Source organism: Ambystoma mexicanum, chromosome 6p (genome assembly GCF_040938575.1).
Source record: "Ambystoma mexicanum isolate Mex_15411 chromosome 6p, UKY_AmexF1_1, whole genome shotgun sequence".
Taxonomy (NCBI): Eukaryota; Metazoa; Chordata; class Amphibia; order Caudata; family Ambystomatidae; genus Ambystoma; species Ambystoma mexicanum.
Genome location: NC_090935.1, coordinates 156,430,331 through 156,718,688, shown reverse-complemented (window position 1 = coordinate 156,718,688; position 288,358 = coordinate 156,430,331). Strand labels below are relative to the sequence as shown.

Genomic DNA, 288,358 nt, shown 5'->3' with positions numbered 1-288,358 from the left:
TAAGAACCAGCCTCCATCACCTCCTAAAAGCTTATGCCTGGCTGCTCGTCCATTGCTACCAAATTGAGATTCATGGCTGGGGTGTTCCATTCCTTTACTCTAGCATATAGCGGGCAGAAGTAAAGATACCCCATCCAGTCCATATAGGGACCTTTTTGCTAACTTTGAGAAACTGTTACTTGGAAGAGACATTCTAACACTCTTTAAAGGAACATTAATTGTGCCATCCTTCCTGAACGAATCCAGGGGAAGAAAACAACATTCTAGATCCAAGGACATTTTGAGTAAATATAAGCCAAGAAAACAATCCTTACACTTTTTAGTTGCTTATTTTAGTGTGAGGGTCAGATATGTTTTGGACACAAGAACAGTTGTTATAATTTGACGACAAGACTCAGACTGATCTTTAGTTTTAGTTTCCTAGGCAGGGAAACTCTTGTTAGGATAGGGACAGAGAAGCCTTTATCCAACCCCCTTTCTTTAACCCCTTAAGTGCCAAAGACGAGTATGCTCGTCCTTTTTGCATAGACTTGCATAATAGCCTGGCGCTGTCTGATGTTGAAAATACTACCACTTTGTGTCTGCCTTTCATTTCTGCCCCTCACAGTTCTTCTGCTGTGTGGGAGACAGTGCTCTTGTGTACTGCAATAGAGGGTGGTCATAAATCTACATAATTAAGGAGGTAATCATTACCCAGTACCAGTGGTAGGTGTGTGGTCTCCCCAATCAGGACTCAGCAGTAATGAAGAAACTAATATTAAAGCATGTATAATGATGGAAGGGCATTGACTGATCAGACAAGTCAAGCCAGACCATTTCACTCTCTCAAGTAATTGTATGTACAAATAGATTTTGCACAGTGTCTGCCCAATCATTTACCTTATTATGAGATTCTGTTGGTCATTCGGGGTGCAAGGCCCATCATTGAACAGAATAAAAGGGGATGTGAGCAGTAATGTCTCCCTGATCTTTTATCATTGTTAGGCAAGATTGTATGTAGTACCCTTTGGGTGCACTACAACAACCCTGACCTCCTGGCATTAGAAACCCAACCTTTGGTATAACTCTGCACTACACATGTTGGTAGTGTGTTGAGCAGCCAGGCTTATCTCAAGAGGGGTCAAGTATCCAAATAACTTACACACAAGGTTTCTTGATTAAACAATTATTCATTTATTTATCAGTCAGTTAGAATAATCCTTCTTCAGAAGGGAGCAATGTAACACAACACACAGGACTCAAAAACATATGTCAAAACACACACTCTTAAGTTTCTAAATCAGTAGATACCCCTTTGGGAAGGCCCACAGACACAACCTCCAACCTCAGGTGACTTGAATAGTTGTGGTGCTGGGGACATTAATATATCCCTGTTGCATTTAGAATATTCTTAGGAATAGGTCAAAGGAAAAGGTTATTTAGAACAAACAAGAGATCACAAATATTCTTAAGCAGGTAAGTACTTTTGGATCTCCCAAGCAGAGTCATTCAGTGGAACAGGCTTAGGCCAAAGTCAATGGACAAAAAGTGGGCTGAAGCACTTCTGGTAGGTAAGTCAGAAAAGTCTTTGCACAATGTTTTATAAGTCTTTGAAGAAAAAGAAGAATCAATGTAGGGCCACAAGCTGCTAGACATGTGAGCAGTAGAAGATGCAAGCAACTCTACAGAAAGAGGTAAGTTCTCTCAGACTTTACAGTACCTTTAGGTTGAAGAAAAGTGCAGCAGATGACTTCTGGTCCTGTGCAGCTCTGCAGATCTCACTGTTCCTGGGCCTCTGTCGTGGGGACAAGAGGGATGACTTCTGGGGACTCCTGCACTGCAATGAGACGGTCACCGCTTGCAACCAGCAATCTTGAAACAAGTGGCACTTCATTGGTTCAACTCCTTGTGCTTACCGCAAATAGCAACACTGCGGTTCCTGGCTGCCAAGATGGACTTTCCTTGCATCTGGGGTCCCACACTCTGTTGAGGGGGCTTAGGCTCGGTAAGTCCTGCTGCCTGGGAGTCCGGATGATCTTCCTGGAGCTCTTGGCCAGCTTAAAAGCAACGCACATGATCTGGTGTTTCTCTCCCTGGCTATTCGATTTCAGCAGAAACTCTGTGGAAATTCAATCAGCTCTGAGAGGATGTCCAGGTGGCTTACTCTGGAGTTGATTGGTCCCACCAACTCAAAGGGAGAAGTCGTCCTTGCAGGTGCTTCTCTGTCGATATGAATTTGGAGTTACATCACAGCAGCAGGGCTTCACCGGGCAAACCAACGGTCCAGGAGTTGCAGCAGGCATCCTCTTCAAGTTCTTCTTCGGATTCCTTCGTCCAGCCTCGCCTTTTATGCAGCTTGCTCCTATTAATTCCAGCCTAGCTGTCAGTTGCCCAGCAGGGTGGCTGTCCTTGCCACACAGTCAGCCGGCCATCACCACAGAGTGCATTTGGGTCTCCTAGGAGACTAAGCACAGGGAGTTTCGGGCACCTCCCTCACTTCCTGCCCCTGCCAGACACCCTGGAGCCAGAGGCAGTTTTCACTCGAGAAGCCAGCCAAAGACAAAATGAACAAAGGGACCAAACCTGGTTTGGCGCGCAGAGTAAATCTCAAGAAGGACCTTTCCACAAAGAAATGGCGAAAAAAGAAGACCGGGGACATTTTGACAAAAATGGCACCCATGGGTGCTTTACCGTGGCTGCAAATGCAGCCCATGGTAAAATCCCATAATGGTAGTAAAAAGTAAAGCACTGCCACCAGCCATTCATTGAGGAAAGGGTAACAAAAAATGTTACATGAGAAGCTAGACAAAGGGGATACTAAGTAACCCCTCCAGCACCCTATGGTAAGATAGTGTTTGCTGGGTCTAGAAAATTACAATGTAAGTAAAGTCAATTTCACTTTACTGCTCTGGGAAACAGTAGTTTATCCCAGAGAAGGTATTTAAACCTTTGGGAAATCTAAGAGCCTTCCCTGTGGCACTGCAATGAAGGTGCCGTGTGACACACTGTAAAAGATGATGCCTATGGAGTTTGTCAGACTCTACAACCAAAAGAAACAAAGAGGTCAAAAATCACATTAAAACACATGAGAGATTCAATCCTACAGATGCCCAATATGCCCACCCCCGAATGTCAAAGTGGTGTCGTGGGGGGGGGGGGGGGGCTTGGGATTGGGAGTTGCTTATAACATGTTATCCGTTTGTTTGATAGAGGGTTCTTCCCTCAGTTGCACTTATTTAATTTCTGTAAAACTCAATAAAAAGAAATTTACAATAAAAAAAACACATGAGAGAGTGGGAAGAAAGGGTCTCACTATCTCCAGGTAAAGAAAATCAAGCCCTCAAAATCCAGCAAAGTTGCCGGGGGTCTCTAAGGTAGAGGGAATTAGCACATTTCTGAGAATTCTCCCTAACAATCATCTTGAAGGTGTGGTTTTCACATGCTATGAATGTTCTGCTCCCCATACAAAGGTGGTCAACTTTCATATGCTACTACTGGGAGTAAGAAAGGGTGGGCAACCAGAGTATTCAACCAGTCCTCCTGCAAGGTGTCCACACTTGTCACTTGCACAAGAACAGTAAGGTTAGAGGAGTCTAGAGTGTGGCACGCAGGAAGAGGTCTGTCTACAGAGCGAGTGACTAGCCAAACAATGTTCCGCAGCTTAGCTGTAAGCCACCCCCAGGGGCAAGGCCAATCTCCTTCCTAGTTGCATAGGCCAGAGATACGCTTGACAGTGGGTGAAACCCCTCTAAAAGGAAAAGTCTGAGGCAGAAAGCAGTTGGAGCTCATTTGAAGACTGCTGGCAAAGAATACGGACGGCATTGGAGACCGTAGAGCCCCAGGGAGCTAGGGTTTAGGGGAGTTAGAAGGCTGGAGGAGTAACCCAAGAGACTCATCAGCTGAGAAGAGAGACCCAGGAATCTGGGGAGAGAGCACCGCTCAGGAGGTTGACAACGCTATCCTGAGTAAGGCAAAGGGATGATTGAATCATGTCACCACTTTGATAGATGGTGGGGTTCTTTTTTGCAACCTCTTACTCTGCCCGCAAAAGCAAAGTGCAAAACCAAGCCTTAACCTGTTTACCCCCTGCTTTTCGGCTCAGTGAGGAGGAGGGGTATGCGGGGACATGGGGGGGGGGGGATTCATTCGAATTGGAGGCAGAGCTGAGTGGAATTCCCGCTCTATCTTCAAATAGCACCATGGATTTCTGCCAGCATGTTTTTTCCTGCTGGCAGAAAACCTATGGAATTGTCCAACACACAAACTGGTAAAATGAGACTGATTCCATCGAAATCTTTTGCAAAATATAGGCAGCCTTTACACATTCCCCGAAATGGGTTGAAAAAGCATGGAGCTTGGGTGATTTTGCCTGTGTTTTACGCTCCGTTTTGGAAATGACCAAAACTGGTGGTGGGAGGAGGGAGGGGCTTTTGCGTTTAAGTGCAAACGAACACTGTCCCCTCAAGTTTAATTTAGGATTTCTATAACATTCCCCCCTGTGTCTGTTAAAGTGCTAGAGAAATAGACTACCAGGGACAACATTATAGAAATTGGGTAGCTTTTGTATGGTACCTTTTGAAGAAAGTGTAAACAAACATATAGGAGGGTATTTCATGATAAAACTGCCTTTTAAAATTTAAAAATACAGGAAATATACAGATAATCCAATTAGATATGAAATGGCTCAAAGTACTAACATGAAAGCAGTGAGCGTAAATGAAAATTAACAAGATTTTCTAGTTTGTGAAATTGAGTAATTCATTTATTGCAATTGGCCTCTGGAGATATAATACACTAAAAGAAAGCAAAAGTTAGTCTAATATATTATCTGTCTGCATAGCCGCAGGGAGAAGGCCAGAGGAAAAGGCCTTCCTCCCTCTCTGCAGCTCTGCTGCGAGGGATCCTGCCCGTGTCGGAAGAAAACACAAAAGCCGTGAGGAGTGGCCAGCGATCGAGCGATGATGACGTGACTCGTCGGCGCTCCCGCGGCCGCCTGAAAAATCCTGTAATATCCTGCGTTACGAAAAGGTGAAATTGCTAAAAAACAATAAATCCGGGCAGCGGAACACGATAGCAGCACCTAGCTGTGAAAGGGGCCGGATACACGCCGGAAAACGCAAGATATCGGCATTGGAAACTGTAAGAACGTATCGCATGGGCCCAACCAAGATGGCCGCCTCCAAGTCGCGATGAAGTAGAGTGAAGACAAACGTGGGCAGCTGCGAATCTCAAATGTCGGAGCAGATGCGGTACTAAATACCCTCGGAGCAACTGGGTGTTATTCAAACCACAGACTTTGCACAGCGGTGGACCATATCCTGTGCTGTGGCCGAGGGCGAGCGGACTGTGCGATCTTCCCCCACCCCCGGCACGCGACGGTGGAATCGACACACGTAACAACGCCACTCCCGGGCAGCGGTGCCTCGGAGCGCCATTCGGCTCTTGGGCGGGCGGAGCCCGAGAGATCTGCTCCGGGACACCGTGGAAAGCATCGCCAGTCAAGAGGACCAAACCAGAATGGCGGTAACAGACGTGAAGGGCCTGTGACCCTCCTTCCTCCCCGCCCGACCAACGACATCCCACGACACCTGGCAACCTGGCGAGGCAGCCTATCACACTCCTGCTGCGGTGCAGCCGCCTGGGGAGGATATAATCGAGAACCTTGTGGAATACTGAACGGAACCATCCTTGCGATGCGAGGGGAGAACTGAGTAGGCGAGTTGGCCCTCCTTGATACAGAAATACATACGAACAACGTATTTCAAGGTACTAAGGAGGCAAGATAAACAAGGTGATACCCCGAACAACTCATCGGTGAACAGAACCCCAAGGAGACCACTACTGCTTAAGGCACCTGAGACTATAACACTGTAAGCAAGCTACAAGAGCACGGTAGAGGCCCGAGATAAGGCGGGAAAAAACAGCCCCTCCAAACAGGCAACAAGCGACCCACGCAAAGCAATACCATGGGCAAGGAAAGGAATAAGAAAACCCCGACCCAATACACCATGGACCAATATGCCACGAGCACAACCACGGCACTAAGCACCAAGGACTCGAGGGTAACCCCCTCTCCGCCAAAGGAACCAGAGGAACCACTCTCATTAAAGGACGTGATGGCCGCCATCGAAAACTTGCGCGCCTCGGTGGAGCAGAAGATGGACACCATCTCCACCGAAGTCTCCTTCCTCCGCCACGACCTCCAGAAACTCTCATCCCGGACCGGGGAAACGGAACAACAAATCTCATCAGTGGAGGATGACCTGAGTGGGGTACACCAACAACTTGCGCAAACGTTGAACCGACTGAAAACCCTGGAGGCCCGAGTCGATGAGGGAGAGGGAAGGTCCCGCCACAACAACATTCGTATCCTGGGACTACCGGAGTGGGCGGAGGGACCCAGCGTGGAACTCTTCCTGGAGGAATTGCTGGCGGATCTCTTTGCACCAAAGACCTTCTCAAAAATTTTCTCGGTGGAGCGTGCACACCGCATGCCCACGGGACGCCCGATCCCCGGGGCCCAACCGAGAACAATCATCACGAAACTGCTTAATTACCGCGACAGAGACGCCATCCTACAAATGGCCCGTACCAAAGAATCAATGACATATAACGGAGCGAAAATAGCCTTTTTTCCAGACTATACCCGTGAGGTCCAACGGGCCAGTCAATCCTTTGAACACCTAAAGAGGAAACTACGCTCAATGAACGTGAAATAGGGACTGCTGTTCCCAGCCCAACTGAAAATCCTGCATGAGGGCAAAACAGTCCATTTCACGGACCCGCAGGAGGCCTGGAGATGGGCAGAAACTCACATTGGGGGGGACTGGACTGGACCGAATCAAAATCACAGAAGTAGATCAAGACCCCGACCACGGGTAGAAAGACCTGCACAGCAACCCAGACAGGAGGTCCCAATGGAACCAGAAGGAGACCCCAATGAATAACGGATGTTTAAGAAAAAAGAGGTGCAGCGGCCGGACACGTGAACGGGCTGATTCACGGCGTACTCAATGCCCGGTCAATTCTCCCGGCAACAACCTGCAAGGAACACTCCTCCGGGAGTATCATCGATGGCGGATTACTCACGTCCCCCTGCAACGGATCACATGAACTGCAAGCTGTCACCAGTAACACACCATGCCACCGGCGGCCGCAATGCCCCCGACTTGAGACCTGAGACATCAGACCCACACGGGTATAGTAAGTCGGAGGGGTAGTGGGAACAATTCATGTTAAGTTAACCTGGCGACATAGTTTTTAAGCGCCAGTAGAGTTCGGGCGACAGATACTTCATGTTGGAGAGGAGTATGGGGAGGGGGGAAGGGAAGTTGTATTATGTTCATCTTTTTCCGGGGAACCATACCAGGCAAACGTCCATAGCGAATTCACCAAACACACAGTGCTCGCCGCCCACGCTCCCACCAAATGCGAACACAATGTTTCTAAGTTCATACACACCACGCGCCCGCAGAGCACAACACCATAAACCTCTAGACAGTTGGCTACACAACAACAACATAGCGACCCCGATTGCCAAAATACACAAGCCTCATCGATGTCTAATGAACGGTCTAATGATAGGTCTCTTAAGCTCCTCACATGGAATGTGAATGGCATGGGCTCAAGTATAAAACGCTGATTGATCCTACAGTTTCTTAACAGACGCTCTCCTGATGTAGCTCTTCTAACTGAGACCCACTTAGCAGGCTCAAACTGCCAGTTTTTCCGCAGATCCAACTATCGGGCGACGTACCACGCAGGGTATACTATGGTCTCCCGGGGGGTCCTGATCCTCCTGCATAAACGACTCCCTTTTGAATTATCCACTGTGGTGCAGGACCCCAATGGCCGTTATGTGATGATTCAAGGTACACTCTGGGGGGAGACAATGGCTATTCTAGCGATATATTCCCCACCAGGATTGGGGGAGGCTCTCCTGGGGGAGGTGACGGCCCTGATGGCGCAACAACAGACAGAGCTGTGGATCCTGGGAGGGGATTTTAATGATGTTATGTGTAACACACTCGACCGGACCCATATCCGCAACCGAAACCCGCGCCGGCCCACGGGTCTAGCGACCTTTCCATCGGCGCTCGGTCTGAGCGACGTGTGGAGAGAACTACACCCAACAGACTGGAGATTCTCCTTCCACTCGGGAGCACACGCATCCCTATCCAGGTTAGATTATTTTTTCCTCCCAACCCCCGAAGCATATAGGGTAAAGGCGGCAGAGCTCCACCCCCGCGGCATATCAGATCACTCTCCCTTGGAGGTGACGCTCCACACGGAGCATCCCCTACCACCCAAAACATGGAGATTAAATAACTACTACCTGGGCCTCTCTGAATTCGTGGAGCATATTACTGTAAAGTCAGACGAATTCTTCGAAATTAACACAGGCTCGGTGGAGGACCCAGTGACACTTTGGGAAGCACACAAGGCGGTACTTAGAGGGGAGATGACGGCCTGGATATGCAACAAAAGGAGAGAACATCATAGGAAAGTAACTGAGGCGGAGGCTGAGGTAGAAAAGTGGGAAACCAATTACATCGCCGACGCTACCCCAGAATCACACCGCTTCCTGTTAAAGGGCAGAGCCACCCTGCATAACACAGCGCTGAACGCCAGACAGGCACACAGGGAGTCCAAAACCAGAATTTATGAACAGGGAGATAAAGCGGGTAAACTATTGGCATGGCTGGAGCGACGGGAGGAAGGGCACAGACATGTCAGATTAATTACAGATAGCCCAGACAGACCTGCTCAAACAGACCCAGAAATATTGGAGGCATTTGCCAACTTTTATGCCTCGCTCTACGCCGCTCCAACGGCCCCCACGGACTCATCCCTTCTGGAGAAGATCACGCTCCCGCATTTGTCGGAACCCCAAAGAGCACATCTGGATAGGGAAATAGATGAAGCCGAGATCGCGGAGGCCATGACCCAACTACAATCGGGGAAAACACCAGGCCCAAATGGCTTCCCAGCCGAGACCTGGAAGAAGTTAGGCACCAACAAGATGGCGGCCCCCCTTCGTGATCTGTTCCTAGCCGCCAAGACGCAGGGCAACCTTCCCCCAGACCTACGAACCGCCAATATCGTGGTCATTCCCAAACAAGGGAAACCTTCTGACCAATGTAAGTCGTATAGACCGATATTGCTCATTAATAGCGAAACTAAAATCCTGGCCAAAGTATTGGCAAATAGGCTCCAAACGGTCATAACGGCACTGGTCCATCAAGATCAATGCAGCTTCATGCCGCAAAGATCGACCAGAATGAACCTACGACATCTACACCTGCTCCTGGAAAGGGCCCCAAACCTTAATACACCACTCGCGTTGCTTGCAATTGATTTTGAGAAAGCGTTCGATTCGGTGGTATGGGCAAGTCTCTGGACAATAATGCGGGGTATGGGCATAGGCGAAACCTTTCTTGGCTGGGTTCAACTTCTATACGAGGCCCCCTTGGCCGCAGTTAGAGTAAACGGTTGGACCTCTAGAACCTTCCCACTGGGCCGAGGCACTCGACAGGGCTGCCCACCGTCCCCCCTTCTCTTCGCCCTGGCAATCGAGCCACTAGCCCGATGGCTCCGACAAGTAACTACATGGTGCGGATTCCAATGGCCAAACGGACGGGAGGATAAACTCTCCCTTTATGCAGACGACCTACTGTTGTATTTGAGCAACCCGGACCATGCATGCCCCATCATAGCCCGAATGCTGATGACTTACGGGAATTTCAGTGGCCTCAGGGTAAACTGGGGGAAATCAGTCCTCTTCCCGGTTAAAGGCGATGATCTGGCAATTCCCCGGGACACCCCATGTCGAGTGGAGAGGGAAGGTTTTCGTTACCTGGGCATATGGGTCACTGGGACACTATCAAACTATGTGTTGCATAATCTACACCCACTGATCGACCGCTTCGATGGTGACGTACAGCACTGGAGGCTCCTGCCACTAACACTCATGGGGAGAGCGGCCCTATTCAAGATGATGGCACTTCCACGTTTCCTCTATGTCCTGCAGAACGCCCCGGGTAGAGGGCCTCTTAAGGAAACTAATATGGAAGGGGGGGCAGCCCCGAATAGCACTAGCCACGCTGAAGCGCTCCGTTTGGGAGGGGGTCATAGGAGTCCCACATCTCAGATCCTACTACTCGGCCAGTCAATTAAATATAGTTAATGACCTCCTCCATGGGGACCCAGAACTCCCGCACATCAGAGCGGAATTACCTATTACCCAGGACCCCCCACCAATCCGAACACTATACCAAAGCCTACCCAGACCCCCCGCACAAACTACTTCGTCCCATATCACGACTGTCTGGAGGCAGGCCCATAGACACATAGGCTGGGAGAACAGGATCACCACGGCACAACCACTATGGGGCAATCATGCTGAAGGAGGTTAAAAAACTGACTACATGGACCCGATGGGTGAGGGCCGGGATAACAACAGTGGGAGATGTTATCGCGGATGGCGCCATCCTTCCGTTTGAAACACTCCAACAGAAATTTGGAATCCCGGCAGCAGAACAATATCACTATACACAACTAACACACGCTCTCAGGGGTTACAGGCAAGAACTTGCAGACGCACCAGATTATACACCCCTGGAACGTAACCTACTGCCACAACATATCCCCACCAAGGTATACTATACTGTATAAGGCCATCAATGCATTCGCTACTCCGGAACTGGCCAGCCTCAAAACTAGATGGAAGCGGGATATTGGGGATATTGACCCTGAGGACTGGATTCAGGTCCTCATGCACCCTCGCGAAATCGCGATAGACTCCAGAATAAGACTGGTACAGCTCAAAATACTTCACAGGGTATACTACCCCCGCGTGGCCCTTTTCGGTTGGGGAAGGGCAGCAGACCCCAATTGCCTGAGATTCCGGGGGGAGGAGGGCACTTTTTTTCATCTTCTCTGGGACTGCCCCAAGATCAGAGACTTCTGGACACAATGCTCACAAGTACTTACAAGAACGCTGGGCCGCACAATAACACTAGAACCCACAATAATGCTACTGGGCGCTCCGGATGAAAACACCTCGAACAAATGGGAAGGTATTTTTCTCTCCACAGCAATGGGCCTGATAAAGCGGGACATAGCACAGAAATGGGGTGCACCAGAATGCCCAACAGTCGAGCAATGGGTCAACGAAATGGACATCTGCGCGACAAAAGAACACAGGATATACACGGCACGGGGGTGCCCTGCAAAAGCTACGAAGATCTGGGGAAAGTGGGAAGAACGTGAAATCTGAGAATTATTGGTGGGCAATGGCGGGAGCACTGGGGTCCTATATTGAACATTACAGGCGACATACTACTGGAGGTGATACATGGAGTAACAAACATGAACAGACTAAGGAATCAACCCGGGATGGGCGTGTGGAAGGGGGAGGGGGGAAACTGTTGATATGTTGTATGAATGTGTTTAAATCACCAATAAAATATGTTAATAAAAAAAAAAAGCCGTGAGGAGTACCTGACAGCTGAACCACCTGCAATCCACATTACTGCCTACTTCGTGTTACCAGTACCTACCCAGGCCACAAGGAGGCCGTGTTCGTTGCCCAGGCAACTACCCTTGTTGCCCAAGGGAGCGGGAACATGCCCCCGAAAATCACTGACTTCGGCCCGAAGTCCGATTGGCCCCAGCACCCTGCCAGCTCCTCCCCTCCTGCCTTAAATGGAGGAGGAGGAGACCAGCAGGCGAAGCCGCAGGGAGAAGGCTGGAGGAAAAGGCCTTCCTCCCTCTCTGCAGCTCTCCACTGCTCGACAATGCTGACCGCCACCTCCGTGCACTCCAAGTACAAAGGTAAGGGTCAGACCCCCGTGTGCACCAACATCCCAAGCAGTCCACACCTCCTCCTGGATAGAAATTCCTGCCTACGATCCCGCACTGCATTCATCCCTCCCCTCTACGCCCCTCCTAACTTAACCCACAGGATGGGGCGGCTGAGATCCAGACTACCTCACCCAGCTAATGATCTGGCCCTGGAGCCCTGGCCACCAGCCGCCTGCCCCCCTCCCTTGTGGAGGCCTGGTCACGCACCCCATCCATCACGATGAGCACACAGGTTCTGATATCCCCCACCACGCCAACAGACGACCGGCTCCCGCATGGCCTGCCCTCCCTGCCACTGCCAAGGCCATCATCTCACTCACCTTTGTATGCCAGCCACAAGTTGTCCTCGCCAGTAGCAGTTCCACCATTTAAGCGCTCCTCGGGGGAACGCACCACTCCCTAATGGCACCCCTGCTCACCTACCAACGACGTCGCTTCTACAACAGACCCGATCCTCATGTGTTCATACTCACCTCCGTGCTTCGAAATATGCATGCCTACTATCCTCACATACAAGGTCATGGCCCTCTGTTGCCCTCTGTGGCACCGTCTGTGTAACCGAGGCTGCCCACCGCTCCACGAGATTGTCGCTCATTAACTCTGTTCTCGCTACGCCCCTTGTTTGCACCAACGGCACTGAGCCACGCAAAGGTGCCACAGGTGCCCCGCCCATTGACAATGTTGCCGCTTTCTCACCATGTATTACAGTGTCTGATGCTATGCACCCTCTTCAATGCACATGTCCCTCTGCCATATAATATTATCACTAATGATGTCTATGTTGTCCTGCACCCTGACAATGCATTTGCTACCTTAGCATGTGACACTGTTATTGATGATGTCTCTGTTGCCCTGCACCCTGACAATGCCCTTGCTACCGTAGCATGTAACACTGTTATTGATGATGTCTCTGTTGCCCTGCACCCCAACGCCACTGATGTTATCATGCCTAATAATGATGTCACTGCTGCCTTGCCCCTCTACAATGCTATTGCTACTGTGCCGCCTGAAGGTACTTACTATTGTCACTGTGCCACCTGCTCTCTCTCATGATACTACACCCTGCATCACCTCACCAGCCCACCGCAACACCTCTACCCCCACTACCAGCGCACCACTTGGCAGCTGTCCCACTTAAGTGTGCACAAATCAACTGCCGTTCCCTTCCTGCACATGCCCTTGACGTGCATGACCTAGTCACTAAGGAGAACCTCAACCTTCTCTTCCTCACTGAGACATGGCCCGCACTCACCCTCGCCATCCTGAATGGCTTCAACATCCACAGACAAGACCGCTCCTTGCTTATAGGTGGGGGTGTCGCTGTCATAGCCAGAGAGGCTTTCTCAATCAGAAGGACCTACTTCTGACTATCTGGCTCTTAAACTTAATCTTTCCCACAACTCCACCATTGCCATCCATATCGTCTACCACCCTCCTGGCTCTGTCACTGACCTCCATGAAGCCCTCATCCACTCGCTCTCAGACAACCTAAAAACAACATCCAAAGTCTTACTCCTTGGCGACTTCAACCTAGGTCTTCACAACTCCAGTGACTCCCACGCCATCACTTTCAACAAAGTGCTCTCCACCCTTGGGTTTTCCCAATCCATCACTGAGTCCACTCATACTAAAGGCCGGACCCTTGTGATGTCATCTTTAGTTATGTTGCTTAGCTTACCATAAATGGCGAATTTCAAGGGTTTTTCGGTTTTACTTGGAACCATAACGTCCCTTTAACAAAGTTTTTTCACTGAATTTCAAAGGTTTTTAGTAGCGCAACTTAACCACAACGTCTCTTTAACAAAGTTTTTTCACTGAATTTCATAGGTTTTTAGTAGCACAACTTAACCATAATAACTTTGACTTTATTGACTTTATGTACATGTAATATGGAACATACTGAACCTCTTCTACTGAACTTGATGTCCGCAAACTCTTTTAATGTACCACTACCTAAAAACTCTGGGGGGTATGTTTGATTGTTATATCATAACATAGGAACATTTAACAGATTCAAAAAGCAACACACATACACATTATATGTAGCAATACATAAGAAATGCAACCCATATATGTAACACACTAACCATTCATTTAAATACAATATGTTCTAAAATGGAATATACCAGATACCAGAAGAAGATAAATTGGCTTCCAACATAATTACCTCACAGAAACTACAGAACTAAGAACACCACCAGACCTACACAGTACTTAGAACATATTTTACCTGAAATAGTAACACTATACAGGTCCCTACTGTTCGTTAGCAAGTTGAAACTGTTCTAAGAACACAATTGGTGTTCTGAAATGTTCGTAAATAAACAAAAATGGAGGTGTCCTGAAGAACACTATACCTGTCTGTACTGTTCGTTAGCAAGTTGAAACTGTTCTAAGAACACACGCGGTGTCCTGAAATGTTCGTAAAAAACGAAAATGGAGGTGTTCTGAGGACGCTATTTCTGTCTGTATTGTTCGCAAGCAAGTTGACACTGTTCTAAGAACAAACGCCTGTCCGTAACTGTTTGTTTGACATCTGACGCACTTTTAATTACTTCAGGACCCGAACAGTGTCCGTAGAACATCAACGCGCATGAGCAAACCAATGCCCGTGCATTTGGTGTCCTGCGGACAGCCGCTTCCTTTGCAAACATGTTCGGGAAGCGACCATGTGACCGCGTCCACGCTGATCGCGTTTTCTGAATGCGGACACTGTTCGTGTCCCCGAACAATTTAAAAGTACATTTTCAAGTAATCCACAATATTTTCCAATAAAAACTCACCATAGCACAAGTCCCACATACTAATTACTAATTATAAGTTTATACATAATTTTTGAAACCTTTTGAACCTTTTTTGTGTTCGATCTGTCCGCGGACAGCGCGCATGTCCGCGGACCGCGCACAAGCACCCCTATAAAAGACCACGCCCTAGAGCTTATTCTCATTGTGTTTCTGGCTATTCTACAGAGCACAGAGATTTTTGCTGCAACCTGCAGATTTCCATCTTCAACCTGATGGCTTCTGTGGCTCCACTGCTGCCACCTGGTGCTGTGTCTGCCTCAGTACCACCCCCACCCCCTCCACCACCACCACCTCCCCAAGGGCCTGAAGAGGGGAACAGGAGTGAGGATGCAGAGGAAGAAGAAGAGGATGAGGAGAATGAGGTAGAGGAAATCCCTACTACCCGCACTAGGCGTGAGTCTTGGGTGTGGCGGTTGTTTACCATTCATGGGAATGGTCCTAAGGCTTGTGCGAACCGTGTCACCTGCAATGAGTGCAAAATGATACTCAGTTGCGGGAGGCATGGTTCGTACAGCTTTGGGACCCCTACCATGAAGCGACACCTGAGGCATTTCACTCTGGGGCTATTCGCAAGGGTGTACCTTGCGAAGAACGTAGTCGGTTGACCACCTCTGTGGGACAGTGTCTTCCTCAAGCTGCCTCACAGGCCATACAGAATTCTGATGACCCTTACCTTTCGAGGGTCACAGTTGTATGTATGTACTGTGACACAGTACTCTGCAGGGGGGAGCGACTTCGCAGTGCTTTTGAGACTATCGTCTCAGAGCATGAGAAGGCCTGCTCACTACCCAAATAAAACCCACTCTACATCTTCCTCTCTCAGCTCGCCTTTTCTTATCCCTGTGGTTGGTGTCCCCCCCTTTACCCTCCTTTCCCCTCCTCTCCTAGTGTGTCGTGTATAAAAAACAAAAATAAATACAAAATTACAAAAATCAAAAAAAATAAGGCTCTTTTCAGAGCCGCCTTTCACAGTTAAAAAATATAAGTGAAAATAAATGAAGCAGGGCCCTTAGTATTTTTTAGAGGTCGGCGGACAGTCCACGGACATCTAAAAAATTGGGTTGCTACCCTATCATAACCATTGCAATTTTCTCTGGTAGGAAGTGGTGTCTCTGAAAAGAGCCTTTGGGAGGTGTTTGTATGTCAAAAATATAAATACTTAACACCTACTTCAAAATGGATGCTGTAATTCTAAAAAAGGTCATAATGCATTTTGTATATTTCTCAAAAAAATCTGATTGCCAGCATAAGTACGATGAACTCCATCTCTGCGAAAAATGTATGTACTACGAAACATAATATTTTCATTGTGAAAAGAGGACATGCCAAAATCTCTTAGAAAGGCACAAACAGCCTTATTAACATTGTGCCTTGCTTTTTCCATTTGTGGACCAAATGAAGAAGAACGAAGCCACATTTGTCTCTGTCCAATCCGTGAAAATATTACTTGAGAATTAGGGAACATGTCCATGTCCTTCCCAAGTCCTTCTTTCACAGAAAATTGCAAAGAAATTCCAGACACATGTCCTAAACTGTTCCCTCCACAATGAATTACAATTATGTCTGGATGTTGCTTTGTCTCCAAACTAGCACAAAGAGGTAGCAAGTCCAACCACTTCATTCCACGTACTCCATGCCAGTGTACTTCCACATGTGGAAATCCAAGATCTACAGCTACTACACAGCTTTCTGCATGCACCTTCAACCAATGTATCTATGAATCTTCCAAAATCCAAACAATCGGTTTTCTGAAACACACAGCCAGAGCTATCTGTTGTTCTCTCAGCAAAAAGAGTATCTGAGAAACTCTCTCCTGGCACAACACACCCACTAAACTTTCCTGACCAATCCCTTTCAGTGCTCATTCTCATGTGCATGACTTCTGAACCCAAAATTCCCGGATGTAACACCCGATGTCTGCGAACTACCGCCATGTCCGTGGACATATCATAACATGAACAGCCCTTCTCCCATTTCCACTTCACTTTCTGTGCCATTCCCTCATTGGATGTAGCTAAGAAGTCACATGACCATCCACCAATCACATTCAAACCTCTACATCTAACTGCATCATCATAGATCAGCACTGCAAATGTACTGTGAATCTCTGTGAGTACAAGTGTCATATCATTGGCAAGCACCATCTACAAGAAATACTGTACAAGTCTCCACGATTTCTACTTGCAGCTCCATGCATATCCAAATGCATGAACACAAACTACAGGTATGCATATTTTCTGTACAATACATGAGCACATTTTTAAACTGACTTAATATTTTTGTTTTATTTCTTTATTTATTCAATTACTTTAATTTAAGCATGACATTGAGACATTATTACCTGGAAGACCTTAGTTACAGAAATAGTGGTAATCAGTGGTACATTATGAATTTCACAAACATAGTTTTGTTTGCTAAAATTAGTCATTACAATACAATTTGTTTATTAAGAACATATCATGTGTATTGAACTTGTGCGACGTATCTTATGTAAATAAGATAGTTTTAATGGTTTTGAGGAAGGCGCTGAGGATTTCAATTAAAAAAATCAATGTCTTAATTAAAAATAGTGCTATATACAAACAAAATTACTAATTTGTTTCTTTTACAATTGCAGTGAAGACCATTCTCCAGAAAAGGAGTAACAGAATTTGAAGAACAAAGAAGAACTAAGAATTAGTATTAATAGCTTTAAACCAAATTAGCAACAATTCTACACATGGCAACCTTTTACTAAACACATACAAAAAAGAAATAATAAAATTAAAAAGTACATCAGCTGAAGTACCAAACCATGTGTGTGTATGTTGCTGCAGAACTTTTTATAAAAGTAACACAAAAACTGTAGGCCTATCATACAAAATAGAAGACAATGAAGATTCTAAATGGTTTGAATTAGCTCTCTACCTTGTAGAAGAAAACAAATACGAAATAACTCACCCCTTAATACTTTGCAGTTACTGCGCTACAAAACTTGACAACAACCAAACACCTTCACGTGCTATCACAAATAATTAGGAATTATACCCACTACCAAAACCCCTACAACAACTTTATTTATATGAGAGCATCATAATTCAAACAGTGCACCCATTTCAAGCAATAATACGCCTTCAACCAAAAACAGCAAAATTACCTCCCTCTGAATTGGTAAAAGGCATTCGTGGAAAAGTCGTTTGTTTACCATTAGATCTAAAAGAAAATGTGCATACTCTAGGAGTGCAACGTCCAATGCAGCAATCTTTAATTATCTTAGTAAATGCAGTACCTTCAAAATACAAAAAAATATGGCAACAGCTGGTAGATTTACATAAAGTTAGACAAGCCTTGCAATATCTTAAAGAGAATAATGAATATTACAAAGAAATTAATATTGAAGAAAACTTGAAGGATACAACTGAAATAATTCAAGAAACACAAGAAGCTGGCCAATTTGAGCTCTTAGATCCTGCTACAATATCAAATACTTTAAACCATTATACAATTCATCCTTTGCACTCTAATGACACCATAGAAGATGCACTGGAAACGTACCAAATGCGTCAAACAAAAGGATCACCAATCAGCATATGGGAAAAAAGTATATAAGCACGTGCTTTTCCTCTACTTTTTCCTACTGGCAAAGGAGGAAGGTACGATGATAGACCTATTCAAATATCAGCTTCAGAATACCGCTCATTACGGATGTATTCTGAAGATGCCAGATTTAGACAAAATGTGGAATACATATTCCACCTACTCTTTGAAAGTGAACTAGCAACTTTATGTTACAGAGTTGCACACATATTAAAATCAGGATCACACTTTCAAAATATGACTGCTACTCAATTATTACAGAAAGTGCAACAAAAGGATGAGGTTTTACAATCAAATATTACAAATCTATTAGCAAATATGCGGGATACTAAAGAGTACTGGTTTCGACGTCATGGAGATGTACGTTGTATGATCAGATACCTTGGCCCACCCACTTGGTTTGTTACATTAAGTTGTGCAGAATATGCATGGGAGGATTTACATGATTTCCTACGCATATCAAACAAAAACAAAACAAACATAGATATACTAACACCTGGAGAACTTTGTTCTTTGGATCCTGTTAATGTTTCAAGATATTTTCACCATCGCTTCATTGCTATGCTACATTTTATTTGTAATAAAACTGATCTTCCCCTTGGAGAAGTGCAACACTTCTTTTGGAGAAAGGAATACCAAGCCAGAGGAGCACCACATATCCACATGCTTTTATGGATTAAAGATGCTCCTAAATTTGGTCAAGACAGTGATGCCACTGTTTTACAGTTTATTGGAAAATATGTCACTTGTGAAATTCCATTGGAAGCAACAAATAGTGATCTTCATGCACAAATTTTACAATTTCAAAGACACAATTGTGGAAAATATTGTCGTATAACAAAGGGAAATACTACACCAAATGCCGATTTGGTTTCCCTAAACCAGTTACAAATACAGGTCAAGTGAACAACCTCATGTCTTCAGTTAGACATGGTGTTAAAGGTAAGTCACCTAAAAATACATATTACATAAAAAGAAAAGAAGAAGAAAAATATATCAATGATTATAATGCAATCATTGCCCACTTATGGAATGCAAACATAGATGTGCAGTACATTGCAGACAATTCTACTGCAGTTGCACGATATGTCACAGCATACTTAACCAAAGCAGGAAAGACAGAGCTCCAAGACCTCTGGAATGACCTGTCATCAGATAAAACAGTGTCTCAGAAATGATACAGCTTGAGCATAAAAATGCACTCCCATAGAGAATGTGGATCATATGAAGCAGCGGATCATTTAATTGGTACTGCATTGTATGGTAAATCTGAAAATATAGTATGGCTAAGTCTTGGTCCAGCTAAATCTAGAAAAAGAGTTCTAAAATCATACGAAGATATAGAAACAATAGCCAAACGTGATCCCAACAGCCAAGACATTTTAAAAAACAATTTATTGGACACATACTACCCGAACAGAAGTAATACTTTGGAAACCATGTGTCTATACCACATAGCCCAAAACTACACATACAAAAATAATATAAAACCTGATGAAAAAAAAAGGTAAATACAGAGTGACAAACTGTGAAGGCAGCTTAGTTAAACTCACCAAACCAAATTTAATTAATCATATCAAATTGTCATTAAAGACTCCTCAACATAACAAAGTATATTACATGTCCCTGCTACAACTCTTTAAACCATGGAGAAAAGAAGAAGAAATACTAGATAACTGTGACTCATATGAAGATGCTTTCAAAGCAAATGAAAGCACTATAACTGATGTAAACTTTACACAGTACAAAACAATGTTGCACAATAAACAGCAACACCAAGATGAACTCCAGGCCCAACTAGATAAAGAAACTCCTGACAGTAGTCAACCTTCTGTAACAGGAAGCCAAGAACCACTGGGAGAACCACTAATAATAAATGAGGCAGAATTAGCTATGATAGAAGTAGAAAACACCATGTGTCAGTATGAAGATAAATAAGACTTAACTATACTACAATCAAAACTAAACAATGAGCAATGTAGCATTTTTCAAGAAGTAACAAAACAAATTGCACATGGTGTACAACATGAAAATAAAGAATGTTCCTGCCATAATTATAAACCTATACTACTGTACGTCAGTGGTGAAGCTGGTTCTGGCAAAACATTCCTAATCAAAATCATCAGTAAGTTCCTTCAACAATTGACAAACAACAAACTGTCAGCCATTGTCACTGCCCCCACAGGTTTAGCTGCCTACAACATACGTGGTGTCACGTTACACCGATTACTACTATTGCCAGTAGAACACCAAAACAAATTAGACTATTACAAACTTTCTGCAGAAGCTGCAATGGAACTACGCAGAGTATTGAAACAAATGAAAATGCTGCTAATAGATGAAGTGAGCGTAGTCTCCAACCTAATGTTGGCTTTGATTCACCTCAGATTACAAGAAGTACTCAAAACAAACTATGAAGAGCTCTTTGCAGGAAAACACATTTTTGTTTTCGGAGATCTTCTTCAATTTACACCAGTAAAAGGTGAGCCTATTTTTAAAACATTAGGACACAAACTCTGCCGTAAAACTGTTGGCAGCATTGGAAATGTCAACCTTTGGCAACATTTCCAATACAGAGAATTAACAGAAAACATGCGGTAATCTGCAGATCTCACTTATGCCAACATCTTAAAAAGTATCAGAGTTGGTATACTTTCTAAAAAAGCAGAAGCAATATTGAAAACCCGGCACATTCATGCACTTTATGGTGATAATGCATGTGCTACAGATGTTATGGAACAATTAGCCCACAAAAATGTCAATTGTATGGCCTTAATGCCAACTCTTGCAAGCTGTTTCAAATTCAATGAAATAATGTTAAGTAAAGAAATGCAAGCAATAATGGAAATTAGCGCCACAGACAAACTAGATGTACATGGTCTGACACTACCCATGTGTGACCAAGCCACAACAAGACTAAATTGTTTAGAAAAATCAATCTCAAACACAGCAGGCTTAGAAAAGATATTAGAATTATCCTTAAATTGCAGAGTAATGCTTAAACGTAACCTTGACGTGGACCAAGGACTAGTTAATGGAGCACTGGGTACAGTTGTTGGCTTTCAAACATACCCACGTGACAACAAAATTCAGTTTGTCAATATTCTTTTTGACAAACTTTCGGAAGTAAAAATGATAGGACGCTCAACAGCTCGATTCCTTCTCTTCAAAGACATGTTTGTACGCAGAGAACAATTTTCTCTAACTCTTGCATACGCAGTCACGATTCATAAATCACAAGGTCTTACCTTAGACAAAGCAATGATAGATATTGGTAACACAGTCTTTAAAGAAGGCATGAGCTACGTAGCACTATCACGCTTACGTACACTTGACGGTCTATTTCTAATCAACTTTGATGCAAGTAAAGTAAACGCTGATATTCCTTGCATTTTAGAATACAATAGACTTCGCTCACTATACACCCCCTCATCTAAACACATATTCTGTTCCACAAAAAGTAAAACGTTATAAAAGAAAAATAAATCAAACAGAAATGCAGCAGGATGTCACTGCAAATCATCCAAAGAGAGTAAAAGAAACTAATACTTCATCAAGTACCACAAGCAAAAAAGAATCAATTAGGGAAAGTAAACCAGGCACTTCTTCAAAGAAGGAAGACAAACTCCAAAAAAAGCAGTCAGATAGAGAACTACCTGGTCCATTTAAACTCTCAAATATAGTTGGTGTAAGTTGCTACGCAAATGTAGTAATGAATATTCTATTTCAATTACCACCAATTGTTGACAAAATTTACTTACACAGTACAAACCCATTGTGTTTGCAAATGTTAGTACTTCATAGAAACGCAACAAACAATCCTGACAACACGTATAGTGTTTATGGAATAAAACAACAATTGGACTACTGTGCTGGAATGGTGACATTCACTATAAACTCACAGGAAGATCCACAAGAATTTCTAATGTACTTACTACAAGTACTGGAAAACAAAAACATACCTATAAATGAAATCTTCCAGATTTCATACATGTGGAAACATACATGCACTCTCTGCAACAATGTGACACAAGAACAAATCCCCAATGAACGCTTCGTATATATATCAATACCTAATTGTGAATTCATTCCATTTCAGCAACTTGTACAAAATGCAAACCATGGTAGATTATGTTCTACCTGCAATTCAGATAATCGCTCCACGTTAGTAATACAAACACATAGTAAATACATAATACTAATGCTTCTACGCTACAATGCAGATGGTACCAAAAACAACTGCAAGCTGACTGGATTCACACATGGTCAAATATCACTTGGTAAGAAAACCTTCACAACAATAGGTATAATCTACCACGCAGGAGCCACAACCAATTCAGGGCACTACACTGCATATATAAAAAAGAAATGTGGATGGTTTGAATGTAATGATAGTACCATTACTCTTAAGCAGAGATTACCAGCAAATCTTACAAACGCTTATTTAATGTTCTTAAAACCAAAATTTGATAACTAAACTGTACTTAAACCTTAAGTAAACTTGTAGTAAAAAAATATAAACTGTTAGAATATTCCAAAAGCTATCTAACTGCCCAAAGAGTCGACAACAACTAATCAGATAAATGAATACCACTAAATTAGAGCAAAAAATAAACAGTTAGAATACGCCAATTGGTATCTAACTGTCCCAAAATTTAACAATATCCAAACAGATAAATCAATACCACTAAAATATATCAAAAAATAAACAGTTAGAATACGCCTACTCGTATCTAACTGCTCCAAAGTTTTACAATATTCAAACAAATAAATAATATGTTACTGCTCCAAAAAAATGCAACAAGCCAATGTATAAAGCATTAGCAAGAAACAACAAGTGAACACTGAAAACAAACAAACAAATAAACTGTAGCATAACAGAAAAAGTTTTTTTTTTAATCCAACATGGATTTTTATTTCTCCCACAGACCCAATGATTTTAGCAACGAACACAGAAACTGAGCAAATTGCACAGTACTCTGGTTTGTAATCTACTAAATATGAGGGTCCAAAAAAAAATGTTGATTATACAATGTAATAAGTCATTACAAAATACTAATACTAACATGCTATTTTCTTTTATCACAGAAATGAAAAAGAAATACACGTACTCCAGTTACTAAACTACTTGACCTCAGCGCCGCATTCGACCTCCTTGACCACAACTTACTCCAGAATGCTCTAAAAAAGTCCACCAACTGCTCTGACGAAGCCATCAGCTGGATAATGTCATTTTTTAAAAAACAGAATATCCAGGGTGCACTGTGGGGACAAGTTCTCCTTGGAAAAAGAAATCATTTGTGGAGTTCCCCAAGGGGCCAGCATGTCCCCACTGCTGTTTAATCTCTACTTGAGGTACCTATGCCTCGTTCTCAACCATATCAACACCTACTTACTAACTACGCTGATGATACGCAGCTTGTATTTGAACTAAGTGGCAATTATCAGAAAGACAGCGAGCAACTTACCACGATATATAACCACGTGGAGCAATGGATGGACTCCAATTGGATGTGCCTTAACGGGAAAAAAACGGAGCTCATGATTTTCGGTTCAACCTCCGCCCGTGCTAAGTTATCCCCATCCTACACATCCTTTCAGATCAAAGATACACCCATATCGGTCTTGAGCAAGGTTAAAACCCTCGGTATGCTGCTGGAAGCATCCTTGGGGGCTGATGCCCAAGCACAATACATTAAAAAAAAACTGTGCCTACCATAAAAAAAAGCCATGATAAAAGCCATCAGACCATTTATATCAGAGTACAACTGCGCGACCATAGCAAGAGCCACCATCCTGTCGCGCCTCGACTATGGGAACGCCTTAGTCCTGGGTGCCTCCAAGCAGTGCCTACAAAGCTACCAAGTTGTACAGAAAAACGCTGTAAGAATTATCAAGCTCAAATCCAGAACAGAGCATATCAGCAACTCCAGAAGGGAGCTTCACTGGCTGAAAATTGAAGATAGGGTGCACTTTAAGACCATTGTGCATAGATGCATTCACGGAAAGGCACCAACGTACCTAAAAATGAGGATCAAACCATACGTCCCAAATAGAACACTGAGATCGTCGCAACTTGGCAAAATTGCCATAGGACCACACAAACTTAAAAGCGGCCTAGGCAGAGCCTTTCCGACCCTAGCTGCCAGTCTCTGGAACAACCTCCCGGACCACCTAAGACTGGAACCCAATTACACTCGCTTTCGCAAAATGGTAAATACCCACATATTCAAATAATCTGCCACCCTTCTAACTCCCATGTTAGAGTAATTTCTTGTGTTCGTCCCGTCCTATCCGTCCCACTACCTGTTTGTTCTGTCTTTTCGTGTTCTTGTTTCGGCGCCGCGAGCTACCGGCGCGATATAAATATTAAAATAAATAAAATAAACCAAACAGTAAGTATATTATACACTCTATGCCCTGGCCACAACCATCGCAGCATATCACACCCATAGTATCTTATAACTGTGTTCCTTATGAATTTGCTTTTGACCCAAACTTATAAGCAACTATAAGTGTGATATGCTGCGGTGGTTGTGGCCAGGGCATAGAGTGTTGAGTGCATGGCCAAATGGCCATGCACCCAACACTCTATGCCCTGGCCACAACCACCGCAGCATATCACACCCATAGAGTCAAACATTTCAGCTATGGCCTATGGAAACTTTTAATGTCCACTGACATTATGAGTGTTCTTAGAACACTTTCAACTTGCCAGCGAACAATACGGACAGCGTCTTCAGGACACCTCCTACGAACATTTCAGGACACCGCGAGAGTTCTAAGAACACTTTCAACTTGACAACGAACAATACGGACAGCGTCCTCAGAACATTCCCATTTTGTTTATTTGCGAACATTTCAGGACACCGCGAGTGTTCTTAGAACACTTTCAACTTGACAACGAACAATACGGACATCGTCCTCAGAACACCCCCATTTTGTTTATTTACAAACATTTCCGGACTCAGCGAGTGTTCTTAGAACACATTCAACTTGACAACGAACAATACGGTCAGCGTCCTCAGAACACCCCCATTTTGTTTATTTGCGAACATCTCAGGACACCGCGAGTGTTCTTACAACACATTCAACTTGCCATCGAACAATACGGACAGCGTCTTCAGGACACCCCCTACGAACATTTCAGGACAACGCGAGAGTTCTTAGAACACTTTCAACTTGACAACGAACAATACTGACAGCGTCCTCAGAACACCCCCATTTTGTTCATTTGCGAACATTTCAGGACACCGCGAGAGTTCTTAGAACACTTTCAACTTGACAACGAACAATACGGACAGCGTCCTCAGAACACCCCATTTTGTTTATTTGCGAACATTTCAGGACACCGCGAGTGTTCTTAGAACACATTCAACTGGCCAGAGAACAATACGGACAGCGTCCTCAGGACACCCCCATTTTGTTTATTTACGAACATTTCCGGACACCAAGAGTGTTCTAAGAACAGTTTCAGCTTGCTTGCGAACAAAACGGACACATATTGAGTCCTCAGAACACCCCCCATTCAGTTTATTTAGAACATTTCAGAACACCCGTGATGTCCACAGACAGATCGAACACAACAAGAACGTCTACCACATACAAAAACACAACTTTCAACCTATCTCATACTCTCCAACCCTCCCCAAACACTCCTACACACCAACACACTCTACTAAATACACATTTTAAACAAACTTTCACTGCGCTGTCCGCGGACTTCTGCGAATCCAAAATGGCGAGTGCTACCGAAAATCTGACGAGCTTCACGCTCTACACCGTCCAATCAGCGAACACATCGCCTGTCCGCGGATATCACGCAAACTGATTGGCCAATCAGGACACTGTCCGCGGACTGAACACAGATATCACTAATTTATTATGACCTACTTTTTGGTCATTTTAAACTACTGGACGGATTTTCACCAAATCTGCAAGCCGCTACGCCTGGTCCAAATTTGGTGAAAATCCGTCCAGCGGTTTGGGCTATAGGCGCGGGCAAAGTTTTTGCCCCATTCAGTCTATGGAAAAAAAAAATTGGGACCCCCCCTATAACTTTGCCCCCCATGGACGAATCGTCACCAAACTTTGCAAAAGAATTCAGAGTGGGCCATATACTTTTTTTGCAAAGGTTGGTGAGGATTCGTCCAGTGGGAGCGAAGTTATAAGCCACCCAAAAACTGCTCTTCCTATGGAAACAGCAACTTAACCATAACTACATGGCCACTATCGTGGCCATGTAATATGTAGATATATATTTTTTTTTCAAAAGTAATTCGAAGTAATCACTTCGAAGTAAATTACTGGGGACATAATCTAAAGATGGAAGTAGAAAGGAGATAATGATTGTTACTTAGAATGTTAGATGCACTTTTGTATTGTGTGGTATGTCTAATGTATTTTTTGTGATGCACAAGCACTTTATGTGATGACAATACTTTGTGAAGGTTATGAGGGTTGTTTTGTGAAGGTTATGGGATTATGTCTATGTTTGCTTGTTAAGCGCTTATACAGCAAGTAAAATACTGTTTCAAATCGCCCACAGGGCGAGGGAGAACAAGGGAGTGAAATACATTCCATAATAACATAATTAATTAGAGCAGTGGAGGGAAAAGGAGGAAGGACAAACCTAGGTGGATTATAGGAAGGCCTTGATGGCGACAATAAAAGACTTTGAGGATGTCCTGCTCATGGGCTAGACTGCCGTTGCACTTAAAAAATTCAACAGGATGACATTCAGGAGGAAAGGACACTTTTCAAGAAAGTAAATGTCTGAGGGAGAATCTCCAAGAAGGGCCCAGTGCTCCAGGGAGTTTAATGGATGCAGTCTTCTTTAAAGAGAACATTATGTGGGGTCTGTTTCCATATGCAAGAGAGCATTACCTGGCAGTCACCCTCACATTATGCATCATATAGGTCAATAACCCTAAACACCCTCTGTAGCAGCATGTCAAATGAAACAGAGGCTCACTTGGGTTAAAACTCCCAGGAATCTCCTGACTTGAATCCTATCGACTTGATATGGGCAAACATTAAGGGGTACCTCAAGCATGTACACAACTAAGGTAGAACCCTTCACATCATTAAGTTTTGGTGGCAGGTTCTGCCCCCCAGATAGCTCTGCATGGTTTATAAACAACATTAAAAAGTGCGTCCTGTGGTCAAAGAGCACAATGGTGCCACAAACAATATGTGAATGAACTGTATGACCCCCCTGCATTCGTGTGCCATTATGTTATGTTGCTCACTCTGCTTTTATACTGAGCCTGTCGACCAATAAATACAGTGCAATACAAAAATACATACCACAGCTATGGGTAAAGGTTTAAGTGAGTAAGAGCACAGGGTCAGCACAGCACAGTATGGTAAAGTATAACAGCAAAGACTTGCCTATACAGTGTATCTGAGGAATGGGAAGGTGAAGGAACAGCCAGTGTTGGCAGGAGAAAGAGTTAGTCTGCCAGTGGACCAGCCAATGGAGTCTGAAGCCAAGGGGGAGGTGAGGTGAGTGGAGTACAGAGAAGACCACTGGCTTACGCGGGTGATGTGAGCCAATGGGAGGAGTGGTGGGGGGCGGGAGGGACAGAGGGTAAAGGGTGACAGCTTCCACTGATACCAGGGGCTGATGAGAAGTGGGTGTGGTTAGAGGGAGGGTGATGGTGTCCACTAGTTTGCAAGGGCTAAGGAAGGGTGGGTTGGGCGGGGAGAGGGCAGACACAGTGGGGACAACGTTTCTGCTTTTACATCCATAAGAATTATTTTAATGTTTTGTGCAAAGTGGGGTGTGGGCACAAATGTGAGGATGGGGGTCCTCAGAAGAAAAGGGGGCGCGGGGGTCAGCTTTGTTGTCTGATGTATCAGTTCATCTTCTTGTACAACTTCCATGCTGCTCAAAAGTGACCAACTGTTTGAACAGTATGGCCAATATTGCCAGGGCAGCGCTTACAGATATGAATTAACACGTGCTCATTCCTGCAGAAATGGTTTGTAGTGCATAATCAGGCAATAGAGTACCAAAGAGTACCAAAGAATAGAGTTTCCAAAGGAGGATGTGGGACAAGGGTGGATGTAAGTGGGGACAAAGTGTGGGTACAAAGATAGGGGCAGGCGAAGAGGTGGGTGTGGAGGTACCAGGGTGGGGCATGTGAAAAGGTAGGCGTACACGTTTTGGGTGGGTGTACCGAAGGCAGTTGGTACTATTGTGGGGGTGGGTGAGGTGAAGGTGGGAGCTACAAGGGTAGGGGAATCAAACATCAGCCTCCTTATGCTGCTCAACAACTTGAATTTCAAAGATGGGCGAATGAACACCCTTTCACTCCACCAGCATGTCCAAAGTGTGACTGAGCCGGTATGCCCTACCAACAAGGTGTTACAAAAGCCTCCTGTGATCTTTCAGCTCACATAACATCAGCTGTGTGCCAGGTGCTGTGTGGCAGGGATGGCAAAGGCACAGGAGATTAATCCTGAGCACCTTGTCACCTTTGATGGGCAGCTTTTCAGGACACTGGGCTGCATTGTGCATTAGGGGAGTTCGGGGGAGTGCAATGGTGGCCTTCCAAGCTCGTAGCATTTGTAGTGACGCTTTCATGTTAGGGTGCACCTTTTGTAGAGGTTCTTTGTTTCCACGGTTGGAAAGTATGGTGCCCCATCTCAATATTGCCTGACCAAATAGTAATTTGAGTGCTAATTCCAATGTCCCACACACGTGGAAAAAGCCATAAGTGAGGAACAAACACATAAGGTCGCGGTGGGGTATTTGGCGGTGGGAGAAACAAGGAATGCCTGCGCAGACATTTTATTATGAAGATTTGTGTCCTGAATCAACTGAACTGTATGGTACAGTAGGCCTATATATATCTCTTATGCTGTGATCTCTACTATTGCCCTCCAGGCCTCCTCCTCTCTTGGTTGAGCTGAGTCTGGTTGGCTCTCTTCACATTATTCACATGCTGCCTGTTGCTCCGTCTGTTAGCCCCCCGTTCCCGACTCCCCTCCTTGGGCACCCTGTGGGGCGTAGCCCACTATGGTGATCTCAATTTCCCCCATCTTTCTTAACTGCTTTTCTAGCTCCTATCCTTCTCTTCTGGAAGAAGCTCGCTCAAAAAGACACCCTGGTCTACAATCCAGGCCTTCCCATTGCTGACACCTATGTTAGTGCCTCTCCCAGACAAACTCCTAATAACATCCTCTTTGTCGTTCCTTCGCCTGACCTATGGACTCTTCATATGATCTCCTTCCTATTTCTCACCTAATAAGGGTGACACCCAGTGAGAGGTCCTCATGGCCCTCTTCCAGAGTCATCATTAATGTTTATCTATATGGCACTGTCATGGTCCAGAGCCCTCAGCCCAATCTCCTTCTATTTGATAGTCGCCTCCCCACATCATCAAGTTCCTTCCTTCTCTTGCTATTCCTTCTACCACTTCTCAGGATACCTGACTCCTCCTCCTTTTACAGCTCTGGCTCCCTTGCCATTCACTATATCCCTGGTTCCTCGGCCACTTCGGTCCTCCTCCTCCTCTCAGCCCCACTTGCCATCCATTACCTCTCTGGCTACTTTGCCGCCTTCTCCTTCTACCTCTCTAGCTCCTCCACAACCGCTGTCCTCCACCTCTCAAGCTCCCTTACCATCCACTACCTCTGTGGCTCCTCTGCCACTTCTGTCAGGGACTCCTCTCCACTGCACCCACTTCCAACCCCCCATGGAAGTCTTTCAAAAGTGGCAACCTGCTCCACGTGGCTACCACCAACTCTCACTCTGCTGTCAAACACTCCTCTGACATGTGCCACTTCCTTGAACTGCTGGACCTGGATGTTCTCACTCTTACAGAGACAAGGTTCAAGGCCAGCTCTGTCACAGGTTTTGACACACTCCTCCCTGAGGGCTACAAGATCCTCTCTGAGCCTAGGCCCAACAGGCCCATAGGCGGAGTGGCCCTGGTCTTCCCTGAGTCGAACCCTGATTCCATCATCCCCACTATTCCTCCTTTGAATGCTTGGTCTGCAGGTTCTCTATCTCTCTTGGCCTCTCTCTGACCTTGGCCACCATCTACAGGCCACCCTCTTCCTCTATGAATGGGCTGATCTCTCCTCCTCCCTCTTACCCTCCATCTCCCAGCTTCTCCTCCTTGGGGATGTCAACATCTACCTCAATGCCCCAGACTCCTCTGGGCTCTTTCGCAACATATGCAACTCTTTCCCTCTCCATTCTATCCTCTGGTCCGACTCACTGTGCCGGCCACGCCTTGGATGCTCTCATCACTTTAGGCATCCCCCTCTCTAATCCTCTCACTACTCCTCTCTCCTGGACTGACCACTTTATTCTATCTTCTCACTTGAAATGTCCTGTCCCCTTGGCAAAGGCCCTCCCAGCACTGCCACCTTCCTTCGCAGTCATTTGACTTATGAAGTGAGTGTCAGCGGCTGGCCTTGCCTCCACCATCTCCCCTCCACCGCCTCCTGCGGCTGACTCCCATCCTGACACAGCCCTTTCCAAATTTTACCTCTCCGTCTTTAACGCTCTGCATATCCTTGCCCCTGTTATGGGGATCTGCCTGAAGCCTGCCACAACGTGCAACTCTGGGTACAACTCTGAATTGGCTGCTCTGAAACGCAAGTGCAGAGTAGCTGAGCGGAAGTCGGGAGTTTTGGGTGTACCCTATTACAAACTGGCCTGTCGCCTGCTCCAAAGGCAATACAGACTCTCCATCTTCTCTAAGAAGATGGTCCACTCTCTGCCCCTCCCCCCCTTGGCCGTTCTCCTTCTCACCTGTAACACCTGAAGATGTTTCTAGACAAGTCCGGTCCATGAAAGTCTCATCTAAACAGGTGACCCCCTGCTCCTCCAGAACCATCAAGGACAACATTGGTTCTTTCGCTCTAGCCTTGGCCGATTTCTGTAACCACTCCTTCGCCACTGGCACTTTCCCCTCTCTTCTCAAGCACTCTCCTGTGCACCCCCTACTAAAAAAACCTTCTGTCGACCCCTCCATTCTGGTGAACTATCACCCAATCTCTATCACTCCTTTCCTGGGCAAACTCCTGGAGAAGTTGGCTATCTCCCAGCTAACCCTCCACACTGAATCTGTTAGTTGTCTCCAAGACCATGAGTCTGGCTTCAGAGCAGCAAGTGGCACAGAAACTGTACTCCTGGGCACCTGTGAAGATCTGCTCTCGAATCTCGACTCTAGCTCTCCCTCTTTCCTCATTCTCCTCGATCTTTCTTCCGCTTTTGACATGGCCGACCACAACATCCTGATTATTCATCACTGAGAGCCTTGGCATCTCGGACCATGCTCTGACTTGGCTAACCACCTTCATCCTTTACCGACCCTCACAGGTCCTGCTGGGTTCCCCTTTCTCTCTACATGTGGTGTTCCCCAGGGCTCTATCCTCTTCCCCTGGTTCTTCAATGTCTTTCTGACACCTTTGGCCCTTATGATCTCTACCTTCACCTCTAACTTTCAGTGTTATGCAGATGACATGCAGCTCTCTTTCAGGCTACCCTCAGCCTCCTCCTCCTCATCCTTACTCATCCCTGACTGTCTATCTGCTATTCAGTCATAGAGCGCCTCTAACAATCTCTGCCTCATTGGCAGCAAGACTGAGATCCTTCTCATTGGGACCCCTGCTCCCGCTTTCCCTCTCTCACTCTGGGCACCCACCTTGGGCCCTCTGCCCTCACCCTCTGGTGAAGCAAAAAACCTTGGAGTTATCTTGGACTCCTTCTCTCCACACATCACAGACCTTGCCAAGAAGGCCCACTCCCAGCTGTACCTCCTCAAAGGTATTGTCCCTTTTCTCACCTTCCACCAGAAGCTCACTGTCTCCAGAGCTCTGCTTCTCTCTAGGCTGGACTGCTGCAACAGCCTCTTTCTCAATCTGCCTACCTCTACTCTTTGCCCTCTTCAACCCATCCAGAACAGGGCCGCAAGACTATATGTCATCATGTTTTGTCACGTCAATTATCTTGTAAGAGATTCAGCTCATCTGATTGTTTATTTCACAAGGTTTCTTTGTAAAATTGCTATTATGTCCTATTATGTTTATTATTATTCAAGAAGTCCAGTTTAGTGTATTTTTTTGTTCAATCTTAGAAGTAAAACAACCCTGGTTATCCAGCTAAGCTCAACTTACAACGAAGACAGATCACAAGTAGGGCCCTCTTACACACAATTTTCCTATGAATTCACTTGTGTCAATCTGGCTTTTTCATTACTCGAGATTCCATAGATATAACACCATGGCCAATCCAACACGTTAACAATCCAAGATGGCCACACTATGTGCGTTCATGACACCATCACGTTTACGCACGTGATGACGTCATTGCGCACTATTAAGGGCAGCCAATTTGGCTTACAGTCATGGCTATCGGACCGCAAGATCATATGCTGCTCTAAAATTCTCCATCTCCTAACCAGGTAAGCCCTTCTTCTAAACAAAAAACAACAAGTCAACTTGTTTCTTGATGCTTTAGGTCACTCAAGATTTCTATACCACAATAGTCACCAGTAACAAATATGTTTACTCAACCTTAGGAACGTTATTTGCGATGAAACACAAAGACATCAATATCTTCAAACCGACCCTAATTTAAGATTTTAACACCATTGGGCATCCATCAATAAATACTATTTTCCATTTGATCTATTTGCTTTAATTACACATTCAAATGGGCCACAACTTTGTTCTGTCTTTGGTTCACAGGGCATAATCTACATTAACTGCCATTAAACGAGCCACCATTGGGCACAAGAAGCCATCAGGCCTAATTCATATCAACTGCCATAAAGGCAATCTTTTTCAAAGTCAACAAAGCCAATGTATGAATTCAATATCTGCTAAAGACTTCAACATCATAGAGTTCCATAAAGGCAAACTACAAACCAAGCAACTTTATGAACCCAATACAGGTCTATAGTTACGGATTGTTTTTCACCTGAAAACTAATGTATGAAATTAATACAAGTTAAAAAGGTCTAATGCGAATTATACTTCCTAAGCAACTGTATGAAACTAATACAGTTCTATAGTCAAGGATTGTTTTTCACCTGAAAACCTATGTATGAAATCAATACAAGTTGAAAAGTCTAATGCAAACTATACCTCCTGAAGAACCGCTAACACTGATAAGTGGGGAAACACGTGTCAAGGTTTTCAATGCAGAATAGAGGTTTTCAAAACGAATAAACAGATTATTTCTGGACAAAATACAGTATTCATTGTGTATTTTTTAAAGTACAAGCGCAGACCAGAACAATTCATTTTGTTCCCGCAAGACTTATCCTTGGCCTTAAGCCCAGTGACTGCATCTCTCTGGCCGTAAAATCCCTACGCTGGCTACCGGTGCTGCAAGGATCAAGTTTAAGACCCTCCGCATCGTCCACAAGGCTTTTTGGGGCAGTGGCCCTTACTACCTTCAACTCTCTCTTCCTACGTAACTTCCTCCTAGAGCCCTTCGCTAATCTACCTCTAACTCTCAGCTGGTGAGTCGCTTCTCCAAGCAGAGATTGGGGGATAAAACTCTCTCCTCTGCAGGTGCCTCCCTCTGGAATGGCCTCCCTGCCTCTCTCCATCTTAAGCCAGACCTCCTTAAGTTCTTGGTAATGCCTCAAAACCTACCTTTTCTCCTCTTCTTTCTCTCTCCCTCTATCCTGCTAACCTTCCCTTGTTCCTGCTGTGTTTGCTGACTGGCTGCCTGGTTGTCCTCTGATTCTTACAGGACACAAGGCCCCACCGACCAGACCCCCTGCACTTGCCGCCTGGCCCTTCTTGCACTCCCTCCTGGCTAACCTTTGCACTACCAGGCTGGGATTGCCCTTGTAGACCCTGCTTCCCAGCACTTAACTCAGGGATCTGCTGCTCTGGGTGCACTTCTTCCTGTACCCACTCCCCTGTACTTCCTGTTTGCACACTAGCATGATCTCAGTGACACAACGCCTAGTAGGATCACTGTCTAGTTCTCCCTCTGTCCCCCTCCCTTGCCTTGTTGCACCTTGAAACACTTGTGTATAGCCGCATAATAAATAACAAATCAATCAATCATCCTATAAAAGGGCTGACTTTGGAAGACAAGCAGGAGATTAGCTGTGGGTGGACCTGACGAAGCTGACAGAAGAGCAGGAGGCAGAGGGACGCTGCAGTATAGAGGCAGACTGGTAGCACTCCCTTCAAACCCTATGAAAAGGGAAAGGACAAAATCCCTCCTTTTTTCTATCTGACGTTTTGAAGCCTCTGATATTGGATTTTATGGCTTTTCGAGTAGAAAGGGGACGTTTTCTCTGTTTTTGAGATGAACTATTAATTTGGACTGAGCTGTATGGGGAGTATTGTTTCATTTCTGCCCATGGCATAACAGCTCACCACCTCTGAACAGATAGTATTCTTAATTGGCTGATGCTGGCACCATGGTTGATCCCAATTAACATCTACTCTTTCTGGGGCATTTTTGACTATGTGGTCTGCTTTCTTTTATAGTATACCATGGTGATTTTGATAGGTGGTTTTTGATACTTTGTGGAATTTTTCTTGGGGTGTCCAGTCCTTTCCAGCCCTCATCTCTCTACATTCTACAGATAGTGAGTATGAGAGTTTTTACCCATCATTGATATCAAATTAAAAAAGGTATTGAGGTATTGAAAAGTGTAGATGCTTCTATGAATATTGCCTAGTGAGATCTGGTGAGGCAAGCAGTTACTTTTAAGGTGGCTGTGATATCTGTAAGAATGTGGATTTGACTTGAGTAGACTTAGAGGCAATGACAATAATTGCTGCATATTCATCAATATCATTTTGCATATTAAGTGTGTTGTGTGTAGTGATCATAATGGTAGCAGTGTTTATTACTTATTATACATGAGAGTGTAAGAAGCATTAATTGAGTGTTCATTATTGAGAATTGTGTCAAAAGCATTTAAACATGAACATTATATGTGGGGCATCTATTTGAAATATTGTATATTGATATGTTATACATGGTGCATGTCTTTAAGACACATACAAAGGGTTTCTGGAAGATATGAGCAGTGGGAGTGCTCAGAGTGTGTGCAGTTTTGCAGGAGAGGCTGTTTTTCTGTGTTGGGAGCTGTGCTGGAAATGTACCTGCAGTGGTAGACTTTCTACGGTGCCTGCTCTGGCTGGAGGTGTGTCAACATTAAAATACCTTCTCCCTAATGGAGCTTGCAGGGTGCTCAGATTGTGAGCAGTTTTACAGGAGATGCTGCTTTGCTGTGTTGGGAGCCATGGTGGAAATGTACCTGCTGTGGTTGTCTTTATACAGTGCATGCTCTGGCTTGAGGTATGTCAACACTGAAATACCCTCTCTCTCACGGATCACGCAGAATGCTCAGAGTGTGAGTAGTTTTGCAGTTTGACAGCTTGAATGGTGACTGTTGGGTGAGTTATACCTCCATCCCTTGTAACTCTTGTTCAATGCCAGATACCCGTAAAACTTATCAATTAAGAAGTACTAATGGTACAAGTAAGACTCGAATTACTGACAATTCGCAAATTTCAAAAAGCGCGTGTGCCCAAAATTACATGCTAGTCCGACCATGCCTGGCATCGTAGCAGCAGTCGAAGAAAGCAGAGAGGAAACTGTACTAAAGACTGATCAAAGTAATATCCCAACATTTTTAAACCGGTTGCATCTAAAGAAATTGAAATAATACTGTCAATACCAGTTGAAGAATTTAGCCGACTTATGATGACGGAATTATGAATGTCGAACCCAACTGATGATAACTCATTGCTAAATGTATGTCTCAGCTTGCAATGTTATTCAATTGGTGGTTCCACATTGATAAATAAAGTGGGTAATTTAAGTGAGGAGTTGAATCATGGTAACATAAATGGAATCCCTGCTAGCAATGTTTCCAACTTATTGAAGTCAACTGATCTGGTACGGATTTCTGAAAGCCTTTATGCCTCTTCGCCGGCTACTGATTACTCAAATAGCTCCTCAGGCTTCTCCGATGAAGAAGCTCCTTCTGACTTTGAGCCATTAACAATGTTGAATGTTTTTCTTGTGCCCACTATAATATTAAGTACAAGGAGTAACAGTTTTTAAAAAAAGGGTCGAGTGAAACTCGTTGATGTAGTCTTATCATTGTAGCCCTTTGAATATAACCCGCTGAACAATGTGGGTGAATTCTCTGAGGAAAATAGGGACTAATCCATACTTGTTCTTCTTATTTCACTGATTGATAAGTCAGTCGGATTTGTTATGAAGGCTTTGTGTGGAATGGAATCTAGTGCTAACACCAACGAGGGCATCCAGGAAGAAACCATCGCCTCTGAAATGAATAGCATGCTTTCGTCCATCGTGATAAGCCGAATTCCTAGAACAAAGTCAACTTGGGGCCACACTGGGGAAAAAACGACAGAAAAGATGCAGAGCTGAAGTTAGGCTATATAAAGCCTGACAAATGTTAAGCACCAAAGCGCAAATGTGGGATACAACACCGCCATTATTGCCGACCAATATTAACTTGTATAAAGTCACATCAGTGAATCGACTTAAATCATTATCAGAAGTGAATCTCAATAAAGACTCCCTTTTCAGTAATACATTGGGCACACCGGATAACTAGATTAGTACAAAGGAATCGCAAAAAGCAGCAGATCAGGTTTTTAGATCCCGAAATGAAATGCTGAGGAAAGCTGCCAAACTGAGACGAATATCACGGAACCTAAAGACCAAACAGCATATCTCCATAACCCAGAATTATTAAGTCAGAATCTACAAATCATATGTGCTGATTTGAAATCAAACAACATAAACAATAAGATAGAAATCATTGAACAGTTTGCTACAGGGAGGTGTGGACAAGATGGAAACCGAGTAGCAGCCTTGGCCCGTTACTCCGCACTTATAATCCTGCCAAATCCTGCAAACTGACCTCATCCAATGTTAAATCTGTGCCAGGTGGCCAGCTGCAATAGAGATCAGAGGGCCGATGAAGTGAAGCAGATGGCCCCAGAGTGGGTGTAGTGCCGGGCGGATCAAATCTGGTGACCGTTGAGGCCTGTGTATGCAGTCTGCTGATGCACTGAGAACAGAGCCCAGGTGCATAAGGGGAATTTCAATGTGGTATGCTGCCCTGGAGCCCATTGGAGAGCTGTGGGTGAGGAGGCACCTGTTGAGCAAGCCACTGCTGTGCGTGACTTAGAACGCCTATGGAGGTAGAAGCAGAGAGGTGGACCAGAGCGTGGCAAGGCGGAGGCTTGGGCTGAAGGCTCAGGAGAAGAAGCAGCGCCTGTGTAACTTTCCGGAGACCGCCAGACCACAGCGCGTTGGCTGGCTGACCCCGGCAGCCATAGTGGACACAGGCTGCGAGGAGCCTGCATGTGGAGTGGTGCAACCGGCCGTCATGAGTGTGAGCCCAGCCGGGGGAAGCACAGGAGGGCCATGACTGGTCGAGGTGGGCAGCAGGATGCTTGCATCCACATGATTGCCCACTACCACTGCAGAATAGTGGGGAGTTGTGTGTTCTGGCAGCTGGAGGAGGATATAGGCGGCAGACAAGGGTGGGCCGCCTCTGGAAGATAGCTAGCAGATACCTGGAAGGCGGGTGGGGAAAAGTAGCGACCCAGAAAAAGGCCCGCAGCTACCCTATTCGGAGGAGCTTCACTATGGCCGGTACAGCCTCCCTAGCAAATATAGAGGTATCCGCTGGTGTCACAAGAGATGGCGTGATGAGGGCTGACAAACTCTCCAATAGTTAGCTCAAGCAATTAATCCTGGAGGGTAATTGGAGCCTCTCTGACAAAATAGGCTCCCTGTCACAGAGCATTCCCTTGTTCAGGCAGGACATAGACAACCTGAGTGGCAGAACTGCAGAGGCAGAGCAGAGGCTGACAGTAGCTGAAGATACGCTGGCAGTAATCACCCGTGAGGTTGCACAGCTGAAGAGCCAGTATGGTGAGCTGCGGTGTAAGGTAACTGACCTGGAGGATTGCTTGCGTCGTAATAATGTGCGTCTCTTGGGCCTGCCAGAGGGAGCTGAAAAGGGTGGTATGGAGCGCTTCCTGGAAGAGCTTCTGCCAATCCCGATGCCAGAGGTGGAAGAGTTAGAGGGGATTGCTGTGGACCGAGCTCACTGTGTCCCGGTGCAGCGGGCAGCGCTGGTTGCCCCTCCGATACCCACATTTCTTAGGCATTTCAGGATGATGGCTATGGTGGAGCTGCTCCTGGCAAAACAAAAGAGGTGATGACTGGAAGGTTTTGAATTAATCTGAACCTCGGGCATTGCTCTGGGCAACCCTGCAGACCATCATTCTTCGTCTGGCAAGCCATTACTAAAAGGGAAAGACCATATGCAAATCAGGCTTGGTCCCACCCCAAAAGGGGCAGTCCAGCCGGAACTGCTTGGTTACACCCCTTTTGCATGAGACCACAAGCATGCCCAAACATGTTTCAGCATCATTGGGCCTCATCAGTGAGGAGTAGCTTGGGTCTCTAGGCCCAGCAGGCACAGGATTCACGCCGGGGCATACGCGGCCACTCGGGGTGATTACAGCATAACAAAAGAGTTGATGGCTGGAAGATTTTGAATTAATACGAACCTTTGGCATTGCTATGGGTGACCCTCCATTCTTCGCCTGCCAAGCCATTACAAATGGGGAAATACCATATGCAAATCAGACTTGGTTCGGCCCCAAAAGGGGCAGTGCAGCCCGAACTGTTTGATCACATCCTTTTTGCACGCCATGGAACATGGCAACATTGATTACAACAGCGCTAAGCTGGCTCTTTATCCGGACTACAGCATAGAGACACAGAAACAGCAGCAGTCGATCAGCGGAGTCAAGAAACTACTGTGTGAGAAAAACCTGAAATAATCCATATTGCCTCTGGCGAGGCTCAGAATCAATGTGGAGGGTAAACAGCACTTCTTCTTAGACCCAAAGGAGGCATGGACCTTTATTGAGATGCTGCAGAAGGGTAATTGACTTAGACACTGGCGGGGTGACACCCTGGTCTGAACTAGCAACTGGCTAGGAGTGTAATGGCCATAGGCATGCTGTAATTTCAGTATTGGTGCACAGTAGTCTGTATTGTGTGTACTGTACACTTGCTAGCTTTTGCGACATATGAGGTTGCCGAATCATAGTGGAGGCGGAGAGGGGATGCACACCCACTGTCTGTGCACCCTGCATGGTTATAGGCCACGCCCACATGTTGGGGCCAACTCTCGGTTTCAGGCTTGCCTTGTTGCTTGAGCCTGGTGCTGGATGAGCAGGCTCCAGAGAACTATCAATTTGTTATGTTGTTGGGGTCAGTCCCTGTGGCTGTGTGGTTGGCCTCAATCACTTGCTGCTTTAGAGGAGGGACAGAGCACGGGGAGGGAAGGGGGTGGAGGGAGTTAAGGTGATGGTTGTTGTAGTCTTTTGTGGCAAAGATTTCAGGCAAGCTGCAGTATTGCATGGTGGGATTGGAGATCAACTACTGTGTGTGTGCAATGGGGTGCACAATGCTCAGTTGCGATGGCGACCAACTTTTATGACCTGGAACATCAGGGGTATCAATGATGTGGTGAAGAGGCACAGGGTCGTCTTCTACCTGAAGCAACACACATTCGAAATTGGGATGTTGCAGGAAATGCACCTTTCAGGGGCGGAGCATGTTAAGACCACGTATATTTTTTTCTTCGTTTTTTCTTCATTTTCCTCCTCAGTCTGAGGAGTTATCATCTGAGTGGCTCCTTCATTGCAATTCGAATGAATGAAAAAATAGTCCATGAGCGCCCCTCTGCGAGAACAAACAGGGCGAAATGACCTGTTGTTTGGGAAGGTACCCAGTCAAGAGTCCGCAGCCACACTTAAGCTCACTGTACCTTTCACAGAAGGGTAATATCCATTTGCATATCAGTCTTTGTCCCACCCACATGGGTAGTCCAGCAACAAAATGCTATGGCAATTCTCTTCTGAACAAGAGTACCAACAGCAACCCCATACACGTGTTTCAGCCTTGTTGGGCCTCACCAGTGAGGTGGAGCTGTGCCTCTCTGAGCACAGTGAGCAAGGGGTCCACGTCTGGATGACCCTAGGAAACTTAGGGGGCCTAAACCCAAGTCCCTTAAACAATGAAAACATAGTCCATAGGCGCCCCTCTGCGAGAATGTACACGGCTAAATGACCTGTTCTTTGGGAAGGTACCCACTTGTAAATCCGCAGCCACACTTTTGCTCACTGTACCTTTCACAGAAGGGAAATACTCATTTGCATATCAGTCTTTGTCCCGCCCACATGGGTAGTCCAGCACCGAAATGCTATGGCAATTTGAATTAATTTGACAGTTCTCAGAAGACACTGGTAGGCTTGTTGGGGTTGCAAGTAAATTGTTAAATACATACGCTCTGAACACAGACAACCTTGTGTTTTTCCACTCAATGTCCCAGCTGCTCATCAATCAAGTGTGCACTACAATTATTTGGGGGACGGGGGCTTTAGTTGTGTAATTGATACTAAGTTGGACAGTTCCAGGAAATCTGGTTGCCCTTTAAGGGCAGCTTCCAAATCTTTATTGAAGGCGCTAGATCAATTTCAGCTGGACGACACATGGCAAAGTCTATATGGCAATAAGCTAGGTTTCTCCTTCTGTTCGCAGGTCCACAAAAACTTTTCCCACATAGATAGAATTTTTGTCAGCGGGTCGATGTTGCACCGGGTCAGGCAGGCAGTATTTTTAGACAGATCTATCTCTAATCATTCCCTCTATATGGTGGTGTTGGACTGGGGTGGAGGAACCCAAGCTCCCCTGTTATGGAGGATGCAGGCATCCACGCTGCAGGATGTTGACTACAAACGTTTGATTGATGATGAGACCCATTCATTTGTTTTCAGGGGGGCTATTGTTGGAAGCTTTCAAAGCCACAATTTGGGGAGTCTTAATGTCTTTTTCATGGGGAGTCAGGGGTGCGCTAAGCAGGGAAATTAGTGAGGCAGAGAGAGATATACAGCGGATGGAAGCCCAGTATCATGCGGATCTGTCGATGGCTGCCCGGTTGACGCAAGTACAGGCTAAGTTGAATGTTGCGCGTGAGTGGCTGAGTACATTTGAATATAGCGAGCATACTAGGTTCCAGCATGAGTTTAGAGACAAAGTGGGGAAGGCAGTGGCTTGGAAGATGACCAGATCCCAAGATAGGAAACATATTACCCATATAGCTGATTCATCTGATCCCGAACATATCAACAAGGCATTTATGGGTTATTATCAGGCACTATACGATGATAGGCATGGTGTCCCTGAGGCAACCATCACAGAATTCTTAGAAGGGGTTGAGCTGCCACGCTTGTCACCTGTTGACCACCAGCAGCTGGACGAGCCCATACTGGAGCAAGAGATAAGGTGGGCAATATTGTGCCTTGGGAAAGGCAAGGACCCTGGACCTGATGGCCAGCCGTTGAGTTCTATAGCACATTTATAGAGCTCCTTCTGCCCCACCTCTCAAATTCTCGGGGCTTCCCGTGCTGATTTGAGCCCTGAGTCTACGTCACCGCTGGAAGTTGTACCATCTGCTCCCTCCTTGCCAGATAATAAGCAACTACAGAATCATAACCTTGCTTCCCCTGTGCCTGCTGTTGGTGCTGTTCAATTACCACCGATTGGCATTCATGACTCTGTATATCCCAGGTTAATTGGCCATAAATTGGCCAATCTATGAAGTCTGCGATGAATAAAATTTCACTTGAAAAAACGGAAAGATGAGTCCATCCGAGATCTGGTTTTGGATCATAGGAACTTTATTATTACCAATGTTATGAAGCCCTTCCAGAGAGAACCGAGAGACGCCCTTCGAAATAAAGTGCTTGCCTGGCTTCGCGCAAGATCTGGGCCGGAGGTTGTTTGATGCCCCGGACTGAACCTATTGCGCAGAATAGAACTTGACGATTGGTGTGCCCAGAGTAATAGGGACTGTATTGTGGTAGGGTGTGGAACTAGTACCCTCCCCCATTTCTTGCGTTTGTGCAAAAACTTGCCCATGGGTTCTTGGTCATGTAGTCTGATTTTTGGAATTGTTGAATTTTTTGAATTACTTTGATATTGGACTGTCACTGGGGGTTCTTCCTGTTGCCCTTTTTTTTCATCTTGTGTTTTGTATGCATGTTTGTTTGTAAGTTATGTTTTCTTCGTCGCGCTCTGAGGCCTGCAGGCAAATAGTACGTTATAAGAATTCTAAATGAATAAATAAAAATTACATGCTTTAGCAAATTTGGATGCTGAACGAGTGTTTGACTTGGTACAGTGGGGGTTTATGATGGGCACGCTGCAGAGGTTTGGGTTTGGGCATGGGATATGAGGATGGGTTTCTCTGCTGTATAATGGCCCAGTGGCAAGAGTACGGACCAATGACCAATGATTATCTCCCCCCCCCAATTAACATCCGCATAGGCACTCAGCAGGGGAGCCCGCTGTCCCACCTGCTATTTGTGCTACCGATGGAGCCACTGGCGTGCAGCGTCAGAAAGTTATTTGCAGACGGGGGGATATTGGTGGCAGGCGTGCAACACTCTATTTCGTTGTATGCTGACAATATTTTGTTGTATATAAAGAACCCAGATAGCGCTTTCCCAAGACTGCTCAATTTGATAGAGCGCTTCGGCAAGGTGTCCGGCTTGTGAATAAACTGTTACAAGACCCTTCTGTACTCCCTCCCTGGCATCACACAAACAGGTCTAGATGCAAACAGCTCCCCCTTGAAGATCACCACCGAGTCATTTAAATATTTGGGAGTGATGGTTAATGTTGATATGGGGGTGGCCCTGGAAGAGAACCTATGGGATCTTCTGCCGCAGATAAACAACCTTTTTGCTAATTGGACTAACTTGCTGCTGTTGCTTGTGGGTAGAATTGATGCAGTCAAAATGGTGATTCTGCTGCGACTGCCGCACTGCATGCAGTAGCTTCCAACTGCTATACCCACAGAGTGCTTTAAGAGACTCGATTCGATTTTATTGACATTTCTGTGGAGTTGGGGGGGGTAGGGGTAGGTAAGCCACCTATGGTTGCTCTTGCAAAGCTGAAGCTGCCAGTGGAGAGCGGAAGGCTGGGGGCTCCAGATTTTCGGAGTTATTACTATACTATGCAGTGCAACTGAAGCATGTGGTGAGCGGATGGCGGAATGGGGAGTTGGACCTGCCCACTGGAATGGTCCAAGAGCTGATGGTAGAGTGCAGGTTGTTGAATGTGTTGTGGAGGGATGCAGCATCCGCTACAAAGCTACCACTACTAGTCAGAACAATGCATGAGATATGGGCCAAACTGAGCTTGCGAGCTGGTGACAAACAGGTGATGGTGTATGAGATCCTGCTTTGGGGCAACCAAATATTCAAGGGGCCGCTCGACAGCAGCAGGCGCAGCAGTTGGGACCAGAAGAGCTGTGGGACGGTGGGAGATTTGTTTGACGGCGCTAAAGTACTGTCGTTTCAGGACTTCTGTGCCAGGTGGCATATGGGGAGCTCTCAGTTCTTGGCCTATGCCGCAACTAGGGCAGCAGTCAGAGAGACCTGGAAGGGTTTTTCCATATATGCCTGCTGAGCACCTAGTTGTGACAACAATAAAGAGACTAGAAGATTGCAGGATGAGAGTCTCGGCCCTGTACAAGGCTCTTTCTATGCAGAGCGACCCCAATGTTGGGAGAGTAATAGAGCAATGGGAAAGGGATTTAGAGGCTGTAATAGATGATGCTATGTGGAGGCAAGTGTGTCTGCATGTAAAGGAAATTTCGATGAACTCAAGGTTGAAGCTGATATAGTACAAGTATGTGCACAGAGTGTATCTATCGCCGGCGTGCATCACCAAGTTCGCCTCGGGCGACGCTGTGGTATGCCGCAGGTGTGCTACCCAGGCAGCTGCATTTCTGCATATGCTATGGGAGTGCCCTCTGATAAACACAGTCTGGCAGTGGGTATTGTCTTAGCTTAGTGAGTTGTCCGGCTGGGAGCTGGAATATAGCCCACTACTGTGTATTCTGGGCTAAATCCTGAGACGTAAGGGGAGGGGAGTTATCAGGAAACGAATTGCCCTAGGGTGATCCTGTTCAAGAGGCAGATTGCAATGCACTGGAAGAAAGTTAATCCTCCGGCGTATGCCGACTGGCGGCGGGACTTGTCGAAATGGACAACTGCTGAGAGGGATTTGCACATACAGAGGGCAATACGAGCGGGAGATGATGGTCTGCACTCGAGGTGGAAGGAATTTCTGACCCACCTTCAATGCCCTGCTGGTCTACGCCCACCATGAATCAGTAACTTGAGCAAGGAGATCAAGATGAGAGTTAGGCGCCTCATGGTAGAGGTGTATGGCATATTTGTAGGACTACACATAGTGCTATTTTTCAGGGTGATAGATCAATCCTTGGATGAACTTGAGGCAGGCAATCTGGGCTGAACTGTGAGAATGGCCAGTACCCATGCAATTAAGCTGTGATTACTTTGCATTGGCTACGTCTGAACTGGAGGCAACTTGCCGGTTACTGTTTTAATTGTATATCTTTGATTGGTGTTACCAATGAATTGAAATAAAAAGATATAATAAAAAAGAATCTTGGGTCACTAGAAATAACATCTTGAACTTTGCCCAGACGGGGTTTAGACCTGCTTCCGGGAGAGCTCATAATATTAGGGTTTTGGACCTGCTGATCAATAACACTTTGAGCAATAAAAACGCTACCCTGTATATACTCTTTGTTGATTTTTGTAGTGCATTTGACCAAGTCAAGAGGGAGACCCTGTGGGACAAGCTAAGGAACATGAAGTGCCCTGGCTGGGTACTTCATGTATTGGTGAGCTTAAATAGTAACAACAGGCCAGGGTTAGACTCAGTAATGAGGGAGAGGTCACTGATTCCATCAACATCAACATGGGTGTCAAACAGGGTTGTGTTGACGCGCCGATGTGCTATAATCTGTACATTGCCGATATGTTACCCCGGATGGCCGCTAAAGCAAATTGCCCCCCAAAATTGGGGGACACCCCTATTGTTGGGATGCTTTACGCGGACGATCTAATATTATTCGACCGTACGTTGTCAGGAGTAAAGAGCATGCTTGAGGAGCTGTCTCTTTGCTCTCCGGAGTTAGGACTTACCATTAATCTAAGGAAAACCAAGATACTGGTAATTGCCAAAAGTGGCCCTCGCCGGTCAGGAGTCGAGACTAGCCTAGGGAGTATAAGTATTGATCAAACATATCCATACCTTGGGTTAGAATTTGACACTCGCCCCAACTATAATTTGATCATCTTTCAAAAAAAGAGGCGGGCAAAACTTCTCACATTGCAAGCTTGCAAATTTGCCAAAGGAACTGCAGCATTGCAGGGATTATTAAACTCTACCAACAGTGCTTTGTCCCTGCCGTTCTGTATGGCTTAGAGGCATTAGCTATACAAGATTTGAATTGGCTCAATATACTGGAGGGCCAGTACCAGCGAGCAGTTCTGGGTTTGGGCCCGGCTTGTTCTATCCAGTATATTAGGTTAGAATTGGGATTAACATCTTTGAAAGGTATGGCATTGCGAGCCCGAGGTGTATTTTATTTGAAAGCTACCTCCCCTGTATCCTGTAAACTGCTTAGTCTGGCTGGAACTAATTTTGATAATGAAAGGTCACCCGAAAGGAAACAGCTAAATGAAGCTCTCTTTGCTGATATAGACTGGTCCCATGATAAGAAACGTCAAATGCCATTTATTCATCAAAAAAAACATTTATACAAAAAACGAATAGATGGGACTGGACTTAGAATTACATACATTTATCAACTTTGAAGGGGGGTTCGAAGCCGTATCTCATGTAATCCATCGATATAGAAAGCCTCAACAATACCTGTTATTATGTCCAGATCCGGAGGTACGTCAATTTATGTTAAGGCGGACGAACCAGCTATAGGTGCTCGCAGTCACTGGGCCACGGCAGGGTTCCTACCTAAGGACAGGAGCTGTCGTATTTGTGCAAAGGGAGAACATTTAGAAACCATTAGGCATGTCCTGACTATGTGCCCTTGTTTGGGCCCGCTGTATATGTGCATGCTGGGAAAGCTGGTAAACAATTATGAGACTATTAAGGGTGAGTCCTTTTGGGATTATTGTTTAAACTCGGTCTCAATTAGGACTCAATTGGCTTTATATAGGGTCTGGGTTAAAGTTAATAGCTTATTACCCATCCAGCCGGCTATAGAGGAAATGCGAGGGGCTCCTCCTCCTTAGGAACCTTTAGGATTTAGCCCCCAGGTTTGAAGTCTGTTGCCCGAAGCTTGTAGTTTGAGGTTGGATCCTTATCATCGATACCTGGTACTTGCCAGTAAGTGTTCATATGTGTCAGGCACTTTGTGTGCAGAGTTGAATGGGACAAGTACGGAGTATGTTACATTTCACCCCTGTATCCCTTTTTGGCATTGTACTGTATTATCTGTGCACTGTATTGTGTCTGATTGTATATATATATATATATATATATATATATATATATATATATATATATATATATATATGTAAGTGCATAATTTTATATAATTTCAATTTTATGTAATTTTATATAACTTACACTGTCAATGTATGTACTGATTGTTATGTTTGTATTAAGTTTTAATCGTTTTTTATGTATTTGTAACTTTTGTGTAAAGTTCAAATTTGAACTAATTCACAATAAATGTATTATTATTCTTATTCTTATTAAAAAAATAAAACAAAATAACAGATTGCTACAGCGGACACTGTATTTTTAAATAATTAAAGAATTTTGGACTTTATTCATAGTTTACTCCACTTGCATCTTATATCCACAAAGGATCTGGCCTTGGTTGAAATCCCAGGTACTCCTTTACAAGGCCAATTGGGCGAGAGAACAATTTATATGTCCCATTATTTCAGAGTTGATAATGTCCAATTGGAAAGCATTTATAAAATTGGGCTTTGATTTTAAGTGTGTGAATGATGCTGTAATTAAGCCAAATGAAACGAAAATAGCACAAGAAAATTACGTACCCAAAGATTTGCAAATTATTATTGCCAAATTGGCGTCAGTATTGGGAAATATTACTGCATCAGCCCGGAAAAACAGGTCAACTCAAGGAAATAAAATCAGACGGGTGGTTTGACCAAGAAAGAATAACCCATGGCACCTATCATTTCTGTCATAGAATACGAGAGATTTTAGCTCTTTTACAAACAACCTTTATGGTCAGACTTTGCTGTCCGAGTCAGACATATTTATTGTTCATGAGACCTAGTTTACTAATGAGTATAGTCTCAATGGGTTTAACATAATTCAAAGAAAGGCCCGCACAAACATGATTGGTAGACCCTCGGGTGGCCTTGTCATGGGTGCTAAGAATTTTCAACCATTTAAATAATATGGGCTAGAGATTATTAATCTGAATGCTCTGGCTGGAGTTATAACAACTGGTATAGTAGAATATTAAATTAACGAATGGCTTGCAACCAAACCACATTGTCCCTATATTGTCGGAGGCAATTTTAACTTTCAGAGGTATCCTGCCAAACCTAAAAATAATGATAAGGATAATAGTCATGTTGCCTTGGAATTTGATTTAGAAGATAATGTTGGTAGGCATGTGCGTGACCCATGGGAAATATTCATAGATAATTGTGCTCTCAAACAACTTTATCAGGACTCCAAAATAGGCACTTGTTTACTGTATACATGGTCTAACTGTGTTTATAGATGCTGGATCGATTAAATCTTTGTCCAGAATAGCCTGTTTAATAATATTGACAATTTCCAGTTAATATAGAACTCTCCCAGTGACCATGGGTCAATAAAAAATCAGACCATCTAATAACTGGAACTAACAAAGCTGCTAACAGGCTAATATGGACAGAATGTAATGTAACCAAGATAAATAGTGATGCACTGGAGATATTTGCAGACATTGAAGATGTGGATTTCCAAATGTATTATGAAGGAATGGGAAATATTTTAGATTCATTGCGGACACTTGTGAAAAGGAATTCCCTTTCAAGTAGGATTCATGATATAGCTGTTGCACATAAGAAAAAACAATTGAGAACAAACATTTGAATATTAAAGAGATCTGAACATAGATATACCAAAATACGAGAATCTTTGAATAAGCTTTGCACTGGATACAGAAACTGGATTATACTACATAAAAGCTCAATGGCCAGTGGCAATTTATGAATAATGCAGTGTGCAAATCAGATTCTCATACGTTTTGGTATATTTTGAATCAACACACAATCTCTAAGAGTGGAAAAAATTAAATTAACCCCATCTCTGCTGATTGTTGGAAATTGTATGTGCAAGAACTATATATGAAAAATTCTCTAACAGATTAAAAGAAGTTTAATGATATTTATCTTGTTTTTAAATACAGTGGTGGCAGTTTTACTGTTAGTGTTGAGGACACAGAGGAGGTAATTAATTAGTTAAAGGCATCAAGAATCCGAGGCCCAGGTCACATGGCTAATATTTGTTTATAAGCGTAACCCTCATGTCTGGGAAATGATAATTGAAAAACCTCTTAAACAAGTCATTTTTACTGGTGTAGTCTCCAACAGCTGGAAGAGATCCATATTGGTTACAACCCACAAATAAGGCATTAGAGCAAACTCTGAGAATTATAGACTGTTGGCTATGGTCGATTCTATGTCAAGACCAGAGGCTCCCATTATGCTTCTCTTTCTTTTATTCGACAATAAAGAAAAAGCTCAGAAGCAAGATATTTGTGCACCAAATGTGAATGTGCCTTGAGTAATGTGCAGAAAACAGGTGCACCAGATATATATAATAAGCATAGCAATATAACAGTAATATAACAGTAACATCATAACATAAAAGGTAAGAGTCTCTGAAGGAACTGCATTTCCCAGGGAGCTTAGCTCCAGTTCATTTAGAGGCCATCAACACGTGACCTAGTCCAGCAATAGTAGTTCAGATCCCCTGCATAAACAGTCCTAAACATGATGACACTTCCTCTTTCTTTGCTGCTCACAGCAAGAGATAAGTACTTCATGTTTAGCACTGCTTATGCCATGATTTTATAATTTAAAAGATAACGTTGCAAAATTTCATAATATATGTTTACTGCATGGTTATAGACTTATACGAATTTTACTTTCAATATTTATTTAAAAAAAAAAATTATAATAATAATTCGTACTTTTATGTTGAGCTCCGACGCCAGTCCTCTGGCCTCGGAGACCGCTTAATGTGAAGCTCTGTTTCACGCGGTCACAGCTGATCAGCTGTTATTTAATCCGCTCGTCGAGCGGATCTCTCGGCGTGCTTGCGCCGGCTTCCCCGCAGCTTCGTTGCGCTCCTGAAGCACTGGGAGTCCGGCGCGGCCTAGCCAGAGCACGCTGCACCGCCTGCAGGTCACCAGGGGAGCTCCTGCTCTCCTGGTCCTTTCCTCTGCATTCCGGCGCTCGAGCGCGCATGCCCGTTATAGTATAACGGCTTTTGCAGCTCGAGCGCCGGAATCCTTCCTCAGACAAGAATGAGTGTTTCTTCTCGCGGGTTTTTTTCACCGCGGATAGATCAAAGAAATCTCCTATTCAGCATATTAAGAACAATTACAAAGCTGAACTGAAATAAGATTACTGGGCAGTGAGAGAAGGTGTTCAGAAGCCCAGAAAAGAAAAAAAAAAAAAAGAAAGTGAGTAAGGTGCATTTATTTTATAATGGCAGAACAGTACTCGCCTCAATCAGATCAGGCTTGGTCTGAGGCTGAGGGAGATCACTGTTACATAGATGAAGTGTCAATGGCTAATAGTTTACAGAAGGTTCTGGGATCCTCTGTGAAGACCAGTGTTAAGAAAGCTGTAACGGATATGCACATTCCCATACAAATTCGCCTAGACACTATGGAGGAGCATTTCAGAGGGACCTCCCCTCCTGGGAGGAAGAGAACACAGAAAAGGAAGCACCTTACCGAAGGGGGATGTACACCGGCTCGCAAGAGTAAAGGCTCTACGACCCCCGCGAGCCAGCCATCTAATGCCACAGCTGCCGTAACGGACGCCTTCTCAAGGCTGAAACAAGCCTTCATGAACAGGAAGGTAACCACTTCCCATCAACCCTCTTACCCCGAGGAGGAAATCAGGGGAAATAGACCCTCAAGCCCGGAGGGATATGGACAGGGCTCGGAAGAAGAAGATCATAATAAGAACGTCTACGACGCTGATCTTTCCCACTCCTCTTCAGATGAGGAATTTTATTTAGAGGATTCAAAACCCTCTGCGTCAGGGATTGCGGCAGACCCCATCCCTAAAGACACAACCGGGACCAAACCTTCTACTGAAGGTATGTTTACCCCACAAGACTTAATACACTCCAGGTCCACCGACTGGGAACCATCTTCCAAGACATCGAGTTACATCCACCTTAGGCTGCGCAAGCCACTCGATAAAGAAGTTCGGGCCAGACTACGTGCTGAATGTCCATGACCAGACATTGCGGATAAAGTAGCTCTGACTCCAGAGCTTGATTCTAAAATGATTACCTTTCTAGGTAAAAACGTTAAAGACCCCAGGAAGGGTATTGATCGTGCCTGGAAGGCCTGCCAGGATAAAGTACTGGACATAGCAGGTCCACTAGCAAAAATCTCCGATCTTGCAAATGCAGCCATCACCTCATCGGACCCCATCGAAGTCTCACATTAGGGTCTGGAAGGATGAGTTCTCCATCCTGCTTCTGATGCAGGGGCGCGTTGAAACCCAGTTACTTCACTGGATTGAGGTTTGATGGGACTTCAGAATAAGCGTGACTATTCAGGTGAGGCGCTGTAAGAGTTCTGTTGCAAGTTCAAAAGTTCAAGCTTAATAATAATGTTCATTGTCTTATTGCAGCAAGCGCTAATGCTTATGTCTTTTTCCCCTTAGGGGCCGGGGTTCGGAATGCCGGAGATATGGCGCCGACCCGAAGTGTAAGTTCTGGATGAGCGTTCAGGTAATGTCTTTGCATTCGCTCATTCAATGTCTTTGTCTTTTTTCCCCATTGGGGGCGGGGTCCGGAATGCCAGGAAGCGGCAGGACCCGAAATGAAATGGGAATGACCCAACAGGTAAGTCTTAGAAGGAAACTGAGCTTTTCCTATTTCCCTTCCTTCTCTCACCTTGTTTTCTTGTCCTTTCTCTCTAAGCTCTGGGAAGTGGGTGCGGATCCGGATGATCGCTGCTGAAGATGGAGGCGCCCAGGAAAGGTGAGTGAAATGCAGCGCTGCAGCGATCGAAGCGAAATGCTTTTAAAATGATGTTTTCCCTTTCAGGATCCTTGGTGTGATGTCTCTGTGATGCAGCTTTAGCAGGTAAGGTCTTCTTTCTCTCCATTTCTCTCTTATCTCCCTTTGCAGACGACCCAGGATGCTGACAGGCGTGGCTGAAGTCCAGATGCAGGAGCTGACACGGTGAGCGTCCAGCTGCGAGGAGCAGAACAACGTGAAGCATGAGTTGCTGATCGGGCGTGGTTTAAATAGCTTTGGAAGAAGTCCCAGGCATGTATCCTTCCACCGATCAGGTATGTATCCTTCCCTGACCACACCCAGGTGGAAAGTAGTCCCACAGGTAAAGTAGTTCCATTCAGGCCTCAAGAGGGCCTGGATGTAGCAGCATGGTCTGCATCAGGTAAGTGCACATTAAAACACTTGAACACATGTCTAGCTTTATGAGCCAGGCGCCTAAGGCGCCAGGACAGGGGTCCAACATGAGCCTGGCGCCTAAGGCTAAGGCGCCAGGACTGTGTCCAAAGGGCCCCAGCTTGGGCCCGCTGGCACTTCCCTGGGGGGAATGATGCCTGCCTCTTGGGTTGCTGGGTCCGACCTGGCTCCTTGGAGGTAGGCATCATGACAATAGGAGGGAGGTTAAGGATGTTTGCAAATGCTTGGAATACCTTATCGGGAGACGCCTGGGTAAGGGACACAGCTCGGGGTCTACGCCTAGAGTTTTTCACGCAGCCCATTCAGACATGTCGTCCCACTCCCATAGTAATGTCTCTATCAGATCAAACCGCCTTAGACAGCGAAATAATCAGTCTCCATCAGAAGCAAGCGATTCGCCCCTGCGCAAGTCAGGGAGTCTTCTTCAGTCCCATATTTCTGGTACGCAGGAAGCAAAAAGTGCACCCAGTTATAAACCTCAGAGCGCTCAACGAATTCATCCTTTACCGCCATTTCAAAATGGAAGGTATACACATGCTCAGAGATCTTCTGAGACCGAACGACTGGCTTATGCGCCTAGACTTAAAAGACGCTTACCTCGCAGTGCCGATTCATCAAGCACACATCAGTTACCTCAGATTCTCCTGGAGAAATCGAGATTGGGAATTCACAGGTCTCCCCTTCGGACTCTCTTCGGCGTCTTGGGTCTTCACCAAACTCTTAAGACCTGTAGTAGCTCAATTAGGAGAGCAAGGTGTCCGTCTCATAATTTATCTTGACGACATTATTTTCATGGCCCACTCACAGGAGTTAGTTCAGAAACAAACCGAATTGGCAATAAACTTGCTACACAGCCTCGGTTTTCTTATAAACTGGGAGAAGTCAGTTCTCCTTCCATCCAAAAATATGGCATTTCTGGGATTCATAGTGGATACACAGAATTCTCAACTTCGACTCCCATCAGCCAAGATTCACTCTACCAAAAGAGAGATACGCAAACTCTTACAGAAGAACATGGTCTCTCTTCGAGAACTAGCAAGAGTGATAGGGCTACTTTCATCTTCCATTCAAGCAATATTTCCTGGCCCTCTTCACTATCGAGAACGGCAAAGACTAAAAGACCAACACTTAAGGCGAAGCCTTTCTTATTCTCAACTCCTGACACTGTCTCCTCAAGCGAGGACAGAGCTCAAATGGTGGCTCACTCACATGGAAGCCTGGAACGGCAGAGCCATCTTCGGCTCCGCTCCAGATATTATTATCGAGTCGGATGCCAGTCGCTCCGGTTGGGGAGCGAGATGCGGTTCCGTAGCCACGGGAGGAACTTGGTCCCCTCAAGAGCTGGACCTTCATATCAATTGTCTAGAGCTTCTTGCAGGTTCCTTTGCAGTGCGCTCTTTTGCCAAAGACAAAGCGAGTTGCTGTATTTTACTAAAGATGGACAACATCTCAGCGGTAAGATACATCAACCATCTGGGCGGCACCAAGTCGAGACCCCTAGCAGAATTAGCCAAGGACTTCTGACATTTCTGTCTGGATCATCAGATTTCAGTTACAGCGGAGTACCTTCCCGGCCTCTCAAATGTAGTAGCGGACTGGTACTCCCGCCACTCGACAGATTACAGCGATTGGAGAATCAACAGAGAGGTTTTCTTCCGCCTTCAGGAGATCTGGGGTCCAATGTCCATAGACCTCTTTGCTTCCAGACTCAACTCCCAACTACCAACGTTCTACAGCTGGAGGCCGGATCCGACAGCAGCTGCAACAGACGCCTTCCTGCAGTCATGGTCCCAGGGAATACTGTATGCCTTTCCTCCTTTCACTATGATAGCGAGGACCCTGGCGAAGGCCCGTCAGGAGCATGCAAATATGATCCTTATAGCGCCGGTCTGGACATCTCAGACCTGGTATCCAGTTCTTCTGAAACTTTCTTCGGATTCTCCAATCCTACTACCCCAGTTTCCGGATCTCCTATTAGATCCATCAGGTCAGCGTCATCCTCTCCTCCTCAGCGGATCTCTGACCTTAGCGGCCTGGAGGATTTCAGGTCAAGATGGAGAGTCCCAGGCATGTCTCACAAAGCGATCAACCTTATCGAAGAGAGCTGGGCTCCTAGTACCCGGAAGAGATATTCCAACTCTTGGAGCATCTGGAGCTCCTGGTGTCGTGAGAAAGGATTACATCCAATTTCAGCACCTGTAGAAGAGATTTTGAATTTTCTAGCATCCCTAGCGGAAAAAGGGCTCTCCTACAGGGCTGTGAACACCTACCGTTCAGCAATTTCCACAGGTCATGACCTTATCCAAGGGGTACTAGCAGGAGAACACCACCTCGTCTGCAGGTTGCTCAAGGGTGTAAGGCTAACCGTCCCACCTTCAGCTCGCTATGACAAGCTTTGGGATGTTAATAAAGTACTGAACCTTTTTCTGTCATGGCCTCGTAATGAAGAACTATCACGTACGGTCCTATCTGGCAAACTCACTACTCACCTCTGCTTGGTATCCTGCAGGAGAGTCTCGCACATCAGAGCTCTAGATCTAGCAGGCAGAGCCTTTTCTCCTGATGGCATTGTATTCCATATTCATAGAAGAACAAAGTGCAATTCCAGGGTGATTTCTTATCCCGCCTTTAGAGATCAACCTAAGCTCTGCTTGGTTAAATGCTTAAAAGTCTATGAAGAAAAGACGGCTTCACTCAGAACCTCCCCTAACGGGCAACTACTGATCGCGCTGCGTAAACTGCACAAAGCGGTATCAGCACCGACCTTAGCACGCTGGGTCCGGTGGACGCTAGCTCAAGCAGGGATAGACACTGAGACTTCGGAGCCCACTCCGTTAGAGGAGCTATGGCCTCCAAAGCTTTTCAGGCAGGAGTTTGCCTAGAAGATATCATGAGGATGGCAGACTGGGCAAGTGAATCAGTATTCAAACAATTCTACCTAAAACCGGTAGATCAGCCGGCATCCATTGTGGTAAGTAAGCTTTAAACAAGCATAATGGGAGCCTCCGATCTTGACATAGAATAAAGATTTTCCATAATAACTTACTAGAAAGTCTTAATTCTATTAAAGACTCGGAGGCAAGCATTATCCCACCCGGCGAGAAAATAACAGCATGTTACTTGATGTTGATTAAATATGTAATGAAAAGATTAATGTTCTGAAATTTACATGTATTCTATCAGAATAACTCCACGATTTTCTCCCACCCTGATAAGGGATCTAGGGTTGTCATATACAAGAGACTAATTTTTCCTTTTCTTTGACAGCGCCTACAGACAAGTCCGCCTGATCATGGCCCGACACAAGTTCTTCTTCAAGTTGGCTACAGTTATCTTCTACTATGGACAGCCAAGTTTGCAGCCTAGAAAGAGGAAGTGTCATCATGTTTAGGACTGTTTATGCAGGGGATCTGAACTACTATTGGTGGACTAGGTCACGTGTTGATGGCCTCTAAATGACCTGGAGCTAAGCTCCCTGGGAAATGTAGTTCCTTCAGAGACTCTTACCTTTTATGTTATGATGCTACTGTTATATTGCTATGCTTATTATATATATTTGGTGCACCTGTTTTCTGCACATTACTCATGGCACATTCACATTTGGTGCACAAATATCTTGCTGCTGAGCTTTTTCTTTATTGTCGAATAAAAGAAAGAGAAGCATAATGCTCGCCTCCGAGTCTTTAATAGAATTAAGACTTTCTAGTAAGTTATTATGGAAAATCTTTATTCTCTGGCCAAAATGTTCTGTCATTTTTAACAAAAGGAAATAAATAATTGGATTTTAATCAAAAGGATTTTAAAGAGACAAAAGACAGGATTTCAGAAAGGAACCAGCACACTATCACATTTATGAAATCTATCTTATTTAATTAGCGTTGCATATTTTAAGAAACAAACTCTTTATATATGCTTTGTGGACTACACCAAGGCCTTTGGCAAAGTAAATAGATACAGATCGTGGCAAAAACCTTACCAATGGGGGTTGGATATTACCATACTACATTTTATTATGGCCCTGTATTCCCATACTGCCTCACAAGTACGAATTGACATGTACGGCCAGTTGGGTGACCCAGTAAATACGAACTATGGTTTGAAACAGGTCTGCACCCTGGCACTTTTTAATATTTATATAGCGAATGTATATGATGCCTTAGACAAAGTAAAAAATAACCCTCCTAAAATAGTACGACACCATATAGGTTGGCTATCATACGCCGACGACACTGTCATTCTTGACTGTACTCTCATTGGACTTCAACAAAGTTTAACCACCTTAAATGAATATTCTAAAGAAAATGAACTATCGCTTAGTTTGAAAAAAACAAAAATTATGATTATTAATGGGAATAAGAGCAAATATAGAAATTTCAAATGGAAATGAGAAGGAATTCCTATCGATAGAGTTAAACGTTATATTTACCTGGGTATCCCACTATTTGACTAGTTTGATCACAAATTACGGGCAGTGACCATAAAAACTAAAGTCACAGAGTAGCTTGATGGCATATGCTAATTTATTGCTAATGGTGGTGGATACTCCCTTGAGGGATTAATTAATAAATACAGAGCAAGCATAGTACTGAGTGCCTTGTACAGCCTCAAAATATTGCTTGTTAAAGAATGTCAATGGGTTAAGATTATGGAAATCCTACTGTGACGTAAGGCATTGGAATATTGCCCGATCACTCCTTTGGAGGAAATTAATAATGAATTGGGAATCATGACTATGTGGACCCGTTTGAAACTTCATCGTAGTGTACATTATATTAAAATGCTTGAACAAAGTAAAAATGAAGAATCACCATACTTTGAATGTGGCCACATTGTTTTTATGATCTGAAGATTCTATACTGATGGGGGAATGGTTGTAAGACATTAAGAAATTCCATCAGGAAATTGGGCCTCATTACAAATCAGGCAGTCCGGAAATAACGGTGGCGGTAAACCTGCCGCCACTGTTGTTTCCGGACCGCCTGATCCCGACTCCTGCAGGCGGGAGGTGATGTTCCCGCCAGGTTTGACTACTCAGCATTTATTCACATCATGCTCGAAACTGGAATTTCTTTATGTGAAAGGATATCATGATTTTGTATTTATAACATGCTTAATACCCAGAGGTTTCTAAGCGTGGACCCGGGGATCGAACCTGTGTCATCTTGCTTCCAAGGTGAGCACATTGCCGATGAGCTAGCCTCCCGAGACTGATTCAAAAACTATATTTAATAAATGATTTGCGTGAATAGCATATTTTTTAGATGTGAAGTTATTGAATCTAGAGTTAGAAAAATGAATTGATTGACGGAAATTGATTTTATTTGAATTTTTTAAATGCTTATAAACTTTATTGGATCTTAATGAATTGTTCAAATTGAAAAGAGAAGTGTAATTAATGTTCCTTTTGAGGTGCTTGCAGATATAATATGTTTTGTTGTTAACTTATTCTATTTGTATGGTGTATGATATGACGACTGAGAGTAGCCGTCAATTGCAGGGGGTTGATTGCCTGCTCTATTTACTGCTGCACAGTGGCATTTTCCATGCCACTATTCCTACCACAGTCTCAGCTCGGGGTCTTGGACACTCCCCTGAGGGTGGAGGAGAAGGCTATGCAAGGCACGGGTGACAAAATTCAAATCACTTTGGTGACCCAGATGGGACACTGTTCACCCTCTCCTACACCCTAAAATATTTGTTCTATTTAGCTACTGAAAATGGGCTATGGGGTTGCTACAGTCCTGGTGATAAAAATAATGATATATACTCTAGTGAGGTGCAGGGTGTAGCATACATAGCTTAATGCACACTCTAGTGAAGAGCAGGGCGTCTTTTCAAGCAAGTACTCTTAACAGCTATCTAGCTAAGAGATACTAGAATGGCTAACCCTGTAACGATATCTATTAAGGACCACAATTAACATGGGCAGGACCTTCTCCCCACCAGTTAAAGCACCACACCAAATATCGTTATTTCTGTAATATTGAGTTCGCTGAGTCCTGTCTGAACAACATATACTATTACCAAGGCTTTCTCCCTCTGTGCCATACTAAGTCAAGAACCAGGCCGTGGTATTGAGATAATGGGACTGATTCACAAACGCGTATTTATAATGGTGCAATCCCATTGGAAAATGCTCTGTGAATTAGGCCCAATAGATATTTTTATTTATTTGACTTAGATGTTACGAAACTCGCACTGGAACATCAAACAGCACTTTATCTGTGGCACAACACAATTAACTTCTCTTAACCTAAATAAATCACACAAGTGAGTTGAAAGAACACAAATCACAATTCCTTACTGTTTACAAATTTCACTTCAAGAAATAATTAACACTGGTCAGGGACCACAATTTACAAATGTATTGCTGTGCAATTTTGATTTTCCTGTGCGCTTAAAAGGCTAGCAGTTTGGTTTTTCAGATTTATGATATGGCATTTATAATGCACCTGTACACAAGTGATTTGGACAAACATGATTTGTACACACACGATTTGGACAAATGCATATGGAAATTATGGATTCACACACACTTTTGGTTTAAAATAAACGCAGGGTGATTTAGCAGTTTGTTTTTAGACCCCCCACCTACTTTGGTCTGGATTGGGAAAGTCCGACAGAAAAATTAGGATGATTGAAAACATTTGGCTTTCAGACTCCCCTACACTGAAAGGCCTGTTTTGGGGAAAGCTAGACAGAAAGATTGGACTGATGTAAGAACAAAGACACCCCTCTTTCTTAAAGATGTCTGGGTTAACACGACAAAAAGGATTATCCATTTAAATTATAGGTAATAGTTTTTCAGCACACACTGGGAAGTAAGTTTTGTTAATTTTGAATTTAAACAAAAATCATCCCGCAGTGTTCAGCCAAAGGGAATTAATTACATGTGTAGTTTTAGTACATAGGCCATGGATCTAAACAGTTTCTCCTCTCCTCCCCCACCCACTATAAAGGGAAAGGATTTAAGGGCAGGAGATAGTCCCACCTTTTGGTTACATAGGGCTGAAGTCTACTTACATTGAAAACCACTGTTTAAAGTTCAGGACAGGGGTCTGGTCACTCCACTCTCAAAGATGGCCTCCTGCTCTCCACCATAGGACCCAGTCAGCTTTTAGGCCTTCCTAGAAATAGACAGCTCCACCCAGATGCACTGTCAGCAATCCCCCCTGGTGGTAAGTTTCAGCAGCTCTCCCCGATGGTAAATTTCAGCAGCAGTGTTACTTCCTCATAGTGCATTCCCTCTTATATAGCAGCAATGACACCATCAAGTTTACAATCTTGGGGGAGTAACCTGCAAGAGTTCTCACAACTATAATTTGACAGTTTCCGTTCTCCCTCCTCCCTACTTCATCCCAGCTCTATGGATTGGTTTAGAAGTCTGGAGCAGACATATGGCTATTGCCATTTGTAATCGCCATCTGTTCTCATGTAAAATTTTACATAACAACTAGTTATGTAGCAAAACCTCATAGTTGTTATCACAACTGCCATTATATATATACATATATATATATATATATATATATATATATATATATATATATATATATATATATATAGATATATATTCCGATTCAGCTAATCATGGGGAATTAAATAAGGCAACAGGCAGGTCTGCACCATGTTGCAGGGTCGTGTGACAATTTTCCTCCGTTTTCACAGAATGCATATCGGTTATGAACATGCAATGTATTCCCCATATTCTTAATTTCACCCTCCACCTGTTCACCAACTCCCAAATTTGGGACATTTTCAGATCAGCCAGAAACCTATTTTAGATGGCCATTACAGTTCCCTGAGTCGTAGATGTATGAATTTTATATCACCAAAATCACCTGGAAATTACCTAAAAATGATACATACATATAATCAGTATGACGTATGGTTGCTGAGAAGTCATAGGGCCTCATTACACGGATGGCGGTAAGGGTTTACCGGTACTGGTATTTTACCGGTACCGGTAAATCCTTACCGCCTTACTACGAGGTCCCTTTGCGGGTTGGGGAATTTAACGCCTGCTTTTTGCAGGCATTAAAAACCAACCCGCAAAGGGACCAGGGAGCTAATTACGGTACCGCAATTTGCGGTACCATAATTAGCGCCTTCCCCATTCCCATAGAGCCCTATGGGGCAAAAATGGGAATGGGGAAGGGCAATGGTGGAAGGGGGAATTACTGCCCCGCTAACCTTGGAATAGGGCGGTAATTCCCCTTTCCACCGAGGCAGTGCCGGTATTTTACCGGCATGAACCATGGCGCTAATAGCGCCATGGTTCACCGCCATCCGTGTAATGAGGCCCTTAGTCTCTTTGAAGTCGGCTGTTTGCTCTTTGACGTTGGAGTTTAAGTCTCTCTTAATTGTAGCCCCCATTTTCACATCCCCCACTTACATTCTGGCCATGCATCAGCCAGTAGAATTGTCCTGCAGAGACAGCAAGTCCAAAGGACACTGGTTTCCACACCTTTCAGAGGCCACATTTTATTTTGTTGTATACTAGCTGGGGGGATGCAAACCAGGCTTTTTGGGGGAGGAGAGGTGTTTTTTTGTGACATTTGTCCCACAGCAAGCAAAGGGTTTGCCTCAGGCCTACAGAAACATTTTAATGGAAATAAAGTGGGCTTTTCCTTTCAAATGTTTGCTGGTATTTTGCATGCAAAACATAATTTACATTACTTTTTGTCAACACACACCATGTCTTTCTCCCTGAAATTTGTATGTTACAGGGGTACATTTTTCACATTTCAACCGCTTTAACTTGCAAACACAGATGCAAAGTTGTTTTTGTGTCAGTGTTTTTTTTTTCATGTGAAAGGGACCTTTGTATTTCTTCTTGCTTTGTGGATTAAAATGCTGCTTTTCCTTTGGCGATGACAGGTAGGTCTTTTTCACATGGCCCTTCAGTTTTAACTTGCAAGCACACATGCAAAGCTGTTTTTGTGTCAGTATTTAAAAATCCTGTTATTTCATGTGAAAGGGACCCTTGAATTTCTCCTTCATCTGTGAATACAAATTGCGGCCTTTGATTACACCCCACAACCCACATATTGATGTCCCTATACTTGAAGATTGCAGCTGAGTGGTAATCGAGGGGGGTTACATGAAGGAGGTGTTAGAGATGTAAACACCAAATTTACAGTGCAGTGGCTGTGCTTGGAGTTTTGCCAGGGAAAACCCTATTTACATATATGAAGACTTCTGGTGTTAAACCAGGGGACGTGTTTGAAACCCTACAAATTAGAAGGGATCTATACGAAATTCAGCAGGTAGACCACCAGAACTTGTTTCAAGGGGGTTTCACATGGCTCATTTGCAATGGAAGGGTTAACCTTAGAACACATCCTTAGGTTCCACCCAAATAGGGGGGCAAATGACCCCTGTGCCAGAGACCACTATGACATTCTGGTGAGAATTGTTTTTTTCCAAATACATTTTTTATTAACATTTTCGAATTTGCTAACCTTTTGTAACCAATAAATCTGATCCTGGACAAAACTCATCCATTTGTATTATCCACCGTACCTGAGCCCTTGATTTGGACAGTCAAGCTATTCAACAAGTCCCAGCTGTCTCATTCTCCTCGGGCACCAGGACCCCCTTTCCCCTTTCTGTAGAAACCCAAGAACCTGGGACCAGTCCGCCAAATATCCTTGTTGATTTCCTTGTAAGGAATAGGTTGTCCACTACAGGGCTGCAAAGTTCCATATCTACCCACCCAGTCATGTTCCTTAGGAGGGATTTCCGACTACCATTTCTGCGCCAACCCCAATGCGCCCACCATCATCAGGATCACATATAATTTGCGATCTTCTCCTGTGGTCAATTCTTCCAGTGGACCCCCCTCAAGCCCAGAATTAACATACCTCTATTGCCATTTCCCTTCAAACCCAATGCTTCCCCTATATGCCTCCAGTAGTCTTGGATATGAGGGAAATCCCACCAAATATGAACACACATCCCCACCATGCCACACCTCCTCCAGCGTAAGTTGGGGACTGAGGGGTAGAATTTATGAAGTTTATCTGGGGCTAGGTGCCATTGTAGCATGAATTTAATCCATATTTCTTGAATTTGCAAAGATCTCGTTAGTTTGGGTATGTTGGCCCATACTTGTTTCCCCTCAGTTACCTCCACCCGGTGGCCTGTTACCCTTTCCCAGGCGGCTATGTATTTCCTGTCCCCCGTTTCCTCTCCCTGTTTAATATGTAAATATATTGCCCCCACTATGTGTTTGTCCCCGCTGGGGTTCATGTCACTGCCTACCTTAGATCGGGATGCATTAACCAATGCCGTATCTGAAAGTATCTAAACCTCTCCACTTCTGCAAGGCAAAAGTCCTCCCTGCATTGGGAGAAAGATGTTATCTCTTGCCCCTCATACATGTCCCAAATCTGTTGGTAGCGTCCGTCTCCACACGTCTCAAATCCCCCTTCTCACTTCAATGAGGGTTACCAAAGATTGGCGTAAAAGGAGATGGGAATGTAGTAACTGTGCCCACCTTATGAGTTGGTCCTAGGCATCCCCGACTACCACAAACATGGTACTGGAGTACATATTGCCCTGTCTGTCGCCCTTCGGGTTTCCATAATATTTCCTTAATATTTCCCCCTACCACTGCCTTAAACGTTGACCTCCATATCTTTTGCCGGTAGTTCTTCAACCAATCTCTCATAACCTTTATTTGTGCGGCCCTACTCCTTAGTGTCATCATTACCCTTCTAGAAATCCTTTGTCTTTTATTGTACCAAACAAATTTCTCTGTATGTTTTTGCAAGACTCGAAAGAAGGAGCCAGGGACCGATATTGGTAGAGCCATGAAGAAGTATAACAACTGGGGATGGATAACCATCTTTAAAACATTGATTCTGCCCAACCACGTTATCGTTAGAGGTCCCCAATCTATCAGTTTGTTCTTTATGGTGTGCAGCTTGGGCAGGTAATTGACTGAGTAAAGCTCATCCAATGTTTTGGTTAACTTGATCCCTAAGTAAGTTATAGATTTCCCTACCCATCTATATGGTAGGATACCGCAAAGATCCTGCTCAATTTCTGTTGGTGTCGTCAGGTTCAGGATTTCTGTTTTGCAAGAATGTATTCTTAGCACTGCTACCAAGCCTTGAGATCTCTCTCTCCATAGCATGAAGGGAAAGTTACGGGATATCGTAAAGTCAACAGCATATCGTCCGCAAAGGCAGCTATCTTATAGGTCCTGCCCCCAAATGCTATCCCCTCAATCTCCCTATTAGATATTATTGCCTCCAAAAGTGGCTCCAAATAGATAGCATATAGTAAAGGGGAGAGGGGACAGCCTTGTAACGTACCCCTTTGGACCGTGATGGATTCAGAAAGTTGGCCGTTAATTGCTAGCCTTAGAAGGGGGTTTGGTAGTTGGCTTTTATCTTCTTTAAAAATGTGTTGCCGAAGCTCATTCTTTTCATTACTATGAATAGAAAACCTCCACTGTACCATATCAAATGCCTTTTCAGCATCCAAGGCTACCAGAATGACTGGACTATTTGTCTTATTCAGCTATCCTCCTTGTGTTATCGTGTGTCTGACTACCCCTAATAAAACCTGACTGATCTGGACTAATTATACCTGGGAGGATATGATCTAAATGATTTAAGAGTATCTCCGTGTAGATTTTGGCATAGATTTGGTGGTCAATTAAGGCAATCAGCCTGTAGGAGCCACATTGCTTCAGGTCTTTAGGGATGAGGACTAATTTAGCCTCTTCCAACGTAGAGGTAATTTGTCCTCTAATGCCAATTTCATTGAGAAGCGGGACCAAATGTGGTAACAATATTTCCCGGGAGGATCTGTACAATTCTGTGGTGAAACCATCGGGCTCAGGCTTTTATTGATGGGCAAAGTCATTACAATTTTCTGGGCTTCTTCCACTTATATATCTGACTCAAGTGTTTCTCTTTGTTGATCTGATATTTGTATCAATTCCCTCTTTTCTAAGTAATTTTCTTGACACTGCTCTGTTGGATTTTCAGAGGAGTATAGGTCTGTATAGAACTTGCAAATTCCTGTGTTATGTCATTAGTGTCGGTGCGGATTCTCCCCTCCCCACCTCTGTTTGAATTTTTTTTATTGTCTTTGCCTTCGCTTCCTTTCTCAACAACCTGGCCAATAATCTATCAGATTTATTTGCCTTAATGTAATATTTTTGGCTTAAGAATTGCAAGGATCTTTACGCTGCCTTAGCCTGGATAATGTCCAAGTGACATTTAATGGATCTATACTCCTTTTTTGTTTTCCTACTCACTCCTATATTCATATTAGCCATTACCTTCTTTAGTGTTCCTTCTAGCTCTTTTTCTATAAGCCATAGTTCCTTATCCCTACAGGCCTTAATAGTTATAATTTCCCCCCTTCTAATGGACTTAAAGTCATCCCACCTCATCTGCAAGGATGTATCTTTCGGATTATTATCTTCAAAGTAACGCTCAATTGTCTCCACTAATTATTTCCTCAGAGTTTCATCCTTAAACATAGAGGCAGGATTTTTCCATTTCCAGAGTGAGTTCTATAGGGCACAGCCTTCTAGCAATAGTTAGAGCCAGATCTGAAAGAATAATTTACCCCACCTCAATAGCCATTACCCTTCCCAGAAGTAGCCGGATGACCAGGCATAATCAGTTCTCAATGATGATCGGTGAACATGGGAGAAGAAAGGATACCCCTCTCCGCCCCCCTCTTTTCCCCTCCGTATGTCCACTCGTGCTAGTCTCTCCACTTTCTCAACCAATTCCTTCAAGGGTTTTGCCTGGAATGCCTTGGTTATTGTATATCGATCTTTCTCAAGGTCCTAAGCCATGTTAAAGTCCTCAATTTGGACTAAGTCCTGCTGAATGAAGGCATCTTGTCCCTTGTTTGGGGCATAAATGGTTGCAACAATGAAGCCTTTCCCACTTCCCTTGAGGTTCACAGCTAGGTATCTCCCCCGGGCATGCCTATTCGTGTCCGTAACCATAAGGTCAGGCTATTTCATAGGGCAATCAAAACTCCCCCTTTCTTACTTTTGTCTGTGGACTGATAGAGTTGAGTAATCCTTGAAATTTCAATCGTTCCCTATCCTGGTTCTGTACGTGGGTCTCTTGTAGTGTTATTATGATAGGCCTGTCCCTCCTCATGTATCTTTCAAATGTTTTCCTCTTTAGGGGCAAGTTTAGTCCCTTGATATTTAAGGATATATATGGTTAAATTATTATGGCTATCCATTGTTGTACGACTCGGTCTCAATTCTGTAGCTCCTCGTCAAATCCTGGTCGGATACCCTCATCCCTGCCCCTTCCCTCATCCTCACCCCCCCTCATCCCCTTTCCCTGCCACTCCCACCCCCCTCCCCTAAACTGGGTAGACTCAACCGGCCTCTAGCCCCCCCGAAACCCCTTTCTGGGAATTGAGCCCATTATCCAACCCAACTTGAGCATCAGAGGGTTCATCTCCCAACCCATTCCGGATGCTATCCCACCCCTTCTTTCCCCTCAGGACTTCCAGTGTCCTCCCCATTGTTCGCCCTCCCCAGGCTTGATATTCTAATCACGCTCGTGTGCAAGAGTTTACCACCTCGCTTGACCTCATCTGAGAGCAGGGCCCTTCAGTTGGGGTAGGTACACCCCCCCTTCTTGTTTCTCTTGGGTTTCACCACCGTCAATCATTCGCAAGTATTGTGGGTGCCTTGTGCTTTTGATTGGGGGGGGTCCTGTGTCCTGTGGTTCCTCCTCGATCCCCAGCATTATTGCTCCTTCCTTCACAGATGTGATCCTATGTTGCTTGCCCTGTCACCTCGAACACCAGTCCAAACGGAAATGTCCAGTGATATCTAATATCCTTGTCCCTAAGGGCCCCCAGGACTGGGGCCATTTTCCTACTTTTTACCAATGTTATCTGGGACAAGTCTTGAAAAAGTACTATCTCTAACCCATTGTATGTTATTTGTTTGACCTTCCTAGCTGTCTGCAGGATTTGTTCTTTCGTCTTATAAACTTGGAGGGTGGCCAGCACATTTGATTCCATTCTTCGGTGACCCAATCTATGAATCCGGTCATTCCTAACTTCTGGGTTTGCTTCTGCCTCTAGAAGATCCAGAAAGATGCCCTTTGCCACTGTTTCCAAGTCTTTGTTAGGGACATCCTCAGGAAAATGTTTAATTCGTATGTTCACTCTCCTTGATCTATTTTCTAGGTCCTCAGTCTGGAGCTCCAGGTTGTGGGTTGCAGTTGCCAATTGTTCAAGCCAGATATCGGTCTTCCATAGTGTCCTCAGTCAACTCTTGTATTGCTCTTTCAATTATAGCCACCCTTTCCTCCATTTTATTCACATCCTGCTTTATCTGCTGAAGTGCCAACACTTGTTGCCAGGTTGGTTGTCTGCATGGCTTCAGTTGTGCTGCTGGGGGTCCTGCGGCCCCGAAGACGCAGTACCAGATAGGAAGGTCCCCACCCCTCTGTGCTCCAAAGGCACCACTAGGCCTTGCTTTTCCTCTGTGAGCGAGGTGTGTCCCTGTATGGGAAAGCCCGGTCCTCAACCGCCTGAGGCCGTTATCCCCCTCCTCTGCGGTGCTGCACTTACCTTGCACTTGCCACCAGCTGGCCCTATTTATTTATTTATTTTTATTCTACTTACTTGTACTGCACTTCCCCTTGCACTTTTCCCTTCCCCTACCCCTGCACTTGCGCGGTCTGAATGATACCTGGCCTAGTAGGATCGTTGTCTGTCTTCCCCTTGTTCCCCCCCCCTGCCTCGTCGCGCCTTGAAACACTTGTGTATAGCCGCTTTACAAATGCCATATCATATCATATCATATCACTTGACATCTGGACCCACTGTAGAGCGTCCCTCACCCCTGTCAGTTTATGGTGTGGCACAGGGCTTAATGACTGCTTCCTCTGGGGCCCTTGGTCCCTTCTCGCAGCAGTCTGTATGGTGCGTTATTCCCAGGATCTTCTCCCTCCTTCAAAGAGTGTGAGGGAGGCACCAGTGAGCAGAGACGTTCTCCAGTCCCTCCTCTACCAGCCGCCTCATTCGACACGGCAGCTCTGTAAAGGTGAGGCCTGTCAGATTGCAGACCTCCTCTGTTGCCTGTACCACGCAGAAGCAGAGGGCTTGTTTCTGCCACTTCCTTGGGTGCTTGGGGTCCCCTGCGGCTCCTCACCTGCTCCTCTTAACCCAGCGGGCCACCCTCGGGCTTGGTGCATTCAGCACCCTTCTCTCCCGTCAGCATTGGGCGGGCACTCTCCCGGTTTGGCCTTACCGTCACTCTGTTACCTTGGTGGGGGGGAGAGGTCTCCACTTCTCCCCCACCGCAGATCCAAGGAACCTTGGGGGATGCTGCCCTCTGACTGTCACCCATCCAGGGGGTTCCTCTTCTCCCCACATCCCGACTGAGGCTGCCACGCCTTCCGGAGCCAACCTGGACCCAGTCGGCAGCACTTCGCTCCCCAGGCAGTGCAAGGCCGTATGGAACCACTCCGTAGTGTGCCAAGTCAGGCATGGAGCACCAGGACAATGTCGGGCCTCCTCTTACGTTCCCCCTGGGGGGCTGCAAGTTCCCACTTTCAGACCACCACTCCTCCAGCAGGTTTAAGGACTGCTATTCACCATAACTCCTCACTGCATACGGGCTGGTGACAAAGCTCAGCGTTCATGAAGCCATCTTGCATGTGCCCCCTGGTGGCTTCCAGATGTACAATTTTTGATTGTTTTCTCTTGCTCTAATTTTTTTCTCTTTCAGGGGTGCAACTCGATAAAGTAATTCCTGCGTTCTTTGAGCGTACTTAGAAGCTAACACATTAGGTAGATCATGGTCTGATGTCGAGGTCATCATCGCGTTGATGCAGCTCTGTAACTCATCCGAAGTGAGTTTGTTGACATTTCTGCTGATAACTGTTTGCAGACAAACATTGGTTTGTCTGTGTCGACGAGTGTATAATAACTGCTCAATAGAACTACCAGTCCACCTAGATACTAACCAGACGCAATGCAGCATCAAAATAATCTACTTACCGCAGGCTGTTATCCTGCAGGACTGCTACACTTCGGCTTGCACTTCACGTGAGCAGAGTTGAGGATTATAGGCCAGTTTGTCAATAGTAGGATGAGTCTGCACAAGCCAAACAAGGCATGTAAGTGAGGTGTGGCGAGCAAAGAGGCCGGCTGCAGGACTGCTACACTTCTACTCGCACTTCACTTCACTCGAACTTTGGGGAAATGGGAGGGAGTGGACAGGCTGGGGGACGCCTGATGAAAGGGAGGCAGTACCCTCGAGGGACTACCTTTCTTACCCACACATTAAATCGAATGTTGCATTCATTGCACCCCCAACCCCACCCAGACCTGCGGTTGCTGTGCCCCATGGGATAGCAGCAGAGGGGATTTGCACTGCTCTACTCCCTCTACCCATTGCAGGTTTAGCAAATCTCTGTTGTCTTACTGGTGCTTGACGTCTGCCTTTGTGGCCAAAAAAGTCATAGTATCGAAAAGGTCTAGCCTTCCAAGTTTGAGGCAAAGGCTGAATGGTTTGCTGTCGATCATCTGTGTTGGGGGCCGTCCCGGTCCACCGGGCAGCCCCACACTCGGGTCGGGTGGCACCCGACGACACACGCTGCAGTGCGGCGATCACGCCGCGTGATGAAGGGTGGGGGCTCATCCCACCCGCTCCGGGACACCGGAGCTCCACACACGTGGCCAGGTCCACCTGGTCACCGCGGCCCCGGCTCTGGGGGCACCCAGGCCGGGGTCGCATCCCCAACCCGCCTCACATGGTTGGGGGACCCACAGGGACGGCGTTGCCCGGCAGGGGCACCGTCCGGACGGCGTTGCCCGGCAGGGGCACCGTCCTCCAGCTGGGCCCCGACCTTGGGCCCAGCACACGTGGCGAGGCACCCCCCAGGCACCAACACAACACACCACGCGGAGTCAGGTTCACTCGTGACTGCCGAGCCGGAAGCGGCTCGGACCTTTTATTAGGTTGGTCACATGGGTAACCATGTGACCACATAACTCCATGGAACGTACCATGGCCCCTCACAGGGGTGCCATGCAACAATCTGCAGCTCACAAAGACTTTGCTGCACCCTTAGAAGCTTGCAACTTCTCCAGGGTATCATCAGCCTTGGGTCCAAAAAGATTAAGCAAGTCAAAGGGTATATCTAGCAATCTCGCATGGTCATCTAGTTCAAAACCAGATTTTCTGAGCCCAGAGAATTTTCTCAAAACTGAGCTTGTGCCCATTGCCCTACCCAGACAATCTGAAGCATCCAGACCCGAATGAAGAGCCTCTTTTCCTCCTTCCCATCTGCAAAAATATTTAGGAATCCCTCCCTTCTCTCCCATTCCAAAATATGCTCTGCTGCACACAATGTGTGGGTGTACTTTGCAAGAGCACATGAAGCATTAACTTTCAAGACCATGCTGCCTGAGGCAAATCTTTTTAGACAAAGCATCAACCTTCTTGTCAACTCTATCAGGGGGTAAGGATGGGTCTGTGGACACTGGCTTTTATTTCTACACAAGGTCACTCCGTACCGCTGATGCTGAGCAGTGTTTTTAGCAACGCTGTAATAAGGGGTTTCTTAGGTCCACATTGAAAGGAAGTACTGGGTCTTTTAGCAGTCCATTACCTAATATATCAGAAAATTCATATTTTGTGACGTTCACGACTAGAGGCCCCGATCACAGGGCTTCAGGGAATTTCCCCATGAGAGGCAGCATTAGGGTAAGCATGGGAATCTTGCTGGGAAAAATTCACTTCAGGAGAAGTGTCAAGTCCACTTACGTCCTGAAGATCAACTGCTAAATCATGAATCCTCAGGAGACTCGGAAAATGCTAAAGGCTCCGCTACAAATGGTATTTGATCCCCTTCTTCCTTCATCGAAATTCCCTCTGAAGAAGGACATGACTCTTTCCTCAACTTCAGTACATGTTTCAACATCGAATAGAGATCTCGCCACTTCATGCCGAGAGACCTTCTGGAGGGGATGCCGGTGTGTTACTGAAGAACTTCGAGACAGTAGCTTCTGTCGCCGCTGGGTCTTCAAACCTTTTGAGCACTGACTTCTTACCCAGGCTTTTTGGAGCAGGAGCTGAGTCTCTGCTGGAGTCCCTGTCGGCTTTGTCAGGTGTGGTAGGCTCAGTTTTCTTTTTTGCCTTCAGCTCCAAAGAGGATGCTGAGTGGGCTGATTGTTTTTAAACACCTCCAACACTTTTATTTGAAGTTCCTCCCATTTTTCTGCTGGAGCAGACGTAAAAGGACAATTTGATAGGAGTAACTAGTGGTTGCTAGAGGTTTAAACAGTTGGATTACATTGCTCAAATTGACTCAAGCAACTGAGAGGTCCAAATAAATGGATCATATTGTTCAAATGTACTCAAGCAATTGAAAAAGCCAAATAAGATAGACCACAATACCAATCATGGTGAATGACCAAACACACAACTTAAGTGTCTGGCGCATCTGTTCAAGCAACCACAAGTTAATCAGATCACTTTTTGACTTTTGGGCATATAAAAAAGTAGAGGATGTGAGGTAGCGGCAAGTCACAACCAAAATATCTTTATAGGACCAAGGCCCTGTGAGAAGAATCAATGTCTGCACAGGACATTTTAACTGCCTATCAGGTGAGGAGTCTGATGAAGAGTGTCTACATCTCTTCTTTCTCAAAGAAGATGAGCAATGATGCGAATGCGAGCTTTCTCTGTGCTTTTTTGGCGTCTTTTGTTCTCTTGGGAGACAGATCGGCTTATTCAGGTTCTTTTCCCTGTTACACAAAGTTGTCAAGTTTTGTGAAAGTCTTTTGGGCGTGTGATATAAAACTGATCGCGCAGGCAACATCCAGTGAATGCAATGCCTTCTCTGCTGGAAGGTGGGAGAGACAAAGAACAAAGGTAGGACCAGTGGCTCGTTCAGGTGAAAAGTTGATGGAACCTTTGGCATAAATGAGAGATGAGTGTGCAGCACCACACTGGATTGATGGAAAGTCAAATACGGTGGCTTGCAGGAGAGCGCTTGAAACGCCCCAATACGTCTGGCAGATGTAATAGACACCAGAAAAACAGTCTTCCTGTGATGACTCAGCGCTGCCGCCTTTTGCACATGTTAGCTAGGAATACTCCCAAGATGGCGCTGAGTTCTCTCTGTGGCATTACAGACGCTCAGCCTGCACGGCCCAGCCAGGCCACGCCCCCAGCACCCGAGAGCATACTTCCAGATCTGCAAACAACGCAGCTTTGTGTTGCTACTCTCCAAGTGTGGCTGTGCTTCATACATTTGTCTCCTGTCTTTTCCTATTTGTATCTGTTAAAGCTATTTGTGTAATACATCTGCTATTATAGTCAGGGCTTCACTCCCCTCATGCGGTCCTATGAGGTTTCTACGTTTCCGAACATTGCTGACTCTACGAAGCAGTCTCAGAAGGACATTACGCTCGTCCCCTCAGCCTCTTACCAGAGTCCCACGGGTAGGTGAAGGCCCTCAGATTCTCCCTTCTAGTCTCCATTAAGGAGTGTACACCAGCTTACTCAATTTTGGCTCATGTACAGGAGCCGCAATCAGAGCCCGTCGCACCTCATCCGAACTACATCTCCCAGAAGACCTCAGCAGCGGTCTTTCATTCCCAGCTCTGCCTCTTACAAATCTCTCACACGGTAGGCTTTACGACATTCCTCCTTTTACTAATCTCTGTCCCCAGCATATTTTCCTACTCATCTTTTCTTGTTGGGGGTATTTAGTGTCAGAACAGCGCTGGAGGAGATCACTGCTCCTGCCCTTCCCAAAGAGGGAACACATTAATCCTGGGATAAGGCTTCTTACTTATCAGTCCTTATCTGTAGACATAGGGTATTCTCTTATCTGAAGTTTGACCCACTGACTTACCTTACAGCATTATACTGGGTTCTTGCTGCCGCAGAGGGATCTCCACGTCTGACACCTAATCCTTTCTGGTCACCCAGAAATCTTTGCACCGCAGCAGCACAGCACAGTGTTTTCTCCCCCACAACGGTTTCCCAGGAAACCTCTCTCTGCTCCTGCAGTTTGTTTAGGAGCACTGAGCGGTGACCAGATATCTTGTTTGCTGGAATTGGTTGAAGTGGTGAAATACAGTACAAGCATAACACTTCCATGAGAGAAACTTTAGAGGGGCTTGATGTAGAGGATCAGAAGATAGGCCCATGAGTTTGGAGAGTACCACATTGAGCTCCCATGCTGAAGCTGGTGCTTTTACTGGAGGGAACATTTGGAACAGACCCTTGAGGAATTCCTTAACTAGCCTATGAGACAACAGGGAAGGCTTGCCTGCTGTGCGAGTATAGCAAGAGATAGCTGCAAGCTGGACCTTTATGGATGCATGTGTTAACTCTGCCTTTGCCATTGAGAGAAAATATGGCAGTATTTGATTACCCTTGAGTTGAAGAGGGTCGAACCCTTGTGAATGACACCATATAGTGAAACATTTCCTCTTGTGCTTGTAGCAGGGGAAAGTGGACAGAGCTCTAGCCTTCGCTAGTATTTTTCTGCATTCTAAAGGCTATGTGAATTGTCCAAATTCTAACTTTGCAGGAGCCAAGCCGTCAACTTCAGGGATGCTGGGTCGTGGTGCAGAACAGACCCTCCTTCTCTGGACAGCAGGCGAGGAGGCAGTCTGAGGCAAGGTGCTACTGACAGATGTAGAAGGTCAGAATACCAAATCTGCCATGGCCACGCCAGAACAATGAGGGTCATCATGCATCGGCTCAGTCTGAGTGCATTGAATACTCGTAGAAGAAGAGGAATTAGGGGTGTTGGGCGTAAAGGAACCAGCCCTCCCAGCGCATGGCAAAAAGTATCCCCCAGGATCCACCCTTGCGGGTAATTGCTGCCAAACTATTCACACTTGGAGTTGGCCGCTGTGGCGACCAAACCTTGAGAAAAGCTGATGAACTTGATCTTGATGGAGTTCCCATTCATGGCCGCATTGCAGTTCCCTGCTGAGGGAATCTGCAAGAGTGTTTTAAATCCCTGCTAAGTGAATGGGAAAGAGGAACATGCGCTAGGATAGCACCCAGTGCCACAGTGTCTGTGCCTCCTTGGACAGAAAGGGAGAGTGGGCCCCTCCCTGCTTCCTGATGTAGAACATTGTGGTGGTGTTGTCTGTGAAAATGCAAACCACCTTGCCTTGGAGCTGGGCCTGGAAGGACTCGAGAGCCCAGAACAGAGCTCGGAGCTCCAACACATTGATGTGCAGTATCTTCTCTTCCGGCTGCCAGAGTCATCTAGCTTGGAACCTTCCAGTGTGCATCCCCCACCCCCCCCCCAACCCTCCAGGAAGGCGTCTGTTGTCACCATGGCCTGATTTGCTGGTGGGGAAAAGGGGGTGCAGAGTAGACCAATGCAGAGTCCGTTGAAATGCCATATTGAGTGAGATCTTGTTGTTCCAGGAGCCCGGCACCTGTTTCCACCTGGTATCTAGGAACTGCTGTAGAAGTCTTATATGCAGCCCGCAGTGAGGTACTAGAGGGATGCATGAGGACATCATCCGGAGTAATGATTTGATTGAGAAAACCATTGTCAGTTGTAGAAAGGACAGCTGTTGAATATTGTGAAGTATGGCCTTTCCCTCTCCTCCGAGGGGGAAGCTAGACACTGCAGCGTATTGAGTTGTGAGCCCAAGAACAGGGCGTTCTGAGATGGCGGCACGCATGACTTCAGAAAGTTTATGGAGAATCCCAGCAAAGTCAGGCATTGGAACACATTGCATGTGTCATACACACACGCGAGATATGTAAGTAAAAACCTTGCCTCTGGATCTATTTTTTTTTTTTATATTTACATAGTTTATTATTAAACTTTTTGTAATAGACATCCCTCTACTCAATGGCAAAGGCCATTTGCCCCACCTTAGTTCTTATACATCGAGCACATCAATAAAGTTTATCACCGAGCACGTAAGGTGGACCGAGCTCCCACTCAGGATTCTATACCACCAGTCCTCCATGTTTTCATTTCTCGGTGCATATTTTCTCAAGTGTATAGATCTTATGGATCTAAGTTTGGGGCAAGCAACTACTAAGTGTCTCACAGTTTCAGTTTCGCTTTGACAAAATCTGCACCAGTTGTCACGAGTCTCTGGATCCTTTCTTCTTAGTAAAATTTCCTTTGTTCTTAACGCATTCATTCGTAATCAAAGAAAACGATTGCGAAGATGTTTTGATGGAAACTGTAGGAGATATCCCGGCATCTTGTTCATTTTGTTAATTGTCGGCCCAAGTTTGGGCGCTGATACCTGGCTTTCCAGAATGTCCATGTTTCGTGCCCATGCCCATTCTTTTAATTTTTTTCTTGCTATTTGTGGCCATTTTATCAGTGTTTCTTTGCTAATATTAGCTGCTAGCATGACTTCATGTAGCTTCGCAGACCAATTTGCGACTATTCCCCCAGCAACTCGCTCGTCGTCCGTCGGCAGGATCGCGTAGGCAGGTTCTTTGTTCGTTATTAGCGTCTTTCTCAATAGTGCTAATGATTTCCAGATCACTGTTGTATGTAGGTCATCCAAAGCTAATTCATGCCTTATTACTGAGATTGGAAAGCAGTTCGGTAACCTTAAAACACGTCTCCAGAACTGACCTTCCAGTTTTGCCCACATTTTATAGTCAAGATTCCAACCCGATTCTGCTCCATAGGTGATGGATGGAATTACTTTTTCTAGATAGAATAAACGGATCGGAGTTAGAGAAAATTTGCCAAAGAGATTATGAATTCTTGCTCCTTGAGTTGCCAGAATATTCATCCGGTAACCCACGTCATTGGTTCAGATCTTCTCACATATCGAGGCAGATATCATTATGCCCAGATATCTAATTTCCGTTACTTCTTCTATCATCGTGTTTCCAATTCTCCAAGTAAAGCGATTTTTCTTTGAGCCTTTCTGCGTTCCGATTTTCATGATTTTTGTTTTCGATGTATTTATGGACAGATGGTTTAAGTTCATGTACTGATGTAATTTATATAGCAGACGTTGTAGACCAATCTGCGTGGTGTCTACTAGAATTAAGTCGTCCGCATATATTAGACAGTTTATGTGGGATCCGTTTAATTTAGGTGGAAAGCAACGAACATCACTCAGGGCTACTGGAATGTCCACGATGAAAAGCTTAAATAAGCAAGCTGCAATTGGGCAACCTTGCTTGACCCCTCTTTGGGTCTTCATTTTCTCTGATAGTTGCCCTGCTTCGTTCAGCCTTATCTGGATGGTTGTGGCAGTATGTAGTGCTATGATAGGGAACAAGATCTCATGAGGGCACTTCCCATTTTTTAGTTTCGCCCACAGCATTTCCCGGTCGATACAATCAAAGGCTTGATGAAGATCTATGAATGCTATAAACAGCTTCGTTTTTCTTGCTAAAGTGTTCAGTTTTAGTATGTTAAGCAAAGTCAGGTTGTTTTCAGTGCCAACGCCTTTTGTAAATCCAGTTTGTCTGCAATCTGTGATTCTACTTGTGTTGGCCCACTTGGTTAATTTTTTTTGCAGGAAATTCGCAAACACCTTGCCGATTGTATCCAGCAAGGCGATCGGGCTATAATTAGCTGGGTTTGCCCGGTCGCCTTTCTTGAAAATCGGCACTATGATTGCGGATATCCAAGATGCCGGGATTTCTCTATACCTTGCGATCTTCCAATTTATCTTGTTTGAGCATGACATTAGTGATGCCATCAGGGCCGGCAGCTCGTGAGTTATTCAGTCTTTCAATTGCAAATAGTATATCATCAACCGATTCAGAGCAGTCCCACTTTACGGACCTTAAGTCATGCTGTTTGACATCAACTTCTACATCTCCTAAGAAGACCTTGTTGAAATGTTGGTTCCACTCTGCTTCTGTCACCACGTTTACCATTCTGATGCCTTGGTTGGCCGTACAGTTATTGAGTATTTGCCAAATGTCTCTGCATTTGTGAGATTTCAGCAAATTCAGCATTACTTCTCCCTGTTCTTGATCACGTTGATACTTGAATGCTTTGGACCAATTGCGGTACGCTTGTCTCCGTTTTTTAATCAGGCTGATACTGTCGATACCGCCTTGTGCTTTCAAATTGCATATATCACGTTTTAATCTCTTTTTTTCTTCATTTACTCTCATGCTCCATTCGTGGGTGTGCACTTTCTCAGAATTTTTCTTCCACAGAGTCGGGACATTTTTCCGAGGTAAAAGCGACACGTAATCTACATTACTGCCGATCAGAAATTTTGCTGCATCTAGTTTCACAGTGAGGCTATATATTTGGTCAGCAGACAGTCGTAGCCTGTTTTTTCCATTGTTTACTTCGAAATCTTGTGTTGATATCAGCTTTTTTTGTCCCGATGTTATCTTCAAGTATATTGCCAATAAATCATGGTCGCTGTTTTTAGATGAGATTACATTCATTTCTTTAATTGTATCCCAAGCGTGTTTCGATACCCAGAAGTAATCTAGTACCTTGGCATTGCCCATGCTATGCCATGTGTTTTTCGGTGGCCTGTCACCATCAATTTGTCCATTCACCATGTCGCAGTCATAGGACACCATAATGTTGTTCCAGACTTTCCTTCTATCCTGGTTTGTAGAACCATGAGTTCGGGTATTGTTCATCCGGCCACCATTCTTGTCAAACCACGTCAAGTTCATATCGCCACATATAATGATCATGGTGTTAGTCTTATCTTGCATGTGTTTTTCTAGCGAGATTGCTACCGTGTCTACGAACTTCTTAGTTGTGATCATCACCGGGTTCCAATACACATTTAATACTAGGAGGTGTTGCAGTGATTTCCCACCGCATCCTTTCCGCTGCAATAGCGTGCATTGCACAAACATGTTGGGATTTTCGCTTTTGAGCACCTCCCAATCGCAGCCAATTCTCATCATGGTTATCAAACCAGAAAACGGTCGTCCATGGGCATTTTTTCCTGCTGGGTTTAACATAGTGACATAGCCATCTTTCACTGGCAGGCTCCTTAACCACGTTTCCTGCAAACATATAAGATTGTCTTCCAACTCGATTGGGAAGCTTTCATAAAGATGCCAAAAGCCTCTCGTATTCCAAGAGACCAACGAAAGCGCCTTTTGTTCCTTTTCAACTGTCAGCTACTGAGTAATCTCCCCATGTTTATTAGATTTCGAAGAGTGCTGTGGATGGGGTTCTGTTCTCAATTGTTGTCTTAATTCGTATTTCCGTTGCTATTGGTTCGGTACTCTGTGACCCACCCTGTTTGATGTTTTCCTCTCACCCAGGGATACATATCTTAGTGGTTCAGTCACAGATTCGCTTATCTCAAAGCCAAGCTGCAATATTTCATCTTTTGCTGCCAAGATTACCCTACGCACTGCACAAGAGGATATGTGTAAATATACTTGATCCGCGTGCTCTTCAGACATATATTCAATGATCGCAATATCAACAGTGGTCACAGTTCTCAGTGCCAGCACCGAGTGTAGAAGACGGATTACATTTCTTCTATTCAAATTCACGTCAGGGTCGTCTTTAAGTATGTTCATAATTGCGATTCATCTAATTCTCTCGTTTCGAGGCTCACGGTCCCTTGAGCTGTGATTCTTTGCCTCATTTAATCTCTGTCCAGCTGTTAATTTTGGGTTCAGACTTCTCAGGTTGTTTTTACCACCTCGTTTTCCTTGTGCAGGCAAGCCATCACTTGGCATTTTGATATTTGTCCGCGCGTTACTAGTAACGGCCCTGAGCGCTTTTGTAATGCCACGATCTTGCTTTCTCTGTGGCACGGCGCCAGTAGGGTCTGATTTTGCTTTTATGATCCATGGATTTTCCAGCACTGACACCTCAGAATAGAGGGACTCATTTGTGTCAGAGCTGCTCACCGTGCTGTTAAACACATTTGAATTGGTTGCTTCGCAATCATCCTTGATTGAGTATGTAGATAGATTGCAAAGGTCAATAGATGGAGTTCCCGTTAAGCTTACCAAATCATCTGTTTCCAGTCTTTGTCGTTTTTTGGGATTTCCCTTTTCTACCGCAGTTTCTGCCACATCTTTGCCAGTTCTTTTCAACCCTTTAGAGAACTGCGGTACATTACTTTTAATAGATCTTGAAAAAAGGTTTGGTTTGACTGGAGTCGTTCAATTGCGTATAAATTTCCTTGATTTACTAGCTTGTTGGCGGGGTTCGCAATTGTTCTTCTTTTCTTTCCGTTTTTTCGGAGTGTTGTTTATTGACTGCATGTTATTTGATTTCGTGGTATTTGCTTTTCCTTTATTTGAGTTGTCTGACCCACTAAAGTTTTTGGCTGTCCCATTAAAGATCCCAAAAGTAAGGCTTGGGTTGACGCATTTTTTGGCTTCCGGTTTCTTTTGCTCAGTCGCCACCACTACTTGCTTTGGTTTGAGAGACACTGTTGGTGATTGCTCTGCTCCAGCTCCAGCGGTCACGCCTTCTGATTCTACTGACACCTCCATCCTCTGCACTGTTATCTCGGATGATGTGGTTTCAACTATTTCTTTTTCTTTTGTGAGCGACTTTCGTGAGTCCTCGAGTGGCCTTGTCTTTAGGCATTCACTGGAGGACTCCACCAAGGGAGCTTTAGTGACCTGTGATGTTCCCGAACTACAGACCTCTGTTGGGAACATCAATCTCATTGTTGTGGCTGTTTGATTTAGACAGGCCATAATCGCTGTTATCAGTTCTTTCTTATCCTGGTTCTCTTTGGCCATGCCTTCATTTATTTGCTTTTGCATTAGAATTAGTGAAGTTTTTTCGATTTCAAGATTATGTTGCAACTGTGAGATAAGTTGGTCTTGTTTGTCTAGTTTTTCCACAATATGAGAGAGCAGCCCTCCATTGGATTGAATGGCGTCATATACATTTTCATATAATTTGGTGAAGGGCAAGAGGGCAACCGAAGACGCGGCTAGCACGTTATTATGTATTTGTAGTGCTGCTGCTGCCGACAAATTTGATTTACCGCTACATCTTTCGGCGATTCATTTTCATAGTTTAGATTTTCCAGGTCCTTTTTCTTCTTTGCACAGGGACCCTCACTTTCAGCCCTCTTGTTGTTCACGGTGTTGAAAGCTGCCTGTAACTTGGGGGTCGAGCATGTAGATGCTATCTTCGTGTTCGAATTTTGATAGTCGCTGGGAAAAGTGACCCCACCCACGGCCTCATGCCAAGGGAGTCGACTTGTAGGGGGAATTACAAATTCATCTGCCTTCTCCGACACCTCCCTTGTTTCATGATATGACATTTGCGGGTCAAGATCCACTAAAGCGCTGTGCTGCCTTGCGGGGGGTAGCTTCATGATGTGTTTGTCGATAAGCTCCATTTCAGGACTTGAAAAGCCGACCGACAACCGTTCCTTCATCCTCTCAAAGTCAGCTTTCAAGCGTTCAGCTAGTCGAGCTTCACGCCCGGCTAAGTCCAGCACATGATTCGGGTTAGTATAGCTCGCCTGACGAAAATCCATGCTATTGTTTTCGAGGGCACTACGTGCAGAGTTGTTTAGCAGCTCTGCAGCGGCGCATCTCTCTTTCCGTATTGCCTTTGCTTTATTAAAGCTAATCGCAATGTCGGCACTTGTTCTCGCAGCGACTTTCGGCTTTTCTATTACAGCATAAGTCGGTAAACAACTTGACATCGCTTTCCCACAATCGATCAATTCTCTGCTCGTTCTCACCCTAGTTTGTGGGACTTCTCGCTTGTTCACAGGACTCCTAAGTTTAGACCTTATGAAATCAATGGGTTCCAACACCACCTCATGCTCTAGAAGTTCAAGGTCCGTCACATCACACGAGGGCTGGAACGTTGGCGTGTTTACTTCGGTCACAGGAAGAGAAACGTTCATAAGGACGGTCGTTTCTTTTCTCTCAAACTCGGTGTGAACGCTGGGTGGGAGGTTTGCGCACTCCTCCTCATGCGGGCTTCTCCCAAAGCCAGCCGCTGGTTCGTACGTTCCTCCGACTGGATGTGCCTTCACTAGCTGTTTATACAGTAGACTCAGCTGAAGCCAGTCATCCGCTTCCAGTTCAGACTGTTGAGCTACGGACTCACTCACTGTTAAGGAGGCCGATGGCGATACCTGTGGTGAGGGGGCGCTGGGTACATTGCTCAGTGATTGTCGTAGGGGGAGTGATGCCAAGCGGGGACTGGCCGATTTTGCCGAGCATAAGTTGTCCGAAGGCAGCGTTTCGCCTTCTGTGTAATGCCCGCTCTGCTTTCCCCATTCATAACCCTCTAGCACTCTCTCTTTAGGCTGACAGTCCCCTTGAGTGGAGATTCTGTCGATTGAATCCATAGAAGCGGCTGCTTCGGCAAGCCCTCGCTCGTCCAATCCGAGCGGCTGGGCACGTTCTAAACAAAATGTGTCCGACTTCTCTCTGGAGTGGAGCGTTTGCCTGGCCATAGCACGTGTCAGAGGCCCCGGCTCAGCCATCAGGTTGTGATTTACAAGTTAAAATTCTTACCTTCCCCCGGGCAGTAAGCCCAACACTCCTGGCTCAGCCTGCGTTCAGCCGCGGACTGCCGCAGACTGAACTCTGCCCGAACTCCACGCGCTCTCCGCGCTCCAGGCAGGTTTTTAAAGGAGGTTCAGCTTCTTTTCCCTAAAGGTGTAGACCAGTACTCGTGGAAACAGGGTCACGGTCGTCGCAGTAGCTGCAGCTCCTCACAACTGACTCTACCAGAGACTGCCGCAGACTGAACTCTGCCCGAACTCTGCGCGCGCTCCGCGCTCCAGGCAGGTTTTTAAAGGAGGTTGAGCTTCTTTTCCTTAAAGGTGTAGACCAGTACTCGTGGAAACAGGGTCACAGTCGTCGCAGTAGCTGCAGCTCCTCACAACTGACTCTACCAGAGACTGCCGCAGACTGAACTCTGCCCGCGCTCCGCGCTCCAGGGAGGTTTTTAAAGGAGGTTGAGCTTCTTTTCCTTAAAGGTGTAGACCAGTACTCGTGGAAACAGGGTCACGGTCGTCGCAGAAGCTGCAGCTCCTCACAACTGACTCGACCAGAGACTGCCGCAGACTGAACTCTGCCCGAACTCCGCGCGCGCTCCGCGCTCCAGGCAGGTTTTTAAAGGAGGTTGAGCTTCTTTTCCTTAAAGGTGTAGACCAGTACTCGTGGAAACAGGGTCACGGTCGTCGCAGAAGCTGCAGCTCCTCACAACTGACTCGACCAGAGACTGCCGCAGACTGAACTCTGCCCGAACTCCGCGCGCGCTCCGCGCTCCAGGCAGGTTTTTAAAGGAGGTTGTGCTTCTTTTCCTTACAGGTGTAGACCAGTACTCGTGGAAACAGGGTCACGGTCGTCGCAGTAGCTGCAGCTCCTCACAACTGACTCTACCAGAGACTGCCGCAGACTGAACTCTGCCCAAACTCCGCGCGCGCTCCGCGCTCCAGGCAGGTTTTTAAAGGAGGTTGAGCTTCTTTTCCTTAAAGGTGTAGACCAGTACTCGTGGAAACAGGGTCACGGTCATCGCAGTAGCTGCAGCTCCTCACAACTGACTCTACCAGGGACTGCCGCAGACTGAACTCTGCCTGAACTCCGCGCGCGCTCCACGCTCCACGCTCCAGGCAGGTTTTTAAAGGAGGTTGAGCTTCTTTTCCTTAAAGGTGTAGACCAGTACTCATGGAAACAGGGTCACGGTCGTCGCAGTAGCTGCAGCTCCTCACAACTGACTCTACCAGAGACTGCCGCAGACTGAACTCTGCCCGAACTCCGCACGCGCTCCGCGCTCCAGGCAGGTTTTTAAAGGAGGTTGAGCTTCTTTTCCTTAAAGGTGTAGACCAGTACTCGTGGAAACAGGGTCACGGTCGTCGCAGTAGCTGCAGCTCCTCACAACTGACTCTACCAGAGACTGCCGCAGACTGAACTCCGCCTGAACTTCGCCTCTGTATCTATGTCTGTAGACAGTATGCAAGCAGTGCATGCGTGATTAACACAGTCTCGTACCTTTTACCTTCAGGTGATAATCTATATACATAGAACAACTGTATGTATAGACGCCCCCATGAACAGCGGGCAGCTAGATTAAGGTACCCACATACGCATTTATCTATTATTCCTTAAGACCGAACAATTTAAACAGTGTTTTCTCATTTCTACTCATTCTCTCTTTTCCTCTAACGCTTTGCTACTGGAAACTGGTTCATGGTATGTACATGCTATTTCCTCATATGACATATCCCACGTAATTGTCCTCATGTTGGTCACCACATGATCATGTATTTGTACCTATTTCTTTGATTCTGTTTGGTTTTTAATTACTGTACTAAAGAGAGTATAGCCTTGAAGAAGGAGATACACCCTCCGAAAATGCATTGGCAACAAAGCTCTCAAAATCATTTTTAGCCGACATGGCTGCTTCGCCCATTTAAATTCATTTTCTCAAAAACTTAAAAATGTAAGTTCAATGAGTGAGTTACGCCTTTAAATGAATTACTAGTTCATTCCTTAACAGCCACTACTAGAAATCTCTAGTGGCTTGTCCAGTATTTGCTTGCTTTCTGCTTTCAATAGACAACCAAAGTGGTCTGAATGGTTTCATCTTTTATTTTCAAAAGTTATCCCCTAACATTCAATCCAACATTTCTCGATTTCACAACATATACCCTATATAAAAATCAAATGTTGTATTGTATAAATTTACTTGTCTACACGTTCATACTGGACTCAATATATTTTTTTAAAAACCTTTCTGTGAGCACCTGTGCAATTCCAGTACACTTACAGGATCCAGAAGGTACTGCTAACTTCCGGACTCTGCTTAGACTGGCTTAGATGGCTTAGACTGGCTGGAAGTGGCTCTTCCGTGCTAAGTCTTGTTCCATACAGTTGGGACCATATGTGGCAATCTGTCGAGAGAACATGTAGGTATGAGGCCTGTGCATTGCTTAGCACACATATGTGACTGACTACAGTAATTGTAATTGTTTATTTATGCAGTGCTTATACACAGGTGGAATGCTTCAAAGCACTTCAAGGAGGGAAGGAACAAAGGAATACAGTAATCATTCTTAGGCCTTGAAGTATCTGAATGACCTAACAGACAAACTAGCATACCAGACCTGACAGCATTTCTCCTAGTGCAAGTGCATGAAGTGTTACAGTTGCGACCAAGTTAGTGAGGCGGGACAACAACAAAAAAAAGGTGGGGGAAGGGACGGGACAGACAAACCTACTAGTCCTAGTACATTTATGTCATGCATGCGTACAGACTGAGGTGCGAGGAAGGGGTTTGGGGGAACAAATGTGTCCAGTCCAGCAGGACCCTGGGTTAAGTGCAGAGAGATTGCCCCGCTCATGGAGCGTAAGCTGAAAGTGCAGTAATGCTGAACATAGTGCAGCTGCCCGGAGGCAAGTGCAAAAGACTGGTGGGGGAGCCTGGGACCTTTAAGGCTCTGGAGGTGAACCAGGCAACCAGTCAGCAAAAAACTAAACAGAGTTATGCAGGAGAAGGAGGAAGGTGGAAGGAAAGTGGAGAGAATAAAACTGAGGTTAGCGAGGGAAAGAGGAGGAGGAGAAGAGAAAGGTCTTGAGGAGTTTCCAGAACTTAAGGTGCTCTGGCTCAAGATGGAGAGAGGCAGGGAGGCTGTTCCAGAGGGAGGCACCAGCAGAGGATAAAGATCTACCCCCAAATCTCTTTTTTGTGAAAGCGGCTCACGAGGAGGACGAGAGGAGGACTTTAGAGGGAGAGTATTTAGGAAGGTAGTGTTGTAGATAGTGTGTGCCCAGGCCCAAGAAAGCCTTGTGGATTATGTAGAGGGTCTTTAAGTGTATCCTTGCAGCCACGGGGAGCCAGTGGAGGGATTTCAGCACCAGAGAGATGCAGTCCCTGGGCTTGACGGTTCTGTTCTGGATGAGTTGTAGAGGACGGAGAGTAGAAGTGGGCCAAGAAGGCCATGAAGATATTGAAGAGCTAGGGGGATAGGTTAGATCCATGGGGGACACCACAAGTAGAGAGAGTGATAGACAAGAGAAAGGACCAAAGTTCAACCTGGGAGGGCCGGTCAGATAGAAAGGATGCGAGCCACACCAGGGTCTGATCTGTGATGCCAAGGGTATCACAGAGACGGATCATCAGGATGTTGTGGTTTACCGTATCGTCGAAAGCAGAAGGGAGGTCAAGAAGAATGGGGACAGAGGGAGCGTTAGAGTCAAGATTTGAGAGCAGGTCTTCACGGGTGTTCACAAAAGCAGTTTTTGTACCTCTGGATGCTCTAAAGCCAGATTGATGGTCATGGAGACTACCAACAGATTCAGTGTGGAGGATATGTTCAGTGAAAGCCAGCTTCTCCAGGGGTTTTCCCAGGAAAGGGGTGATGGAGGTCAGACGATAGTTTGCCGGAATAGACGGGTCAGCAGAGAGTTTTTTGAGCAGAGCGCACCCAAGAGAGGGCTTGAGAAGAGAGGGGAATCTCCAGTGGTGAAAGAGAGGCTGCAGAGGTCGGCCAAGGTTGGAGCGCGAGTGTCAATATGGTCCTTAATAGTTTTGGAGGGGCAGGGGTTTCCACCTGTTTAGAAGAGGCTTTCATAGACTGGACTCGTCTAGTGACCTCATCCGGTGTGACAGGGGAGAGGGAGGAGAGAAGAGGTTGAGGGAAGGGGGCAGGTGAGGGGATCCCAAGAGATGTTGATGCAGGAGGGGGAGCAGAAGAGAGAGAGGACAGGATGTCCTGTGTTTTGGTGGTGAAATGTCCGGCCAGGGACAAGCACAGGGCCTCGGTGGGTGCAGAAGACGATGCAGCTGCAGTAGAGAGAAAGAGATTAATTCTTCTCTCTGGCACTGCTGTAGGGCTGTATTGCCATGGGAATGCAGATCTCCACGGTCTCTAATGATGACGGACTCTATCCTAATGTCGACTAAATGTATCCTCTCTTATTTAGGTCCAAGAAAAATAGAATGTAATGACTCTGAATAACTTGAGTTAATGAATAGGTGGCCCTGCGGGATAAATAACCTGCAGTTACTCAACTCCTGGTGCTGTTTGAGCCAATATAGCATAATTTAAATGCAATGCAATGTGTCTTGATGTGCCACTACTACTAAAATGTAGCTTCTGCATAAGTGACATTCTTCTGGCAAATGTAAGCAGTGATTATTGACACCCCTCGCAGCTGCCTTAAATAAACACGGCATGTGATGCTCGCATGTAGCTGCAACAAAATGCAGCTTAATCTAGACTCTGAAAGTTCTGACATTTAGATAAAGGTTTTAACAAAGTTTGGGGACTCTCCCGCTTACCTGTTGCTTACTGTGTCCATTACAGTCTCCATCATACCAGCAAAATTGTGAATGACTGGAAATTGTTCCCTCATCGATGTCTTGAATATAACACGTTAAACTAGTCTCTGTTTAGCTACACTTTATGGTTACTCCGAGGTAGTTCAGAAAATGTGGCTAGTGCTATTTATGTGCAGCAGTTGAGTGCCTTATACAGTTAGCTACAATTATTTAAGGTTTTGAAGTATTTAAAGAATTTTGAAACTACAGTGGGTCAGGTTGGCCTACCTTGTGTCAAGGGGCCAACTCAAGCTCAGGTGCGGTTTGCGTGATCTAACCTGTTCTTTCTTTCTCTTTTCCAGGTACCTGTGAGCCGGCATGATGAATGAATACGATTTATGGCGACGGAAGCAGTGAGTAATGCGCTGCGGTTACAGAGTGCGATGAATGAGCTCAGCAATTCACCTTGTTTTCCTTCTCTTGCTTCTGCAGTTGCCGGCGACCGATGAAAGCTGGAGTCCGCGTCGAACAACTGGGATGTTGCTGGAGGCACAGGTAAGTCAGAGTGAACAAGTGAGTATGCGAGGCCCGATGGTCTCCAGCAACTCCTGGAGCACATCATTCATAAAGAACTGAAACGCTGCCGGGGCGTTGCATAGCCCAAACGGCATGACCTGGTACTCGTACAGACCATACTTTGTATGGAAGGCAGTCTTCCATTTGTCTCCCTTTTTAACCCTTACCAGGTGGTAGGCCCCTTTAAGGTCTAGCTAGGTGTAGATCTGGGCATCGTTGACCTGGTCTAAGAGTTCTGGGATGAGTGGTAACGGGTATCGGTTCTTTACCGTGATCTGGTTCAGGGATCTGTAATCTATGCAGGTCCTCAGGTCTCCTTCCTTTTTGGGCACAAAAAAACGGGGCGAGGCTGCGGGTGACTTGGATGGGCGGATAAAGCCGTTTGCCAGGTACTGGTCCAGGTAGGTCTTTAGGTGGTTGTTTTCTTTTTCTGTATACATAAATCCGGATACAAGGAATCTGAGCCCCAGGTATAAGGTTGATTTGGCAGTCGTAGGGCCGGTGTGGAGGAAGCGTGTTTGCTTGTTCCTTCTGGAAGACATCTTGATAGTCTTGATATTCTGGTAGCAGTGTTCGTATCATACCAATCGTTGCTCTTCCCTTTAGGAGGGACTTCACCGGTCCACCCGAGGGGGCTTTTTCTTTATAGCAGGTTTCCGAGCAGTCACCAGAGAAGGTTAATACTCTTAAGCGCCAGTCGATTCGAGGATTGTGGGCTCCAGTCAGGGTATTCCCAGGATCATCTGGAATTGCGGTGCGCTGATGAGATCAAAGGTTATGTTCTCCCAGGGACCATCCAGGTAAAGAAGGGTCACTTCTTCCATGCAGCGTGTTACCGGACACAAGGACAATTGGGTGTTGTCGACTGCCGTGATGTTTTCTTTTGCCAATTTCTTCCGCAGGGGTAGACCCATCCTTTCTGCCAAGTCTTGATCCAGCTAATTGGCGATTGCGCCGCTGTACACGTACGCTTCCAAGGCGTGCATTTTGGACGGCTGGTCGTGGTTTATCAGGATGACTGGTACGACTAGGTGCGAGGTCTGAGGTAATTCCTTCTCCTTGCTCGACAAGCGGAACCCTACTCTTGCTGGACATTGAAGTATCCCAAATCGGGTTCTGTGTCTTTGTCTCTGGCCCCCACTGTCATTCTGGGCACTCACAAAGAAAATGGCCTGGCTTGCCGCAGTACAGGCATAGCTGCTGTTGCCTTCTCTTTTCTCGTTCAGCTTTGGTAAGAGGGCACCGCAAGCCTCCAATTTGCATTGGTTCGGGATGGGTCTCGGGTTGCCATGGTTGAGCTTCTTTGGGTCGCATATACACTGTTCGTCCTTCAGACCGGGCTGATCGTTCTTCTGGTCTTGTAGCCTGTGGTCTAGTTGCACTGCCAAGTCAATGTATTCCGCACACCCTTCAGGGGGGGTTCACTACCTGAGCCAACACATCCTTTAACTCTCCATGCAAGCCCCAGTAAAATAGCATGGTCCTTTTTTTTTGGCCAATTAGTTTCAGCCGCTAGCCTGTTAAAGGTGGCGATGTATGTTAATAGATCCTGGTTACCTTGTCGGAAGGACAGCAGTTTGTTATCCAAGGCTTGACCTCTGGAAACCCCTGAAATCACGAAGCAATGGGTCATCACGGTTGACCAAGGGAATTGACCTGCAGCACTGCCTCCCAGATAAGAGAGCATGAACGCGACTCTTAACTGGTCGTTTGGGAAGGCCCCTGGTCTGCAGAGGTAGTGCAAGTGGCACTGGTTCATGAATATTGCATATTTGTTGGTATCACCTGTAAAGCGTTCGGATGGGGATAGGGCACAGCTCCAGGGAGGACAACCTGCATGGGCGTGGACTGCAAAGGTGCGGCAGATGGAGCAGATCCAGGCAGCAGGGCTTGCCCAGCCTGCATTTGTAGTAACTGCCGGGCTAGTTCTTCCGTGCGATCACGGTTTACAATGAGTTCTCTTCTCAGGGCATTGATTTCCTGTCGGGCAGCGTGCACTTCAGCACGCAACTCACCCAGTAACTGGGCTAATTGGTCGGTGAAGTCTGAGGCTTCCATGACGCCCAGGCAGAGGTTCAGGGAGATGCTTCGCATTCTGTTACGCTCACCTTGTCTCCGCGGGGACGTCAGGCACTGGTGCATGGAGTGTCTGCTTCCCTAGTTTGAGGCGCTGAGCGTCCTTTGTTTCCTGGACTGGCCTTGGGTCAGCTCCTATGATAGGGGAAATGGTGGTGAATGAGACTGTCTGTGCCTGCCACCTGTGACCCCCCACCCTGTTCCTTCCACACGTGCTCCCCACTCTGGAGTGCTCTCACCTTGTGTATTTGGTTGGTGGGCTCTCCTTCCTGCTTAGTCCCAGCAGGGCCGCAATGTCCTGTAGGATCCAGTTACTTCACTAACCCTTGACCTTATTGCTTGTGTTGCTCTGCTTGTTATTGTCTGTGTAATCTGTTGTTTTGTATGTGGTCCGTGTGCAGTTATCTGTGTTGTCCTTTGCTGCCTGCCGCAGTCCGTGCTCTTTTCACTGTTGTGGCTCGTGTCACTGTTGTGGCACTAAGCCCACCTTGGTGTGCGTTGGTTTGGTGCAACGTGTGTGAGCGGCTGAGCCAGTGGGTCAGGTTGGCCTGCCTTGTGTCCAGGGGCCAGTACAAGCTCAGGTGAGGTTTGCGTGATCTACCTGTTCTTTCTTTATCTTTTCCAGTAACCAGTGAGCCGGCGTGATGAATGAATCGGATGGATGGCGACGGAAGCAGTGAGTAATGCGCGGCGGTGACAGAGCGCGATGAATGAGCTCAGCGATTCACTTTGTTTTCCTTCTCTTGCTTCAGCAGGTGCCAGCAACCGATGAAAGCGGGAGTCCCCGTCGAACAACCGGGACGTTGCTGGTGGCACAGGTAAATCAGAGCAAACAGGTGAGTATGCGAGGCCCAATGGTCTTCAGCTTTTATTTGCAGGTTTGCAGAGGATTGCTGGCAGGAGTTCCTCGGAGAGCGTTACGCTGCTAACTGCAAAATAACGCAAAGCATGCCTTAGGGATTGGGTGGGGCTTATATGGCCAACCACGCCCTGCCACTCGCAAGGTGCGATGAGTTCCAGAAGTTCTCTACCACGACCATGATTGCAGACAAATGCAAAGGCTAATGGCTCAGAGCCACACCCTTAACTGCAATTAGCACAGAAGTCAATCATTCAGTGGCAGACCGACTACACCTGTGTTTTCCTTGGGGTTAGCTCCATGAGCCTGGTGTCAAAGGCGCCAGGACTGGGCCCAAGTGGCCCTCCTTTGAGGCTTTATCCAGTCAGGGCCCTTATTGTGCCCCAATGTTCCCACTGCTGTTGGGCTGGGGCGATCAGGTCTGCTCATCGTGACAGCTAGTCCTTGATCTAGAGGTATATTTGTGTACAACGACAATGTCTAGAGTAACTAGTCAGTCAGTTTTGGAATCAAATTGTAGTCCTTCTATAACTTGAATGACTTCTCTAGTATCTTTGAGATATGAAGCTCCCTCAGTAGAGAGTGGTTTTATAAAGAAGTCTATATACTTGCCTGCAGGTTCCAACACTGTTCCACATTCAGACACTATGGGTCGGCCTTGTAGGGAACCTGTAGATGTATGTATCTTTGGAACCAAACAAAACACTGGAAGTAAGGGGTTTTGAGCATTTAAATAGGAGAATTCATCCAAGCTCAAATGCCCCAAAACATAAGCTAGCTCTGTGAGAGACAGAATAATCATCTGCAGTTCTTTGGTTGGATCTTTCTTTAATTTGATTTAGTGCTGCATGTTGTAAAAGCTGTCTATAGGTTTCCTGATCATATTTCTGGACATCCTGAATAACAATCCCCCCTCCCTTGTCGGCAGGTTTATCACTGATTTTTCTTGTTCTATTGCTCTAAGGCCCAAGTATTGATCTTTCGGTAGATTAAACCTGGCATGTTTTTTGCTGCCAATATCTTATCTACTCGTTTGAGAACAATCCATTAAAAAGTGAGTATTTCTTTAGGCATTTCTTTCGTGGCAGGTAAAAAGGAACATTTACTGCAAAGACCAGCTGTGGACGTGCTGCCTGTCTCCTCTGTATTGTTATCAAAATACACAAAGTATATTTTTCCTCAGAAATTGATGGATTTCTGGCTCAAATTTAGCAGGGAACTGGGGACGAAAGAAAGCCCTTTGTCGAGAATTTGAATGTGTGCCATAGAAAGTGGTAAACTGGATATATTAAAGACCACCATAGATATATTTGTTCCCTGTGGTTGTGGGTTGAGTATGACCCCCTCCCTTGCCCACGGTCTGCCTCTGCAATTGCCCTGTTCTAAAAAAGAAAAGCTCGCCGAGTTTCTGGATGATTCCAAATTCTCTTGTATGCCATATTGCGCATTAGAGGGTCCTGAATGCTCAATGTCTGACCTTAAAGATGATGTGTCAGAAAATGTGTCCCACATTCTGGATTTGTTGGCCGGACGGCCATACCGTTGATTGGACTGGTATCGATATTGTCCTTTGGGTTGCCATCTCTTTGGCACAAAGTCAACTCCTTAATATGGATAAATTTACGGGGTCCTTAAACTTATCGCTAAGCAAAGATGTTTGATGTGCATGTGATGCCCATCAGAACGATCCACTACCTTGATCGTCTGATGCAAAGTACAGCTGTAACCTATATAGCTAATTCAATAAGCCTCTCGGATAAAATAAGTTCAGTTGTTATGCAAAGCTACATACTGAAGGGCAGATTTCAGGGTCAATATCCAGAATTGTTTGCATTTGACTAGTGCTAGATGGATCGTCAACAGGACGTCATGCACGAAGTAACTGGTGTCGATGACTATGTTCACCTGTGGATCGTAGACGGGGTAGGCATTGTGGTCGAAGGACCCCTACTCTCCAAAGAGTAAGACGAGTGTTTAGCTGTCACCGTAGTCGTGATTGTAAATGACACAGTTATAGACGGGACCAGCAATCAGGCCACTGTCGTTGACCGAGAGGCTGTTGAAACCTACGACTTACGTCCACTTTAAGTTTTTTTGCACTGGGATCTCAACCTCTTTGTAGTGGGAGTCCAATCTGTTGGACAGAGGCCGAGTCAGAGGCCCTAGCACACTCTTCCAGCCAAGCCACCTATCTTCTATGGCGATCCTTCCATGTCTTAGAGGAGAAGGCTTGGCAAATGGAGCAGTCGTCCACCTCGTACGGGTTCAGACAATAGATGCATTTCTCGTGTCGATCGTCCACAAACATTTTCTTGAGGTGACACTTAGAGCAGTGCCTGAAAAGGCTCTTCTTACTAGCGTCTGCCATGCCTGCATGAGAGAGCCTGAACATTGAGAAAAGAGCCTCTTTGAAGATAGATGTTCAGAAGATAGTCAGATGTTCAGAACTTCACCGGTAACATATCCCCACTACCGGCAGTCACATTCATGACCGATGATGAAGAAAAAAGTTTGAACATTTCTAAAGAGCAAAACAATGAGTCTCCCAACACTTAAACATGCAGTAAACATGTGTAGATGGCCACCAGGTATGGAGCTAAGGAGGACCACTGTCATTGGCTGGGACAGTATGACCCAAAGTGACAGCAACAGGCTATAGAAGTACCAAGCAGTTTTACAAGTTTAAAACAAAACTGCTTTATTATTGGGGGAATGGGGAATATTCATGAGCATGTGAATCCATGAACGATGCTGGAGAAGCTCATCACAGTCCTCATAGCCTGAAGGCTTTTGGGTGGTGGGGGGGGGTCAACATTTTCGAAGGTGTTAAATATTCCATTGAGCATGCAGAGAAAAAGGAACTGAGACCACAGGGACATTGCTGGCTGCTTACACCGACTTCCTGTCCGGGTTCTATGCCAAGGAACCTTAACCATGAAGCTGCAATGTACCCCTTGGTGGTGATAAAATGTCAGATGTCTTCTATCACATATATCTACAATGAGGAATCCGTGGGAAGACATAATTAATTCGAATAACTGCATTAGTACTGCAATGTACCAATATAGAAGCCACTGAGACCTATGTATTTAAGCCCTACACCTGGCCATTTTTGGCCCATCCCTTTGGTCTGTAAGGACAAGGACGCAGGTCTAAAATGCCTGCAGTGGCCACATGGGCACACCCTGAGCCCCGCTCTGCACGCTCTAATGTGGTTTAAACTGGGTTTCTGACCTAGACAAGTACACATCCTGTAGGGAAGTTTTAACGGCATCCATTATATTAAGACTACTCCGCTGGCCACATTCAGGCTTTGTATCTCAGATTTTAGGTTCATTAAGAGCACTTTATCTAATCTCACAACAATCTCCACATAAAAAGACAAGAAAAAACCTTGAGGTAAAGTTTATATGAAGTCTGTTAGACATTCACAATAGATATGTGTTTACTGGTCATAATGCAGTTTTCATGATAACGTGCAAAAAATGAAATTAGATTAGCATGGTGTTTAACTCTTTGCAAGGTAAACAAGTGTTAAACATTATGAAATCAGGCCAATAGGATGTTTGTCACTGTGCAACTTGTAGATATAGGAAGCAAGAGAAGAACAAGTTACTCTCTTACCTGGTAACGTTCTTTCGATGGGATGGTCCGACTACATATTCCATATCTATGGCAGTAATCACCACAGCTGTGCTGCTTCAGAAAATCTTTCGGCGTCTGCGTCCTGCGGCGATGACGCTGATACGCCGTCCTCGAGGACCTCCTCCGACGGCCTACGTCACCAGATGTTATAAGTAGGACGCACGACGCCCGTTGCCTCAGTTGTAGTTTTTCCCCAGAACGTGTGGCACCAGTCTTCTGCCAGTCTGACACACAAAGCCTTGCGGAAACGTAAGCTGCAATCGCATAAGAAATTCTGAAGCGGGGAAGGCAGGGAGGGAGCGATATGGAATACGTCGTCGGATCATCCCATCGAAAGAACGTTACCAGGTAAGAGAGTAACTTGTTCTTCGAGGGGATTGGGTCCTCCGACATATTCCATATCTATGATAGAATCCCAAAGCAGTACCAATGCAAGGAGGTGGGAAAATAATTTAGAAAACAGAAATTTAGAATGCCCAATAAAATTAAAGGACCAGATCCTGCCCCCGGATGGAATCGAGGGAGTATTGACGTACAAAGTATGTACCAAAGCCCAGGTGGCTGCATCACCGATGTTACGAATAGGAACACCCCTCTGTAGGGCAGTAGAGGCAGCCATACCCCTGGTAGAATGGGCCCGTAAGCCGGTGGGTCTTACCCGCCAAGCGGTAACACTCAGAGATAGCCAAAATAATCCAGCAAGACAAAGTCTGTTTCGTCACAGCTAGTCCCAAATGCTTTCCAGCGTAACCAATGAAGAGTTGATCGTCCATTCTGACCCAGGACATGCATGCAATATAAAAGCTTAACGCTCTCCCAGGATCAAGCCTATGGAGCCTCTCCTCTTCCTTACCAGGATGTGGAGGAGGATAAAACGCCGGAAGAACAACCTTCTGGCCTAAATGAAATTCCGACACCACCTTTGAAAGAAAGGAAGGACGAACTCTAAGGACAACCCTGTCCTTATGAAACACAGTGAAGGGTGGCTTAACTGAAAGTGCCCGTAACTCACTCACTCTGTGAGCGGAAGTGACCACAACCAAAAATACAGTTTTAAGAGTTAACAGTCTCAAGGGGCATGAATGCAAAGACTCAAACGGAGCACCCATCAGAAACTTGAGAACCTAGGTTCAAATCCCAACCGGGCACCTGGAAAGGTGACAGAGGGAAACTGAGAAATTAAAGGAATTTTAAAATAGGAACACTCTTCAGATGAGCGCTTAAATCTGGACAGCGCCGCGAGGTAACCTTTGACGGTACCCACTTGCAAGCCCCTGTGGACCAAAGAAAGCAAAAAAGACAGAACTATGGGAATGTCACATGCAAAAGGATCCACATTCTTAACCCTGCACCAGTCGCAGAACTTACGGCAAAGGTACAGGGACTTTGTTGCTGGCCGTCTGGCCGAGAGCAACACCTCCATCACGTCTTCAGGGAGGTCCCAATCCTTATACCTCAACCTTTCAGAAACCAAGTGTGAAGGTTGAGGGATCTGACCTCTGGATGGAGAACCCTTAACGGTACCCACTTGCAAGCCCCTGTGGGCCAAAGAAAGTAAAAAGGACAGAACCATGGGGATGTCACATGCAAAAGGATCCACATTCTGAACTCTGCACCTGTCGCAGAACTTACGCCAATGGCAACGGTACAGAGACTTTGTTGCTGGCCTTCGGGCCGAAAGCAACACCTCCATCACGTCCTCAGGGAGGTCCCAATCCTTATACCTGAACCTTTCAGAAGCCAAGCGTGAAGGTTGAGGGATCTGACCTCTGGATGGAGAACCTGACCCCCCTCCCGTGAGAGCAGATCGTCTCGGTAGGGAAGACGATGTGGAGGGCTTATGGACAAGTCGAGAGGGTCCGGGTACCACGTCCTCCGGGCTCATGCCGGAGCAATGAGGATCATCCGGGAACCGAACCTCCGTAACCTCTGCAGTACTTGCGGGATGACGGGGATTGGAGGATACGTGTACAGCAGTGGGAATGACAACTCCACCATGAACGCGTCTCCTAAGGCTCCTTTGGAGGAAATTCCCGCGAGCAGAACCTCTCGCACTTCCGGTTGACACTGGAGGCGAAGAGATCCACTTGAGGGGTCCCCAAAGGGCGAAGATCTCCAGGAGAATCTCCTGAGCCAACTCCCACTCGTGAGAGATCGCGCTCTGCCTGCTCAGAGCGTCCGTCGTCTCATTTTCGTCTCCAGCCAGATGAACTGCCGAGATCGAAACTTCCTGCTGGATTGCCCAGAACCAGAGCTGCATCGCCTCCCTGCACAGAAGAAGTGACCCTGCCCCCCCTTTTTGTTGAGGTAGTGCACGGCCACCGTGTTGTCCGTCAGGATCAGGACATCCTTTCCTCGCACAGTCGGCAGAAAAGCCTTCAGGGCTAGCCTGACAGCCCTCAGCTCCAACAGATTGATTTGGAGTCTGGACTCCGACGGAGACCAACGACTGCTGACTGTCAACTCGTTGGCATGAGCTCCCCATCCCGTGAGGGGTGCGTCCGTCACGATCGTCACCTCCGGCCAGGGTAGCCAAAATGGAGCCCCCCCTCATCAGATTGCCTTCGTCGGCCCACCACAGAAGGTCCTGGGCGACCGAGGACGGCACCTGAACAGGGTCCGACATCCTGCCGGAGGACTGAGACCACTGGAACTTGAGTGCCCATTGCAAAGATCTCATCCGCAACCTGGCCTCTGGCACCAGAAGAATGCAGGATGCCATGAGGCGGAGCAATCTCAAGAACTCGAACGCTGGGAGACTCTGGGCAAGCTGAAACTTGTGCACCATCTGCTGAATGTGATGAGCCCTCACCTGGGGAGGAGAACACTGCCCCAGGGACGTGTCGAGCACTGCTCCGATGTACTGGAGCCTCTGAGTTGGTGTCAAATGGGACTTCTTTAAGTTGAGGGAGAAGCCCAGCTTGTGGAGGGAGTGTTAGGTGACGGACAGATGATCCAGGACTTGCTCGGGAGAGCGCGCCCTGATCAACCAATCGTCCAGGTAGGGGTAGCCGTGAATCCCCCCTTTCCTGAGATGCGCTGCCACTACTCCCATGAGCTTGATGAAGACCCTCGGGCGCAGGTCAATCAGAACGGCAGGACCCGAAACTGAAAGTGCGAGTCTCCAACCGCAAACCTCAGGTACTTCTTGTGCTTTGGATGGATCGGCACATGAAAATAAGCGTCCTTGAGGTCGAGAGACACCAACCAGTCCTGAAGTTGAAGGGCCTGGAGGACTTGAGAGAGAGTAACCATCTTGAACTTGTCCTTCCTGAGGAGTGTTCAAACCGCGCAAATCCATGATGGGTCTCAATCCCCCGTCTTTCTTGGAAATCAAAAAATAAGGGGAATACCATCCCTTGTTCCTCTCCGCTACAGGCACCAGTTCTATGGTGCCTTTCTCCAGCAGGGATTGAATTTCCTGCGCAAGGAGCGGATCCGGACTCTTCAAAGAGAGATTCCCTGGTGGATTGGCGTGAGGCCTCTGCCAGAAAGGAAGACAGTAGCCATGGGTTTTGATCTCCAGAACCCACACATCTGATGTAATGGCACGCCACTCTACAAGATGCTGCGCCAGCCTTCCCCCAACTGGCGAACCATGGGACAGGGCCTCATGACTGAGCTGAAGCGGCTGCGGCGTTGCCTGAGGGCAAAGAGGCAACCGCCCAAGCGGCCTTGGCACCTGGAGTACCTTGTTTTCCACCTCTGGCACTCCTACGGTGGCCCCTTTGACTGGCAGCTCCTCTCGCTTTACCAAAGGATGAGTAATAACGAAAGGAACCTCCCCTCCATTGCTGTCCCCTAGGACGAAAAGGTGGAGGTTGTTGAACTGCAGCGCCCAACGACTTCGCTGCAGCTTTGGAGGTCTGCAACCTCTCAAGGCTCTCGCCAGCCTTGCTGCCAAAAAGATGTTCCCCGTCAAAGGGCATGTTGAGGAGCCGGGCCTGCACATCAGGAGCAAACCCGACTTCCGCAACCACGCAAACCTGCGTATCACGGTGCTCGCCGCCATGGACCGGCTGACGCAATCTGCCATGTCCAAACCTGACTGAACGGCCTAACACATGGCATCCTTGCCATCCTGAACCATGGCAAGGAAACCATCCCGTTCGTCCCCTTCGGGAACATGTTCAGCCGCTAAGCAAACACAGTTCCACTCGTGACAAGGCACATATGGAGTTGGCCGTCTGAAGCGCCAAAACCCCTGCAGAAAACGAGAAGGACCGAGAAACAACAGAAACTCCAAAGAGTTGAGGCGCGCCGAGATTCCCGAAGCAAACAAGTTCGCGGAAAAAACGGAACTGAGGCTACGAGCGTCGTGCGTCCTTGCTTCAGATTAGAGGGGTGGAAACACAGCTCCTTGCTCACAAACATCAAGTATTTTACACTTTGTGAATCAAGGCCATATAGTGAATGGGAGCACAGTTTTCATGTCTTGTTTAATTAAATTTGCTGACACTGCTGTTTCATCTCTCGTATCACAAAAAACACTTAGGCAGTTTGGCATAATATGAAATTATGATCCATCTTGGATGATTTACATAATGCCTACGGCCAAAAGCATCGAAGCATTGGATAGCAGATAGCTTGGTGTTGGAGGACTCAATTAAAACAAGTGCTTTACGTTTGCACCTGAAGTAAAGAGGTTATCCAGTATTGCAAAGATTTTTGGGCAGAATGTTCCAAAGCCTAGAGGCTAGGTCTTGAAATGATCGCCTCATCTCTCTGGATTATTCTTTTTTACATTTTAATTTTTATTGACCTTTCCTACAACACAAAAGAAGACTAAGCAGTAAAAACCCAATCAAAACCATAAATAAGAAACACACTGCCACTCCAGTAGTCTATAAAGCTCCACCTAATGCCCCCCCTCCCAATCCCTACCAGTCCCTCGTGACCCAAAAAACCTCATGTGCGATACCTGGACACATAAAAAGAAGACAGACATAAGAAAAAGGGGAAGACATGTAAGCAAAACCACAAGCCCCAAGCGATACAGAGCAACACTGAGAACTCAATCACATTCTTAGTCAGAAGGGGACGAATCCCACCTCTCCACAGGCACTCCATCCAGCAAGTTATTACCCCACTTCTAACAGCAAGGGACCTCAAGGAGGCATGAACCGTGTGCAAAACCCACTCCATTCCGTCGCTATCTCCACCCTATGTACACAAACAGCTGCAGTTATCCTTTCCATTACTTAAATATTCTTAGCCGTATTGACCCTTTCCACTTTCCCAGGAAACACTAGCCTGAAAATTCCCGGAAAACAGTTTTCTTGGACGAGCAAAGAAGAACTGGACCCTCTTTCCAGGCCCTCTTAAGAATTCTTGTCTTTTCTTCATAATAATGAAAGGGGCAAGCACAGAGCTTGGTCCCCTGAAAGCTCAACCGCTCCCCCTGCATGATAAGTCCTGTCAATGGTGGGTTTAGCGGTTATGTCGCTACCAAAAAGAAGCTCATGGATGGCCCTCTTAATGGCTCTTTTGGTTTCTCCTTCCTTCTCCTGGATCCCAAAAAAACAAAGGTTGGTTCTCTCACGATTTTCAAAATCATCCATCTTCAGTGTCATCTCAGATTCCCTCCTCTCAAATTCCCTGAGCATCATATCGACTTGAAGTTCCACCGTGTAAAGGGAGGTTTGATTAGTTTCCAGTGTAAGCAGTCTATCGTTTATTTTATCAACACATTTGTCCAATGTGTCAAGTCTGACTCCTTTGTCAGCACGCATCCCCCGGATTCTTTTTAGTAGACATTGCATCAACGGGAGCCTGCGACATGATTGAAGGACCTAACCCTTGATCCCGTGGGGGCTGATTAGGGCCGGCAAAATGAAACCACTGGAGAGACGTTTTCCAGTCCAGCAGGGTGGAAGCGGGCGAGAACAAAGACCTCAATGACCTCCGTCCAGAGTCACTCCCTATGATACAGAAACCCAGAGGCCCAAATACCAGTTGACAGCAAACCAAAAGTCCATGATGATTCAGATCCCAACTCCCTTTCAACGCCGGAATCCCCCAGAGCGGATCCCCCAATCTCAGCCCCCTGATGCCCAGGCTTAGAAGGCCCCACTAAAGCACACCATGGAGAGGGTCAACTGGGCAGGAGTCAAAGCACTCTATTGAAGCAAGGTATTCCCCAGCACCTTACCACAAGTACCCACTGAAGGAAGACGCGGGACCTCTGCCAAAGTAGGACACTACGACCTACCCAAAGAACCTCCCCATAAACTCCACCAGGGTTCAGATCTTGATATGCGTAATAGACACCCCTCAATACGAGATCCCCTTCAACTCCTCTGCCACCTCAACCAGCAGGGGACCGGCAGAGGAAGGAAGGCTAGACCCTCTCCCTCCCGGGAACAGGCAATCGACTACCCCAACCAAAGACAGACAGCCCCTTCTGATGCTGCAACCCACCCGGGCTGTTCAGTCTTATCCAGTGCTGGTGAAGAGCTGCTGTGAGGCTCCCATCAGCAAGGGGCCAGTCCCCCCTTGAAAGCACTCCAATACACCTTTTGAACAGTCTGCTCGGCCCAGGGCAGCGGGACCACTACTGCTCCAATGTCCATTCCAAGATCCCGCACAACAAAGGGGCTAAATTTGAAATTGCAGCCCACATCCTGGACACCAGCACAGACCTTCCTAATCCTCTTCAGATGCTTGCAAATCAAGACAGGCACACATCCCTACCCAGAGCCAGGTGGCCCACACCTTAAATCCAATCTCCCGGTCCAGGGCCAAACTCCTTGAGGAGTTACCCTGTCTACGCCTCTGGGCTCTATCCACTTTGTGAGCCGGTGGTCCAGGAGCCAAAAGCCTAGGCTGCAACCATCAGCGCACCCCCTGGTGGCCTCTTCTCTCTGGATTGTTTTAATCGAGTGATGAAACAGTTACTTGCCAATTGGAGTTCAAGCATTGGACAATGGAACCCTCTGCTGTAGATAGTTTGCTCCTATTTCATTTAGCATTTAGTGCTTTGAAGGAAATGGTCAGAGCTTTACATTGAGCTCTAGCTATGAAAGCGAACAATGTAATTTTCTGGGAATGGGTGGGATATGCATTATTTTGGGAGTGCAGGTAACTATTCTAGCCACCATTCTTTGGACTATCTGTAAGCAATCAAGCAATCTAGTACACATTGAGGTGCTCCTTGCAACAGTACATTACCATAATCAATATGAGAATGAACAACTGTTCCAGCTATTGGTGCACTATGGTCTTCTGAAAGAAACGTTCTAATAGGCCTTAATATCACACTTACAAACCCCCAGCAAAACAGCAAGGAATTCATCAGAGACTCGTTAGACCACTGCTGGAGAAAGGGACTGGGCTTAAAGAGAGTTTGTAAAGCCCCTCACCTGTGTAACCAAGCCCTTGGGCAAAGGACATGTCAGGATTGGTCCCCAGAGTCAGGCGAGCACCGGAGGCAATGGAGAAAGAGGGTATAGGTAGAGTTGGGAAGCACATAGCAGATAAAAGGAATGAATACAAGACAGTACGGGTGTTGTAAGGGGGAGGTGGACCGTTAGACCAGGTGGAGGACGGGTGACGGACTGGATTGCTGAGGAGTTCGGGAGGGAGACTGCTGGTCCAGTGCCTGTGAGGTATTGACTGTGGGACCAGTTGTACTTATTGTGGAGGACGGGGGGTGTACGAAAGGACAGTAAAGATGGATAGAGAAGGGGAGAGACAGGGTAGATTAGAAAGGGAATGCTAGGGAGTGTGCATGGCAGGAGGGTGAGCAGAGAGTGCAAGGTACTTTTAGGAGTAGAGGTGAGGGCAGAGTGAAACAGGATGTGGGGGTGAAGGTAGTGGTCAAGGCTCGGCGGTGAGCGTTCAGTAAGCTTAGGGCACACAGCTGCAGACAGGGGGTTTTGTGGAAGAGATGGATGTGGAGAGGCAAGTGTTAAGAGAATAGAGTGGGAGGAGAGAACATTAGGGCAAAGAAGGGTGAGCAGAGAGATGAAAGGAGAAAGGTTAATAGAAAGGAGAGCAGAGAGGGAGCGTGAACATTGGAAGAACGAAGAGCTAGACATGAAGATGACTGGAGGGAGTGGGTCAGGGCAGGAGAGCGAGGGTAGACCAGTGGAAGTGGAAAGATCAAGGGAAAGGAAAGGCCAGCGGCTGAGCGAGACTCTGGAGCAAGGTGTCTTGGGGGGGGGGGGGCACACTTGAACCATTAGTCCCTATTTTTTAAACCTGGGGGAGTGTCAGGGCACTCTTAGATAAATTCCCAGGGGGGTAAAGATTTATTATGCTCGGTCCATTGGGCCTCCATCCAGAGCAGAAAAGGTTCCAGAAAGTAGGGTATACCAATCTCTAGTGACCATCACACTGGTTAATAGGGAAGTCTGGACTAGGGTGGAGGGAGGCCACAGTAAGTTAAGAGGGAGGAATGGCCTTTGGTCAGATGCTCTTCAAACACCTAAATACAAATCTGTGAACTACATTTGGTACTGTGAGCTATTGAGGCCATCAGTGACAAAAGTAAGGGCAGCAAAGGCCCCCAGAGGTACTCGCAATAAATGATACTTTCAGATTCAAACTTCTAATTTCACACAGAGCCGCTCTGCTTTTTAGAAATGAGAGACATCATTCAAAGGCATTGCTCGAAAGTTATAAAGGATGCAAGGCTACATCACTCCCAGTGAGATGATTCAGCCTTGGATTTTAAAAATGGGATGCTTTGCATTCTCGCTTTCCACTGATCCTAAATCAGGAATGGTCCCATATTTTTAAGTCTGGAATCTCACCAGTGCATGAATGGCCATCTAAAGCTGATCAATATCCTCTATCCCATGCAACCAGCTAGAATGGGAGCACAGGAAAACAAAAGACAATCACAAAACAGAAGGCTCAAAATTGGAAACTGGGACCAGTCCTGCAGTAAAGGCCACAATACCCACAGCTCACAAATGTCCAACTTAAAGGCAAAAACCCAGGAAGGAAAAACAGAAGCCCAAAAAATTCCCATTCAGCTTGTCCGCAGCTGTATTTAATGCTTCTAGTCTTGTCCAATGCCCCGATAGGTTTTCCATATTACTGGAGTGTTTCTGTAATCTTCACCATTATGCATTAATTTTGTTTTCTCCTGATCATACAACTTGTACTGCAGTACAAGCTTCTTACAACCTTCCCGCTTGGATACACTCATCACAATCTTCCAACGGCCACCTAACCTAGCGCGTTTTGTTCCGATTAAAGCAGTTTTCTTTTTGCACAGAGAGGCTCTTTCCACTTTGACATTAAACACAGTGTTGAACAATGAGTAGCAATATTAAAATGCTTGATTGTTCTTTGCTTAAGTACGTTCCATAATAATTTAGGTGCACCAATATATTTTAGGAGTTCATTATTTTTGTTTGTCTGTCCTCAAGAATACCGATCATTCTAAGACGCATTATCCGAGGATAGGCAATAAACCTTTCCTATTCTGGTGTATGTAGATGATACCATTTTAATAGCCCGTACCCCTAGCACACTCCAAACGCTGATCAATGTTTATAGTCAATTTATGAATGACATGGACCTATAGGCTAATTCGGAAAATTCTGCTGTTATGGCATGTGCCCAAGGGAAAAAACAAAATGAATTAAAAGCTTAGTAATGGGGCAGTTATACCTAGAGTTAATGAATGCTCCTCCTCAGCAATGACTGGTAAAGCCCATGTTATTAAAAAGAAGATTCGGATGCGCCAATTCCTGGTGTTGGGGTGGGGGGGTTGCTCACTTCATAGCAATGTGTCTGTATTGTTGTATACCTCTGTAAAGCTATCTGTTGCTTCTCGAAGCCAGGTCACTGGGTCTCCCTGGTTCGGCAGCTAACTTCACAGTTCATGTGGGCTATCTGGCTGCGCATTTGGGCTAACCCAAAGGTGGACATTACTCGGTTTATAATCAAGGAACTTAATTAGAGATGGCCGGATGGAGATCCCATGGCTGTGTTAAATTAAATCGAGCCCGTCTCGGATGAATGCACAAGCACTTTTTGCAACTTGCACTTTATCACCATCTTTGGAAATCTCTTCACTATTGGCCTCATTACGACCTTGGCGGTAAGTATCGGACATTACCGCCATGGCGTAAATAGCGTTTACGGCTTGGCCCGATGGCGTAAAGTGCGGCTCATTCCGACCTATCGGGCACGAGCTTTACGCCATGGCGGTAATGTAAAGTACGCGATGGCGGAAATCACCCCAAAACGGCACTCACCGGCGTCGTCCGCCGCGCTAGGTACACTTCCGCCATCCATCTTAGCGGTCACCGTACTTAGCGGTGACCGTAATTAGCGGTCAGCGTACTTTACGGTCACCGTAAATAAGCGGAACCGGAAGTAGCGCCATCGCGCCGGAACGGGAAAGAGCACGGCGGCCATCTTGAAAAACACAATCCATCGGCATCCTCCGCAACCACTCGACATCTGACCCTGAGACCCTGCAAAAACCAATACCTACCCATTTCCCTGCTCGAAAATGCCCAAATCTGTCCGAAAAGCTTGTGACCGGCAGCGGCAAGACCGGTTCACAATGGAGGAGCTCAACATACTTGCTGAGACCCTACAGGAGAATTCCGCTGTGGTCTTTTCCACACAGATGACCCGGCCGGCTATTGTGAAGAAGAAGGCCATATGGGCCTTAGTTGCCCAGCGGGTTAGTGCGGTAGGGACCGTCCCCCGCAACGCAAGGCAGTGCCGGAAGCGCTGGGACGATCTCCGGCTCCGCGTCAGGAGCATCCTCTCGGCGAACCGCAACATGGGCATGGCGACCGGGGGAGGATCTGAGTCCCCAATCAAACTACAGCCCTGGGAAGAAATATGCGCCTCAACAATCGGGATGGAGTCCATTGAAGGGGTAGGAGGGGCGGAGCGAGGAGCACCGGCATCAGGCGATGCAGGTAGGTGCCTCAAATGAAGCCATGCTAGAGTCACTGAAGTCCATTCATGTGAAGCCCAATGTTACCCTATAGTGTAAATGCAACACATCAGCAGGGCACTGCCTAGAGCCACATCTGACCTCCACCCAGTACGCATGCAGTATGCACACCCTAACTGCAGGCACCCACATACCTCCATGCTACTTCCACGCAAAAGTGAGACAACCTGTATGCCCCTGCCTCAAATGTGCCGCATCTAGTAACCCAAATGATGTCATCCATCACGATGCACGCGCAATGTACGCAGACCCATCAATAACACTCTTCCTCCTTTGCTCCACCACAGGCTCAAACTCAGAACCCGATGATGAGGACACACCTGACACCACACCTGTCAAAAGGGCCAGGACCACAGGGCCAACACTACAACCCTCCACCTCTGCTGCAGCTAAAAAAAACACCACAGCAGCCAAAAGCCGGTGCCAGACAACAGGACAGGCCACTGACCGGCACCCCAGCAGGTAGCAAGGTAGCTGCAGCAGAAGCAGTAAACATCCCCCAAATGGTTCCCACAGAGGGGACAGGTTCAGCAGGAAGCAGCACTATGGGGGTAACTGCTGCCATACCAGCTTGCTCAGACAGTGATGCAGGGGATGCAGAGGATACTGATGTGGGACCCCCCACTGCCCACCTCCAATCCCCCACCCTGTCCCAAAGCAGCCCACATGAGGATGCCACACAGGTGCAAATCGATGATGACGATTGGCCATCCCCCCCAAGCCCTGTTGTAAGTCTGCAGGAGGGGAGCAGCCCCATGGACACACCACAGGCAATAGGCATGGCACAGAGGGAACAACAGAGCCTGGAGGAGATCATAACTTGCCAGCAGCAACTCTCCTCGCTCCTTAATGAGCATGTCACGGAATGTGGGGGTGCAAGGGCATCAATGGAACACTGCACCGAGAACCTGAGGGCAGCGATGGTGCAAAGCACCGAGACCCTGAGGGCAGCGATGGTGCAAACCTCCGAGACCCTGAGGGCTGACATGCAGTCCTCCACAAAGGACATTTGTGCCGAACTTGCTGCCATGCGGCGCGTGCTGTCTGAGCTTGCACGCTCAATTCGGGACATGCATCCAACTGAGCAGCCAAGCACATCCTCCGCTGCCAGTTCCACCCCGAGCAGCCCCGTCTGCCGATCAGGCAGGACCCTGCGGAGCACAGGCAGGGGTGCCCCGGGGTCTGGGAGAGGGGGCTGCCAATAGTGCCTGCCCGGTGCAATAATACATCAGCCACTTGATCACAGGGGGTGTTGGGGTATTCAGGGGGGAGGGGGGAGGGGGGAGTGGGTGTGTTGGGGTATTCAGGGGGGAGGGGGGAGGGGGGAGTGGGTGTGTTGGGGTATTCAGGGGGGAGGGGGGAGGGGGTGTGCCACGACATGTTATCTCCGAAATACACTTTTTGCTTCTCCAAAATGAATTGTGTCGACATTTTCATTGCATATGTGTGCTTTATTGGTGTACAGTCCACAGTGTGCATGTCCCAGGAACACACAGTGGCCCAAGTGCAGTCTCCATGTGGTACACACCAGCCGTGTGTGTTAGAAGCAGTGGTCGATGATAGTTTGGCGCATTGCACGCCCCTCCTGGGCATCGCCTCCTCCATAGGGTGCCGCCCCATCTGCACCCTCCTCATCTGCGTCAGGGGGCAGGGGCACATTCCGTCTGACGCACATATTGTGTAGAATGACACATGACATGACGATCTTTGCCACCTTCTCATGGAGGTACAGGAGTGCACCACCAGACCTGCTGAGGCATCGGAACCGTGCCTTCAATAGGCCAAATGTTTGCTCTGTGACCACACGGGTACGTGTATGTGCACGGTTGAAGTCCTCCTCGTGCTGGTTCTGCGGGTTCCGGACTGGTGTAAGGAGCCACTTCTTCAGGGGATAGCCTGCATCACCTGTATTTGGGCGAGATTGTATGTGTCAGTCATGACGTATGACAAAAAACATGATGTGCCACCATGGCTTGTATCCAACTGTTACTTTGGATCACTCCTACATGCACTGATCAATTCACACAATGCAACAAGTATATGCTCATGTCTCCCATGGCCTGTCTTGCATGCCATCACCCAATGTATGCAGTGGGGTGGAGTGCATTGTGAGTGCCCATCCACTGTGTCCGTTCATGCCGTTTGGTTAGTTGGCCTGGCACATGTCCTGTAATGGCAATGCGCACATCATTGCAACATTTCTGTGCGCCTCATCATGGCCCCAGTGAGCGATGGTGATGTGGACAGGGGCATTTTGGGGGCCCTGCTGTCTGTGTAATGGTGTGTTGATGTTTCTGTCCGTCATGTGCCTCCTTCGTGGTCAGTTGTGGGGGACAGGCCTGTCGGTTGATGGTGTTTGGTGCATTTAGGTGTTCTTCATTGTTGGCAATGGGGTCTGATTTGGTAAAATGCACATGCAGATGGTTGTGTCATGGTTGGGGCACGACCTCATTCACAGGGGAGGGCTGCATACATTGGGTATTGGCTTTACTGGCGTTGGGTGGAGTCTGGGTTGCTCTAGGGTATCATCTATCTCCGTTCTCTCTGCTACTCACAGCCAGGTGGAGTATGCATCATTCCCCCCCCCTTTCAGCCAGGTGGAGTATGCATCATTCCCCCCCCCCCCTTTCAGCCAGGTGGAGTATGCATCGGTACGTCATTCACCTACCCACTTCACATTTCCATGGTCATGACATTGGACTCACCGAGTAGCCAGGATCTTGGGCCGGCATGTCGCTCCATGTAGCGTGGTATTGTGGAGTTCCTCGGGTCCATTGCGTCATGGGTTGATCCGGGGAATCGGGCACAACAATGTGTGATGATCTTGTTGGAGTCACAGACCATTTGCACGTTAATTGAGTGGTACTGTTTCCGGTTGCGGTACGGTACCTCCATGGCACGTGGAACAACCAATTCCACATGGGTGCAGTCGATGGCACCAATGCAACCAGGTATGCCTGCTAGTGCATGGAATCCCACTTTGGTGTTTGCAATCTCCTGGGCAGTCCGTGGTAATGAGATGTGGTCATCTGTGTGCTTGAGGAGGGCATCGAGCACTTGGATGAGCGTACGTGAGTATAATGGTTGTGAGATTCCATGCAAGTGCCCCACTGTGTGCTGATAGGTGCCTGTGGCCAGGAAGTGGAGTACAGACACTACCTTCAGTAGGGGTGGGATGGCGGTTGGACTTTCTATCATGCTGACGATGTCGTTGTGTGTCATGTCTACGATGGCGGTAATGGTGTCCCGGTCCAAACGGTACAGGGTATGGATCTGCTCTGCAGTGAGGTTGAATGGACTGGCTCTGATGCGTGGGATTGGGGGCTGCCTGCGTGGTGCCACTGGCTGTGCTGGTGGGGCTAGCTGGCCCTGCCTTGCCCTCCTTCTCCTCCTGCGTCTCCTCCGTGCAGCCTGTTGTTGTTGTTGTTGTTGTTGTTGTTGCTGCAGTTGTAGCACTCGCATTGCTATCAGGTCCTCCAGCCCCAACATTGCTAGTCGTATTGGTATCATTGTGGAGTGTGACTGGGTGTGGGAAGGGGTGGGGTGTGCACTTTTTGTACTTCCTGAGTCTGTATTGCCTTCACCTGTGCTGTTTCTGTGCACCTGTGGCAGCTGCATTCACTTTACTTGTCCCTTTACGGTTGGTTCGCGATGGCGTAATTAGCACCATGGCGGTAAGGTACTTAACGGCCTGGGTGATGGCGTTAGGTGCATGTCCGCTCGGGTCGGCATTCGCGTACCTTACCGCCATGGCGCTAAGTACGGTGTGGGAGGTCGCGTGCGCGCTCCCTTGGTGCAGTTAGCGGCAGCGTTAACTACGATGGCGCTAATGGCATCGTAGTTAACGGTCACGGGTCATAATCGTCCCTGGCGGAAAACGATGGCGGTAACCATTTACCGCCATCGTTTTTCACTTAGCGCCAAGGTCGTAATGAGGCCCTATGTCTTTCAGCGATTTCCCATTTTTTGTGTTCAAATATTTTTATTGAAGTTTTACAAACAAAATTCAACTAGACAGACTTCGTCAATTCTATCCCAACAAAACGTTACTGGCAGTCACATGCAACACTGCTCTTCAAAAGAACTATCACGACTAATTCAGCCCTGTATTTAATCCCAAAATTGCAATAGATTAACGCCCTCCCCCCAACATCAACAAGTCATACCAACGTAACAACCTCCACGTACTCCTCCACCACAGGCCCCGGGCCTCCTACAGTGGGGTACCTCTTAACAAATGTTAAGGAGCCCGAGGGCTCAGAGTCTCGGGCAAGAGTTGAAGTCCTGATTAGTTGATTTAATAAACTGCAGGAAGCCCTCCCCTTTCTGAAAGAAGCATGTTTGTTCATGATGTAAGGCATAAGTCACTTTCTCACAGATAAGGGGTCTCCACATCCCAACCACACAGTCCTCTATGGATGGAAGCTTATCTGACCTCCACTTTTCTGATTTGGCATTTCTGGCCGCTATTAGCAGCAGCCGAAGGAGCTGAATCGAGCCCCTCCCTTTTTGCTCCTTTCTTTGAGCCCCCATATCCAGAAGACACATTTCAGGAGCACAGTAAATCGACACACCAGTTATTTGTCTCAGGGCAGGGACTACCTCCCTCCAGTAGGGTTGAGGCAGCACCACCACGTATGCAGGTATGTACCTGTCCCTCCACAACCCCTCCAACACAGCCCCGTGGCCCACTTTCCCTTATTACAAGGACTGATTTTCTATACTCTAGCCTGGTAGACAGACGTCTAGAATGCCAACCTAGTACAGTGGCAGGGACAAACCTGGGCACTGTAGCCAAACCAGTTCAAGGTAGGTGGACGAGTGGTCTAGGCTAATTCTCAAGAGGTGTTTTTTGTTTAAATAAGAGGACAGGATTGAGCCCCTTTTACCATTATACTCTGTTCAAAGAAATCCGGTCCCCTCATGACTATTCCCTAATAGTATAAGCCCTCTTTCGTGAGCTCCATGAGGATTATTGAACAAGGGATCGAAACCAACTGCAACCCAAGTTTTAATCTTGTTGAGTGAGTATTCACATTAAAACCCCAGAACTGAATGGCATGAGTAGATAATCTTTTATTACAAAAATATTTTTTTAAAAACACAAATAGGCCACAAATATCAAACAGTTCATAACCATAAAATTACTAAAACAACTCACTAAAAGGGAAAGAAAAAAGAAAAGAGAAAAATATGGAATAAATAAACAATTGAAAACCAAATTAGCAGTGAAAACCTATAACCAATTCTCAAAGCAACCGTTTATCCCAAATAATAATCTGTATAGAAACTAATCAATCAACAAACCAAAAATTCAATGCACAAACAAAACAATCACATAAAAAGACACAATAAATGTAACTAGCATTTAGCACAGTCTAACATGTTCATGTCTATTATTGAACCTGTTATCTCATTCTAAGGTTCTTAAATACAGCTTAGTCACTTAACTTCTAATACTTTAATGTCACTGTGAAACTAATCTCACAGTATTTTAACCCATCATGTTTCATTCCCAATTAATTAACATCAACTGTAGGGAAATTCATCAAGGGACGAAATGTCTAAACCTTTCAATGTGTCATCAACTTCAACTTCTTAAAGTCTGTAGCTCCAGCGTTGGGTTCAAACTCTTTGAACAGTCCTCCTGGGGTTTCTTACTGCTATAAAATATGCAGTTACCTATGGAAATAGTACAACACTATTATGAGTTGCACCGCTATATAAAATAATCAAGCAGTCTTCTCACCATAACTACTAAGATAATACTGGTGAGGCTTACCATATTCCAGTCGATAGTTACTGGTTGGTGTGGGAAGTAGAACGTCTTACAATTAGAAGCTGGATAAAAAAAATAAACAAAAAAACACAACCACTCAGTGTTCAGATCAAGTCATGTTCAAATATAACAGTTCTCCTCTGAAGGAAAACATTTCCAAAGTTGGTAAATAGTTGTCATCTCACCCTGCTCTTATTAAGGCTGTTTGGGCCAGATGGATTTTAGTACATTAGTGCAAGTGGCTGTCTTGCATCTTACTAAAAAGCTAACGGAAGCAATTAATTTGATGCATATACGAATATCAACTGTCTATTCTTTTTTGCATAATAGAATGTTTCTAGATGTTTAAAAAGCGCCAAAAGGAGCTGGAGGAATTTGTATCGTGAATGGTATAACATGTTTTGCACTCACCATTCTCAAACGGTTCTGTAGTGTCCTGATTTGCCCAAAAGCTTTACCTTTTCCTTTACGGTAATTGAAAACACCAGTTTTTGATATGCATGGTCGCTAGCGGTATTTAACTGCGGCGTTGGTGTGCTGCAAAATCAAAACGGAAAAGATGTTGTATTTGATGTATTTTAACCTCTTATTTCTAATTGTGAGATTCTGAGCCTTAATTCGAATTTCACATAAGGATTTTTTATTTTCAATCATTGTGCATACAGAGACCAAATATCTTAATTTGGAATTCTCGCAGCACATATGTAGGTGAAAATAGAGCGAGTTGGAGAAAGTAAATAAACCGAGGGTAAAGAAGGGGTGGTGTCATTTACCTTGCTGCGACTGCGGCTACTCAGAGAACTTATCCGAAGGACTGGTCAGCTTCTGGTCTCATCACACATGCTCGCGCATGCGTGTTGAATCTTTGTAAGATATATTTAAAATACCGGAAGAGCACCGGCTGCAATGAAACAACTAGACCGCTGTTGTTGTTATTCCTTATCAAGAGGCTAGCCTTCATCTTGGAAGAACAGCACTTTAAAATGGATGTTGGTGCTATTATTTAGAATGGACACTATTAGACAATACAAGAAAACAAATTCAGCAAGCCTTGTATTTTAATAAAAAAAACTTTTTATACATTTTATTATGCAAGCTAGGATATTGCTTGCAGCATTTCACTTGTGGCTTAATGAGGCATCTCTTTTTTTCTTCTACTTTTTTTTGTTTTTGGTTGTTTTCTATTGCCACATGTATCACTCCATTTGTCACTCCATTTGTATCAGAGGTAATAGGTCATATGGCCTGTTATTTTGTGGTGCCTGAAATCTATATTGATGACCAATCAATCGAGTCATTTAGCCCATTTTCAACGTATTGCAAAGATAAATCAGTTTTTGCTTTTTGTTGTATAATCTCTTTTTTTATTGCAGTATCTTCCGATTGACTAACTTGTGCCAAAACCGTCCATGTAAAAGAATCTGGAGTATGTTCCTTTGCTAGGAAATGTCTAACTATAGGTGCAGTTACTGCTGCATTCCTAATGCTACTCTTATAAGGGCAAGTGCTTCTTATTCGAAAGTCTGTTTTTCTGAACTATTGTGTTTGAGCCTCGAGAACTGTCCTACGGGGAGATTTTCCCTTGTGTGCCTTGGACGACAACTATCAAATTTCAACAAAGAATTCCGATCTGTTGACTTATGATAAGGTTTCACCTTCAGTACCTTTTCTGACCTATCGGCCCAGATAGTGATATCTAAGAAATTAATTTCTACCGCACTACTCACAGCAGTAAACTTCAAAAATTGGTTCTGTTTGTTTATCCACTTTGTAAATTAATCAAATTTCAAAGCATCTCCGTCCCAAACCACCAAATTATCATCAATGAACCTTCTCCATACATGGAGATGGGGTAAGAATGGATTGGATGCATTGTAGATTAACTCTTTTTCAAAGGATTCTACGAATACATTTGCTGCCGAAGGTGCCACCGAGGACCCCATTGCGGTACCATGTATTTGGTGGAACAGTTGATTGTTGAAACAGAAATAGTTTTCCTTCAAGGCCATTTCTGCACATCACAGAATAAAGCTATTTGGAGTGGTACCTTCTGTTCTCTTGGTTAGGAGTACTTCTTCTAATACTGCCAGTGTCATGTCTTGAGGAATGCATGTATATAATGAGCGCTGAAATCCCACAACACCAGGAATCTATGGAATCTACTCAACCCCCCCACCTCCACGCCAAGATATGTTGATATCAGATGTTCAAGAGGCACAATGGATCTCACACTAGAAAGAACTATATAAAGAGAGACCACGGGGGAGTGAGTAAACAGGGAGTGGGTAGCCATCCGCAGCGGCCAAATAGCCACCAAACACAATTGTATGTGAAAGGAAGCAAGGCCACAAAGTAGAGGCTCACACAACAGCCAGACAGGGAGTCATGTCAGATAAAAACACAAAAATGCGACACAGTAACCCTGAAAGTGGGCCTGTTGAACACACGTTCATTAAATAAAGATGCACATAGTGTCCATGATCTTATTACAGACAGGGACCTAGATCTTATGTGCATTACTGAAACATGGCTGAAGGATCCCATCGGCCCAGTAGGTATAAACGCAGTCCCAGAAGGATACACATTATATAATAAAAATAGAGAAAGTGGACAGGGTGGAGGAGTAGCAGTAATAGCCAAGGAATCATTACATCTCTTCAAAGCTAACTTTGAATGCACGGGGTGTGAGACCATCCAATTAAAGCTGACCCACACACCCAGCGACTGTCTAAACATCATTGTGGTATATAGACCACCCTCTTTAATTTCCGACTTTGATAACAAAGTATCCTCGCAAATAAGCAAGCTGTCACGACCCTCGCCCAAAACCCCCTCTGGCAAACCCATTGGCCAGGTGGAGTCAGGACTCGGGCCTCTAGAGCCTGGCATCCTCTTCAAAAGCCCTCATGGGGCCAGTCCTGGTGCCTATGGCGCCAGGCTCATACACCATGAACAACAATGTGCTTGGGAACTACTTTATTGTATTGTCAGCCAACATGGAGGCATCCACATAGCTTGGTACCTAAGAACCAAGCTATGCGGTCTAGTGTTTTGGGTGTGGCAGGCCTGGAACTACTTTCCCTGGTACTACTTTACCTGGGCTATATAAACCACACCCTGGCTGCAGAACATGCTTCGTGTTACTTTGCAGATTGCAACGTGATACTCACTGTGTCCAGCTATTCCCTCGAACCTCGGAGAAACAGAACCTATGTCGAACCTATGTTGAGCCCTGCGCTCTGTCCTATGGTCACCATTAGACCTCACCTGACCCAGACTGAGCCCTGTGTTGTATTCTATGGTCGCCAGTAGACCACATCTGACCTATGCTGAGCCCTGTGCTGTACCCTATGGTCACCATTAGACCACACCTGACCTATGCTGAGCCCTGTGTTGTACTCTATGGTCGCCAGTAGACTACATCTGACCTATGCTGAGCCTCGTGCTGTACCCTTTGGTCGCCATTAGACAACACCTGACCTTTGCTGAGCCCTGTGTTGCACTCTTCGGTCGCCAGTAGACCACATCTGACCTATGCTGAGCCCTGTGCTGTGCCCTATGGTCGCCATTAGACCACTCCTGACCTTTGCTGAGCCCTGTGTTGTACCCTATGCTCGCCAGTAGACCACATCTGACCTATGCTGAGCCCTGTGCTGTGCCCTATGGTCGCCATTAGACCGCATTCTCCTGCCACTGGAACTGGAAGGATGCCATACCTAGCATTAGTCCTCTGTATCATGGCTACAGTCTCACAGGTTGTCCCTAGCAGTCAGGATCACATCGATCAGTCACCAACACCTACCTCAAACTTCAGCCAACTCACTACTAACACTATGCAACCTAATCTCTCCACATTCTGCAAGGCCCAAGAAACAATACTCTATGCCTCCCTACCTTGTACCACTTCCAATAGCAACAACAGACTCGCGCAAGACTAGAAAAACTACATGAACCACTGAGAAGAGCCCTTCCAGCCTCCAACCCCAAAACCAACTACAAACCTAGCCCACGATTGCCCAGCCACTCTAAATGGCCTACTCAAACATCTACTATGAATGTGAACACCATCCAGCTTAATAACCTCCAACCTAAAGCTTGCCCCACTGTAGCTAAACCCATCCGAGCTAACAAAACTCCTGAGGACCCCCCTCTCAAGAGAGCGCTCCTTAATGCTAGATCACTAGTCGCTCACGCTACGGATATCGCCGATTTAATCACGGAAGGGAACCTGGATTATCTTGCAATTATGGAAACCTGGCTCCATAATGCAGCAGGACCTGCCCTCATGCTAGCTGTCCCTGACGGCTACACCATAACCAGACAAGGCCGTGATAATGCACGAGGTGGCGGCATTGCGATTATTTCTAAAACGGCTCTTGGTCTCAGACTAGCCCCTACCCAGCCTCTACAATCATGTGAAACCCTCACTGCCAAAATGCAGATAAACAAGTCGCAATCCATTACCATACACCTTATATACAGACCACCCGGCCCTCTTGGTACCTTTGAGGAAGACTTGCATAATATAATTATGAACAACCTGAAACCTACCACGCAACTACTATATATTCAACTTAGGATTTAACGACCAAACGGACAAAAATGCCACAGAAATAGCTAATAAGATCAAAGCACTAGGCCTTACCCAAAAAGTCACTACACCCACCCACCTTAAAGGGAGAATATTGGATTGGGTAGCGGACCTTAACTGCTCTGCCACCATCACCTCCATCCTGCCTTTAGCATGGACAGACCATTCTCTGATCTCCTTTCTCTTATCCACTGTCAGACCCACTCCACTGGCTTGACCACGAGCGCCACCATGCCCAACCAGAAGCAATAAAAGTATCACGGTAGAAAAAATCATCCCCGCCATACTGCCTACTCTCAACGCACTGCCTGATAATCTCGACCCCAGCAGCCTAGTTCAGGAATTAAACAACATTATGCTCACCAGATTGGATAAAATTGTTCCTATCAAACTCAGACCGAGCAAACCCATAGCCCACCTAAACAAGTGGTTCACCCCACAACTCAAAGACCTTCGCACCTTAAAGAACAAAAGTGAAACAAATTGGAGACTATGCCCCTCTAGTGAGAATAAAGCCAAATTAACTGCACTCTCCTCAGTACAAAAAGGTAATCTGCCAAGCAAAACGCGACTCCTACGACAAACGTATTGCTAATTCAAACTCAAGCATGAAAGAACTCTTCTGCATACTTAAAGAACTTGAGTCCCCTATTGCTATCCCGGACGTCTGCACCAAGGACAAATCCTGGTGTACAGATATCCGACAAGCCTTAGCGCATAAAATTGATACACTTCAGAATAAAATTCAACTAAAAAAGAAGGCTCTAAACCTACAGCATTCGCCTAACACTCTCCTGCCCAACGAGCCACCACCGGCACATAATGCCACATTCCACTTCTCTAAAATGTCCATCCTAGAGGTAGAAAAAATGATCCTATCATTGAAGCCCTCAAACTGTAAAGGTGATATCTGCCCTACACAGCTAATAAAAGACGCTGCTAGAGAACTCTCCCCATTTATAAATGCCTCATTTGCTACAGGTACTATACCTGCCAACCTCAAGCAATCCTGGGTGCTACCACTCCTCAAGAAACAGACACTTGATCCCCTCATCCCTACTAACTACCGGCCTATCACCACAGTCCCTTTTTTACTACAAATACTGGATAAGGCCGCCTACACTCAAATTCAGAAGCATTTAGAATTGCACAAACTCCTGGGCAACAGACAATCTGGCTTCCGTCCACTGCACGGAACTGAGACTGCCCTAATTGACCTTAAGTCCCAGATAGACGAGTTGAGAGACAAAGGTAGGACAGTACTCCTGCTTCTACTCGACCTCTCCGATGCATTCGACCTGGTCAACCACAAGGTCCTATGTCGGCACATTGACTCTGCAGCTCACTTCTCCATGGACGCTATCAAGTGGATCATGTCCTTCTTGAGTGAGAGGACCATGAGAGTCTTCTCCCCCTCAGCATCAGCCGATCCTACACCTATCCTATGTGGTGTTCCCCAAGGATCCTGCGTCTCGCCTACCCTCTACAACATCTTCACTAAGCCACTGTTCGACGATCTGGACCAGCTGGGTATCACCTACACTAACTATGCAGATGATACTCAGATTCTCCTACCACTTTCTGGGGATTACGGTACAGACATGGGCCTAGTGAACAAAGTTTACCTTATCATCCAAGCATGGATGGCCACACACGGTCTATGCTTGAACGATGATAAGACTGAACTAATAATATTGGGCTTGCAGGCCAACATTAAAAAACTAGGTCAAGAATATTCATCTTTCAATATTGACGGCAATACTATTAAAGTCTCCAAGGAAGCAAAAACCTTGGGATTCTACTTGGACTCCACACTATCCTTGGACAAGCAGGTCAAATCCCTTACCTCGGCTACGGCTTACACATGCAAACTTCTTAGAGCTGGTAAACCGTTCCTCTCTGACAATAGTTGTCTGATCCTGGCTAGAGCTCTTATACTCTCTAGAATCGACTATTGCAATGCCCTCTACATTGGGGTTAACAATTCCACCATTCATAAGCTCCAAACGCTACAGAATAATGCCTTAAGAGCAGCCCTTGGCATAAATAAGAAAACCCACATTTCTGCCTTGAGACGTCAACACAAATGGCTCTCCACATCCAATGAAATACTTCTAAAAACACTCTCTTTGACACACAGAGCCTTGAACAATGCGGCCCCTAGTTACCTTATAGACAAACTTCAGAGAAGAACTTCTCTCAGACCCACTAGAAGTGGGAACACCAATTGCCTAAATATCCCCAAATACAAACTTACCACCATCGGGGGTAATGGCTTCACTGTTAAGGCAGCCAAAAGCTGGAATGCACTGCCCCAGGAGTTGAGAGCTGACCAACCATAGCCACTCTTCAGGAAAAACTTAATAAAACACATCACTGCCACCAATCCTTAGCTTCCCATCACCTTCTCCCGTGAGGACACTATCCTGCAATTATGAAACAGTATGTATCTTTCTATATTCTTTCCTTATGTAAATACTGCAGCCTATGTATATGTAACCATATAATATGTATATCCTTAGTGCATATACCCTTGCTTCAGTCCTATTATCCATATTGTATATATCCTGTTATCATGCAAAATTGGTCATCTTGCTATATGTAAATTCTGTAACCTGTGTATACACAACCATGTAAGCCTTGCATTTCCTTGTCGTTGCGCCCTTTTACTTACGAGTCTGTTGCGCTTAACAAATGAATAAACAAACAAACAAACAAACAAACAAACCTGCAAGGTGACAAAGGGAACATCATTAGCAGCAGCATCTTACCTGCAGTCTTCATCTTTAAACACTCGCAGCTACTGAGAACAGCTTCCTCGGATCTGCACGCCTCCCGGACAGAACGACCTGAAAGAGCAAGATAGAGGCAACATTAAAGAAAGCTGTAGAGACATTTACAAATTACGAACTGCTCAAAAGGCTTACCTGGCTGGTCGCCTCTCGGCTGGCACCACTCCGGACATTCCACTCGCGCTGAAGAACACTGCGACCTACAAGGAAGGAAAACACAGGTTAGCAAAGGCAAGACTTTGCAGCGCTGTGCATAGCGCTTACTTACCGCATCATAGCGCTCTTAATGCTCCATTATTTACCAGCGGGGCTCAACCAAGCCAGTTTGCCGCGCTGAAGCTCTGCATACCTAAGGGAGAAAAAAGAGAAATTTTAAACAAAGAGAGGCATGCAGGATAGCAACAAAACTAAAGAACAGCAATAAGACCTACCTGAACAATATGAAACGGGCCGGAGTCAGTGAAGTAACTGGACCACACTCGCCCATGAAAGACAACGCGCCCCTGCAAAGAAGGCAGGACAGAGAGCATGCCTAATTCTACCACAAGGCAGAACCTTCCCCGCAGACCACATCAGGACAAAGCTGAGAAGCATACCAGCGAGTAACCCAGCTGGGTGGCGTCCCTGTGAATGCCAGGTGAGCGTAACACAAACTGGTTTCAGACAACTCATCCACCCTACTAGTGGGGGACATGAACCGGTAGAGGGGGAACCCAGAAGACAAAGATGCTATGGCCCTGGAAAGCACCATGAACAACATGGGCTTCCAAATAATAAATAATGAACTCACCACCCCGCAGGGAAACCAGCTGGACTGGATCTGCACAAATAACTTACAGTCATCACAGGTTAAAACAGAGCCTTGTATCTGGTCTGACCCTAGTCTGGTCACCTTCGAGATACTACTAACCCCCTCATCCAAACAGCAAGAGAACCCGCATGTGAACGTTTGGAGCAGAAACTTTAAGGACATTGGGTCAGAGCAATTGAAACTATGCTTAAAGCAGATCCTAGAGTTCTTTACAGACAACGATGACTGCAAACACATGTTAGTGAAATACACTAAATATATGCAGGCGGTGGTAGACAAGAATGCTCGATTGAAAGTAAGTTAGTTAGAAAAAACAACAATAAATGTAAATGGTACAATGAGGATACCAACAAACTCAAACAAGTAAAACGTGCCAAGGAACAAACATGGCGACGGAAACAAAGCCAGGAAAATAGGGAGGACTGGAAACGCTCAGACCAAGCGTACAGAAAGGCAGTTAAAGAAACAAAATGTAACTATTACAATAAAGCAATAGAGGCAGCTCCCAATTCGACCAGTAGACTTTTAAACTACTTAAGGACATTGAAAAACCCAAGGTGCTCTCACCACGATATAATCCATCTAAGGAAGACTGCAACAAGCTACAAGAAGCTTTTGCTGCTAAAATCCTAAAAGCTAGGCATAACATCATATTAGCTAGAGCTGCTACAAGTATAGAAACACCCCCGGGAGAAAATCTCATATTTAAAGAGAGAGAGAGATTTGGTTTCTTAGCTATCACTGAGGAGGAACTATGCCTGTTGATGTCCAAAATGAAGCCAACATCTTGTGCGGAAAACATCCTTCCCACAAAGATCATATTGGACCACAAATAACCTTTTGCACCCACCCTGACTAGGATAGTTAATGCATCCTTTACTGAGGGATCAGTCCCTAATGCTATTAAGGATGTCACGATAACCCCTCTAGTTAAGAAGGCAGGTCTGGATCCAAAGGATCCCCGCAATTTACGCCCCATCACTAATTCGAACTTCATTTTGAAGATCTTAGATAAAATAGCTACAAACCAGCTACAAAAACATGTGGAAGCATCTGATATTATACTTCATGAACCCCAATCGGGCTTTCGGGCAGCTCACAGCACAGCGTCAGCCATGCTGGATTTACAGACCCATATGCTGGAGCTGATCGAGAAAGGCAAACCCGGGATACTTATGCTGCTGGATCTCAGCGCGGCGTTCGACCTGGTAGACCACCAGTTACTTCAATCTGCACTTGATAAAATCTCTGGGTGTTCTTCAATAGCACTGGCATGGCTAGCCTCCTTCCTGAAGGACAGGAAGGCGAGAATACATTGGGGCGACAAATTCTCAGAGGCAGCTCCGATCATGTTCGGAGTCCCTCAGGGAGCAAGCCTGTCCCCATTACTTTTGAACCTTTATATGAGAAGCCTCTGCGACCTGCTGGAAAACATCAGTGTATTCTTTACAAACTACGCCAAAGATACGCAGCTTATTTTCGAAATGACAGGAGATTATATCTCCGACAACGCTAAAATAGAGGAGGTCTATAATATCATTGATATTTGGATGCAAAGACACTTGAATGTGTCTAAATAATACCAAGACTGAACTAATGGTTTTCGGATCCCGCAAGGCTAGATCCAAACTTGGGACACAATATAAAGCCTTCCCTATCAAAGAAGCCATCATACCAGTATCGCCCCAAGTAAAAACATTGGGGATGATGGTTGTAGCGTCAGTAGGCCCTGAAGCACAGGTCAATTATGTGAACAAAATAATGTGTACTACTTGCGCCTTCTAAGAGCCATCAGACCCTTGATAAATGAAGCAAACACTGCTACCATCGCGAGAGCAATTCTGTTATCTCATTTAGATTATGGAAACACCTTGCTGTTGGGAGCCTCCAAGAGAGAGTTACAAAGGTGCTAAGTGATACAAAATGATGCAGTTCGCATTATTAAGAAAAAGAAATATAGAGACCATATACCAGCAGGAAGAAAGAAATTGCACTGGCTCAGAATAGAGGTCAGAGTCAAGTTTAAGGCAATGACGATAGTCCATAGATGCCTCTTTGGAGAGGCGCCGACCTATTTCAAAAAACAACTCTCACTGGATGCGCCCCAGAGATGCCTAAGATCAGCAGACGCAGGTCTCCTAAACATACCTGATGCTAAACGGCCGATCTTTTCCGTTTAAGGCTGCGAACTATTGCAATAGGTTACTCGTTGCCCTGAGACAGGATGGAAACTATCATAGTTTCAGGAAGGCATTGAAAACACTCTTATTCCAATAATTTTAAAGTATTCACAATCTTTCTCAGGTTTGCCAGGAGACTAAGAAGCCGGAAAGTCTTCATATCTGTGAAGTTTATACCATCGGTTTCTCCGCACCCTGATGCCTGCAAGCTTACGCACGTTACAAGCTCATAGACATAGACCACACTTGAGCGAAACGGGCAAAAATTCACCTAAAGGAAAAATGGACACTGACATGAGACTCTGATGACATTCTAAACACAATCCAAAAATGTAATGTATCACGAGCCCCAGGCCCTGGTGGTCTCTCTAATTTCATCATCAAAAGCAATCCTGAAATCTGGGCAGCAATATGCTGGAACATTTTTGGACTTATAGACCACACTAATCAAATTCAAAGATCTTGGCAACTTGCGATATTAATCCCTATTTTTAAACAAGGATCATCAAAAGAACCAGGAAATTATTGGCCAATTGCCCTCCTTGATCCAATGAGGATCCTGGCCCTGTGTGTAGCCAGCACCATCTCTGGCCTCAGCGAGGATCCTGCCCCTTTGAAGGGATCCTATGCAATGTTTGTAGCCGGCACCATGTGTCAATCTCTTCCCGCAGCGAGGATCCAGGCCCTTTGAAGGGATCCTATGAAATGTCTGTAGCCAGCACCATGTGTCAATCTCTCGCCAACTTTCTACTCAACAAACTTAAAAACTGGGCTGCCAAAGCAAAAAGAAAAGCAACTAGACAAACTGGCTATGTCAAACAAGTGGGCACCAACATCAACCTATTCCTCCTGAATCTCGTGAAGCAAGAGGCAATAATGGCCAAAACCCAAGTATATACAGCCTTTGTCGATCTTCATCTTGCATTTTATATGGTAAACAGAAACATCTTATGGGACAAATCATCTGCGTCGCGCTGCCCCCGAGAGATACTAGAGCCAATAAAGTTGTTATATTCGCACACTAAGCTCCGGATCAGAATGTCAAAAGAAGGCATAGTGACAAATTTGATACAAACTTGGTACAGGCTCAAACAGGGGTGTCCGCTGGCGGGAGCCCTATTTAACGTGTTCACATCAGACTTTGAAGCAAATATATAAACATCAAATTGAACGCAACCACCATATCCTGCATGATGTATGCCGACGACATTGTGATCTTGGTAAAAACACCCTGAGGCCTACAAATTGCTTTGAAAAATCTTCGAAAATACATGGATCAAAACCAACTTGAAATAAATACTAATAAAACCAAAATCATGCATAAGAAGAAAGCACTTGCACTCCTTTTTTTTTGAAAAACCAAAAACTTGCTCAAGTCGAAACTATTAAATACCTTGGAGTCTGGATCAACCAATCACAAGTAGAGAAGGATTGGATAGAACACATTAAATCCAAAGCCCTCTCATTGGCGCATCAAGGGCTCTTTCTTCGTAAGAAATTTGGTAAATGCTCTCTTAAGCCACTGATGTCATTCTATAGACAGAAGGTGGCAGCAATTCTGGACCTACAGTGTCGATACTATAATTAACATAGACCCTCAAATCTGGCAAAAATTGGAGGGGATATTTTGGAGAAAAGTGCTATCCCTACCGCCATCATTTCCCATGCCCCGTATCAGATATGAACTTGCCTTGCAATCATTACAATCCATCATCACATGGAAGCAATTAGATCCTTCAGGAAACTGAATAATGACGATCACATACCTGCGTTAGAGATACTTCGCACCAAACAAGATACGATCAATGGGACTGCCTTAACAACATGGAAAAACTTTGTAGATAACAAAAGAATAGAAGCAGAGATACCCATGGATATGCTCATTCAGAGACCTCAAACAGCTAAACTAAATCTGGCCTGAAACGATTGGATAACTACACAACTTCTCAAAAGTCGATACAAGCTAGATCTCCCTGCAAAGGAGAAATCAGTGCTCTAAATCAGCTAACAAATTATCTCAATCTCTTCCCAGAGCAAAGGATCTGTGATACCTTCATGAGACTACGCTTAAATATACTCCCCACACAAGAAATCAGTGCAAAAAGTAATCAGATACAGGAAAATGAGCAATTCTGTTGTTTTCGCAAAAAGACAGACATGCCTGAAAGCATTTACCATATCATAATGCAATTCCCAGCGTTTGACTCAGAAACGTCTTCTCTTCAGTGATATGTACCTTAAACTGACGATACAGTTAGACGACAGCAAACGATGCGCACAAATTCTCCTGGGCAACAACCGAAAATTAGTAACAACCATTATTCATTTCTGGTCCGATATCATCAAAGATATAAGAAATGACTCATCTGAAGTAAAGATACAAAACATGTGAACAGACATAAAGAAGACTGATCCACAATGAACTCTTAATTTATGAGTCAAGAACAATTTAAACTTCTGAATGTAAAAAAATGCATGCACACGATACAAATATGTAAAAATGAAAGGTTTAAGATACAAAGCAAAACATTAAAAAAAAAATAATTACACTATGTCTAGGCTAGCTAGAGTTGTTTCTTGCCATCAAAAGGATAATTCTCAATAAAATGGATTAACTCTGTGGTGTCTTGCATGTAAGAATACATCTCAAGCGCAAAGGGTTTAAGATAGCGGTCGGCGAATTCAGACAGGGGTTCTAGCAAAGAACCTAACCCTGACACTATCGGGCGACCTGGTGGATTGGATTGTGATTTGTGAATCTTTGGAAGGATATAGAAACTTGCGATGATGCTTGGCTTCGTTGACAATAAAAATCTGTATTATTGTCTGCAAAGCCAGCCACTGATTTTCTATACTCTAGCCTGGTGGACAAATGTATAGAATGCCAACCTAGTATAGTGGCAGGGTCAACTCTGGGAGCTGTAGCCAAACCAATTCAAGGTAGGTGGACGAGTGGTCTAGGCTAAGTCTCAAGAGGTGGTGAGCTTGTAAGGGGTCCACAATGAGCACACACAGTTTAACAGTCAAGGAACACACTTAGACAATCAGGTATAAAAATACTTTGGCCCTCATTACGACCCTGGCGGAAATCGAAAAACGATGGCGGAAATGCAATACCGCCATCGAATAGCGCTCGGTGCGACTATGACCCGTCACCGCAAAGTACGAAGCCATTAGCGACACCGTAGTGAACGCCAACGCTAACTGCACCAAGCACGCGCGCGCGCGCTATGCCAAACCGCAAACACCACCATGGTGCAACGGTACGCCAATTCCGACCCTAGCGGACATGTACCTAACGCCATCAGGCATGGCGGAATGTACCATTCCGCCATGGCGAGAAGTACGGCATCGCGAATCAACCGTAAACGGCCCCACTGAGTGCCTGTACACCGCTCCCTGCCCACAAAGTACAACTCCCCGTAGGTGCAATGAAGCCACAATGCAACCATTGAAATGTACAAGTCACCCATGCATGCCAACGAACAAAAGAAACACAAGAGGGGCCAATGGGAGCTGCAGGGCACAGATGGCACGAATACAGAAGCCATCCCAATGGACATGACCACAGTCCCCCACCAAGAAACGCACGCAAACACAGGCACCTGTGACCAGCAATATTCCGAAGACCACATCATTCAACCAGTCCACCTGGCTGACCGGCATCTGTTACACAAAACCCAATCCCCCACCCCTGAGCATGACAACATTCAAACTGGCATATTGGCAGCCCCCATCTCTGACCTCACTGGGCTTCGTAGGCAAACGCGCACAGCACAGTACCACGCAACTAAACCCCGAAGCTGGAACCCAATGCAGATCTGCTCACAATACATCGCCCCCCAAATAGGCATATGCCACATCACTTGCAAAGAAAAACGCTACACGGGCCAAATCAGAATAGAAATTTTATGCACATCAAAATCACAAAGCACATACAGCCATCAGGCCATGAACTCCAAAACACCAATCACCATTGTGGGCTGCTTCCGCAAGAAATGACCAGCCACTACCTGTGTGTCGCCCTGTTCCCCCATGGTACACAGAGCCACATTCACGTACGAAAAGGCAACATGGAAGCGCACAGAACCGCAGGGCCGTCCCAATGGGGAGGCACTAGTCCAGCTGAAAGGCCGAAATGTTGCTCCGAGCCACCAGTACTGCGTAAGGGCATGTGGCCCATTGGCGATCGTCCCATAAGATCGTAATGCTGCTCCACTGATTAACACGAAGCAGCAGGTGTCGGGAGTAAAACCCATCTGCAGGAGTGGCATACAGATGGCAGTGGCAAAAGGGGAGGAGATACCTGTCAACCAAAAGAAAAGAAAAAGAACAGAATGGCCATCAGAACTACATACCAACAACTCACTTCAATGATCACACGAAATCCACAGCCATATGCATGCTAGCCCACTCCAAAGGAACATCACCACCCCAAAACCACTTGCGACTCATAACCATCTATATCGAGGTGCAAACACCATCACAAACGAGTGTCTGAGGGCGCCTCGAGACAGGGAGGGCTCAACAAGGCCAGATGGACGATGGTCCCACTATGGCAGCCCTGCATCACATAGCGTAGGGGAGGCGGATAGATCCCAAGAAGCCCTGTACATGGCAAACTCTGTATCAAATCACCTGCCCATGCATCCATCCATCATTCCCTCATCCCGGGATCAAAATGCCTGAATAATTACTCACATAACATTAGAAACATCCATTGAGTCTGTGCGTTATGCAGCCTGCTAAATCCACAGTGCCCCAGCCCGTAATTCCAGTGTTGTGAAGTAACATGTATTTGGTAACGGACGGCCTCATCGCCCACGTAGCTATTGCGCATCCCAAACTATTCATATCAATCATTGCTCCCTCGCCATGGGCCCTGTCTCAAGGACATAGAACAATAGAACGTTACATTTGCAGTCAGACCTGTGGGCATCTCCTCGCCGCTAGCTGGAAACCGAAAGCGCCGCCCTTCGAATTCCTCATTTGCAACATCACGTCGAAAAGGCATCTGTGGCCGTTTGAAATCACTAATTATTCCATCGAGTGCGGCTGTGTGTGAAAATGGCAACTGCCTTCACCCACGAATGGGACGCCCCGCCCGTCGTTGCAACTCGGTACAGTGATGCATGAGGGCCCACCGTTACTCGAGTACTACGTCCCACTGACCCCTCACAAGTCTGTTCGCGACTGCACAGATAGTATGTGAAACAATGGGACCACAGCAGAATGAACATATCAACCAATCTTACACGGCCATCGGGTACAAATACATGATTGCAATAGCAAGATACAATTCCCCGAATTGCAGCGTTGTGCGCGGGACGTGCTCGGCCAAAGGGGAGAGCAGTTTGCACAGGTGGAATCAATCACCACAGGTGGAGGCCATACAGCCTGAAAACACATAAATTGCACAGCCAGTCTCCTCCCACAACCACACCGAAATGCTACCGGCAGGACTCGCGATGTTGGCCCTGGGGGACCTGATAGCACTGCAAGTGCTCCGACTCCAAGAAGAAGACGAACACCAACTACAACCAGCCGCACGGAGGAGACGCAGGAGGAGGAGGAGGCCAAGGCAGGGCCAGCAAGGCCCACCAGCACAGCCACTACCACCACGCAGGCAGCCCGCAATTCAACGCCTCCGAGCACATCCGTTCAACCTCACTGATGAGCAGATCCACACCCTCTACCGTCTGGACCGGGACACCATAGCCGCCATTGTGGACATGACACAGGCTGACCTTGTCAGCATGATAGATAGCCCAACCGCCATCCCACCCCTACTGAAGGTGGTGTCTGTACTCCACTTCCTGGCCACAGGCACCTACCAGCACACAGTCGGACAGTTGCATGGCATTTCTCAGCCACTGTTCTCACGGACACTATTGCAAGTGCTCGATGCCCTCCTGAAGCACGCAGACGACTACATCTCTCTACCACGCTCGGAGCAGGAAATAACCAACACAAAAGTGGGATTCCATGCACTTGCCGGCATACCGGGTTGCATTGGTGCCATCGACTGCACCCATGTTGAATTGGTCGTCCCACATGCCATGGAGGCCCAGTACCGCAACCGAAAACAATTTCATTCCCTGAATGTACAGATGGTGTGTGACTCCAACAGGATCATCACACATTGTTGTGCCCGATTCCCTGGATCAACCCATGATTCTATGGTCTTGAGGAACTCTACAATACCACGCTACATGGAGCGACACGCAGGGAACAGATCCTGGCTACTCGGTGAGTCTCATTACATGCATGATGATGTGGGGTATGTGAATTGTCAATGACCTGCCAGGAAGGGGGGGGGGGGTGTGCGTACGTATCAATGGCATTCCACATCATACGTTTCTCGTCCACATACAGGTAATGCTGGATATCCACTGAAGAGATGGCTCCTCACACCAGTCCGGAACCCACGGGACCAGCATGAGGAGGACTACAACCATGCCCACTCACGTACCCGTGTAGTCATTGAACAGGCATTCGGCCTACTGAAGACCCGTTTCCGCTGCCTCAGCAGGTCTGGCGGGGCACTCCTGTACCGCCATGAGAAGGTTGCAAAGATGGTGATGGCATGTGTCATGCTCCACAACATGTGCGTACGTAGAAATGTGCCCATGCCCCCTGACGCAGAACTGCAAGCACCTGATGATGGTCATGATGAGGGTGGGGATGTGGCAGCACCTCATGGAGTCTGCGAGGCACCGGAGGCCCGTGACATTCGTCAGCATCTCATTGATGTATGCTTCTGGCACTCACGCCTGGTGGCTGATACATGGACACGGGACTCGTGGCACTGCGTGTGTCTGGGACATGCACAATATGGACTGTACGCCTATGATGGCCTAGTACACAAAGATCAATGTCCACACTTCTCATTGGTTGATCGTGCACTTTTTATGGCATATGTGATATCATGTTGAACACCCTATCGACCCGCCACCCAAGTGAGCCCAACACACCCCCTCCACCCTCCTACCTCCCCCCCGAACACCAGTGTCCAAAGATGCTCATTGTCAGTGGGCTGTCGCTATTGCATGCCCCCTCTGCGGGTATCAGGGGCACCCCTGCCTGTGGAGCGCAGGTTCCTTCCAGATCTACGTTGGGGGCTGCCCTGGACGGAACTTGCAACGGATGATGTGTCTGCCTGCTCACGTCCATGCATGTCCCTAAGGGTTTGCGAGAGCTCAGTGAGCACACGGCGCACTGCGGCAAGTTCGGCACATACGTCTTTGGACGTCGCATGCAGTTCCCCCCTCAGGCTCTCGGTGCTACTCTCCATTTGGACTCTCAGGCTCTCGGTGCTACTCTCAATTTGTGCCCTTAGCGTCTCTGTACCTCTCTCCATTTCTGCCCTAAGTGTCTCTGTTGATGTTTCTATGTCTGCCTTGGTGCCCCCACATTCATCGGCATGGCCCTTGAGGAGTGTGGCCATTTGCTGCTGTTGGACGATTAACTTGTCGAGGGACTGTTGCCTCTGCTGGGCCATGGCCATTTGCGGTGGTGTCACAGAGGGGCTGTTGTCCTCATGTTGCCTTGCCACAGGGCTTGTGGGGGATGGCCAGTCGTCGTCTTGTGGCTGCACCTGCGTGGTATCCTCATGTTGTACGGGAGGGGACAGACAGGGGGATTGGGACAGGTCATGGATGGATCTGACCTCGACATCCCCGTCTTCTGTGTCCGAGCATGCTGCCATCAATGGGGTGTCACCTATGGTGCTGCTGCCACCAGAGGCAGTGCCTTCTGTGGCATCCATTGGGGGGACCTGTGGTGGTGGTGTTGTGGCCATGCTGGCTGCTGGGGTGCCTGTTGATGTTCCCTCCTCTGTGCTGCCACCTGATTTGTGCTGCTGCCGTGTCTTGATGCGTGCAGCTGAGGTGGAGGGTCTCTGGCCGTTGGTCTTGGCCCTCTTTGCAGGTGTGCTGGTAGGGGTGTCCTGTAGCTCGTCGTTTGGATCGGACCCTGTGGTGGAGTAAAGGAGGGCGAGGGTTATTGATGGGTCAGTGGGAATTGGAATGGCATTGTATCACATGCATTGGGGTGGTACCTGAGGGTGATTTGGGTCGGGGTCTTGGAGGTGCTTTGATTTGTGTGTGGAGTGAGGGTGCAGTTGTTTGGCAGCCTGCAGTTAGGGTGTGCCTGCTGCACGTGTAGTGCGTGTATTAGGGGTTTTTAATTATTTATGTATTTATTGTGGGTTTTAACGTGCGCTATCAGGCCGATGTGTGTGGGCGTTCTCCTGGACATGTGTTTCTGTTGCACTATGTGGACGCATGGTACTTCACATGGATGGACTGTGTGGATTTGGCATTGTTTTATCTGGCCCACCTACCTGAATCTTCGGATGTCTGCACTCCTTTCTCCATCCCTCCGACTCCCTCTATGCTCTCCATTCCGATGGTGGAGGCACAGATTTCTTCCCAGGGGGTCAACTTGATGGGTGATTCAGGACCTCCCCCGGTGGCTGTGGCAATGTTGCGGTTGGCAGAGAGTATGCTGCGGACGCGTATCCGCAGGTCGTCCCATCGCTTGCGGCATTGCTGTGGGGTGCGGGGTGCGGTCCCCACCGCACTTACCCGCTGTGCCACCAGAGCCCATATGGCCTTCTTGTTTGCAAGTGCCGTCCTGGTCATTTGCGTGGAGAAGACGACGGCTGCATTCTCCTGGAGGGTCTCTGTTAGCACGGTGAGTTCCTCACGGGAGAAGTGGACCTGCCGCTTGCGGTCGCACGCTTTCTTCGCTACTTTTCCCATTTTTCTTGGTTTCGCTAGGGTGGTTGACGGGTTGGGGTGTGTTTCAGGGTAGTGATTTTAGTGGTTGTGTTGTTTTGGTGTTTTTATAGGTGTACGCCGGGATGTTTCCCGTTCCGGGCCCATGTTTTAACTTCCGTTTCCGTATATTTCCGGGCACCGTACTTTCCGGTAGGCGCACACTGCGGTGACCGCTAAGAGGGGTGGCGGTATTGCACCTAGGGCGCCGTACGGCGGCGGTGTGGGCCGTTTTGGGGTCATTTCCGCCATCGCGGACTTTGCACTTCCGCCGTGGCGTGGTGCTCGTGCCCGATGGGTCGGAATGGGCCGCACTTTGCTCCTTCGTACAATGGCGGAAACGCTATTTACGCTGTGGCGCTCCGGTCAGTCGCTTTCCGCAAGGGTCGTAATGAGGGCCTTTGTTACTTATGGCCATATAAAACAGTGAAAAATGACAAGTAACAGGTAATACTATCACACAACACTAATAGACACATATATACAATCACTGGAGTAGGGCAAAATGCATATCAAACCCCTGAAAGGGAAGGTACAGATTAGTAGAAGCACTACAGGTTCACAGAGATACAACCCTAGCTTCAGATGTCCATCCCAAAGATGTATGGGGCTTTGTGCCCAAAGGTTCATCAAAGGTCCATACAGTTCCAAGTGTTAGGGGACAAGGTATTCTAACTAACAAACATGTCCGCAACTTTTGGAGTGCTTGTGCGAACCAGCAATGGCAAAGCCTTTAAGAGGGAGTTAGGAGTTCAGGTAAGTAACGCTACCACTCACTCCCCATACTCTGATTGTTCGTAGGACTTGGCAGGTCTGCTGTAGAGGGTCAGAGGTCACTTTTCCTGCAGTCAGCCTAAGACCTTGCTCTCCAGGGGTGGTAGGTCTGAGCACTTCTCCAGTCAGTAACTAATACTGGTGCAAGGTCTTCCTGAAAAATGAAAAAGCACTTTGGGCCCCTCTCAGGACAGGACTGGATGCAGGTAAGCAGTTTGAGATGGCGGCCACTGATGCATGGCAACGCAAAGAGATTGACTTACCGCAGTCAGACTTCGTTTCCTATCTCGTGTCCCCTTGATTCTAGGAGCTGGAAAATCCACAGAGGTAAGTCTTGTGGCACACGCTGATGATCCCCCCCCCCAAGTTCCAGGGCTCAACTCGGACATCTGCAGCACGGTAGCACGGTACACAAACACTGAGCTGGTCAGCCACTGGGCAGAGCAGGGGCACTTCTTCGTAGAACTCATAGCTGACGTAGAGAATTAACAAGACAGGGCTCTACCAGGACAGAAGCATAAGTTTGTCTCCAGGCCTTCTTCCAATGTGTCTCCTGTCTCTTCGCGGGTCTTGCAGCAGGACAGGATTCTTGGCCCCTTTAGTACCTTCCAGGATCTCTCTTGAGTGGGTGCAGTGGTCCTCTTCTTATACTAAAAGCCAGGTAAGAGCTGAAACTCCTACTAGACAATGACACATCTGGCCACTCATGACCACTACTCAGACACACCAAAACCAATTTGGGGATTGGGACCAGACAGTCCCCACCCACTTCCTGGCAGCAAACACCCATGGCCCTCCAGTAGCCCTGAAAAGCCTATGTTTTCCTGTGCACTGGAAGTCCATATAAGGATGTTCCTGGCCTCACAGGAACATCATTGAAATGCCTGCGTTCTATAGGCTCGAGTGTTATGATGTATTGAGGTAGCTAGACCTGGGAACGTCGTCTGTCCCAACCTCCTCCCAATCCCATCCCACAGACGAATTGTGATGGCAGTGGAGGGAAACTGCTACATCCACACAGGACGTTGTACTCGGTGGATCCATGGCATGTATCTAAGTGTTATACCTATCACCTGCTCTTCTAGGCTACACAACCCTTTCTCGAGCCTGGGTCAACCCAGTCCTGCAATATCCGCAGTTGGGTCACCTGGAGGTATCTCCTTCAATAAGGCATGGCTGGACCGTCTCGATCTCTGACTCTATACAAAGTTGTCACAGCTACTCTTGCTTGACCACCCTGCTCCCCGAATTTGCTTAGGTCCTGTTGGAGCTTATCTACTATCTGCCTGGATATCTCCATCGGAAGTACATGAAATAAATACAGAAACATAGGCAGCACGTCAATTGTTCTGCTCATCAGGGACAATGCCTCTGCGCCTCACTTTTCCAGATCTGCCATAGTCGCCTCAGGATAGTTAGCCTCATAAAGCTTCCTGTGTCTGGCTGTTAACTGAATGCCCAGGTAGCTAATGCTCTTCACCGCCCATCTAAAAGGAGAGACACCCTGCAGGCCCAGTACCCTCTCTGGTGTCAAAAACACATTCAGGGCTTCACACTGATCCAAATTTATTTTGAATCCCGACAAAGTCTGGTACCGCTTGAGCAGCGCCATTATCGGTGGGAGTGACCACTCGGGTGCATAGATGGCCAAGAGTATATGATCCATGTAGAGCACTATTTTATGAGTACCCCCATATTGGATGCCTTGTATTTCTAGGTTTGCCTGATGCACTCAGCCTGGGGCTCTACAGACAGTGTTAATAGTAGGGACAAGAGGGGCAAAGCCTAGAACCCTGAGACAAAAGTTCACCGCAACTTTCCAAGTAGGAGCCCTATATAGAGAAAATACCCCCCTAATGAAGTCCTCCCCAAGACCATATTTGCCCATCACCTTCCTTACCTTCCTTAGAAAAGGCCATTCCATGCAGTCGAAGGCCTTTTGCCCGTCTAAAGACAACAGCATTGCAGAAAAGTGGGCGATATCAATAAGGTCCCTCGGCCACCTGCCTTCCTGCCACAAATCCAGATTGATCCTCCCTCACCAAATCTGGCAGCACTAAGTATTGTGCCAGGATTTTGGCGAACAGTTTCATATCCATGTTCAGTACCGCTATAGGGTGATGCAATGAGCATAACCCTGGTTCCTTTCCCTTCTTATGTAAGTAGTCCCAGTAGCTTCCCTGTATATAACTTATAAAATTCTGGAGTGATCCCCTCCATCCCTGCAGATTTGCTAGAGTTAGGGATGCAATAGCTTGCAGGATTTCCGTCTTGGTTAATTTCCCATTTAGGCACTGCTGCTGAGCTTCAGCCGCTGTTGGCAACTTGCGCTCAGTTAGGAAGGATCTGGCCTCTGCCAATGAAGGGGTTGTGGGGGGCCAGGGGGAGCAAGTCTGAGGAATAAAGATCCCTATAGTATCCATCAAAGGGCTCCTGGTTCTCTAGTTCCCAGATTGCTATTACACCAGTGGGAAGTTTGTTCTCCTATGCAACTCTGATGTGCCCTTACTTTCCCCACCTTATTTCCCTGCTCATGATATCGTTGCCAAACCTTTATCAATGCATATTACACCTTATTCCCCTCTATAACATTTATCTGGCTCTGCACCACCTGGAGGACTCTATGTTTTCCGAGAACCGGATGTCTGGTACAGTGCGTCCAATTCTTTCAATTGTGTTAGCAAGTCCTCCAGCTGCTCTCTACAAACTCAGCACAGCCCTATCCCTTTTGATATTAACACCCCCCTTATATGGGCTATAAACGCATCCCATGGGATGCCCTTGACGTTCAGCCCATGTGTTCTCTTGAAATAGTGCTGAATGTCTTTGCCAATCTCCCTGTGGCACACAGGGTCACGCAAGAGAGTAGGATTCATTCTCCAGTATGAGGGTCTGGACTCCCTGGGACGCAGGTTCCACATGATGTGGACCAGCGCATGGTCTGAAAATGTGATTGTACCTACTTCCACAACTCCAAATCTGCATGCACGTCTCTCCCCACCAGGATATAGTCTATTCGGTGGTATACTTGTGCACATGGGAATAGTAAGATAAGCCTTTCACCCTGGGGTTGACCGGCCACCATGATTTTGCCAGCTCAGGTTCCTCTAGAAAGTGCACCAAGTATTGAGATGTGCCCAGGTATGCGCTCCAGGACACATCCCAGATGGGGTGGAGCATCATATTAAGGTCTCCAGTGAGTATCATGTCACCATTTGAAAATTCTACAAACTCCCACAGCACTGCACAGTAGATGTCGTTTTGGCCCATGTTGGGGGTGTAAAATGAGGCCATCGATAAAAGTGCTCCATTAAACCAACACTCCACAAACGGGTATCTCCCCTATTTATCGGACTTAGTTTTCACCACCTCAAACTGAACCCTCTTGCTCATTAGAATGCCCTCTCCCTCGATCATAACCTGCTTATGTCTTGATTTAGAAGGTGCGTTTCTTGAATGCATGCCACATCTACCTGGAGCTGCACCAGCTCTGACCACAGTCTCCTCCTTTTCTGTGGGGTGTTGAGATACCTCACATTATATGTAAGGACCCTGAATTCCAACTATCACCTGCTGGCCCTGGCTGCCGATGCTTGCCCACAGACCTCTCCCCCTCTCTGCCCCCCTTAAGAACCATCATGCTGTGGATGTGAAACCCCCATCCCCTCCTCTTCGTCCTTGTGATCCACCTCATCCCTCCCGCTAGAGCATGGGGCAAAAAACAGATGTTTCCCTCTGACCATTACAATAAAAAAGTAACATTATCAATGAGACTACACCCTATACCAATCAACTCCAGAGAGCCATCTTGCTCTCCAACCCATACGCAGAGAGAGTATGACTATCAGGACTCCTGTTGTTGCTTGTCCGGCCGGGTCCCGAGGACAGGCGGCGAATGCCGTCTCCTTCATGCCAGGACAGTCGACCACCTCCAGCCACTCTGCTCCCTTTGATCCCCTTGCAGTTGAATGCCCAAAATCTGTGCTGCTTCCTCTGGTGTTGTGCATCTGGTATCCTGATTGTGTCAGATAAAGACAAATTCGAAGGGAAAGGCCAATCTATAGTGCACTCCTTTCTGCAGTTTGTATGTAATTTGTCAAAACGCCTGCCGCTTCTCTAGTGTTAGGGCCGCAATGTCCTGGAATATTAGAAGAGACTATTCTGAAAGGCAATGGTGCCTGTCTTCCTGTAGGCCCTCAGGATTTCTTCCTTGGTTCTGTACAAGTGAAGCTTCATGATGTCTCTCGTTTGTGCTCTTGGGGACCTTCCGAGTGGGTCCACCCTGTGAACCCGATCCAAGACTATGCCATCTTTAGCCACTTCAGGGGTAATTGCTAGAAAGACCAGCAGGACCCATTTCCGTAGGTCTGATCTCTCCACACTCCTTCCACAGAACCCCAAATCTGGAGATTCTCTCAGCGGGGCCTGTTCTCCACTTTCTCGATAGTGGTGAGCAGGAGGGCCATATCATGCTTGGCGCCTTCCAGATCCCCTTGTAGATTGAACATGTCCTCATGGAGCATCTGCACAGCCATCTCAGTGTCCCCCACCCTTGATTTGAAGGTGTTTCGTGTCTTTGACAAGTTCCACAATTGTTCTTTTAATCTCTTACGTGTTGCTTTTCATCTCTACTCACACAGACTGCGTTAGTTCCTCCTTTAATTTGTCCTTCAGAGTCTTTAAACAGTCCAACAAGACACCTTTCGAGAGCCCCTGCGCCTATTCCCCTGCCTCCCCTGCAATGAGAGTTCTTGAGGCGACGGTACACGCTCCTTCGCTCCGGTGTAATGCTGGGAGGGGGACTTCCAAAAGGTGTTCAGAGTCCGGTCCATCACACTGACTTGCGCAGCAGCTTCTGCCTCACCCAAACCTCAATAAGGGTTCTCCCCTGTGGTGCAGCCTCCACTGTTTCAGCAACTCACTGCTCACATACGATGCTTGCCACGCATCCGTGTGCTGCACCACCGCAACATCTGCCTTCAAAGAACTCTTCACTGTGCTTCTCATCCAGGGCTGCCCTCACCAGCGGCCTGCTTCGCCATCCATCTGCAGCCCCCCCTCTAATGGATCTTCTGTGTGGAGGGGGTTATTTCTGTCTACTACAATCTGGAACACTAGAAAGATATTCTCTGCGCTGTCACACACTTGCCCTCTTCAGCCCAGCTTATCCCCCAGTGCAGGGCTTTTCCGCCATACTGGTGGGTATGCAGTGCGCACATCTCACTGCACCTCTTTCTTCATAACTCTGCTGGATTCCCTTAGCTTTGCATATCTTTTATCCACTGTAGACCCCACTTACTGCTTCCGCTGAATTCAGGATTTCTACAGTGGGAAATTTCACCCCTTCAAATGATGCTTACATCCACTATTTGTAACCTTGAACCTTGACAGCGCAGAGATATATTCCAACTGCCAGGGGCTGATCAGGGATGGTCCAGCAACTCCCACGTGGCTTCTTCCCAGGAGCTCATTTTGGTGAAGCTAATGAAGTTAAATGGCAGTCAAATTGTGCCCTGATAATTCCCAGTCTGAAGTGCTTTCTGAGAGGCAAGAGTGAGTAAGGGGTTTTATTTTAATGGTGCCACACGTGGTATGACGGGTAAACGTGCCGGCCACGAGGCAACTGGCGAGCGCCACCCCTTGGTGGGGGCTCCCACCAATCCAACCCCCAAATGAACAGCGAGGGCACAACTCGGTCTCAGAGTGGGGGGAGATGGGGCGGTAACACATCACAAGGTGGTGACAAAGGGGGAAGAGGGTGTGGCACCAAGAGAGTGGCAGGCTATATAAAGCCTGGTCGCTCGAGGTTCACTCTCTTGTTTCCTGCCCCCTCCTCACTAGAGTGGAAACCGCTGAGGATTTTTGCAGAGGTAGTTCCAGCATTCGTATGGCAGTTCCTGTGTTCCAGAGAAGGGGTTTTCATTTCCAGTCGAGGAAGGAGAGTCGGTCGCTGTAGAAAGTTAGGTGAAAAGGTAACACTGGAATAAGAGCAGCATCACCAGTTGGCAGAGCTTTGAGTGTCTAAGATGGGATGCATTTGCGGTGTTGTGCGCTAACATGTGCATCCGGTTTGAAAGGACACCAGCCGGTTGGGGGTCGATTGTTTAATGGGGCTCCTCTGTTTGGAGGGTTGTTAGGGCCTACTAATCCTGGTTGAAGAGGTTGCATTATGCTTTGGCATGCAGCCACTGTACCATGCTTATTGTTATAATATATGGATTAGCGCAAGGTCGGCCGCCGTGCTGCATGTGTGATAAGACAGAATGATGTTACCTCAGTATGGGTCGTTGGCCATTCGTTTGTGGCCAGAGCAGCAGAGAGAGCGAGTGGGGATGGCAACATGGGTTTTCAGCACACTCAAATTAATTGGATCGCAAAAGGAGGTTTGCGTTGGGACCACGTATGGGGCACACTGGAGTGGGTTTTAGGACAACACAACCCACCGGACAACCTAGTGCTGTACATGGTGGGGCAACAATCTGGTTGCAAGGAGGAGAAAGGACCTGTCAGCCGCTATGCAATGCATCTGTACGGAGGTGGGGAGGGAGGTTCAGGGCACAGAGGTAATTTGGTCCAAAATAATTACCAGACAAGAATGACACAGGGCATTGTGTCACAGGCCGATAGAAACCGCAAGAAGGACGTTGAACTCCAGTATGGGGCATATTTAAAAAGCAAGGGAATGAGATGGATCAGACATCCATTGATCGCATTGAAAATATCAGGGTATTTTGGGAGTGATAAGACTCACTTGTGAGAGGTAGGATCGGCTCTAATGACCATGGAATGGAAGGAAGCATTGGCAAGTTCAGGATGCGTATGAAAGCACAAAGGGACCGGGGGACATTCGGTTCGGGGGGGTCAGCGAGGCGGGTAGGACAACTGAAGTGAACACTTATCAGGTTTGGCAGGCATGCACTAAGCTACAAAAAATGACACGCCGTCAGACATGTCCGAAAGATTTCTCCACAGCATCTAATATTGGAATGGGCGAGAGTGCATGCACGCCACCGGAGGTACCCCCAGTTGAATGCCATTGAAGGTTCGGAAGCATGTGAAGGCTAGCAGGTAATGTCTATGAAGGGTCAGATGTGTGCGAATGCGAGCGAGCAAGCAGGAATAATGGGGTAATTCCTTGTCCCTGGGTGAGCTACGACCTGTTGTCTGAGGGGAACTCTCTGCTGCCGGCAACCAGCAGAGAGTCTTGGCAGAGTCACAGGTCGACCCACTAGAAAGCACTGGGAGATCCCATAGCTTAGAATTAACGGTGCCCAGGAGTACTAGACTCAGGGGAGGCCCCTGGTAAAGGGGGAGGGACTAGGGGGCTTGGAAGTCATTCCAACCCCAAATGCGGGGGTCTGGTGGGGAAGGGAGAATAAAAATCGGAAGAAGGGAAGTCGGGGAGAATGAGAAGAAGGTGTCAAAGTAAGGTTTGGGAAAGAAATAAGTAGGGGAATGTCAGACTTTCAGTCAAAAGATTAGGATGCAGCGAGTTGACACATAGTGTAGATGGGGAAGCCTTCTCACCAATGTACCTGTCTGATGGTAATATGTAACAACCAGACTAATCAATTAATGAAAAGACAGGAGACGGGAGTCACAGGATACACAGGCTCTGCAGATCGTGATGCAAACGTGTAATGAGGCACCCTCACACTGAAAAGCGGAATAAAGCATGTCAGTGTTAAGCAGCAAAGCGTAACCAGTGAGAACAGAAGGCCAAACCCCACTGACCTGGATGTATGGACAGGCCAGAACAAAACTAGGTCAGGAATACAGAGATGTGCAGCCTCTACTGTTCAGTCTCTACTGAAACGAGAAAACCAAGAATTCAACAAAGGATTGGCAAGAGAGCCAGGTTATACAAGGACACTAAATGTGTAATCTTACCATCTGAAGGTCCTGTCTCTTGGGGATAACTTGATGTGGAAATGCAAGGCAGCACAGAAATATCCAATATGAAGCAAGAAATGAGTCTCTACCTCACTCACGATGGCACGAGAACGCCTAGAGTCCGGGTACACATGTGGAAAGTCTCTAGTCCGTGTACCCGAACAACAAATCAAGGTCCAAATATCCCAATATCCAAATGTCAAAAAATCTGAGGGCAAACGATGCAGAAAAAAAACAGCAGGCAGGAGAAATCCAGAGGGCGGTCCGAGGTCAAGAAGGGAGCTGGCGGCGAGGCACTGAAGGGTTGATCCAAGCAGGTCGTAGGCAGTCCGTGTCAGGCAATCCGTAGAACACAAAAACCAAGGAAAAAGGGGAGGCTGAAGGGAGAAAGGGAACAGAGCAGGAGGAAAGGGAATGGGCAGGCCAGGGAAGAGGCACAAGAAGCAAAAATTCCTATGAAGTACAAAATAACGCCACCAAAACAGTTCAGAAGCGGCGAGCAATTGTAAGGGAGGGATTTAAGAGCAAGAAGTCACGTGACTGGGAATAGCGTTGGTCTACGTGAAAGGCTGTACATGGATAAGCAAAGTGGACGCCAGCGTTGCCATGCCAACTTCCAGGCACCTGGCTGAGTCCTTGGCTACACGAAGCCTCTATACTTAGGAGGCTGGAAACGAACTTGTGAACGCTGTAAACCAGATGACAAAGTGACAGGTGTGAGAACGCTCGTTGAGCGTTTCAATCTCCCTGCAGCAGACGCACGAGAGCAGAGCTTGACAATATCATCCCCCAAAGAGGACCCCACTCCCCGCGCTGACCAGATGCGTGATAGGAGAGCAAGGGCATGTACATGGGCCGCAGGTTCCCAGGTTCGGTCTTCTGGCCCGTAGCCTTTCCAATCCACCAGGTAAAAAAAAAACGTGTGACCCTACGAACTCTAGTATCCAAGATAGCACTGACCTCAAACTCATCCGAGCCCCGTACTTTCACAGGAGGCGGATGAGACGGGAGTCTTGTAGCCGGATGAAATGGCTTAACAAGGGAAACATATATATACCAATATACCGGTCGTACCCTCCATGATGATGGAAGTTCTAGACAAATAGCAACAGGATTAATGACATCCAATATATTTGTAGCGACCCACAAAACGAGGGAGCAGAGCCCTCCGACCAGGAAGATGCAAATTGCATGTGGACAACCAGACCCTCATACCCAGAGTGTAGTCGGGAGCTGGGGATCGGTGCCTATCTGCTGGTGCCTTGGTCCGCTCCTGGGCTTTTAGTAGTTGTCATAGAACAGTCTTGTGGGTTACTTTTAAATCCCTTGCATAGGTATGGGCAGCCGGAGTATTCAACGGAGGATCAAGGTTATGCGGGAGAGAACGAGGGTGTTGGCCATACAATGCAAAGAACGGTGACATCTTGGTTGATGTATGCAGAGAGTTGTTATAGGCAAACTCCGCTAAGGCTAGAACAGAAACCCAAGTACCCTGGCTCTGCATGGTAAGGCAGCGCAGATATTGTTCCATCGTAGAGTTCAATCGTTCGGTTTGGCCATCTACCTGTGGATGGTAAGCGCTGGAATATCTTCCATCAATGCCTAGGGTGGTTGTCAATGCCCTCCAAAACCGGGAGGTAAATTGTGGTCCACGGTTTGTGATAATGACAGAAGGGATACCAAAAGACCAAAATACGTTCTTCAGTAACAAATCAGCCAACACAGGAGCACTGGGTATACCATGACTAGGAACAAACAGGGCCATCTTCGTGAAGTAGTCAATAATGACCCATATTGTGTCGTAACCATCCATCCAAGGCAGCTCCACAACAAAATCCTTGGAGATCATGGACCAAGGACGGTCCGGTATGGTCATAGGCTGTACTAATTCCATGGATTTACAGCATGGAGTCTTGCACTGAGCACAAACCGTGCAGGTGGCTAGGTAATCCGCGGCCTCCTTCTTCATGCAAGGCCACCAGCACCACCGCTTCAAGAGGTCCAAAGTCTTGCGGACGCCTGGGTGCGCAGCCAAAGAAGAGTCATGGCACCATTGCATTGCCACCTTTCTAGTAAGTAAGTCTGGCAGGTATATCCTCCCCTTTGTATAGGGTAACGAGTGCACGACTTCCAGACCCAACTCCTCGATTTCAGGAGGTGATGAAGCCACACACTCCTGAAGTTTTGACTTGAGTGAGGGGCTTAGGGTACAGCCGCAAACCACCTGATTGGGTATCATAAGGGCTCCTTGCAGGGTAGGAGGGCTGGGAGTACCGTGGATACGGGAAAGTGCATCTGCTTTTGAATGTAGAGCACCTGGGCGATAAGTGATGACAAAATGAAACATCGAGAAGAACTTGTGCCAGCGGGCATGGCGTGCAGTGTTACATTTCACGGAATGGAGTGCTAAGAGATTCCAGTGATCAGTTAACACCTGGACTGGTTCTGAAGTACCCAAGAGATGATGTCTCCAGACTAGAAAGGCGTCTCTGACGTCCAGCAGCTCACGTTCCGTAATGGTGTAATTTGTTTCATGAGAGGTGAGCTTCCTTGAGTGGTAAGCGATGGGATATAAGCTGTTGGCGTTGGGACACTGTTGGGACAACACAGCACCCAAAGCAATGTTGGATGCATCAGTCTCCACAATGAAAGGCAAGGCGGGATTAGGATGCTGGAGCACTGGTGCTGAGGTGAAAGCTGACTTCAGGGCCTCAAAAGCTTGTTGTGCTTGGAGGTTCCACCGAAAAGTTTTCTTAGAGCTAGTCAAAGCAGTGAGAGGAGAAGCAATGCCCAAAAAATCCTTGATAAAACACCTGTAAAAATCGGCGAACACAAGGAAGCATTGCAGCGCCTTCAGGTTCGTGGGGGTAGACCACTCCAGAAAGGCAGAAACTTTTGAGGGATTCATTTGTACCCCATGGTTGGTTATGTAATAACCAGGAAACTCCACCTCACTCACATGGAATATACATTTTTCTAGTTTGGCAAATAACCAGTTTTCTTGGAGGCGCTGGAGAACGCTGGTTACATGTGTGACATGAGAAGCCATCGGTGGTGAATAGATCAGAATGTCATCCAAATAAATGAACAGATAGCGGTCCAGCATATCATGGAATACCTTGTTCATGAAATACTGAAAGGTTGCCGTGGCGTTGCATAGGCCAAACAGCATGACGCAGTATTCATAAAGACCATACTTGGTTTTAAAGGCAGTTTTCCACTCCTACCCCTCTCGTATGTGTACTAAATTATACGCCCCCCCTTAAATCCAGTTTGGTAAAGACCACAGAGGCCCCTAACTGATCCAACAGAACCGAGATAAGAGGACGAGGGTACTGGTTCCTGATGGTAATAGCGTTCAATGCCCTGTAATCGATAAAGGGCGTAGATCTCACTCCCTCCTAGGGACAAAGAACAAAGGTGAGGCCGCAGGAGACTGACAGGGGTGGATGAAACCTGATTTCAATGACTTGTCTATGTATTCCTTTAGGATGGTATCTTCCTTCTGTGTCAAGGAATATACTAGCCCAAAGGGTATCTTGATCCCAGGAACCAACTCTATTGGGCAGTCATAGGGTCTATGGGGCAGTAGCACCTCCGCTCCTCCTGCATCAAACACGTCCCTGTATTCGATGTATTCTGTGGGGAGTACTGTGTTGCTAACGGCCCCGATGGTGTGGGCTGAATCCATCAAAGTGTGGCTTGGATTTACCAAATCCAGGCTGTCTTCCAGACAGTACTCTAAAAGGAAAATCATATCCCCCGAAAGCCAATCCACCACTGGTTTGTGTTTCTTCAATGAGGGTAATCCGAGAATGAGTTTAAATTGTGGAGCTGCAATGAGGTCGAAGGAGATGGACTCCTTATGCCCACAGACGGTGGTCATTGTCACGTCTGCTGTGCTCTCTGTTACAGGCCCTGAGACCAGTGAGGAGCCATCGACTGCATTAACAACTTCCGAAACTGGTTTAGTCCTAACAGGTAGGCCTAGCTCATGGGCATAGCGGCCTTCCACATAATTCCCCGTGGCCCCAGAATCAAGAACAACTAAGACATCCTGGGTGACCAATCCTTCTGAGGCAAGAGTGACAGCAAAACTAAACGGGTTGGATAACTCCGAGTCAATGGAACCATAGCCTGGCAACAGGACCCCCTCTATTGCCGAGCTTTTGCGTTTCCCTGCTTCTTTGTGGGTTTTTTGAGACATGAACGTAAGAGGTGATCTGAAGCTCCACAGTAGAAGCATAATCCATTCTTTCTTCTATGCTCTCTGGTCTCAGTTGAGAGTGGGCCTCTGACTGCCCCTATTTGCATTGGCTCTGAAGATCCATAGGGAGGGACTGAGGTAGAGGTTGAGACAGGGGGCACCGTCCTCCTCCACCCCCCTACGTTCGGCTTGTCTGGAGTCGATTTGCAACACCAAATCAAGGAGTTCGGGGAAGCTGTTAGGCAGTACAGGAACCTTAGCAAGAGTATCTTTGAGTGAGTCAGAAAGCCCTTCATAAAACAAGGAGGCTTTCTTGTCCTTGGGCCAGCCTGTTTCAGCTACAAGCTGATTGAAATGTACTAGGTATGCAAGCAGTGGCGTATCCCCTTGCTGGAGTCCAAGTAGTTCCAAATCCGTGGCTTGAGTGGCATAGCGTGTATCGAATACGCAACTCATAGCATCAATCAATGTGTCACAGTTATATAGCAAGTGGCTGCCCTCTTCCAATAACGGATTCACCCATGCGGCCGCTGTACCACCCAGATGTGACAGTAGAAAGGCAGCCTTAGTAGTGGAATCCAGAAAAGATGCAGGCCTGCATAGAAATTGCAGCTGGCACTGATTCAGGAAGGTCCTATATGTCTTAGGATCCCCAGTGAATCTCTCCGGGGGGGCCAAAGTGAACTGGACGGTCATGTAAACCGGCCCTGCGTCATGCTGGGAGAGCTGGAGGCCAGAACCGGAGGCTCTGGCTTGTGGTGGGGCCTCTGCACCCAAAGGCTGTAAACCTGCCTGCAGCTCATCGATCCGCCGTTCAGTAGCAGAATGCGCAGCTGCCATGTCAGTACGTAAGTCAGCCAACAACTGCAAAATGGCAGCAAATGACTCACTTGCATCCATTGTAAGGCTTCTGAATCTGTCAGACTTGCAGTCAAAAGATTTTGATGCAGCGAGTTGACACGTAGTGTAGATGGGGAAGCCTTCTCACCAATGTACGTGTCTGATGGTAATATGTAACAACCAGACTGATCAATTAATGGAAAGACAGCAGACAGGAGTCATAGGATACACAGGCTCTGCAGATCATGATGCAAACATTTTAATGAGGCACCCTCACACTGAAAAGCAGAATAAAGCATGTCAGTGTTAAGCAGCAATGCGTAACCAGTGAGAACAGAAGGCAAAACCCCACTGACCTGGATGTATGGACAGACCAGAACAGAACAAGGTCAGGAATACAGAGATGTGCAGCCCCCGGGTCTCTTCTGAAATGGAAAACCAGGAATTCAACAATGGATTGGCAAGAGAGCCAGGTTATACAAGGAAACTAAAGGTGCAATCTTACCATCTGGAGGTCCTGTCTCTTGAGGATATGTTGATGTGGAAATACAGAAAAAACAAGGCAGCGCAGGAATATCCAATATGAAGCAAGAAATTAGTCTCTACCTCACTCACGACGGTACAAGAACGCCTAGAGTCCGGGTACACACATGGAAAGTCTCTAGTCCGTGTACCCGAACAACAAATCAAGGTCCAAATATCCCAAAATCCAAATGTCACAAAATCCAAGGGCAAATGATGCAGAAAAAAAAAACAGCAGGCAAGAGAAATCCAGAGGGAGGTTCGAGGTCAAGAAGGGAGCTGGCGGCGAGGCACTGAAGGGTTGATCAAGCAGGTCGTAGGCAATCCGTAGAAGACAAAAACCAAGGAAAAAGGGGAGGCTGAAGGGAGAAAGGGTACAGAGCAGGAGGAAAGGGAACAGGCAGGCCAGGGAAGAGGCACAAGAAGTAAAAATTCCTAGGAAGTCCGGAATAACGCCACCAAAACAGTTCAGAAGTGGTGAGCAAACGTAAGGGAGGGGTTTAAGAGCAAGAAGTCATGTGACCGGGCGTAGCGTTGGTCTACGTGAAAGGCTGTACATGGATAAGCAAAGTCATCATGTGAGCGGATAGTGATTGAGCAGTGTCTCAGTCGAAAGGAGCGGCCATTTCTCGGATGGGTACCAGCCACGTTTTGCCCAGACACCATCGTGCACGGACGTCACTTGTGTTTGCTGGCTCTGTTGCAGGGGAGAGGAGACACTCAGAGAAGGCGGACCCAGGCAGGGCGGAGCGTTGACTGGGTGGAGGGTGCTGGGCTCGAGGAGGAGGAGCGGACTCTCGAGACGGATGCAAGGAGCAAGTGTGCTTGGAGGAGGTGGTAAGAATGGGTAAGGGGAAAGGGAAGGATGGAAAGAAGGGGGAGGTGGAGGAAGAGGCAAAGAGGGGGAGGAAGCCGACAGTTAAACCTATTCCTGTGGAGGGGGGAAGGAGGGAAGTAAGGGGCAGCATCGTAGCAGGTCTCCATGGAGGGATGATGGAGGGAGGATGGTCCGGGGCAATTCTGGGTCGGGGATTCAGGGAAAGTGCGCTTTGGAGGGGCTGGAAGTCACAGGGAGCGGTGTGTCTGGGGAAGTAAGGATGCAGTGTGACAGTGTGTGGAAGGTGGTGTTGAAGCCTGAGAGTCGAGAGAAGACGTTTCTGGGGGTGAATCTGTTGGAAATTGCTAGATGGGTGGAGGCGGCTGTGGGGGATGTTACTCGGATGCTAGTGGTGGCTGGGGGCCGGTTGTTGGTGGAGGGGACGGATGCTGGTTGCAAGGCTAAGATTCTGGAGGTGCGTTGTCTGGGTAGGCATGCGGTGCGAGTGATTGATCAAAGTGGTGTGTCGTGTAACGGAGTGCTGTATGGAGTGCCAGTGCCTGTGAATATGTCTGAGGTGGAAAAGGAATTGGCGGATGTGGGGGTGGTGGAAACATGGAGGAGGGGGAGGAGAGATGCACATGGGGATGTGGTGTCTACGACTGTGGCAGTGAGGTTTGCAAGGACGGAGTGTCCGGAAGTGGTGGAGTTGGGATATCAGAGGTTCCGTGTGAAAGTTTATGTAGCGTTGCCTTTGAGATGTTATAAATGTCAACAGTTTGATCATGTGGCGAGAGTATGCAGGAATGAGAGACACTGTGGGAGGTGTGGTGGAGATCATGATATTAAGGAATGTAAGATGGAGACCCCGGAGAAGTGTGTGAATTGTGGGGGGGCATGCTTCCGCGTATAGGGGGTGTGAGAGTCACAGGGTGGCGAGAGAGGTGGTTCAGGTGAGGGCGGCGGAAGGTTTGTCTTATGCGGAGGCTGTAGCAAAGGTGAAACCAGCACGGGTAGTGAGTAAGGTGAGTGTGAAAGAGTTGGTGGTGGATGAGGCTGTGGGAAGAAAGAAAGTGGTGGGTGAGGTGAAAGGCGTAGAAATGGTGATTGTCCCGAAAACTGAGTTTATGTGCTTCATAGTGAGTGTGCTGGAGTTGGTTCAGGGGAATGTGTCTATCAGTGTGTCGGATCTTACGAAAGGAGTGGTGGAAGCGGGGAGGAGGTATTTGAGTGTTGTGGATGTGGTGGAAGAGGATGTGTTTAAGATGGTTGCTAAAATGGGGTAGCAGAGTGGGGTCCCGGCATGAGGATTTTGCAGTGAAATGCGAGGAGTTTGTTGAGGAATGGACAGGAGTTGAAAGTGGTGTTGTGTGGGGAACTGAATGTTGACGTGGTTTGTATTCAGGAGACGTGGTTGAGGAGTGATCTGAGGTTTGTGATTCCGGGTTTTGAGTTGTTTCGTAAGGATAGGTTGGAGGGGAGAGGGGGGTATGGTTCTAGCGGTTCGAAAGGGGTTGGTTGCAAGGGAGATTGTAGTGGATGGAGCAGTAGAGGCGATTGGGGCGGGGATTCGGGTAGGAGGATCGGAAGTATTGGTGCTGAATTATTATAATCCGTGTGAGGTGGTGGAAGTGGGTGTGCTGTCTGGAGTGATTAGGGTACATGTGGGACCTTGTGTTTTGTGTGGCGATTTTAACAGTGCCAACACGTTGTGGGGTAGTGATCGAACAGATACGAATTGGAAACTGTTGGAGGACATGGCGGATTAATTGAGTCTGGTATTGCTGAATGATGGTTCGGGTACGTGAGGACTGGAAAGTTGTCGTGCTTGGATTTGACCTGGGTGACTGCTGCAATAGCGGGTGAATGTGATTGGGAGGTGCGTGTGGATGGGGACATGGGGAGTGATCATTCTGCTATTTTGGTGACTGTGAGGGGTAAGGTAGGGATCAGGTCACGTATGTCTGGAAGTCGGTTGAATTTTAGGAAGGCTGATTGGGAAGTGTATAAGGGAGTGTGTCAGGGTTTGATTGTTCCATGGGGAAGAGATGGGGGGTGGATGATTGGAATGAGCATCTGGTGCAGGGAATGAGAGCAGCGTCAGTGGCTGCAATTCCGGAGATTGAGAAGGGGAAGGGTGGGAAGATCGAGGTTCCATGGTGGTCGGTGGAATGTTCAAGAGCAGTGGCGGCACGGAAGAAGGCTAGGGCGAGGGCGGTGAGAACAGGAATGTTGGTGGATCTGATGGCATACAAGAAGGCTAAGGCGGTGGTGCAGAGAGTGATTAGGGAAAGAAAGCGAGGATATTGGAGGGGCTATTGTGAGACCCTGGGGAGTGATTCTGGTGTGGGTGAGGTTTGGAAACAGTTCAAGAGGATGTCCGGATTGATGAGGCCGCAGGGTGGTATGTCTGTGTTGTTGAAAGGAGAAGAGGTAATTAGTGAGGATGGGGATAAGGCGAATTTGTTGGGGGAGTATTTTGCGGGGGTGCACAGTTCGGTGAACTTTCCAGAAGCAGTGAGGCTACGAATGGGTGTGGTAGAGGAGGAGATGCGGGAGGTGTTTCAATGGTGGAGTTGGATGGAGCGATTCGGAAGGGGAAGTGGTCTAGCCCAGGGGTAGATGGAGTTATGTATGTATTTTTGGAGAAGTTGCCTGTAGAATGTAAGTTAGAGGTATTAGCGCTGTTCAATGAGATCTGGAAGAGTGGAGTTTTGCCGAAGTTGTGGAAAAGGGCGATTGTGGTGGCGATTTTGAAGGGTGGCAAGGTTTCTACGGAGTGTAAGTCGTATAGGCCGATTGCGTTGACTGTTGTGTTGTGTAAGGTTATGGAACGGATGGTGGTTGAGCGATTGGGGTTTTATTTGGAGTCGAATGGATGTTTGAGTGAATTTCAGAGTGGGTTCAGGAGGAATCGGTCAGTGGCTGATCCTGTAGTGAGATTAGTGACTGGGGTGGAGGAGGCATTGTGTGATGGAGAGCTGGTGGGAGCGTTCTTTTTGGATTTGGAGAAGGCGTATGATATGGTGTGGAAGAATGGGTTGTTGGTGAGATTGTTGGAGATGGCAGTGAAGGGGAGAACGTTTCGGTGGATTAGGGCATTTTTGGTGGATAGGACCTTTCAGGTGAGAGTGAAGGGGGTGATGTCTGAAGTATGGAAGATGGAGATTGGGACGCCGCAGGGAAGTGTGATTAGTGCAATGCTGTTTAATGCGATGGTGGATGGGTTGATTCGGGCTTTGGCGGGAATAGGGTGTCAGGTGGATTTCTTCGCAGATGGTGGTGTGGTATGTGTAAGAGGGCGGAATTTGTTGTTGGTGCAGAGTCGGTTGGAAGCTGCGATAGTACCCATGGAAGAGTGGTGTGGGAAATGGGCTTTTTGGTGTCTGTGGATAAAAGCGTGAGTATGGTGTTCTCGAGGAGAAGAGTGCAGCAGGAGTTGAAATTGGTTTTGAAAGGTGTGAGGGTGAAGAGCGTGGAGGAATTTCGGTACTTGGGCAGACCCTCCAGAAAATTGCGGCATGAAATGGAAAATATTGCGGCACAAAAAAGAAAAAAATTGCAGCACCCAACTGCGTTTTTTGCGGCATTTTCTAACGTTGAAAAATATATCATTTAACATCTTTTTTAGCCTAAAACCAAGTAATTGCAAGGCTTTTGTTAGTGAGGGACAAAATGTGTTCTGTCTGGCTGCGCTCTGTAGGACAGCCAGGTGGAGTCACCACAGCCTAACATTTTGGATTGTGGTGGGGGAAGGGGGATACAGCCTGATGAGCTCCAAGGAAATGGTGCTGTGCCACTACTTCCAGCAGACAAGTAGAAAGCAAATAAACAGATAGGCTTGAATTCAAAAGTGTAACCCTGGTTGAAGCCCATAGGTTTGCTTTTCGCTTGTCCTATGACCCCAGGAGAGAGGGGGAACAACTCTACACTTCTCCATGGAAGGAATCCATGAGGCCAAGACACAGGGGCAATGCAGTGGCAGCAACTGCAAGCCCATAATACGTAGCCAAACAATGAACTCTCTTGGGTGGTCATAATTCCTTGGTTATGCCACCCACACATAGTGACTAAACACACCCACAAACAGAAATGAAACATCACAACACTACCAGGGGTCAAGTCCTACAAATTAAAGTGGGGGAGGGAAATCATTAACAAATGCAATGGCATGTGATGTCATCAGAAATTAGCATATCAAGGTGAAATATGCATATATCATTAAATTGGCTTTGCATAACCACCAAAATTGCACAGGACGAATGGCATTTGCCTTTCATAAATTTTTACACCCAATTTTGTGCGTAATTGGTGTCATACAGCCCAGCCTTGATTCAAGGCTGGGCTGCATGATACAAACGCTCGTAGCTGTATTCGTGTTCAAATTGCTTTACAATTGGTATCATGCAGCCCATGATACCAATTGTAAAGCAATTTGAAATTAATACAGCTACGAGAGTCTTCAATTGGTATCATGCAGCCCAGCCTTGAGGCTGGGCTGCATGATACCAATTGTAGACGAGCGTCAGGAAGCATTAAGTTTATGCTTTCTTTTCCGGCACTCGACAGGAAAGTAATTTACTTTCCTGTCGAGCGCCGGGAATGAAAACAGTCCAGTGGCCTCTTTGGGTTCTCTGAGTTGGGGGCAGATGAGTGGACAGGCCAGTGCTTACCTGGCTAGCTACACCAACTGTCAGCTCGGGCACACAATGAGCCTTGGAGGTGCCTGTGGTCACAGCCAAATGCTGTGCATCTCCCAGGCCTGCGTGACCCTCCCCCAATCCTGGGCCTGCAACGCAGAGCCGAGGTGTTAACCCTCAATCTGCTGCAATCAGCAGCCAGCTGTGTTCGCTCTAAATCATTAAATGAGCGCGAAAAAAGACACACTAAGCTAACGTGTCTTTTTTGCGCTCATTTAATGATTTATAGCGGCAATTGCAGGAAATGGCAAATTTTGCGATTTTTTTGCAAATCGCAAAATCGCCATAAGGTGGATGGTCTGCTTGGGGGTGATTCTGTATAGAAAGTTGAATTGGAATGTGCAAGCGGATGGTGTGGTGGATAAGTGTAAACGCAGGCTGAATTTGTTGCGGGCGGTGACTGGGAAAGAGTGGGGTGCGCAACAGAAGTGTTTTTACGAATGTTGTATAAGGGGTTGATTTTGAGTGTGTTAGATTTTGGATGTCAAGTGGCAGTCGGTTTCACAGTGAGTCAAAAGTTGCGATTGGATAGGGTGCAGGCGAGGGCATTGAGGGTGTGTTCGGGTGTGATGAGGTCCTCTCCAGTGAATGCGGTTCAGGTACTTGTGGGGGAGATGCCGTTGGGGTTGAGGAGAGATGTGTTGAATATGAGGTGCTGGGTGAAGTGCAGTGCGAAGAGTGTGGCTCATCCGGTGCGTGAATGTTTGTTGTATAATTGGAGGTTTGACTATTATGGGGACCGGTGGAGGAGGAAAGGGGGCACTTTGGGGTTTCACATGTGGGAGAAGGGGGTAAAGTGGGGAGTGGGCGAGTTGATGGCTGTGACGGATATGGATTTGGTGAGATGTCTGATGTGGATGATGGGGTCTCCTAAGGTGTGTTTGGAGTTGGCGAGTGTGGTGTCAAAGAAGCGGGGATTGCGGGGTGAGATCAAAGCTTTGGGTCAGGCGCATGTGGCAGGGAAGGAAGGATGCAGGGTGTTCACGGATGGTTCAAAGGATCCGGTGTCTGGGAGAGTGGGTATGGCGTATTATTTGGAAAGCACTGGGGAGTATAAAGTGGGGCGTCTGACGAACGATGTGTCAATTTGTACGGCTGAGTGGGTGGCGATAGCATTGGCGATTGATAGGGTGTGCGAGTTGAGGTTTGAGAAGGTAGTGGTGTTTTCAGATTCATTGAGTGGGTTGCAGGCAATTGTGGCAGGGGATGGTGATAGGAAGGATGTGATTTTGGATATCAGGAGAAAGATTGATCGGTGTGTGTTTGGGGGGATGAATCTGGAGTTGGCGTGGGTCCCCAGTCACAGCGGTATTTTGGGTAATGAGTTGGTGGATCAGGCGGCGGGTGAGGGTGTGAGAAGGGAAGCGGTTGATGTGAGCTTGCCTTTGAGTGTGGACGAGGTGAAGGCTGTGATGGTGAGACGGGTCATGGATGAGTGGCAGGAGAGGTGGGTGAGTGGGGTGAAGGGCAGGTGCATGTTTGGTGTTCGTGGGAAAGTGTCGAAGAAGGTAGATGCGGGAAGTCTGGAATGGAGAAGGGGGAGGAGGTGATGCTGAATCGATTGAGGATAGGGCATGTGGGACTGAATGATTGTTTGTTCCGAGTGGGGTAGCGAGAGTCGAGGGACTGTGCGGTGTGTGGGGTGCCTGAGGCAGTGGGACATTTTCTACTATGATGTGAGAGACATGTTGCAGAAAGAGAATTGTTGAGAGTTCGGATGTCTGCGCTAGGTGTGGCTGAGTTGAGTGGGAAGGCTTTGTTGGGAGGTGACGGGGTGAGTGGCAGGAAGAAGAGCAGTGTGTTGTTGGATTTTGTGAGGCAGACGGGGAGGTGGGAGGAACTCTGAGTTTATGTAAGTTAAATAATGATTGGTGGGTTAGGTGCACATCATCCATTAGGATGGGAAAGCTCCTGCGTGGGTCCGCCCACGCTTTCGATAATTTAAAGAAAGAAAGAAAGGATAAGCGAAGTGGACACCAGCGTTGCCATGCCAACTTCCAGGCACCTGGCTGAGTCCTTGGCAATCCGAAGCGTCTATACTTAGGAGGCTGGAAACGAACTTGCGAACGCTGTAAACCAGATGACGAAGTGACAGGTGTGAGAACGCTTGTTGATGGTTTCAATCTCCCTGCAGCAGACGCACGAGAGCGGAGCTTGACAGTAATGGATAACGGAAGAAAATAGCGAAGGAAAAGTACCTAGGGGAAAGGGAAGAGTGGTGACTGAAAGGGCTCTGCGGGATGGGGGGTTAAGGTTGGCAGGCCGGGGAAACGATTAAGTGGTTCGGGGAAGCAACTTGCGGGGGAGGATGGCTAGAACCATGGGGGGGTAGGGGAAGGGGCAGCCAACTTGTGGAATAGATGGAAGAGAACATGGAGACAAGGGGGGGGGAAGAAAACCAAAGGGGGAGGAAGAGACTCAGGAACGAAGGATGGGGGTTAGCTGGGGGGGCCTGCGTGGTGGGGGGGGGGTAGGATAGGTTTGAAATCAGACCGGATGTAAGATCATTGAAGACTGGTAAGATGGGAAATAAACAACACAGAATAGAATTAGAATGTAGCATACTAGAGAGAACAAGGGAATAGTAGATAGACGGGAAGTAGTGAACACTAAGCGCTGGAATTAGAAGGGTAGATGGGTAGAACAAGGGAATATGAATTAGAATGAAAGAAGGTACGTGAAATGGGAACGGAAGTGAAGAGTAGAAGACAATGGGCCTCATTACGACCCAGGCGGTCCGGAAATAACGGTGGCGGTAAACCCACCGCCACCGTTGTTTCCGGACCGCCTGAGTCCGACCCCTGCAGGCGGGAGGTGATGTTCCCGCCAGGTCTGACCTGGCGGGTTTAACACCTCCCGCATGCAGGCGGACGAGGAAACACCGGCAGCATTACGAGATGCTGCCGGTGTTTCCATGATCTCCATTTCCATTGAGAATGGGGATTTACACCATTCCGCCTCCGTGATTCCCAAGATGGACAGTCTGGTACACTCTTATTGTACTCTTTCAAAATACCTCTCTGAGAGTGGGAAAGGGGACAAATAGCACCAATGAGGATTCCTGTATGCTTTGCATTAAATTACAGAGCATTTCAGGACTATAACAGTGAACAGATATCTCTACATTTGATAAACAAATCTGTGATAAAAGGATTGTTGTATGTGTGAATCTCTAAATGCGTAACCGATGCATGGCTTGGTGCTTACATCACGGTTCACAATACTTCACAATACTCACCCTAACATTAAAATGTTTGTAACCATGAACCATACATGCTCATTTGGACAGCTTAAATTGTTGGATGCGAGTATTAAATGGCTGCAACATCTGGACTGCAATAAGGTAAGCAAACTGCCGCAGCCGGCATGCTCGCATCTTGGCACGCTGCCGCACCCCTTCACAGGGGTTAGCTTAGCAGCACCAGCATTAGCAACACACTGGGCCTCATTACACGGTAGGCAGTAGCTATGGCGCTATTAGCGCCATGGCTACCCCCTACCGCCGTCGGAGTCCGGGTAGGCAGTATGGGGACTTACCGGGTCATTCCGACCCTGGAGGACCCGGTAAATCCCCATGCCAATTACCATTCCCCATTCCCATTTGAGCCCCCATAGGGCTCAATGGGAATGGGGAAGGAGCAAATAACAGTGCCGCTATTAGCGGTACCGTTATTTGCTCTGATGTCCCTCAGCGGGTCCTGTCCTTAACGTGTGGTCTGACCACACGTTAAGGACTGGACCCGCTGAGGGACTTCGTAGTAGGGCAGTAGGGGATTTACCGGCATCAGTGCCCTTACCGCTGCTGGTAATCCCCTACCACCTACCGTGTAATGAGGCCCACTGACTTACCTTATCGGCAGAAGGAAGAAGCACTCGGCACCCACAAGCTGCACGGACCAGTCAGCAGGCTGTGGCACACTGGGTCTGGCTGCGGCTGGGCCACAGACTAGTCTCGGGACAGTAGGTCAAGGAAGGGCAGGCTGCCCATGCCCAGCAGCTCTCCTCCAGCTGAGTGAATAAACCCTACTCAGCAGGGGTCAAGTCCTAAAAATTAAAGTGGGGGACTGGCCCTCCTTCTACTCCTCGACCTCTCAGTAGCATTTGATCTGGTGGACCATGAGACCCTTTGTCACCACCTTTCAACGGCTGGCAATTTCTCTCCAAATACCACCGCGTGGATTGCATCCTTTCTCAGCGGGAGAACAACGAAAGTCTTTTCAGACCAAGCTTGCACACACCCACATCTAATCAAGTGTGGGGTTCCTCAAGGGTCCTGCATCTCACTCACCTTGTACAACCTCTTCAGGAGATCCCTATTCAAATACTGCAATCTGATGGGTATTTCATACACTAACTATGCCGACGATACGCAGGTCCTCATTCCCTTGTCAGGTGACTAAGCAGCAGACCAAAAAAACCCTCAATTCCATTTACACCACTATCCAGACCGAACTTCTTATCATCGGCTCTCCATCCACAATCAAAAAAATGGGTCCCCAATACGAATCCTTCCTCATAGACAGCTCTTGTATTCCCGTATCCCAGTCAGTCAAAACACTGGGAGTGTACCTGGATTCTAACCTCACCATGACAAGACAGGTGAATGCTATCTCATCAGCGGCAGCCTACCACTCAAAACTTATCACTGCTGCCAGGCTCTTCCTAACGTAACAAAATGCCCTAACCATTGCTCGAGCAATCATAGGATCTCGCCTAGACTACTGCAACACACTACTACTAGGCACATCAGCAAATAACATCAAGAAACTTAAAACAGTGCAGAACAATGCCCTCAGAGCTGCCACAGGGATCTCCAAAGGAGACCACATCTCGGCCACCAGAAAATTCGTCCACTGGCTGCCCATTAAAGAACGCATCCTCTTCAGATCCCTTGCATTGACCCACAAGTGTCGCCATGAAACAGCACCTCGCTACCTCGTGCAAAGATTCTCTGTGCCCCCGTCAAGCAGACCTGCTAGATTTAACCAAACCAACCGTCTCTCTATTCCCAAAAGCCACAGGATTAGAGCAGGCGGCTCTAGCTTCCCAGTTCTAGCGGCGACTAACTGGAACCTGCTTCCTTCCGCCATCGGAGGCATTGAATCCCACATGGTCTTCAGAAAAACATTAAAAACCCTGCTGTTCGTTCAGCCGTCCGCTCGTCACGCCAACCTGCAAGCTTATGACCATTGGAACACTGCCTGTAAAAATGTATAACTTATGACCATTGGAACACTGCCTGTAAACAATGCAGATCCTATGTTCCAACCTTTACCCCTGTAACTAAGTCACATTCTTGAAACAGCGCCGCAATGCCTCCAGGCTGCTAGGCGTGTTACAAATATAAATAAATAAACAAATAAATAAATAAAATCAGCAACTGCAATGGGATGTCACGTTGCCAGAAATTAGTATATCAAGGTGAAATATGCACATTTCATTAAATTGGCTTTGCATAACCACCCAAATTGCACAGGAGAATAGCATTTGCCTTTTCATAAAATCAACACACACACAAAACGGAGAGAGGATATTTTCTTCTAATAGTGTTTTTGAAAACGTTAAAAGGTGTGCATGTTTAAAACTCTAAGAACCAATAGAAATGTTTTCCCTGGGCTTAGCATTACCGAAATGGGAGATTTCACCTTTAGCTGTTCGTTATTTTTCATCAGGTTATATAATGCAGTGGCACGCGCTCGCTGCCGAATTCTTACCCTTGTCAGAGGGGTCCTGACCTATTCAAGCGTTTGGGCAAAAACAAGTCTCTGAGATGATGAGGTTTGACATCACAGAATCTCTGAGGCGTGCTTGCGAGGATGCACTGCTAGCTTGCAATGGCATCTTTACTCTCTAAATGGCTAACTGCAAGATCACGGGTTCAAGGTGGTGTCCCACCAGTTAACAATCTCCTGTGCTGTAATGTACAATAACGTGTAATGAGGGATATCGCCTGTCCTTCCTCTGTCACTGCTGGGGGGCCTCTTGAGCCGCGAGGCCTCCTGAGCCTCGAAGCCCCTTTCATTTGAAAAAGTTGAAAGGCCCTGACACCGTCCCTGCGCAGGGCTAAACTCTGGTTACTATAGTTCTGGGTTGTGTACGCTCTGCGGCTTCTGTGTGCATTGCACACAGGCACATGTTAACACATGTTAACACGCACTCACAAACCACCAGCGACTTCTGTCTGTCAGGCTGTTAGGTCACTTCTGCGCAGGGAGGTCACTTCCACAGGATTGCAGTAACTCCTTTTCTTCATCCTGGCAACCAGCTAGGGACGCACCCCCCACCCCCTACCCAGTTGTGTGCCTGGAGGAGGGCATGAGCGCCCATGGGCCTGGCTGGCACCAACAGCGCCGGCGCCACCCGGGGCCCGGGAAGTCAATAAAGCAACAAATGTTGCTCATTTGCAAATTGCTGCCCTGCCTGAGGGCCCAGGGGGGCTGCGGGCTGTGTGCTACTAGCAATATGACTTTGCAGGAGTACCAGCTTGAGGCGAGCTATAACAAATGCTCTAGCGCCACACTGGTGCAGCGCCCCCTAGAGGCTGACTGACGTCAGGCAGCCGCCTGAGCTGCCTGATGCAAAGACCGGCCCTGAGGCATCTCACTCGTTCATGCTTTACTCGACTAAGACTGAATTTCTCTACTTGCCATCCAAACAGGCTATCTCTTCCTCTTCCACCCTCTTCTATTCGTCTCCTCTGACTATCTTCCCTACTCTGCTTCTGCTCACAACCTTGGTGATGTCTTCGGCCCATCTCACAACTTTTCACTCTTCATCCCTAAATCTGCCACTGCGGCTGGTCTCCATATCATCAACATCAGAAAAAGAGCACATCTCCCCTTCAACACTGGGAAGCACCTAATCTCCTATTTAGTCCTCTTGCAATTTGACTACTGCCCCAGTCTACTCTATAGCTGTTACGATCACCTGGTCTCCGCGGCGGCGTTGGGGCACGGTTGGAGCCCTCCCTTGACTTGACTCCTCTGAATCGCCTTCCCCTCCAGATAGTGGTTGGACCTGCGGCTCGGGAGATGGGTGTTGCCCCCGAGTGAAGAGGAGAGGAAATGAAAATGGAGTGGGGATATCGTGACTTCCCCCAGCCCTTTCGTGCCAGAATACGGTGTGCATGCGCTTTCCCATATAAACTCACCTGTAGTTTAGTAATGTTGAGCTATCCGTCCTGCTTATCCTAGCATGGGCGCGTAGAACGGACCAAGTTGCTTCACTGGTCTGTGGAAGTGTTGATCCAGACCAGCTGCGACCAATCCACTTTGAAGGTAAGTCTTTTGTTAGAACTATTGTTCGATTAGACTGTCTGTATTTCGTCTAATAATTATTCTTGCAATGTCTCATTCCATTTCCAGAGGTACGGAGAAGTAAATCGGGACCGAAGAGAGTCTGGAAGACCTTAGAGGCTGATGGAGTTTCAACAATGACAGGTAAGTTGGTCTTTACAAGGATACTCTAGTCTTTTGTATGATGTGGCAGTGCGTTTGATATGCATATGAGTTCTAACCTGTTGTGTTCTTATTTCCTCGTATATGCAGACCGAATATGAAGAATGGCGTCCGAACTCTCGAAGATTCGCGGTTGCAGGATGAAGGCTCTGACTTTGACCGTGATGGAATGCCGGTGAGAAAGAAGACTTTTGCTCCGACCGTGATGGAATGCAGGCAGGTAAGAGGAAGAGTCTGACTCCGGCCGCGATGAGTTGCAGGTAAGAAGCGTTCTCAGTGAAGTAGCGGCTGGCAGCAGGTAAGATGTGCGCCCAGTGATGTAGCAGCTGGCAGCAGGTAAGATGCGTGCCCTGCGTTGTAGCGGCTGGCAACAGGTAAGGAGTGTTAAGATGGATTTCTGAACTCTGTCCTGGAGGGGCAGAGGTTCAGAAGGCCAGCCTAGTTTCTTGGAACAAGGTAACCTCTGGACAAGCCAGACCAATCAAGTTAGCGATCGCAGCGGTCAAGACTAGGTATCAAGAGGGGTGAGGGTGACTGAAAGCCCACAATGAGCACACAAAGCAAGGAGACTTACAAATTACTCCAAGCAGGTGTTATATTAAAAATATAGACACATTTATTACAAGGCCTTTGTAACATTGACCCTAGCGAGAAATCACAATAAAACTCAAGTAAACCAATACATACCAATCAAATGCAATATATATACAAATACAAACGAATCTAACGAGTTAGACGCACAAAATGTGTAGACCACCTAGATGGGGAGGAAAACAGGCAGTGCGAATAATAATTAGACCCAGTCCGCCTTCAGAGGCACCTAACTAAAAGGAAGTCCGAGCCCTACGAAGAGTGGAGCCTTGTGCTTAAAAGGAACTGCACACGCGGGTGCCAACGGGCCAAGGGGGAATCTCCTCGAGGGAATCAGGCAGTTCAGTTAGGTGAACAAATGAAGATGAACAGAGCTCTGCGACTCAAGCGCAGCCTCCACTGTGGGCAGAAGCAGAGCGCGAGTACGGAAAGGCGTGCTGTTTGATACAGCGGGGAAAAGCTATGGGCTACTGCAGGAGGGCGACCAGTTCCTATCGATGCTACTCACCGGTCCCCGATGCAGGCAGACCCAGGCTTCTCCGCGTCAATTTCAGTGCTGGCAGGTTCAGATACGAGCAGGGGACGTTTCGTCGTCGTGTAGATTCCGCAGCAGCAAAAGTTAGAGTTGAGGATGTCCCAAACGCAGTGAACCCACACAGATTGTCACCACAGCAGGGCGACGGAGCAGCTGTGTGTATTTCAGCCCAATGTACACTTCTCACGTCAGACCTGGGAATGCCAAGTGTACGAATCGTGTGAGAGTGGCAAGGACTCGTAATACAACACAACCTGACAGCGGTTACAGAGCAAGACTCCTGGGTAGGCTGGTCAGTCAACTGGATGGCCCAGCGACACTTCCGAAGGCTTACGTGCAGGAGATGGTGAAGATGCCGAGAATAGTTGTTCCCACTATTCCAAGGGTCGAAGTACCAGTACAGGCCTTCTCGTTCGATCAGAGGTAGAAAGGGTTTCACAAAGCGACAGCAGTGCAGAGGAGCAGTCCTTCAGTGGGTCACCAGCGATTCCTCGGTTCAGCCTCATAGTTGCAGGATACTTGGCTTCTGTATTCCTTCGTTCGTGAGAACTCAGGAGATCGACCTGGTATTGGTGTTTCCAGCCCCCTCTTATCCACGGTTCCCTTCGCGCCAAAACGGAGGGGACCCAATGGGAGATCTGCTCACAAAACACTCACACCATACGTGGACCTATCACGGACCACGGTGGTCCCAGGCATTCACGACACACTAGACTCTCTGGCACCCAGGATGTGTATTGGGACCAGACATCCCAGCCCACATCCTGGAGACACACACAAGGCCTGTAGAAGCCCACGAAAGCATCTGTGGTTCGCGGGAAAGTACATGCCCAAATAAGGAAAGCCTCGGGTCGGCTCAACCTGGGGAAGGTGAAGGGGGCAAGACGGTCAGCGGGCAGGACAAAGAGCCTCGTGGTCTGGCCATTTTGGGAGCCAGGCCACCATTTTGGGCTAAGCTTGAGAAACGCGCTTAAACGCCAAAAGGAGCTCAAAAACACAAAGAAACGATTGCTGCCACCAGTCCCGTCCGTGATTCACTTGCACCATTCATTAACAATCCAAAGAGAGTATCTAGGGCCTGTAGAAGACTAGAGACCAAAGAGAGCAGTAACTTAGCTTACAGTGCCCTCTTGTGCCATGTTGCGCGAAAGCTGCAACACGATAAAAGAACTACGGAAAACAACGTTTCCCGGTACTGACTGTCTTAAGGGCATGTCACTTTTCCTGCAAGAATGGAGCGAAAGCCCAGAGGAGTGCGGCAGAAGGCTGCACTTCTCTGGCAAAGTCTAGATCCTGGTGAAAACAACAGCAAAAAGTTTAGGGGTTGCCACATGGAAGGAAAATTACCCACAATTAAGAAATCTTTCCTAACAAGGAGTGCCCTCAGCGATGGAGTAGTTGTGGTGGAAGGTGCGTGCAGTGATGTAGCGGTAGATTGCAGGTAAGGAGCGCTCTCAGGAATATCTTCAGGATGGGGCTGCAGGAATCCAGTGATGCGCAGGTAAGCACAGCGGAGAGCGTTACACTGCTGAAAGCAGAATAACGCGAAGCGAAGGCACGTGGATGGGCTGGCCTTATATAGGTTGGCTCAGGCCCCTCCCTTTAGCCCTGCCTACTGGCTCCACCTTGCCCTTCTTTGGGACTGTAGCACATGCCTTCCAGTTCTGTTCTATGGCCACGCCCCCAGCCCAGCTGCACACACCCTTGGCATAGTGTGCAGAGCACACTGTTACATGAGCCTGGCGCCAGAGGCACCAGGACTGGGTCCAATGGGACCCTGGTGATGAGGAAGGACTGGCCCCTTGACTTGTGGCCATGACAATAGCCTTCCCAACTATGTATTTTCACCTCTCGACAAAGTCCTCAACTTTGTGGTCCGTGCACGCTTCAACCTTCCCTGCTTGTTACGCTCACCTGGTCTCTGTGGGGGCGTTGTGGCACGGTTGGAGCCCTCCCTGGACTGGACTCCTCTGGTTCAGGCTCTACCCTCAGCTGCGGTAGTATGGACTGCTCTGGTTGCTGGCAATGCCCTTGGGAGAAGGTAAGAGGCAATGAGAATGCCGCAGCGGAATTGCGATCCCCCTCGAACCCTTCGTTCCAGAATGAGATGAGCCTTCGTTTTCCCATATGACCTCACCTGGTGTTTTGGAACGATGAGCTCTCCGTCCTGCTTTCTCTCAGCAGGGGCGCCGTGGAAGGTCCAAGTTGCGTCACTGGTCCGTGTGCTTGGTGGCCCAGACTGGCTGAGACCAATCCACCTTGAAGGTAAGTTTTTTGTAGCTGTGATTATTGTCTGTGTCTTTTTGTGTTGACTTTTTCCCCAATGATTATTGTCCGTAATGTTGTAATGTCCTTCCTTTACCCTATAGGTATGAAGATGGTCCTACTGAGTTGCATAGATGGAAGTGAGTTCAAACGGTGCCTGAGGGGATTTAGAAGACCCCACTAGAAGGTAAGTTGGGTTTCCAGATGGTACGCAAGGTTTGCGAGTTGCGCGGCCAAGCATTAAAAGTTTATGCAGTTGCTAACCTTGTGCCTTCTGTCTCCTTTGCAGGTTCGGCCAGACAGCGCCTGATGGCGAGCGGTTATCCGAGCACCTGTCGGCAGCCAGATGGATGGATCCGTGAGGATGCTGAGCCGGGAGATGTCGCCCGTGTTGCTGGGCGTTCGGGACAGGCAAGGATGCGAGGCGCTGCAGCTGTTGGATTTGCAGAGACCGGTAAGATGAGCATGGAAGCTGCAGAGTTGGAATCAGGTAAGCAGCGCTTCGAGCAATGGCGTGGCTTGTCTCAGGTAAGATGCGTGCGGTAGCTTCAGAGTTGGAATCAGGTAAGCAGCGCTTCGAGCGATGGCTTGGCTGGTCTCAGGTAAGAAGTGCACGGTAGCTTCAGAGTTGGAATCAGGTAGGTGCGCACTAAAGATGGAGCTCCAGAGACTGAAGAGAAGCATGCAGGACTGGAAACAGGTAAGGAGCTGTAGACGGCGGTAAGCGTTACGCTGCTCCAGCAGACTAACGCGAAGCGCCAACATGTGGGTGGGGCTGGCTTATATAGCCTGGCCCCAGCCACTCCCCTTAAGCCCTGCCTTGTGGCCCCACCTAACCACTCCCCCAGACCTCTGCACATGCTCCCAATGTCTTTGTAAGGCCACGCCCGGCCTAGATGCACGTGCCTTAGGCACACTGTGTGCAGAGCACACTCTTAAATGAGCCTGGCGCCAAAGGTGCCAGGACTGGGTCCATGGGGACCCTGTAGGGCATAAAGATAATGGCCCTGGACCAGTGGCCATGACACTGCTTTACCTCCACCTCCCCAGCCCATCGTCAGTTAGGCTGGCTAGAGATGAAATATAGGGCAAATTATAAATTCATTCTCATCTTCAAAACTATACAGAGACCTGCCTCATCCTACCTATCGCCCCCATCTCACTCCATATGCTGTCCCTTGCTCCCTACGGTAAATCCTAGGCTCACCTCCTTGACACCTCTTGTGCCCCTTTCCCTCCTTCATTCCGCTCTCTTCGTCTCCTCGTTCCATTACTCGGAAATGCTCGTCCTTTCCCTCACTGCACTACACCCACGCCATCTGTATTTAAATTCAACCTTCAAGCGCCCCTCCTTTCTAAAAGAGCCACTTGCATAGCATTCTACGCCACCACATCTCCTTGTTCTCCCCACAACAACTCCAAGGCACTTATCCCTCACCCCGTCATCCTAAACCTAGCACTTCCTCCACTATCCCATTCCTATATCATGCTCTACTGTCCTTGGTCCCGGTTCATGTTTCTACCCGCATCATATGGTCTTATATGCATGGCCTCTCGCCCATTAAGGACACCGGCCCTTGGCTCTGTAAATTAATGTTAAAATGTTTTGCAAGCCAAAAATGCACTGATGTCCCTGTAATTGTCATTAAATAAATGAAAAAAATGTACCCTTCGATGTCCAACCAAAAGACAAACTCACAAAGGAAACACAAAAGACTAAAAAAGTCCCAGCTGTATTTGATACCGCTCAGCCCTCTAACTTGTTCTAGATTATTGGGGTGTTTTCCTCAGCATGTGACTCTTACTTCAACATACCCTTATCCCGAAGTGACACTTTCTGTAATCTCCCCGCATTTATGGTTTTCTCTTGTGACCAAATACTACAAAAGCATGAGCGTCTTAGAAAGTTTGTCCATGGAAAGGCTTAGATACACTTCGTCAGGACCCTCCTTCTGCCACCCAACATGGCACATGTTGTTCTGAACAATGCAGCCTTCTTTCTGATCTATATGATCACTGCGCCGCCCACAACATCGACGCCGAAAAAATGCCAACGGCAGTTACGGCATGGCGCAGTGATCATATGGATCACTGTGCCCCAAACCACCCCCCCCCCACCAACCCCAACACAAACACACTTACTTTTAGGGCGGCACACTTCTGCGTGTGCTGCCCGCACTCTGCGATCCTTGCAGTGTCAGCTCCTCCCACTAACGTGGGTTGGAGCTGGCCCTGCAGGGTGCTTTTCATTATTTTTTTACATTTTTTTAACGTGTCCCTCGCTTTCCGAAATGGTAAATGGGGGACAACCCCGCAACCCCCGACCCCCATTACTGCGCCCAGGAAGAGAGGGGGACATCCCCGCAACTCCTGCTCTGCTTGGGCGCAGTAAATGTCACCCTCATTTTGTGCGCCTCCAAAGTCGCAGTGACTGTGGGGGCGCACAAATGAGGGCGACATTTTTGTACGTTACCCTTCTTTCTGCATGGAAATGCTCTTTGTCCTTTGAAATTCAATGCTGTGTTGCACAATGGTAATGGAAGAGCGCCCAGCAATTTTAAAATGCCTGATTGTTCTTTCCTTAAGCATGTTCCCTCAACATACTTTAGGAGTTAGGCTTTTTTGTTAGTCTGTCCCTGAGCATAAGGCTTGCATATTAATACAAACTTGAATTTTCTTTTTTAAAGAAATCTGTTTAATGTTAAAGCTCCTGCGGTGTTGAATCCATGTTAGTACTTTAATCACTGCGGATTCTGATTTACCATTCAGGGTTCATGGTTCTGCAGTGGCGAGCCTGCATTTGCATAAAATTCTCCAACAATCCTGTGTGGGTGGGTGACCTAAGTGTTTGGTGGTCTGTCAGGCCGGTCACCAAACTTTTGTGTCTACCTTCTTGTAAGACTGCAGAGCTTTTTTGACCATGTTGGATGGACTCCACCACAGCAACGCTTTTACAACCTTCTCAGATTTCTCTGCTAAGTGCACCACCACCCTCATGTGTAATTTAACCTGTGGTATTAGGTAAATATACAATGCCATCATTCCCAACACACAAGACTCCCCTCATGGTTGTCAGTGACACAACCCACTAGAGCAAAAAATGCCAAGAGATTCTTGCGAGGATAAAAATGTTTTAATTATACAAAAAATAGTTATATCAGCAAGGAACACTTCTGCCGAAAAATGTTACAAGCAGAATGTTATAAAGAAACAAATTGTCATCAGTGACAAACATATACAGTAAAAACCACACGTGGCTGGTTGGCGTGACCTTCTACATGGTCAGCCTGCTCTATAGAATATGACAAGCTATTGGTCCCAGCCCCGTCCAGGGCTGTCACAAGATGTGGTGAGGCCCGGGGCAAAACATTTGGTGAGGCCCCCTTTTGATGTTACGCACTGGGCCAGCGGCAGCACCTTCTCAAACAGGGGACTTGAGAAATCTCCCCTTGAGTTTGTGTGGAGGAACCCAAATATGGTTTATTACTACAACTGCAAATCAACTACAGCAAAGTTAGATTTCTCTACTGAAGAAAGGTTTATGCCAGACTAACTTTTGTATCATAGGCATAAACCTATTTAGGATGGCATGACGCCATGTGGTGCATGACGCCAGCATTAAGGAGCACCCTTGCCTTGTGTGCGCATTAAAACACACAGCATACACAGTGACAGATGGATGATGTACAGTGGAGGCTGGTGAATTTCTGAACTGAAGAGGCTTAAATGTTTGTGCCAATTATGCAGGATCGACAGAACACAGTAAGGGTGCCAAAACCAAACAGGGGTTATTTGAGGAGGTTTCTCACTCTCAAGAAAATGTTTGAAACACTGTGTTACAATTATGCATTTTAAAGCTCTTTCATTGTAAAATTGGGTAGAAATCCATAGTTTGCAATTGGTTTTGTATGGTAGCACATGGAAAAACCCAATAGTTGCAAGTCGCCAACCATGCACAGGTACATTTTCCAATATATTTCATGCTGCCGTTGCACACAACATATGCTACTATAAAGTGGTCAACCGACTCACACCCCACACCTCTACCCGACCGCAGACAGCCGCCCAAGCACATTGCCTCTCCCTGCCTAGGTTCAAACTTCAAAAAGCTGGAGGGGTGAGTTTTCCGGTCCTAGCTACCAAATTGTGGAACACCTTGCCCAACCGTCTGAGAGCTGAACCCTCCTTTCAATCCTTCAAGAGCAAAGCCAAATTGTGGCTTGCTGCTCAAGACAATCACGCTTCCTAAGATTCAACACCCTGATACTACCATTGTTTGACTTGCACTGTGTTTGTCTTATTGTATATTACCTGTGTGTAATTCTGCAACCTTGACTTTTAGTCCATTGTTTCTTCTAGTTTATCACAGGCTAAGTATCTCACTCCCCACTGTTATTGTACCTTGTACTCCACTGTAAATGTAACTGTAACCGTGACTGTACATTGACCACTTACTCATTTATTGTACCTCATGCTCCCTATTTCATCCTTTTGCACTCTCGTCACTGTTATCTTACCATGTACTCTTTCTGTATTGTATAATAGTAACCATGTACTCTTTCTGAATTGTATAATTGTAACCTAAGATATGCGCCAAGATGCCTTTGGGCCAGGTGCTCTGGTGCTCTATACAAATAAACAAAATACAAAATATAAATACAAAGATATATTCATGCTGGTTGTTCCCATGTGGTCCATGCAGGCTGCACCAATATATACCATTATTACCATGTACGCACTCCCAGCCAGTAAACATGCCATGCCACAGAAGGTATGTCCAGGCTGACTGTGCACCATAAGTGTTATTACTGGCTCCATTGGCCTAAATTCAATGTGGGTCAATTTAGCCAAGTAGTATGTTTGCTTTAACCTTGATGCATGGTCCTGTGCAACATAGGTAAAGAAAAATAAGCATTGGCAATGTTAACAGTTTGGGCTTTAATGTAGACATGGTAAAGGCACTGCTGTATCGGTATTAACTGGCCGTTGATGGTAGCAGGTGCAAACTGGTTTGAGTACCTGAGCATCTAATAGCAGTGCCTGGCAAATGCCTAATACGTATGCACATGCCAAAACCGTTGGCTTTGCCAATGTTTGTTCTTAACAGGACTTCAGTGAAAGACACGTAGGGTGCAACAACATTGAGTGGATCGGGCTCTAGCCCCCTCCGAAATGTTGTGTTTTGGTGACTCGACCTGGCTGCATGGGCGGAGTCAGCCCCTGGCTAGGGAGGGATGAAGTCCTCCCACTTTGAGGCAGAAGGCCTCTTTCGATGTGTCGCCAGCCCGTAGCTCTTGTTATCGAGCGGCAGCAGCATCCAACATGCAGAGTACAAATACCTATCCATGTGATATCAACAGACTAACTTTGATGAAGCCAAAGTCTTAACTTCTGGTCTCAGCTTTTAGATGGCACACCTCTCCAGAGATTAGCATAGCATTATGAAATTAAAGAGCCTCTGAATTGGGGTGAAAGGTAGGACTAGTAGCCAAAGGGAAGGTGAACTGAAGGTGAACTAGCTATTTAGCTTCCTGGCTGGGCTCAGGGTATTGGGAGGCAAGTGGGAGCAAGGCTGATTGAAGATGTGTCAGGGCTGGTTTGGGGCCCATTTGTTTGCGTTGTTTGTGGGGCACCCCAGGCCTTATAGATTGGAAATATAGGCCAAGGCACTTGTGAAGTGCTTAAATAAAAAATGAAGTCAAAATAATACAGTGAGGTGGTTAAAAACTGCAGATTATCAGTAGGTGTCTGTGTCATAAGACTGCCAACATGGGAGCAGCTCCTTGGGGGTCCATTTCAGCTGCAAAATCTGAAATACCCAGACGTCATCCCTGGGAGACTGACAGAGCAATGGGTTTATTGGCCCCACATTGGCCCCACTCACTATCCGCTTTCAAAACTGTCATCCAGCCCCTGCCAGATGACCAACAGAGCCGTGGCCAGACGGAACAAGTCACAGACATTAAACGGGGCCTGGGCTTCCCTGTTAACAAGGTCCCTAACATAAAATATTTCACTGTTAGCACCTGCATTCATAAACATACATTTTTAGGTAATCAAACTTGTGACGTGAGGTTAGCACTTGCATGCCAGGGGAATGATTAGAAGGGAAGTGGTGAAATGAGAAATCTCATTCTCGCAGCAGTCCTTAAGTGTGACGTTTCAGAAATGAGGGCGAGAGTTAGCCGCTTGTAACATTGAAGCTTCATCAGAATAGTCTCATTCTAATGTGGAAAGATGTTAGATGTGCCCACACAAGAAAGCTTGCCCCTCCACCACAGGCTCTGGCATTAGCACCCCTCCGAACATTTAAAGTGTTAGTCCCACTCCGTCGCCCCCCGACATTTTAGCCTAGGTGCACCTCTCATGCCATGACCCCACCCCTTAATTAAGTGGCCCGCAGGTCTGCTAAATTTAGGGGTGGTGGCTGGCGCACACACTCACATACAACACTTTCACCCATGCATTCATCCACCAGTCACACAACTCCTTGCATGTACGCATACATAAAACCAAACATAGCACAACATAAACACCAACATACAAGCACACATTCATGCACATATACATACTTATTTAATTTAAATACATATTCATACTACATATACACATTTAAATCAAAATAAAAAAACACTTACCTTACCTCCATGCACCCTTGAAAAGCCCCTGCGCAGCCACGGGACATGTAGACACGCTGCCTGACAGGAGATACCTCCTCTCCTATCAGTCAGCGTGGTCACGCTGAGCAACGTGAACACACTGACTGACAGGAGAGGAGTCCTCTCTTGTCATTTAGCATGTCCACGTTGTCAGCTGAATAGCGGGAGGCAGCAGAGCTTACTTCTGAGCCCTGCTGCCTCCCATTATTTTGCTGTTAATTGCAGAGCCAAACGGCTTTGCAACAAACAGCAAAATCATTGCAGGGCAGAGAGCAGACAGCACAGTCCCCCGTGTGAATAAAGGAAACAGGTGGACTGTGCTGCCTGCTAGTTAGGAGAGGGGGCTGCGAGGCCCCCTGCAAGCGCGAGGCCCGGGGCAGTTTGTCCCTCCTGCCCCCCCCCTCGTGACGGCCCTGGCCCCGTCCATCTATCTTCCATCACATGGGGTCTGCTGGGCTCATCTCCAGGGAACCGAGGTTGAGTTTGCAATTAGTTACTATGTAAGACAATGCTACTCTATCATTATGCCGTGCACCTGGGAGGCTCGGGGACTGACGCCGGGGGAGTCTTGTGGTCCGGCTGACCCACACTGTCTTCACTCATTCTGCATTGCACCATCTGCAGCCAAGGCTTCCAGCCTCGCTTTCAACTATAATGCATTCCTCCTTGTACCTCTCATTGCAAATCTTCTCATAGTGGGGTTAAGATGATATGGTTTTTTGCTCAGTATTTAAGGATTGGTGGTTGGGCGTCACCTACTATCATGGAATTCAGGGGTCTAAGGCTGGGAGAGTTGTGGGTGTCATAACTTATGATTGGCTGGGTGAGGGTCGGAGGCCTGCTTTGGCCTGGCTGTGATGAACGTGCACTGTTTGGTGCCTGGTACTGTCTCGTGGCCTTGCAGGGCACATTTCTTCTCGGGATAACACGTATTGGCAACGGTTGTGGAACTAAGAGTTTCTACGGAAGCTAACAGAGTGGGTCTCTCTATCATCAGTGCTAGGGCCTATTCGGCTTTCTTTGTTAGGTTTGTGCAGTGGCCGAAGTGTACGAAAAGAAGTAGTGGAACTATGTTCCGACTGGTCTGTACCCACTCCCCACAAACCACATCACCATGCCCCCTCCCACACACAATACAAACCACCAAACACTTGTACCTGTTGTTTAAGGGAACGTTGAGTGTAGTGCACTGAAAGTGCAAGTATCAACTTCTTCCTACACTTTTATTTTAAATCAAAACCATCCCAGAACGGTTTCTTTTTAAAATAAAAGTATAGGAACAGTAAAACTTAATTTTAAAAAGTAGAGGAGCACCGCTCCCAACCGCTCCTGCTCACTTCGACCACTGGGTTTGTGGCCTGTGTCTACCGTGCAGCCATGCAGGCCCAAATGTTTCTACCATAGCTATAAAATGTTGCTGGCTTACATTCGCGCAGAGTCTAAGTATCAACACTTCGCATAGCATTGTGTCCGGGCAGGGTCTCTTAGCACGCCCCCACAGCCCTCTAGCACATCACAAGCCTGATTATGAGACTCACCTTACTCTAAAGCGCCTGGAGGGGGGGGGGATAGGTTCATCTCCTTCCCAACATTGGTTAGTACACTTTGTGAGAGGAAACCTTTTTCGGTTTGTGTGTTAATCTGCGGCTTCAAAATAGTTTGGTATTGTGAGGGCACTAGCCCGACTTGGGAATGTTGATAGACTTTTGAGACTGAACATTGAAAGATCCTAAACAATCATTCTTTTTTATAGGAACTGAAATCTATTTGCACCACAATCAATGCCAGGGACAAGACCACAACCTGCTCAAAGTGTTTTCACTACCTATGAAAGTGTTGAATGGGTGCCAATGCATGCAGCAGATTTCCACCCCCTCTGGCTGGCATCAAAATGTCTAATTTCGGCTCCACTCTTGCGACGTTACCAATAGTAGGAGCATTTAATTCTGAACAAAAAGAAACATGTAATACTCTGGACACACTTCTAGATGGCCAAATAGGCCTAGCATGTGTATCTAAACTGGTTCAGAAGCCCCACAAATAACACACAATGTACACATGGGCCTGTGTTAAACGCTTTACAAATCAAGGCAAGCAATTTAGGCTTGAACATTATGAGAACATCTTTGCTGTTGCCTTAACCATGTGAACTGAAAAAACACAGATGTGCATAGCTATTGAAAAGTGCTGAGACGTTAAAAGTGGCTTATTTTAAACACAGCACTCTGCTAGTTTCTAAGTATAAGGGTCAGGCTAACTGCCAGCAGAAAACATGTCCTAACCATCATCTGCCTTTGACATTTTGTTGTCACAAACCTGACACAACGTTTTTTCACGTACAAGAAAATATACTAATTTTGAATCAACATTGCACTTCAAACACAGCTAGCAACGTGAGTGCAAAGCTCTATTTTATAAACAAATAAGGGGTCCTTTTCGACTGAGTGGAGGGCAAAATAAAAGCATGAAAGTACCTTTATGCTTTCATGTTTCCCTCGATCTCATTTAAGTGCCTTTGCGAGGCATAGGTGAGCAGTAAAACAGAGTTTGCATCTCCAATGTACTTTCCTCTTTCTTGGAAGAGCCCACAGTTGTACACATGCATGAGATTTTCATGCAGGCGTTACACCAATGACATCCACCTCACATTTACAACTGGTAAATAGCATTTGGATTGCATTAGAATCCATTATAAATTGCGGCCTGCAAAGTGTAATTTGCTTGCAGCGTGGAGAGTAAAGGCGTTTTCTTCTCTTACAATTACTCTCCGCGTTGACAGCGTTTAAAGTTGCATGCAGAGGACCAGTGTAAACGCTGGCGGTTCACTGCCTGAAATCCGCATATAGTACAAAATGACCCCCCACCCTCCTAGTGTTCATTATTTATTTTTACATTTATAGAGCGTGCTAAGTCCTGAGGCAACAAGGCGCTGTTGCATGACCAGTAGCTCGCATGACACATACAAGCATTATTTTTACATAGTGTTATTCAGGCATCAAGGTTTTTTCAGTTTCACACTATCCCCAAGTGCAGGAGGCGGCTCACATAAGTAAGACGGGGCATCCTTGGAGAAGCATCCTTGTGTGACGGAAAGTGCTTTTAAAGAGAAGCCGTTCTCGAATAGGGAGCCAGTGGGCTTTTTCCCTTGCTGCAGTGTAGTGGTGTGGCTAGGGGGGAGGGCCTGGGGAGGGCCAGGCCCCCCTGTGAAACCCTGTGCCCCCCCCATGAACCCCCCTATCTAAGACGAGCAGTGACCATGTTCTCCCCTCACTTTTGTCTGTGCCCCCTACTTTCTTCTTTGGCCCCCTCTGTGCCCCTCCTAAATGTGATTCCTAGCGACGCCACTGCTGCAGTGATATTTTCAGTTTTGGGAAGATTCAGTTCTGCTCCAAGTGCATTGTTCTGAATAACCTGCATTTTCTGAATGTTATCAGTGGTACCTGCAAAGAAGGCATTACAATAGTCACGTCTCGATCCTACGTTGGCTCGGGCTATTGCAAGGCAGCTGTCCAGGGAGAGGAAAACATCACTAGGGCCCGATAGGATTCGGTAGCAGTATAATAGGGAGATGAAAACATCTCTTTAAAGTACACGTCTTCTGGCAAAGGAACCAAATATATTTTGCTAATCCATTAGATCTCTCAGTTATCAGAAGATATGTGCAATGTAATTTGGATATTTCGCCATTTTGGAAAGTATGCTTTGGACAACGCTCGTCATCATCGTTCTATCTCATTATCTCGAATATTAAAGGCTGCACCAAAAAAAAGATTTTTTTTCAGCCGATTTGGGACAGCCTTTCATATTCTAAATATTTGAATTCCTCCCCCTCCGCCCTTTGAAATTGAGAGTTCACCCCTGAACCTCTCACCCACCCCCTTACATACCAAAACACTCAGAAACACACATGCAACAGACACTTCTTCCCACAGCCCCTCCCCCACCACAAACACTGTCCACTTTTATACACACACGCACGCAAACACGCCCTTACCTGTAACCTTTTCAGAAAGACAATGTTATATTCCATGAAAAAATAGCATGACAAATGCCAATGGGAAAATAACATTGGAGTCTTCATGTTAAACTTGCATAGAGCAATTTGATGACTAGTGTTGGAAGGCACTTTTAGATTAGCCTCCGATTGACATATAAAGTGTCATTTTTAAATATCAATGCCAATTCTGTGGAAAACAGACCTCCTTAGATGGTGAGCTGGCTCAATTTTGGGAGGAGAGATGGTTACCATTTTGGGGAGGTTATACAAATAATACACATTTAATTTCAGTACTGTTCATTCTTGAACTCAATGGCAGTTGAATGGGAAAGGTCCCCAACAATCATTTTACAAAACCAAAACTAGTGATGGAGCCACACATCCACCAGAAGTTGGCTAGACAGAATAGGAGAAAGGCATACAAGTCGGGATTGGCTGGCAGGGAAACGGGAGCAGTTTAGATAAAGTTGGTTTCAGACTATTACTACAAGCTGAACCCCAGCACTAGGATTGGACGAAAGAAGAAACGAGCAAACAAAAGTTACATTCCTGAAGTCAGAAGGGGCAGAAAAGGTAAACCTAGAACCAGTGCAGGAAGATAGAATCTAATTAAATGTATTTGTATTTATTTAAAGAACAGAGATATCAATTCTGATCATAGATAACTTATAGGCATTTCCATGGGTACATGTGCCCATTAGCACAAAGATGAGAAGTAGTGAGCCATTTTGAGGGTGTGAACAACGTAGGACACAGACCGGTGAAAAAAGAAACAGGTGATTTACAAAGGTAACATTAACCAAAGGCGGAATGTTCTTCAAACTAAACAGGAGTACTATACAAATATACAAAATTACAATATTAAGTGGTAGTAGTGGGTCCAGGTGGGGAGGAGAGTGAGAGAACGGGGTGCTCCGTCTTTGACAAGCAGGCAAAGTAGAAGCCGAGATACACAGTTGGGATGGCTTTGATTGTGAAGGCCAAATGGGTTCCAATGGAGTAAGGAGTGTGCAAATACGAGAGACCGCACAAGGGGGCATGGGACACTGAGGTTGCGTGCAGAGGAGAAGCTGAGGGAATGGGAGATTGAGTAGAGATACAGGTACTGATAAGCAAGAGCATTGATTGTTGTGGAGACTAGACAGAACTAGAAAAAGGAGCAGCATGTCATGGCAAGCCAGCCAGCATGGTGTCGGTAGATAAAAGTGGGGGAGGATCTGGGTAGGTTGTAGTGTGTGGTTAGCAAAGTTTAGGACTTTGGGCCTGATTAGGACCCTGGCGGCCCCGGAATGAACGGTGCCGATAAGGGACTGGCACCATTCATTCCAGGCTGCCCTATTACGAGGTCTGCAGTGGGTCCCGCTAAGGAACGCCTGGTCAGACCAGGCGTCCTTAGCGCGACCCGCTAGCAGCCAAGGATGCTAACAACGGGCCCATCATTAACAGGCCCGTTGTTAGCATCCTCCTTGTTCCCATTGAGCCCTATGGGGCTCAAATGGGAATGGAGATGAATTTTTACCGCCGCCCAGAAAAGGGCAATTACTGGGTTCGCCAAAGTCAGCATGACCCGGTTATTGCCCTTTTCTGGGCTCCGGTAAAAATTAATTACCAGCGACAGCCGTGCCCTTTTTAAGGGCACAGCTACCGCCAGGGTCGTAATGAGGTCCCTTGTCTACAGGGAGGAAGGAGCAGGACAAAGAGTAGGCATGAACGGTTGCCAGTGATAGGGTCGTAAACAAAAGGATCGAATGCCTTTTGATCGACAGTCAAAGGATCGAAAAAAAGGGTAGAATTTTTTTTTTTTATGGGGGGGTTCCCTCCTAGCCCCCTGTTTTCTTTATTAAATACATTTTTTTACCAACCCAAACTAAAAAATATATATAAATAAATAAAAAAAAAATGCGACCCTTTTTTTCGATCCTTTTGCATTCGAGCAAAAGGTCATTCGATCCTTTTTTTTCGATCGTTTGGACACCGGCATGAACAGTATGCCAGTTTGCTGAGCATGGGATAGAGATTAGAGCTTTAATTGAATGGTACAAAATTAACTTTTTCTGAATGTTAATACAAGCAGCAGTGGTAGTGATGCATTTTAAAACAAAAGAGGTGTTGGCTTGAAGGTTTAGAATTAATCGTATCCTCTGCAATTGCTCTGTACAACCCTTCAGATTATTGTTCTTCACCTGCCAATCCATTATAAAAGAGAAAAGACCATATGCAAATCAGTCTTGGTCCCACCCCAAAAGGGGCAGTCCAGCCGAAACGGTTTAGCCACATCCCTTCTGCAAGAGACCACAAGCATCCCCAGACATGTTTCGGCCTTGCTGGGCTCATCAGTGAGGAGTAGCTTGGGTCTCTCGTAGTGATGAATTGTAGTAGTTAGAGGTAGTTTGCCTTGGGCGAGGGAGCGAGAAGGTCAGGCAGGAAGAAGAGGGGAGAGTGGGGATGGCATTGGAAGCCGGGAGAAAAAGGATTTCTGTTTTTAAAGAGTTCACCATGAAGCAGTGTAGAGCTATCCTGTGAATGATTGCAGTGAGGCAGTTGATAATATGTTCTGAAATGTCTGGGATTAAGGAGGGAAAGGATAAAAAGAGAAGTGAAAGCCAAAGGAAACATAAGTCCTCCTGGGGCAGAGGTGAAGAGCAGAGGTTCAAGGACTGATCCTGGTGGGATGCCGAAGGGAAGAAGGCTGGAGTTGGAGGTTTGCAAGTTCAAGGAGACCTTAAATAAATTACCTTCTGGGTGGGAGGCCATCCAGGCTAGAGCCGATTTGCAAAAAGCAATGGCGAGGAGTGGTTGACAGTCTAAAAAACAGCCGATAGGTTCAAGAGGACGAGTACAGAAGAGGGCTTTGAGTGGTGAGCATTAGAGAAACATTTGAGACATGCATGAACGCAGTCTCACCCGAGTGTTCACTACATAAACCAGACTGGATTGCATCACTAAGTCCATTATCTAATATTATCTAAGGTATGTGAAGTAGGATGATTTGGAAGAGTCTAGTACAGAGGTGAGGGCAGCAAGTATACTCTTGTAGGCTAGAAGTAAAATGGGTGTCTGTAATTTACGCCAGTGTTCTAGATCATGGCACATGTTAATTATGAAGATCTGGATCTTAGAGGGGATCTTGGCTGAGAACCAGTCAGGAAGGGGTGATTGTGCATGCAGGATAGCATTGGCCAAAGGAAGCCGTAAGTGTACAGTGAAAGTCAGAAAAGGCATGCTCAATGGAAACGGCATGAAGAGAGGAGACGCACACAAGAGCAGACCTCACATCGCAGTAAGGGGCAAGAGTCCTGCTAGAATTTTCTCTTAGTCACTGAATGGGGTAAAGGATGAGTGGTAGGAGCAGGACATTAAAGTGAACAATGGAGTGATTAGAGGAAGGGGTGGTCAATGGAGAGGTCAGGAGGCGGTGAGTGAAGTACAGAGAAGGACAAGTCAAGAGTCCTCCTCAGTGTGAGCAGGCTGGGCATGGGAGTGGTTAGATAGGAGGGAGTTAAGTTCAAGGTGGTTGACTGCAGATGTTTGGGCAGGCAGCAGTCGTCAAGCAGGACGATGCAGATGTTGGTGTGAAGTGACTCGAGAATAAAGTTCAGGCTGGGAAAGGAGTAGAGAGTAAGAGAGGACAAGGGAGTAGCAAGCGCAGTGACAGGAGTAGGAGGAAGGAGATGAATAGTAGCATGTTCACAAGAGGAGGAAATGTCAGATGGGCTTGGGCATTGATGAGGGCCTTATTCATAAGGAGCCCCACTCCACCAATATTCCCGACAGGTTTGGGAGAGCGGGAGAAGCTAGCAGCATCAGTGTGGAGAGCTGCTAGTTTAGCAGTCATGAGAGGAGCATCAGATGTCTTTGATAGCAAGAAGGGAAAGTTGATGGTTATGGGGATAGAAGTGATCAGTGATGTAAGAAGTCTTGCTGCAGAGAAATTGTGCCTCCCAGAGGTCAAGGGAAAGTGATATGAGGTGGGGGAGACGAGAGAGTGTACTGAGGTATGCGAGGGGATAGATGAGGTTAGAGACATTGGCAGAATGGGAACATCGGGATTCAGGGGCGCAGGTGCGAGGAGGGAGATGGAGTAATTGAAGTAGGAATTAAACAGAGTTGCAGCTGAAGGCTATGAGAGATGGGGCAGAAAATAGCATGAGTAAGGAGAAAGGGTGTAAAGACAAGGTGCATAATGGAGGGTAAAAGAAATAGGGAATTTCGAGTCTGCTGTTTCCTTTCATTGTTGGGCGGAGTCTTCAAATACTCTGTGCACCCGCGGTGCGAATCGGAGTGCAAGCAGAGTGAAAGAAGTTGGCTGCCGTTATCTGTGGTTACTGTGTTCTATCACGTTTTAGTTGGAACTCATAATGCACCGACGGATCTGCAGATGGCGTGTATGCAGCAGCCCCCACTGGACAAAGCGCTGAACTCGCTGAGTGAAGATCTCGAGGTTAGTTCCTAGAACAGCCCATTTGATAAAAGTGTGAATGAGGGGAGTAACGAAAGGGCGGTCCAATCAAACCTAAACATTTACACTAACATGTGTAAACGTATGGCATCATTAGAGGTGGATGTTTTGGTGACTACATCTACTGCGTCGTACATAGAAAAGTACAGCTCTTTGAAATCACCCTCCCCACTAACACCCCATTAACATCTTCCCCTGCTCAATCCTCCCTTGTGCCATCAGGGTAATTAAGGGACTCCCAAGATATATCTGCAATACTAGTTAAAGGTAGACGGAGGCCCACTGTGACATCGTCACGGGGCGTAGTGCTGGGAACATTGCCAAGACCTGCACCGAAGTTATGTGAAGTAACATTTCCTGAAAAAACTGGTGTTGCCCGGTCTCAGTCTTGTAGGAACATGCACAAGTTGTGGGACCGATTGACCCAATGGAACGATGCCGGGCCGAGAACTGGATAATTACATCTACTCAGCCAGCCCCGGTGTTCGCTCTTGGTATAATGTCTCCAAACAACATGAGTAAAGCTGGGTTGGCTTCTGAGGGTTTAATTAAACAAACATTAAACAAGGATGTCACCTTCAGCAACTGTTGAGGGTCTGCTGCCATTAAATACATTAAAAAAGACTCCAAGCAGTGCACTAAAGGAGGTTAATGATAGCAGTTCACCTCAGCAGATGCAGGCTCCTTTGAAGGGGAGAAAGCAGAGAAGAATTGAGCAAGTGAGGGTGATGATTATTTCCCTGATTGTTAGGACTGTGACATTTGCAACAGTTGTGATCCTATCTCCCCAACGTCCTGGGCAAAGTGAAAGATGTCACATGACAACATAAGATTGTGGGTCTAGCATTAATGCAAGCACGGTAGCGGCCGTGGCCATAACCATGGCCCCATTTACAAAATGATGAGTCAATACACAAACAACTCAGAGAGCAGTCCGCAATGCTACTTTCAAAAATGGTCTTCATTGAAGGTTTGTCACTGCCGTCCAAGACAAACTAGACAAACAGAGAAGAGATTACAAGTATATTACACAACATCTTAGACCCAATCAAAGAGGATAAAAAATTAAAAAGACAATCCAGGGCAAGACATGATTCAAGCATTGAGGGACGAGAGACCTCCCATACAGAGAGAGAGCCTGGAAAATGCAAAACCTACCTCGCTACATCATCAGAGATGTGTTCAGTCAGTCATAGAAGTGGATACAAGGATGTTTTCAATGCAAACATCGCATATTATCCCCAACAAGGACAGTTGGGGCAGGGCAGAGAAAGTAGTCCCAAATCGGTCCAGGAAAACCTCAGAGGTAGAAGTGCAAGAAGAACAAGCGAGGGTAATGAAGCCCTGTTGGAACAAACTGATGAGGATTGTATTATGTTGCACCCTATAGCTTTGAAAAACCAGAAAGCATATCCGATGTTCGTAAAAACCAGCACAAAAGGGGAAATACAGCAGAGTATCTACCTCCACAAAAGGTTCTAAAAACAGAAGGCCAAAACATCCTAAAAGTAAAATTGAACGATTGCAGACAACTCTCCAAGAAAATAAGTACACCTCCAAAAGAGACCAGACCTATTCAATCGAGAAAACCAAAGGAGATTCACACATTTGTGAAGGGGGCATAGAAGTAAGTCTCCCCTATGAAGTTGATTGAGGACAGCATGCTTGAACATCCTATGGGGCTGTCGACCTACTCACATGAAGATTTGAATCAAGACCAAGAATCCCATTGCTTAGTAGTACATGAGGAAGAAACTAATGATGAAAGACTCGTATTTGAAGGGCATGAGAACAAAACCTGTGAGAATATTCATGAGAACTCCATTTTGGAGTTCACAACTTTAGAACAGAAACAATTAGCATCAAAGAGTGAAAACATTGTCCAGCTCTCCCTCTCCAACGCTGTTGTTCATTTACGTCAAAGTAACTGCAAGCAAGAATATCAGCCCACAGGACAGCAAATATCCTCACAAAAGAATTAGAACGGAAAGTAGTAACAAGCTTTCAGATACTGGAGAGCCCCCATTTGCATTGGAAATGACTCTATTCATAGATGATGGCCTTATACTAATCAGGGAAAATGTCCTCAGGTTGTTGAATCACATCCCAGGGTTGAGAAAAATCCCAACCCGACACATTTCCACAATTTAATTTCTAAGTGAAGATCCTTTGGATAAAGTGGCCGTACATTTGGAATCCAATCATGTTAAGCAAGTTATTTTGGAAGAAACCTCACATGTCCCCCTGCTGGGGTTCGTCCTGACTGAAGTGGCAAATAACAGAGAGAAGAACGGTAGAGGGACGGATATTAACAAGACGCCTTCTTGGAAGCACCCAAGGGCTGCAATGGAACAAGACAGATACCAAGAAACTGCCATGCCCAGTAAAAGTCTTAACTCGATGGAGGGGGCCAAACCTATATTTCGAATCACTGTGGAAATCCAAAAGCGGTACATAGGGAAATTGCTGTTGTGAAAGGTATTGAGGTAAACAAAAAAAAAAGAAATGATGATTGGAAAGATTCTTGGTCCTGCTTAGCTCAAGCACCCTCGCCTCAAAAAAGATTTATCATAACTAGCCTCTCAGCTGGTATAAAACAACTGGGTAAAGGGTAGTTGGAACACAAGAGGATTTGGCCACCTTTTCTCAAATGAGGTGATTAGTTGGGATGATTATATCGTCTGCCTGCAAGAAACTTGGCTGAAAACGAGGCCGGTTTTGTATGGCTTTACTGCCTATTTGAATCCAGCAGTGAAAGGAATAAGGGGTAGGCCTGCATCAGAGCCACTCACTCTAATAATAAATGGAAGAACCCTTGAAAATGTCAAGATATGGAATCTAGACATCTATACGCAGGTGTTACAAATCTGGATAAAGGGAATATGGACACGAAGTCCAAATTGGCTGACCTTCTGCAACATCTACTGGAATTCAACAGGAATCACAGATCCCATATTCATAAAGGGACCATGAAACTGGTGACGATTTGATTGACATCTTGGAAGATGCACTTAATGTAATTAGTGGTGACTTTAACATGACAACTATGAAGAAAAACCTGAATTCATGAATTAAGGAAAACAATCCTTTGTGGGAGTCTGTAAAAAAGGTTCATTATGGGAAGAAGAGGCAAGGGCTCCTGGGCTACATCGGCTAAATGGCCATACAAAGGGAGGGGTTTCGGCTCGTCCGACATGGTGGCGTAAGGGTGTGAGTAAATTGCTTGATCATTTTTATGTCTCAGATAACCTAATTTTTGTATATCTAAGCTGGATGTATTATCAACAACATTCATCGACCATAAAATACTAAAGCTTACTTGCGCAGCAATGAATAAACCCCCTAGGGATACTCGTAGAGCTCCTATCAAAAATATCACAGGGTCGAAATCAACTAGTTATGTATGCTACCAAAATCTCAACCTTGATTAACCGTTTTAAACATCACATCACAACAGAAGAGGGAAAAAAGGGTGAATTGGTAGACTACCTAAAACTGCTGATGACTTGTGTTGAAACAAGAAAGTTCGGATTAAAACCGCATGTCTCACATAAACATTGTTATGATGCTGGATTGGTAGCCGAAAGGAGACAATTAAGAGCAGATTTAAAAACAGTACAAAAAGAGGGTCATCAATCATGTGTTGTCTTAATCAAAGCATATAATCTCTAGGAATTGGGTTATTTCCACTAAACAAAAAATGATTCAGGAAGATGCAGAGCAAATGCTGCAAAAAATTCATGGAAAAAAGATGGGGGACCTTTGGAAATTGATAAATGCAATACATACCCCAAGGGAAGCTTTACGAGTTAATGCTATGGCAGAAAATATATGGATAGAGCCCTTTACCAAATTGTTTAAAACAACCAGCGCAAGTCGGAGTATGAGTGAGAAGGCCCTGGGGACTAGATGGGCATTCTGGGCTGATGAGAAGGATATTCTGCTCCTCATAAAGAGAGCCAGCAGCTCTAGGACACTTGGCCCTGATGGCTTAACAAACGCCACATTAAAGGAAGAGCCAGCATTATGGTCAAGATTCCTGGAGCTATTGCTTTCTCAAAGTTAGAAGATCAGGCAAGGCCTGCGCTCATGGAAGACCTCTGTCGTTGGGCCAATATTCAAGAAGGGCGATAGGTCAGATCTAAGAAATTATAGGCCTATCGCCCTGCTTGATGTAGCTAGCAAGATATTCGCCAAGTTGATCTTGAATGGCTTAGCGACATGGTCGCAATAAAGAGGACGTTTTGACTTGGCAATCTGGGTTTGTGGAGGAGATGGGAACATTGTTAAATGTCTTTTTGATTAACCTCCTGAAATTTAGGTCCAACAAGAATAATGGCAAGATCTACTTGGTTTTCATTGACCTAGCCCTGGCTTTTGACTCTATAGATAGACCTCTACTATGGAACAAGTTGTTGGAAAGATAGGGGTGCCCAATTGACATTCTAGAGGCAATTGAAGATCTTTATTCAGAAACATCGATGGAAAGTAAGGCTGGACCGTGGGCAACTGTCGGCCTCTATTGTGACATTAAGAGGATTGAAACAGGGTTGCCCTCTTGAACCAGCCTTGATATGATATGTTATTTATAACGCGCTTAATACCCAGAGGTTTCTAAGCGCAGCCTTGTTTAATTTATTTGTCTCAGATTTATCGGAACATCTGTCAAAGGCAAGGAACTTTCCTCCAAACATCAACTGAGTGCCATTGGATCATTTACTGTACGCAGATGATTTGGTTTTAATCGATCAAACACCAGTGGGCCTGCAATGCCAACTGAATGCATTATACTCATATGTACAGGACAATGGCCTAAAGGTCAATGTGGAGAAATCAAAAATCATGATTCTTCAGCCAGCTAAAGGAAGGAAATCAAACAAGATATCATGGTACATGAGTAAGGAAAGACTGTCGAGAGTGAATTCTTTTGTATACCTGGGAAACTGTTTAAACATCTCCCTGAGAGACACGCTGAGGAAAATCATGCTGAGAAATAAAACAAAGACCTTGACAACACAAGGAAGACTTTTGCAAATGAAATATGGCAAATTTTTGATCATTGTGGTGGTCACAGTCTATAAAATGAAAGTGGTACCGATTTTAACATATTGGACGGAAGTAGCCTTTTCTTTTCCCAATAAAAAAACGGCGGACACTCAAAAGTTTATTTTGGAAAAAGATTCTATGCTTACCGAGTTGTGTACCAATACAGGTGCTAAAACAGGAACTCGGGTTGATTTCAGTTTTGGCACTGGCCAATTGGAAGAATGTGTCATTGTACAGAAAGTGCAGATTGGCGACCCCTACAAGAGGCTTTTGTTTAGTGAAAAAAGTGCTTTCGAGTGAATCGGTTCCATGCTGGACTAATTGGCAAAAGAACTGTAATAATCTCTTGGAAGATTTAGATACTACGAGGGACAATTGCTAACCAACCCAATGCTGGTGAAAAATAAGATGTGGAAAAATTATTGGATTGAAACACAGGAGCAAGCAAGCCGTTTTAAGTTATATTCCCAAATTATTACAGCAAACAGATCCTATAATACTTTGCCTAAATATTTGATAAGGTGCCCGAACAATTTTTATAGAGCTCAATACATGAGATTTCGATTAAATCTATATCCAACGCTGGAGGTTTCACCAGCAAGGAGTAGAGCAGACTAAAGGGACAGTACTTTCAAGTTGAAACTAGAAAAGGAAACTCTTAAACATCTGCTACTCCAGAGTAAAGCTCCAACAGCACAGAGAACGCAGATTTTGGGGGTATTTTTTGAAGAGCTCAGTACATTGACCCCAGATGAACGGTGGATAACTTTATGCATGGTTAAAGGATGTCATTGGTTATTGCACTGGTCAACTTCCTGGCCAAAGTGTTCCACTTAATTAAAATGGACTAATTAAGTTTATTAATATAACCAAATGAATACAGTGACCTTTATGCATTGATATTGTTGCCATGAAATTTGTCCCCAGTGTGTTCATGTTTTTGTTGTGTTTTTTTGTTTGGAAGTGTCTTATATTTCTGTGGTGAAAGACTTAATCAAGTCAAAACACCTAAACAAATAATACTTTTTTAAAAAAAATACAGTTTAGGTAGCGTGTAGCCCAATGCAAGTGAGTGATTAGAAAGGCATGGGGTGGGAAGGGTGGCTGGCAAAGAACAGTTGCAAGTTCTGAGTTTGTTTGGAATGAGACAGGGATGCAGCTTAGTACTTAATGGTAATAACTGTTCTTCAGTGAATGGTGAGCCCTTCAGGAAAATATTGTTTACGAGTGGAAGCAGGAGTCCAGTAAACCCTGGCTCCAGCAGGGCTCATCGATAACAATCGGAGGCACTATGTCACATCACTTAGGATCCAATCCAAGTGATCAAGATGGCTCCACTCCTTCCTGGCAGCAGGCAGGGTTCTAGTCGGTGAAGGCCATGTGAGCTTCTTTTGGTGGCCTCAGAGAAAGCATTGACCATAGTAGAGCAGATCGACCTATAGACCTAGAGGGGGCCCTTATGCTATTTTCCCCAAATTCTAATGGCAGGCCGTGATTTTAACGAATGAAAAATAACAAATGGAATTTTTAAAGAACCAAAAAGACCTAAAAAATAATGCATTCTTTAAAACTATATATATGTAGTTGGGAATGGGAATAGTAGTTTTGGGGGTGGGGGAAGAATGAATAAAAAAGGAGGGTTTGAGGGGAACCCCCCACAAACGAAGACAAAACATTCGTCATTTTTTTTAGGTGTTTTTGGTTCATTCAAAATGTATTTGTTGTTGTGTGATTTGTTAAAACCACATGTAACGAATTCTAATTTGTATGCTTGATTCAATCATGTGGACGCAGAACGGTATCAAAAGGCTGAACTGCTTTGATGAAGCAAAACACTTAAAATGCAATGCCTTTAACATGAGAGAAACATCCTGCTTATGGGGGCTAAAACTTGGCCAATTTTACTAAATTCTATTTTTTGAGGGATGAAATAAACCATTTTGCAACATATTTTTTTAAATGGTTAAACCATTGAGACAACATGATGTATTTTTTGCCAGGTATCCTTTGATCCATCCCCATGGAGTAAAACTGCTGGGCAGTATTCCAGTGGGTGCTTGCTCTCCAGCATGGTGGACAAAAGAGGTGAAGGACAGAGCTACCCAGGATGAACATGCAGCGTGCTGTTGGAAAGGTAAACCCAAGGACTTCGACGAGACCATGAGGTTCTCCAAGGACTCATTGGCTTTACCCCCCACCCCCAGAGGTTGCCACAGTTGTACAGAACATCAAGAGGCAATCGTGGATGTCCTCATATAGGAGCGTGTGCAGAGCAGTCCCAGTTGCCCATAGTACAAGCACACAGTAAATCCTGACCAGGGCCAACGGCATGCCACTCTCCATCGTATAGAGGTCATTCTATCCCTTATCCAGTCGGCTCTCAGATTTATTCTGCTGCAGGAGATATGCTGTGGCTGTACTTGGCCAGGGCATTGGCAGCATTTACAGTTCTTCAAGCCAGGCTGCCAGAAGAAAAATCCTTGTGAGCCATGGCATCACATTTTTTTGCCACTATGGTTTGGGCGGTAGAGAGGGAACAGAAGCAAAGTGAGACCATGCAATGGAACTGTTCTTCACTAGCATGGGGTGGGTGGTCAAAAACCCTGCATCTGAGGAAACCGACAATGCTTCTTGGAAAGGACCAAGTCCACAGTCTGAGTGGAAGCTGTTTTGAGATGACCGAGTGATCGGAGAGCAGTCTCCTTCAGGCAAGCCGGCTTCAAGACATCTGGCAGGTCAAACTAGGCAAAAGGATCTGGGAACATTGACAATCCAAGCTCTTCCATAGCCTAAGCAATTTTTTCCTGGAACAAAATGAGGACTACTATAGGCCGTAGCCTGCATGAACCCATAGAAAACCTCAAGGAAGGCCTCCACCGCACCAGAATCCAAGAGTTCGAAGCATATAGGACCAGGTCACCCTCTTGAAATATCAGAATCATCTTTCATATGGCCTCATCCTCTCAGAGGGTTGCGACTCCAAAGCCTAAATGTGAAGCCAATCGGCGTTGGTGGGAAGCAAATCTGTAACAGAGTCAGCAGGCATGCCGTTATGAGCGATAGAGACCTCTGTGGGCTCAAGTGCAATAGACACTGGCTACGCCACCAGTGCAGAGCCTTTCTGGAAGAATAGTCGAACCACTTCTAATTATTTTTCCCCTTCCTTTCCTCATCTAGCTACAAAGAACACACCCCTTCAGGGTAATCCTTAAGTATCTGGGACTCAGTCACCAGTGATTTAAACAGCATCCTCTTTAGTGAGGGAGGCGTAAAGCTCTGCAGCATACTGCCAGAGGGCCTGGGAAAGCGGAGACTGTCAGAAGAGGTAGTCCTCTATGTCACACTCCTTCCCAAGACAATGGACAAACACACCTGCCTGGGGCTTTGAAGGTGCTATGAAGCAGTCAAAATGTTGAGAAAAGGAAGATATAGAGGCCTTCCAAGTGTGTGGGTGGGTGGTCATGGGGAGCTTCTATATCCATATATAGTACCACATCCACTGTCCTGGGCACCTAACGACACCGAAAAGTATCAGCATGGAGACGCACGTGTGTCTGAAAACTTTACGAAAACAGCTGAAAATCAAAGATGAGCAATCTGTGGGATCTAACGCATTTCTCACAATTCCTAAACAATGATTTCTCAGCACTGTATGGATCTTTGCTACTCTTACATTACTCGTTAAGGCTCCTCCATTTCAGCATAAAGCAGCAAACCAGACCATCATACCTTAATAATGTGTGTGACTTCTGCGGTCAGTTTCCTCAGGTATGGCTACGCAATCCCTCAAGTTGACTGTGCTCCCCAAGCATTCCTTGCAGCAGAGCAGTACAGGCATAACGCACAGGAGGTGGAGAGCTTCCCAGATAAAGTCTACACTTTTTATTAATACCAAATTCAGAGACTGTCCACATACTATTTTTGTATAAAACATACATTTAACAAAGGGCAGAGAAAAAACATTGTTTTACATACCTGTGAAACAAACAGAAGATGCCACAATGTATCACGTAATTAACAGCTTTAGATAAAATTTGATTTAGAGTCACATTTCTCAGGAAAGTTACTTTTGTGCAAAAGTGTCCCAAGGAGCAGTACCTCAAATTCCATTGGAGAGAAGCCTTCAAGAGTCACTTGAAAATAAAGAGGTTCAGGGATGAATAAAAAACTGAAACGATGCAAGAGCCGCCCCAGAGAATCAAGGGAGCAATACCCTGTGACATGAACAGTAGTTATGCAGGGTGCAGCTGGCTGTTTACAGCGGCAGCTACTTATTGGTTGTTCAGCAACCAATGTAGGTCTCAACCATGATGCACCAGTGCAGGGGGGGAGGGCAAACAGGCCCTTGGGAAGAAAGATTAAGCTCTATCCCTTGAGACAGGGGTCAGAGCCAGAGGGGCTGCTGTCCGCATAGAATCCAATGTTGAGCGGATATTGAATAAAGCTTGAAGAAACCACACTTGGGGGACATGAGTTCCCTTAACAGAGATGTGCTATCCTCCCTTGCCTACATGGCTATATGGGAATTCCATCATACAAATAGAGAAAAATGAATGAAATGGGAGCTGGTGTGGTTTCGGACCCGTTAATCTGCTGTCATTGTGTGAAATGTAGAACAAATGGCATGATCAGTCTCTTCCCAGAGGAAGGCAAAGAACCTGTGAAAGCCCAAAGAGAGCAAGGGCAGGAGCAAGAAAGCAAGCAGGAACCTCAATGGCGCCAGGGAACAGTCTCACACAGACAGCATGGAGTGCAGAGGAGCAATAAAGCCTGCTAGCGCTGCTTCCTAAGGTCAGGCCCGGAACTGGAGGAGCTCAGTCCCCCGATGAAAAGAGATGTGACCGCACAGACTGGTCAATTGATGCAGATAGGAGCCACTGCCTAAGTCCTACGAGAAGTGAGCAGACACACCAAAGTCGTGCTGCTGCCTTTCTAGATGAATGTGACCACAAGTACGCAGTGCATTCAGGGAACCGAACGGAGGGCAGTCGGGTCACCACATACCCCACAGCAGGGTGATATCAGAAAAATGTCAATTCGGGTCGAGAATCCAAACAGCCCAGGGAGGGCTGAACATCAGAGAACCTGAACCGGGGCAAGACCCGCATAACACAAGATTGGGTGAGAATCCGACAAAAAGATTAAAAAAAAGGCCCAATCTGGCAGGGGGAACTAATAACCGACGAGGGGGTGCAAAACCACAGAGCCAAGGACGGAACGAGAATCCAGAGTGGGCCACCCAGAGACCACCTCTAGAAGGGACTGCATAATCGGAGACCCCAGGGAGCCAAAAGGGTTCCAGACAAGGCTGGTTAATCAAGAACATTTGTAAGGACTTATAATATATAACAGTTCCATTGCATAGCAGTCCCGGAGGCCTAGAGACTTTGTTAACTACTGGGTGGTTAGACCAAAAGAACTTGTTGGGACTATTTGATTGGAACCGTGGATTGGGGCAAGAGGCCCACAGAGATTGGCAGGTGACAAATTTTAGGCCCTGCTCAGAGCAAGGGTAGAAACCAGGAAGGGATATCACAATTGGGAAAGAAGCCACAAGAGGCTTTTGTGTTATGTTTTGAGTTATGTGCGCGCACCCAAGCAAGTACCTCAAGTACCGCTTTGCTGTGGGGCGCTCTTCCTTCTGGATTATCATTTTTGTGGACTTTTACTTTTGTCAAGGTGATTATATCTACAGACTGTATTCCCACTGTGTACTAACTACTATATATATATATATTATACAGCCACGGTAGTGGCTGTGTAGTTATGGTTAAGTTGCTGTTTCCATAGGAAGAGCCCGTTTTGGGCAGCTTATAACTTTGCTCTCCCTGGACGAATCCTCACCAGACTTTGCAAGAGAAGTTTATGGTTCACCCTGAATTTCTTTGCAAAGTTTGGTGAGGTTTGGTCCAGGGGGGCAAAGTTATAGGGGGGTCCCAAAACTTCTTTTTTTCCCATAGACTAAATGGGGAAAAAACCTTGCTCACGCCTTTAGCCCAAACCGCTGGATCGATTTTCACCAAATTCAGACCAGGAGCAGCGGTTTGGTTTGTTTGTTTGTTTGTTTGTTTGTTTGTTTGTTTATTTAATATAGCGCAAAACCAAACCCACAGGTAGCCGGGCGCAAACATTACAAGAATACTTGAGAACTTGGTTACAGTGACAAACACAGAAGTAAGCGGTAGGAGCAGATTCAGAAACATTATAGATTGCATGTGTTGGACAGTTAATGCCAGATGTTGGAAACAGAAAGAGAATGGAAGGTGGTACAGTTCAGTGAGGTGTGCAGTAAGAGAGAACTAGTGCGGTTGATTGTCAAGTGTCGGAAGCAAGAAGGAGCTGAGTGGTGGTCAGCCGCAGTTTGTAGCTGGGTACTGGCAGTGGGGGTAGGGGTACCTAGGGACAAGTTAGCAGGGCATAGTCAAGAGGGTGTCTCTCAAGCGAATGGAAATGTTGCGGAGGGGGATCACCTTAGATGTCGTCAGATCGTAGCCATAAGAGTGCCTTGCGTCTGAGACTTGGGTAAGGTTGGTCCTTTCTGAGTTCTAGGGGGAGTTTGTTCCAAGTTTGGGCCGCTGTGACTGGAAAGCTGGCGCCGCCAGCTGTGCTTTTTTTATATCTGGGCACCAGCAGGGTGAAGGCGTTAGATATTCTTGTGGGGCGATTAGAGGTTCTTTTGTTGATTCTGTTAACTAGGTAGGGGGGAGCTATATTGTTGAGGCATTTGGATGTGAGTGAGATAGTTTTGAGGGTGATCCTGTCATTAATTTTGAGCCAGTGGATGTTCCTTCTGGCGGTGGAGACATGGGCTCTGTTGGGTAAGTTTAATGCTACTCTAAGAGCGTTATTTTGGAGAGTTTGGAGTTTGTTGAGGATATACTTGTTAGATCCAGCATATAGGGCATTGCAGTAGTCCAATCTAGATATGATAAGTGCATTAGCTAGGGTAATACAGCTGGCCTCCGTTAGGAATGGTCTACATGCTCAGATCAGTTTACAAGTATAGGCAGTGGAGGAGGCTAGGGAATTAGTTTGTTGCTTGAAGGTGAGTGTTGAGTCCAGATAGACCCCAAGGGTTTTGACTGCGGGCATCACTTTGATGACATTGTTGTCAATGTTAAATGAGGCGTAGTTGGGGTCTAGTTTTTTAATCGCTGTCTCTGTGCCGAGGATCAGAATCTCTGTCCTGAAAGCATGCTTTTGCAAATTTGGTGAAAATCTGTCCATAGGTTTTTTTTAAATGACCAAAAAGTAGGTCACAAAAAATTAGTGATATCTATGTTCGGTCCATGGACACACTTCCCTGTTCGCTCCGCGGACAGTGTCCTGATTGACCAATCGGCATGCGTTATGTCCGCGGACATGCAACATGTTCACTGATTGGACGGTGAAGAGCGTGAAGTGCATCAGATTTTTGGAAACTCCCGCCATCTTGGATTCACGTGCGTCCACGGACAGCGCGGTGAAACTTGGTGGAAAAATACTATTTAGTAAAGTGTTTTGGTGTGTAAAACTGTTTGGGGAGAGTAAGAGATTGGTTAAATGTATTTATTTAGGTGGCAGGCACCTCTGTTGTGTTCGTTCTGACCGCGGACAATACGGGTGTCCTGACATGTTCGTAAATAAACGAAATGGGGGTGCCCTGAGGACACTACGCCTGTCTGTATGGTTCGTAGGCAAGTTGAAACTGTTCTAAGAACACATCAAGTGTCCTGGGATGTTCTAAATAAACGAAATGGGGGTGTCCTGAGGACACTACGCCTGTACGTATGGTTCGTAGGCAAGTTGAAATCGTTCTAAGAACACATCATGTGTCCTGAAATGTTCGTAAATAAACTAAATGGGGTGTTCTGAGGACGCTAGATGTGTCCGAATTGTTCGCAAGCAAGCTGAAACTGTCCTAAGAACACAATCGGTGTCCTGAAATGTTTGGAAATAAACGAAATGGGTGTGTCTTGAGGATGGTATGCCTGTCCGTATTGTTCACAGGCAAGTTGAAACTGTTCTAAGAATACAGACAATGTCCTGAAATGTTCGTAAATAAACGAAATGGGGGTGTCCTGAGGACGCTGTCCGTATTGTTCGTAGGCAAGTTGAAATTTTTCTAAGAACATGTGTCCTGGGATGTTCGTAAATAAACAAAATGGGGGTGTCCTGAGTACGCTATACCTGTCCGTACTGTTCGTAGGAAAGTTCAAATTGTTCTAACAACACATCAAGTGTCCTGGGATGTTCGTAAATAAACAAAATGGGGGTGTTCTGAGGACGCTAGACTTGTCTGAATTGTTCGCAAGCAAGCTGAAACTGTCCTAAGAATACACGTGGTGTCCTGAAATGTACATAAATAAACAAAATGGGTGTGTCCTGAGGATGGTATGCCTGTCCGTTTTGTTCGCAGGCAAGTTGAAACTGTTCTAAGAACACACGCGGTGTCCTGAAATGTTCGTAAATAAATGAAATAGGGGTGTCCTGAGGACGCTGTCCGTATTGTCCGTAGGCAAGTTGAAATTGTTCTAAGAATACATTATGTGTCCTGGGATGTTCGTAAATAAACAAAACGGGGTGTCCTGAGGACGCTATACCTGTCCGTACTGTTCGTAGGCAAGTTGAAACTGTTCTAAGAACACATCTAGTGTCCTGAAATGTTCATAAATAAACAAAATAGGTGTGTCCTGAGGACGCTATGCCTGTCCGTATTCTTCCCAGGCAAGTTGAAACTGTTCTAAGAACATGTGCGGTGTTCTGAAATGTTCGTAAGTAAACGAAATGGGGGTGTCCTGAGGACGCTATACGCTAACAGTCCGTACTGTTCGTGGGCAAGTTGAAACTGTTCTAAGAACACTTGTCATGTTCGCGGACATTAAAAGTGCCCATATGGCATAGCTAAAATGTTTGACTCTATGGGTGTGATATGCTGTGGTGGTTGTGGCCAGGGCATAGAGTCTTGGGTTTATGGCTGTCTGGCCATGCACCCAAGACTCTATGTCCTGGCCACAACCACCGCAGAATATCACACCCATAGTGGCTTATCCAGTCTTGGGTGCATGGTCAAGACCAAATTTATAAACACTGAAGTTATAAGTCACTATGGGTGTGATTTGCTGCAATGGTTATACTTATTATAATATACTTACTGTTTGGTTTAGTAACTGGAGTACATGTATTTCTTGTTATTTTCTGTGATAAAAGAAAAGATCATGTCATTATTGGTATTTTGTAACGACTTTGAACATTGAATAATCAACTTTTTTTTTTACCCTCATATTTAGTAGATTACAAACCAGTGTACTGTGCAATTTGCTCAGTTTCTGTGTTTGTTGCTAAAACCATTGGGACTGTGAAAAAAAAATCCATGTTGGATTAAAAAAAACCTTTTTGTTATGCTACAGTCTATTTGTTCGTTTTCAGTGTTCACTTGTTGTTTCTGGCTAATGTTCTATATGTTGGCTTGTTGCAGATTTTTGGAGCAGTTAGATACCTGTTGACATATTGTAACTGTCTATTTTTTGTTATAATGAAGTGGTATTGATTTATCTGTTTGGATATTGTAAAATCTTGGGGCAGTTAGATACCAGTTGGCGTATTCTAACTGTCTATTTTTGATATAATGTAGTGGTATTGATTTATCTGTTTGGTTATTGAAAATCTTGGGGCAGTTAGATACCAGTTGGCGTATTCGAACTGTTTATTTTTTTATATAATTTAGTGGTATTCATTTATCTGTTTAGTTGTTGTAGAATCTTGGGGAAGTTAGATAGCTGTTGGCATATTCTAACAGTTTATAGTTTTGTTAATGTTTAAGTACAGTTTAGTTAATACATTTTGGTTTTAAGAAGATTAAATAAGCGTTTGTAAGATTTGCCAGTAATCTCTGCTTTAGAATAATGGTACTATCATTACATTCGAACCATCTACATTTTTTTTATATGCAGTATAGTGACCTGCATTGGATGTGGCTCCTGTGTGGTAGATTATACCTATTGTTGTGAAGGTTTTCTTACCAAGTGATACCTGACCATGTGTTAATCCAGTCAGCTTGCAGTTGTTTTTGGTACCATCTGCATTGTAACGTAGACGCATTAGTATTACATATTTACTCTGAGTTTGTATTAGTAAGGTGGAGGGATTATCCGAATTGCAGGTAGTACATAATCTACCATGGTTTGCATTTTGTACAAGTTGCTGAAATGGAACGGATTCACAATTAGGTATTGATACATACACTAAGCGCTCATTGGGGATTTGTTCTTGTGTCACATTGTTGCAGAGAGTGCATGTATGTTTCGACATGTATGAAATCTGGAAGATTTCATTTATAGGTATGTTTTTGTTTTCCAGTACTTGTAGTAATTACATCAGAAATTCTTGTGGATCTTCCTGTGAGTTTATAGTGAAGTTCACCATTCCAGCACAGTAGTCCAATTGTTGTCTTATTCCATAAACACTATACGTGTGGTCAGGATTGTTTGTTGCGTTTCATTTGCAAACCCAATTGGTCTGTACTGTGTAAATAAATGTTGTCAACAATTGGTGGTAATTGAAATAGAATATTCATTGCTACATTTGCGTAGCAACTTACACCAATTATATTTGAAAGTTTAAATGGACCAGGTAGTTCTGTACCTGAGTGCATTTTTTGGAGTTTGTCTTCCTTCTTTGAAGAAGTACCTGGTTTACTTTCCCTAATAGTTTCTTTTTTGTTTGTGGTACTTGAGCGAAGTATTAGTTTTTTTTACTCTCTTTGGAGGATTTGCAGTGACATCCTGTTGCATTTCTGTTTGATTTAGTTTTCTTCTACAACGTTTTACTTTTTGTGGAACAGGATATGTTTTTAGATGGAGGATGTATAGTGAACGAAGTCTATTGTATTCTAAAATGCAAGGAATAACAGCGTTTACTTTACTTGCATCAAAGTTGATTAGAAATAGACCGTCAAGTGTAATAAGCATGATAATGCTACATAGCTCATGCCTTCTTTAAAGACTGTGTTACCAATGTCTATCAATGCTTTGTCTAGGGTAAGAGTTAGAGAAAATTGTTCTCTGCATACATACATGTCTTTGAAGAGAAGTAATCGAGCTGTTGAGCGTCCTACCCTTTTCACTTCTGAAAGTTTGTCAAAGAGAATATTGACAAACTGAATATTGTTGTCACGTGGGTATGTTTGAAAGCCAACAACTGTACCCAGTGCTCCATTAACTAGTCCTTGATCCATGTCAAGGTTACGTTTAAGCATTACTCTGCAATTTAAGGATAATTTTAATATTTTTCCAATCCAGCTGTGTTGGAGATTGAATTTTCTAAACTATTTAGTCTTGTTGTGGCTTGTTCACACATGGGTAGTGTCATACCATGTATGTCTAGTTTGTCTGTGGTGCTAATTTCAATTATTGGTTGCATTTCTTTTTTTAACATTGTTTCATTGAATTTGAAACAGCTTGCAAGAGTTGGCATTAAGGCCATACAATTGAAATTTTTGTGGGCTAATTGTTCCATAACATCCGTAGCACATGCATTATCGCCATAAAGTGCATGAATGTGTTGGGTTTTCAATATTGCTTGTGCTTCTTGAGATAGTATACCAACTCTAATACTTTTTAAGATGTTGGCATAAGTGAGTTCTGCAGATTGCTGCATCTTTTTTGTTAATTCTCTGTATTGGAAATGTTGCCAAAGGTTGGCATTTCCTATGCTGCCAACAGTTTTACGGCAGAGTTTGTGTCCTAAGGTTTTCAAAATAGGCTCACCTTTCACTGGTGTCAATTGAAGAATATCTCCGAAAACAATAATGTGTTTTCCTCCAAAGAGCTCTTCGTAGTTTGTTTTGAGTACTTCTTGTAATCTGAGGTGAATCAAAGCTAACATCAGGTTGGAGACCATGCTCACTTCATCTATTAGTAGCATTTTCATTTGTTTCAAGGCTCTGCATAATTCCATTGCAGCTTCTGCAGAAAGTTTGTAATAGTCTAATTTGTTTTGGTGTTCTACTGGCAGGAGTAGTAATTGGTGTAAAGTGACACCGCCTATGTTGTAGGCAGCTAAACCTGTGGGGGCAGTGACAACAGCTAACAGTTTGTTGTTTGTCAATTGTTGAAGGAATTTGCTGATTATTTTGTTTAAGAATGTTTTGCCAGAACCAGCTTCACCACTGACGTACAGTAGTATAGGTTTGTAATTTTGGCAGGTGCATTCTTTGTTTTCATGTTGTACACCATGTGCAATTTCTTTTGTTACTTCTTGAAAAATGCTACGTTGCTCATTGTTTAGTTTTGATTGTAGTATAGTTAAGTCTTCTTCATCTTCATACTGACACATGGTGTTTTCTACTTCTGTCATACCTAATTCTGCCTCATTTGATATTAGTGGCTGTCCGAGTGGTTCTTACAGAAGGTTGACTACTGTCAGGAGTGTCATTATCTAGTTGGGCCTCGAGTTCTTCTTGGTGTTGCTGTTAATTGTGCAACATTGTTTTGTAGTGTGTAAAGTTTACATCAGTTATAGTGCTTTCATTTGCTTTGAACGCATCTTCGTAGGAGTCATAGTTCTCTAGTATTTCTTCTTCTTTTCTCCATGGTTTAAAGAGTTGAAGCAGGGACATGTAATATAATTCTTTATGTTGAAGAGTCTTTAATGACAATTTGATATGATTAATTAAATTTGGTTTGGTGAGTTTTACTAAGCTGCCTTCACAATTTTATATTATTTTTGTATGTGAAGTTTTGGGCTATGTGGTATAGACACATGGTTTCCAAAATGGTACTTCTGTTTGGGTAGTATGTGTCCAGCAAATTGTTTTTTAAAATGTATTTGGCTGTTGGGATCATGTTTGGCTATTGTTTCTATGTCGTCGTATGATTTCAGAACTCTTTTTCTAGATTTAGCAGGACCAAGACTTAGCCATACTATATTTTCAGATTTTCCATACAAAGCAGTACCGGTTAAACGATCTGCTGCTTCATAGGAGCCTCATTCTCTATGGGAGAACATTTTTATGCCCAAGCTGTATAATTTTTGAGACAGTGTATTGTCTGATGACAGGTCATTCCAGAGGTCTTGGAGCTCTGTTTTTTCTGCTTTGGTTAAGTATGCTGTAACATATCGTGCAACTGCAGTGGAATTGTCTGCAATGTACTGCACATCTATGTTTGCATTCCATAAGTGGGCAATGATTGCATTGTAATCATTGATATATGTTTCTTCTTCTGTTCTTTTTATGTAATATGTATTTTTAGGTGATTTACCTTTAACACTGTGTCTAACTGAAGACATGAAGTGGTTTACTTGACCTGTTTTTGTAACTGGTCTAGGGAAAAAAAAACGGCATTTGGTGTAGTATTTCCCTTTGTTTTTGTATTTGCGACAACAATATTTGCCACATTTATGTATTTGAAATTGTAACATTTGTGCATGAAGATCACTATTTGTTGCTTCCGATGGAATTTCACAAGTGACATATTTTTTGATAAACTGTAACACAGTGGCATCATTGACTTAACCAAATTTAGGAGCATCTTTAATCCATAAAAGCATATGGATATGCGGTGCTCCTCTGGCTTGGTATTCTTTTCTCTAAAAGATGTGTTGCACTTCTCCGAGGGGAGGAACAGTTTTATTACAAATGAAGTGTAGCATAGCAATGAAGCGATGGTGAAAATATCTTGAAACATTAACAGGATCCAGAGAACAAAGTTCTCCAGGTGTTAGTATATCTATGTTTGTTTTGTTTTTGTTATATATGCGTAGGAAATCATGTAAATCTTCCCATGCATATTCTGCACAACTTAATGTAACAAACCAAGTGGGTGGGCCAAGGTTTATCATACAACGTACATCTCCATGACGTTGGAACCAGTACTCTTTAGTACCCCGCATGTTTGCTAATAGATTTGTAATACTTGATTGTAAAACCTCATCTTTTTGTTGCGCTTTTTGTAATAATTGTGTAGCTGACATATTTTGAAAGTGGGTTCCTGATTTTAATGTGTGTGCAACTCTGTAACATAGAGTTGCTAGTTCACTTTCAAAGAGTAGGTGGAATATGTATTCCACATTTTGTCTAAATCTGGGATCTTCAGAATACATCCGTAACGAGCAGTATTCTGATGCTGTTATTTGAATAGGTCTATCATCGTACCTTCCTCCTTTGCCAGTAGGAAAGAGTAGTGGAAAAGCATGTGCTTACTTCTATACTTTTTTCCCATATGCTGATTGGTGATCCTTTTGTTTGTCACATTTGGTACGTTTCTAGTGCATCTTCTACGGTGTCATTAGAGTGCAATGGATGAATTGTATATAGTATTGGATACTGTAGCAGGATCTAGAAGCTCAAATTGACCAGCTTCTGGTGACTCATGAATTATTTCAGTTGTTTCCCTTAAGTTTTCTTCAATATTAATTTCTTTGTAGTATTCATTATTGTCTTTTAGATATTGCAAGGCGTGTCTAACTTTATGTAAATCTACCAGTTGTTGCCAATTTTCTTTGTCTTTTGTAGGTACACCATTTACTAAGATAATTAAAGATTGCTCCATTGGACGTTGCACTCCCAGAGTGTGCACATTTTGTTTTAGATTTAATGGTAAATACACTACTTTTCCACGAATGCCTTTCACCAATTCAGAGGGAGGTAATTTTGCTGTTTTTGGTTGAAGGCATATTATTGCTTGAAAGGGGTGCACTGTTTGAATTATGATGCTCTCATATAAATTGAGTTGTTGTAGGGGTTTTGGTAGTAGGAATAATTCAAAATTATTTGTGATAGCACGTGAAGGAGTTTGGTTGTTGTCAAGTTTGTAGTGCAGTAACTGCAAAGTATTAAGGGGTCAGTTTTTTCGTATTTGTTTTCTGCTATAAGGTAGAGAGCTAATTCAAACCATTTAGAATCTTCATTGTCTTCTATTTTGTATGTTAGGTCTACAGTTTTTGTGTTACTTTTATAAAAAGTTCTGCGGCAACATACACACACATGGTTTGGTACTTCAGCAGATGTACTTTTACATTTCAGTATTTCTTTTTTGTATGTGTGTAGTAGAAGGTTACCATGCATAGAATTGTTTCTAATTTGTTTTAAAGCTATTTCATTCTGTAAGTGGCTTTCCCTTCCAAAATATTTTTTCTGGATATAGTCGATTTCTTCAAGTAGGTCTTTTGCTGTACCATGCAGTAGAATGTGATTTAAATTGGTTAGTGCTAAAGCAGGACTTTTAGCATAGTACAGTTTATAGACTCGATTTCTTATAGTTCAATGATGTGTTGATATCATTTTGATATGATAGAAGGTGGTTTTGCAAGTAGGTCCTGAAATGCAGGCCAATGAATGTCATTGTAGTCCTGTGTACTTGCGCACTGGACAGTTATCCATATTTTGCAGTAGTTTAATTTTGATTTTGTCTTTGCCTTTCACATACTGATTGAGGAATTGGCATAAAGACTTGAAAGATTTTTTGGGAATGTTACACATTGACGTGCATGGCCATTTGTATACTAGACGTTCTGATTCAGTTGAATGGAGAGGTAATACTAAGTTTTCTGGGGATATTTTTGTAAGCAGCATTTCTTGTTTCATTATGGTATTATTAACTTTTTCATAACCTCGTCCACTGCTATTTATGGCAATTGTATTTGTTTGCTTTTGTTCGTATGCTTCTTCATTAAAATATGGTTCTGTGCTTGTAGTGTGACTCCACTCACCTCCACAGATATTTAAGAAGTTATTTTTGTTGACATTTTGTTTATTGAGAAGTCTTTTTTGTAATTTAGTCATTAGTTTTGTTAGTGGTTTCATTTTGTTTAACACTAAAATAAATAACTTTCTTTTGAGATGGATTGCACTATCAAAGCTTCTAAGATTAATTTCCTACGGTAGGTTTTAAGGGTTGTGCATGATTTCTCTCCTGTTTTTATAAGATTTTGAAGGACTCTGTGGCGGGACTTTTTTGCTACAATACTTTTTTGGTATGCTTACTTGGCACTATATCAAGATTTATAGGAGAATTTTTATCAGTAGTGGTAGCTGAATTCTTGTTAATTGTTTTCGCTAAATGACTATTAGCGGTTTTGTTTGAACTTTTTTTTACAAATTCTGCTAGAGATGGATGCTTATTTTGGACACTTCTATTTTCATTTGCTCTACTTCTGCGTTGCTTTCTACGGACTTGATTTTCGGTAGGCATTCTTTAGGGTCTGTTGAAAAAAATAAAGAAGGTATTGTTAGGGTGTTCTGCAATTTATGTGTGTCGTGTGCATGAGTGTCTGAGTATGATGATAAAGATGTATGTGATGGTGTGTGATTGTGCATTGGGCAAGTACAACTAGTTGGGATGGGTATTCTTGGTAAACTGGGGTTCAGAGGACAGTAGAAAGTAAGCTACTGGTGAGGAGAAGCACAAATAGTAAATCTAATGGTATACAATTAAAATAGTTGTTTGTTCTATAATATTAAAATTCTAGGGTTATGTCATTTGTGCGCCGAAAAATGGGAATTTGTGCGCCATTCTGCCTGTAAATCTCTGTTTAACAAATGGGGATTTGTGGACAGAATGGTGCACAATCTCTGTTTGTAGGCGCAGAAACAGCATGAATTAACCCTACAGTGTGTTTGAGTAATAGTACAAATATTATGGTGGTATTTAACTTACTTTTCTTGTGGAATGAGCAGGTTTCTTCTTAGTTGTTGTTTGTACTTCAAATTCTGCTGCTGCTTTTCAGGAGAGTGGTCTTCACTGCAATTGTAAAGGAAATAAATTAGTAATTTTGTTTGTATATAGCACTGATGTTAATTTAGACATTGATTTTTATGTTTTTATACAAGTATTGTTGTTTGATATTTGAACAAAGTGTGTGCATGCAATTTTGTTTGACTATGTGCACTCTTTATATTTTACTTTAAATATGTTAGTTCAACATGCTTTGCAAATGTGTGTGTAAAAAGAAATTAAATAGCAGATAGGTTTGGAAGTGACAGTTGATTATAGCAGATGGGGAAAATGACAGTAAGTTCATTTTATGGTTATACAAGCTAAAAGTCAGTTAATCTGTTTATATGAATGTATAAGAATTGTACATGTACTATACAGAAAATATGCATACCTGTAGTTTGTGTTCATGCATATGGATATGCACGCACCTGCAAGTAGAAATATTGGAGACTTGTACAGTATTTCTTGTAGAAGGTGCTTTCCAATGATATGACACTTGTACTCAGAGTGATTAACAGTACATTTGAAGTGCTGATCTATGATGATGGAGTTCGATGTAGAGGTCTTCGATGTGATTGGTGGATGGTTGTGTGACGGCTTAGCTATATCCAATGAGGGAATGGCACAGAGAGTGAAATGGAAATGGTAGAGGACTTTCCATGTTACGATATGTCAGCGGACATTGCATGTTAAATCCGTGGATTTTGGGGTGGGGAGGCATGCAAATGAAATGAGCAGAGCAAGGGATTGGTGGTCAGTAAAGTTTAGTGGGTGGGTTGTGCCAGGCGAGAGTTTGTCAGATACTTTTTCCTGAGAGAAGAACAGATAGCTATGGCTGTGTGTTTCAGAAAACAGATTGTTTGGATTTTGGGAGATTCGTGGATACATTGGTTGAAGGTGCATGCAGAAAGCCGTGGAGTAGCTGTAGATCTTGGATTCCCACATGCGGAAGTGCACTGGCATGGAGTACGTGGAATGAAGTGGTTGGACTTGCTACCTCTCTGTGCTACTTTGGAGACAGAGCATCATCCAGGCATAATTGTAATTCATTGTGGAGGGAACAGTTTAGGACATGTGTCTGGAATTTCTTTGTAATTTGCAATGAAAGAAGGACTTGGGAAGGTCATGGACATGTTTCCAAATTCTCAAGTAATTTTTTCTCGGATTGCGCAGAGACAAATGTGGCTACGTTCTTCTTCATTTGGTCCACAAATGGAGATAGCGAGGCGCAATGTCAATAAGGCTGTTTGTGCCTTTCTAAGAGATGTTGGCATGTCTTCTTTTCACAATGAAAATATTATGTTTCGTAGCACATACATTTTTCGCAGAGATGGAGCCCATCTTACTTATGCTGGCAATCAGATTTTTCTGAGAAATGAACTAAATGCATTGCAACCTTTTCTGGAATAACAGCCATCCATTTTGTAGTAGGTGTTAACTATTTCAAGTTTTTCAAACACAAACAAACGCCACCAAAAGGCTCTTTTCAGAACCACCACTTCCTCCCAGACAAAAGTACAATGGTTGTGATAGGGCAGCACCCCAAAATTTTAGATGTCCGCGAACTGTCCGCGGACTTCTAAAAAATACACAAAGTCCTGCTCCATTTATTTTCCACTTCTATTTTTAAACTGTGAAAGGCGGCTCTGAAAAGAGCCTTTTTTTTATTTTTGTTGTTTTATATTTTTTTGTTTTTTTTACACACGACACACTAGGAGAGGAGGGAACAGGAGGGTAAGGGGGGGGGACACCAACCACAGGGATAAGAAAGGGCGGGTGGAGAGAGGAAGATGTAGGGTGGGCCTTACTTAGGTAGTGGAGAGGTCTTCTCGTGCTCTGAGACCAGAGTCTCAAAAGCACTTCGAAGTCTCTCCCCCCTGCAGAGTACTGCGTTGCAGTACATACACACAACTGTGACCATTGAAAGGTAAGGGTCATCAGCATTGTGAATGGCCTGTGAGGCAGCTGGAGGAATACACTGTCCCACAGGAGTGTTCCTTGTGGTGACAGGATCGAAAACAGAGGATGTAGTAGAGGAAGTCAACCTACTACACTCCTCGCAAGGTACAACCTTGCAAATGGCCCCACCGTGGAACAACCTTAGGTGTCACTTCATAGTAGTCGTACCAAAGCTGTACGAACCAAGCCTGCCGCGACTCAGTACCATTTTGCACTGGTTGCAGGTGACTCTGTTCGCACGCGCCTTAGGTACGTTACCATGAATGGTAAATAACCGCCACACCCAAGACTCACGGCGAGTGCTGGTAGTAGGGACTTCCACTGCCTCATTCTCGTCATCCTCTTCATCCTCCTCTGCATCCTCACTCCTGTTCCCCTCTTCAGGCCCTTGGGGAGGTGGTGGTGGAGGGGGTGGGGGTGGTGCTGAGGCAGATGTAGCACCAGGTGGCAGTAGTGCAGCCATGGATGCCATCAGGTTTCAGAAATAAATCTGGAAAATTGGCAGCAAAAATGCACTGTGTTCTGTAAGATAGCCAGAAACACAATGAGGATGAGCTCTAGGGTGTGGCCTTTTATAGGGGTGCTTGTGCATGGTTCGCGGATACCCGATCTGTCCGCGGACAGATCGAACACCAAAAAAAGGTTCAAAAAGTCCCAAAAAGTACGTAGAAAGTCAGGATTACTGTCTGGGACTTGTGCTATGGTGATTTATTATTGGAAAATATTGTGGATTGCCTGAAAAGGTAGTTTTAAATTGTTTGGGTGACACGAACAGTGTCCGCAGTCAGAACACACGCTCAGCGTGGGCGCGGTCACATGATGACTTCGCGAGCATGTCCGCGAAGGGAACCGGTGTCCGCAGGGAACTGTTTTGCGCTTGCGCGTTGGTGTTCTACGGACACTGTTCGGGTCCTGAAACTAATTAAAAGTGCAACACAAGCGAAACGAACAGTTACGAACAGGCGTTTGTTCTTAGAACAGTTTCAATCCACTTGCGAACAATACGGACAGGCATAGCATCCTCAGGACACCCCCATTTTGTTTATTTACGAACATGTCAGGACACCGCGTGTGGTCTTAGAACAGTTTCAACTCGCCTGCGAACAATACGGACAGTGTCCTCAGGACACCCCCATTTTGATTATTTATGAACATTTCAGGATATTGCCTGTGTTTTTAGAACAGTTTCAACTCGCCTGCGAACAATACGAACAGACATAGTGTCCTGAGGACACCCCCATTTTGTTTATTTACGAACATCCCGGAACACGTGATGTGTTCTTAGAACAGTTTCAACCTGCCTACGAACAGCACGGACAGGTCTAGCGTTCTCAGGACACCCCCATTTTGTTTATTTACGACACCGTGTGTTAGTTTGATTATCGACATCCTGGACACCGAATGTGTTCTTAGAACAGTTTGGACTTGCTTGCAAACATTACAGACAGGCAAAATGTTCTTAGAACATCTCCATTTTGGTTAATTGCGGATATCCCGGACATCTCGTGTGTTCTTAGAACAGTTTCAACTTGCTAGCGAACAGTACGGACAGGTATAGTGTTCTTAGGACACCTCCATTTTCGTTTTTATGGACATTCCGGACACCCGCGCTGTCCGCGGACACCTCAACTCCTTTTTTTAAAAAAAACAAAAAATTAATTTATATGGATGTTAAATTTATGACAGAGAAGGTGAAGCAGAAACTGAGACAAACACGAGAATTGGGGGTTTAAAGAGGATTCATATGAGGTGAAGAAGGGATGGAAGTCTCATCAAAACGTTTTTGTTCATGGAGAGGTTTTGGGGATAATTGACTGGGATATGGTGAGGGGGGACAGGTACATGTGGGACAATGGTATCCAGTGCCCCAGATAAGGTGCGTACCTTGCCCTTTTACGCATCCAATTATTGCAAATATGGAGCATTTCATTTTTCACTGCGTATTGGCTACGGAAGGTTTTCACATGATTTATTCATTTAAAAAGATAGAGATTAGCGCACTAGATGGCGCTAATGTCTGCATCATTAAACTCTACAGCACCACACACAAGTTTCCTTTCCGAGATTGGCTTTAAACAGATGGGCAATGGGGTGGTGATGTGTAGACCAGGATGGCTCTGTTGCCCCAATTTTCGCCAGGAAGTGCAACTTAAGGTAGAAGACATGCTTTTTTTTTTAGGGCAGAAATCTATTTGTTCCCAAGATAGACTAGGCAATGAAAGCCAATACCGACAAACGAGCTTGGTCGTTAACATCATTGCAAAGGTGAAGGAACTTTCCGTCCCTTCAGGGGTGCATCTATAAGAAACCATTCCTCTGCTGACGGCAATATTATTCACAGGGCTAGAAAATAAATGTCCTGATTCTGGCGTCCAAAAGAGTAAAAGACAACCACAATGCCGAAGAGGATCCTCCGGCACCCAAAGGGGTAAGGTGAAGCCTCCAGTATGTTGACAACAGCAACATAAGAATAGGAGGGCAGGTAACATGCTATGCTCATAAGTGGCTCAACATAACGGACGGGTGGGTGCTGCAAGTGGTTCAGAAAATGGCACTGCTGGAATTCACTAAGCATCCAAATGATGTGCCTCCATTCAAAACGTCACCCCTGCACCTAAAGGTGTTCAAGCATGAAGTGAAACAAATGCTGGCAAGTGCCGAAGCATCAAGACAAAGGAGTTTACTCCTGATACTTTGTTGTAAAGAAACCAGATGGAAAGTGGCATCCCATACTCGACTTGCGCAAATTAAATGTCCATCATAAAACGGTGAAAAATGGTGACGCAGCAATTCATACGGGCAGTACAACCAGGCGACTAACTGGCGTCCCTGGATTTACAAGACTCATACTTCCATATCCCAATCCATCCAAAACACTGGAATTGTCTGTGTTTTGTGGTAGGAAACACACTACCAGTTGAAAAGTAATATACGTTTATTCCGAGCAACGTGTTGTTTAATTGCTTGCCTGCCCCCGGCAGGTAGCTTCCTACGGCAAAATAATCACTGGTGAAGTCTCACCTTCCTGCAAAATCACTTCTCCGCCATGAGGGAAACCACCAGGTTGGACAATACCTTATCTTTTAGCCATATTCAGGATGATATTTTTCCCAAGGAACAGGGTGGTTGATTAAGCCACATGAGCTAAGAGGCGCTCCAACCCAACATTGTAAATCACCCAAACACTGCCAAAGACTCTACTGACTCTCCGCAGTGCTATATATGTTTATGCAGTTCTTGAGTCCATGCACCAGAATGTCAAGCAGCGAAGCCTCTCGCACCCTCTTATATTCGCCTCTGATGTTTGAGAGGCGAAGGAGGGACCCCAAATGGTTTCAGCGGACTGAACCAAACAGCCTGCAACATAAGCGCCTGTCGCAACCACGATCACCGCAGCCACCGGACAAACCAAACAGCCTTCCTCGCAGAGCACAGAGGGAAAGCACTCAACGTGTAAAGTCAATTCGCACTGTCATTAAACCCCAATTTCCAATCCAACTCCCAGATGGGACTTGAATGTTCTTTCAAGGTTAATGGGACCCCCCCCTTAGAACCACCCATCCACAAGGCTAGCATTAAGGCCCTCACCTATAAGCCTGCCTTCCTAGTGGCGTTCGCCTCTATAAGAATAGTCAACAAACTACAGGCCCTTTCTGTTCAAGACCCCTTTGTGACTATTCACAAGATAGTTTTGCGCACACACATGCATTGCGCCTTAATTTATCTGTTGCATGTGAATCGATCACAAGTCACTTCTTTGTCTATCTGGCAGCTGGTAGAGAAGGAGACCTTGTCTCTGAATTAGCGGTTTCCAAATGGATTGTAAATTGCATCACTGTTTCACTCTTGCCAAAAGAGATTGACCCTTTACGCCTAGAGCTCACTACTCTGGTCGCAGGCACCCCTGGATGTGCGCACTTGCCTTTTGTTAGACAGAGAGGCAGGGGAAGCCTTTCGCCGAACCTGTCGGTGTTAAGGTTTTACTGTGTTTGTTTAGAAAAATGTACTTGAAACAAACGCAGTAAAACTTTAAAGCTGTTACTTTCAAGAAAGACTTCCATCACATCTCTGCACATTGCGCTTTAAAATATACAATTCGATGATATGTGTTGGATACGTTTTACTCTCTTGCAGAGGAGAAAACTCATTTTTACTCTCTTGATATTGCATTTACTCTCTAATTTGAAAAAGCATGCGTAAAATACTCCCATCTCAAAATCCTATCTGGAGCACTGATGGTATATAGTTTTTTGTTTCAAGTGATCCTCCACAAAGTTTTTTAAATTGTTGAAATTTTCCATGAGTAGGTCCATTTTTTCTTCCATGTGCTGGAGAGTCTTATCCATTATTTCTTTTTGTTTACTATTTTCAATGTTTGTATGGTCTGTACAAAAGAAATTTTTTATGTTAAATGTATATAAAATAATATTTATTAATTGGTTTATATAGAAAAGTGTCTACCATTAGGTTCACTATCTTCAGACATTTCCTCACATGGGAAATGCTCCTCTAGCCACTCCAGAGTACTAGACATATCTGTGAGAAAAAAAAATAATATCACTTTTTTTGTAAGTAATACAGAAATTTTAGAAATATATGGGTAAAATGAAGTACATTTACTAGCTCCTGGTAAGTTGTGTTCTTACTGGTCTGTAGATCTGCTGTTGCTCTTAGTTGTGGAGTTTCTGTGAGGTAATCATGTTGGAATCCTATCTTTCTTCTTTTGGTATATTCCATTTTAGAACATATTGTATTTAAATGAATGGTTGATGTGTTATATAAATGGGTTACACTTCTTATTTATTACTACATATAATGTGTATGTGTGCTGGTTTGTGAATTTGTACAGTGTTCATGTGTTATGATATAACAATTAAAGATACCCCCCAGACCTTTTGGGTAGTGCTGCTGTTGTCCACTTTGTTAAAGGGACATTATGGTTAAGTTGATCTACTAAAAACCTATGAAATTCAGTAAAAAATCTTTGTTAAAGGGGCGTTATGGTTAAGTTGCGCTACTAAAAACCTAAGAAATCCAGTAAAAAAACGTTGTTAAAGGGACGTTATGGTTCCAAGTAAAACCGAAAAACCCCTGAAATTCGCCAGTTATGGTAAGTTAAACAACCATAACTCGCGCCACCACTGTGCACTGCTAAGACTAACACCCAGGACATCAAAGATAACATCACAAATGTCACGGAGTGCGTGCAATGTTGGGTGCATGGCCAAAGGCCATGCACCCAAGAACAAAAAGGTGGTTGTGGGGAGATCCTGCACTCTTGGGTGCAGGGCGGAAGGGCATGCACCCAATAATACACTTATACCTACTTAATGACGTATGTCCTGTGGCCTCCTTGTATGCACAGAAAATGAGGGGTCCAATAAGGCCAGTATTTCAGCACGGGGGAGTTGTTAGATTTATAAGGAGACGTGTGGTGTTAGGGAAGATTGAAATTGACAACATGCCATGAATGCATTATTTTTTCAAATGGCTATCATTATATTCATTAGTACGCCGCCATGGGTGGCACATGCTACGGTGGTGGTGGCCAGGGCCTAGAGTCTTGGATGCATGGCCGTCGGCCGAAGGCCTTACTTACAAGACTGTAGGCACTGGCCACAACCACTGCCACATGTGCCACCAATGCACACACCCGTAGTGTTGCGTTTTGATTGGCAAGTTGTGGGGAGTGCGTGCAGTCTTGGGTGCATGGCCGAAGGCCATGCAACCAAGAACAAAGTGGTAAGTACTAGACTTGGAAGACCCTGCACACCCATCCCATGTAAGATCTACAGACATACACCTAGGAGGGAAGCCTCTGGGCAGAGGTACTGAAGGATAATACACCTATAGAATAACCCCCACTACCACACATGACCGAGGTGGTTGTGGAGAGACCCTGCACTCTTGGGTGCATGGCTGAAGCCCATGCATGCAAGACTGAAGTCATAAGCAGTGGAGTTACAAGTCAATATCGGTGTGGTGGATTGTGGTTGTTGTGTTGATGCCCTAGTGTCTTCACTTCATGGTGCAGACGATGGTCCAAAAAGTAAATTTATAAGCAGCTAATTTACAAGGACCATGTTTTACATATGCAGCAATGGTTGTGGATAGGAACTGTACTCCTTAAAACTTGGTTGTAAGGCGTAGGTGGTAGGTTACTCACCGAAGATGAAAGGGCAGCCTACAGGCACTGCAGCATATTAGTACCATATATTAGACGAGTAGATTCCCATGTGTAGAAAATGCCTGCCAATATACTTACTCCTTACTTTGTTCAGAATCCATAAACTTTTTTAAAATTGGTTATCGTACTTGGCGGAAGTATCACTTTTTCCATTTCTGTGATGAAAGAAAAAGGTGTGTTAGTGTTTGCAGTTTTTCCAAATTTACCACATTGCACGATAGGCAGTTAACGTTTTGTTTTGGACCCTCATATTAAGTTTACAAACCGGTGTACTGTGCATTGCTCTCAATTTCTGTGTTTGCTTTTCTAATCCTTGGATCTGGGGAGAAAAATTCTTGTCGGATTAAAAAAAAACCTTCATTTCTTATGCTACTAAGTACTTCTTTTTTTCCTTTCAGTATTTTCTTCATTTTTCTGATCAATGTTATGTTTGTTGACTTCCTGCCCATTTTTAACAACAGTTAGATACCTGTAGGCGTATTCTAACTGTGCATTTGTTCCTACAGATTTGTGATACTCATTCATTTGTGTCGTTGTTACATCCTGTTTCCTTCATCTTTCCCATTAATGTTTTCTTTGTTGCCGTCCTGCCGATTTTTAACAAGTTAGATACCTATAGGCATATTCTATCTGTGCATTTTTTCCAACGATCTGTGATAATCATTTATTTGTGTGATTCTTCCATCCTGTTGGGTAGTTAGATACCTGTGGGTGTATTCTAACTGTCTGTAGTCTTTGACATACTTTGTTCACAATCTTGAAGTATACACTATTTCGTACATTTTGGCTTCAAGAACATTAAATACGCATTTGTTAGGTTAGCTGGCAACCTCTGCTTTAGAGTAATGGTGCTATCATTACATTCAAACCATCCAGAATTCTTTTTGATGTATGCAGTGTAGTGACCTGCATTGGTTGTAGCTCCTGCATGGTAGATTATTCCTACTGTTGTAAAGGTTTTCTTTCCAAGTGACACTTGACTGTGTGTGAATCCAGTCAGTTTGCAGTTGTTTTTGGTGCCATCTACATTATAACGTAGAAGCATAAGTATTATGTAGGCACTATGTGATTGTATCAGTAAGGTGGAGCGATTGTCTGATTTGCAAATACTACATAATCTGCCATGGTTTGCATTTTGTACCAGTTGCTGAAATGGAATGCTCTCAGTATTTGGTATGGAAACATACACAAATCGCTCATTTGGGATTTCTTCCTGTATCACTTTGCTACAGAGAGTGCATGTATGTTTTCACGTGTACGGTATTTGGAAGATTTCATTTATAGGTATGCTTTTGTTTTCCAATACTAATGGTATGTACATTAGAAATTCTTGTGGATCTTCTTGTGAGTTCATAGTGAATCTCACCATTCCAGCACAGTCGTCCAATTGTTGCCTTACTCCATGAACACTGTATGTGTTGTCAGGATTGCTTGTTGCATTTCTGTGCAGCACTAACATTTGCAAACACAATTGGTCTGTACTGTGCAGGTAAATATTGTTAATAATTGGTGGCAATTGAAATAGAATATTGATTGCTACATTTGCATAGCAACTTACCCCACTTTCATTTGTAAATTTGAATGGGCCAGTAAGTTCTGTATCCAAGTGCATATTTTGGTTTTTCTGTTGCTTCTTTGCCGACGTGCCTGGTTTACATTCCCTAATAGGTTATTCTATGTTTGCGGCAATTGATGAAACTTTAGCTTCTTTTCTTTGAGGAATTTGCTGTTGCATTCTGTTGCATTTCTGTTTCATTTAATTTTCTTTTACCACGTTTCACTTTATCTGGAACAGGGTATTGTTTCAGATGAGGGGTGTACAGTGAACACAATGTATTGTTTTCTAGAATGCAAGGAATATCAGCTTTGACTTTACTTGAATCAAAGTTTATTAGCAATAGACCGTCAAGTGTACGTAAGCGTGATAATGCTACATAGCTCATGCCTTCCTTAAACACTGTGTTTCCTATATCTATCAATGCTTTCTCTAGGGTAAGACCTTGGGATTTATGAATGGTAACTGCATATGCAAGAGTTAGAGAAAATTGCTCTCTGCGTACATACATGTCTTTGAAGAGAAGGAATCGAGCAATTGAGCGCCCTATCCTTTTCACTTCTGAAACTTTATCAAAGCGAATATTTACAAACTGAATGTTGGTATCACGTGGGTATGATTGAAAGCCAACAACTGTGCCCAGTGCTCCATTAACTATTCCTTGCTCTACATCAAGGTTACGTTTAAGCATTACTCTACAATTTAATGATAATTTCAATATTTTTTCCAACCCAGCTGTGTTGGAGATTGAATTTTCTAAACTATTTAGTCTTGTTGTGGCTTGCTTACACATGAGTACTCTCATACCATGTACGTCTAGTTTGTCTGTGGCGCTAATTTCTATTATTGCTTGCATTTCTTTCAACATTGTTTCATTGAATTTGAAACAGCTTGCAAGAGTTGGCATTAAGGCCATACAATTGACATTTTTGTACGCTATTTGTTCCATAAAATCAGTTGCACATGCATTATCGCCATAAAGTGCATGTATAAGCCGGTTTTTAAATACAGCTTGTGCTTCTTGAGATAATACACCAACTCTAATACTTTTTAAGATGTTGGCATAAGTGAGACCTGCAGATTGGCGCATGTTCTCAGTTAATTCTCTGTATTGGAAATGTTGCCAAAGGTTAACATTACCTATGCTACCAACAGTTTTCCAGCAGAGTGTTTGGCCTAAGGTTTTAAAAAAATCGGTGCACCTTTCACTGGTGTTAATTGTAGAAGATTTCTGAAAACGATAATGTGTTTCCCTGTAAAGAGTTCCTCGTTATTATTTTTAAGTACTTCTTGCAATCTGAGATGAATCAAAGCCAACATTAGGTTGGAGACCATGCTCACTTCATCTATTAGTAGCATTTTCATTTGTTTCAATACTCTAGGTAATTCCATTGCAGCTTCTGCAGAAAGTTTGTAGTAGTCTACGTTATTTTGATGCTCTACTGGAAGCAGTAGTAATCGGTGTAAAGTCACACTGCCTATGTTGTAGGCAGCTAAACCTGTGGGGGCTGTTACAACAGTTGACAGTTTGTTGTTTGTCAATTGTTGAAGGAACTTGCTGATGATTTTGATTAAGAATGTTTTCCCTGATCCAGCTTCACCACTGACGTACAGCAGTATAGGTTTGTAATTTTGGCAGGTACATTCTTTATTTTCGTGTTGTACACCATGTACAATTTGTTTTGTTACGTCTTCAAAAATGGTGCGCTGATCGTTGTTAAGTTTTGCTTGTTGTACAGTTAAGTCTTCTGTATCTTCTTGATACTGATACATGGTGTTCTCTACTTCTGCCATCTCTACTTCAGCCTCATTTGCTATTACTGGTTGTCCTAATGGTTCTTGACTTCCTGTTACAGAAGGTTGACTACTGTCGGAAGAGTCTTTATCTAGTTGGGCCTGAAGTTCTTCTTCCTGTTGTTGCTCATTGTGTAACATTGCTTTGTACTGCGTAAAGTTTGCATCATGATAGTGCTTTCATTTGCTTTGAAAGCATCTTCATAGCACTCATAATTATGTAGTATATCTTCCTCTTTTCTCCATGGTTTGAAAAGTTGTAACAGAGACATGTTGTAAGTTGACAGTTCTTTCTGTTGAGGAGTTTTTAATGACAATTTGACATGATTAATTAAGCTTTGTTTGTTAAGTTTCACTAAGCTCCCTTCACAATCGGTCACTCTATATCTACGTTTGCTTTCATCGGGTTTTACATTATTTTTGTATGCAAAGTTTTGAGCTTTGTGGTATAGACACATGCTTTCCAGAGTATGTGTCGAGTAAATTGTTTAAGATTGTCTTGGCTGTTGGGATCATTTTTGGCAATTGTTTCGATGTCCTCATATGATTTTAGTACTCTTTTTCTAGATTTTGCAGGACCAAGACTGAGCCATACTATGTTGTCTGATTTTCCATACAAAGCAGTGCCGGTTAAACGATCTGCTGCTTCATAGACCCCACATTCTCTATGAGAGAGCATTTTTATGCCTAGGCTGTACAATTTCTGTGATAATGTTTTGTCTGATGCTAGGTCATCCCAGAGGTCTTGAAGCTCTGTTTTTTCTGCTTTTGTTAAGTAGGCTGTAACATATCATGCAACAGCAGTTGAATTGTCTGCAATGTACTGCACATCTATGTTTGCATTCCATAATAGGGCAATGATTGCATTGTAATCATTGATATATTTTGATTCTTCCCTTCTTTTTATGTAATACGTGTTTTTAGGTGATTTACCTTTAACACTATGTCGAACAGAAGACATGAAGTGTTTTACTTCACCTGTTTCTGTAACGGGTCTACGGAAACCAAAGCGGCATTTGGTGTAGTATTTATCTTTCTTTTTGTATTTGCGGCGACAATATTTGCCACATTTGTTTCTTTGAAATTGTAAAATCTGCCCATGCAGCTCACTATGTGTCTGTTGTGAAGGGATTTCACATGTGACATATTTTTGGATAAACTGAAAAACAGTACTATCACTGTCGTGCCCAAATTTCGGTGCACCTTTGATCCATAACAGCAATGTGAATATGTCGTGCTCCTCTCGCTTGATATTCTTTTCTCCAAAAGAAGTGTTGCACTTCTCCAAGGGGAGGAACAGTTTTATTGCAAATAAAGTGTAGCATTGCAATGAAATGATGATGGAAATATCTTGAGACATTAACTGGATCTAGAGAGCAAAGTTCTCCAGGTGTTAATATATCTATGTTGTTTTTGTTGCTGTTTGCTATGCGTAGGAACTCATGTAAATCTTCCCATGCATATTCTGCACAACTTAGCGTAATAAACCAAGTTGGTGGTCCAAGGTTTCTGATCATGCAACGCACGTCTCTGTGCCGTCTGAACCAGTATTCCTTTGTACCATGCATGTTTGCAAACAAATTTGTTATACTTGATTGTAACACCTCATCTTTTTCTTGTACTTTTGTATTAACTGCATAGTTGACATATTTTGAAAGTGTGTTCCAGATTTAAGAATGTGTACAACTCCATAACATAGTGTTGCTAATTCACTTTCATAGAGTAGGTGGAATATGTATTCAACATTTTGTCTAAATCTGGGATATTGCAAATACATTCGTAATGAGCGTTATTCTGATACCCCAATCTGAGTGGGTCTGTGGGTCTATCATCATATCTTCCACCTTTGCCAGTAGGAAATAGCAGTGGAAAAGCACGTGCTTCTATACTTTTTTCCCCAAATACTCATTGGTGACCCTTTGGTTTGTCGCATTTGGTAAGTTTCTAGTGCATCATCTATGCTTTCATTGGAATGCAATGGATGAATTGTGTAATGGTCTAAAAGAGTGGATACTGTAGCTGGATCCAGAAGTTTGAATTGTCCAGTTTCTGATGGCTCTTGAATTATTTCAGTTGTTTGCCTTAAGCTTTCATCAATATTTATTTCCTTATAGTACTCATTTTTGTCTTTTAGATATTGTAATGCTTGTCGGATGGGAATGACACCGCCGAAGATGCCCGCAGAACAGAAGGAGCGATGACTGATGGGCAGAAGCGCCGCAAGGTAAGGCTATTCCTAACGGTGTTCTTGTGCTTGCAGGAGCTGAGCGCAGAAGAAAGAAGCAGCCCTACTGGAGACCGATCCGAACACGGTGAGTGTCACGCTGCAGGTGCAGAAAACGCAAAGCATGTTTCTCAGCCTGGGTGTGGCTTAAATAGTCTCTGGGTATCCCAGGTGCCTCTGGGCTGAACAACACCCAAAAGACTAGACCGCACATGCAGTTCTGGGAACCGAAATATGTGGGGGCATCCATCTTGTCCCCATCAATGCACCACAAGTCCAATCCTCAATGTTGTCCTATGGGAGTGAGTGAGCCTGGTGCCACAAGCGCCAAGTCTGACTCCAAGTGGGTCTTTGGAGGGATGGAGAGGCCCTTGTGGGCCATGTAGGTGATTGTGGCCTGGCTCCAGCCTGACATCTTGGAGGGCTGAGGACATGAGGGGCAGGAATCATGACAGCACCCCCCCATCCCACAAGGCCCCTCTCAAGGTGGCTCTTCTGTCTGGTCCTGGTTTGGTTGGATGGTTTTGATGAAATCGTCTAAGCAAGCGAGGTGCATGGATGTACTCACAAGGCTCCCATGTCCTGTCTGGTGGACCATACCCCTTCCAGTTTACTAAGTAGTATAATTTGGATCTGACGTACTTTGAATCTAGCATGTCCTTGACTTCGAATTCTAGCTCCCCGGCGACTACTACTGGCTGCGGTGGCATTGCTACCCGGGTCCCAGGTTGAACAGGTTTAAGGAGAGACACGTGGAACACATGATGAATTTGCATTTTTGACGGCAAAGCTAGTCTGACCGCCACAGGATTTATCACGGAGGTGACGGTGAATGGACCCAGGTATCTTGGACGGAAAGTTCGGGCTCCTTTAATGGACACGTGTTTAGACGCCAGCCAGACTTTGTCTCCCACTCAGTAGTTGGGGGCCTTATCTCGGTGTTGATCAGCAAACTTCTTTTGGCGCTTCTTAGCTTGAAGTAGGTGTTCAGCTGCCCTTTTAAAGGTTTGAGAAATGGTTGTGTGCAAGGTTTTCACTGCTGGCATTTCCAGGGTTGTAGGAACGTCCAACTCAGAAGTACTTGGGTGCCTGCCATACATGGTATAAAAGGGCGTCTGTCCAGTGCTGGTGTGTAGGGAATTATTATAAGTATATTCAGCTATCCATAATAGGTCGAACCAGCTTCCTTCAGCTTGGTGTAACATGCAACACAGATACTTCTGGAGCGTCTGATTTGTCCTATCAGTTTGACCATCCGTTTGGGGATGGTGACTGGTGGATAGCCGGATGTCGATCTGGGCTATAGAGCAGCATTTTCTCCAGAAGTTAGATACGAATTGAGTACCTCGGTCTGAGACCAAAACTGAAGGAAACCCATGGAGCCGTACGATGCCTTCAAGAAATACCTTTGCCAGAGTGGAAGCATTTGGGAGCCCCTTAAGAGGAATGAAATGTGCCATTTTTTTAAAATAGGTCCACGACCACAAGAATAGTGTTAAACCCTTGACTGGGTGGTAAGTCATTAATAAAATCACGGGACAACGTGTGCCAGGGTGCTGGTGGGATTTCCAATGGTTGTAATAGCCCAGCCAGTTTCTGCTTGGATGACTTGTTTTGAGCACACACTCCACAAGATAGGATGAATTGGATAACGTCTTTACACCACGTGGGCCACCAATAATTTCGTTTTACCTTGGCTAGAGTTTTAGCGATTCCGGGGTGGCCCTCGATCAAGGATTCATGATAACCGGACATGACTTGTTCTCGTAGTTCTTGGTTTGGTAAGAATAAACGATTCCTGAAGTAGGGAAACTGATCTTTTATCATGTAATGTTCTCCTTGTGCACTCCACGCTTGTAATTGCTCCGGACTCATCAGGTTTTGGATTTCTTCATGCAATTCTTTCTGAGTTATGGTTGCTGTTATTCCTAGGAGCTTGTCACTCGGGATGATTGCTATTGGGTCAGGGGTCGGATACCCTTGCTCTTCCACCCCCATACGGGAAAGGGCATCGGCCTTCCTGTTTTTCACCCCTGGTCGAAATGTAATCACGTGGTCATAATCAGCAAAAAAAAGAGCCCAACGTAGTTGTCGTGAGGATTGGGCCTTTGCCGTTTTTAGGTACTGGAGGTTCTGGTGGTCAGTTATTACGGTGATTGTGTGTCTGGCGCCCAAGAGGTAGTGTCGCCATGCCTTAAAGGTTGACTTAATGGCCAGGAGTTCTTTGTCTGTGATAGCGTAATTGAGTTCAGGGGGTGTGAATTTACGCGACCAGAAGGCAACAGGGTGTAACTGGACCGTTTCAGGGTCCTTTTGTGAGAGGACGGCTCCTATAGCCATGCTTGAGGCGTCCGTTTCCACCAGGTATGGGAGATCAGGGCGAGGGTGGCGTAAGATTGGGGCAGATGTGAATCTTGCTTTGAGTTCCTTGAAAGCCTCCTCGGCTTCTGTTGTCCACTGGAACTTTTTGTTGCTTTTCCTTAGTAATGACATGATGGGATGCATGATTTGCGAAAATCCTGGGATGACCCGGCAGTAGAAGTTTGCAAAACCCAGCATACTTTGAACCCCCTTGAATGAATTTGGGGATGGCCAGTTCAGGATAGCATCTACCTTGTGTACATCCATTCAGAATACATTCGGGCTGAGAATAATGCCCAGAAATTCCACCTCGGAGACGTGGAATGAGCACTTTTCGAGCTTGGCGTAGAGCTGGTGTTGGCAGAGTTTCTCCAATACTGATCGGACGTGATTAACGTGGTCCTGCTTTGATGCGGAATATACTAGGATATCGTTGATGTCCACTAGAGCACAGACATCAATCAATTCCCGTAGGACATTGTTCATGAAGTATTGAAATGCAGCAGGCGCGTTGCATAGGCCAAAGGGCATTACTTGATATTCCTACAAGCCGTATTTTGTGCGAAAAGCGGTTTTCCATTCGTCCCCCTGTTTTACGCGAACAAGGTGATATGCCCCCCTCAGGTCTAGTTTTGTGTAGCTTTGGGCATCTTTAACTTGATCAAGCAATTCAGGGATCAGTGGCAGGGGGTAGCAATTTTTTACGGTAATCTGGTTCAGCGCGCGATAGTCGATGCACGTTCTCAAGTCCCCCTCCTTTTTCGGTACGAAGAATAGAAGACTGGCTGCTGGAGACTTTGAGGGACGGATGAACCCGTTGGCCAGGTATTGGTCAAGATAGGCCTTCAGGTGCTGGTTTTCTGGTTCCGTGAGTGCATAAATTTGCCCATAATGGATTTGTGCGCCGGGTATCAGGTCGATTTGGCAATCGTATGGTCTATGCGATGGCAGCGTATTAGCCTGTTCTTTCTGAAAGACATCTTGAAAGTCCTGGTATTCACTTGGTAGGGTGCTGATTGCCACAGTCGCAAGCATGGAGGTTCTGGTGTCTATTGGTTGTTCCTCTTGGTGATAACATGTGTGGGCGCAAGTCTTGGGAAAGGCCAATTCTTTTGCTCACCAATCGATTCAAGGATTGTGAGCTACCAACCATGGCATTCCCAAAATCAACCAGAACTGTGGTGCCTTAATGAGGTTGAAAACGATAGATTATTGGTGTCCATCCTGGCACAGAAGGGTTAAAGCTGCAGTGCATTGGGATACTGGCCAGAAGCTATTTCAGTGCCGTCGACTGTGGTAACAGTGTCGGTGGTTGATTTAGGGCGTAACGGAAGCCCCATCTTTGCCGCAAGATCCTGGTCGATGTAATTCCCAACGGCTCCACTGTCTATGTACGCTCTAACTGCGTGCATCCGAGATGGTTGTTGGTGATTGATCAAGACCACAGATAGTGCAAAATGGGAGGTCTGTAGTTCACTTTCTTCGCTCGACAAGTGGACCCCTACACTTGCCGGGCTGGGGAGTTTTCCGATTCCTTGATGGTATCTTCCTTTTCCGTGGCCCCTACCGTCCTCCTCGGTGGCTTCACAGGTCACTCTTTAAGGAAATGACCTGACCTTCCACAGTACAGAAATAACTGCTGCTGTCTCCTTTTATCCCTTTACGATTTAGTCAAGGGGGATCTGACCCCCCTGATTTGCATTGGTTCTCCTGAACCTTCCGTTGTTCGGGCAGTATTGTCCTTTGAACGCACATACATAAGGCGAGGGTCCGGTCTGGTTCGATCTGCTCTTCAGTCCTGCAACCTATGATCCAGTTGAACAACAAGGTCAATGAATTCTGAGCAGTCTTTCGGGGGGTTTACTACTTGTGCGAGAACATCCTTGAGCTCCCCCCGCAATCCCCGATGAAATAAAGTGGTTCTCTTCTCCACTGGCCATTCTGCTTCAACTACGAGTCTATTAAACGTGGCTATGTATGTTAATAGGTCTTGATTCCCTTGGCGTAGGGACAGAAGTTTGTTGTCTAATGCCTGCCCATGAGTACGACGGGAGAACAGCTTTTCCATCTCCTGCTGAAAGCCCCTGAAGTCATGCAGCAAAGGATCGTCTTGGGCCACAAAGGGTACAGACCAGTCCGCGGCGCTACCACTCCGGTAGGATGGCACAAAAGCGACCTGTGATTGGTCATTCGGAAAGGCCCCTGGCCTACAAAGGAAGTGCAGGCGGCACTGGTTCATGAACGTTGCAAACCTCTTGGGATCCCCCGTAAATCGTTCGGGCGGGGCCAAGGGAACTGCCCCAGGAAGGGTTATCTGAACGGGATTGGCTGGTGGCGCTGGCATCGAGAGAACGCTTCCCGGCAATGGTGCATGCCCTGCTTGCGACTGGAGAAGTTGCCGGCTTAAATCATCAGTGCGTTCTTTGGCTACTATCAGCTCTCTCCTCAGGGTGTTGGTCTCCTGCCTGGCTGCATGTACTTCGGAACGTAGCTGCCCCAACATGTGGGCTAACTGGTCGGTTTCTGACATTTCCATGACGCCCAGGTGGATTTTGATGTGAGGCTTTGCGTTCTGTAATGCTCACCTGGTATCCACGGGGACGTCACTCAGCCTGTTCTGACCTCTTACGACCTCGAACCCTTCCCTGGAGGCTATTCGACTGGACACTGGGCCTGAAACACAGGATTGGTAGAGTTTAACTCCCTATTGTCTCTGTGTGTTTGAACCCTTTCTTCCCCGGGGTCCAACCCTTCCCTTTGATCGACAGCTCACCTTGTTTTCTTGGATAGTGTGCTCTCCGTCCTGCCTTCAGCGCGGGGGCGCGTTGATTGATGCAGTTTCATTGCTGCCTAGTTACTTCACTGGCAAGAGTCCGACAGGTAAGTATAATGAGTCTTTTGAACAGTTCTCTAACTTTGTTCCTTTCCTTCCTTAGATGATGGCCGGCGTCCGGGGATGGCGGCGTGCTGCTGAGATGAGTAGCGCTGAAGGTGAGTGAGAGCGCGATGCGCAATGCACCCCTTTCGTATTTGCATTGAACAGAGTTCTTTTTCTGTGTCTTTTAGGTACCGCAACGTTTTCAGCGTGGATGCCGGTTATGAAGAACAAATGCGGTGGGTAAGCGCGGTATGCGGCGCCTCTAGATGTTTCCAAACTAACCTGGAGTGTCTTTTCCCTATTGCAGATGGATGAGAAGTTCGGGAGACAGAGTTCCCCCAGAGTGGCTGAGATTCAGGTAAGCGTTTGAAGCTCGCACAGTATTTAAAAGTAAGTGAAGATTTGCAGAATGCTTACTAATTCCTTTTTTCTGTTCTTTTCCCTTTTCCTTAGGAAGCAGCGTGCCGGGATGGGAATGACACTGCCGAAGATGCCCGCAGAATAGAAGGAGCAATGACTGATGGGCAGAAGCGCCACAAGGTAAGACTGTTCCTAACGGTGTTCTTGTTCTTGCAGGAACTGAGCGCAGAAGAAAGATGCAGGCCTACTGGAGACCGATCCGAACATGGTGAGTGTCACGCTGCAGGTGCAGAAAATGCAAAGCATTTTTCTCAGCCTGGGTGTGGCTTAAATAGTCTCTGGGTATCCCAGGTGCATCTGGGCTGAACCATACCCAAAATACTAGACTGCACATGCAGTTCTGGGAACCGAAATTTGTGGGGGCATCCATCTTGTCCAATCCCCAATGTTATCCTATGGGAGTGAGTGAGTCTGGTGCCACCAGCGCTAAGTCTGACTCCAAGTGGGTCTTTGAAGGGATGGCGAGGCCCTTGAGGGCCATGTAGGTGATCGTGGCCTGGCTCCAGCCTGACATCTTGGAGGGCTGGGGACATGAGGGGCAGGAATCATGACATGTATTAGGCGTTCAGTTATTTCATATTTGCTTTCAGCTGAAAGGTACAAAGCTAATTCAAACCATTTAGAGTCTTCATTGTTTTCTATTTTGTATGCTATGTCCACATTTTTTGTGTTCCTTTTGTAAAACGTTCTGCGGCAACATACACACACATGGTTTGGTACTTCAGCCGATGACCTTTTAAATTTTAGTATTTCTTTTCTGTATATCTGTAATACAAGGTTGCTATGTGCAGAATTGTCGCTACTATGCTCTAAAACTGTTGCATTTTCTACGTGGCTCTCACTTCCAAAATACTTTTTCTGAATACGGTGCATTTCTTCTTGTAAGTATTTGGGTGTACCATGCAGAAGAGTGGTATTTAAATTGCCTAATTCTGAAGCTGACTTTTTGCATAGTGTATTTTATACACTAAATGTCTTACTTTGGAATGATGTACTGATATTCTTTTGATATCATGGAAGGTACTTTTGCAAATAGGCCCAGAAATGCAGGCTAATGAATGTCCTTTTAGTCCTGCGTCTTTCCGCACTGCACAAATATCCATATTTTTCAGCACTTTCATTTTACTTTTGTCTTTACCTCTTACATATTGATTGAGGAACTGAAGTAAAGATTTGAAAGCTTTGTTTGGAATGGCACACATTGATGTGCACGGCCATTTGTATACTGGATGGTGTGGTTCTGCTGAATCGAGAGGTAATTTTGAGTTTTCAGGAGATAGTTTTGTAAGCAGTGTTTCTTGTTCCATGATGGTAGTATTGATTTTCTCATACCCTCGTCCACTGCTATGGATGGCAATTGTGTTTGTTTGATTTTGTTTGTATGCTTCTTCATTAAAATATGTCTCTGTGGTTGTTGTGGACTCCATTCACCACCACAAAAATGCAAAAAAAAATTTTGTTCACATTCTGTTTATTGCTGAGTTTCTTTTGTAGTTTGGTACTTAGTTTTGTCAGTGCTTTCATCCTATTTAACACTAATATGAACAACTTCCTTTTGAGAAGGATTGCACTGTCCACAAGTGCTTGTAGAATTAACTTTCTATGGTACGTTTTAAGGGGTGAGGATGATTTTGGTTCTCTTCTTAGTAGATTCTGAAGGACTCTGTGACGATACATTTTTGCTAAAATACTTTTTTTACTATGGGTTCTTCTTACACTATTAATTTATTAGGAACATTCTTAGCTGTACTGGCATCCGTTTTTCTGACAACATTTCTGTGTTTTGTGACACTCTTTGATGGAGGAGGTACAGTTTCAGTAGTTGAGACTTCTTTTATTATGTTACCCAACTGCAATAGCTGGTTTGTACCAAGATTCTCGACTAACAGGTGGATGCTTACATTGGGCACCTTTATTTTTATTTGCTCTAATTCTGCGTTCCTTTCTACGGAGTTGCTTTTTGGTAGGCATTCTTTGGTGTCTGTTGAGAAAAAAAAAGTATACTTTGGTCTGTTGTCCAATGTATGTGTGCAGTGTGCATAAGTGTGATGGGGAAGCTCTTTGGTATGGTGCGTCAACGTACAGTGACCTCTAACTATCATTTGGTAAGGCTCCTTTACTTTTAGTATACTACTACAATGTGCTTCAGATGAGAGTACAAAGTGGCCTACTTGTGACGAGAACCATTATTAATAACCGAAATGCCAAAAAAACTTGCTACAGCAACTTCTTTTCACAATCTAACCTTCTAAGGATTTCCTATGTTATTTCAGTACCAAACACACAGGGATTTGTCAGCCATTCTGCCTGTTATTCTTTGTTCAATAAATGGTTATTTATAGGTAGAATGGTTTACAACCTGAGCCCCCAACCCTGCCACCGCCCCTGTGCACTGCTAACACGAACACCCAGACCATGAAAGATGTCATCTTAAATGTCAATAATGACATCAATGACGACATCACTTGTTTAGCCCCTTTCTTTTCCTTCCCTGCCATACATATATATGTGCATTTGGTAAAAAAAAAAAATTACTAAAAGAATGTTATACTTCACAGTGCAACCAAACATCACTGTACATTCCCCCATTATAATAAGCTACGCGTTGGCAGGGTTGGGGGCTCAGGTTACCATAACTGGCGAATTTCAAGGGTTTTTCGGTTTTAATTTGAAGCATAAAGGGGAGAAGGAAAGTCTTTTTTTAGTGAAGTGTACAGGTTTTTGTTAGGGCAATATATATATATATATATATATATATATACTGATATGCATGTTTCTTTTGTCTTTAGAATGTTAAAATCACTGATATTTGTGAAGCCACACCCCCATTGGTGCTGCCTATATCAGCGGAACCCGTGCGCACCCAAGCAAGTACCTCAAGTACCGCTTTGCTGCAGCGCAGCGGCTAGCAGCAAAGCAGGTTACCATTTGTGTGAGGCATCTTACTCTTGCAATTGCTAAATGCCCAATTGTTTGTACACTCTGAAAAACCAACATGCCTTCCCGAACCAGTCATGCATACATAAATAGCATACGAAAACCAACTGACAGCACGCTGCAGAAGCGAACTGTAACACTATTTCGTGATACAGCGAGTTCTCCCACGGTACAAATGCTGTCCGGTAATTCTTCCCAAAATCATCTGAATGGCGACATTTCACGTCCCCAGACTGAATAGGTCAGTTTCGCAGCACGACTCGATGAATGCAGTGAATCGAGACGCGTGCTGTGAAACTATGTCCAATATCACCTTGACGACTGGATGTGATGCAAACCCTTATTTTATAAAACAGCACACGATCTCAGTTGAGCTTGCAGATAACGTTACACATGACATTTGGGATGAGCTGTTGACAAGCTCTTCCCAAATGTTTCCTGTACACCTGACCTGATCACTATGCACAGATACCACCTGATTCGAATCAGCCAGTTTCTGTCGCAGATCTCGACATACAAGCTACAATTGACTTTGAATCAAACAGCTCTTGCTTTCTGGGCGATAATGTGTCTGACAATTTATCACAATCACTGGTTGTATTTGCTAACAGTTCTGAAGTGGAATGTAGATTAGACATGTCGTATGCTGCGCAAACCCAGAGGAAGTTAAACAATCAATTTCCTTATCTACTGACTCTGCCAACCTCGACTAGTCCATCCAGTTTAGTAGAAACTACGTTAAATTCCATGAATTTGGCAATCTTGTCTCTACTAAAATTATTTGAAACACTTGTTTCAAAGTTAAATAATCAAGCCGCTCAAAGTGATAAAATCTTAGACTGGCAGCGAGCTCTGAATGATAAGTATGTACCCGAGACTGTTTTTCATACCAAAGCAAACTCCCCCAACTTTGCATTAAATTCCTGCAAACCCTTGCAGACAAAACAAATTAGAGCACAGGCTAAATGCCCAATCGGGAGTGTTATTTTACCATGTATTGATCAGATTATCATAGCTGTTGAGTCTGAAGGACAGGCGGATGTAAATCATGATACAGTGACCCAGGCAGTCTCGCAGGAAACTATTCCGATGGCAAATGCCATGCAGGACACTAAAAAACACGCATATACAATATTTGCTGCCCCGCAGAAATGTAATTCCAAAAAGGAGGACAAGCAAATATCGCAAGACATAAAAGAACATTTCTAAAATGCTGCATTCATCCACTCATTCTACCACAAAACACTTTTTCAAATCAATAAATCTCCCTAAGGAGGACACTACTATGGCATCAACAGCTGTCTCAATAAAATATTTACAATTAGCCCAAAAGAAAAAAAGTCATATCAATCGGAGTAATAAAACTCCCACATCTTATGCACCACTTGATGACTTAATTAACACAGCCGCTGAAATGTGCAACAATGAGGATTTACAAATCATTGAACAATCTGTCACCTTAACTAGCATTAAGAATACAAACCCTAATGCATTACCAACTGATAAACAAGCACTTGAATTCAGACGACAGGAAATTAGAAAGGCTGTGGACAGTTATATGGCCACTTAAAGAATTCAGCCGACACTGAAAAATATCATCACTGTATCTGAACAGTCAAATAACAGTAAGCCCTCTGATAAGGCTATACGCCAATTTACTGCAACAGATTTATCTAAAAACACTAACAGAACAAAAGTGACTTCCGCTGAGGAAGCCAAAGCTGAACCAATGGATAAAGTTATAGAGCTAACTCCAAAACTTGATCTACCGGCGATTGCTAGCAATGACACTGAAAACTTCAGACGGAACGAAATTAGAGCCGTGGTTGAGCAGTACATGGCCAACCAGCAGAATATGCTGCTCAAATATAATTCACAAAATGTCTGTAATAATCGCACAGACGGCAACGTTGAGGAGCCCCTGTACAAAGAAACCTTTGCCACATGCCTGATGAACCCTTTAACCACAATTAGACAACATTGCAACAAGGATACCATGTATTCTAACAACATTGATAACAGCAATCTAGCCACAAACCAATATTTGGACAAAAGAAAGAACCGCTATTCCCTCACTATTGGCTGTCGTAGAACATCCTATCCCAAATACGATCTAAATGGAGCCAGCATATTGGCTATTTTAGCGGATATCCCTGCCTTAGAAGACATAGGATTGGTTGACATTGATCAAATTGAATTCCCAGACCATAAAGACTCATCTACCTCCAGAATATGGTTAAGCTCTAGAGTGGTGTTGAACACTATTTGGTTAGCTAGGACAGAGCTTTTTGCACTGGGTTTCGTGGTCCAAATTCAAGGGTCTATCGTGTCCAATACAAATCACCAGGGTGAGGTGAGATACAACCTCACTAATACAAAACAAGCTGTGAAGCGCCCGTGTAATCTAACAAATCCTAAAATTCCAATTAGTTGCACTTGTGGCAAATTTGTGTCTTAACTAGAGATGTGCACAATTACAACTAGCATATCACTAGTAAGTTGGAATAGTAGAGGGTTCTCACATTTATTTAAAAAACACAGAAAACAGGCTAGAACAACACAACATTGTGTTGCTACAAGAGACGTGGTTATCAGAAGTCCCCTCATGGGACAATTATAACGTGTTGCTAAATCCAGCCATATTACTAAAAAAAAAGGGCAGACCTAAGCCTGGATTATTAATTGCTGTAAAAATTAGTTCTGGAATTACTTTAATATGCTGGACGGCACCTAATCCTTTTATGCAACTAGCAAAATTGAAAATCAAAGAAACATTTTTTTTAATAATCAATTTGTACTGGAATCCGGCTGGCATATCTGACGACCAATACTTTAGAGACCTGGACATGCTATTTGTTTTTTTCTTTGTTTTATTTATTTCTATAGCGCACCTGACCCTGAGGTATCTGGGCACGTTAAAGTACATGTAAGATTGTTACAGACATGCATAGTAAAATTACATTTGCAAGTTACAAATTATTGAAATTTACAAATTTACAAATTACATTTACAAGTTACATTTACAAATTACATTTCCAGTTGTAGCAAACCATTATGCAGGAATACAGTTAGTTACAGAAATGGGCATGAGGTAGGTAATTCAGATCAGTTCTAAAACAGTTGCATTAGGAGGGGTCAGGGATACAGGAAAGGGGGGTGCCTCTCCCCCACTCCCCGAAGACCCCTCACCCAGGTGATCCTCAGGCACTGGTCCGCTCCCAGGCTCTGGATGCAAAGGCAATGGCCGTGCCCTGCTCACCAGAGAGAGAAATCCCTGGGGACTAGTAGGTGAGACACCCTTTGGTTTCTCACAAGAAACAGATGAGCCAAGCGTCCAGGTAAGGGTCGATGTGGAATCCCTTGCAGGGTAGATTCACTGCTAACTTGGGCCAAGCATTTGGTGAATACCTTCAGAGCCGATTTTAGCAGAAAGGGAGGGGCCTTGAATTGGTAATGCCGTCCCTGGATGACAAAACATATGAACATTCGATGTTTGCAATGAATGTGGATGCGGTAGTACGCACCTCCAGGTAAAGAGCGGCCAGAAAATCCCCTTCCTCCAGCTGGTCGAGCATGTGCTGCAAAGTGACCATCCTGAACTTTTTGGATTTCAGGAACTTGTTTAGGAATTGCAATTCTAGGATAGGTCACCACCGTCCCAACTTTATCCTTACCAGAAAGTATCTGGAATACACTCCGGAGGCACTGAAGGGCTGGTTCTATTGCCCCCTTTCGTAACATGGCCTGAACCTCATGCATCAGCTGGGCCATGTGTAGTTTTGACACGCAACAGGTAGGAATGCGGTCGTACAGGTCTTGAAATTCTAAAGCAAGCGCCTGCTGAAGAACATACAGTGCCCATTTGACCGTGGAGATCTTATTTATTTTTACATATATAGCAGCACACAAAACCTTCGGGCATCTAGTTGCTAGCTACAGTAAGTGCACAGTGTCAGTCTACAAAAGTGCAAGACCACTGATCGACAAAGTTTGATGGTCGGACTCCCATGGAGGTGCGTAAGTGGGTGCGTAAGTGGGTGTGTGGGTCCTGTGAGGGTTCAGGCCTGCTTGGGCATCAGTGTCCTGTAATCGGGATGACGCTTGGTGCAATACCGTAGGCCTGGGAGTATCCCCTGTAAGACATCTGGGTGGTAGAGTGGGATTGCTAGCTATAGGGGGGTGATGTACCTGTTGGATGATCTGGAGACTCTCCTTCTAGGAACTAAAGGATGACCTTCTCTGATGCAGGGTTCCCAGAAAGCGTGCCACCTCTGTGTCGTTCTTGATGGCCTGGAGAGTGTCATCTACTGCTTTTCAAAACCGGTTGCCCCTATCAAACAGCATGTCGATGACTTTCGTCTGCACGTCGGTGTGGAAATGAGTGGCCTTCCACCAACCTTGGCGTCAGAGAACCACACCATTCCCCATAGGTATGTCGAGCGCGACAGTGACAGCGTGGTCCGAAGCTGCTACTTCATCCTGTAATAAGGCCAAGGCTTTGGCCTGGTCATCAGGGAGGAAGTCAAGGATGGGCTCCAGCTTGTACCGCAGCTCCCTGTCGTACATAGACAAGATGGTGAGGGCATTGGCGGCCTTGATGGTGGAGTCTGCACTGGTAATGATGCACTTGCCAGCTGCATCAAGCTTCTTGGCCTTCCTGGTTCAGAGGCACCATGGGCGGCAATGAGGGGTTTCATTACCTCTTCCTGGCGGCAGATGACACTGAGTCCGGAGAGGGCTGGGACCTGACACACCAGATGTCCGAATCCAGAACCCAGTACTTCTTCTCCAGCCTATATGATTCACAGGTGTGGTATTTGGAGCCTTCATGACTGCCAACCCATCTTCCCATATGTCATCCAACAACGGGACCCACATGGTCTTTTTAGCAGACTCTCGCCGTTGAAAAAGGAAGCCTTCCTTCTCTTCTGGCACCAGATTGAAGGGCTTAGTGGGCTCATTGACATCCAGTGCTTTCCCATTCGTGGGAAAGTAGTCATGCTCATCTCTGTGTGTTCCAGTGGCATCAGTGTCTGTGCCAGCATCTGTGTGAACTGGCTCATCTGCCACAGGGGGCAGGGCCCCTAGCACTGGCTGAGGGGTAATGGTGCCCTATTACCCGGGGTCAGCTGATGCCGATGTGGCCCTGGGGGACTCCTGGCTGGACCAAGCACAGGAGCAGTAGGCAGCCACTCCTGAATTAGGATGTCCGGGGACACGTCACTTGGTGCAGGTGAAGGTGGTGTAGCTGGAGCAGGAATCTAGTCCCTCTGAGGGATAAACAGTTGGTAATGGCATGGGCCAGAGATTCCTCAGTAGGCGTGGGTCCATTGCCCAGTTCCTGATCCAAATAAAAGTCTTCAGGCATGTCCTCCTTAGAAATGGTGCAGATATGTGTGATCCCCTGGGGGATGCCATAGGAGCCAGAGTGGACAGGGGAACTGCCTTGGTGGAGCCCGGAGCTGGAGGCAAGTCTCACCCGATCAGAGCTTCTCAGGAAGGAGGCTATGACAGAAGCCTGCGGAGCCATCATTGACATGATCATAGTCTGGACTGTTGACTGTCTAGGAGGCAGAAACACCCTGGGCGTGGGGACCGTCGAGGAGTTAAAGATAAAGAATGATGGCCAATGACAAACTTTGTTGCCGAACAAAGATGTGTTTTCCCTGACTTAACTGGTCATCACCAGGACGCTCATCAACAGGGCTTTCATTGATGAAGTGGTCGTCAATGGGGCGACGATCCAGGCAGACGAAGTTGATCGACATCAGAGCCGGGTGCTTAGAAGATGTGCTCTTCGAAGATTTGTGTTTGGACGGTGTCTGCAAATTCCTTACGGACGGCTGCAACCCACCAGCCAGCAGCCTAACCATCGACTGATTTTGTGACAGTGACCGACCCTTGCCAGAGCCTGGGCCCACAACCACTGAGACAGTTGACGAGGATGCCAATAGAGCGTGGGATTTCACCTTCTTTTGGATCTTTGCAGAAGGAGCATCCACAAAGGACCTCAACTTCTTACCAGAGTACGCACGCTCAGAGGACCTACCGCTCGTGGACAAGGCATGGCTGTACACAGAGGTTGTGTCAGAGGCCTTCCCTTCCTTGATTCATGCCACCAACCTCAGATGATGATCAGTCTTGGGCATCGAAGAGAAGGATTGGCAGATGGAGCATCAGTTCATGTCGTGGTCAGGACAATAAAGGCCGCCCTGCACTGCGTTTGAACATTGCTTGCCTGCATCCCGCCTCCGACGCCTGATTGGTCTGCTGCGCAGACTTCTCCTCCAACCAGACGCCAGCAGGCAGCAGCCGGCTCCCCCAACGAAGGTACACCAACAAAGGAGCCTGTCGTGTGCCTGTCTTGAGCCTGTCCGGAGCCGCAGGAGCTAGGGGCCAGGAACTCTGCCCGTTCTGCTCCAGGTAAGCCGGCGCTGCCACAAGCATATCCCCATTTGCTGCACATACGTGTGCTGTCTATGCCCATAACGTGCCGCGCCACTCGGATACTTTGTATCACACCACCCGACTCACCTTCGCTGGACGCCATTGCCACGCACTCGCAGCTATAACTATTATGGACCACATGTTCTATACCTACTGCTGCACGCTGTGCATCTCTTATTTGCGCCTCTCCTTCAGGCTGCTCATTACATCCCCCATGAATTATAAGGATATTCTGTAATGCCTGTCCAATGCCATTTTGTATCTAGATGCCTTGTATTGTGCCTAGTGAACTGTTTGCACTGCTGCTAGCTGCCTAATTGTGCCGTTTCGAATCTAGATGTCCCTGTACTGTGCCTATTGACCTGATTTGCACTGCTGTTGGCTGCTTAATTGTGCCTTTTCGAATCTAGATGTCCCTGTACTGTGTCTATTGACCTGATTTGCACTGCTGCTGATTGCCTAATTGTGCTATTTCGAATCTAGATGTCCCTGTACTGTGCCTACTGACCTGAGTTATACTGCTGTTGGCTGCCTAATTGTGCCTTTTCGAATCTAGATGTCCATATTCTGTGCCTATTAACCTGATTTGCACTGCTGCGGATTGCCTAATTCTGCTATTTTGAATCTAGATGTCCCTGTACTGTGCCTACTGACCTGAGTTATGCTGCTGTTGGCTGCCTAATTGTTTTTTCGAATCTAGATGTCCCTGTACTGTGCCTATTGACCTGATTTGCACTGCTGCTGATTGCCTAATTGTGCTATTTCGAATCTAGATGTCCCTGTACTGTGCCTACTGACCTGAGTTATACTGCTGTTGGCTGCCTAGTCGCGCCACCTTAACTCCCTATACCCTTTGTTTTGAGCCTGTATAATTATATCCTCAGTCCCTTGAGAAATACAAGCTGCGACATGCAGCTAAGAACCTGTGCCAGCATTGACCTTGTATTCACAGTCCTTTTAGGACTATCAGCTTGCACTGCTGCCAGCTACCGTGCAAGCAACACTAAGACCCTCCATATTCTCCCTTCAACCATGCTCCACCATCCCGGCCCTCCATCGAATCCCTACCTCAATGACCCAGCCCTTTGGCTCAAGCACTTTGCTACCAAACCCACGCCAAACATCCCATGTACTCTACAACAAAGGAATAGCAGACTTAGAACTAGACTGCCCAGACCACCTTGTATTCTGCGCAATCGCGCTGCCTTTCCACTGCCCAACTTAACCGCAACGCCTAGTCCTCCACTCTCCACCTCACCCATCTCAGCACTAAAGGGAGCTGAGATGGCTCCCTTTAGTGCTGGCTCCCTCCCTCTCTTCCCAGCTCTTCCTCTTGCTCTCTTGCAGCCACCCCTCCACCCTCCTTCTCTGCTTTCCCACCTTTTTCTGCTGATGAGGTCTCCAGACAAGTCCGATCTATGAAAGCCTCGTCTAAACAGGTTCACCCCTGTTCCTCCAAAACCATCAAGGACCACATCGACTCCCTGGCTCCTGTCCTGGCTGACTTCTGCAACCACTCATTCGCCTCTGGAGTCTTCCCATCCCCCCTCAAGCACTCCCTTGTGCACCCCCTCCTCAAGAAACCCTCTGCCGACCCCTCCTGCCCGGCCAATTATCGCCCAATCTCCATTACTCCCTTCCTGGGTAAGCTCCTGGAGAAACTGGCCATCTCCCAGCTTAACCTCCATGCTGACTCTGTTGGTAATCTTCATGACCATCAATCTGGCTTCAGAGCTGCCAGAAGCACGGAAACTGCTCTCCTGAACATCCGTGAGGACCTGCTCCTGAACCTCGATACCAACACTCCCTGTGTTCTCATTCTGCTCGATCTCTCCTCTGCCTTTGACACTGTCAACCATGCCATCCTGCTCAACTGTCTCCGTGATAACCTGGGTATCACTGGTCAGGCTCTGGCCTGGCTGACTTCTTTCCTCTCCGATCGACCCTCCCAGGTCCAAATGGGCTCCTTCCTCTCTGACATCTTTTTCTCCACCTGTGGTGTCCCCCAGGGATCCAACCTCTCTCCCTGGCTTTTCAACCAGTATCTGGCACTCCTTGCCCACCGCATCGCCGCTCTCTGCCCCCACTTCCAGTGCTATGCAGACGATACCCAGCTCATTTTCAGGCTACCCTCAGCCTCCTCCTCTCCTTCCCTCATCTCCGACTGTCTGTCTGCTATCCATGAATGGTGCGCCGCCAATGACCTCTGCCTCAACGCCAGTAAGACTGAGATTCTACTCATCGGCACACCCACTCCCTCCTTCCCTGCAGCTCTCTGGCCGGCCTCCCTTGGCCCCCTTCCTGCCCCTACCTGCAAGGCTAAAAACCTCGGGGTCATCTTCGACTCCACACTCTCCTTCTCTCCTCATATATCTGACGTCTCTAAGAAGTCACACTACCAGCTGCACCTCCTCAGAGGTATTCTTCCCTTCCTCTCCTTCCCCCAGAAGCTCACTGTCTCTCGAGCCCTGGTTCTCTCAAGGCTGGACTACTGTAACAGCCTCTATCTTAATCTGCCTGCCTCCACTCTCCGCCCTCTGCAACTTATCCAGAACAGAACTGCGAGACTTGTCCTTGGCCTCAAGCCCAGGGACCGTATCTCTCCAGGACTGAAATCTCTTCACTGGCTCCCAGTGGCTGCGAGGATTAAGTTCAAAACCCTCTGCATTGTCCACAAGGCCTTCTGGGGCCTGGGACCTAAATACCTCCAACTCTCTCTTCCTAAATATCTTCCTTCACGAGCCCTTCGCTCATCCGTCTCCAACTCCCTCATGGTCAGCCGCTTCTCGAAGCAACGAGCTGGGGGTAGATCTCTCTCCGCAGCTGGGGCCTCCCTCTGGAACAGCCTTCCTGCCTCCCTGAAACTTGAGGAGAACCATCTCCGGTTCCGGAAGCACCTCAAAACCTTCCTCTTCGCTTCTGCCTTCTCTCTCCCTCTCCCCTGCTAATCCTGCTTAACTCCCCACTGAATTCAGCACTAAACCTGCATCTGGGCCACTCTCAGCAACCTCGGTCCAGGGCCCAGCCACTCTCCACTTGCACTGCCTCCCCGGCTCCCCCTGCACTGTGGGACTGTCACTGTATCCCTACAGCCCCTTTCCCAGCACTTGCTCTGCACTTACCTCGCACTTGCCACCAGCTGGCCCTTTCTATTTATTATTTATTATTATTTTCTACGCTACTTACCTTGTACTGCACTTCCCCCCCCACCTCCTCCCCCCTGCACTTCCTCCTTTCCCCTTACCTCTGCACTTGCGCGATCTGAATGACACCTGGCCTAGTAGGATCGTTTGTCTGTTTTCCCCTTGTTTCCCTCCCTCCCTGCCTCGTCGCGCCTTGAAACACTTGTGTATAGGCGCGTTACAAATACCATATCATATCATATCATATCATAGCCCTTATCAATGCAAGATTCCCTAACGGCTCACGCCCTTGACATCGCAGACCTCATCACTGTCCAGAATCTTGACTTCCTAGCTATTACCGAAACCTGGTTACATGACGCCTCTGGCCCACTCCTCGCTCTATCCCTACCCAAGGGTTATACCATTATTAGAAACGACCGCCATTCCAACTTGTCGAAAGGAGGAGGAGTCACTCTTATACACAGCGACAAGATCGTTATGAGAGCTGCTCCCCACACACAACTTAGTTCTGCAGAATCTCTCTCAGTGAAACTATCGCTCTCTCCTACCAACACAGCAACACTCCACCTTATATACAGACCTCCCGGCCCACTAGGCTCATTCACTGATGATGTTGCATCCACCCTGTCGACTAACACTAACCCCAACTCTCAGATACTGCTACTAGGCGACCTCAACCTAGGCCTCTCAGATCCCAAGGACCACATGGCCGCTGAAGTAGACACCACCCTTTCCAACCTAGGCTTCCAGCAGTGGATTCGTGATCCTACACACATCAAAGGTAGAACGCTCGACTGGCTAGCCGACCTTAACTGTAACACCAATGTCATTTCTAACGATGCCTGCGCCTGGTCCGACCATCATGTTATTACCTTCCTCCTGCCAGCCACCAACCCACAGCCCTCACCTACCATAGCCCCCACTATAACTACCAGAAATAAAAAAGATATCACCAGGGAGAAACTGCTTCCTCTTATCCTCCCTTGCTTGAACACTCTTGCTGCACAGCACAAGGATAAGGACCCCACTGTCTTAGTAGACACTTATAACAGCCTAATGACCAACGCCATTGAGAGCATAGCTCCACTAAAGATCTGCTAAGCCAAACAACAGTCCCACCTGAACTCTTGGTTCACCCTGCAGCTCAACGCTCTGCGCAAAGAAAAGCGCAAAGCCGGAGCCCTTTGGAAAAGTCACCCCAGCGCAACTAATAAAGCCTCCCTTCTAATCACCTCTCTTAATTACAAGGAGGCCATATTACAAGCCAAAAAGGAGACATACAATTCATGAATATCCCAGGCAGTATCGAACACTAGAGAATTATTCAAAATCCTCAAAGAGTTAGAATCTCCCTCAGCTGGCCCGGACACGTGCACCAAGGACAGCACCTGGTGCAACAATATACAAAATGCCCTTCTTAACAAAATATCCACCTTGCAGTCCAAAATCAACGCCAAACAAAATACCCTCCACACCCCTATACTGAGCAATACCAGGCCACTTAAAATAACTACCCCCGACTCCCCGGTGCCGTTCAGCTTTACACGGCTCACCGTTCTGGAGGTTGAAAAAATCATCTGCAACTTAAAACCTTCGAACTGCCAAGGGGACGCTTGTCCAGCCCCGATCATTAAGGAGTCGGCTCATGACCTCGCTCCTTTTATCACCACTTTCATCAACGCTTCCTTTCTATCGGGAGTGGTCCCCAATAACCTGAAGAATGCTTGGGTTATTCCTCTCCTAAAAAAACCCACCTTAGGCCCGGAAGCTCCAACCAATTACAGGCCTATCACAACGGTCCCATTTCTGCTAAAAATCTTAGATAGAGCAGCCTATCTTCAGATAAAGAACTATCTGGAATCAAACAACCTACTAGGCACGAGACAATCCGGCTTCAGACCGAAGCACAGTACGGAGACAGCCCTCCTCGATCTCAAAACCCACATTGAGGATCTCAAAGACAAAGGTAAACTAGCCCTGTTACTACTATTAGACTTATCTGCTGCCTTTGATCTGGTTAATCACCAAATCCTCTGTCACCATTGAAAACTGCAGCTTACTTCTCCGACATGGCCACAAACTGGATTCAATCCTTCCTGGATAATAGACAGATGAGGGTATTCTCGCCCACCTCCGCAGCTGACCCTGCACCAGTCCCTTGCGGAACCCCCCCCAAGGATCGTGTGTATCCCCTACCCTCTATAATGTATTTACTAAACACTTATTTGATGTGCTCGACTATCTGGGTGTCACCTACACAAATCATGCTGATGACACCCAGATACTCATCCCCATCACGGGTGATTACACAGTAGATTCAAAAGCTTTAAATGACGTTTACCATGTCATTCAAACTTGGATGGCCCAACATGAGCTCTGTCTCAATGATGACAAGACAGAGCTCCTCATCCTAGGTACTCAGCAAAGACTAAACAAGCTGAACCCTATGTTCAGTTCCTTTAACATCAATGGAAATCTAATAAACGTCTCCAAAGATACCAAAACGCTTGGAATCTACCTCGATTCCACCCTCACCCTTCACAGACAAACAAATGCAGTTGCGGCCGTGGCCGCCTATACCTGCAAGCTGATCACAGCATGTCGCCCTTTTCTCTCCACGCACAACTGTACTACCCTTGCTAGGACCCTGGTCATGTCCAAACTGGACTACTGCAATGCATTGTACCAGGGCACTAATCAGGGTAACCTAGACAAGCTCCAGATCATACAAAATAACGCCATCAGGGCAGCCCTCAACATACCCAGATCTGCACACATTTCGGATACCAGGAAGAACCTTCATTGGTTGTCAGTCACCCAAAGGATCTCACTAAAATCGCTTGCCCTAACCTACAAATACATGAATAACCTGGCCCCCACTTATCTCTCCTCACGATTCACGCTGTACATCCCAGTTAGCTCACTTAGATCTACCCTGAACCAGAGCCTACTGATACCCAGATGCAAGCTCCAAACAGCTGGTGGATCCAGCTTCCCAGTCCTGGCAGCCAAATTGTGGAACGCTGTCCCCTTGACTATAAGAAACCTCCCCTCCTTCAACCTTTTCAAACATAGAGCCAAATGTTGGCTAGTCTCTTCCAATGCCCAAGCTACATTCTGAAAACGTGATGCAATAACCTATGTACTATTCGACAAACCATGTATCGTTGTACTACTTACCTATGCCCATTTCTATGCTATATTTATTGTTTGATATATAATCACTGTATGCAACCTATGTAACCATTGCTCTCAAGATATGCGCCTGGTAGCCTCCGGGCCTGGTTTGCGCTATGCAAATAAAATAAATACAAATACAAAGGCACTTGAGCTGCCAATCCTCAAAGATGTTCTTCAGGATACAGCTTTCAAAGGCCCTGAAGAGGCTTTTCTTCGTGTCATCAGCCATGGTCGAGATGAAGGCCCAAGCCAGGGTCTGTTGGCACCACGGGTTGAAGATCAGACAGTGGATTGAAGATCTTTGCCGGCAATGGGTCCCCGCTGCCGGTAGTCACCGCATGACAAGTAAGAGATGGAAGATTGCTTCCGAAAATATTTTGAAAACTAAAATTTTCAAGAAGCAAAGCATGGGGACTTCCCAACACTAGAAACATGCAGTAAAATCTGAAGATGCCCACCAGGGGTAGAGCTTAGGACGAATGTCATTGGCTGGGGGCAGTATGACCCAAAGGACACTAATATGCTACAGAGGAGACGAGCAGTTTAAGTTTAGAGCTTTTTACCAAGGATTCCCAGCCTGATGACAGGGAATATTCATGAGCATATGAATCCATGCAAGACCTCTTCCTGGAGAATATGACTTACCACACGTGGTGTTTGAAGTGTGATGCATACCACCTGATATAAGGTTGGGACCCATGCTAGCGAGGCGATTCACACGGGATGCCAGTCAACCTGAAACGGCGACCCCACAATCCATTGCATAGGATTTGTTTTGCTTGAAAGACATTAAGATAACCAGACAAAAAAGGCACAGTTTCTACAGATCTTGCCATCTCTCCTACACCAAGCGCCCGGCCCTTCCCCTGCCTCCCCGAAGGCAGCTACCCAAGAGAGGCAGCTAAATCGGGACTGGCCTGGAAAACCTCCCGATTATTGTGTAGAAGTCCAGATATTGTTACACAAGGTGGTGAAACAATCTTACACTAAGACGAGGGGAACCCATAGACCACAGAATATTAGAACACACCATAATCCCATGGGAGTTAGATCATCTCTCTAATACCATCAGAGGTAACTTGGGCACTAGAAAAGCAGACCAGAATCTAGCCCCCTTCTCCTACAGACACAAATGACACTCCCTTTTTATAAGATCAGGCAAACTATCAAAATCTGCCTGAAATTGCAACACTTGCCCAAAGTGGACCCTTTTTCCTCATCAGGGGTGGCCTCCTCTAAAAGGTATATACTGAAAGGGATGGGATCCATCAACAACAGCTTCTAACACTCAGGACCCACCAAAAGGTGTTCATGTAGATAGCCCATTCCCAACTCTCTTCCGGACATCAGAAGTGACCAAGGATTAAGTTCTGAACAAATTATTGGCCTTGCATATATCCTAGAATATATGCAGACGTTAAGACCTATGTGAACAATTGTGAGATTGGCCAAAGGATGTCTGGCACCACAGTCCCGAGAACACCATAACAGCCACTCCCCATCATCGAAGTTCTGTTCCCTAGGAACGGAATGGATGTAATATAGTAAAACTCCTTGAACCATCCACACTGCAAAATAAGTACATGGTGGTCATTCTGGACTATTCCACCCACTATCCAGAGGCCTTTCCCATAAGAAATAACACAACACAATATATATTCAAACACCTGAACCGGTTTCTTGACAGAGTGGATTCCCGATAAAATTATGACTGACGAAGGGACAACCTTTATTTCATGTCTTATGCAGGAGGTAAAGGAAAAGCTCTATACTATATAAGGGTACCTGGTACAGTCTTGATCACCCAGGTGAAACTGATTGGAATTAATTCTAATCATACGACTTTGCTCAAAAAGAATAAATCATTTAATTTCTAGTCAGTATAAATTCCCGCCATTAGGCCACATACAACATTAGAAAAACATTGTCATACCACTAATATCTGTTTCAGGGTTTGAAACATGTGGACAAGCCAACTGACTGTGAAAAACAGACGTTCTTAAGGTCTGAATATTGAGCATTTCCTTTACCATTAGAAAAACATCTTCATACCTTTATTGGCTCTCACTTCCATTATACAAGTACATGCAGATCAAACTAATCATGCTTCACCATTTATAACCACAGTCACAGTAGCAACCATTTACAAAAAAATATATACAGGGCCTTTTCATCAATAGGGGCTTTACATTAACTATCTGATTACCATATAACAATATCCCCAATTATTTTCTGTGTGTTTATTTCTTAACAATAAAATATTCGTCGACACGTGTTTTAGCCAGAATATATGAGCCCTTCACTATGGCCCTTTGATGCTCCAGCCTTCTCCAGGACACAAGAAGCAACCACACTATGCCCCACTGCTTACAAATTAATGGTTTACTCACCGTAGGGACTAACATACTCTTAGTCCATAGTCCACTTTCCTCCATACTGTATGGACGTCCCTCGCAAGGGACGGGAGACAGAACCTTTTTTCCCCAGAAAAAATCTTCCACTTTAAATTTAGAGGCACGAGGGGGCGCGGCCGTGGGGGCATGCGCTCGTCTGACTCCAGTCACCAGTGCCACGCCTCAGTCCCCATTGACACGTCGGCAATATGCAACATTGCCTAATGACACCAGTATTATTAGGGGGGAAGGATGGTGGGACGTATGGAGGAAAGGGGTCTATGGAATAAGAGTTTACGTTAGTCACTACAGTGAGTAACTATTAATTACTCTTAGGTCCCGTCCCCTTTCCTCCATACTTTATGGGCAATTACAACTGAATGTAGCCCCAGGGTGGAGAGGAGACCCTCCTTAAGCAAACAGGTTTATCAGAACCGCTTGCCCAAAAGCTGAGTCTGATCTAGAGGCGGCGTCCACACAGTATAGTACGTCATCCAAGGAGCACTTAAGAGGGTCAATCGCTTTAGAGTTATCCCAATGACAAAACCTAGCCCATTTGCTCTTATATTGGCTCCTGGTAGCTTTGCTTCTGGCGCCCTGGATGATCTCCAGGTTAGCTTGCGATAGGTTCAAGTGTTTCAGAGTGACCTGCTCAGGAAGCGAGTTGCAAGGGCTAATTTGTGAGGTGCAGGGTGGAGCACTCTGCCCCCCTTCTGTGTCAGGAGCATAGCTGGGTCCAACGGTAGGTGAATGTGGGTCCTGCCCGATGGGCTGTACAGCACAGAGAACCATGGTCTCGCCGGCCACCAGGGAGCTATCAGGATGATGCTGAGGTGACATGATTGTTTTATCTTTGCAGACCACCCTGTGAACCAGGGGTGTGGGCAGAAAAGGCGTAGGCGGTCATGTAGTTCCATTGAATCTGAAATGCATAGCCTAGTGAGTAGGAGCCCTGTTCCTGCCAGGAGGCGTCCTGCCACCATTTCTTGCCCTGAGAGGCAAACAACAGATCAACTTGTGGGTGTACCACCAGAGGAAGATCTCTTCCAGGACCAGGTCATTTAATTCTCACTCGTAATTGTCCATCCCCGGTCTGCTGAGCCTGTCCGCCTCCAGGTTGGATTGCCCCGGGAGGTGGACCACCATGAGGTAGATGTTCTCCAGAGCCCATTCGTACATGCTGACTGCAAGATTGCACAGCGGGTGGGGGCCTCGTACCACCCTGCTTGTTGACATAGTACATGCTGGAGGAGTTGTCCATCTGGATAAGCACTGTCCTGCCCTCTATAAGAGGGAGGAAGGCCTTGAGTGCCAGCCATATGGCCTTCAACTTTAGCCAGTTTATGTGGGAACCAGACTCCATGGATGGTGTGGCCATCCAGAGTGGCTCCCCAGCCCTCTAGGGAGGAGTCCATCATAACAGGTACATGAGGGAGAGGTTGCCGAAAGGACTTGCCCAGCAGCAGGTTGAAGTCCGCGAACCACCATGTGAGGTCCAGGTGGAGAGAAGTGGCAATGTCCACTGGCTCCCATTGGAAGCCCTTCTCCTAATTCCAAGAGGCTGCGAAGTGCAGCTGCAGTCTCCTCATCCTGAGTCTTGTGTGGGGGACAGCTAAAAGGTCCGCTGCCATAATAATCAGTAGGTGCTGGTACCACCAAGCCAAGGTCACCGACCTGGAGAGGAAGTGCGTAGTTGCCCTCTTGATGACTATGATCTTGTCCTCCGAAGGAAAGACCTTCTTGGAGGATGTGTCCCAGATGAGGCCCAGGAAGGTCAGCATCTGAGTGGGCTGCAGCTGAGACGTCTTGAGGTCGATAGTAAACCCCAGGTCGTGGAGCGTGTTCATAAGCATAGAGGAAGAGGAAGTGTGTAGAACCGCCTCCGGAGATGAGGCCCTGTCAGGAATATGGGATGGTGGAGACGGAAGAGGTGTCAGGGTCTTCAGACAGCTTAAGAAAACTTTATATCTGCTAAGAAAATACCTTTCCCAGCAGCCTCTTTGGCATTTAGTAGTTCTTGCCGTGTGCGCGTTTGGCCAGCTGACAATAATTAGTAACAGCTTATCAAGGGCCAACGGCGCACGGCAGGTGTGGCTTATTCTGTTTTTTGAGGCGAAGTCATGTCGGAGGATCGAGAGGAGTCGCTCGCACCTGCATTATCTTTATTCGAGCAGGCATTCTAAGCGTGCGAGCGGCAGCGCAACGAGGACACGCGCGGCTTCCATGCCGTCCTTCATTCGTTCCTGAACGGGCACGTGGAACACGAAGCGGCGGAAGACGGACGCGCGCTACTGTCACGGCTTCATCAGATTACGTCTGGGAAGGCTTGCAAGCTTCCCGGACGCACAGATAAGTGCGGGATGGGTTTGTCTGCTTTCACGGGCTCATGTTGGGGCGATGTTCATAATGTTCTCTATTGAAAAACAAAACAAAGGGAAAGAACTTTTATTGTGCATTGCGTATGGGCTCAGAACTCAGTGATTATCAATAGCAGTGTCTGAAGACAAAACATGGTGCCTGTCCTATTGAGCTGGAGAGTAGGGGTGCTTAAAAACCTGTGGCACTAAACCTGGCAGGAAGCATAGACTTCATTTGGGTATCAGTGCTGTTAACTAGGTTACTCAGCGTGTGTTTTCTGGAACGCACGACCATGTTTGTGTTGAACCCAGGCCCTTGGCCCTACTTGTTCTATGTTTTGTAAATGTTGCTAATGCTTGCCCATAGGGCCATGTGTTATGTTCTTCATGTTGGGATAATCTCCCATGAGTCTGTTTCATTTTTGCTTGCATATGTATAGCCCATGTAACTGTATAACAACCTGTGCCTGTATCAAAGGGCAAGTAAGCTAGGAAGGTGCATTAGTGGCCTGCATTAAGGGGGCATTATTGGTGACCTGAGTTTGTTTTATGTTCTATGGCACTCTACCAGACATTAATAAGTGTAGGGGTTTTCCCTGTTACTTCCCCTGTCCTATCCAACTTAGGCATTTCCTAACCCTCTATCCAGTGTTCCTAACCTTTCCCCTCCTGTCCACAACCTCTCCCTAACCCACTTGCCCCCACTGGCTGCCACATGGTATCCTGTGTTTGTATATCAGGTACCTGTGCCAACCACGGGTGAAGGGGCGACTTAATTCGGCTTCTGTGGTTCGGGGAAGAGTGTTGACAAACCTTCCTCCATTATTGTGTATCTGAGTTGTGACAGGCCCGGACGAGCCAGTCGTCCAGATATGGGTAAACGTGGTGGCCCTGGGCCCTGAGGAGAGCAGGTCCTGCATTCATCAATCTGGTAAATACCCTGGGGGCTGAATTGAGGCCGAAGGGTAGCACCTTGTATTGGAAATGGCAGCCCATAATCCTGAAGCGCAGAAAGGACCGATGAGGCTGCCAATTCGGGACGTGTAGACGCACGTGCTTTAGATCCAGGAAGCACATCCAGTCTCCCATGTTGAGTGTCTCCGAAATAAGAGCTGGTGTAACCATCTTGAAGTTTTGTAGTGGAAGGGAGAGGTTGAGGCTGGAAAGGTCCAACACAACTCTCAGGCCAGCCTGGCTCATCTTCTGTATGGTGAAAATCCTGGAACATAAGCCTAATCCTCTCTGGGAGGTTGCGACTTCTTCCACTGCGTGGCTTTCGATGAGCGACCGGATCTCTGCCAACAGAGTTGCTGTCCCAATCTGTGGAAGAGGAGGAAATAGGGGAGCAGAGGAAGGGACCGGTAGGCGGTACCCCGTGGAGACTACAGAGAGCATCCAGGGATCCGAAAAATGTTGGCACCAAAATTGCACGTGGAAGGCAAGCCTGCCCCCCCACCGGAGACACATGGACCCGAAAGGGTGTGCCATGCCTTCTTTCCCTCTGAGGCTGTTGCAGAGGAGGGGGACTGGAAAAAGCCCTTGCCCCCCCTTTTGTTGTTTCCTCCGATGCTGATTTGGGGAACAGTAAGGTTGCCTCCTTTCTTGGAAGCATCGGAACCCTCCAGACGCCCGCCCCTTGTCAGAGCGTTGATTGGACTGGGTGTATGCCTTGCGCGTGGCCTTAGTAAGAATTGATAAAGAATTAGCGGTTTGTGAGTAGTAGTCCTTTTTATCTAATTCTTCATCCATGTTGGAGTGGAAGAGGTCACTTTCCTCGAATGGAAGGTCCAATATGCGTTCCTGGACCTCCTGGTTGAACCTGGCAGCCCAGAGCCAGGCCGTCCTTCTCATGTCTGTGGCAATACAGATGGCCCGGGCCAGAGGTATCGATATGGGCCAGAGTGGACTCCATGATGTACCACGCAACCAGCCTGGCTTCTCCTAATCCCGCTTTGAAGCGAGCCTGGCTTAGTGGCAGAGGTTCCGGGAGGAAGTCCGCAATTGCCCACCAGAGCTTTTGGTTAATGGCTGCCAGCATGGCATCGGCATTGGCTTGACGCAGGGTGGGGTTGGAGTACAGATTTTTCTCCTTACCTTACAGAGCCGAGGACTAGGTGGCCGAGGACGACTGAGGCTTAGAATAGAGTGATGCTGCAGCAATCACTGAGGAGTGTGGCTGTGGATAAGCTGAAAGCAATAGTGTATCCCCTTCCAACTGCCGGTACTTGGCATTGAGGCGCCTATTAGCAGGTTGGGCCTAGTGCAGCTTGAGCCACCCCTTTTTGGCTAGTGCAACAACGTCCTTCTGGATCCCCATCTTGGAGGGGACCTTAGGGTAAGGACTTCTGCCAAGACCCCCTCCTCGGGCTGTTCGACCTTAGGCTGAGGAAGGCCCAGCTACTCTGCCAGGGCTGCGAGGCGTTCGTGGAAGGCCTTTATTGAAGATGGCGTGTCGGGGTCCTCCTCCTCGTCTGAGTCCACCTGAGTGCTCGGAGGATACAGAACTGGTGGAGGGGTACAGGGTGCCGTGGGCTGCGGTGTGGAGACCGGAGCGGGAGGCTGATTTGGTACTGGCTGTACTGCCCAAGGCAGGCGGGCTGGAATAGGAGGAGCCGGACCGGGCAGCGTGGCTAGCGCTGGGGACAGAGGCACTGGAGCCATTGGAGGAATGACTATGGGTACCGGTGAGGTGACCTGAGGGAGCATGTCCCTAATAGCATCCCGAAGGATGGAGCCCATCTGGGGTGTTCGCATCAGCGTCAAGAACCTTTCAAAGAACCAGTCTTTGGAGGCTGAAGCGGTGGCAGGGGATATAGACGAAGTGGCTATGGGCTGCTGGGGTCGCAGCACACTCTGCCTGGGGTGCAGAGGAAACCTGCGCTGCTGATCGATAAGCTGTATGCCATGTACCTGGTTGACACCAGCCCCACCTTGTGACTCGTTCCTCCACCTGCTCTGCTAGAGGAGGTATTGGACAATCGACCATCTTGTTTAGCGTGGCGGCCATTTTGTCAAGCTGCGTGTCACGTGCCAAAGTCATGGTGCCTGGTTCGCTGGAACCAGCCCCATCCAAGATGCTTGGTGTTGGATCGTAAGGCCTATCCCGCACCTCAGGCCGAGACCTGGAAGGCGTGTTGCCCTTGGCAGAGCTGCCGTTAGTGCTGCGTGAAGGCGCCGCCTCGGCCATGATACTGGTACTAGGGCGTTGCCCCTCGGGAGTAACCCCGGTAGAAGAGCCCTGCGGTCACTCAGCACTGATACCGGAAGGATCTGGAGACCCCTCGGCCGTGAGGCCGGTAGCTGGACTAGCCTCGGTGCGTGTGCTGGTACAAGAACCCAGGAGGTTCCTCCCAGTCGGGCGCTTCCTTGGGAAGGAATCGCCCTTGCGGTGTGCGATGGTGAAAAGAGGCCTTGCCTTTGGCCTCAAGCAATGTTTGAAGAAGTCATTTAGGCCCTCCGGAGGTGACTTCTGGAAGAGCTCCCTCCACCTAGCTAGCATGTTCTTCAGTGCCTGTGGTGTCAAGGCGTCATATGCGGAACAACCTTCCCAGCCGTGGTCAGGGCCAAGGCAGCGGAGGCAAAGGCATGGTGGTCTGAAGTGGGAAAGAGTCTCTCGCAGGCTGGACACCTGCTGAAGCCCGCTGAAGTCGACATGCGCCGGGGAGGAGCGTGGTGTCGGAGGACCAATTATCTAGAAGAAAAAGACAAAGATAGAAGAAAATTCGGGGAAGAGCGCGCACACTGAGGAGTGGCACCAGTGGGCGTAGTCAGTTGAGCACATGATCCCAGGGCTGCAGCTCTAAATTTAAAGGGGAAGAAGAATTTTCTGGTGAAAAAGGTTCAGTCTGCGGTCCTTGTGGCTGTTTACATAAAAACCAAATAGGTCATACTAGAACTCATGTTCTGTCTCCACTACGCAATTTACATGTCCTATTAATGCATCAACCGTAGTGCCTACCTCAATTATTGAGCTCTGGACCTAGGATCCTGTAATGTTTCATGCTTAGCTGACTGCATCACTTGAAAATGAACCCACCTAATGGCATAAGGATACAGAGACAAGAAAAGGAAGAACTAAAAATTCCTGTATTGCGCCACATACATACCTCTGTCAATAACAGACATGATCTGCCATATTCTTACTCCAAATTACTTGCACATCATCGGTGCTCGGATGAGCCCTGTGTGTCAGAGTCACCGTTGTGGCCTCTCTTCTATGCTGTTTTTCGTGCCACCAGTCAATGGATCAGGGATGTCTTAAAAAAAAGGGGAAGAACAACCCCTTTGGTTACAAATCTTCCTATTGCCTCATTTTCACCAATATAGAAACTGAATATGGTTCCCACTTACCGCCACTCTCAACTCTCTCGACACAAAACGTCTGTGGGAGGGACACCAAATACCTAATTATTTTTTTCCTCTCTCGTGGTACCTCTCCAAGGGACACCCTCTCCCTTCACCCCATCTAAAAAAAAACAGGATATTTATACCAGCCTTTCAAGAATAGATTTGCAAAAAAAACCTTCTTTCATATCACCCCCCCCCCACTGTCATCGGGACTGCCAATTATGTTACTCAAATGATGCTAGTGACGTGTCCTGTATATCTTGCTACAACCTGATTGGTGTTACTATTTCGATGCTCCATGTGGACTAAATGAAAGATGGAAACCCGTCTGTCATACACCAACCAAATATTGGTTTTATGCCTCTTGTGAGTTTAAACTGCCCATCACTGACAGCGCGAAGAAAATCATCAATTAGGGCCAGCTATGGTGCTATTATCTGCCGTGCCGCTTTGGACTAACATTCCTCTCTTTAATCTCCACCCCACTCGCTCGTGCCCTTCAGAACAAAGTGTGTATCTCTGCCTGGAGGTTTGAATCAATAGAACACATAGTAACAACTGCTGCGACTTACCCAAACATGCAGCAGCAAGTGGTTATGCAGCTTTCAGGACTTAATCCGGGCGCCGAATCCAAACGCCTGCGTATTTGTTGTTCATGTACTAGACATAGAAGACAGGCTTCATGTGGCCATCTCATAGAAATGGATAAAATACTCTAGCACCATGGTAGCCTATGTACACTACGAACTGACTCAACGTGTGGGTAGTCCTAATGAATACAAACCTCACCCCTCTCCGGATTGGGGAGAAGTGAAACTCTCACCTTCCTGTATATACAGGAAAAGCAATAAATACCCTTGTCATCCTAAAGGGCTAGTTCTCAAGTCACTTGACACCTCCAGGTCGAGCGCCCATACCGTGCTACTTAGATGTGCTCCAGGTCAAAATATAGATACCAGGGAAGATTCCAAAGGGCAAATTGTTCCACCTGCGCGCACCCTTCCAAACATAGGTTTCCTTTCCAAAGTGCCTTGTTGCTTGACCAGAAGGCCATTTTGATTAGAATTATTTTGGTGGCATTACTAACTGAACGTGCGGACACAAATCAACCTCTCCAGTTTTGTTTTTAATTGCTTGGTCCAACAGATCTCTTCCTGCCCTTTAGTAATTATTTGTTAACCATTTTTCACGGATATCCTCTATCTAGTAGTCTAGTCTGAGTTGCTCCGCATGTAGCGCAAAATCTTTTTTATATGAGCAGTTCCTCCGAATGCAGAGAAATCGCCCATGCAGCAGAATCATTTTCAACATGTAAATCTTACCCAAAAAAAGCAGCATTTTATACCATTCTGAAAATCCACAAAAACAGCAGCAATCCAGCAGGGAGGCTGATTGTCTCAGCTATTGACTCCCTACTAGCACGCCTATCGGTGTATACTGAACATTTTCTGAAACCATTTGTAGTGAAGACTCCATCCAACGTGAAAGATTCTACCGATATGATGAATATCAACCAGGACACCACTATGGAACAGTTAGACATTCACCATGGATGGAGAAGCCTTGTATACATCCATTTCCCAAATGGAGAGTCTGTCTAATGTAAGCTTTAGTTCTTCCAAACAAGAAGATCCAGACACACCAAAGTTCATTTTGGAATGTGCTAGGCTGGCAATGATGAATAATTGTACATACAAAAAAAAAGGGGTGACCATGGCGGCCACTTTTGCCCCACATGTGGCTGATCTATATATGGCCAACTTTGAAGAGATGTTTGTGTCACCTATTACCAATCCATTCCTAAACCACATCGTGGTATGTAAAAAATACATAGATGTCTTTTTAATGTGGAGCGGATCAGCAGAACTACTTACCAAATTCCATAAAGGGTTGAATAGGTGTGATCTTGATTTCATCAAGTTCAGAATGAAATGGAGCAACCATGATGTGAATTTTTGGGATCTTAAAATCTTCAAAAAATATGGGTGGACTTCAAACTCCCCCTTTTAGGAAGCCAACAGATCGTAATAGCCTCTTTTATTATACTTACACCCGGCAGGGTTGAAAATGAATCTTCCATATGGGCAATTTCTCTGCATTTCGGAGGAACTGCTCACATAAAAAAAGATTTTGAGGTACATGCTGAGTAACTCAAGACTAGACTACTTGATCAAGGATATCCAAGAAAAATTGTAAAAAATTACAAAAGGGCAATAGGGCGATCTGTTTGACCAAGCAACTAAAAACTGAGAGGTTGATATGCTTCGCCACGTTCAGTCGTATTAGTAATGCCATCAAAAAGACTGTAAACAAAAATTGGCATCTGGTCAAGCAACAAGGCACTCTGGAAAGGAGACATAGGTTTGCTTTAAAAAAAATAAAACGTCAGTTTGAGGCAAAAACGGGTACATGCCTATCAAAATACCAGCAATGAGCAGACCCTGTTCAAGATGTGGGGCCTCCCACCATGGACTGGTCATCATAAGTGTGGCAGGGGTGTAGCCTACCAATTTACCAAAACAAAACATAGGCTTGAAAACGGCGAAATGAAATGGAAACCATAACAATTGTCAAACAAATAATGCAGTGTACATTATCATGTGTCCCTGTAACTTCATGTGGTCAAGACTACCCACACCATTAAACAAAGCATCTCTGAACATAGATCATGCGTTAGGAACAAAGTATGTGATAAACCTCTGGTGGCACCTTACACCAAGATGGGTCATACAAAGATTAGCGCTGGTTCATTCTACAGGGGTTGAAACTGCACCCACGGGGTGGAAATACAGTGGCCATGTTGCATAAACTAGAGCAGAGATGGATCCATCGTCTAAAGACAGTCAGTCAAGGACTCAACATTTCAACTGAGTGGAACAACTTGATCTTTAAATAACCCAAAGTACATGGGTCTAGGCAACAAAGGTTGAGGGCATAGACATGAAGGTATGTGACTACTGTGGCCAATAGTGGCCCCACAGGTCCTATGTGTATCAAGTTGACACAATTCTAGTTGGCATCCCCATATGCATGCTTTTTGGAAGGGTGTGCAAAGGTGGATCCATTTAACCTTTGGAGTCTTCCTTGGTATCAAAATTTTATTTGGGAAGACAAATGAGTAGTACAGTGGGGCCGCTCAACCGGGAGGTGTCGAGTCATTCAGAAAATAGTCCATTAGGAGGACAAGGGTATTTATTGCTTCTTCTGTATATTCAGGAAGGTGAGAGTTTCACCTCTCCCAAATTTGGAGAGGGATGAGGTTTGTATTCATTAGGACTACCCACATGTTGAGGTAGTTCATAGTTTACATAGGCTGCCATGGCTCTAGAGTATTTTCTCTATTTATATGAGACGACCACATGACACATGTCTTATATGTCTAGTACATAAACAACAGATATGCGTTCAGATTGAGCGCCCGGATTAAGTCCCAAGAGCTGCATGACCACCTGCTGCTGCATGTTTGGGTAAGTCACAGCGGTTATTACTGTGCGTTATATTGACTCACAAAGCCATAGCTGGCACTAGTAGATGATTTTCTTCACGCTGTCAGTGATTGGTGATAAACGGATTAAACTCACAAGAGGCATACGGCCACTATTTGGTTGGTGTATGACAGGTGGGTCCACATCTGTATCATTTACTCCACATCCTTCTTGTCTGGCTAACTATCGCCCAATTTCCATTACTCCCTTTTTCGGTAAGCTCCTGGAAAAGCTTGCCATCTCTCAGCTTAACCTTCATTCCGACTCTGTGGGCTCTCTCCATGACCACCAATCTGGCTTCAGATCTGCTAGAAGAACGGAAACTGCTCTCCTGAACATCTGTGAAGACCTGCTCTCCAACCTTGACTCCAACATTCCCTCTGTCCTTATCCTACTTGATCTCTCCTCTGCTTTCGATATGGTCAACCATACCACCCTGCTCAATCATCTCCGTGACATGCTGGGTATCATTGATCAGGCTCTGGCCTGGCTGACCTTCTTTCTCTCTGATCGACCCTCCCAGGTGCAAGTTGGGCCCTTTCTCTCTTATATCTCCCTCTCTACCTGTGGTGTTCCCCAGGGGTCTAACCTCTCACCCTGGTTTTTCAACCATTACTTGGCAACTCTCGCCTACTGTATTTCCATTCTTCGTTCAAATTTCCAGTACTATGCCGACGACACCCAACTCATTTTCAGGCTTCCCCCAGCCACCTCCTCTCCTTTCCTCATGTCTGACTGCCTAATCGCCATTCAAAATGGGTGTGCCGCCAATGATTTTTGTTTAAATGCCAACAAAACTGAGATCCTCCTCATTGGTACACCCTCTCTATCCTTACCCCTCACTCTCTGGCCGGCCTCCCTTGGCCCTCCTCCTGCCTCTACTTGCGAAGTTAAGAACCTCTGGGTCATCTTTGACTCCACACTTTCCTTCTCTGCACACATCTCTGACGTCTCTAAAAAGTCTAACTTCTTACTGCACCTCTTTAGAGGGACTCTTCTTTTCCTCTCCTTCCCTCAGAAGCTCACTGTCTCCCAAGCTCTGATTCTCTCTAGGTTGGACTACTCTAACAGCCTATTTCTAAATCTACCTGCCTCCACTCTCCGTCCTTTACAACTAATCCAGAACAGGACTGCAAGACTGGTCCTTGGCCTCAAGCCCTAGGATCGTATCTCTCTAGCTCTGAAATTCCTTCATTGGTTCCCAGTGCATGCAAGGATTACATTTAAAACCCTTTGCATGGTCCACGAGGCTTTCTGGGGCCTGGGGCCAGAATACCTCCCCTCTCAAGCCCTTCGCTCCTCTACTTCGAAACGATCTGGGGGCAGATATCAGTCTTGGGCTGGAGCCTCACTTTGGAACTGCCTCCCTGCCACCTTGAAGAGAACCATCTACGGTTCAGGAAGCTCCTCAAGACCTTCCTCTTCGCCTCTGCCTTTGCCCTCTTCTCCCCTGTTGATCTGCTTTCTCTCTCGGCACGGTCGCACCTGGCCACCCACTGTCCTTCGGGCCCAGGTACCTGCTCACCCTGCCACCCTCTTGCACTGCCCCCTTGCCACTCCTTGCACTAAGGCCTATATCTGTACCCATACAGCCCCCCCATTATTCTTCTTCACTTATTATTTATCTTTTTCTCTCCCATGCTCTGAACTTTCCATTTTCTCCCCCGTCCCATGCACTATTCCCTTTTTCCCTTCCCCATGCACTTGCACGTTTTCAATGTCACTGGGCCTAGTAAGATTGTTCTTTTTTGTTTCTTCCCCTGTCCCCCTTCCCTTTGCCTGGTCACTCTCTGAGACACCAGTGTACGAGCGCGATATGAATAAAATATCATATATCATATCATGGAGAATAGAGATGCCACTCAGGTTGTAGCGTGATATACAGGACACATCACTAGCATCATCATTTGAGTAACAAGTTTTAAGTTACTAACCGTAGTGACTAACATACTCCTAGTCCATAGTCCCCTTTCCTCCATACTCTATGGGCGTTGATCACTAGGGACGGAAGACGGACCCTTTTTCATCAGAAAAATGATTTTCCCCTTTAAATTTCGAAGCGCGTGGGGGCGCAGCCCTGGGAGCATCCGTTCCCCTGACTCCACACACCAGCGTCTTCTCAGTCCCCTTTGACGCGTCGACAATATTAAGATTGCCTAATGACACCATTTGTATTGGGGGGAGGATGGCGGGATGTATGGAGGAAAGGGGACTATGGACTAGGAGTATGTTATTCACTACGGTGAGTAACTAATAATTACTCCTACATCCCGTCCCCTCTCCTCCATATTGTATGGGCTAGTACAACTGAGTGTAGCCCCAGGGTGGAGAGGTGCTCTCTTACGAAAACAAGTTCCTTAAGACTGCCTGGCCAAATGCTGCATCCGACCTGGAGCCAGCATCCAAGCAGTAGTGCTTACAGAAGGCAGAGAGCATGGCCCACGTAGCCGCCTTGCTGATAACCTGCCATGGACTGTGCCTCTGGAAATCAACCGCCGTGGCTTTAGCTCCGATTGCATGGGCATGCATATTTGTTGGAAGAGACTTGTGCTGGCACTCGTACACCTCCTTGATGGCTGTAACTATCCACCTTTCCATGGAAGCCTTGGAGGATTGACAGCCAAGATTTGACCTACCGGAGGTGATGAAGAGGGCACCTGATTTGCAGAAGCTCCTGGTCCTATCCAAGTAGTATCTTAACGCACGCCTGACATCCAGACAGTGCAATACCCTTGGAGCGTCGTCCTTGGGGTCTGCAAAGAACGTTGGTAGCACTATCTCCTCATTTAGGTGAAAAGAGGAGACAACCTTAGGCAAGAATGCGGGATGAGTTCTAAGCACCACCTTGCCCTTGTGAAAATTAGTATAAGACTCAGAAGCCACCAGCGCCTGGATCTCACTAATCCGGCATGCTGAGGCAAGCCGTCTTAATCGCGACTATCCTGAAGTCTGTGGACGCCATAGGTTTGAATGGTTTATGCGCTAGGGAGCCCAACACCAAGTTGAGGGGTGGATGAAGCCTGGTCAGTCCCGCCAGGTGTGTTTTATTCAATGGATTAGAGGATGAAAATATCTCCTCCAAGTTCCTGTCGGCTCCAATAGCCACCTGATAGGTGCAACATGCATCTACCTGCACCCCTGAGTGTGCAAGTTGCGCAGAGAAGGAAAGCACGTCATGCAACGTGCAGGTCAATGGACCGACCTCCATCGATGCCACTCAGTGACAAAACCTAGTCCACTTGCTTTTAAAAAATATATATATATATATATTTTTCTTGTGTTTCCAATTAAATACATCAACAACATTTCCCCAACTCCTGCACTTCCCCACTCCCTCTCCCTCCCTCACACCCCCACGGGAAGAGCGAATGATTCTCATCTCAGTACTGATCCCTATTCCTTCTGAAAGGTCCCTTGATTACCCTGAAGTTTGTATTTTAATCCATTCCATAGTAACCAATGCCCACGCTTTCTGCAACTAGTCAGATTGTTGGCGGGGACTGTTTTCATTTCTGGGCTATTGCTAGCCATGCTGCTATCAGTAGTCCCATGAAGCTCAGCTACTACAGTTTTCGAGAAGGACCTCAACCTTGGATCCCACATCCCGCACAGCTGAACTTTTTCTCCTACTTAGCCTATGTCAGTAAACATTCCTTGCATCTGGCTTTTCACCCAGTCCCAGAAGCCCTGTATTTTATGCCCTCAGCGTCCCACCCTCGTACAGCCTCCCTAGCATAGCTTAGACGCCTGTGGGTACATTGTGTTCAGCCTCTCCGGAGTATAGTGCCATTGGACAACCATTTTTATCCACATTTATCTCATCTGGATTGCCCACGTCAGCTTAGTGATGTACTTCCAGAGCCATTCCCATTGCGCCGTAGGAATGGTTTCCCTGAGAGTAGTTTCCCACCTTTTCATAAGTGGAGCTCCTGCCACCACCCTGTCTTGTGCGGGTCTCTCGTGACCCATTTGTTTAATACCCACAGTTGCACCGCTTCATAGTATTTGTGGAAGTGCGGTAGGGCAAGCCCTCCCTTATGTTTTGGAGCTGACAGCACTGTTCTTGCCATTCACATTTTTTTTTCTCCAGATATAAGACATGGTCGCCTTAGTCAGGGCTTTAAAGAAGGGGTTGGGGATCTTGATCAGTATCGCCTTGAAGTAGTAAATTAGCTTGGGGAGGGTGTTCATTTTTATTGTGATCATGAAACCCCACCGCAAGATCATCAGGGGATTCCATCTCTCTAGGTCTCGCTTTATTCTTCCCAATAGCTGCGGATAGCTTTTCCTATACAGGTGCTCCACCCAAGCCGTGAGGATGATGCCCAAATATGTAATCCATTTGTATGCTATTCTTAGTTGTAGGGATGCCTACAGTCCCCTAATCTCATCTTGGTCCCCTGCTAAAATGAGTAGCTCCAACTTCTGTCTATTTTTAAACCCGAGATTGCACTGAATTTTTTCAGTTCCTGTATCATTTCTGGCAGCGACCGTACTGGATCTGTGAGCGCCATTAACATGTCGTCCGCATTTGCCGCCACCTTATGGGGCCTCCCTGCCATTTCTATCCCTTTCAGGGTGTCTGCATCCCAGATTCTGGTTAGGAGAGGCACCAAATAGATGGCGTATAGGAGCAGGGATAGAGGACATCCTCATTTTGTTCCCCTGGTTACCTTCACTCTACCTGTGACTTCTCCGTTTATGGCTATTCTGATGGAGGGAGAGTTATACTTTGCTTGGATCATTTTTATAAACTGTTTCCCCATAGGTTTTAGTATGTGGAAAAGACGCTGCCATTCTACTCGGTCAGCTGCCTTTTCTGCGTCTAATGAAAGCAGTATTGCCGGGGTCCAGGTTATGCCTAGCTTCTCTACCAGATGTATAATTCACCTTGTATTATCGTGAGTCTGCCTATCGGGAATAAAGCCCGATTGGTCCTGGCCTATCAAATTGGGGAGGAGAGCTGATAATCTGTTTGCCAGGATTTTCATAAACATTTTGGAATCTAGGTTGATTAGAGCAATCGGCCGATAGGATCCCAGTTGCGATGGATCCTTTCCCAGTTTGTGAAAGACCAATACCTTGACTTCATTCATTGATGATGTGATGTTCTCCACCTTTGTAAATGAGATGAAGAGCCTCGACAAGAATGGGGTCACAATATCTATGTATTGCCTATAGAATAATGCACTAAACCCGTCTGGGCCCGGCGCTTTGTTTAAGGGTAGCCCTAAAATAGCATTCTTTACCTCTTCTAAGGTAATTTCTCTGTCTATGGACTGTATCTCAATCCGTTATTCACGGGATGGCCATCAAATTTAAAAATATTTCTTGGTCCTCTCCATCTGTATTATCCGATTTATAAAGGGATTGATGGAATTCTCTGAAGACCTCCCCAATATCTTCTGTGCGTGTCTGCTTCCCCGATTTTATTTTGGACATTTTTGATCATTTGTATGTTATGTTTGGCTCTCCATTTTCTAGCTAAGTATTTGTCAGCATTGTTCGCCTTTGTGTAGTACCAGTGTTTAAAAAGGTATAAGTGATTCCTCTCTGCCCGTTTTATGCAGAGCTCTTCCAATTGACCCTGCACATGTCTCAAGGCCTTTTTCAGCTTATTAGTGGGGTTCCGTTATTTCTCCCTGTATGTCATGTAATTTCCCCTCCAATTCCCTTTCCCCATCAATACCTCTGTTTATCTTTGGACGCTTTAAGGGCTGTCAATTAGCCCCTCATTACCGCATTGAAGGTTCCCCATATGGTTTCTAGTGACACTTCCTCTGTGTCATTGTGGGCGAAGTATTCTACAATCTTTTCTCTAATAGTGTTCTACATTATGGGATCTTGGAGCAACTCTTGCGGGAGTCTCCACCGCCATAGCACCTCCGCTCTTCCCTTGTAGGGAAATTTCCACCCAGAGGGGGGCATGATCTGATATTGAGATTGGGTCCCCAGTCTATCCCTTGGATTCTCCCCATTAGCCCCACCGACGTCCTATCCTGGACAATGTGTGATAAACATGGGAGAAGTTGGTGTACCCGTTTTGTTCGCCCCTCCTTTCCAGCCAAACATCACATAGTGCCAGGATTTCCATCTTTCGACGTAGATTCCATGACAGTGCCCCCTGAACCTGGTGTCACTTGCCACGCCCATCAATGTTGGTCTGCCAATCTAGCTTCAGAACCACTCCCAAGGCTATCTCTCCTTTTGCAAACTATTCCAGTTTTTCTACTGTATCCCTCAGGAATCCATCCTGTCCCATGTTTGCTGCGTATACTGATGCAAGTGTAATTGGGTGTCCTTCGAGTGTCACATTTGCCAACAGAAATCTCCGTTTCATCTGCTAGAGTGTCATGTACCTGAATCTTCAAGTTATTGTGAAATGCCAAGAGGACTCCTGTTTTTTTTCTCTAACGCATTGGATTGTATAAGGTGTCGGTATCCTGCAAGGTGGAGTTTCCACTTATCTTTAGACCTGACCTGTCTTCTGTAACATTAGTATATCAAACCTTTCCCTGTGGACACTTTCCACCTTTTTTCTTTATACCGGGGTGTTTAGACCCCTCACATTAAATGTTAGAATTTTCAGCACCCCCATCTCGGTTTTGCCCTATGGACGTTCCTGCATGTTATCCTGTCTCTGCTCCCCTTCTGGCTGCTTTCTGTTCATTGGCAAGTAGAACCTCTCTCTCCCTTTGGGTTTGATGCAACGTTTTACCACTTTGGATATCTTGTTCCCCTGTTGGCGGGGCATCCGCCAGCACCCCAGCCATCCTCATTTCTTCTTGCCATTAAGTTTCTTCCTTTAGTGAATGGTCTTCCATTCCCATGGTTTCCTTCATGGGCCTTTGCTACTTATTTGTTTCTCTCTTCTTCTCGAATGTTCAGGATATGTATCCCCTCCTCACAGGTGGTCACTCTGTGTGGTTTGCCCTCCCAGGCGAAGAAAAGTACAAAACGGGAACATCCATTTATATCTTACTTGTTTAGCGACTAGCTCTTTTACCACAGGGCCATCTCCCGCCTTTTCTATAGGGTTACTCTTGCTTTCCGTAGTAATTGTTCCTTCTGGGAATATGAGGATAGAGAGACCAGTACATTGTGGGCAGGTGCGCCTGGCTCTCCTACCCTCTGTTGACCCACTCTGTGTATTCGGTTGATTAGGATTTCTTCGTCATCACCACTTGACAGAATGTCTTTAAATATCTGCTGGACAGCTTCTTTGAGGTCCTTTTCTTGTACCGATTCCACTATATTCTTAATCTCAATATTGGACCTGTGGGAGCGGTTTTCCAGGTCCTCACACTGAAGTTCTAAGTTGTGCGTGACGTGTACTAGATGTTGTGTCTTACTGTTTTGCTGCGCTTCTTCCACATTTTGCACCACCCTCTTGAGTGAGTCTGTATGTTTTTCTAGTTTGGCAACGTCAATTCTTAATTCCTGAACTGCCTGCTTAATTTCGTCTTTGATTGATTTGCATTGATCATGAACTGAGGTCCTGCATTTCTTTTGGAGTTCCTTGAACCAGGATTGCATGTCCTCCTTTGTGGCCGCCATTGACTGAGAGGGAGTCAAGTCCGGGTTCAACTGCGTTTCCCCCTGTGCCTTCCCTTTATTGTTGGAGGAAGTGTCGCTGCTCCACACCTGGATCAAATTGGGGTCTTGTTTGGGTGTTGGATTCTGCACGGTGGCCTGTACCCCCTTTCCTCTTGATTTGGACATATATGCTATGATGTGATTGTCTCTTCACCCTTTTCTGGGACTATCAAACCTTCTCCTGGGATCTGTGCCCTGCTTGCCCCCTTTATTTTTTGCTGGTCCATGGGGGGGTACTCCCAGCTAAGTTCGTTGGTGTCCCCAGTAAGGTTATCTTATTTCTTGTGCACTGTGGAGGGGAGCCAGTTCTATCTTGTTAGTGAGACCCCTTGATCAGGGGTTCTCCTTGTGTGGCTCCTCCTAATGTCCCAATGGGCCCGTGCTGAGAGGAGGCTGTGAAGGGGTGTACCACCAGTCTCCTTTTTGCCAGGGTATGGGCTTTGATTCTATTGCCAAGTGGAGTGCCTGTGGGTGGCATAGCACTGGGCGCTCGCCCCCCTCTCCTTCATCTGGCGGGCCCAATTTGCACTGTGTTGGTCTCCCGGGTTGGTTTCGGGCCCTGATTTGCCAGTGGGCCCTTTTAAATAGCTGCCCAATCACCATCGGTCCTCTCCTGGGGATGTTGCCTGAAATCAATGCTGAGCCCCCTTATGTATTTGCCCTAGGGAACCTTTCCCGTAGCGTGCGTCTAGAGTCCTGTCTCTCCTTGCTTTGTCCTTATGTTGTGTTAGCCACTGTGTGGAACCACTGGGCTGGGTTTCTTGTTGGCGGAGAGAGGGGGGTGGGGCCGGGGGGTAGGGGGGTTTGGTGAAGTGGTGAAGGATCTTGTTCTGGGAGCTCTTCGTGGATCGCCAGATTTTCTGCCTTAATGTCCACAGACCATTATGCTCCATCAGTGTTTTCAGCTGAAGCGCTGCCGATGCTGCGTCCACCCCTCCGTTCGTTGTGCTTATGGGGCGTGCCGGTTTCCCCCAGCCCGTTATCTGTATCCCCTTTTCCATCTTGAGGGATGGCTATCCTGTTGCTTTCGGCATCTGGCTGTGTTACAGTGAGCCCGTTGTTGGGCGAGTGGCCGCTTCTCCGTGCCTTGGCCCTTGTCCCAGCCGTGTACAAGTGCTTCCCTCTGGGGTTCCCGGTGGGGGTGGCCCGGTACCTTTGTCATTCCTTGTGTGTCAGGCTTCCTCTCCCTTCCTTCCTCCGACCTCCGCCGCTGCATCAAGAGTTGTCCGTTTCCGGGTTCCTGGCAGGCCGCACCTTCTCTTCCTCTTGGCAGCCCGACTGGTAGTGGATCAAACCCCTCCACCGTATCACAGCCTCCCGCTGTCCGCTCCCACCTGCACTCTACTTTCACTTTGACTTTGCTGCGGTTCTCCGCAGGCTGCCCCCTTCACACAATCCAGCCACTGTCTGTTCCTCAAGGCGGGGATAGCTCTCTCCCTGATAGCAGTGTCACTGTGCCATTGCAGTGCTGCACCCCCGTGTTTGCGCCTTTCTCCGGGCCATGTCCCTTGGACGGATACGAGTCCTCGCACAGCAACATGCCTCAGTGTCAATTTCAGCCCAATTTGTGGCGTGTCGTCTGCTCCTGAAATGGCTACTCCACGAGTTGCTGCCATGTCGGAGACATGTGGTCTGGCTTCTGGCTCCAATGCTTAACTTTTCTTTATTGTTGCCACCCGGACAGAGAGAGGCGGGAGACACTCACTCACGTCTCCTTTCCACCAGCCGCCATCTTGCAAAAATAGTCTACTGGCTCCTGGCAGCATTGCTCCTAGCCCCCTGTATAATGTCTAGGTTAGCTTGTGACAGATGCAGATGCCTCAATGTGACTTGTGCAGGAACCACGCGGAGAGGGCTACCTTCTTAGGGGCGGGGTGGATGACTGTGTCCCCCTGCTGAGAGAGTAGGTGTGCTGGGCCTTGCGGACCAAGGCCTGATCCGACAGGCCCAGTGGTTCCTAGAACCAGGGCCTGGCTATCTGAGCACTGGTGCACATGGCTATATGCCGTGGGGGTGGAATTCGTTAGGATCGATAGACTTGGCCCAGGTTGGACTCCACTGGGAGGTCATTTACCAGAGCCCACTCCCAAATGTTGACAGTCAGACTGCAGAGGGGAGACCTGGTGCCGCCCTGCTTGTTGATGTAATACATGCTGGAACTGTCTGAATGAGAATCACCTTGCCACTGATCATCAGGAGGAAGGCTTTGAGAGCGAGCCAGATTGCCATCAACTCGAGCCAGTTGATGTGGGCTGCCTGCTCCCGACAGGACCATAATCCATGGACACTGTGGCTGCCTAGGGTAGCACCCCAGCCATCTAGGGATGAGTCTGTGGTGATGGCGACCCGAGGTGCTGGTTGAGGGCAGATCCTGCCTATCCGCAGGTTGCTGTCCGTGCTCCACCAGACTAGGTCCTGGTGGCGATGATGTGGGATGCTGACCAGCTCCGCCTTGGAACCCTTCTCCTGACTCCAGGACACTGCGAAGTGCAACTGCAATCGCCTCATTTTGAGCCTTGTATGCAGCACTGTGAGGAGACATGAGGCCCAAGAGGTGTTGGTGCCACCATGCCAAGGTCACTGCTCTGCTGAGAAAATGCCCTCTGGCCCTTTTGATGGCTGCAATCTTGTTCGCTGAGGGGAAATTCCTCTCTGAGGTTGTATTCCATATAAGGCCCAGGAAGTTTAGACTCTGCGTGGGCTCCAGCTGTGACTTTTTGAGATTGATGGAAAATCCCAGCTTGTGTAATGTATTCATGAGGGCGGTGTGCTGCACTGTCTCCGGCAAGCCAGTCGTCGAGGTATGGGTAGATGTGGTGACCCTGACCCCTGAGCAGGGCTGCCACCAAGTGCTGAAGCCCGCCGACATCGACATTCGCCAGGGTGGAGCGTGGGGCCAGAGGGCAGAGTGGTACCTTATTGAAGATAAGAAAATGAAGACAAAAGTACTTCTCTGGGGAAGAGCGTGTGGAATTACTAGGCCTAAGGCCTAACCCAGGAGCACAGATGAGGAGTGGCACAAGTGGACGGAGTTTGGGGAGCGCATTCTCCCAGGGCCGCTCGCAACTAAATTTAAAGGGGACAATGATTTTTCTGGTGAAAAAAGGTTAAATCTCCCTTCCATAGCGAGGGACGCCCATAAAGTATGGAGGAAAGGGGACGGGACATAGGTGTAGTGGCAGTCCCAATGACATGAGTTATATGAAAGAGATCCCAGTTTGTAAATATATTGGTGAAAGGCTGGGATACATGTCCTGTTTTTTCAGATGCAGTTGAGAGAGGGTGACCCTTGGAGAAGTACCACAAGAGAGGAAAAAGTTAAGTGGACATTTGCCATCCCTCCCACGGACATTTTGTGTCACGAGAGTTGCGAGTGGAGGCAAGTGAGAACTGTGCAGTGCTACACTGGTGAAAATGAGGCAATAGAAAGACTCATAACCGAAGGGGTTGTTCTTCCCCCCTTTTTTTTTTTAAGACATCCCGAACCATTGACTGGTGGCACGAAAAACAGCATAGAAGAGAGGTCACAATGATGACTGTGACACACAGGGCTCATCCGAGCACCAGTGACGTGTAAGTAATTTGGATTAACCATATAGCAGGTCATTTCTGTTAGTTACAGAAGTATGTATATAATTAAAGGCATTTGAGTTCTTCCTTTTCTGTTCTCTGTGCCATTAGGTGGGTTCATTTTAAATTGATTCAGTCGACTGAGCATGAAAAATTACAGTATCCTGGGTCCAGGGCTCAATTATTGAGGTAGACACTGGGGTTTATGCAATAATGGGACATGTAAATTGCAGGGTGATTTTTCATGAAGTGAATTGACAAGTGAAGACAGAACATGCATTCTAATACAAGCCATTGTTTTTTTTGTAGACAGGCACGAGTACAAAATATTTAAGCAGTGGGGCATAGTGTGCTTCGCACTTGTGTCGTGAAGAAGCATGGAGCATCCAAGGCCATAGTGAAGGGCTCATATATTCTGGCTGAAACAGGCAATGACTATTTTGTTGTTAAGGAATATACATAGAGCTAGAGAATAATTGGGTGTATGGTTATATGGTAATCATATTGTTATTGTAAAGCCCCTATTGACTTAAAGGGCCTGTATATATTATTTGTAATTGGTTGCTACGGTGAATGCGGTTATAAATGGTGAAGCATGATTAGATTGGTATGCATGTACTCGTATAAAGAAAGTGAGCGCCAAGAGTGGTATGAAGATGTTAATCTAATGGTAAAGGAAATGCTCAATATTAAGACCTTAAGAACGTCGGTTTATCACATTCAGTCAGATGGCTTGCATACTTGCCAACATTCTGTGACCAAAAAGATGTAGGATTTTCAAGTTTCAAAAATAATACTTAGTTTAACAATGACATCACAAGAAATTACAAAACATTCATTGTTGGCACCACTGGAGAATTCTAAAATACACAACCCATCAAACAGCACAACATGAAAAGATGCTTAAATGTTTAAAATTTAGAATTCTGAATGGCAAGTTAACACCAAATTCAATTACCTAATTTCACAGAAAATAATCACACAGAGTTGATAGGCAACGTTTGCCACTGCTCTGTAGCAGCAGCTTGGGCAGTACATATTTATTCCTGCAGTGCAGGTTGAACACAAAACAACATGTAGACTGATTGCCTCCTCAGTCTAATAGGCAGAGGCTGTGTGATGGTGGTACGCTCTGCCACTTGCCTTCACTGGTGGTTCACCTACGGGTTGTACCGGCAAGAGTGCAGGACAGAGTCACACAGCTGTCAGGTCAGTGGATTGATCTGAGCTCATCACTCAAATGTATCACTGACCCGCCCACCGCTCAGACAGATTAATTGCCTTAGAGCCACAAATTACCTGCCACTGTAAAAAGCAGAAGAATCTGTCACACAAATCTGTAGGTAGTAGGAATGCTTAAAAAGCAGTAGCCTATTGCCTAAATCATTAGAGTTGGCAGGTATGGACTTGTTCACGTGTTTCAGACCCTGAAACAGATACTAAAAAAAATTGAGGCCAACAGTAAAAAGTGGGAATTATGTATACCATGGGCCCGGTTTGCTCTCAGAAAAGCTCCCCAATCCTCTTTGGGATATTTACCATTTGAACTCCTATATGGCAAGAAACCAGGGTTGCTCAACGTGTTAAGGGAGATGTGGGGAGAGGAGACGCCACTATTAATATCCCACTCTGTCAACAAATTGAAAGCTCACATCAATGCAGTGAGGGAGATTGTCACCATTCCCTCTCCAGGGTTAAGGAATATCAAAAATGGCACCTATGACCGACAGGCTGGCCCTCTCTTTTCAAAAGGTGATACGGTATTAGTCCTATTACCCACACATGATGACAGAATGATCTCCAAATGGTATGGTCCATATACCATGCCGGCCCCCTCCAAAGGCCCACTAACAAGGCCCATCGAGATTACCAATGTCTGACCCTGGGGAGAAGAAGGTGCAACCCCAGAGCACCAGCTGATGCACACCGACCGAGGGAAACCTACAAGCGCCTCAACAGAATCAAACCCACTGTGCAGGGTAAGAAATGCAGATTTTTGCAACACAGAAGTGCAAATTAGAATGGATCACTGCTCACTACATTCCAACCACTTTGCAACAAGAAGCCCAGTTGGAACATGCGAAATGCCTCCAACTTCATCAGATGTGTGCTGAGATTTGATCCGAGAAGGCCATTTTAAAATGGCAGACCTCACGGTTAGGTAAGAATTGATGCAGTCACACTGTGTAAGACAACACAAGACTTATTTGCTTGGGATTAGGTAACCCACCTTTTGGTATAGGTCTGTCCTACACACGTTGGTAGTGTGAATGAGCAGCCAGGCCTATATAAGAGGGGTAAATGTGAGCTGTACAAATGAAATTCGTAAATACAAGTAGCCAAGTAGATTTCTGTTATAGTTGTGTATCAATTTTTAAATAAACGTTTTTTTTTTTTAAATGCAATTCATGTATTGTAAATATACTTTAAAATTACTCTTCAGAATCGGAACAGGTTAGTGGATAAGCTTCTTACACACTTCGTACACCCTGAGGTGACTTCAATCACAAGGACAGGCATGAGGTTCAAGGTAGGTTTGGGAAGGAAGAAGAGCGGTACAGCTAGATTCTGTCTTGCTACAGCAATGCAGACCATTGTTCATGAGCCTCAGTCGTGGGGACAAGAGGGAGGACGTCTGGAGGGCTCCTGCGGCAGTACTTGGGAGGTCGTCAGCAGCTACAGGCTCTTTTCAGTTCAGCAGCACTTTGCGATTTCAGCACTTAGCAAACCGCACCGTCTCAGATACCGGTTGGGCTTCCTTCACTCCTTGGGTGCGGTCCTGCACTCTGGTGAGGGGACTCGGGATCTGGTCGTCCTGCTTCTGGAGGGTCCTTAGGAGACTCTTGGAGCTTCTAGCCAGATTCATTACCGCTTCAGATGTTACACTCTACTACAGATACTTGACCCCTGGCATTGGGTTTCCGAAGCAACATAAAGGCACATCAAGTCGGAGTTATGGTCCAGTGGAGTTAGTCTCAGGGTTAGTTGGTCCCACTAATCTAAGGGGAGAAGTCATTGTGTCTGGTGCTTCTCTGTCGAGGTGAAAAAAGGAGGTCAGCAGGGGTTGACTAGGCTATTCAAAAGGTCCAGGAGGATGCAGCAAGCTTCATTCACGGTTTCTTCATCAGGTGATTCTCCCAGTGGTCGACTTTGCCTCTAGTTCCAAAACGCTCACCTTTTAAGCAGGTTTCTCCCATTCATACACAGCCTAGGCTGACAATCACACAGCAGGGTGGCGGACCTGAAAAGACAGCCAGACAATTAGGACTGGTTGCATTCAGGCATTTCTAGAGACAAAGGACAGAGGAGTTTTGGGAACCTCTCACATCCTGTCCTTGCAGACACACTGGAGCCAGGGGCAGTTTTCATGGCTGCAGCCTGCCAAAGGAAAGAAACAAACGGCTCACACCTCAACTCACAGAGTAAAAAAACAAGAAAGACCTAACAAACCGAACATGGCGAAGACAGGGGCCATTTTGACTAAATGGTCACCCATGGGTGCTGTACTGCAGCTGAGGTTCAGCCTGCGGTAGAAAAGCACAATGGCGGGAAAAAGTAAACCACTGCCACCAGTCATTTAAAGTAGTGAGGATAACAAAAATGTTACATGAGAGAGTAGGATAAGGGGTTTCTAGGTAAACCCCCAGCACTCCCCATAAGATGGTGTGTGTGCTATTCCTACAAAGAGAAAAGGTAAGTAAAGTCTATTTCACTTTACTATTCTTGGTAATTGTAGTTCACACAAGAAAAGGCATTTAAAGGTTATGAGAAATCTAAAGGGATTTCTTTGCGACATTGCACTGAAGGTGCTGTGCATCACCATACAAAAAGTGGATGCCTATGAAATGAGGAGTTTGTCAGACTACAAAACAGTGAAAATACACAATCCAAATCAGGTCAAAACACATGGTGAGAAAACGGTCTCACTCATACCAGGGTTAAAATGAAAAGGTCCTAATTCCAGCAAATGAGCTGGGGGTCTCTAAGGTGTGAGAAATTTAGCACTAAAAATTAACATTCTCCCTAACACCCTCCACTGCTCTTGAGACTGTAGGCTTGTCCAATTCCCAAGGCCCACCTCCGACCACCCACGATTGGTTGGTCTCACTTCATCAGAAGGGCCCTGGCAGCCAGCAGGTTTTGCCGCCCACCCCAGCCCCCCCCCCTCCCCACAAAAGGCCCAGTAACAAGGCCCATCAAGATTACGCCCGTCTTGTCCTGTCTGGTCATGGCTACCACAACGGTCCAAGAGGACCCTATACCACCAACACCGGTACTAAGAACTGCAGTAGCCTAGTTTGCGCTCTCCACCTGCTCTGCGCCAGAGCCAAACTTTTGAGACCTACATCCTGCTAAAGTAAAGCCCCAGCAACATCTATTGTCCAACTGTGCCACTTGACCCACATGATTCCTGCGACTCTTGTGTGCCTCACTTATCCCAACCCCCAGAACTAGAGTACCTTCCTCCCCTATGCCTGTCCATCTCTGCTCCTACCCCACCTCAAACTACTACTCCTGCAGGACCGACTCCACAGCATACAAACACCTACACTTGCGCAGTCATTCCCATAAATGAGGCTCTTCTCCTTCCCATCTGCAAATCCCACTCTCCGCCTTTTCTAACCAGCCCAGCCATACAAGCGGACCAGACTGGCCCACCAGCCTCATCAATGCACCACCAGCTGCACAAACCGACCCATCACAACAAAATCCCAATTACCTTGCCCAACTACCGCTCTGCCACAATCACCCTTATAAAGGCAGAGCCCAAAGACTACAACTACCCCCACAACATCCCAAACCCTTTGCAAGAAAGGAATCCTCCAAACCCAACCTGAAGCTCATCAAAGAATAATTCACCTCCTGCCAGCTACTGCACAGTCTGCCCTGCTCCTCTCAACCTTCTGCACCCAAAGAAATGCCCACCTGAGACAGCAAACCTACTACTTATTCAACCAGAGAATCAATGGACCTGTACCACTACACTGCCAGTCCCTCAAACGCCTGTGCCAAAAGTAAGAATTGCAAGCTTGAGACAGCAAACCTACTACCTATTCAGCCTGGTTAATTAACCGTGCCAAAAGTAAGAATTGCAAGCTTGAGACAGCAAACCTACCGGTTCAGCCTGGTTAATTAACCCACCTATTCTTGTGTCTCCCCCACTCAGTCATGAAACCACCTAAACTCCAGCCTGGACAAACTCACTACCACCAGGTGTGAGAAACCTGAAGGTGTCTCCTCGACTAGTCCCCGGGGACCTGTCATCCAGGCGGCCAGGACACAGCCACTGCTATTGGATCCAGTTCCTGGGGGTCGACGAGTGCAGGAGGATGACCTGGATGGAAGGTCCTCGGGGAGTGGAGGTGGGACACAGACAGGTGAGATGCGGTATCCCACCGCTTATAACACCTTTTGCCAATCTTACCATGTAGGATATTCAGAAACGCTACTACCCCCACCCCCCTTTTCCAATACACTTTCACATACCACGAAAGAAAATGGACTAACACCAGAGCAGTTTACCTGACGTGTCCCAACAAAAGGGTCGGGCAATTGACCAGAATCACACACACCAATGGCCCTTTCCCTTCCCCCACAGGGATAAAAGGTGGAGCACAAGAGCACACAACGAGCAAGGCAGACCGCACAACAAGACTTATCCTGGGGTGGCAGTTCAGGAGGAGGAGAAACACAGTTAGGACAGACGAGGGGAGAAGCAACCTTGCCCTTTCAGACCCAGACATGCGAAGCCTTTGTGAAATGAGTCATAAGTCCATAAACAATAGCCAGTGGGTGTTGCAGCAGATGTCAATGGTACACAGAGCCCTCCTACATTGATAACCAGGCCAGGGAGAGACACTCACTAGTGTGGTACCGTCCTTGACTCCAAAGTCAAGAAAAGCCAAGCGGTTCATCATAGCCAGTGAGACGAGGGGAGCAGCGATAAGAAACCAAACTGTGTTGAATTCAAATAGAACATGTCAAATTAAGGGAAAATCTAAGAACTGTTAAACTCCTCATGGGAAAACCAGCTGCAGAGGGGTCCTGCACCACATGGGTGCTCACTCGAGACTCTGGTTGATTCCCCTACTGTTGAAACTACAGATACCAGAAGGCCTTAGGAGAGCCATGAGGAAAATGGCCATACCGAGGTCTAGCAAAACACCCTGTGCATTTGAAAGTCTTTGACCGGCACGTCATTGGAAAGCTAAGGGAAGAGAATCCTGCACAGTGAGAAAAGTCAAAGAAACTGCAAAGCTGGCAAATGTGAACCCAACCGAGGGAAGCCTGCTGAATGGGGCAACGGATGAGGCCCCAACGAACATTGTGTTGACAAGAGAACCTGACCAGAGGGATGTCCACAGTGGATTGTCTAAAAGGACATTAAGACTTGTGAATGCAAGTTGAAATCTTTTGCAATAAAAGCCATAGTGAACCCGGCGGAGGGAGGCTAACAGGAGTGAAAAGTCATCCCCCAAAGTACATACGGAAAGGAAGCTTTTATTTGTTATTTTGAACACCTCAGGTCCTCAGCGGCAAGAGACTTTTTGTAGAAAAGAGAGACTTAGCCACTGAAGGTACTGATACACGAGAATGAAACTGTAGTCTCATGCTGGGAAAAGCTTGAGTGTGTGCTGTGCTACGGAGTCTCGCCTTGTACCGTGCTACAAAGCATGGGGGAGACCCCCAGCAACCACATTCTGAATTATCATTTGAAAACACTTCTTTCTTGTGAACCTTATCCCACACTCTTTGTATTTAGTTGTAAGGATTGGCAATAGTAGAAGTAGTTTTTTTTTTAGTATAGGCCACTTTTATTTGACAGGACGCCACTAGTACTGCCTTATTTTGATTTGATGGTCGTAGCTTGCTCCCATCTTAGATTTCGATTAGGCGTTTTTCCAACCTACCTATACAGTTTGAGCCAAAGAAACCACTCACAACCCCAGCACTAGCACCCTTAACAATAATCACTTATACCGGCCCTAAGCTCAGAACCAAATCCTCCACAAGTGACAGAAAGACAACGCTCCTACATGCCACCATTACAATATATGCTAGTTAATCTCGGCCCAGGCACTTGACATCAATGACTACATCTCAGTGCTCAATCTTGATATCCTAGCTGTCACGTAAACTTGGCTTCATGTGGCATCAGGCCCTGCCCTCTCCGTAGCTGTCCCTCCTGGGCTTAACCATCTTCCGGTGAGACAGGCCCAATGTAAGGGGCGAAGGAGTGACCCTAATAGTGAAGGATTCCATACCCATTAGAGAACTCAATACTACCCCCAACGATAAACAATATCCTCTTGGTCAAACTGACCATCTCAGCCTCTGAATCCATCACTCGTCATACTATCTACCCCCTCCCCTGCCCCCCCCAGACTCAGCTCTGACATTTGAAGACATTCCTCACATCTTAAATGCCCTCATTAAGCCCATCTCCAATACAATCATCCTTGGAGACTTCAACTTAGGATACAATGACCAGACCGCCTCAATTGACTCATCCACAGCCAATGCGCTCACTGAATTAAGCTTCCTACATTGCATCAAGGCCCCCCACACATTTGAAAGGTCGTATCCTTGACTGGATCGCCAACCTCAACTGCAAGATTACAATTAACTCTTAGCCCATGATCTGACCACCATATACTGCATTTTACAGCATTCCACACAAAGCACACCCCTCCGGTCTCATTCTCTCTGCCCACCACATTGGCCCGCAGGCACCAGAAACCTCACGATGGAACGCATAGCACCCCTGCCGAGCGCTCTCTTAACCCAACTACCACATTCAAAAAACACTATTGCATTGGCTCACCAGTATTCTAAAACTCAAAGATGCAATCGACACAGTGACCCCACTAATCCCCCGAAAATCTAAACCATCAGCACATAGAAACTCTTGGTTCACACTAGATCTCCAAGACCTTCACACAAAGAAACAGCTGGTAGAAGCAAGATGGAGAATATCTCCACCTAACTTCTTGAAACTAGCGTTCACTACTTCAGCCAACCACTACAAAGACGTCATAATCAACCATGTTTGACACGCATCACTAATGCTAAATCCAGTAGCTGAGAAATCTTCTCCGTCCTTGGGGAACTCGAAACCCCCATCCCCAACGATGAAATATGGTGCACCAGCACACTAAAGGCTTTGCTTGCCAAAACAGATACCCTTCGAAGCAAAATAGACTTAAAGCAAATCCTGAATTCAACCTCCAGCCTGCCACCAGCCACCCCATCCGACCAATCAGCAAAGCAGACCTTTGTTCCACTTCACTAATGTCTCTGCAGACGATGTCATGTCCATCATAAAAGGCTTGAAGCCCTCGAGATGCAAAGGAGACATTGGCTCTGCGGCCCTCGTCAAAGACTGCACCGAGATTCTGTCACCTCTCAACACATCCTTTATCAATGCCTCCTTTACCACAAGCACAGTCCCCACTAGCCTCAAGGAAGCCTGGGTACTCCCGCTCATAAAAAAGCCAACCCTAGATCACTCAATTCCAACTACCGCCCCATCACAACAGTACCCTTCCTGCTGAAAATTCTTGACAAATTCAGCACTATCTGGAGGCCAATCACATCCTAGGTATGCGGCAATCGGGATTCTGCCCTGGCCACAGAACAGAATCATCCCAAATGGACCTTAAGAACCATCTGGATGAGATCAGGGATGAGGGCAAACCTGCCCTACTGCTGCTACTTGATCTCTCGGCAGCATTTGATCTGGTGGATCACTAAACCCTTTGCCACCACCTATCCTACTCAGCTAACCTCTCACTGGAAGCCACAAATTGGATCACATCCTTCCTGGATGAAAGATCCATCAAATTATTCGCTGATAACGCGAGCACACCAACCACCTGCGGTGTGCCACAAGGAACTTGTGTGTCCCCAATACTGTATAATATATTTACAAAACCGAGGTTCGCCGTTCTAGACTCCATCGGCATCTCCTATACTAACTATGCAGTTGACACGCAAATTCTTCTCCCACTTTCTGGCAACTACCACAAAGACTCAGCTTCCCTAAACTCTATCTACACAACCATCCAGGCCTGGATGGCCACACACAGTCTTTGCTTATACAATGAAAAGACGGAGATCCTGATGGTGGGTCCCCCATCAGTGTTTTAAAAAAAAAAAATAAGAAAAGCTTGACCCACAATATTCAGCCTTCAACATTGACAGCAACTTAATCCCAATCCCTCAGTCAATGAAGACACTAGGAGTTTACCTAGACGCTACACTCTCTCTCAGCAAGTAAATGCCATTGCCTCTTCAGATGCCTACACCACCAAACTAATAAATGCGGCTAGACCTTTCTTACCCCAGACAGCTGCTTGACTATCGACAGAGCGAACATCGGCTCAAGGCTTGACTACTGCAATGTGCTCTTCGCAGGGACGTCGAAACATAACATTAACAAAATGCAGACTATGCAAAACAATGCACTGAACATCCCTAAACAGGAACATATCACGGCAGCCAGGAGAAATGCCCATTGGCTCCCCATTCACGAGCGGATTCTATTTAAATCACTATCAAACCACATATGCCTCTCCAATGAGTACTCCCCTATTTATCACGGAAGATTACCACGGCAAGCACGTCCAGACCCAAGCAATCAGCCTACACCCATCATCTCTCCCAACGCAAATTTAAACGGGTAACGGGTGGAGGCTCAATCTTCCCATCCTTTGCCGCCAAACATTGGAACCTGCTACCACCTGTCCTGTGAGCCAAATCTTCCTATTGGACATTCCGTAAATCTCTAAAAACATTATTTGCCTGATTATTAACTTGTATCTATGCAATTTCTTTCCCTGATTCAGTGTACACGTCCGGTCGTTAGGAGTAACAGGTAATGTATTCAGCGGCTCAATGCCTCTGGGCTTAGTGCGCCCTACAAATGTAAAAATAAATAAAACTACATAATCTCGAAACCTGACCACGGGCAAAAGACCCAAGTATACCATGTAAACCTTTTTACGATTTGGGGACCGACGCTATAGAGCAAGGCACTGTCACCATGGCCAGCCTTGTAATAGGGAATGAAAAGAACAGTGACTTAATCTGCAGAATCTCAGTCATACCTAGCAAAGAGACCTTTGGAATTTCTATTCTAAGGGTTTTTTATATAGCGCCAACACACCCGCAGGTCTCCGAGCGCTCACAAGACTCACAATGAACACTCAAGGGGGATGTTAGTGAGAATTCTCATAAATGTGCTAATTTCCAACACCTTAGAGACCCCCAGCAACTTTGCTGGATTTTGAGGACTTGATTTTTTTTTACCTGGAGAGAGAGAGCCTTTTTTCCTCACTCTCTCATGTATTTTGATGTGCGTTTTACTCTTGTGTTCTTTGATTGTGGAGTTTTAGACAACTCCATAGGCATCATCTTTTCATGTGTGTCACACAGCACCCTATGTGCAGTGACACAAGGAAGCCTTTCAGGCTGTCCCAAGGTTTAAATACCTTCTCTGGGAAATACTGTTTCCCAGAGAAAGTAAAGTGAAATTGACTTTACTAGTCTTTCCAAATTCCTAGACCCAGCAGACACTACCTTACAATAGAGTGCTGGACGGGTTACTTAGTATCCCCTATATCTAGAACCTCATGTAGCAGTCAAATGCTACCCTTTCCTCTCGAAATGGTTGGTGGCAGTGGTTTTACAACGTACTACCACGATTTTTCCCCGATCGCCAACACTGGTTGCGTTAAATCGCGGTAGCCATGTTTTTCAAGATGGCGTCTGAGCCCCCTTTGTTTAAACGGGTCCCGGTCTTCTTTTTTCACCATTTCTTTTTGGAAAGGTCCTTCTAGAGTTTGTCTCTGTGTGCCAAGCCAGGTTTGGTCACTTAGTTACTATGTCTTTGGCGGGCTCCAGGACTGAAGACTGCCTCTGGCGCCAGAGTGTCTGGGGTGGGCAGGAAGTGAGGGAGGTACCCAAAACGCCCTGTGCTTAGTCTCCTAGGAGACACAAGTGAACTCTGGTGTGATTGGCTGGCTGACTGTCCAGCAAGGACAGCCACCTGCTGGGTGAGTGGCAGCTAGGCTGGAATGAATGGGAGAAAACTGTTTAAAAGGCTTGTCTCTTGGCTTGGAAGCAATAGTCGACCACTGGAATGAAAGAACCGAAGGCGAGCTGGAAGAGGACAGCTGCTGCAACTCCTGGACCGTTGGTTTGCCCGGTGAAGCCCTGCCGCATCTCGACAGAGAAGCCCTTCAAGGACGACTTCTCCCTTTGAGTTGGTGGGACCAATCAACTCGTAAGCCACCTGGATACCATTCTCAGAGCTGGCTGCATTTTTCTCAGCGTGCTGCAGGAAACCGAATAGCCAGGGAGAAGGACACCAGTTTGTGTGCTTGACAGCTACTGGAATTGAAGATTTGCCTTTGCCAGCTTTTTGACCAGTCCCAGTGCATGAGTCCCCCGACGTCCTCCCTCTTGTCCCCACGACTGAGGCTCAGGAACAGCAAGATCTGCAGGAACAGACGTCTTCAGCTGCATTCTTTTCTTCATTGTAATGTACTGTGAAAACCCGACCGAGAGAACTTCCCACTCACTACAAAAGTGCTTCAAACTTTGGCAAAATGCAGGCCTAGTCAGCTTGTGACCAAACATGAATATTTCTTTTACCAACTACTTCTGAGAACTTTGGCAAAGACTTTTCCGTTTAACTTCCAGCTTTATCCTATACAAGACTTTAGCCTGTTGACTTTCGCCTAACCTATTGCATTGAATCAACTCCTCTAGGGGAATTCAAACTATTTGCACTGTTTAAGAGAAACTGTAATATTTGTTTTATTAACTTATGCCTTTTTGCTCCTACTTCAAATGCTCTGAATGCCATTTTTGCTCCTCCTTCAAAGTAGTTTAAATGCCTCCGAACCTGATATTGTGAAATATTGAAGTAGATTTATGTGTTATAAAACAGTCACTAGAAGGAGGCAATCTATAACTGACTGAAATAAATGTTTTACCAAGGAACCTTGGGTATAAGAGTCCATTTGAGTACTTGTAATTATAGACCTCTGTGTAACACCCTTACAGCTCACATTCCCTCTTGAGATAAGCCTAGCTGCTCAGCAACGCTACCACAAAACTGTGTAGTACAGACGTATACCTAAGGTTGGTTTTGCTTATACCTGTAGTCCTAGTTGTGTGTAGTGGTCCCAAAGGGTACTGCATACAAACTTTGCCTAACGGGAAAACCAAGATTGTTCTCCAAAATACTCAATCATCTCCCAATTTGCTATGCCAGTGCCCAAAGATCTACACTGAAGAACCGACGAGTCAAAAACTTATTTCATCATATCAAGACAACCTCAGCGGTTAATATGAAACCCTACTGGATCTTTGAAATCATGAGGATCATCATTTAAGAAGTATAAAACTGCTAAAGCTGGGTGTCAATGTGGCCTCCGAGTGTCCTTGGTCCTACCCTATTGTATTGGTCGCCAAGCCTGACAATTCTTGCAGTTTGTGTCGATTTTCGCAGATTAAATTCATTATTGGTTTTTTGACAGTTACCCAATGCCAAGCATAGACTAGCTGAATGATCGACTGGGGAATGCCAAGTCCATTACTACACAAGACTTGACGAAGGGCTAGCGACAGGTCTCCAACAATGAGTAAACTGCCTTTACTACTCTCCAGGGGCTATTCCAATTTACTGTGCTCCTGTTTGGCCTGAACAGACTTTCTAACAGTTGATGGATGAATTTCGTTCTGCCCTATTTTACCCTTGCTGGTGCATATCTAAACGGCAACATTGTAGTAGTTGGAAAGAACACCCGTTCCACTTACATGCCATCACCAGGGGTTTACAGAAGACCAGACTTCGGGACAATCCCAAAAACATCTTGGTCCAAATGCATTGGCATGGATAGCTCCCATTAAAACCAAAAGGGAACTCAGTGCATTCTTAGGTTTGGCTGGGTATTACTGCTGATTTATCCAAACGTGTCAACCACTGTAGCCAACCTTAAAAATTCCCAGCCTAACAAGATTGTCTGGACACAGCAAGATCAGCATAGCTTTGACGGGCTGAAGTGCATTGCTCTACAATGAATCCTTGCTGAAAATTCCAGATTTCAACCAGGCTTTCATTTTGCAGATTGATGTGACCAAGGTATGGCTACGGGCTGTCCTCTCCCAGTTGTATGATGGCCAAGAACACACAATGTTGTAACTGGAGCTAGAAACCGTAAATATCAATTGGGCCAACACAACTCTATGCTAATATTTAATGAGGCAAAAGTTTAGGCTCATTTGTAATCAGCCCCCTTAACCTGGGTGTACTTGAGGAAAGAGACTAACATGAGAGTAATGTGGTTGTTACTAGATTAACAACCATTTTGCTTTGCAGTAGAACACCGAAAAGGGAAAAGACCAAGACAACACTGACTTCAAAATATATACTGGAGCATCAAGAACTGTTTGCCCCATTTCTATGCCGGTTCATAAAGTCCTCTTTTCGTACAGGTTCTATTCCTCACTCTATTAAAAATGTGTCTGTAACCCCTCTGATAAAAAAAACCAGGTCTGGATCCATCAGATGCAACTCATTTAAGACCAATCACAAATACGTTTTTTTTCCTTAAACTTCTAGATAAGGCAGCGACCACACAGCTACAAGCCTATGTATTAAACTCGGTATATTACATGTGAAGCAATCAGGTTTTCGAAGTTTCCATGGAACGGAGACAGCTTTATTGGATCTTCAGACATACATGTTGGGTAAATTGGAACATAGCAAGTCGGGGTGGCTGATGTTATTAGATCTATCGGCAGCCTTCGACTTGCTGGACCACAAGATCTTGCTCAACAGAATGGCGTCGGTAGGTGGACTTTCCAAAAATGCCATTTCTTGGCTCAGATCTTTTTTGGAGGGTCGCCACTCTCGTGTCCACTGGGGTGACTGCTTCTGAGCCACAGACTATCACATGTGGAGTCCCCCAGGGAGCATGTCTCTCTCCCCTGCTGTTCAATATTTACATTCTTCCCTAATGTATCGAGTTAGAATCATTGGGGATCTTTTTCTGTAACTATGCAGATGATTTCCAACTAGTCTTGAAAATAATGGGAACTATGAGGCTGACCAACAAACAGTAGCCGAAGCATATGAAGTCATAAAACAATGGATGTCAACTAATTGGCTCTGTTTGAATGCTGCGAAAACTGAGCTGATGCTCTTCGGCTCCCAGCATGCCCAACTCAAACTAAGCCCAGACTATAATTGTTTTATGATAGAAGGTGCTAAAATCAAAACCGTAAAGAAAGTTAAGACTTTGGGTACCTATATGGAGGAAAGTTTGGATAGTGAGGCTCATGTTACTGCCATCACTACCAACACGAACTACCACCTAAAGGTTTTGAGACAAGTAGCTCCGTTGATTTTGGTAGAAAATCGCATAAAACTTGTGAGAGCAGTAATGCTACCCCGCATAGACTATTGCAATGCACTGTTGGGGGGAGCTAATAAAGCTGACATCCAACAGTTGCGGAAGATACAAAATGCAGCTGTTAGAATCGTTTTCTAGATGAAAAGCTTGGAACCCACCAGTACGGCCAGAAGAAAACTTCACTGGCTTCCAGTGGCAGCTCGTATCCAATTTAAAATACTTACCACATGTCATAAGTGTATTTTTGGAAACGCTCCGGCTTATTTGAAGGAAAAGATAAATGTCTATCAACCAACAAGAAGCTTACGTTACTCAGTTGGGTCTCTGTTCGCTTTGCCCCGGATAAAAAGGTCTCGTGGTTTAGGTAGGGCCTTTTGAGTCCGAGGCGCGCAAGCCTGGAATTCTCTTCCGAAACAGATGCGCCTGACAGAAAACCACCTTGTTTTTCGGAAACAGTTGAAGACTATATTGTTTGCATAGAATAACTCCAGCTCTGTCTGCAACTACTTCTGTCTTTCGGCGCCTAGATGCCTGCGGGCTTTGGCGCCTTATAAGTGTAATTAACATAACATAACTTCTAGTCTGTATCCCTTGCCACCTAGAGGACGACTCCAAACTAACAGAAGGGGTGTGTGACAAATGCATGGAATTTGCTCTCTCACGCCAGGGGACTAGGAACGGGATACTTGTAGCGATTGTGGCATTGGAGACTAAGATACCCAAGCGCTTGCACCCAAAGCTGTCAGTCAAGTGGCAACGGGTAACTGTATGCTGTGGGTATTTTGCCCAACACACCACAGGAACAGAAGTAAACATATGGGATACATTACTCACCGTAATCGTATTTCTGATGCTTGTATCTGCTTAGATTCACATGCTGTGCATAGGCCGACATCTAGTGGAAGCTGCGGAGTATTACAGTTTGTTTTTCGAAAGTCGAAAAAGGGCGTCGACACAGGGCGTGCCAGTAATACTATCCCTAGTGTGACGTCCACTGTACCCATGATCCCTCACGCGTCTAGGATCCCCAGATTGTGTTTTTCCTGACATGAGGTAGCATGAGGAGTAGCGTGAGTACAGATAGACCAAGCAGATAGACAGAAAGGTAAGACTACAAGCAACCATGCGCCTTCTCTCGGAGGGGAGGAAGGGTGGGTCGCATGTGAATCTAAGCAGATACAAGCATCAGAAATACGATTACGGTGAGTAATGTATCCCTTCTGAGGCTTGTGGAATCTGCTTAGATCACATGCTGTGCATAGATTAGCGAGCAGTACCAGAAGAAGGAGGTGGGATGTGAGAAGGGTCATGAGCAAACAGGTGTCTTAGAACCGCTTGTCCCACTTGTGTATCTGTCTTGGAATGAGTGTCAATGCAGTAATGCTGAGTAAAAGTGTGAATAGAGCTCCAAGTAGCTGCTTTGCAAATGGTGTCGAGGGGAACATTTGCAATGAAAGCCAGAGTGGCCCCAATGCCTCTAGTAGAGTGGGCCCTTGGTGTAAACGGCAGAGTCTTTTCAGAAAGAGAGTAACACAGCTGTATACAGTTGATAATCCACTTAGAGATAGCGCCCTTAGAGACGCGATCCCCCTCTCTGCCTGTAGCTACGGAGACAAACAGTTGATCTGTTTTCCTTAGCGGTCTGGTTTTATTTACATAGTATAAGACCGCCCTACGCACATCTAGGGTGTGTAGTTTCACCTCAGCCGAGCTTTGTGGGTTTTGGAAGAAAGCCGGAAGCTCGATGGACTGGTTTACATGGAACTTGGATATGAATTTAGGTGAGAACCTAGGGTGTGTGCGTAAAACCAGTTTGTCCTTGTGGATAGTAAAGAAAGGATCTTGCACTGACAGAGCCTGAATTTCACTGACCCTTCTTATGGAGGTAATGGCTACTAAGAAGGCCGTTTTATAAGTCAGGTGTTTGAGACTACTTTTATGCATGGGTTCGAAGGGGGGCCCCATGAGCTTAGCTAGCACCACGTTGAGGTCCCATCCTGCCGGTGGGTTCGAAATAGGAGGGTGAAGTCTCTTTACTCCTTCCATGAAGGCTTTAACCACTGGTACTTTCCACCACGAGACCCTGTTATGGGATGTGGTGTAAGCCGAGAGGGCTGCCAGGTGTACTTTCAGAGAGTTAAAGACCAACCCTGCATCCAGCAGGTGGAGCATGTATGTTACAACGTTGGAAGGAGTGCAATCAACCGGGTTGATTTGTTTATTCTGGCACCAGATAACGAATCTTTTCCACTTGTCAAAGTAACAGTGTCTTGTATTTGGTTTCCTGGACTCTTTTAGAATGTCCATACACCTCTGTGGTAATTTGAGATGTCCAAACTCTATGACTTCAGGAGCCATGCTGCTAGGTTCATAGAGTTGGGTTCCTGATGCAGTGTTTGACCTTGTTGCTGGGACAGAAGGTTGTACCAGGCTGGGAGTCTGATGGGGTCGCACACCGCCATCCTGCGTAGGTGTGGAAACCATGGTTGTCTCGCCCACATGGGAGCAACTAGGATGAGCGTCATTGATTCCTTGTTCATCTTGCACACCACCTTCCTGATGAGAGGAGTTGGTGGAAAAGCGTACGCAAACCTCCCTGACCAGTTCATCCACAGGGCATTCCCCTGGGAGTCCGTTTGGGGGAACCTGGATGCAAATCCTGGGCATTGTTTGTTTTCGCTTGTGGCGAATAGGTCTATAGTGGGGAAACCCCACTGAGAGAAGAGATCTTCTACTACGTCTCTGTGAAGGACCCATTCGTGTTCTTCTGGGAGGGGGTCTCTGCTTAGAGCATCCGCTAGGGAATTGAGCTCCCCTGGAACATGTTGCGATGACAGGAAGATGTTCCGTCTGAGTGCCCATATCCATATTTTCTGGGCAAGCTTGGACAGATTTGGCGAACGAGTCCCTCCTTGCTTGTTCAGATAGAACATGGCTGTCGTGCTGTCCGTCCTGATTTGCACCGACAAGTTCAGTAGATGGGGCTCGAACGCCTGCAGCGCTCGGAATACTGCCAGAAGCTCTAGCAGATTGATGTGGTTCTTGGATACTGAGTGAGACCAGAGACCCTGCGCTGTGTGGTGGAGATGGTGAGCTCCCCAACCAGTCAGGCATGCGTCTGTAGTAACCACTGCCTGTACTTCGGGATCGTAAAAGGGTTTCCCCTTTGAGATATTCTCTCTTGTCCACCAGTGTAGGCTTTGTACGAGTGTTGGCGAAACGACCACTAGATCGTCCCACTGACCACTTGCCTGAGACCACTGTTTCGCCAACCATTCCTGCATGGGACGCATGCGCAGACGCGCGTGGGGGACCAGGTAAATGCATGACGCCATCATGCCCAGTAACCGCATAGCTTTGCGTACTGTTATCTGTTGACCTGACTGATAATGCGGAATTTGCAGAAGTATATTCCGAATTCTTTTTTCCGAAGGGAAGGTCAATTCTCTCTGAGTATCTAGGATCGCTCCTAGAAACTGTTTTGAGGTGCTTGGCACCAGACTTGACTTCTTCTCGTTGATAGAGAAGCCTAATTCGTGGAGGAGGTCGATAGTCCTCTGAATGTTTGATCTGCAGATTCCTGGGGTTTCCCCCGTTATGAGCCAGTCGTCTAGATAAGGGTACACTGGGATTGCCTCCCTGCGTAGGTGTGCAGCTGCCACCGCCAGTACCTTGGTGAATACCCTTGGTGCTGAAGCTATCCCGAAGGGCAGTACCTTGAATTGGTAGTGGCGACTGTCCACCTTGAAGCGCAAGTATTTTCTGTGCGCCGGGAGCATGGAAATATGAAAATAGGCATCTTTCATATCCAAGGTTGCCATGTAATCCCCCTTTTTTAGGAGTGGGATTACCTCTTGTAGCGTGGTCATACGGAATTTTTGGGGCTTGACATACTTGTTGGCAGGCCGTAAGTCCAATACTGGGCGCATTGTTAAATCTTTCTTTGGCACAAGGAAGTAAGTTGAATAGATACCCTTGTTTACCTGGTGTCCTGGGACGAGTTCTATCGCGTCCTTTAGGAGCAGATTGTAGACTTCCTCGAGGAGGATCTTTTGATGTTCCAAAGAGTGGACTTTTTGTCTTGGAGGGTGGTTTCGGGGACGTTGCAGTAATTCTATACAGTACCCCTTGGATACTGTCGACAGCACCCATCTGTCGGATGTTATCCCTTCCCATGCCTGGGTGAAGCTGGATATTCGTCCCCCTACTGGGGTTGCATGGGAAGGGACCCTGAAATGAGCGTCACTGCTTCGGTGGAGGCGTGCCGCCTCCTTTACTGGGGCTGCCTCTGCCTCTACCACGTCCTCTTCTACTAGCCCTACCATACCCCTGGGTAGACTGTTGTGAGTTGGTGTTCCACTGTGTACCCTGGGTGTGGGAATAGCTATTACCTCTATTGGAATTTTGGCCGCGGGGGCGACGAAAATTGCCGTTCCCTCTTTGGTTAGGTGGTTTTGTAGTTAACTGGCCAAGGGATTTGAGGGTGTCGAATTCCTCCTTAGCGTTTTTTAGTGCGTCCTCGACTGCCTTTCCAAACAGGAGATCACTTTCCACTGGTTTGTCTAAGAGTGCAGCTTGTGTTTCTGCTCTGAATCCCGACTGCCTCAACCAAGCATGTCTTTTGATGACAGTCCCCTCTGCTATAATTCTACCCGCATTGTCTGCGGCGTCTAAAGTTGCTTTTAAAATGCAGCCTGAGACGTTTCTTCCCTCTGCACAAATGCGAGCTAGCTGGCCTTTAAGGGGTTCGGGAGCGGAATCTATTAGTGCTGCCACTTCTTCCCACTGATGGCAGTTGTAGCTGGCCAACAGTGTGGTGGAATTCGCGATTCTGGTTTGGTAGGCTGCCGTGGAAGCTACTTTCCTACCAAAACCATAGTGTTTCTTACTTTCCTTGTCGGGGGGAGCCTCCGAGGAAGATAATGGGGTTCCAGCTCTCTTGCGGGTGTTAGTTACGACTAGAGAGTCTGGCTTAAGTTGGCCTCTAATATATAGAGGGTCCGACTGGGCTGCTTTAAACAGCTTCTCTACTCTCGGGTTTACAGGTCTTGTCAAGTTTGGGTTGACAAGGGATGGTGCTATTCTGCGTTGAATAGATTTCAGGATGGGAATGGTCTGGGCTACTGTCTTCCTTTCCCCTATTAGTTCCTCCGCGAAGTCCCTCTCTTCTTGGACACCTTGTGTGTCTATGTGGAAGTGGTTAGCTGCCCGAGAGAGCAGTTCATTTAGGAGGGGCTGATTATCTATTGGGGAATCAGACACTGGGGCTTCCCTTTCGACTGGTGAGTCCATTCTGAAAACATCTGGGCTATTTTCTGGCTCATCCTCGTCTTCGTCCTCCCCGTAATAGTCTGACACTGCGAGATCTTCTGGTGTCTCAAAATCCTGGCCCTCTATAAGGGAAGAGTCTCCTTGGCCTGTAGGGAAAAGGCAAGAATAGGGTTGGACCTCGAAGGGTTCTGAAGCCTTTACTGGTGTCTCGACCCGGGGCCTTTTATTTGAAGGGATAGGGTCCCTTGAACCTGAGGGAGAAGATTCCTGAGGGTTTAAAGCTAGTAGTTGGTCAGGGTGTCTTTCGAAGAAATTTGCTAAGGAGGACATCCTTGACATTACTCTGTCAATGTCCTCGCATGACCAGAGTTTAGAGCTTGGGGTGACCCTGCTGGAACTCTATAAGGACTGTCCCTGAGAAGACTTGGACGGGGAAGTCAGTTCTATTGTTGTGGGGGATTGCAAGGGTTGTTTCCTTTGTTGCTTACCCCCTTCCCCGTGGGTGGAAGTGTGTTTACCCTTTCCCCTATCTTTCGACGCCTGGCGTCGAGGATCGGATGTGGAATCCCTGTGTTTCGAACTAGGCTTCGAAACTGGGCCCTCCTCACTCCCAAGAGATGTACCCTTTCCCTGGGGTGTGGGCTGGGGATGGAAGCCGTGTTCGTCTCCGGACGAGTGATCTTCCGTGATGTTAATGGGCGAGGCACTCTGTGCAAGTGTGGAGGCTTGCCTGACATCGTGCGGCGACCTCGACCGGGACCGCCCAGAGGACGTCCTTTCGGACCGCTCCTTTTGTGCCTCTTTCCGAGGTTTCGACGATGTCGAATCTCGGGTGGGTTTTTTGTGTTTAGTGTGTGTATGTGTAACGCTCTTGTCGCCGGGGGACTTCCCCATAGTCGCCGGGACGGACGACCTTCCGAGGCCGGGGACGTGCGTTAGGCTGTCTTTCGACGCCTTGGTGCCCTCGCCGTCCGAAAGTCCGGCGTCGCTGCCGTCGCTGAAGGTACCCTCCGCCTCCATAGCTGCTAGCTTGGCGTGGTGGGCCCAACGCTTGGTGGAGCGGTCCTTAAGAGTTTTTGTCTTAAACCTGCTACAGGCCCTGCAACCCGCCTCGGGGTGGTCTCTGGGCAGGCAAAGGTTGCACGTAGCGTGCTTATCTACCCAAGGGTATTTTTTATTACACTTGGGGCAAAACTGAAAGGGCGTACCCTCCATACGCGCCTGTGGGCAGCGGGCAAGTGTGTGTAGGTAAGAAGGTGTTTCTAACCGAGTGTGGAAGTGTACCACCCCCCACTCTCCCTACTGTAGGGCCGAGGCCAGCGGCCCAGGCCCGAGCCGAGGCGGAGCCTCAAGGCCCAATCCGTCGGGTTTCGACGTTGATCTCCTCCCCGGTTCGGCATCGAGATGCTGGTCGACGTAGGGGTGAGAAAATGGGGCAAATTAGAATTAGTTTTAAGTGTAAATATGGCAAAGCCAGGGAACTCCGATGAAGTGCTTCCGACCAGAATGGCGGAAAAAAACAATCTGGGGATCCTAGACGCGTGAGGGATCATGGGTACAGTGGACGTCACACTAGGGATAGTATTACTGGTACGCCCTGTGTCGACGCCCTTTTTCGACTTTCGAAAAACAAACTGTAATACTCCGCAGCTTCCACTAGATGTCAGCCTATGCACAGCATGTGATCTAAGCAGATTCCACAAGCCTCAGAAACATGGATACAATCACATTGCGCACAATGTCTAGGTGATTAATGCGTAATTGCATATGATTTATTCAACTATAAAGGTCAGCCTAACACGTATTTTGAGCCGTGCTCTTCTTCCATTATCAATTGGCGTGTTGCCTGTATGTTAGAGTTTGTAGATTCTATATATTCTTCACAGTTGCGGCGATGTAATCGTGAGAGCCCCATGGGGAGTATTGGAATTTCACCGGCGGCCTGAGGGCCTCCCACTTATCCTACACCTCTTATGTCTCTTCTATGAAGGGAGCCAACTATGTCCAACAACCCACAGGGGAAAAGGAAAGTGGGATCCCATTGGGGGCGACTGCCTCTTTAGAGGGCAGGTCATCCCTTAACAGGGAGATGTTTTAACCCTTGTCCTAGATGGCCAAAGTTTTTAATAGCTATATGGGAATTGCAGATATATATACAAATGGTCATGAAAAAGGAGCTGGTCTGATTTCTGATCCATGAATGTGTGAACTGGAGAACCAATGGCATGAGCTGTCTCTTTCCACGGGAAGCCAAATAACCCCTGAGAATGCCCAAAGAGAGCAAGGGGTGAGCAGGAGAGGCAAGCCAGACTGCAGAGCCGTGATGCAGATGAGGCATCAGCACCATTCAAGGTGGCATCAGGAAGCAGACACAAAGACTGCAGATGCACAATAAAGCCCGCAGAGCGCTGCTTGCTACGGTCAGGCCTGGAGCTGGAGAAGCTCTGCCCGCCGACGAGAGAAGATTCGCAACTGCACAAACTGTGGTTAACCAGAAATATTAGGAGCCATCACTGAAGTCCCATGACGAACCAATGGGAAGCATTGGAGACTGTGCAGCGACACGGAAGAGAGCAGACAAACCACAGAGGAGCTGACACTAAGACTACAGGTAGGCAGTGCGTTCAGGTAACCGGGTGGACTCCCCGGTAAATACCCCACGCCAGGGTGAGAGCAGAAATACCCAACGCAGTGGTGAGAGTACGAATACCCCAAGCCAGGGTGGGAATCCGAGAGACTGACAAAAAGGCCGAAGCTGGGTTGAAAAAATGAATTGCCCATGAGGGGAAGCAAAACCAGAGAGCCCGGGGATGGAATCACAATGGCCCAGAGTGGCCGAAGATACCAACCCCAGGAGGGGCTGTATAACCAGAGATCCCAGGCAGGGTAGGTCCCAAAAGGGTTCTGCAGAAGGCTCAGCTAGTGAAGAACATTTGTGAGGACTTTACCTCATAAAACAGTGATATTGAATAGACACAATGTCTAACTATGGGGCGGGAAGCACAAAATAACTTGTTTAACTATTTGATTAGAACCATGAATTGGGGCAACAGGCCCGACACATTGGCTGGTGACAAATCTGTAGCTTTGCATGGGTCAGACTCCCTTCCCTACTCCTGAGGATGGGTCTGAAACCAGCCAGAAATATACCACGTGGGCAAGAGGCTGCAAGTGGCTTGCGTTTTTATTAGGATATTTTCCTTTATAGTGGTAGGGTTAGGATCAGGCTAGATTAGATTTTCGTCTAGATGGCAGTCTTTGTGTTTTAACATTCTAACATGCTCCCATTTTCCTTTCCTTTGTATAGCGATCAGGGTTTTGAAAATCCAATAATGTAATTACTGAGTCAATCCACAATGATTTGTCTATCTCCTAATTCTGACTTACCACAACACTCACTGGAATAGCGCTAGATAATCAAACCAACTCTACGGTGACTTGGGCAACAGGGAATTTTCTAGGGGGCCGCCTGTAATCTGTTAATCTGAAGCCTTTACAGGCAAATATTCCTCAAGCTGGATCAGCATTGTCCACTACTTTCCTACTAGCCCCAGAGTCGAAGACCAGTGATCTCCTGGCCATTGAAAGAGACCCATACAATGAAACGATCAGGGTGACTGAACTTATGAACACTCATAACATTGACCCTACACAAAGAAAAAGATTGCTCTAGGTCAAAGTATGAACAATTCAGCAATTTGCCCAATTATTTTAATGCATACGACGACATTTTCAAAATTGTTCTTCAGAGCAACACACAAATTGGTAACAAAACAGTATCTGTAAACAATACATTGATATTATGTCCAGTTACATTAACTGGATGAGTGCAGGTAAACATGTATAATCCCTTACAGAATCTAGGAATTTCAGTGAACAAGAAACATGTGACTATAGTACAAAAACAGTACAAAATTAACGGTGTTGACACTACAAAACTGGAGAAAAATTAGTCGACACTACTGTTTCAGCCATTCATCAGCTGATCCATAAAGCTGGCAAGTGGTTGGCCTTCATCAAGACGGAAAACAAGCTGAACTGAAGGTGTCCTACTGCTCTTGTGTAGTGAATTTGCCACGGTGTGATCAAAAATTGGTCAAAGGCTCCAGTTAAATCTAGAAGAGTATGGGCACATTTCTGGTGTTTCTTATGTACCCAGATCTCCTGTGAGGAAATTGCATGGGGTACAAATCTCCAGGCGGACTTTGCAGACCATGTCGGGGGATGGTCTTACTAATCATAGTAATGGGATCTACTGCAGCTGAAAAACAGACACCGCAAACTTGCATCCAAACATCCATCAAAAGGACTTTGAGATCTGTACCCCACGCAATTTCCTACTGTATTGTTTACAGATATTGGTTTACAGATATTGTTTTGTTATTGATTTGTGCCCTGCTCTGAAGAACAGTTCTGAAAATGACATTTTATGCATTAAAATAATTGAGTAAATTGCCGAATTGTTAATACCTCGACCTAGAGCACTATTTTTCTTTGTGTAGAGTGTACATATGTTCAGTCACCCTGATCATTTAGTTGTATAGTTCCAAACCCACCTGGGTAGATCAGGGCCAAGCCAGGAGCCCTTTGGTTTTCTAGCCCCATTGAAAGAGACCCTCAATGCACTTTCTAGTATTACTTGCTACTTCTGCTGTGGTGTCAGAACTTTCCCAGACACCCAGGGAGACTAAGGTTAACTGAGCAGTTCCCACTGTACACATGCTCAAACAGGAAAGTAAGACTTTTGGCTTGTTCCTCCCAGTTGTCCCTTGACATTGATGTGGTAACATGACCCACAATCCGGTGAGTTAAGTGGAGATCTAGGAAGGGGGGCCTTCACAGCCTACTTTTGGCAGGCACCCCACTAGCCTTATTACAACCCCCAAGGGACTCCCACCATTCTATTTTGTAAACCTGTTTAGGACATCAATTAAGTTGGTATTTGCCATTCAATTTTCTGAGGAGCCATTTTCTTGGCCACAGTTTGGGAGATCCACAGGTTGGTTCCCATGGCTCACTTCTTTGAAGTCAGCAAGGTGCTGACAGTTCTGGGGAACAAGCATTAACATGTGCTCATGCATGATTTAATGTCTTAAAACAAAAAGGTATCCGTCTTGCAAACTCATGCTTTAGGGAAGCAGTCACTCAAGGGGACCAAGTTTCATTAGGGAACACACAAAGCTAAACTTGAATGGACTCAAGCCCCTTTCTTCATTTCATCCAGTACATAGTGCTTCTAAAGCACCTCTAGCCATTCTACAAGCTTTATTAAAGGTTTCAAACCATAAGACCTCATTCCATGCTTTATAGCCCGCAAATCCTTGGGAAGGGTTTGAACCCTTGCTCCCATCTGTATTGCTGAGAAGGGTACTCTTAGCCTTTGCTGCTTCAAGCTTCAGCTCTTTGATCTTGAGTTGAACTACCAGCTCCTTGGCTCTGGTCTTCTTTCCAACCACTCTCTTTAATTTTCTTCTTTGCTCCAGGTGGCTCCTGCTACTTCCATTCAATTTCCCTGTCTTTTGCCTTCCAGGTCAGTTGGACCTCACTGTACTACAGCTTAATTTGTTGCTCTCTGAGGGACGTTGCTGAAGCACGATTGGAGGAAAAGTAGGGAGCAAGAAAAAGGAATGTCTTGTTAGTGAACCGTCTTGGCACATGCTGCCTCCACTAGCTCAGCTTTTGTCCGAGATGAATCAAGTTCCATTTTTATGCACACTTTTAAAATGTTTCTTACCTTTGACATCTGGGTATCAACATTTCCATTTTGTACAGTATCACTTTCAAGATAAGTAAATCTCTAATATATATAATGTACAAGTAGGTATTTTACTTTGCGTTTACCAATTCCTAAAGCCAGTATCCACCCTGTTGTGCACCACTTGTCAGATTCTCCTTAAGATCCTGTGTTCAGGGTGCTCAGATAGATCTTCCCGACTCTGGTACTACTAGCGATTCCCTCAAGCTCATCAGGCTCTCCAAGTGGTAGCTGTGATAGTGCACTCCACGAAGAACGCTGAAATGGTGCAGCAGAGTGGTTTCCCAGGTACAGTATACACAATATCAAGAGACAGTCCCATATACTATTTGTATAAAAATAGAATCTTTATGTATTTAACAAAAGACAAAAAGAGGAACCAAAGAGACTTCGGAGGTCAGCAAAACACTAAAAACAGAGGGTGCCACAATGTATCAGGAAAGTAACAGTTAAAGAGATCTGTTTTTGCAATCAAAGAATCGATCATGAAAAATAAAATGGCAGCGCCTGGCAAGTTATAGAAGGACGAGTCGTGCAACTAGAGGAAGTATTTGGCAGGAAAGTAATTCCTTTGTGTGCAACTGCACCAAACAGAAGTTCAGTTGGAAGGAAGCTCTCAAAGTTGCATGAAAATGAAGAATGGGCGCAATGATGAATAACATAACAAAGAAAAGACCCACCAGCAGCACTAAAGTGCAACACCCTAGGACCGAAAAAGCAGTTATACAGTATGTGGTAGGCGGTTACTTCATGGGGAGTTCAGCGACCAGCGTAGTTTCCAGCAACAGTGCAACTTTGTGGTGGGGACCACTAGGTCCTTGGGAAAAATGATTGCTCTCATATCAGTGATTCTCAGGTCAGAGTTCAGAGCAAGAGGAGCTGTACTGCTTTAAGTAGACGATCGGCGGGAGTTGTCAATTCATATTGCCCTTCAGCACAGGAAATGGATTCTAAGGATGGTGTCAGCTTGGAGAGACCCCAAGGCAGAATGTACACTGAAGAAATCTTTAAGAAACCATACTGGCGAGGGATTAGCCACAGAAGAACCAGAAAGGCAAGTTTGACGATGCAGTCACAACATTCAGGGCAGCACGGCCTCTGGTCCTATCTAGTAGTGGGAGATGGAACCAGAGTGCTGTGATCCCATTCTCCTCACTGGATAGGAGGGAAGTAGCACCGCAGAGCAACATAGGATCTTGGGTACAGAGCTCATCTCCTTCCTCGAGCAGCAAGCCTTTTAGATTCCAGGTACAGTGTAGCAAAAGTAGAGTGTGTGTGTGTAAGCTATCTCCATTACGAATAAGTGAATCAAAAGCGCACCCAATTATACCGCAAGAAACATTCAAAACAATGGCAGACCATTCCTCCAAGTATACATATGCATCATGGAAGGGTCTACCATACAAAGGAATGAATCCGAACTGTCCCAGACAGGCATCTGCAGACGCCAGGTAAAACTTGTATCAGTGCGACTACAGCCACACTCGCGTGACACAAATCTCTAATCATTTTGTAGGTTAGAAAATATTCAATCCACAACAAAATTCTCTCAATTTAAGTCTCCTGTAAGACGCCATCTGACAAGTTGGGAACTGCTCCATGGTGAGCGAGTCAGGAAGGTGGCCAATGCACAAGAAATGATCATCGTATCTTGGCTTCATACATCCACATGAAGCAAACTTGGCAAAGCAACACATCTTAGTCGGAAGAGAGTCGGAGCAAAACACTGGCTCCTGTACAAATAACAAAAAACATAGCAAAATCAGTTATAAAACACTACATACTGCAAGAAGTAGGAGAAAGCCATCTGGGATCCACTGCTCACAGGGTGGGGAGGCGAGAGAAAACGGAGTTAAACTGTTTAATGCATTCTGTGCGCTGGCAGCTCCATGCTCCCTTTAAAGTGTGTCCTTTTCTGATTAACTTGTGAACAGTGAACTTTTCTTAGCTACCACAGATTCTTTTTTTGTACAAGTTCTTCGGATGGAATGCAGTTTTTAAGTTACTGGTCTACATTTTGGGGGTACAATTTGCAAAAACCAATACTGCTAATTAGAAAGTAAATAAACGTTATTTGATGGTTTATTCCACTATTGTTGATACATTTTGGGTACCCGTATAAAGGCGTCCATATTAAAAAGGTTTATGAAGTCAATGAAGATAACAGGATGAAGAACATGAACATCTACAGCATAACGATTCCCTACAATACGAAAATAGGGTGGATGTGAATTTCACATGTAATATACATTGGTGCTTTGTCAGAGTTATAGTTTGAACAAGAAACCAGGCTCAATTAAAAGAAGTGTTTTGATTGGGACCTAGATTCATTTAGCATGCCAGGCTAAAAGTTTGAAATGCTCAACAATAAAACAATAGAAAACCTACCTCTTGCTTCTTTGGGGAAAGGCGGTCCCACAGGACTTATGAATTAATTTTTCAATTAACACATTTTCAAAACTCAACTCTACACAGTGTAAACACTTTAACGACTTGACTAATTACTGATTTCATGAGCAACAGATTTAATTTGGTTAACCAACCCAGCTATTAAACTATCAAACTTTTCACATATCTTAAGTACCTACTGCATAGAAAACAATTGTATTAGCACCAATATTCTAGATGATTCTTATGTGCATGCAACTGCCCTAGAGTAGAACAGAAGTAAAAACAACAACAACATTTAAACGCTCAGAACTTTATTAGGTGGAGTATGGGGTAAAAAGAAATAAAAATTCTAAAACATTCATGATGTGCTAGTGCGAAATATTAAGAATAGATTTGATACTTTATTGGGATCTCCGTTTTCTTTGCCTATTTGTGTTCTAAGTTAAGAAGGAAGCCATTTCCATTTTCCATTCCAGGGGTGTGGTTAGCACAGCCAAGATGTGGATGAGGAAAAGGCTCTTGCATTTCATTTTGAAAATTGTAAGACAGGCTTCTGCTTTCAAATGAGTACACTTTGCCTCCTTCAAAACCTGTCCCTCCTCCCCCTGCCCAAAAACAACAAACAGCCTCAGGTTATCTTGCTACAGGAACAGGAACACAAACTGTTAAAGTTTTATTTCTTTAAAAAGGTTAAAAAATAAACAGGTGACGGTTCTGCTTGTGAACACATTAACAAAACTGTGAGGCGACCACCATTTCTTTAATAGAAGCTTCCAGATGAAGAGGGAGAAAAGAGTGGACACAAATCACAAAAAAACCTTTACATTTGAAATGAAGAATTTCATGGGGACAGAACACTGGTTTTTCTCCCAGATCATTTATCGGAACTAAGTGCATTTAAATAACAGGTTTCCAGCTTTTAAAAAGAAAATGGCACTTTTTTCCTCCTTTTGACCCGATATAAAGCCCATAGAGCTTAAAAACAACAAAAAATATTTATATATATTTATATATATGCACTCCTGCAGATGGTCAGTCAATTTTCCCCCTACAAAAAAAATGCTGCAAAATGCAGAAAAACCACATTTAGGCTCTATTACATTTACAAATACATACATAAATATATTACATACAACAGCAAACCAAAAAGAAAGCGGGCAATATTCACACGTGAGAATGTGTTTGTAGTTTTCTCCCCGCAAAGACAATTTGGCTGATCACAGTTGTTTTTCTTTTGTAAAATATACTTCTAATAAACAGTGGGTTCCAGGAACGGGCATCTGCTCCTTCTTCCTTTTCAAATGTTGTCTTTTTTTCCACTCACTCTTCTCCACTTCCCCACAGTAAAGATTTCAATTTGTCCAGTATGGAGAGCTGGCATAGGCAGTTTTGTTAGCCTGAGACTTTTGCTGCATGGTGTTCGGCTGATTGCGCTGTCCGGAGACACCCTGGAAAAGAAGAAGTGGTAAATACAAATATACTTTTTGGGGATGTAGCCCTCCATTGATAAGTGGCAATGTGGCCAAATGGTTGGTTCATTATAATATGCCATTATTACACTAGGACCAGTTTACGGGAAAATACAACTGAGGAAAAGATCTGTTGCAAGTTCAGGATTTTGAATTGTCTGTGTGTGTGCAGTGACCTAGTCTTATCGTCTAGTTCAACCAAAAAACTCCAGGACCAAAAAGGCATGGAACTATTACTTCTCCTTTGCATAAATCATCAATACAGCTGTAACAAAAGTACAGCAGGCTAAAGTTGTATGTCCTGTGTTCCAGAATCTAGAAATGTTTGAGCAGAATAAAGCAGGACCACTAGCATTTGTGGAAAATGAATTCATTCCAGTGGAAGGAACTCTTCCTGGTGAATATTATATTTAACACACAGATTCTTCATCTCAGAAATATCAAGATGCCAAATGATTCGGAAACGCAGAAACGTTCCCCAGTCACTAGGTGGCAACAAGCAAACAACGCATTCAAAGGGACAGAGGTGCTTCTTCGGCAGCAAGTGATATATATAGCATACATTACTCACCATACTTGTATTGCTGATGCTTGTATCTGCTTAGAATTACATGCTTTGCATAGGCCAACCTCTAGTGTTAGTCACAGAGTATTACATGATCTGTTTTCAAAATACCAAAAGAGGATGACTGGGTGTGTTAGTAATACTATCCCTAGTGTGAACCACTGTACCCATGGTCCTTCACGCGTTGTGGGCCCTCAGATGGTTTTGTTTCAGACATGAGGTTGCATGAAGTGTAGCGCGAGTACAGACGTAATAAAGCAGAACATAGTGAGTGAAACATCTATGCACCTTCGTCTCCAGGGGGAGGCGCATGTGAATCTAAGCAGATACATGCATCAGAAAAAAAAAATTACTGTGAGTAATGTATGCCTTCTGAGGCTTTCGAATCAGCTTAGATAACATGCTTTGCATAGACTATCGAGCAGTACCTGAAGGAGGTGGGTTGTGTGAAGGTACAGCGGCAAATAGATGTTTTTACACTGTTTATCCTCCCTGTGAATCTGCTTTAGAGTGTGTATTGATGCAGTAATGCTGGGTAAATATATTAATGGAGCTCCAAGTAGCTGCTTTGCAAATGGCGTCTAGGTGGACATTTGCAATAAATGCTAAAGTAGCTCTGTTAGAGTGACCGTTTGGTGTAAAAGGTAGGGTCTTTTTAGATGGTGAAAAGCACAGCTGTATGCACTGAATTATCCATCTGGAGATTGCGTTTTTTAGAAATGTGATCACCTTCCCTACCAGGTGCCATGGAAACAAAGAGCTGGTCTGATTTCCTTACAGGTTTTGTTGTGTTTATGTAGTACATTAACACACTCCTTACATCTATAGAATGGAGGCTTCTTGAAGCCGAGTTAGAAGGCGTTTGGAAAAGGTAGGTAGTTCAATGGATTGGTTGACATGGAATGTCGATATGAATTTTGGTGAGAACCTAGGGTGTGTTCTAAGAACCACCTTGCGGATTACAACAAAAGGGTCTTGTACGGACAATGCATGTAGTTCACTGACTCATCTTAGCGAGGTGATGTCTTCCAGAAAGGTAGTTTTAGAGGTCCGGTGTTTAAGGCTGGCATGTGCATAGGTTCAAAAGGTGGACCCATGAGCTTTGAGAGTACAACATTATGGTCCCAACCTGGTGGAGGGTTAGAAATGGGAGGGTACAGTCTCTTTACTCAATCCATGAATGCTTTAAAAAAAAAAAAACAGGAACTTTCCACCAAGACACTGTTTTGGGAAGCGGTATACGCAGACAGGGCCACTAGGTGTAACTTGATGGAATTAAATACTAGACCAGAGTCTAGTAAGTAAAGCATGTTGTGTAGAATGTTAGATGGAGAACAGTTAATTGGGGTCAAGGATTGTGATCGGCACCATACAGCAAACCTGTTCCATTAGATAAAGTAACAGTGTCTGGTGTTGGGTTTCCGTACTTCCTTGAGGATATCCATACACCCTTAAGGAAGGTTTAAGTGTTTAACTCTATGAATTCAGGAGCAAAGCTGACAAGTTCATAGACTGAGGATGTGGATGCAGTGTTGTCCCCTTGTGCTGGGAACGCATGTAGAAGGGGCACAGAGGTTTGACTGGTTTGCACATTGCTTTAGGCTTGTGGCAAACAAGTCTATAGTAGGATGACCCAACAGGGAGAAAATTCAGTGTAAAACATCTTCGCTGATTTGCCACTCATGCTCCTTGGGTAGAACATTTATACTCAGCGTGTCTGCTAGAACATTGAGTTCCCACATCTCAGAACAGGTTATCATGCCATGTTCTTTCTGGAGAAGAGCGCCTGCTACCTTTTTTAATATATTTGCAAGGAACTTGGGGTTCGTCACCTTGAGTTACCTGGGGGTAACCAGACGTGGACTCCCTGCTCACTGTGCTCAGAGAGGCACAGCTTCACCTCACTGATGAGGCCCAACAAGGCTGAAACACGTGTATAGGGTTGCTGTTGGAACTCTTGTTCAGAGATGAATTGCCATAGCATTTCGGTGCTGGACTGCCATGTGGGCGGGTCAAAGACTGATATGCAAATGGATATTTCCCATCTGTGAAAGGTACAGTGAGCAAAAAGCGTGTGCTGCAAACTCATCTCAGAACAGCTTATCATGCCATGTTCTTTCTGGAGAGGAGCGCCCGCTACCTTTTTTTAAATATTCCCCTGGAACGTGTTGAGACTAGGAACATGTTCCTAGTGAGTGTCCACTTCCCGACTTTTTGGCATAGCCTGGACAGACTTGGAGAGTGCACCTCCCTGCTTATTTAGGTAAAACATGGCAGTGATGCTGTCTGTGAGGACCTTCACAGTTTGACCTACCAGACGCTGCTGAAAAGTTGCAGAGCCTTGTGAACTGCCAGGTGTTCTAGAAGGTTTATGTGGTTCTGGGCTGTGGTGTGTCCCACTGGGCATGAGCTGTGTGAAGGTAGTGGGCTCCCAATCCTGAGAGCGAGGGATCTGTAGTTAATATAGCTTGAACTGGATTGTGAAAGGGCTTTACTTTTAGCAAGTTATCCTTGGATCACCAGCAAAGAGATTGTACCAGGATTAGCTATACAAGAGAGATTGTCCCACTGATCGCTTGCCTGAGACTATTTTTCTCCTAACCACTCTTTAATTGGGCGCATGTGCAGACGCGCATCTGGAACTAAGTAAATGCATGAGGCCATAGTGAGGTAGATAGTGAGGTACTTGCAACGGCACGTTTTGTACTCTCTCGGTTGAGGGGGAAGACAAGCTGCTGTTTTACATCCATGACTGATCCCAGGAATCGTTTTATTTGATTGGGTACAAGACTATGATGATCGAGAATCCCAATTGCAACAGAAGGTTGATTGTTCTTTGGGTGTTGTATTTGCAAATTTGAGGCGATGCCCCCATTATCAGCCAGTCGTTTATATAAGGGTACATTGGGATTGAGACTCTGCATAGGTGCGCCGCTACCACTGCTCGTACCTTTGTGAATACCCTTGGAGCTGAGGCTATGTCGAAGGGGAGCACCTTAAATTGGCAGTGTTCTCCCGCTATTTAGAAGCGCATGTATTTTCTTTACGCCGGTAACTTTGAAATATGAAAGTATGTATCTTTCATATCCAACGTTGCCATGTAATACCACGGTTTTAAGAGAGGGATTACCTCCTGTAGCGTCGTCATGCAGCATTTCTGTGGATTGACATGTATGTTGGCTGGGCGCAGGTCTAGTACGGGATGCATTAAGTCAAGTCTTTTTTTTTGGCACAAGGAAGTGTGTAGATACCCTTGTTAACCTGGTTTGCCTGGACGATTTTTATGGTGTCCTTTGCCAGCAGGGTTTTGACCTCTTCCAAGCAATATGCACTTTTCCTCTGCAGTCTTGGCGGGCGGTTGGATGGTTTTTGTAGCAGCTCTATACAATATCCACCCCCCACGGTGGACAATACCCTCTTGTCCGAAAGTGATCCCCTCTCCCCCTCCCCCCAAGCGTGGATGAATTGTGAAATGCAACCTTCTACTGGAGTAGCATATGGGTCCTGGAGTGGTGTTTTATTGCTTGGGTGGAGTGGAGCCTCAGGTGGAGGAAGCTCTACCTCGGACTTTTGAAGCCTCTTTGAAAATTAGAGGAGGAGGACTTCTTCCCCTGTGATGTGCCCCATGATGGTGATTGGCTACCCAGACCATAATAAGAGGACTGTTGTGGGCCCTGCCCACAGGATCTTCTTGTGTTAAATGAGCCCCTTTGGACAAAACGTTTGTTGGATTGCCCGATTGGGCAGTGCCCCAGAGCATCCTGGTCCCCATGCCAGCGGCCCCCTGCATGCTCTCACTACACCCAGAGAGCCTGCAGGTGAGTGCCGTTACCTGTGACCCCCCCCTGGCCAGCATCCTAACTTTCCGCTTCATAATAGTCCTGCTGCCCTCGCCGCTTGCATTCATTCCGTGACCAAACTAGACCCCCAGGCCCCAGAAGCATCCCCCAGCCACCCCACACCCTCTTCCAAGTCTCTCTCACACCTCCCGATCCGCCCATCCCCACTCACTGTCCTCTCGGCCTCATCACTGGTCCCACAGGGCAGCGCTCTGCCCAGCAGCCCCTTGCGGGTAAGGAACCCAAGGGCGG

At 46.1% G+C, this 288,358-nt stretch overlaps 1 protein-coding gene across 11 annotated transcripts in view; it reads right to left on the bottom strand.

The window, feature by feature from the left end:
• Positions 1 to 282,527: 282,527 nt before the first annotated feature.
• UBAP2 (ubiquitin associated protein 2) overlaps positions 282,528 to 288,358 on the bottom strand; it is a 1,758,279-nt gene continuing 1,752,448 nt past the window's right edge. For all 11 annotated transcript variants that reach the window (XM_069626852.1, XM_069626853.1, XM_069626850.1 and 8 more), the window contains one exon: positions 282,528 to 283,681. In XM_069626852.1, the coding sequence (XP_069482953.1) occupies positions 283,586 to 283,681 (96 nt within the window). In that variant the 3' untranslated portion in view covers positions 282,528 to 283,585. The remainder of the gene's footprint in view (positions 283,682 to 288,358) is intronic.